Source organism: Gopherus flavomarginatus, chromosome 1 (genome assembly GCF_025201925.1).
Source record: "Gopherus flavomarginatus isolate rGopFla2 chromosome 1, rGopFla2.mat.asm, whole genome shotgun sequence".
Taxonomy (NCBI): domain Eukaryota; kingdom Metazoa; phylum Chordata; order Testudines; family Testudinidae; genus Gopherus; species Gopherus flavomarginatus.
In genome coordinates this window covers 69,958,989-70,204,702 of record NC_066617.1, presented here as the reverse complement: position 1 = coordinate 70,204,702, position 245,714 = coordinate 69,958,989, and the positions used below count along the sequence as shown (strand labels likewise).

Here is a 245,714-nt window from a genome sequence, read left to right as displayed (position 1 = left end):
AAACCATAAACCCTACAACCGAGGACAGCCAAAGACCCCACATACCACCCAAGTAAAGCCACAGATACCCTACCCTTCAACCTCACCAGTCTCCAGTAACTCACCTCGGCCCAGTGACCCATCAGATGGAAGATGCTTTAAGTGTAATGAACTGGGACATATCAAGGCCAAGTGTCCCAAGAACACCATGCGAGTGCAATTCATTACACCACCATCACACCAAAGATCCCCTGGCCCGGATGCCTCTCAAATACCCTTGGAGCGAAGGGAAAATTTGAGAGTGGGCGGAAAGAAGGTTACTGCGTGGAGAGACACGGGGGCACAAGTGTCAGCTATCCACCAATCCTTCGTTGACCCCAAATTCATCAACCCAAAGGCCAAAGTTACAATTTACCCCTTCATGTCACAAGCTGTAGACTTGCCTACAGCTCAACTGCCTGTCCAGTACAAAGGCTGGTCAGGAATGTGGACTTTTGCAGTCTATGACAATTATCCTATCCCCATGCTACTGGGGGAAGACTTGGCCAACCAGGTGAGGCGGGCCAAGAGAGTGGGAATGGTTACACGTAGCCAAACCAGGCAAGCTTCCAGACCCATTCCTGTTCCTGAACCGTCCACAGAGGCCCCGTCTGTGTTACCAGAGACCCAGACAGAGGTAGTGGACCCGGATTCCATGCCTACCACTGAAACAGCCACAGCATCTCCAGTCCCAGGCCCGGAACTGGAACAGCAACCAGCACCAGCAAGTGAAACCCCCTCTTCAAACTCAACGCCAGTGGGCGCCAGCGAGCCACAACTGGCAGAAGCAACAGACAGCCATACCCAAAAGGCTCAGCCAGAGCCTGAAATACCCTCAGGTGCACCAGCAGAGAGCGGTTCACCAGCAACGAAAACAACCCCATCACCTACATCGCTTCCAGAGGGACCAAGCCCAAGTCCACAGTCTGAGGAAAAACTGGTGACCCCAGCCTCAAGGAAACAGTTCCAGACTGAGCAGGAAGCAGATGACAGCCTTCAGAAAGCTTGGGCGGCGGCACGGAGCACCCCACCGCCTCTCAGCTCTTCTAATCGATCCCGGTTTGTTATAGACCAAGGACTTTTATACAAGGAAATTCTTTCTGGTGGACACCGGGAAGAATGGCAGCCGCAAAAACAGTTGGTGGTTCCAACTAAGTACCGGGAGAAGCTCTTAAGCTTAGCCCATGATCATCCCAGTGGCCATGCTGGGGTGAACAGAACCAAGGACCGGTTGGGGAAGTCCTTCCACTGGGAGGGGATGGGCAAGGACGTTGCCAAGTATGTCCGGTCTTGTGAGGTATGCCAAAGAGTGGGTAAGCCTCAGGACCAGGTCAAGGCCCCTCTCCAGCCACTCCCCATAATTGAGGTCCCATTTCAGCGAGTAGCTGTGGATATTCTGGGCCCTTTCCCAAAAAGACGCCCAGAGGAAAGCAGTACGTACTGACTTTAGTGGACTTTGCTACCCGATGGCCAGAAGCAGTCGCTCTAGGCAACACCAGGGCTAACACTGTGTGCCTGGCCCTAACAGACATCTTTGCCAGGGTAGGTTGGCCCTGCGACATCCTTACAGATTCAGGGTCTAATTTCCTGGCAGTGACCATGGAAAAACTGTGGGAAACTCATGGGGTGAATCACTTGGTTGCCACCCCATACCACCATCAAACCAATGGCCTGGTGGAAAGGTTCAATGGAACTTTGGGGGCCATGATACGAAAATTCATCAACGAATTCTCCCATAATTGGGACCTAGTGTTGCAGCAGTTGCTGTTTGCCTACAGGGCTGTACCACATCCCAGTTTAGGGTTTTCACCATTTGAACTTGTGTATGGTCACGAGGTTAAGGGGCCATTACAGTTGGTGAAGCAGCAATGGGAGGGGTTTACGCCTTCTCCAGGAACTAACATTCTGGACTTTGTAAGCAACCTACAAAGCACCCTCCGACACTCTTTAGCCCTTGCTAAAGAGAACCTAAAGGATGCTCAAAAAGAGCAAAAGGCCTGGTATGACAGACATGCCAAAGATCGGTCCTTCAAGGTAGGAGACCAGGTTATGGTCTTGAAGGCGCAACAGGCCCATAAGATGGAAGCATCATGGGAAGGGCCATTCACGGTCCAAGAGCGCCTGGGAGCTGTAAACTACCTCATAGCATTTCCCAATTCCTCACTAAAGCCTAAAGTGTACCATGTTAATTCTCTCAAGCCTTTCTATTCCAGAGACTTACAGGTTTGTCAGTTTACAGTCCAGGGAGATGATGCTGAGTGGCCTGACGGTGTCTACTACGACGGGAAAAAAGACGGTGGCGTGGAAGAGGTGAACCTCTCAACCACTCTGGAACGTCTGCAGCGGCAGCAAATCAAGGAGCTGTGCACTAGCTTCGCCCCATTGTTCTCAGCCACCCCAGGACGGACTGAACGGGCATACCACTCCATTAATACAGGTAATGCTCACCCAATCAGAACCCCACCCTACCGAGTGTCTCCTCATGCCCAAGCTGCTATAGAACGGAAAATCCAGAACATGCTACAGATGGGTATAATCCGCCCATCTACCAGTGCATGGGCATCTCCAGTGGTTCTGGTACCCAAACCAAATGGGAAAATACGCTTTTGCGTGAACTACCGTAAGCTAAATGCTGTAACTCGTCCGGACAACTATCCAATGCCACGTACCGATGAGCTATTGAAAAAGTTGGGACGTGCCCAGTTCATCTCTACAATAGACTTAACCAAGGGGTACTGGCAAGTACCACTAGATGAACCTGCCAAGGAGAGGTCAGCATTCGTCACCCATGCGGGGGTGTATCAATTCAATGTCCTTCCTTTCGGCCTTCGAAATGCACCCGCCACCTTCCAGAGGCTGGTACATGGTCTACTAGCTGGACTGGGAGAATTTGCAGTTGCCTACCTCGATGATGTGGCCATTTTTTCAGACTCCTGGCCCGAACACCTACTACACCTGGAAAAGGTCTTTGAGCGCATCAGGCAGGCCGGACTAACTGTTAAGGCCAAAAAGTGTCAAATGGGCCAAAACAGAGTGACTTACCTGGGGCACCAGGTGGGTCGAGGAACCATAAACCCCCTACAGGCCAAGGTGGATGCTATCCAAAAGTGGCCTGTCCCAAAGTCAAAGAAGCAGGTCCAATCCTTCTTAGGCTTGGCCGGATACTACAGGCGATTTGTACCACACTACAGCCAAATCGCTGCCCCACTGACCGACCTGACCAAAAAGACCCAGCCAAATGCAGTTAAGTGGACTGATGAGTGTCAAAAGGCCTTTACCCAACTTAAGGCAACGCTCATGTCTGACCCTGTGCTCAGGGCCCCGGACTTTGACAAGCCATTCCTAGTAACCACAGATGCATCTGAGCGTGGTATAGGAGCAGTGCTCATGCAGGAAGCAACAGATCACAACTTCCATCCTGTCGTGTTTCTCAGCAAGAAACTGTCTGAGAGGGAAAGTCACTGGTCAGTCAGTGAAAAGGAATGCTATGCCATTGTGTACGCCCTGCAAAAGCTACGCCCATATGTTTGGGGACGGCGGTTCCAACTACAAACTGACCATGCTGCACTAAAGTGGCTTCATACTGCCAAGGGGAACAACAAGAAACTTCTTCGTTGGAGTTTAGCTCTCCAAGATTTTGATTTTGAAATTCAACACATCACAGGAGCTTCTAATAAAGTTGCTGATGCACTCTCCCGTGAGAGTTTCCCAGAATTCAGTAGTTAAAAAGTGTTCTTAAAATGTAGAAGTCTGTTAGTTATATACTTAGGAGTATATGTAAAGGTGTATGTGTTGTATTAATCTGTTTATTTTCAAGTTCTAGAAGGAAATCGCCGCCAGTGAGCTTCCCCACTGTCTGCAATTTGGGGGGCGTGTCATAAACAGATAGCTAAGGGTTAATGTCTCTTTCACCTGAAGCACCTGACCAGAGGACCAATCAGGAAACTGGATTTTTTCAACTTTGGGTGGAGGGAATTGAGTGTCTGTGTCTTTGTCTTTTTTCTTTTGGCTGCCTGCCTGCTTTCTCTGAGCTTTGGAGAAGTAGTTCTATTTTCTAGTCTTCTGTTTCCAAGTGTAAGGACAAAGAGATCAGATAGTAAGTTATATGGTTTCTTTTCTTTGGTATTTGCATGAATATAAGTGCTGGAGTGCTTTGATTTGTATTCTTTTTGAATAAGGCTGTTTATTCAATATTCTTTTAAGCAATTGACCCTGTGTTGTATCATCTAAATACAAAGAGAACATTTGTACTTATTTTTCTTTCTTTTTATATAAAGCTTTCTTTTAAGACCTGTTGGAGTTTTTCTTTACTGCAGGGAAATTGAGTCTGTACTCACCAGGGAATTGGTGGGAGGAAGAAATCAGGGGAGATCTGTGTGTGTTGAAGTGGCTAGCCTGATTTTGCATTCCCTCTGGGTGAAGAGGAAAGTACTTTTTGTTTCCAGGATTGGGAACAGAGAGGGAGATTCACTCTGTTTGGATTCACAGAGCTTGTGTCTGTGTATCTCTCCAGGAGCACCTGGAGGGGGGAAGGGAAAAAGGATTATTTCCCTTTGTTGTGAGACTCAAGGGATTTGGGTCTTGGGGTCCCCAGGGAAGGTTTTTCAGGGGGACCAGAGTGCCCCAAAACACTCTAATTTTTTGGGTGGTGGCAGCAGGTACCAGGTCCAAGCTGGTAACTAAGCTTGGAGGGGTTCATGCTAACCCCCATATTTTGGACGCTAAGGTCCAAATCTGGGACTAAGGTTATTACAATCAGTTTTTGAGGCAGACAACAAAGGGGAACAGAAGAAGGGGCTTTTTGTCCTTTTTACAATGAGGTGGGAGTATGAAGGTGGTTGGATCGATCCGGGGTTTGGAGAATGGGGTAAAGAGGAGCGCTCGGTCTGGTGGTGGGAGAGATGTCTTTTAATAAAGCTTTTAACTTATTATTTGAATAATTGAGAGAGGCGAGTTTTGATTTTGTCCACCTATGATTTGCCTCTTCCCACCACTGCATGAAACAATTAACCTCTCCTTTAGCCAATTTAGTTTTAGGCTGGCTGAGTTTGTCCTTTAAGACGTGCACTCAGTCTTTGTTCCAAGATTTTAACAGTGGCCACTGAGTTTTTTGGGATTCCCCTAAGTTAGCCTAGACCATTTTTCCAGAAATTTACAGGAGTCTGGACCCATCCTAAATACATAAAATGAGCCGGCGTTTATTTAGGGAACTGTCCCGACTTAGACGTCTGGTTACCAATACAGGAGGATTTCACACACCAATTACACAAGAAGGAAACTCGGGTTCGTCAGAGCGATGCCCTGTGCAACACACAAAAGGAGCCTACAGGCTACTGCCTCAATGACCCTTGCTTTCACACCAGGGGTTTTACCCAAAGTGCGGTGCGGCTGCAATTGTGCAGATTCCACTCACTCAGACGGCAGGGACAGGAACCCCTTGGTCAGCCGATCCCCAGACAGAGACGGCACCCAGACTCAAACACTCCACAAGAGGACAGATAGACACAGAGACAGGACAGTCCTCAGTCCGGACAAAACACAGAAATAATTACCTGACCAGATTCCTGATGTTAGATCCCGGGATCCCTACCAGAACAGAGTGGGAACCAATAGGTTCAATGGCGTAGCCTTCACTGTGGTTGTGCGCCTTTCTGTTCTAGTGGAGGACCGCTCGGGCCAAATGCCCAGGTGCCGGCTGCCATGGTCATCCTACAAAAACAGTCAGGAATCACACAGGCCCAGTGAAGATGGTTGCCATCTCAGTAGAACCTCCAAATTGTCAAAGTTAGACTCAGGACTCACAGTTTGTCAGACCACTCTGTTTTGTTGGCACAGCGCTCTGCTAATACACCCAGATAATGTGAGCACCATGCAAGACACAAACTATCTTATTTATACAGATAAAAGAGCGGGAATTAGATAAAGGGACAAAGAAAGCAAAACAGTAAAATTTACCTGAGGCACAGCATGCATATCCTACTTCCTTACCAACTCTTATCGATCTAAGGCTAATACTTCACCAATTGCCCTTAAATGGTGCAATTGTTCTATGTTAATGTCTGTATTCCTGACACCTGGATTGCAGCATTCCAACAATTTTGCTTAAAGGTACAGACAGCATTTCTTTAATCCTTTCTATTTTCACAATATAATTCATTCTACTTTTACAGGATCTACAGATTAATACAATTCTACATTGCCATATCTATCCAGTGAATTATGGTCCATGCAATAGAGGAGACACAGCATTCAGAAAGTTGAAATAGAAGGTGAGGAGTCAGGGCTCCTGAGATTTGTATCTGGGCTGTGCCAATGACCATCTGCAAGACCCTGAATAGGTCACTTAACATATCTATGGCTCAGTCTCGGTCTATTTAAAATGTAGATGATCATACTCCCTACAGCACCTCACAAGGATGTTATTGTCCCTGCCTGCAGGTATATGGGATCTTGGGGAGCAATTACCCCACAGGTGGGGTGCCAATTAACTTCTTTATTAAAGGGAAAAGGAAGTGGTGGGAATTTAACAATGAAATGCGATGGGATGGGGTGTATAAGGTGTTTACAATAGACAATGATGGAGGCGGTTCTTCTTATTGAACAGTGTAGGGAGTTTTAACAGTGGGATACAGTAAGTGGGGTTCAGCACAATGGGATACAGTACAGTCAATAAGCAACTTAACTTTGTATAGGAGCAACTCTAGATACAGTGTGGAATGCAAAACGTACCCAAAAGAAAATATAAAATAAAATGGTAGCTTCTATATAAAAATGGTATACAAAGTATATTAGAAAAATGGAGGCAACTAATGGGGTGTTATAACCACAAGTAAAATGTGAGTCACAGTGCAATAATACAATATGGGTGATAAGTGAAATTATGCAATGTAGAAAATTACTGACAATTTGTGAGGCTGTGATAGCAAGAGTGTACCTAAAAGCTGGGTCAAGAAACAGGAGTGGGGAGGGGAGTGAGTGATTAGTGGTATCTGACTAGAGGAGAGTGCAGCTGCAAGCAGCTAGAGACTCTGAAGCCCAGAGCAGCAGTCTTCAGGAGCCTGCGGGCTGGAGGTACGGGAGACAAGAGCAGCTGGAGCGCACTTAAGGGGAGTCTGGGAGCAGCAAGAGGGGAGGGCGCTGAACGTGTAAGTGATGGGAAGGCACGTGGAGAATGGGGGAGACGGCTGAGGGAAGAAACAGGCTGCAGCAGCGGAGAGCACTTCAGGGAAGTTGCGGAGCAGCGGGGTGAAGACAAACGGAGCAGTGTGATGGTGATCTTCGGTAGGGGAGGGGCAGCGGAGGAGCGGGGGCATGAACACAGGGGATACAGGGAGAGGCAGCAGAGAGGTGTAAAGAAGGGCTAGAGGGACACCCCCCCCCAAAAAGGAAAGAAGCGGCAAAGGGTTTGGAAAGTTACACGGGGGGGGAGGTGGGGAAGCAGCAAGGGGTTACAACAGGGAGACACGAAGAAGTACACAGAGGGGGAGATTGGAGCGGGAAAGTTCAGGGAGAGGTTGGGACAGCGGGAAGACGAATTCAAGCAGTAAAAACCTTATCTATCCTCTAACTTAATCAAACTTATATAAATTACAAGCAGCTTATACAAAGTAATAAAACAGGTACCGAATACAACCAGGCAATGGCTCTTTTAAATCTATCTTAATCAACGACTAGGCAAAACAACAAATATTACAATTCTAAGCAAACTATAACAAGCAACTATACAGAGCAACAAAACAGCAAACTATAACAAGGCGGGTGAAACTTACAAGCTCTACAATCTTTGCAAACTATGACTTATTAAACTAAAAAGCAAAACCTACGGTGCACCTTATGCTATGGGGAAGTTACAGAGGGAAAGTGGTATGTGCCCAGGATACAGCTCCCAAGGCAGCCCCCAAGGAAGCCAAGGGATGGTGGCTGCAGCAGTGGCTACAGCTGAAAGCAGGGAGCAGAGCTTAGCAGCAGCACAAGCTTATTTTTAGCAGCAAAGCACCGCAGAGTTTGAGAGAGGTTTTAGGACACAGACCAAGGTTTAGCTTGAGTCTGTGTGCTGGGGAAACAGAGCCAGCAGTTAAAGTAATAAAATAAAAGTATGGAAAGTTTCACAGAGGGATTCTTACCAGTCCCCAAGGCAGCAGCAAAGGCAGAAGCAGCAGCAACATCAGAAGAAGCAAGGAGGGATCGGTACGGTCTCGATAATCAGGCGATCTCTCAGGCAGCAATTCGTTCTTCATGGGGGGGGGTTTAAAAACCAGGGGTACGCTCAAAAATAAAATGAGAGCGGAGAAAGGACCCCCCAAAAACCCTGGCTGATCAGACCAGGCAGCAATGCAGGAACCTTTCTGATGTTTGTTTCAAAAATGCCTGTTTTTAAAGGCAAACTCAGGTAGTTTCCCGCCAGTAATCCTGATAGGCTCCCTCTGTCACAGGGGAGGGGGCACAGGGAAAAAAACTGCAGGTGAGCACAGAGACATACCTGGGCAGAGTCCTGTGCAATAGGTGACTCAAAAGCACATGAGGCCTATGACTCATGCCCAGGATCTTAAAAACACATTAGGTCTTGCAGCTCTGGACATGGCCTGCCCTACACCAAGCCCAGGTTCAACAAGGTGATAACAGGACTAACCCTTTGAACAGGGCAGTGGTCCCACCTAGCATGCAGCACAAGTGGCCATCCCTTTGAGAAGGGCAATGGCTCTTGGTAAACAACTTAAGGGGCCCTCCCTTTGAGAAAGGCAGTGGCCCTGGTAAACAACTTAACAGCCAGGGAAGGGAGGCCACAGGAGGAGAATAAAAACAAAATGGAGTATGGGGACAGCTGTAAGAAACAAAATGGAATAGGGGAATAGCTGTAACAGACAGTTATGAGGCTTAAATCATTACAGTTTGTCATTATTTGTTATATTACTGTAGCACCTAAGCGTTCCCACCACTGACCAGGACCCCAGGGTACTAGGCACTGTACAAGCACTGAACAGGTCCCTGCCCCAAAGAACATTAATGCTTTAAAGCACTTTGGAGATCTTCAGGTGCTACAAAAGAGCAAAAAGTCTTGTTGGCATTTGCTACTCAACTTATAATAAATGGAAGAAGAGTCAATGGATGCTTAAAAAATTAAGAGAAAATTAGTGTTGCAGATAAACTCATCAGACAAACAATGTATGAAAGCAGTATCAAGAGATGAGAGCATGTTGTCCTGGCCCCATCGAAGTAAATGGCAATACTCCTATTGGTGTCAATGGGGTCAGGAGTTTACTCCCATGGTTCTTCTGCCATATTGTCTGTTACAGATAGTCTTTCTACCAAATTTTTTTTGGACTACGCTCCACCACTTGGAGGGCTAAGAGATTTAGACAGTGCATGTACTCCAAAGCTGTACATTTCTAAATATTTTTAGCTTAACATAGATATGCAAGATTCCTGGATAGGAGACATTTGTTAAGAGGGCCATGGTTTTCATTGACAGAATAGCTTAGAAAAAAACTACTGGAATGTATCAGATTCAATAAGGACAGTGCTAAACAGTCTTTTATTTTATGAGGGACAGGGAAGAAGAGTCTGTCATTGGCCTCCTGAGTACTTCTGAATGAACAAGAGTCAAAATTGTGTATTAAATTCATATATTATAAAAAGATTAAGTCTCCAGAATTTCCTACCTCATTTACCTTATTCCTTTTAAAACTTCTCCATTTTTCATTCCTTGTCACCTGCCCTGATACTTGTAAATGGCTTTTTAATGACCAACATTGTTTTCATCCAGCTTTCCCCTTATGGAACAACCCTTTGAGAAGAGAAAGGAGAGAAAGCTTCATTAAATGCTGGGAATTCCTCAATACTGGATACTTATTTGAGGGTTGCTCCTTTTTTTTTAAATTTGTCTTATATGCATATTCTTCTAATATGGATGTGGTCTTATTTGTGCTGTTATTAGGAACATAACATTCTATTTACAATTAAATTCACTTTGTTCTAATTTTTGCTTGAATATTGTGCATTTCTGAAGCTAAAAAATAATTAGATACTGTGAATGGAGTCATGTGGATGCTGAAAGAATTGGCAATGTTCTTTTATGTGTAGATCACTGGTTCTGTAGCACCCCAGGTGAGTAATTAGTGAAAACTGTTATAATCTAACACTTATTCAGTGAGGCCTATGTGAAAGGCCTTATGGTCTCAGTCTAGTGTATCATGAACAAGTGTCTATACTGCAAATGGCACTGATTAGCATCTTTTATGGCAGCTCCAGCAGACACCAAGAACTGAGTACTTTGTCTCCGGCTGCAGCATCCCTATGGAGTACAGAAGCCTTTTGAGTTATGGACAATGAGGTGGATCATTATGCTACCATTATTATTTATACCGATTCTCCATGTCTCCTAGTGAAACAACCAGACCTAAAGACTAAGGCCTTGTCTACATCGTGAGGTAATGCACACTACAAGCACTTCGATTTCTAAAGTGCACTAATGTGTTGCACATTAATTGGTCCATGCAGACCCTACCGGTGTGCACTAATATTCCCTCGTGCACTTTAACATTAAGTTAAAACACACTAGAGACCATTTAATATGCACCAGCAAAGTCTACAAAGACCAATTAATGTGCAAACACATTAGTGTGCTTTAGATGTCACAATCCCTCAGGGTAGGATTTTCAAAAGTACTAGTGTGATTTAGGAGCACAAATCCCAATGAAAGTCATGCTTGAAAGTTCCATGAAAACATTCAAGCTTTTGAAAATCCCACCCAAGCTAAATACAAGGAAGACCAAAAAGGTGTTTTTCTTTGAATCAAAACACAAACTTTTCTTCAATAGAGACAGTGTTATCATTATTATTTGCTCAAAATCACTTTAGTGAAACATACACTTCTCTACATTTCAAACCTTTGCACAGAGCTTTTACATCACAATTTACATTGAAATCATCAGGAGTCAGTGTACCTGAAAGCTATACAACTATGATAATTTAATATATTTATTATGTCCATGTTGATTCCTACCTGCTTCGATAAGCTGTTGTTGGTCTTTCTTCAAGTTTTCCTGGCTTCGTTCGAACCTTCATTAGGGATAACTGGCTGATTCTCATGGAAGTTTAGCCATTCTGCCTAATCCTGTGGAATATGAACAAAACTATTCAGTGCTTAAACAAAACCTCATTTTTAGACTCTCTGTCCAGGTGTTTCTAGAGCATTGATAGTATCTAAATGCTAACCTACTGGACAGAACAGTGTGAACCTTAGGTAAGGGCCTAAATCCTAGTGAGGAAATTTAACTTTCAACTCTCTAGCCAAGCAGTGAGAGTGTTACCATTGTACCTATGAGTGAACAAAGTGAAGGAATATATGGTATTAGGGGGTATAACTGCTGAATTAAGAGGGAAATGTAAATTCAGTTCAAATCAGTTAATTCTTATCATTTCCATAATGTGGTTGCCACTTTCAGAAGACTTAAACCTGTACAGTTCATTGGAATTTTGCCCATGACTTCAGTGAGAGCACGTCTGGGTCTCTAGTATGCAAACGGGCACCTGCTGGGGTCTCCAGAGGTTCTGAATATATTGAACTTTAAGGAGGGTGCCAGGGAGAGGGGTCATTCAATGGACAACAAAATGAATCATTTATAAAATTAATCTGGTGTGACAAGTTAAGTTGTATCAGCAGCATCTCAGTTTACTTCTGTGACCATTGTCTGCAGTAATGAAATCTATCCTAATTTTCTGATTGCTCTCATATCCTGCAATATGACCCCTGCATTCCCTCATTAGGCTTGAAGTTATTTACACTAGTATCTTCTGTCAAGTATGTCATGTCTTGGTCGTAAGTAACATAAAAAAGGAAACAATTACTAAACATGCACATATTTGCAATTACCATTCAATTTAAAATACAGGCAGGTAAATGACAGTAGCTGAGTTTTTATTCATGACATTTCCATTTGATGGCTTCATAGTACTTTAAACAACTTGGCATTTTGTGGGATGAAAATGTGCATGTGTAAAATGAAGTCAGTACTGAAAAAGAAAGTTAATTTTGACATGTTCCATTTCTCTCTTTGCTATTGTTTAATTGCTATTTATTCAAATTGAAGAATCATTTTTTCTCAGGACTCATTTAGCACATTGTATCCTTTATTTGCTGTAATGCTCAGAATTGCCTTTTAAACACTGAATGAAGCCTAACACTTTTTTATTGTTTTATTGTTTCCATCTCAGTCTATTAAACTCCTAAAAAATCTAAGGCTATGATATGAATCGTAGACTCATAGAATACCAAGGTTGGAAGGGACCTCAGGAAGTCATCTAGTCCAACCCCCTGTTAAATCAAAATAAATGAAATAAATATGAAATAAATCTCTCTGAGCTGTTGGGTTCAATTAATGCCAAAGTATTAATTCTAAAATGATGAGCTCAGTTAGACATTTGTAATGTTCACAAAAGAATACCACCTACATCAAAAAATCAGTTACCATTTTATAATTGAAAAATAGCAGTCACACTCAGAAAATAATGTTAACCTTGCTATCTCCTGAGAAAGAAATGTTTTAAATTGAATGATATTTCTACTTTTCAATTGGTTTCCAATTGTTTAAAATTACCACATCATTTTTGAAGGGTGACCTCTTGAGCTGCCTCAGAGACTACATAAATTGGCTATTCTTTAAAACTGGTTGAAAATTTTCCATTGAAATGTTGATACTAAAATCATCTGTTAATTTGTGTGTGAAAACAACAAAAAATTCATTTTGGGTAAAACAAATCATTTGTTGGCAAAATTAATTTTTTTAATAAAAATTGTTTCATTTCAGTGGGGGAACACAATTTTTTCAGTTGAAAAAAGTTAAAACTTTCATTTTCAATATTGTCATGGCAAAAACAAAATATTTCACAGCAAATCTTTAACTTAAAATTCCATTTCACTCAAGAAAAAATTCCATGAAATAAACATACCTTTGATCATTTCTATTGCTCATCCAGCCATGATGCATCTATTATAAAATACTCCTTTATCTTAAAAAAGTGGGGAGAAGCAGAAATTCAATTTATGTTAATACTTTTTTTTATTCTGCTACAAAGTGGATACATTTCAGGATAAATTAAAAAAATTATAAATCAAAGGGACTTAGGAAGAGAAGTAGAGGAAGTGTGCTTGGAAACCCATGGATGCTCCTCTGCTTGATCTTCTTGAGTCCAGTGACTTTGAGGGCAGTGAAGGAGGAAAAATGTGGAGCAACAGATCAGCTGAATTTCCATGTGAAAAGGGATAAATGGGAGTTAATACTGCTGTACCACCAAAAGGTGCCCTCTGGAGACATGTTGTGAGAGGGAAGATAGTCAGTATTTGAGTGCAACTGGGAATTCCCTTTCTATCATTCTAGGTACAGTAAGTACTTCTATGGCCCAATTTCCATAGTATCTGAGTACCTCACAATGTTTAATGCATTTATCCTCACAACATAGAATCATAGACCCACAGCACTGGAAGGGACCTCGAGAGGTCATCTAGTCCAGTCCCCTGCACTCATGGCAGGACTAAGTAACACCCCATGAGGGAGAGGAGTGTTATGGGGAACTGAGGCACAGAGACTCAGGACTTGTTGACATGGGGACACTCAAGAAAGTGAATCCATTTAACTTAATGTGTAAATTTAAAGCACATTAATTATACTGAATGAAATCCCCATTTAGAAGCTAATTCAGAGTTAAAATAGTTTTAATTTGTTTTATCTTAATTCACATTAGGCCACTTTAGGTCTGAGATTGTCTGCACTGGGGTTTAATGCAGATTTTAAACTAACATGCTTTAAATTCACACCTTTAGTTGCTTCAGATTAGCTTTCCTGTGTGTCCCCATGTAGACAAGCCCTCAATGACTGCCCAAGGTCACACAGGAAATTAAAACCAAGTCTCCAGAGTCCCAGGCTAATGCGCTAACCACTAGACCATCCATCCTCTCTTTCCAACAGCTCTCTCGATCCATAGACGTAGGAGACTGTACACCTGGGTGATATCCTGGCTCCATCAAAATCAATGGGAGTTTTGACATTGACTTCAGAAGGCCAACATTTTACTCCTTGCCTATTTTATGCTCCCCAAAACACATCATAATTGAGGAAATAATAATCTAGAATATCTGAAAGACCAAATTTTTAATGCTCTGGTTCATCCTGTGGGTTTCTCCAGGGCAGGGGGACAATCTAGCCCATGGTGATCTATAATGAATTTCTTTGAAATTAATTATTTGTAACTGCGTGAGTACCACATGAATTCATCATATTGAGTGTTATCACAGTGATTCCCAATGGAAATGATAATTATTTCCAACTTATTCTAAAGGGCTGCTATTTCTGCTGACAAAAAAATATCTAAAAATATCTGATAGTATCTTCATTCCTTTAGTGTGTATAATGATATGTTTGGAAGAAACACCAATTTTCCTCTCTGCTGTTTTTGACACAACAATAACTCATCATAAACAATGAAAAAAATTATCTGCATTTGTGAAGAAGTGCTGAGAAATACACAAAAGTTACTGTAGTCGTAGCTGAAGCAAAACTAATTGGTTACATTACCTTGACTAAAAATTTTTAAGAACAGGGATCATAAATAACACACACATTGTGAAAATTAAACCTCCTGAAAGAGAAGATGCAATGGATTTTATGCAAAATGTAAAGTTTTTCCAGAAGAAAAAAGTACAGTTACAGTATCCAAATATTAGATAAGGTAGTATAAAAACAGTGGTCAGAAAACCAGATAGTCCTACAGCAATATTTAGCTTTTTACTGAGATGGAAAACAATTTCAACATTTTATTACCTTTTCTTTGTTACCAAATCAATTTGATTATTATATCTGCAGTACAGAATAATTATTTTTAAAAATGTGACAGTTGAATAATCATTAATCAGGTTTTTAATAGTATGCCAGTTTGATTATTTCTTTTCATTTACTCATCTATTTGTTATACCCCAAAATGCCATGTTGACAAACTACTCAGGACATCAGCAGCTCACCACCAGCATAATATGACCATCATTTTTATTATTCCAGAATTAAAAGCAAACTATGCTATCAGGATTTTACCTTATCAGTTTTCCTTTTTCCTTCTTTACTCTTCCTAAAGTCCTTTTCTTCCTGTCCTGTAACGATGTGTTTGTCGCTTTCATCCAATCTCTCTGCATACAGTATCTACACTTGCTTTCTGATGTAGCTGTGCCTTATGCGCAACATTGCAATGAATCTACAGTTTCTCAGCCAATCCTTAACTGGAGCACAAATTCTGTTTCTTCTGTAGTAACTATCATATCATCAGATAAGTCGAAGTCACTGGCATAAGTTACCCTTCAGTAGGTGTCTTCTCACAGAGACTAGCTCATTTTAAGTAAATTGGAAACTGGAAGACATACGATACAATGGAAACCCAAACCCAAACTATGGAACTGAGACATTTTCTTGTATGTTCAAAATAAAAAAATTCAAGGATGATACTTCACAGACTACTAGGAATAGTAAGACTAAAAAAGGAAGGAGAGAAATTGTATGACTCCGGAAGAAAAGGAAGTGCATGGCAGAAATGGCCCCATAGAGTATGTTAAAATATCTGAGTGCCTGATCTTGCTCCCACTTAAGTCAATGAGACTTTTGCTACTAAATTTCAATGAGAGCAAAATCTGTCTGTAACACACCATGAGGCTATTTCTGCCCTGCACTTTATTTTTATATTTTGAACATAGAAGCAAATGTTTCATTCCATAGTTTGCTTTTGAGATTTTACTGTATCTTGTCTCCCAGTTTCTCACTTCAAACACACCCAGTTTTTATTTTTAAAAAGTGTGCCAGAATAATCTCCAGTACTTGTCGAAATCCTACTGCTTCTCGCAGTGACCTTGAAGTGTTTTGGGTTTTCAATGGAGAATACAAGATCACATATTTGTATACGTAAGGAGAAGTCTTTTTTAAATGTAGCTCACCTTTTTTTAGGTGGTTTCCCTTATTCAGCTCTCTCAGGGTACTTCTACACTACGGGATTATTCCAATTTTACATAAACTGGTTTTGTAAAACAGATTGTATAAAGTCGAGTGCACGCAGCCACACTAAGCACATTAATTCGGTGGTGTGGGTCCATGTACCAAGGCTAGCGTCGATTTCCAGAGCATTGCACTGTGGGTAGCTATCCCGTAGCTATCCCATATTTCCTGCAGTCTCCCCTGCCCATTGGAATTCTGGGTTGAGATCCCAATGCAGGATGGTGCAAATATAGTGTCGTGGGTGATTCTGGGTAAATGTCGTCACTCATTCCTTCCTCCATGAAAGCAACGGCAGACAATCATTTCACGCCCTTTTTCCCTGGATTGCCCTGGCAGACGCCATAGCATGGCAACCTTGGAGCCCGTTTTGCCTTTTGTCACTGTCACCGTATGTGTACTGGATGCCACTGACAGAGGCAGTACTGCAGCGTTACACAGCAGCATTCATTTGCCTTTGCAAGATAGCAGAGACAGTTATCAGTTGTTCTGTACCATCTGCCTTGCCATTGTAAATTGGGGATGAGATGATGGCTATCAGTCGTTCTATACCGTCTGCTGCTGTCATGGGTGTTCCTGGCTGAGGTCGGCCGGGGGCGCAAAGACAAAAATGACCCCTGGGTCATTCCCTCCTTTATGGTTTATCTAAAAATAGAGTCAGTCCTGCCTAGAATATGGGGCAAGTGTGCTAGATAACCAGTGTACCAGAGAGCACAGCCGCTCCGTGTCAGATCCCGCAGAAATGATGAGCTGCATGCCATTCTAGGGGGTGCCCCTGCAACAACCACACCCATTGCTTCCCTGCTCCCCCAGCCCTCCTGGGCTACCGTTGCAGTGTCCCCTCCATTTGTGTGATGAAGTAATAAAGAATGCAGGAATAAGAAACACTGACTTGTTAATGAGATAAAATGAGGGGGAGGCAGCCTCCAGCTGCTATGATAGTCCAGGCAGGACATTAAACGGTGCAGGGGAGAGGAGCCCAGCATCCCCCTGCTATGCTAGTCCAGGCAGTACAAAATCTTTTCTTTAGACATGAAAGGGAGGGGGCTAATGGAGCTCAGCCCCCAGTTGCTATGATGAAGACATTCTGTACCATCTACTGGGAATGTCCGGGAGTCATTCCTATTGTTACCCAGGCGCCCCCGGCCGACCTCACCTGAGGCCAGCGAGGAGCACTCACGGGCTGATGATGACGATGGATAGCAGTCATATTGTACCGTCTGCCACCGAGGAGGGGAGGGGAAACGGTGCTGCTGTTCATTGCCCCAGCACCGTGTCTACCAGCAGCATGCAGTAGACATACGGTGACATATAAAAAAGTCAAGAAACAATTTTTTTCCCTTTTCTTTCAAGGGTGGGAGAGGAGGTAAATTGACGAGCTATACCCTGAATCACCCCGGACAATGTGTTTGACCCTACAGGCATTTGGAGCTCAGCCAATAATGCAAATACTTTTCAGAGACTGTGGAATAGCTGGAGTCCTCAGTACCCCCTCCCTCCCTCCATGAGCATCCATTTGATTTTTGGCTTTCCGTTACACTTGTCACGCAACACTATGCTGAGTCCCTGCTGTGGCCTCTGTCTGGAGATTTTTTCAAATGCTTTGGCATTTCGTCTTCTGGAACGGAGCTCCGATAGAACAGATTTGTCTCCTCATACAGCGATCAGATCCAGTATCTCCCCTATGGTCCATGCTGGAGCTCTTTTTGGATTTGGGACTGCATCGCCACCCGTGCTGATTAGAGCTCCACGCTGGGCAAACAGGAAATGAAATTCAAAAGTTCGCGGGGCTTTTCCTGTCTACCTGGCCAGTGCATCCGAGTTCAGATCGCTGTCCAGAGCGGTCACAGTGGTGCACTGTGGGATACCGCCCGGAGGCCAATCCCGTCGATTTGCGGCCACACTAACCCTAATCCGATATGGTAATACTGATTTCAGCGCTACTCTTCTCGTTGGGGAGGACTACAGGAACCGGTTTAAAGAGGCCTTTATATCGATATAAAGGGCCTCGTTCTGTGGACAGGTGCAGCATTAAATCGGTTTAATGCTGCTAAAATCGGTATAAACGCGTAGTGTAGACCAGGCCTCAGTGATTTAGTTCAACAATGAAGTCCTGAGGCAGGACATGCTTTGAAAGAGATCAACATAAACTTGGTCCATACTTTCTCCTAAAATGCCTCTTGTGAAAGCTTCCCCATAGCAAGGTTGTCTGTGCCTCTAGTTTTCTTCTTTAGGGAAGCTCTCAGCCTTGTATATCGGATGAGTGTGAGGCTAATGAAACACCTGCACTTGGCTGCTATCCAGATGAATCCATAAATAGAGTAACTCTGCCCCTCAATACAGAAGCTAGGATAGTGTGTTGCAGTCTCAAAAAACCTCTTCTCCCTGAACACCTTGTGAAAGCACACTTTAAATAAATCTGGAATTGACAGAAAAACTAACAGGGAAGAACTCTTCACATTCATACCCCGAATTAAATGTCAAAGTACTGTTATGAGCTGGGTTAAACCTTGAAAAGCTTTGAGTTAAATCCTCATTGAAATGGGTGTGTGAGCACACCCTTCACTGAAGATAGTTGTAAGAGACAGTTGAGGGGCCATATCTCAAACAAGGCATCATAGAGTCTGCTCAGATTGGAAACTAGCATGGGGGAAAAATCTAGTTGTGAGGCCAGAGAAGAAAGTGGGTCAGACTCCAAGGAGATCTAGAAAGCCGAGCTACAGCCTATAAGGACAGGGTGACCCTAAAAAATCTACAGAGTTTTTTGTGTGCTGGCTAAAGGAGCTTGGCACTTTAAGCAAAGAAGCTATCTCCAGTATCTGGTTCTTCCTGCATTGAGAGAAGCAGAACTTTGTACATTCCTTGTAAAGAAAACAACATTGCATCAAAGAGAATACCAGTCTTCATAGTCAATTTCTACTACCAACTCGAACATCTCCAGGGCTCCAGATTTTGACTAGCTGCTTGGGTTAAAAAAGGGGCAACAGTACTTTGCAAACTAGCCTCATGATTCATTTCTGGCTTGTCAGGAAAAATACACAACATAAGTAACTCTAAAAGGCCTTTGTGAGCTTGGCAAGAGAGAGGTGAAACCTCAATAAAAAATAAAAATAAAAATCAGCTTTCCTGTGGCTGATGATCTAAGTGTATAACCTTACTAGCACATTCACATGTAACATTTATAGGGGCATCCTCCCTCCAATTGAATTCTGAAGGTATGACAATTGAATTAAAATACATTAGTACCAAGTATCTATATTTAATTGTTTTCCCTCTTGGCATTATCCCTTTGGAATATGCTGTATTTCAAAAATTATATTTATGATAGTATTACTATGATTAGTATTATTATGATAGTGATGAATTTATTTTAATAATTTAAGAATTAATTTCCTCTTTTTATTAAATAATAATACCTAGCTCTTCTTGTCAAGAACAAATCCTGTCAAATCAACCTAATATCTTTAACAGGGTAACAAGCTTTGTGAATGGAGGGCAGGGAAAGCAGACGATGTGCTCTAAGTTGACTTTTGGAAGGCTTTTCATAGTCTCCCATAACTTCCTAAACAAATAAGGAAATATAGGCTAGACAAAACTACTATAAGGTGAGTGCACAAATGGTTAGAAAACTGTATTCAGAGAGTAGTTATCAATAGTTCACAGGCAAGCTGGAAGGGCATATCAAGCGGAGTCCTGCAGGGATGTGTCCTGGCTCTGGTTGTATTCAATATCTTCACAAATGATTTGTATAATGGCACAGACAGTACACTGATACAGTTTGCAGATGATACCAAGCTGGGAGGGGTTGCAAGTGCTTTGGAGGATAGGATTAGCATTCAAAATGATCTAGAAGGAAGGAACAATCAATTGCACAAATACAAAATGGGAAATGACTGCCTAGGAAGAAGGAACTGCAGAAAAGGATCTGGGGGTTATAGTGGATCACTAACTAATTATGAGCCAAAAATGTAATACTGTTGCAAAAAACATTATTCTGGGAGATATTAGCAAGAGTGTTGTAAGCAAGACTCAAGAAGCAATTCTTCCATTCTACTCAGCACTGATAAGGCCTCTGCTGGATTACTATATCCAGTTCTGGGCATCAGACTTTGGGAAAGAAGTGGACAAACTGGAGAAAGTCCAGAGGAGAGCAACAACAATGATTAAAGGTCTAGAAAACATGACCTATGAGGAAAGATTGAAAAAACTGGGTTTGTTTAGGTTGGAGAAGAGAAGACTGAGGGGGACATGATGACAGTCTTCAAGTTTGTAAAAGGTTGTTCTAAAGAGGACAATGATAAATTGTTCTCCTGAGCCACTGAGGACAGGACAAGAAGTAATGAACTAAAATTGCAGCAAGGAAGATTTATCTTACACATTAGGAAAAACTTCTTAAGTGTCAGGGTAGTTAAGCACTGGCACAAATCATCAAGAGAGGTTGTGGAATCTCTGTCATTGGAGGTTTTTAAGAATAGGTTAGAGAATCACCTAACAGGGATTTTCTAGATAATACTTAGTACTGCCTCCGTGCAGGGAACTGGATTAGATGACCTGTCAAGGTCTCTTTGAGTCCTATATTTCTGTGATTCTATAGTGCTTTTCATCAGTACATAGATATACCGGACTGGACCACTGATCTTCACTTCATAGAATATCAGAGTTGGAAGGGACCTCAGGAGGTCATCTAGTCCAACCCCCTGCTCAAAGCAGGACCAATCCTCAGACACATTTTTGCACCAGATCCCTAAATAGCCACCTCTAGGATTGAACTCACAACCCTGGGTTTAGCAGGCCAATGCTCAAACCACATCTCATAGTGCTTTAAAAATGAATCTAGAATTCAGATTGCAGGAAAACATGACATACAGCGCTTACCTAGCAGAGAACGCAGAACAGGGAATTAGCACATAGCCACCCAGATCAGGCTTGGCACATCTTGTGCTACATGCTGCACATGCATAGGAAGAAATAGTACCATGTTACAACTATTAACTTCAGGTCTGCTCCAGACAGTACCAAGAATGTAGGAAAGCTTTCGTGCTGTTAGGTTTATTAACCAAGTTCAGCATATGGTGTCAGGAAGGAATTTAGTAACAGCATGAGATTTTCAAACTTGCGTCCCTGAAGTAAAGCCAAATTTTCATAGATACTGAGCACCTGAACCTCCTCCAACTTCAGTCCAAGTTTTCATGTCATGACAATCATGTCAATTAAGATGCCTATATATGGTTATAGGTGCCTGATTTTAGGCACCCCAGTTTGAATATTTTAGCCATACTGCCTAATTTGATACAACTTGCAGCTTACAAGACAACATTGTAACAATTTATTAGAGATTTAGGGCAGAAAGATCAGAGGCTGTAGAAAAACAGGGGTTTATGCCACCTTTGCTGACCCTGGACCTTGGTGCCAATCTGTGTTGGCTGGACCCCAGATATGAGTTGAGGAAACCTTCTGTTTGCTCTAAATTATGCTGGCTGCCCACACCTCCCCAGGGGATATTCCAGCAATGGTAAACCCTTGAATCATAGCATTGTATGCCTAGCCACACCCTCTGCACCATGGCTAAAACAGGGGTGATATAGGAACTACTACGGCTGCTCAGTATCATCCAGGAACTCCCTAATTCGGGGGAATTTTGGAAGGGGCTGGTTAAAGACATTTTTAATGGCTGTTTTGCACTGACAGAGTGGCTGGAACCACTGGAAGCAGCCAAAGCGGGCTAAAGGGTCCATAGACAGGTTCTCTTCATAAGGTTTTTTCTGTTTTGTTTGAAATACATGAAAAAATTGCCCACACGGCCGGGAGCATGCAGACAGTGCAAAGGACGTGGGAACACCTACTACCCACCGAGCACCATGCTGTCATCAGGACAGTGTGCTGCTGTGTGCATAGCAACATGGGGGCAAGTGACGCAATGTGAAAGCAATCTACCAAAAGAGTTGTTTCAATTGTGCTGCATTGGTATATCAGTGTAACTGATCCTGTTCATGGACAAGCCCTGAGGCTCTGAATAGCAGAGCTGGTGCCTAGAAAGAGAACTATTACACTTAAAGAACAGAAATGACTTTGTTCTGGCAGCTGTTTAAATCTGCTTCCAATCATTAAGATCCAATAACACTGTTAATCCTTTTTTGATTTTTCTCTTTTCTCACTGTATCAGCTTTTGGGTTCTCTGTTGTGCTTCTCCACTTATTCTGTATTTTAAAACCCACATTAAATATTTGGGATGAAATTAGAGGAAATCAGCTCCACTATTGCTGGAAAATCTGGCACAGCCAGGACTCACTTAACAAATGGATATTCTGGATCCCTGCCCAGTTCTTCACCCCTTCCAATCTTCTTTCTGTTTGTTTACATTTCCCAAGCAGGCAGTCAGTACTCAGCTCTACCCCCGTCCAACTTTGTTCCACATTTTGGCTTCAATTCTTTCTCGACATTGCTGCACACTGCTGCTTTGCATCTCTGTGGTGGGAAGACTTCCTGATGATTGCTGTCCCTTTTTTTTGTACCAAAGCAAATGTGAAGCTGCAACCTAATGCCTTTAAGATGTATCCTGCCCTCCAGCTCCTTGGCAAAACTGTCTTTCTTGGGGCATTTAGTGAAGTCCTCTGGGATGAGCTGTGAAGTATCTGCTGCATCCTATGAGAAGGCCTCACTCACAGTTTAAAGAAATCACTGTTATTTCTCTTACAGGTTGGCATTCTGAATATCAGATCACAGATTTATGGTTATGAGAGAAGAGGCTAATTTGAAAAAGGAAGACGAGAATAAAATAAAATAAAATAAAATAAAATAAAATAATAATAAAAAGCAAGAGATGGTAGAATCCTGCCCATTTCCCAGCTTGTTAGGGTCTGTCCCCTCAAGCTGTTTCTTTGCTAGGCGTGTGCATTTCAGAATTACGATACAACACATTACCTAGAAGGAAAGCAGTCTCCTCATGTAACTCACCTGAAATGGAATTTCACTTTTGGGAGAGTGAAGTGCACTTACTGTAAAAGGAAACATCTGCAATTATGTGAATAATGATGCAGAAGGAAGTGTGAAATGCACACGAGAGAGGGCACTGGCTTAAGTGACCACTTCATAACTATTCACTCCTAAAAAATAAAAACAATGAAAAGAAGAACAGAGAGGGAGGAAAGGAACAATCCAGCAATCAAGTTGGAGATGCCACGGGTCTTCAGAGTATGGCTTGAATACAGAACAGTGAACCAACTGACTACTCTTTGAGCATGAGACTATGGAGTAGGCCATCCAACCAACAACCACCATCTTTCTCTCCTCAAGAGAGCACCACAACTCTGGTAGAAGAAAACTGGGCCTGTTAGAGGAGCCAGTAATAGCATATTCAACTGAAGCAGGAACAGCAGAGAGAATTTTAGCTGATCAGTCATATATGGCAGTAGGGTAACTATTTAGGGCCAAATTTATTTCTTTTTTAACTCCGTTGACTTCAGCTGAGTTACAGCAGGGATGAATTCAGTCTCTACAATCTCTCTTGTGGGGCAAGGCCAGTATTCAGAGGGCATATTCTGCCCTTACTGTGGCAAAAGAATTTACTAGGAAGAAAGAGGACTGATTTCTCTTGAGAATGTCTATTTGCATCTTGCTTTGAAAATAACTTACCTTGCGATCACAAATGCAATCAATAGCAAGATACACCCTGACTGATGCTGTCCCTCCATATTATTCAGTGCACACATCTTACACTTCAAAAGAAGTTGTTGATTTAGCGTGGCACAGATTATCTTAATTCTATCATTTGCTAATTTTAAAATGCTTGATTGTGCAACTTTAATAATGTTCTTTTAACACAGTTTTTATGTATGTGATATATATATATATAAAGTTTCTACTGCAGTCTTTATGATTCTGGGGAACAAAATGATTTTAAATAGCTGACATGTTTAATGTGCATCCACAATCAACTTACGCCCATCCATTCCCTTAAGCTCTCATCTGACACACCCTACTAGGCACAGTATCTAGAGCTAACAAACTACATCTCAAACAGACAGCCCTTAAGTACTGGGCAATGATGGGATGGAGCAGCACCACATTTTGGGACTCTGACTATGTTAAGAAACCTATGTTGTCAGCCAAACTCAGAAGTGAAGTACCCAAGTAACTAAAAACTGAAGTACAGAAGGATTTGGGTTGGTACTCAGGGGTAGAAATGACCTTAGGGTGGACATGCAAGGAGAGAAAGTCAGCAGGCAAATGTTAGTTTTTCAATAAAAAGACCATTACAAAACATAATGGGGTTAAAAACAAAACATGTAAATTAATATCAGTCATCCATATAAATAGGCAATGACTTAAAATGATCAAAATAACATACAAAATGAGAAAGTAGGCAAGTGCTAATGTTCATTTAAAGACAAAAATCATAATAAATATACTTTTAAAAAAGAAAACTAAGTAAACATAACAGACGCAAAGCTATAACATAGGAGATTACTTAGATTAATAAACTTAAAATACAGCACATCTACAGCACTGGGGCCATTCACTGCCCTGATCGCTTTGGCCTCAAACCTGAAATCAGATCCACACAGGCAAACTCAATTGCAGGACTGAGGCCTTTGCATTTATGTTCAATCCTTTTCACTCATACTTTCCCCCTATTTTTTGGAGCAGGGATTGTCTTCCTATTTGTTTTTATAGCCCCTAGCATAATGTGGCCCTGATCCTAAGAAGGACCTTTCAGTGCTATTACAATATATCTAGAGAGATAAATAAATATAATTAAATCCTACTATCAAGACTTTAATATGTAAAATTCTAATGGTATAATTTCGTAGTCATAGAATTATAGAATAGTAGGACTGGAAGGGACCTCAAGAGGTTATCTAGTCCAGTCTCTTGCCCTCAAGGCAGGGCTAAGTATTATCTAGACCACCCCTGACAGGTGTTTGTCCAACCTGCTCTTAAAAATTTCCAGTGATGGAGATTCCACAGCATTCCTAGGCAATTCATTCCAGTGCTTAACCATCTTGACAGTAAGGAAGTATTTCCTATTGTCCAACCTAAACAACCCTTGCTACAATTTAAGTTGGTTGCTTCTTGTCCTATCCTCAGAGGTTAAAGAGAACAATTTTTCTCCTCTTTGTAACAACCTTTTATGTACTTGAAAACTGTTATTTCCCCCCTCAGACTTCTCTTCTCCAGACTACACAAACTCATTTTTCCCCCCATGTTTTTATCTTCTAGGTGTTCGCAAATTGATTGCTTAATTATTTGCTTTATTCTTTTTCCTGGTACTGAAATTAAGGTGACTGGTCTGTAATTTCATGGGTTATCCTTATTCCTCTTTTTATAGATGGGCACTATATTTGCCCTTTTCCAGTCCTCTGAAATTTCTCCCCTCTTCCTTGACTTTTAGAAGATAATAGCCAATTTTTCAGATATCTCCTCAGTCAGCTCCTTGAGTATTCTAGGGTGCATCTAGTATTCAGGACCAGGTGACCTGAAGCTATCTAACTTGTCTAAGTAATTTTTAACTTGTTCTTTCCCTATTTTAGCCTCTGATCCTACCTTATTTTCACTTATATTCATTAAGTTAGAGGTCCAATTGTTACTAAAGTTTTTGGTGAAAACTGAAACAAAAAAGTCATTTAGCACTTCTGTCATTTCCACATTTTCTGTTATTGTTTTTATTGCCAATCTTTTTAGTCTGACTGATTATGCCATTAAAATATCATTACTATGCTTGATTAAAAAAACCCAAACCAAAACAAAAAAACAATGAAATCCTAAGAAAAAAACCCCATTATTGTGTCATTGCAATGGCAGAAAGATTCTAGCATACATGTAATTGGATCTTGAATATGCATAAAAAGACCTTCTGATGATGCCATTATAATGTGAGATTACAATGGCTAAACAAATTCAACTGAAATTTGTGAAGACTACGTTTTGTCACTGAAATCAAAGAAGATTTCTGAATTTCTGCTGAAGATTGCAAAGAATTTCTGCTCCTGTTAACCTATTTTCTCTTCATTTTGGTATCAGATTGTTCATAAAATACACTTCTCATATTTGTGAGGGTCCCAAGTGAGCCAGCAATTACATTTCCTATACTTAAATGAAGCATTAACAATCAATACAGAACAGTGAGCATGAGCAACAGAAAAGGACCTGAACTGACTGGTCAATTTCAGTTCAGAAAGATTCAAATAGAAGGCTCAACATTTTCTTAAGAACAAAAATATCAGCTGAATATCAGAGGAATTTGCAGCACTCACAATGCAACATAATACTGGGAAGGTTATTTACCCAATATAAATTTAATATGGAAATAAATATTTGGCTCATGTGCATCACCCACACCAAGTATTTCTGGTGTGTAGGTCAATGAGACTTTGTTACATTGTTTTGGGGAAGAATTCCAGTGAAAATGTACAGCAGGTGGCCTAGTCCTTCCCTCCTCCCCTAAGATATGACATATAGACACACCTGTCTGTATCAGAAAGAGGTTAATTGTTGATGATAGTTTCTTTAGGAACCTGATCGGCCAATAGGCCACCCAAGGTATGTCTACAAGGCAGTTGGGAGTGAGTCCTCCAGCCTGGATAGACAAACTTATACTAACTTCTCTGGAGCTAGCATGCTAAAAATAACATTATAGTCATTGTGGCTCCAGCAGACACTTGGGCTAGCCACTTGAACTCAGACCCAGGGAGCTGGATGGGCTGAAGACTGCAAGCTGCTGCCCACACAACAATGTCCACACTGCTTTCTTTTAGCGCAGTAACTCAAGAGGAACAAGCATGTGTCTATTTTCCCTGGGCTGGGAGGCTCACTCTCAGCTGCAATGTAGGCATAACCCAAGCTTCTTTAGGTTCCTTCGTTCATGCTCTGTCGCCGTTTCAGACTGGCAGTGTCATAGAATATGATACAATGCAAGATGCCACATGCCATGCCATAATCTGGTAAGAAACATCACATCATAGCTGTATTTAATAATCTTGCACCGTTTCAATATAAAGGCCCAATCCTCCAGGGTGCAGAGCACTCACAGTCATGACTCACTGAAGACAGTGAAGAAGGCATTCAGCTCTCCACAGAAGGATTGAGCTTGAAGTTTACTGATTCTTGTAGCTACTTGTGAGGTTCCAGACTGTGACCCACTTCTAATTTTGAAGACAAAGTACTGGCATGAAGGAATGAACATATCTTAACTCAAAAATACTATAAGGGACTGGGAAACTGATGCCAACTCTGATCAAATCTGTCGATTTAGCATAAAACTTCACAGGCCAATTCACTTGTGTACTAGCAGAAGATCAAAAGAGACTGTGTGAACGTGTTTGGTGTTTAAAGTTCATATAATGAATGAGATTGTTTTTCACTTATCTGTATCTTGTTAATATAGTGCATTGTATATGACCCCAATATCTAAGTAACCCTCCAAACATGAAAGAAGCCTTGTGTAATGCAAATGAAGGACTCTTATCAGAAAGGTAATGCATCTTGGGCACTTCAAAGTGAGTGGTCACTGTGTAGGGCATTCAGAGTTCAAAGTCTCTAAAAGCATCCCTCTTTCTTGGCCATCAAAGAAACAACCACTGGATAGCTGTCCTATCAGATTGTTCTAAGAGAATGAATACAAATATGAATGCCAAAGAAAACCCTTCATCTCCAGACTGTCTGGGTTCGAACAGGGCAGAATAACTGAATGAGAAGATGGAGATCACCAGAGTTATTCTGCATAGCCCTGAAAGACATTTTGGAAACAGGCAGATTACTACATCTCTGCTACCATTTGGAACTATACGCCGTGACTCACCTGTACAGATATTTTGCCTGCTTTAACTTCTCAATAACTCTCATTTCTTTTTCTTAGCTATTAAACCATTAGTTAGTTTACTACAGAATTGGCTGCCAGCGTTGTCTTTGGTGTGAGATCTAGGATGCAATTCGACCTGGGTGAGTGACTGGTCTCTTGAGCCTGAGTGCAACCTGGAATATTTGTGATTTTTGGTGCAACTATTTACCACATAGGCCAGCCTGCCTGGGTGGCAAGATAGACAGGAGTGTCTAAGGGGACTGTCTGTGAATCCATTATAAGACTACTTCAGTACTTTGAGAGTTCACATTTGATACCAGGTTGGTGAAATCTAATTATAGAACATAGCACCAGTTTGGGGTGTCTGCCCTGCTTGTGACAGTCTGCTCAGAGGTAGGCGCTCATGGTTATGAGTCACTCCAGACAGCGTGACAGGGACTTTAATAAAAAACTGCCACCACATAATAGGCTTCTTTCTCTCGTTATGAATGTGCAGGTCCTTTCAGCTATCGATGTATCAACCTTTGTGCAGTAACCATGGCTTAGAGTCTCAGATGAATGACTGAGGCACCTTGATATCATGGAGGATCTAGGCCCAAAAGCATAGAATTACATGTACACTTGTCAGTTTTGTTGGATAGCATCTGATTCCCATTAGTCAGTAGCTGAGAGTTTACATTCATTTTACAGACACCCACTAAGCTTGCCATTGTGGTATCCAGAAAATATTAGCTGCTAAAGGACATTCAGATTCTTTACAAATAAATGGGAGCTTCTTTTGTGTTTTACTTTTTATCCATCCACAGCCCTTTCCATAGGAAAAAACATCAAAGATCCCTTGCTAGTTTGCTGTTATGTTCAGAATAATTGCAGAACTCTGAGTGATATTTTTGTATCTGCATCCAAACCCCTTTGAATTATTTGCAGGAGATATTGCTTTAAACTATCTGATCACTAATCTTGGTTCCACTACTATAATTCCTATTAATGATAACAGATGATCTGTCTGTGATTGTACATATGCCCAGTTTACCTCTTCCACACTTACATGGGAGTAGTTCTCACTGGGATCTAAAGGAGTTACACCCAACTGAGGGCAGAACTGAGGCCTCTAGATGCAACATAAACATGTTCAGTGGCACTAAATGAACCCTAGCCTTCCAATATGTATACAAATTAAAGTTCTGAGGTACAGTCCTTGCTTTACTGAATTCAAAGGCAAAACTCCCATTGATATCAGTGGGGACACGATTTCACCTTTAATTGGTTCATACAGAAGCAAAATACTGATGCTGAAAGAACCTCTTATGTTTGTTTACATCTGCAGTCATTTGTCTAAGGATTCCTTCACTAATAATAGTACATTCTTTTTAGAGCTGGCATTGTTTAGTATATACATATTGTATACATTCCATCAATAGCAGCTTATATGAGGTTTTCTAAGCCACCCAACAGACTATGCTAAGATTAAATATAAAACAATCCTTAATTCTGGAAATAGTTTACCTAAAGTAAATACTGTGTTGATACTACCACACAGATACCATTATTAGTTTTTCATTTGTCTGAATGGGTTGGAACATCCAAAAGGTATCAACATTCAGACTACAAATGAAGTTACTTTGGATGATATGCTAGCAGAGCTAAACCTGATTTTGACATCTGCTTTCACAATTACTTAGTATTTTTTCCTCTTGCCATTGTAGTGATCTAACTTTCTAAACAGAAACTTTCTCCCGAGTTTATCCCAGACATGACATCTGGTACTAGTCATACACCCATTTAAAAGTGACAATTACAGAAAACACCGTAGAAATGAAGAGAAGCACTTCTGATCATATTTTTGGGGAAGGAACATGTCAGAATGCTGCTCTGTAACAATAATAATTCAGCAGCGTAGTTCTTTGCAGGTTAGTAATCAGTAATTCAGACTGAAACAATTAAAATAAAATCTCTTGGAGATCACAGATTTAAGATTTCAGCCTCAAGAAGACATTATATTCAGTTAACTTATTCCAAGCTCTGGAACAGACATGGAAACACATTTCCACTGCAGCAGATTCCGAGTATACTTTGTAGACAAGAAACTACATCCACTCATTTTTGGCTCAGCTGAAGTTGCCCATTTGCCAGACAATTATCTCAAACCAAGATTGAATAAAAGAAGCAGGAGCCAGCATTTAGGGTGACATATTAACTATCATCTGATTGATTAGCTAGGACAACTGGCATTAAGCCTCCCTTCTTCTGAGCTCTGGGAAATTGAAAATGTTCATAGTTTGTACTATTTGTACATATAATTATATATTCATTTTTTTGGAAATAAACACAGTGGGTTTGAAATATATTCCTAGAACATTAATAAGGGTATATAAAGTGGAGAGTTCTGTATATAATTTATAATTATAGCTTAATGTCAAATACCTACTCAGGGAATGCTCTGTACCAATAGTAGATAAGTATCATTGAACCAATCAAAAACCTATGTTAAATATCAGTGGTTGAACATTTTCCCCACTGTTCACTAGAGAATAAGGGGACTAAATGGGTGCTAACTTCACTCCAAGAGGTACTGAGGCATGGTGTGGACATGCCCTACAATCTAAAGGGAATTCTTCCCAGGAATGTGCTTGGTTTTTTGGTATTGTTCTTGTGGAATTTTGGACAATGTGCTCTGCTTAGCTGGCTTTAAGTGTTAAAGAATGTCTCTGGTAAAAAAATAAAAAAACAAATAAAAAAAATCAGATTCCAAGGCCAGAAGGGACCACTGTGATCATGTAATCTAACCTCTTGTATAAAACAGGCCAGAGAACTTCCTTGAATAATTCCTAGAGCTATCTTTTAGAAAAATATACACTGCTGATTTTAAAATTGTCAGTAATGAAAAATCCACCACAATCCTTGGTTAATTACTAGGGCTGTCAAGTGATTAAAACAATTAATAGTGATCAATCACAACATTAAATAATAGAATGCCACTTATTTAAATATTGTTGAATGTTTTCTACACTCTCAAGTATATTGATTTCTCTTACAACACAGAATACAAAGTGTACAGTGTTCACATTATATTTATTTTTTATTACAAATCTTTGCACTGTAAAAAACAAATAGTATTTTTCAGTTCACCTAATACAAGTACTGTAGTGCAATCTCTTTATCATGAAAGTTGAACTTACAACTATAGAATTATGTACAAAAATCTGCATTCAAAAATAAAACAAAGTCCACTCCATTCTACTTCTTGTTCAGCCAATCGCTCAGACAAACAAGTTTATTTACATTTGCAGGAAATAATGCTGCCTGCTTCTTGTTTAAAATGTCATCTGAAAGTGAGAACAGGCGTTCTCATGGCACTGTTGTAGCCGGCGTCTCAAGATATTTACATGCCAGATGTGCTAAAGATTCACACATTCCTTCATGCTTCAACCACCGGTCCAGAGGACATGCGTCCAGGCTGATGATGGGTTCTGCCCAATAACAATCCAAAGCAGTGTCGACCGACATGTCCATTTTCATCATCTGAGTCAGATGCCACCAGCCGAAGGCTGATTTTCATTTTTGGTTGTTCGGGTTCTGCAATTTCCGCATCAGAACGTTGCTCTTTTAAGATTTCTGAAAGCATGCTCCACACCTCACCCCTCTCAGATTTTGGAAGGCACTTCAGATTCTTAAACCTTGGGGTTGAGTGCTGTAGCTATCTTTAGAAATCTCACATTGGTACCTTCTTTGTCAAATCTGCAGTGAAAGTGTTCTTAAAACGAACAACTTGCTGGGTCTTCATCTGAGACTGCTATAACATGAAATATATGGAAGAATGTGGGTAAAACAGAACAAGAGACATACAATTCTCCCCCAAGAAATTCAGTCACAAATTTAATTACCACTTTTTCTTTTTTAGCATAATCAGCATGGAAACAGTCCTACTTCTTGTTCAGACAGATGATTGTTTACATTTGCAAGAGGTAATGCTGCTTGCTTCTTGTTTACAGTGTCACTTGAAAGTGAGAACAGATTTTCGCATGGCACTATTGTAGCCCACATCGGAATGGTGGCTGAAGCATGAAGGGGCATACCTGGAATGTAAATACCTTGCAATGCTGCTGCAAAAGTGCCATGCGAATGCCTATTTGTATTTTCTGGTGACATTGTAAATAAGAAGTGGGCAGCATTATCTCCTGTAAATGTAAACAATATTGTTTGTCTTAGTGATTGGCTGAACAAGAAGTAGGACTGAGTGGACTTGTAGGTTCTAAAGTTTTACGTTGTTTGATTTTTGAATGCAGTCATATAACAAAAAATATTCTACATTTGTAAGTTGCACTTTCACAATAAAGAGATTGCACTACAGTACTTGTATGAGGTGAATTGAAATATACTATTTCTTTTATCATTTTACAGTGCAATAAAGTGCAATAAAGTGAGTACTGTACACTTTTTACATTTTACAGTGCAATAAAGTGAGTACTGTACACTTTGTATTCTGTGTTGTAATTGAAATTTGAAAATGTAGAAAACATCTAAAATATGTAATAAATTTCAATTGATAGTCTATTGTTAAACAGTGCCATTAAACTGTGATTAATCACAATTAATTTTTTTAATCAGGATTTTTTTTGAGTTAATCACGTAGTTAACCCTGAATAATTGAGATCCCTATTAATTACCCTCACTGATAAAAATATACATCTTATTTCCATTCTAAATGAGTTTTTAAAAAAAAATAAAAATGGGGGTTCTTTTTCTTTGCATTCTAGTTTCTGAGCCTTTATTATAGAATAATATTTTCAAAATTTTCTCCACAACCAAGAGGGCTAGAAACATACTTAAGAAAAAAAGAAAAGAAATAAAGCTGAGATTCTCACAATAAATTAACTCCTGGAACTGGAGCTATTATATCAAATGTCACAAGACTCATGGTAAGATCAAGAGAGCTGACAATGCTATATGAGTAAAGGGCAAGTTGTAACCTATGTCTGAGAGGCATGTTGATCAAGATGTTGATGCTGACTGTACTGAGCAACTCCTACAGCAGTTTCTAAGGGTATGTCTGTACTGCACACTTTACAATGGCACAGCCACGCCCCTGCAGCCGCACCATTGTAAATGCGGCAGTGTAGCCACTTTTTCGGCAACAAAATAAATCCACCCCACAATGAGAGGCGATAGCTTCGTTGCCCAGAGCGGCTCTCTCGCTGATGAAGTGCTGTCCACACCGGTGCTATTCGTCATTAAAACTTTTGTTGTTCAGGTGTGTGTTTTTTTTCACACCCCTGAGCCACAAAAGTTATAACTATGAAAGCGCAGTGTAGACAAAGCCTCAGTGATACGGGGAGAGAAAAGCACCTGGGAACAGACAAGGAAGAAGGCTGGGCTAGCTTCCCAGATGCCCTCCTATTGTCCCCACTGCTCTCTCTCTCTCTCTCTCTGCAAAGTAAAGTGAGGGCTATAAGTAGTCCTAAGGATTCCTTCCCACTTCAGAGCAGAGCAAGGAAACACAGCCTGGCTATAAACAGATGAGGAATTGGAGTTTCTTCTTGTTTCCAGAACAAAGCAAAGCTGGTGAGCAAGCTGCTAGGAAAGACAGTCTTTGAAGTTCCTTTTCTCCCCTCCAAACAACGCTTGGAAGCAGGCTGCTTCAAAACCAGTTTCTGGTGTTTTCGCTGCTCTTCAGATTAAAGCTTTTCCAGACAAGCTATACATCAAACATTATTACTTCTTATAGTTAGCAGTGTTTTCCTCTCAAGGAACACATTTTTCCCAGTCCAGGCACGCAGGACTGCTTTCCTACTCTCAGTGGCCGCCAACAACTAGCTTCCCTTCCCAAGCCACTGTTAACTCTTGCCTTCCCACGCTGAACCCCCCGGCACTCTCTCACCTGTCCACGATCTAGTCAGTCCCTGTCCCCTGTCAGGCACCACACCCCATCATGAAGACAATATCAGTGTGCATGAGAGTGGGAATGTTTGATAAACTGAATACAAATCTTGGTTCTAAATATAACTCAAAAGGACATCAATGACTACTTTTAGGTTTACTAATACGGTATCCTGAAAACATTCAACACTTCACTAAATGAGTGGCCCTTTCATGGCCCTATGCACCATGCTGAATATGCACGTTCCCCTGGAGTTTCAGTATTGCAGTAAACCCAGGGCCGGCGCTAGCATTTAGGCAGCCTAGGCAATCGCCTAGGGCGCCAGGATTATTCAGGGGGCGGTATTTTGCCGGGGGGGGGGGTGGCTGGCAGCTCTGGTTGACCTGCCACAGGCATACCTGCGGAGGGTCCATTGGTTCGCAGCTCTGGTGGAGCTGCCGCAGTCGTGGCTGCGGACGGTCAGTTGCTTGCGTGGCTCCAGTGGACTGCCTGCAGGTATGCCTGCAGCAGCTCCACCAGAGCCGCGGGATCAGCGTGGTGGGTGGCGAAATGGCCGTGCACCTAGGGCGTGAGAAACCTTGGCACCAGTCCTGCGTAAATCAGTTAGGTCCAGAGGGCTTACCAACCGGAGAAATCGAAGGGTTAAATTCTCTGCCTTCAACTTCCACCCTCCACTCAAAAAAAAGAGGGGGGCATTTATATTTTTTAAACTTGAATATCTTTGCTGTTCCATCAATCAGACAGCAGAAAGTGTTAGTAAAATGGTTTGAGCATTGATTTCTCTCTCAGAATCCAACCTACCTTTATAGTTTCCCCAGTAAAACCTCACAAAGAAGATATGAAGAGACCCCTGCAAGAACAAAAGTAAAAAAGGCAGAGGCTCAGCACCAGCGTGGGGCTTATCCACTTTATTGCACTGAATGCAGCATGTATGATTACATGCCTGGTAGGGAGGTGGTTCGTGTGTGCATTCGGTGCAAGCTTCCAGCGTTCCACTGCAGGGCCAGTTGGACAGGCAGAACTGCAGAGCCCCAATGTGTGGATGTGTAAGGCCCCACAGGTCTAAGAACCCAGGCTGGCAGCACTGGCAGGCAGTTGGCATCTCTATTCTGCCACCCTGTGGCAGCTGTAACCAATGTGGATCTCCAGTAGCTACCACCACCATTCCTGCTCTTTACTGCTGAACTCCTGGCTTTGAACTCAGCTTGATTTGGACTTTGCCTCCTGACTCAGATCCTGAAACTTGACTAAGACTCTGAGCCTTTGTATTGGCCTGGAACCTATGCATTCCTCTGCTACTTCCCACCACAGGTTTGCTCCTGCTGTGACCTTTGATCCCTAATGCCTTTGTTGGAATCCTGACAGATTGAAATGATGTTCAGAGGAGGGATTTAGGTTTATTAGTAACTGGGATCCTTTTGGGGAACGGAGTGGTCCATACAGGAAGGATGGGCTCCTCCTAAACCAACATGGAACTAGACTACTGGCATGTAAAATGAAAGTGTTTTTAAACTAAGGACTGGAGGAAGCTGACAGGTGCAGAGGAGCACATAGCCCAGACAGACATGTCCCTTAAGGGAATATTGACTGAAGGGAATACTCTCTATCCAGATAAAAAGGAAAGTTGATAAAGTACAGGGAGCAACTGAAGAGAAACAGTCAAGTGAAAAAGAACCCCGTTCAATCACATGACGGCAGACAATGAAATATTGACAAAATTTAGAAGTGTTTGTATACAAATACAAGAAGTCTAAATAATTAGTGGGGTGAACTTGAGTATCTAGTATTAAACGAGGATATTGATATAATAGTCATCACAGAAACTTGGTGGAATGGGACATAATACAGGGTACAGAATATATGGGAATGACAGTAGGTGGTGCTGATGGGGGAGTGGTACCATATGTGAAAGAATGCATAGAGTCAAATATAGTGAAAATCTTAAATGAACCAAACACCACCTAGAATCTCTCTGGATAGAAATTCCATGCTTGATTAATAAGTATATCGAAGTAGGAATATACTACCGACTATCTGACCAGGATGGTGATGGTGATGGTAAAATGCTCAGGGAGATTAGAGAGGCTATAAAAACAGAAAAGGCAATAATTTCACCTATCCTGAGATTGACTGGGAACCTGTCACCCCAGGACAAGATGCAGAGATAAAATTTCTAGCCACTGTTAATGACTGCTTCTTGGACCAGCTAGTCCTGGAGCCCACAAGAGGAGAGGCAATTCTTCATTTAGTCCTCAGTGAAGCACAGGATCTGGTCCAAGATGTGAATATAGCTGAACCACTCAGTAATAGCAACCATAAGGTAATTAAATGTAACATCCTTGTAGGAGGGAAAAATACCAAATAATTCCACCACAGTAGCATTTAACTTCAAAAAGACAATCTACTCAAAAATGAGGAGGCTAGTTAAACAGAAATTAAAAGGAACATTCACTAATGAAATGCCTGGAAGCTGCATGGAAACTTTAAAAACATCATAATAGAGGCTCAAATGATAGGTGTAGCCCATATAAAAATAAAATTAAAAAGAAAAAGTAAAAGCATCAAAAATGCCACCATGGTTACTCAGAGTAAAAGAGGCAGAAAAAGACATCTGTTAAAAAATTGGAAGTCAAATCCTAGTGAGGAAAATAGAAAGGAACATAAACACGGGCAAAGCAAGTATAAAAGTATAATCAGGCAGGCCTAAAAAGAATTTGAAGCAACTAGCAAAAGACGCAAACTAACAGAATTTCTTTTTTAAGTACATCAGAAGCAGAAAGCCAGCCCAACAAACCATCAGTTGGGCCCCTGGGTGATCAAAGTGCTAAAGGAGCACTTGAGGAAGACAAGGCCATTGTGGAAAAGCTAAATGAATTCTTTGCATTAGTCTTCACTGCAGAGGATGTGAGAGAGTTTTCTACATCTGAGCCATTCTGTTTAGGTGACAAATCTGAGGAAACGTCCCAGATTGAGTGTCAATAGAGGCGCCTTTGGAACAAACTGATAAATTAAACAATAGTAAATCACCAGGACCAGATGATATTCACCCAGGAGTTCTGAAGGAACTCAAATGTGGCTCTTAAGTAAACTAAGCAGCCATGGAATAAGAGGGAAGGTCCTCTCATGGATATCAGGAACTGGTTAAGAGACAGGAATAAATGTTCACTTTTCAGAATGGAGAGAAATAAATAGTGGTGCCCCCCCAAGGATCTGTTCTGGGACCAGTGCTATAAAACAGATTCATAAATTATATGGAAAAAGGGATAAACAGTGAGGTGGCAAAATTTGCAGTTGATTAAGACTCTGCTTGAATTATGGGATGATTGTCAAATAATTGCAGCTGAGTTGCAGACAAGACATGGAAAATCGCAGAAAATTGATAATGGACCTTTATTAATTGCGGTAATTTGGAAAAGCCAGAGAAGACCTATTTGTTTGAGAAAATTTTGCTCAAGTATTATGTTACACTTGCTAATTTTTTTGATAACCAGACATTTTGCTGCTACTAAATTATAGTCATTAATGTGCGGGGCTGACAGCAGGAGCCCTGCTGTACATGGGGCTGACAGCTCAAGTCCCAGCTGCTATCATCTTGGATAAAAGGGATTTTACTGTACTAATAGGGGGAAAATGTCTGTTGCAAACCTCAAAATGTATGCAAAATTGTGGACTGTGCAAAGTAAGCTAATTAAAATCAAAATTGCAGTGGAAACTTAATATTGCGGGATCTGCAATTTCTACAATATTGCAAATTAATTATGGCCTTACAGATGATACAAAATAACTCAATATAGTTAAATCCAAAGCAGACTTCAGAGAGTTACAAAGGGATCTCACAACACTGGGTGACTGGGCAACAGAATGGCAGATGAAATTCATTGTTACAAAATGAAAAAAGTAATGCATATTGGAAAACATAATCCCAAATATACATACAAAACAATGGGGTCTAAATTAGCTGTTAACACTCAAGAAAGAGATCTTAAAATCATTGTGGATAGTTCTCTGAAAACATGAAATGTGCAGCAGCAGTCAAAAAAGCTAACAGTGTTAGAAACCATTAGGAAAAGGATAGATAATAAGACAGAAAATATAATGCCACCACATACATTCCTGGCATGCCCACACCTTGAATACTATATGCAGTTCTGTTTGCCCCATGTCAAAATAATTAGAATTGTAGAAGGTACAGAGAAGGGCAACAAAAATGATTAAGAGTATGGAACAGCTGTCCTATGAGAAGAGATTAAAAAGATGGATTGTTCAGCTTGGAAAAGAGACGAGTAAGGGGAATATGATAGAGATCTATATGTTTATGAGAAAAAGAGTTATTTACCCCTTTACAAAAAGAACAAGAGTACTTGTGGCACCTTAGAGACTAACAAATTTATTTCAGCATGAGCTTTCATGAGTTACAGCTCACTTCTTCAGATGCACAGAATAGAACACACAGACAGGAGATATTTATACATACAGAGAACATGAAAAGGTGGAAGTATGCGTACCAACAAGAAGAGTCTAATCAATTGAGATGAGCTATCGTCAGCAGGGGGAAAAAAACCTTTTGAAGTGATAATTAAGGTGACCCATAGAAGGTGTGAGGAGAACTTAACATAGGGAAATAGATTCAATAAGTGTAATGACCCAGCTATTCCCAACCTCTGTTAAGGCCTGAGTTAATTGTGTCTAATTTGCATATTAATTCAAGTTCAGCAGTCTCTCTTTGGAGTCTGTTTTTGAAGTTTTTCTGTTGCAAAACTGCCACCTTCAAGTCTGTCACTGAGTGGTTAGAGAGGTTGAAGTGTTCTCCCACTGGTTTTTGAATGTTATGATTCCTGATGTCAGATTTGTGTCCATTTATTCTTTTGCGAAGAGACTGTCCGGTTTGGCCAATGTACGTGGCAGAGGGGCATTGCTGGCACATGATGGCATATATCACGTTGGTAGATGTGCAGGTGAACGAACCCCTGATGGTGTGGCTGATGTGATTAGGTCCTATGATGGTGTCCAGGGCCGGCTTTAGGCTGATTCGACCGATTCCAGGGAATCGGGCCCCGTGCCTAAGAGGGCCCTTCGCCTTAGGCACCTTTTTAATTTTTTTTTTAACTTACCCCGGTCCCCGGCTGCTGTCTGCTCTGGGGTATTCCATGGTCCCTCTCCTTTGAGTGAAGCACCGGCAGGAGCGCGGCACGACCCAGCTCTCCCAGCTAGAGCTCCAGCCGGGGCTGCAGGGCTTGCCGCGCTCTGGCCGGGAGAGCGAGGCTGTGGGGCTTGCCACGCTCCAGCCGGAGTGCGGCAATCCTGGCGGCTCCGGCTGGAGAGTAGCAAGCCCCGCGACCCCGGCTGGAACTCCGGCCAGAGCGTGGCAAGCCCCGCGAGCCCGGCTGGAGCTCTGGGCCCTTTAAATAGCCCCCAGAACCCTGGGGCAGTGAGGGGCTCCTGGGGCTATTTAAAGGGCCCGGGGCTTCAGCTGCCTTTGCCACCCCTGTTCTTTAAATAGCTGCCGGAGCCCCGCCTCCCCCATGCATTCCCCAGCTCTCCCGTGGCTATTTAAAAGGTCCGGGGTGGGGTAGAAGGGGGTTTGGGGGCTACTTAAAGGGCTGGGGTTCCAGCTGCCTCTGCTGCACCCCCTGACCTACCCACACCAGTCCGGTCCCCCCTGCCTGCAGCCAGCTCTGCACCCCGTGCCCACAGCCAGCCCGCCAAACCCCCTGTCCTGTCTCCAGCCAACCCCTGCCACACACCCCTGCAGCCCTGCCCAAAGCCAGCCAGCCCCACACACACTGCTGCCCGCACCAGCCCTGCACACCCTGCCCAACCCGCACCCTCTGCCCTGTCTCCAGTCAACCCCTGCTGCACCTCACTGCCTGAAGCCAGCCAGTTCCACACTCTGCTGTCTCCAGACCTGCTAACCCCTGCTGCACCCCCCTGCGGCTCTGCCTGAAGCCAGCCCGCCCCACACCCCCTGTCTCCAACCAGCCCCACACCCCTTGCCCTGCCTGCAGCCAGACCCTACCTCCAGTCAGCCCCTGCCCTGCCTCCAGCCAGCCCCATGTCCACTGCTGCCCTGCAGTTTCCAGGGCAGTAACCCTGCACACCTGCTTCAATGAGGGGGGCAGGGAGCAGCTGGGACCAACACATGTACACACTCCCAGGGAGTGGCAGGGACCCACACATGAAATGGCGGTCATTAATAGCCAATCAACAGCATATATGATGCAATGTATATAATATATAATTTTATTATTCATATAGTTATAGAAAGTAAATAATACATGAAAGAAATGAAAGGCTTTTTTTTTTCCACTCTTTTTTTTTAAGTCATCCCTGCCAGGGCCCCTCCGAAAATGTTCAAATTGGGCCCCACACTTCCTAAACCCGGCCCTGATGGTGTCACTTGAATCGATATGTGAACAGAGCTGGCATTGGTTTTTGTTGCAAGGATAGGTTCCTGGGTTAGTGTTTATGTTGTATGGTGTGCGGCTGCTGGTGAGTATTTGTTTCAGGTTGGGAGGCTGTCTGTAAGTGAGGACTGGCCTGTCTCCCAGGATCTGAGAGAGTGAGGGATCATCTTTAAGGATAGGTTGTAGATCTTTGATGATGAGCTGGAGAGCTTTTAGTTGGGGGCCGTAGGTGATGGCTTGTTGGTATGCATACTTCCATCTTTTCATGTTCTCTGTATGAGGTGCAACGGGACCATGGGTGGTGCTTCCTCCCCGGTCCCCATGGGGCCTGGCCTGGGCCCCGCTGCACCTCCCCAAACATTCTTCCGTGCCTCCCTTGAGGGGCATGCCCCACAGTTTGGGGACCTCTGGTCTATAGATAGGTCTAGACTGCTGTTGCAATGAATTAACCTCGCTGGTATGAGAGTTATAAAAGTTCTCTCTGTAGTGGGAAAAAGCCCAAAGATTCACTAATGATGGCTCATTATTTTTACAAAATGTTCTGTAGAACATTTACTTATACAGCATAAGATATCATTAATTAAAACTAAACTACACTCCTCAGAATAAATGAACAAAGTACATTTTGTGAAGCAATGTAATTATGTTTTTAATAGGATTTGTTTGCTTAATTTGCAGAGCTCAGTTATCCTCAGCAGGACTCCCAGTCATTAATTAACAAGGTTCCACTGAATTCCCTCTCTCTCTGCACCTCTTTACTGACATCATTCTTCCCTTACTCATATTTTCATCTACTTTCCCTCTCATTCTCTTCCTTAAATTCTTGCACTTGCTCCCTGTCATGAATGCATAGGAATGGACATTACCATGGAACATAGGTGCCTTAGCAGTAGCTTCATAAGATACTGGATCTAGTGTGACCTCTGGATCCTTAAGCTCTTTCTCATCCATGGGCAATAGGTGTCTCCTATACATCATTAAGATGGCAGCTCTTAAAATTACACACGTTGTGGGTGTGAACTCCTTGATCCACACCAATCTGAATTCTTTTCTTAAGTAGTATTTTGTATCAATTAGGAACACAAAAGCAGGAATTCTTTTTAGTATTTTTACCGCTTTGTACACTGACTTTCTGTTTGCAACCTGCTAGTTACCTTAACTAACTTTATGTTGATGGCAATGCAATACATCGCCCTCCCTTCATATCAGGCACTGATCTCATTGTGTGTGCCCAAACAGTGCTGGCCAGTTAATTGATTACTGTTGTCAGTAAATATAAAAGTTCAGAAAATCATTGCTAATTACAAATTTTTGCTGGTTTTGCACCTACACTGAAAATTAAAATCCAATCTCTCAACTGCCACTGCATCTATTATCATAATTAGCAGGCTTAATACCTGGAGGTTTTCAAACAAACTGGGATAATGATAGGATTTGAGATTAACAAAATGGTAGTCTATTTGCTAACACTTGGTTTTTACAGGGTACAAATGGCTGAGGTTAGTCCAACATTTGTATGTAGTTACTTGAGTCTTTATTTGTTGCTAATAACTTGGATTACACCGAGCCATTGTATTGTACTATATTTTATTTTTTTCAATATGTATAATATTTTTTTTACATGTGTATAGTGCCATTCATCCAAAAACCTTTTACACAATTAAGGCCTTATTTTTCACTGCCTTGCACATTACATAAATTATTCACACCTAGCCAAAGTGGTTTAAAATGCTACCAGATCAGAATTCAGCCTTCAATTAAATTGATGGTAACAGCTCACACCCAAGGTAAAAAGCACTGGAGAATCAGACCTTTCAACTGATATAAAAACTAAAAATAGGTATAAATTCACCAAATACTGAAATGCAGCACTCTCTCTAGTGAAATATAGCAGATGCTTAACAGTGCACAACACCGCACAATGTTTAGAACAGGAAACGAAGCATACACTACCTAAACAAAACTACAAAAGATGTTTAGGACTGATAGCCAGTAATGGTCTGAATTAGCTACAATCAGTTGATAGCAGACATATAGCTATATATCTAATAGTTCGGAAATAACTAAGCTAATGAGAGGATGTAATGTTAGCATAGGAGCGATTGTTATGCTTGAAGGTGTTAATGGTTGTCATCAAATAAGTCTTTGATCTACAGATAATCACAGCCCAGGTTAAAGCCGATGGGTATGCTAAACTAAACTAAACTGTCAGACTAAATGGAAGGAGCAATTAAGTCCATTTTGGAATGAGATAGCTGGAAACTGCGGAAGTCACCATCCAAGGCAATGGGCTGAATGACAAGGCCTGATCAGCTGCCGCATCCTGTGGGTTGAGGGTTTCCCTGGGTGAAAATGCAAGGACTAGGGGCTGGTTTGGCAAACTGTGTGTATTAGAGGCAGAGAAGCTGGAAGATCATGAGATAAACGGTTGCTAGTGTGGCTTGAGAAGGAGCAGCTCCTTGGGCACAGAACTGACTGGAAAGGCAGACTTGGAAATTGTGAGCAAGGAAATTGTCTGCTGTTTTTTATTCTTACTGTGTTCAGCAGAACAGGACTCTATGTACATTCTTTATCAATAAACCAGAGTGCACCAAAGATTACTGGGCTCATATAATTCATTTCTCCAATCATGGAAGCAACCTGGCAAGGCCCTAGATATGCACTAATCACTCAGGCCAAAGGGGCAACACTGTGCTAACAGATGTGTTAATGTTCTGAGCATGGATAATGTGAATTGGTTGTTTCTAGTAGACTCAATCCAAAGTGAGTGCTAATGCAGTTGATAAAGTACTGCACCTTCTTTCCAGAAAAGCCAGACTCTTGAGTCCTTATTAAACATCGCACATGGGTATTCATTCAGGGCTGAGTTGCACCTTGCAGACAATGCCTGGCACTGGGGGTGGGGCGGAGAGTTTGGCTGCCAGTGGGTGCACAGCATGCACTAATTTTTCCATATGGGTGTTCCAGCCCCACAGCACCCACGGAGTTGGTGCCTATGATAGCGGCCCCTCTTCCTGGTCCCTTTGAGGCAAGGTATACCCTAGAGGCACAAGGATTAGGGAGCCGCTGGACCTTCCCAAGTGGAAAGACTGCAACACAACAAGCCCTTGAGTGACAGAGAACAAAGGAGAGGGGAGGTTCCTTGTACATCCTCCCAGGAGTCCCACCACCCACTCCTGAGAATGGGCCAGTTCTAGAGGCAGGCAAAAAAAATTAATTTAGAAATTGATGAAAAAAGGGGACTTTTTGGTCAAAAAATTTGTGAAAAAGATGTCCTCTTTTCCCCAGCCAGCTCAAGTCATTCTCTTCCTTAGATAAGCATTAGAGGGGGTGCTCTGAGAGAGGGAACAATTCAGTTAAGTTGTTGCATGCCTTTTACTGGAATGGCTGTGAATTTCATACTTACATTTCATATACGCTTACAAACATGCAAAATTTAAAACATTATTTAAAATTTAAAACAGTAGCAATGATCTTTTAATGTCAAAGGTTCTATGCACCCTTTAAAAGTAGCATTAGTGTTTATTTTAGTTTAAATGATTTATTCTGAGAGTACAGTTTTTGACATCAGAGCCTTCATTATAACCTACCATAGAGATTTGCCTTGGATTTATTGTTTAGAGAATGGTTTTGAAACCAGAACTTTAAAACAAAACAAAACAAAACAAAAACGACGGAGCAAACAGACATCAGGTCTTATTTACAATCTGTGCAGGATACTTCTGCTGTGCCTGCTATGTTTCATTTCAGAAGTTTGTGTCATCGCATATAAAAGGCTTGTTTGCACCATTGTTGGTTAAAAAGAAAATCTTTGGTCCCTGCTGTAAATTGTTTCTGCACATCCTTATCTGATAACACTGCAAAGTCTTCAGATCGAATTCTGATCCTATTTAGACAGGTGTATACTCCAGGGAGTCAGTGGAGTTACTACAGATTCACAACAGTGTAAATGTAATCCAAAGCTGTCCCTTTGAGAGTATTTTTCCAGTCCTGTTTGAAACTAGGGTGAAGGTGACAGAAGAAAGAGGTACCACTTCTGAGGCAAAAGTTGTTATCCCCATCTCCAGTCCATTTTGTAATCCTGCTGGCAGATCTGTGGGTACCGAGGCCATGTTCACTCTCTTGGGGATTTGTCTTAATACCAACCAATAGGATAGCTGAAAATCCCCAGTGAAAATTTTGGCTTTGTACCAGTGGATTTTGTCCTTGTTTGAAACCTGTGTGAATTGCATGGGTGCTAGTCAGAGCTTAGAGCAGTTTACCCTCCCTATATTAGATATTTGCACTGGGATCTGGCCATTGATGGCTGGCAAATCCCCACAGTAGGACAAAGCCTGAAAGGACTCTGATATTCTGAGTACTCTGACTGGGTGAAATTTGCTCCTTTGTAGCAGACTAGCACAAGGGTAGGCATGACTTAAGTCTCACTGAGATCATAAAACATGGTGTAAGTGGTGCATTGACCTTTTGTTGCCTGTTTGCACAGGGGTGAATTTCACTCAGTATCTAACCACGAGTAAGTAACGCTACGGTTTAGTCAGGGGTATTTTTAGTACAAGTCATGGATGGGTCATAGGCAATAAACAAAAATTCATGGGCCCAAGACCTATCCATGACTTGTTTTATAAATGCCTCTGACTAAATCTTAACTGATGGGGGCTGCTGCTCCTAGGAAACCTTGGTGGGGGGGACCCTGGGACCAGTGGCACAAGCTGCTGGGGGCCACCAAGCAGCAGCTGCTCCAGCCACCCCCAGGACTGCCCACCTACTGCTGCTTCTGCTGTCCCAGGGCTAGCTGCTCAGGCGGTCCCCAGGGCCCACTGCACCACGCACTGACCAGGTGGTCCCTGGGGCCAGCTGCACCAGCTGCTGCTTGGGTTGTCCCCTGGGCCAGCTGCCCAGGGTCGCTCAAGAAGTGACCAATGCAGCTAGCCGTAGGGCTACTCCAGCAGCAGCCGGTGCGACTGGCTGCAGGGCCACCCGAGCGTCTGGCTGCAGAGCTGCTCCAGCAGTGGCTGGTGTGGCTGTCCCCAGGACCGCCTGAGCAGGTGTCCCAGGGCCTCCTGAGCCCTTGGGTCAGCCACAGTGGCCACTGCAGACGTCACGGAGGTCACAGAAAGTCAGGGAATCTGTGACTTCCGCGACCTCTGTGACAGACACGGAGCCCTAACCATGAGTCAAAAATAGCAAACTACATAAAACACTGGATCACTGCAGCTAGTTAAATCTCTCTCTCTCTCTCTGCCATCAGAATGTCCCAGTATTTCTGACTCACACATATCTGCAATGGAAGAAAGTTTTGCCTCCAAGTTATATTTCAAAATGTTACTGTAAAATAATAATCAATTTTTTTTAAATGTCTCATTAGTTCACTATTTTCCATTTTCAGTGTGGTCCCATTGGAGTTTATATCAGCCTACAGCGAAGCTGTATGTTGTCACAACGTGAAAGGCATAAAACTAATGCTGAATGTTTCAATTTGAGAGGCAACCATCTATACTTTTCTAATGGAGACAACCAGCAGTTTTCTTATTCATTTAAATGGGACTCAAATTCTGCAAAAGAACTACAAAAACAATGTTTCTCTTGTGTCTAAAAGTGAGGCTTCCCCAGTCATTGGTTCTAAATCAGATCTTATTAGTCAGTCAAGCAGTAATTATATATGGTTAAAGAGGGGATAGATTGACCAGGTTTTTCTGGAAATAATAATTACAAAAATAAGTAGCAAGCAGCCAGACCTAATGATTTGTGCATCGGTTTTGCACTATTGCGAAGCTTTTTGCTGGGTCTTATTAACAAATTAACTTAACACACACATGGTGTATAATGGATAAGCTTAAGAATCAATAGGTAAAAACTATAAAAATATGTAATGAGTTCTGAACATTCAAAAATGGGAAGGCGAAGAAGTAGCTTGAAAGAATTAAGCCAGTGTGTGTATTTGTCTGGAATGGCATAAGAGGCAAAGATAGGATCAGGGTTTAATCTTCTGGATGTTTTATTGTGTAGATGAGAGGCCAATTTAATAATACATCTCTCAGTACTCAGTCCTATTCTAATAAAGTTAATAGCAAAACTCCCATTGATTACACTGAAAATAGGCTCAGATCTTTAAAGGAGCATACTGCAAACTGAAATTACATTTCCAGGGCCCTGATTAACCTGCCCCACACTAAGAAATGGGCAGAAAAACTTCAAGGAATTCCCTACTGCATTTCTTTTAAATTACTCCATAGAAAGCAAGGCTGCCCATGCTAGACTGAGTCACATTTCTACCCGCTACAGCCCAACGGATCACTAGACAACCTGCTTGAGCCAACCTGAATTCCAACCCCTTATGCATAGTGCTTAATTTGTACCAGGGCTTGCCAGGACTGAGCCCTGGGACCTCTAGGCTTGGCAGTTCATAGCCCTGGCACTTCTGGGCCTGCTGCACCAGTTATGACTGTAAAACAATTACTTGATCCCCAGCATCTCTTTCATTACAAATTAAGCACTGCTTACGCATTATAGGACACAGAGTCATATTATATAAGCACATACTAGTTTTTCCAGAGGACCCCTGCCTCATTCATTGCAGAGGATGGCTGGGGTTCAGTGAATGATGCAGTTGCACATATTCTGGCTATCCAGACCTAATACTCCTGTCATAAACAGATAAGTAAGAGTTAATAGAACAGAAGTACTTCATATCTCTTTTGCCTGTAAAGGGTTAACAAGAGCAGTGAGCCTGGCTGTCATCTGACCAGAGGACCGATCAGGGGACAGGATACTTTCAAATCTTGAGGGAGGGAAGTTTTTGTGTGTGCTGTTAGTTTTTGGTTGTTGTTCACTCTGGGGGCTCAGAGGGACCAGACGTGCAACCAGGTTTCTCTCCAATATCTCCGATACAGGCTCTTATAAGTTCAGACTAGTGAGTACTAGGTAAATAAAGCGAGTTAGGCTTATGTTTGTTTTCTTTATTTGCAAATGTGTACTTGGCTGGAAGGAGTTCAAATTTATATTTTGCTGAAAGGATTTTAATTTGTACTTGAATACTTAGGCTGGGAGAGTATTCCCAGTGTCTATAGCTGAAAGACCCTGTACCTATTCCATTTTAAATTTAAAGATATTTTTTTACTGTTTTTCTCTCTTTAATTAAAAGTTTCTTGTTTGAGAACCTGATTGTTTTTTATTCTGGTGTGAGACCCCAGGGGACGGGGTCTGGATTCACCAGGGAACTGGTGGGGAGAAAAGAGGGAAGGGGGAGAGAGAGGCTAATTTCTCTGTGTTAGGATTACTGTCTCTCTCAGGGAGAATCTGGGAGGGGGAGAGAGAAGGAGGGGGGGAAGGTGCATTTTCCTCTCTGTTTTAAGATTCAAGGAGTTTGAATCACAGTGATCTTCCAGGGTAACCCAGGGAGGGGAAGCCTGGGAGAGGCAACGGTGAGGGAAAGAGTTTACTTTCCTTGCGTTAAGATTCAGAGGGTCTTGGTCTTGGGGGTCCCTGGGCAAAGTTTTGGGGGGACCAGAGTGTACCAGGCACTGGAATTCCTGGTTGGTGGCAGCGCTACAGGTTCTAAGCTGGTAATTGAGCTTAGAGGAATTCATGCTGGTACCCCATCTTTTGGATTCTAAGGTTCAGAGTAGGGAATTATATACCATGACAACTCCATTCCCTGGCAAAGTGGCGCCAATGGAGCTGCCCTGCCAGGGTCTCTCCTAGGCTTAGTTTCCTGGAGACAGCCCAGGAGACAGCCCAGAGATGAAGGTCTCTACACAAAGGATACTTCTGCCAGGAGCTGTATTATTTCTTCCCCTTCAAGTACGGTCAGTACAGATCCCACCTTATAGGGATGTGCTTGCTCATGTCACATAAAGTCCAAAAACCTCAAGGTTCTGACCCTTGGGGGCCACCTGGACTCTGCCTCAAGTCATGGAACAATCCATGCAAGGTTACGTAAAGAGACATGGCCTCTACACACCCTCAGTTCCTTCTAGCCACTGATCCGCATGTCAGAATTCCCTCCATTTCGTGTAGCTTTTTGGCCATTGCCATCCTGATCTTTAGTGAAGAGCAGTTATTGTAATATAGTTATATTAGTGAGTTTTAAATTGAAAAAAAAATTAGTTCAGTTAGGGGAAATTTCTATTTTGATTGGGCCTACCCAACCACTACATATGATAGAAACCACAAAAAACGATGGGGTTTATAGACTGTCCTCCTTGAAACTCCACGTTTCTGACCCTTCCTAGCTGATGCCTGACATGCTTGAGTCTATCAGTCTGAATTTTACTATTAAGGTTTTCAAAGACTGTGGTCTGGTCTACACTTAACAGTTAGATCTAACTAGCTATGTTGCTCAGGGCTGTGAAAAATGTCATGCCTTCTGCAGTGTAATTAGGTTGACTTAACTTTGTGTTTAGATGCAGTTAGATCAACGGAACAATTATTCTGTTGATCTGGTTACCATGTCTCGGAGATGTGGATTAACTAGATTGACAGAAAAACCCCTTCTGTCAATGGAGGAAGCGCCCACACTAGGTGCTACAGAAGAATAGCTACAGTGCCGTACCTATGCCACTGTAGTGTAGATATTTAATTGATTCTCAGCCTCTGAGGATGATCTAGAGACACAGCCCTTTTTTGCAGGTACTTTAATTGAGGGGAAGTGGCTGCAAACTTTAGCTGTGCATTTTCAGACTAACGTTTAGGGGGCTTTGTTGTTGTTTATTAACAAAGTTCATTATTTAGAGATATATGTGATTGGGAGCCCGAAAAGGTATCTTAAGACACTGTAAGCAGGGAATTGATTGGGAGCAGGCTGAGCTGGACAGGAACGGCGGGGCCTGTATAAAGCCCAAGGGAAGGCAACACAAAAGGGCTACAGGGAAGTAGGCACGTTAGGAGCTAAAGGCTAGTCCACAGTTATCCCTGAGAGGAAGGAATTGGGAGGCTGGTGGGCCCAGAGAGGGGGGGAAACCAGGAAGGTAGGAGAAGGCTGAGAGAACTTGTTAGGCCTAGATAACACGGTAGGGTCGCCACACAAAGGTTTAGTGTTTCCAGTGCCTGGTTTCATCCTCATTCCCTCTACAAAAGTGATCATGTTTCCTCTTCAACTACCTGTCTTTATGTGACACCTGCAGAGTGGATAGTATTACTAATTAGAGGAGTCTGAGTATGTGAAACTGAAGAGCATTTGGGGACTTTCAGATGAGCATTCCCTTTACCTAAGCTTTGATATATGTTGTGCCTGAATATCTTTGAAAGTTATTGCCTATGAAATGTGATAGTTATAAATACCAAAAATGTCCACATTCTGAACAACCTATATTCTCCAAAGCTTTTCCCATGAGAAGACAACAGCTCTGCATATCTTTTTATGGTAATTATGGGTAAGAGGTTCATTAAAGTAATCACTGATTCAGGAAAAGTGATGAATCCATTAACAAGATAAAACAAGGAACCTAATTTGTTGCTATTGTTATTTTAGAATAGTGGCTTATATCCTTGTCCTATTATTAGAAAGCTTTCTATAGATCTGTGTATAACAAGCATCTAAATGAGACAAAACTCCCAGATAATTTAAGGAGTGGAAGATAAAGGTTTGTTTATTTTACTTTTACACTTGTTAGTGATGGTAATTATTTCTTACTGCTCTGTGGCTTTTTTAGTTCCAGTATTCATTGTGCTTTAGTATCACTTTATATTCAAATGAGACATTCTTCCAGAAGAGAAAAAAATCACCCAAAAAACTTGTATTTTGTCTGTTCAGGTTAAGCTTGGTTTTAGGGAGAAAAAAAATGTAAGAGAACATTTTAATGTATGAAAAGAAGTAAAAGATACAGCATGAGCCATCTGGTCAGACACATTTTACAACAGTGTAACATCACTATCTTCCATGGATTTACTCCACATCTGTACCAGTATGAGAGCAGAGTTGGGTCTATCAAAAAAAAAAAAAAAAAAAAAAAAAAAAAAAAAAAAAAAAAGCTTTTCCAGTATTCATTTTGGAAAGTAAAAGCGATACAGTACTCCTCTTACAAACCGTATATTGCATTACTACAAAATACCTCCCCCCACCAGTTATAATATGTTTGATGAACATGTTGGTTATTCCATAATTCAGTCCTTGTTTCATTCCACTTTGGAGAAAGACGAAGGGAGGGAAGGAGACAGACACCCACCCCTGAATACCCAATCACCCAGTGGTTGGAGCATTTACTTGGGAAGGAGGGAGGGAGACACTGACTAATATCATTCCAAAATAGCCAATTGCCTTGTCATTAGGGCACTCACCTGGGATAGGGGAGACTGCTCTCTGCTCTGCCTGATTTGGAACAGGAACTTGACCCTGGGTTTGCTTCATCCCAGCTGAATGCCCCAACTACCAGGATATTGGCTAATGGGGGTTATCCCTCATTCTCTCTGCTTGTGACCAGAAATTCCATCCTGCACCTGAGAAATGCATTTTTTGAAAAAAAAAATTCATCAAATATTTCCCAACCACTTCTAAGTGTCACAAATCTATTCTTTATAAGGCACTTTTCTTTCTGCCTCTGGCACCAAAACCAAAACCAGCTGAAGTGGAGTCCTTTAGATTTTCAATCTATACTTTCAAATCCTTTTCTCATTATAGACTAGCGTAGCCTGAGTTACAAGTTCTAAGAGAGCTAAACTCTCTTTCAATTGAGAGCCAATATATTGCTCCAATGTGTATGAACAGCCAGCAGAATTCCTTTATAAAAACTGAATTCATCACTTATTCCAACAGCGATACCCATGGGAAAGAGATTTAAATGTGAAGGAAAGGAGCATTCATATTTGCGTATGGAGGATCCAAAGTTGTCATGCAGTTTTGGATATTTAGTTCTAGACAGAGTTCCTACAATTGTTTTAATTGGCAACGTATACTATAGAAAACACTTACCATAGACAGCATCACCACTATTACCTCCTTTGGAATCTAATGTAGTAGAGACATTTATTGCAATGCACTAATTTGGGAAGGGGGAAGCTGTAGTGAGCTTTTTTTAAAATTGCCATTGAAAATTAGGCATTAATTATGTCAATTCATGACATTGATCTGTCCAAAGCCTGGCTAAGTGTTATATTATTAGTGACTGATGCTGGCATCCCTGCTAAGCTATTCGAGTTCAGAAAGGGTTATAACAAAAACCAACAAACATTTCATCTTAAAGCATATTCTTTTACAATATATGAGCACAGCTCTAAATATTTTGTCTCATGCTGTTGACATCACACATACCTTTGCTTATAGTAAGGATGCCGTTACACTCATTGAAAGCAAGTTGCCTTTAGCCATGTGATTAAGTAACTTCCATTCATTGCTAAGCTCAGTTACTGTCTGAAATAATTTGTTGAAAATAACCCAACAACTAATTTCTGCAGAATTGATGAACATGTTGGTTATTCCATAATTCAGTCCTTGTTTCATTCCACTTTGGAGAAAGACGAAGGGAGGGAAGGAGACAGACACCCACCCCTGAATACCCAATCACCCAGTGGTTGGAGCATTTACTTGGGAAGGAGGGAGGGAGACACTGACTAATATCATTCCAAAATAGCCAATTGCTATTTTGCAGATTAATTTGCAGATTAATTTTCTCATTGGCACAAAGCCTGAAATTAATGTAACAATTATCCAGTTAGTATACAAAAATAAGGCATTTTAAATATGTCATTTATTATTATTTTAAACATATGGCATTTTTGTTCAGTGTTATGAAGTTTTCATAGAGTAATTGTAGTTTCAGTATAAATACTGAAGCAGGAATATTTTGAGAATTCTAAGTGTAATGTATGATGGACAGGATATTTAAACATTTTATTGTTCATAACCAACTTCCTAGCTAGTGAAGACTGGCTCTTGGTAAAATAAAGCCAAATTTAGATAACTTTGACAAGCATAACTGTAATAATTAATAGTTAAATATATGACATATTTTAGGAAAGATTTTGAGTGGAAAACTGAAGTGCACATAGCACTTCAAAGATTTATTATTCCAGGCTCCCCGCTGTATTTATAATGGTACATCGATAAATAAATACATATTGTGACCCTGCTCCAGAAAGGGTTAAGCAACCAACAGGCTAAAGTGACCCAGGTCAACCTTTAAGAACATATTAGGGAAGTACTGAAATGGTAAACAGGGCCATCCCTTGTAAACCGCTAATAAAGTCATGTAAATGTCAGTCTGTACGGTCAGAGAATTAGAAGTAAATACTAATTACATTTGTGTTTACCTATATCTGTTAGAAGCTTCAGAGTGTGATCTCATTAGCTGGTAAGATAATAAATTTCTTTTCCTATCTGTTACTGTGGTCTATTGATTCAGAGATCAAAAGGGAATATTAGCAATTAGATGAAATGTGTGGTGTACTAATATCATTGTTCTTATTTCTCTTTCAAGTTTGTAGTAAACTACCTGTGAACCTTTAAATGGTAAAATGCCTTATGCTAATAAATGCAACCAATTACCTGTGTTTACATAGGAAATAAGAATTGACTTCAAAAGCACCAATGTATATTACTTATTCTTCACTCAAGGAATGCCCACTGTATTATCTGTGTCAAGAGGCTATCATAGCCTGGCAGACAGCTATAAAAGAACACTAGGGCCTGATCCTGTCACTTCAGATCTGCTTAAGCTTGGTCAGGGGAAGTTTAAATTGCAAGACTGAGGACTCTAGCGCCATTTTGGATTACTGTGAAATTTCTCATGGAAGAATTTAAACAGATTCTGAACATGGAATGCCTATTGGACTATATCCTATGGAATTGATTCTGGAAGAACTTTTTGCAGCTCAGCAGCTCACCATCTCTGCTATTAAAGTGACCTAAGAATGTTATTCACATCTGTGTGTATAACGATCTTTTAACCATAGTACTCATTTTTTTTAAATAAATCTTAGAATAGTTAAATAAGAATTAGCTATAAGCATATATTTCAGTAAGATTTGAAATATTCATTGACTTGATGGGTAGTGTGTCCAATCTCTTGTGATTGGTAGAACTTTACATATGGTGAATGAGATTTTAAGTAATCCTCACCATATCTGACTTGGCTGTCTGAGTGGGAGCCCAGGGCTGGATTGCTTTAAGAGAGCTGTATTTTTAGCTTCTGGATAACAAGTAAGGTATTGTAGAAGCTGTTTTGTAGCTGACTAGGTAAATCTAATTATTAGAATAAACCACCAGAACCGAGGATTGTCTTCCCCATTCTTTGCAGTTTGCCCTGATTTGAGCAATCTCAGTGTGGTCCCTCCAGTAACTATGGTTACACATACATATATTTAAAAAAAATATCAAGGGGAGGAAAAAATTCTAAGGTCAGTAGTGTAAACCAAACTGCAGTTTCACGGAGCCACATTCAAGTGGAGTTCTACACTGAAAAGTGACTGTAAAAATGCATCATGGTATTCAAAAGATATGCTCCCTGTGTATATTCAGAGTGATAACTGCTTGCTTTAGTGACTGTCATAAACAGATAAGAAAAGTTAATAGCACAGAAGTACTTTATATCTCTTTGACTGTAAAGGGTTAACAAGTTCAGTAAGCCTGGCTGTCACCTGACCAGAGGACCAATCAGAGGACAGGATACTTTCAAATCTTGAGGGAGGGAAGTTTTTGTGCTGTGCTGTTAGTTTTGGTTGTTGTTCACTGTGGGGGCTCAGAGGGATCAGACGTGCAACCAGGTTTCTCTCCAATCTCTCCAATATAGGCTCTTATAAGTTCAGACTAGTGAGTACTAGGTAGATAAAGCAAGTTAGGCTTATGTTTGTTTTCTTTATTTGCAAATGTGTATTTGGTTGGAAGGAGTTCAAATGTGTATTTGGCTGAAAGGAGTTCAAATTGGTATTTTGCTGAAAAGATTTTAATTTGTACTTGTATACTTAGTCTGGGAGGGGGAAAGAGAAGGAGGGAGGAAGGTGAATTGTCCTCTCTGTTTTGTGATTCAAGGAGTTTGAATCACACAGTGATCTTCCAGGGTAACCCAGGGAGGGGAAGTCTGGGAGAGGCAATGGTGGGGGAAAGGGTTTACTCTCCTTGTGTTAAGATCCAGAGGGGGTCTTGGGGGTCCCCGGGCAAGGTTTTGGGGGGACCAGAGTGTACCAGGCACTGGAATTCCTGGTTGGTGGCAGCGCTACGGGTACTAAGCTGGTAATTGAGCTTAGAGGAATTCATGCTGGTACCCCATCTTTTGGACGCTAAGGTTCAAAGTGGGGAATTATACCATAACAGTGACCAAAAACAAAAAAAACCCACATTTTCAGTTGGCCAGTGAGGTAAATTAGATAAAACCCTAAACAAGTGTAAGGCCTTTTCTACATGTTACTTTGGTATAGTTATTCCTGTTTAATTCAGAATAAGGTAGGGTGTAAATTTAAAGCTGATTAACTATTCCTGATTAACTCCATATCTTAATTCAGAATAAGATACCTAATTCAGAACAACAGCATCCACATATGGAGTTAATCAGGAATAGTTAATTGGCTTTAAATTCACACTTTACCTGATTCTGGATTAATTTTCAAGTGTAGCCAAGCTCTAACGTAGAAGACATTAGAAGAGAACTCATGAGAGACAAGAACAGTAATGAGGGAGCTGATAAATACAGAGTGATTGGCAAAAAGATCAAGAAAGGAGTGATGGTGGCAAAGGAGATATGGATCAAAAAATAATGCTCTAAAACTGAAGAGCGTATCAATAATAAAAATAGCAAATGAACCTTCTAGATTGTTAAAGATCTGATAAAGGAAAGATGGACTAAAGCTAATGCAAATCAAGACAAAGAAGAGAACAGTCTTACAGAAGAAAAGGACATCATCAACAGGTGGACAAATTACTGCTTTGATCTATACAATCACCCAACAAATGGAGATCCTAGGGTCCTAGACAGCCCAGATTCAACAGAGGAGGATGACTTTCCAATACTGTGTGAAGAAGTGGAGAGAGCTGTGAAATCACTCAAGAACGGAAAGGCTACAGGTATTGACAACATCCCAGCTGAACTGATGATAAATAGTAATAGATGTATTCACCAAGATCCGCAATAAGGTCTGGCAGACTGGTGAGTGGCCCTCCATGTGGACACAGTCACTAATCATCACTCTGCCGAAGAAAGACAACCTGAAATTATGTCAAAATTACTGGACCATAAGCTTAATTAGCCATCTCAGAAAAGTGATATTGAAAGTTATATTGAAGAGATTGAAGCCACAAGTGGAGAATATCATTGCTGAAGAACAGGCTGGCTTTCATGCTGGAAGAAGTACCACAGAACAGATTTTCAATCTTCACGTTCTATGTGAGAAGTACTTACAACATCAGCTGGACATCTACCATGGTTTTGTTGACTTCAAGAAGGCGTTTGACAGTATGGCATGAAGCTCTCTGGGCAGCCATGAAGTAGTACAATGTTGGTCATAAGCTTATTTTTACCATTAAACTACTGTATGCCAAGGCCAGCAGTGTAGTTCTCATCAATGGGACAATAGGAGAGTGGTTTTGCACCACTGTTGGAGTCCAGCAAGGCTACCTTCTTCTGCCCACACTGTTCAACATCTACTTGGAGCACATAATGGACTGATGCCCTAGAAGATCACACATGCAGAGTCAGCATTGGGGGTGAACAATTTCAAATCTTCGGTTTGCTGATGACATTGATGGCCAGTTAGGGTAGTAAAGATGAACTTGCCAATCTTGTGAAACATTTGGATGAAACTTCCGCAAAATATGGTATGGAAATCAGTGCAGAGAAAACGAAGCTAATGACAAACAAATGTGGTTTGTTCACATATCAGCTCACATACCATGGTCAGTGGACAAGAGCTGGAGACAGTGAAAGAGTTATTTGGGGGCAATCATCACTGATGAAAGATCAAAGGCAGAAATTCTGGAAAGAACTGTGCAAAAAGCAGCAGTGGCAAAGCTAAAGCCTATGTGGAGGAACAAGAATATCTCCCTGGAATCCAAACAAACTGTTGCATGCACTGGTCTCACGCATCTCCATTTTTCTGTAAGCGTGTGAGACATGGGCCCTTACTGCAGAGCTTGGATCTGATATCGCTGCCACCAGCCAGAATTCCAGTGTCTGGCTCACTGTGGTCTCCCCAAAACCTTCCCTGGTGGACCCCAAGACTCAGATGCCCTGAGTCTCACCACAAAGGGAAATAACCCACTTCCCTTCTCCCTCTTTACCTCCTCCCAGATTTCCCCCCCCCCCCCGGGTGCTCTAGGAGATCCCCTGCTTCAAGTCCTTGAAACACCACATCGAGAAATCAAATATTTCTCTCCCCTCACCCAGAGGTTATGCAAATTCAGGCTTAGTAAATCTAATACAAAGAGATTCTCTCTTCCCCCCTGTCTTCTTCCTCCCACCAATTCCCTGGTGAGCTGCAGACTCAATCCCCTTGAGTCCCCACTAAAAAAAAATCCAACAGGTCTTAAAAAGAAAGCTTTATATAAAAAGAAAGAAAAAGACACAAAATGGTCTCTGTATCAAGATGAAAATATACAGGTTCAATTGCTTAAAAGAAAAAAATGAATAAACAGCCTTATCCAAAAAGAATACAATTTAACTCATTCCAGCAACTACACACATGTAAATACAAAGAAACAATATGAACCTATTGTCTTACTATCCTTGTACTTACAACTTGGAAACAGAAGATTAGAAAGCCTGGAGATTCCTGTGGTCACTCTCAGAGCACAGAAAGAGAACAGACCAAGAACAAAGGACTCACACCCAAAACTTCCCTCCACCCAGATTTGAAAAAGTCTTGTTTCCTGATTGGTCCTCTGGTCAGGTGTTGTTTGTTACCCCTTTCCAGGTGAAAGAGACATTAACCCTTAGCTATCTGTTTATGACACCTGGGCATCTCCTACTTCGACCGCTTCACTAATGAAGAGGTCTGCAACATCATCACCCAATGCGCTGGGTCACATAAAGACCTCCTGATGACTGTGAAGAAGCGCAAGCTGAAGTAGTATGGCCATGTAACAAGATCAGCTGGCCTATCCAAGATCATCCTCCAAGGGACAGTAAAGGAGAAGAGAAGAAGTGGTAGACAGAAGAAGAGATGGAGTGACAACATAGAAGAGTGGACAGGAATGGACTTTGTGGATACTCAAGCACTGACACACAATCATCAGGGGTGGAGACAACTGGTTGGTTGCTCATAAATGACGGTGTCCCAATGACCAATGGAATGATGATGATGGTATAAATGAAGATGATGCTATCAAAAACTATACTTTAAGAACTATGCAAAGTGGATCTCTGAGCAGATTTTGATCTTAATCTATTTTAAGTAATCAACTGTAATATAATTAGAATCCAGACATTACAATAAATGCTTCTGTTTAGTTACAGTACAACTGTTGTAGGTTAATAAAGTCAATTGATTAAAAAAAATGAAGGGTTAAGAATGGTCACAAATTATGTATTTCATAATTCCTATTGCTCAATATGTTTGTGATAATGAATTGGTATTTAATTAACTTTACACGGTTGTCCCACAAAATAAAAAACTAAATGTATTTAGAACATTTAATTTAATGTCTTAAAACTCATGATAAACCTCCAAGTCTATATTCACTAACAGGGCTTCCTGGAAGCACATTGTATTCCTGAACTGAACACATACCATGTTATGGAAACTGTTCCAATATTGACCATGTTAAAGTTACTGTTAATCTGAATTTGTTTTCATCTTGGTAGAATCTCTCTTGCACAGGAGGAGAATTTTCATTACCGTTCTTCACTGTTGCAGAGACCCAATTCACTTGTCACGAACCATCTCATTCTCTCTACTCTGTCTACTGAAAAGTAAAAACATGCAAATTAAGCAGTTGGATTTCACCTTATGAATAAATAGTGTCACAGTACAACATTAAACAACAACTCATAACACTGATAAATCAATGTCAGGTAAGATATCTGCATATACTTTCATATGGGCCAATTAGGAACATCTCTGCAGCACAAAATATAACAGTGAAATACAAAGCCAGTTTCAAATAAGGTAGGAGTCAGTGTTTCGGCAATAATCCTAATCCACAACACTAGGCATCAGTGTGATCCAGTATTATCAGCTAAAGCATTTCAGCAGGAATTTGAGAAGGGTACTGCAATGCATGAGATATTAGAATGAAGTGTGTCACACGAAGGGTGCACTGTGTGACTCATTTCAAGTATTTTCCTTAACTCACCACACTCACTATATTCCACATAAAAATTTAATCATACATGTATCTGGCAGTTCCTAATGCATTGCCTCATCTGAAGATCCTTAAGAAGATCCCTAGGAAAGGGCTTGTGAGTACAGTACCCAACAGGAGCAATCTTATATGGCCTTTTCCTTAAAGATATACAAAAATGTAAGTTTTTGCATATTACACATTCAAAAGAGGTGAATATCCCCCAGGTCTATTCTATATGAGGTGACCTCCATGTGCTTGAGATGGTACCCTACTAAATTAAAATCTTCTGACTTCATGTATGAATCTCATATGAATCACACATTCATTCACATTGTATAAAAATGTATTATATTTCAATGCACTATTTGTTATATGCAAAGGTAACAGCCATCCTTTCTCAATCTATTTTTTCTCTCATTTAATAGGAACAATTCAAACTGCAAAAATAAAACTGGAAATGTAAATTCATCGTGGCCAGGTAATGTAGCTACTATCCAAGGGCTGATCTGAGGACCAACACTCAATCTGCAGCTAGCATGAAAGTCAGGGGATGGAGGAACCCTTATAAAACAGCCAGCAAGTAGAAAACCTCTTTTCAAAAATTTTCTTCGAGGAATTAAAAAACAAAACAAAAAACAAAAAAACAGGATATACTGTTTAGAGACTTTGAAATTAGACAATTGTGTTTTTTAATTAGTGAATTTCAAAAAGTTCAACGGACTGCGTCTCTATATATGAGTGGGATGAAAGAATATCTCAGTGACAGTACGTAGGATTGGGTCTCCTTTCGACAATTTTTCCTATGGATAATCCTCTCACACATTTTCGATATGTTTCACTGTATTCTGTAGCCTTTTATTTTATTTAAAATGAATTAGTGATGTATTATACCACCATGGGTTTGGCTCTGGCTGCTATAGTTTCAAACTCAACAGAATAAAATTGCCTCTGGGGCTTCTCTCAAATTTGGAGGCTATAGGAACACATGAAGCCCAAGGATAACGACCACTGACACAATCACAAGGACAAAGTCTTATCTGTACTACAAGTTTTATTAAAGCAATAAGTAAAGTTACAATTGCCCATGCATATAGATATCCTACATAAGCCTACGCATTAATAATAACTGTAGTCATACTCACATCCTCACTGATATTCTAGGGTCTGATGAACTTCTTGCCAACTGATCATCAGTAGAGGGATAGTTCCTGCTGGGGTTTTCCCCATGAGTATTCTCACTTTTACCCAACCAGGGATCCCTTTATATATTGTAATTCTAACTACACCTAACACCTTATGTGTATACACGAAGCTGTCAACCCTTTTTTCCTTATCTATACATCCACACCATGAATATAGGAGTGCCCATTTTTCATAGGTTGTTTATAGTTCCTCTTACACTCATTTGCGTCTACACACAACATATATCATGTGGTCAACACAGACATTCAAAGATGTTACAATCAGATGTCTTGCGGTCTTGGACAATATCTTACAGTCGATTGCAATTGCCTATCCGCGCATCTTTACAGTAATCATGAGACTTTTGAGGCATTGGGTTATTCCTAGGTCACCCACTCGTGTCAAGCATTTGTAAGCCTATGGCCTAATATGGTTAAGCTAAAATCTTACAGATCTCAGCTTCTAGGCCATGCATATCAGACACGCTTTACTTATATACCTAATACACACTCTTCACTCCTAAATACTTATCAGTTCTAAACTTCGATAATCCTACAACTTAAATCGATTTAGCATACATTGATTATATATGAAATAGCATATAATTTGACCATAACATCACATAATACAATGATCAGTGGATGATAAAATGAACTAATTGGCTACAATTCTGTTTAATGGGGAGGAAAGGATAAAGAGGCAAAGAAGCTGAAGAACATTCCTTTCTTCCAGTGAGCGTGATCTCGCATGTTATTTGTGTTAGCACCAAAAGTTATCATTTAAACTTTGCAAAATGAACTGTAAACTGTAAAAATGTAAACTTGTAGGGTTTTACACACACTTTTCATAGGTGTAATAAGGTGCAAGGCAGTGAGAGAATTGGGCCCAATATAATTTTTCCTATTGCTTGGAGCTACACTTAGGCTCTGATTTTATCAATCCTCACAAGCTAAGCAAGGTGAGATGGCATCAATACATGATGGACACCATGGATAGCAAGTGCACAGATGTGAAGTAGAATAGGAGAGATGTGTGGCCCAAATATCTAGAAAATGCTAAAGCACTGAAATGCTTTACTATGTACTTAATGTCAGCCAGAATCAGTCACGGCTGTAACTGTAACTGAAACCTGTGTATAAACACTTTATAGTGTTACAACTCAGAGAAAACCTAAGAGCATTATAAAGCCACCAGCCAAACTCTCTCTTGAAATAAAATCTGCAAGTATTTTCTCCAAAAGGTTGTTTTGCACCTAACAAACTAGAGTTTATTGTGAAAAAAAATTACAAGGGCTATTGATTCTCATGCATCAGCCCGTAAGACAGTGTGAGTTGGAGGAAATGTGAGTGCAGTGCACTAATAAGTGATTTGTGGGTGTTTTATTCAGTCTTTTGAAGCAGTAACATTGCATACTGACCTAGATGTGGACCATCAATCTATTCTGGAATGCGTTTCTGAGTTAATAAAACAATGACATCCCTATACATAGCATCCCTCACAGATGTCTGTTAATCATTTTGTGTCATATGAAGCTACTAGAGAATTAAAAAGCAAAGGAAAACACTTCACAGAGCACTGATTTATGGTGTGCTATATAACTCACCAATATATATGTATACACACACACACACACACACACACACACACAGCTGTAGAATTATAGACAAAAACTTAGCACTGATAAAAATCAGAACATTTAGGCAACAAAAACACTTATCGATTGAGATGCACCCAAACCAGGGGCATAGCCAATATTCCCTCACTTTTAGAGTTGTTTGGATTTGGTGCCATGTAAATGTGTATGGCCATATGTAGTGCATCCAGCACCTGCTAGTGGACAATGGGAAGCAGCTTCAGGAAGAAATGCCTGTGTAACTCCTTGGAGTAGCCACAGAGCTGTTAGTGTCACCCCTCTTACCCATCAGGGTGTGGTAAAAGCAGCTTCATCTTCTTCCCTTCAGGCCCACCTCCTTGACAGCCTTTGAGCTATGGAAGAAGTGACTTCTCATTGCACACAAGAATAACTCTTTCCTGTATGTGTACCAAGAGTCTTGAGGTCTAATTTCTTGCCTTGCCCAGACCTCATGGTGTTGATCTTCAGGCCAGTGATGGCCCATTTGAGAGAGGGGTGGGCCAAGGAGATCAGCTGGGAAGGTTTACAGATCCAGTTGACACCACATGATCTTTAAACTACAAGGTCGTTCAGCCTACACACAATGAGGATGCCCACCCTACTCTGGTCCAGCATGACACCACACGTTCTTCATTTTAAATCAATCACTCTCAAAACTTCATCTCTTTCAGGATGTCCAGAATAAGTGAATCATTAACATTCACTGTCTTATCTGAATGCTCTATACTGAGAAAGGTAACATTTTTTCCTAAAAAACAAACCCTTAACTGAAGCACTATGCTGTGCATATGCCCAAATTGGGTAACCATGTTATGGCACTGCTATTTCAACTCAGCCCTCTTCATCCTATCCCTCCACTACTGTTTGTAACTCATGTCTCTTATCTAAAACGCAGGCCTCAATCTTGCACAGACTTATGCATGGGTTTAACTTTATTCAGGTGAATAACCCATGGAGGTCAATAGGGCTACTCACGTGCACCATTACCACTCTTGAGTGTTCAAGCCTCATGAGTCAGGCTTACTCAAAATCATGAAATTAGCTTAATTTTTTTTAAAGCAATATTTTTGGTTCTTTTTATTTGCCTTATGACTCTTGAGCCTTTCAGGTGTATTTTGGTCATATTTCAACCTTTAACCACAACCACTAGGAATTTATCTTTTTAAAATGAAATCTGAGATTGCCATGAAATCACATTATCCTAGCATCTGGGGCTTTTAGAAGACCACCAAATATTGAAAGAGTTGCATAAGAAATATCATAAGAGTTATACACATTTTTATAGGATTGTAAACTCTTTCTGGCAAGGATTGTGTCTCTAGTCTTCTAAGGAGTGCCTAGCATACAAGAGCACAAAAAATAATTAATAGTAAAATAAATAACTGATAATAAGCAAAATTGGTGCAGCCTTCATTTTAATTCTACTGCTACTTCCTGGCATTCATATTCTAGCTTGATGCCTTGATACTATTTTTCTGAAAAAAATAGCCTTAGTATAACTTTAAATATAAAGGAAAACCCTGATCGTTGTCCAAATAAAACCAAGCAACCGGTCAAATACAATTCAAACCCAGCACAAAACAAACAATATGTGAGCTTGAAATGCAAAAAAAATACCTGCAGAAAGATTTAATAAAGGCAAATACAGCATACCTCGAACAAGAGCCAGTTGTTGTGTGTAAACATTTTTTGTGATTTTACCTCTGGTTATAACAAAATATACTGGTGGTACATGAAGCTGACCTGGATCAACAGTAAATACTTTGGGGACAGAAAGCTTGCTCAGATACTGTACGTCAGGATAGAATGGATTTACATTTTGTACCTAACTTGATTAGTTTACCTTAATTATTGAGGCCCAGATCTTAGTCTTTTCAAGTATGGTATGACATAGATTTTCTCATCTGTAGGTTTCCATTGTTCAGTTGATAGAGCAGAGGACAGTTGAATTCTATTGCCAGCTCTGTCACTGATACTGTGTAGATTAGAAAGATAAATTGAGGTTAAGTTTGGGTTAGCTAACCCCAGCCTTTTCTCCAACACAGTTCAGATTACGTTCACATATTAAGGAAAGGTCATGGTTAGGCTAAGGTTAGCTAATACGTATTAGCTAAGCAGGATGCCCTGCTTTCCTAACCTAGACTAACCACAAGTGACACTGGGAAAATCAACCTCTCTGAGCCATAGTTTCTTCATTTATAAAATCGGTGTTGTAATACTTGGCTTCCTCTCAGGTGCATTGTGAGTCTTAACATTTTGAAAGTTTTTTTAGATCCCCTGGGTACAGCCTGGAACTGGGATATCACTGTGCCCTCTTAGCTCTCCAGCCAGGCCTCTCTCTTACAATGCTTTGCCAGTAAAAAACAACAACCCCCTCCGGGTGCTGCTATCCCTCAGTACAACGGCATGTGGAGCCCCACACCCAGCCAAATTGTATGAATGCTCCCTAAGCCACTCATGAATCACACAGAGAAAGGCACCAGCCAATCCCTATCCGTCCTCCCCCACAGCTCCCCAGAACTGCAACTATCTTGCCATGGTCAGAAGCCTCATTTTCAAAAGTGACTTAGCCACTTAGAAACCTAACTCTTATTGAAAGTCACTGGGACTTTGATTTTCAAGTCCCTTTTGAAAATGCCATTTTAAAAATAAAATTAAAAACTACCCCAGTGTCTCCATGATTCTTAAATTATTTAAATCCCTTATTGATTTCATTGGATTTTATTCAGTCTGGGCAAGTATTTGGTGGTCTGCCCTGTCCCAGTTATGTTTATCTCGAGTTGTTTAATTTATTTACAATATGATTCAAGTAGGTACTTCTATTAAATATCAAATTGACAGACAAATCAAGAAAATTAAAAAGTGAGATATGTTACAAGACTAAGTCAATATCAAAGAACCTTAGGAAGACAAACCTTTGGGCTGGAGACATGATAATGGCTTGGACTAGCTCTACCAGAACTAGGAAATTAAACTGGATTTCTCTGGATATTTGGCCTGTTATTCTGATAATATTTTTAACAGAGTTAATAGTAATAGCCTTTTATAGTGGTATTTGTTATTTATTTCAATGGAGATATGCCTGGATTAATTTGACATATTGGCAGAAATTCAGCCAAATCTAAAAAAACAAAGAAACAAAGACACAAAAAAATCCAATCTCCTAGTTTTATTCCAACATTCACTTGTAAAGGCATTTCCCCAAACAGAACAGCGCTAACAGGCTGAAAAGCTTTCACTGGAACATCTCATTGCCCTCTTCTGTGGACCACCAGCCCCAATACAGGAATAACTGGGTGAAATTCTATGGGCTGTGCTATGCAGCAAGTCAGACTAGATAGTCTAGTGGTCCCTTCTGGCATTAAAATCTACTAAGTTTACAAATAATTTCTTATGTTGTCAGGGAAACTAATTTTTATCTCTCTCTTATCTCGGTGATCCTTGCAGCCAATTAGGCAATCATGGGTTAATACATTCCAGTCTTGGGGCTGGATATTTCCTCTTCTTCACCAGTCCTCCTGAGCAGCAGTAACTACAGTTACTGGTGAAAAACCTCTCTTTACAGTGCACTAGGCACCTGAGAAACCTGCTAAGAACATATGGGCTGTGAAAGTGACAACATGTGCTTCAAGTACTATTTGTATTTACTGTAAGAAGGCAAGTCAATTGCAGACTGACAGTATTAGTATGTTGATGGATGGAGGGGGAAAAAAAGCTGTACATTTACCCTGAGAACCAGGCAAAAAGCCAAAGGCTCATAACCCCACAGCTTGTCAACAATGTTCTTTTACTGGAGAAATCCACTCAGAATATATAATCAGACTTGAGAACCATACCTTTTACCTATGCTGTGGTTTTCTGAAATATTGATAAAGGTTAGGGCAGGAAAATAAAGCAACTTGCTTTTAGATTCAACCAGATAATGGAGCAGAAGTAGGAAGACAACCTTCTGTTACCCTCATAACCAGAATATATACTACCAGAACCATGACAGGCATTTACAGAAGGTCATGCGTTTCCTGCTTAGAGCAGCTGGCTGCAGGGTTGTTATCGGTCTGCCTCTACATACCCTTTCTCCTCATTGTTTGTTCATATAGCCCTCATATTGTCTGAAACACTTCCCATGTTTACCCATACGGACTTCATCTTTCACAAGAGTTCAAGGCAGTCCGCAAAGTCAAGAGCCTAATACAAATATAATTTTTATCATTGAATTTCAGGTCCAGGCTTTTAGTGGCAGCTGAACCAAAGAATCCCACAGAACTTCTACAGCTAGATGCTTGGAAGTGCAGTTTTTGATAAAATGTTCAGGATTACCAGTTTAGGTATGTACCAGTTTCATTTCATGTCTGGTGTGAACAACAGTACTTACCTAAGCACCAATGTGACAGAAATATCCAGCCTGCTAGAGCACTAGCCATAACAAAGGGACAGACTCTCAGAAATGTCACCCCACATGACTTTATTCCTTGATGTCCCTGGAATATGCAAAAGAGAGAACATGCTCTGATGCTTGATTTTAATTTTTTTTTCTTACTTCATTTTAGGTTTATTGCTGTCTTATAAATAAGGCTACTGACAATTTCGGCAGATTTTTTTATTTAACTTAAAATATTTCTATTTAGTATTTATTCTGAGTATTTTAATTTATAAAATTATGAGACAGAGTTTCTTGTAAATGCTATAAAATAGGATCCAGCAAGCCATATATATTTAACAATCGTTCCAACAAATGTATCTTGATTGAAATCTGACTACATTTGGGGGATTATATATTATTAGTGAAACACTAACAGTATGCTTCCTGCTGCACAAAGTGCAAACAAAACATGGGCCCCAGTCCTAAAAAGCCTTATGCATAAATTTAAATTTGAGCATGAGTAAGTGTATGCAGGATCAGTGGTTTACAATCCAAACACCCAGTCCTTCAATTAACAGTCCACCTATAAACAGTCAATTGCAGGATTGGTCCCAGAAATGTATTTCCAAAAATCAGACAAGACTAGAGAACTCAGAAAACAATTATAACATTTATTTAATATTTAGTACATATACATGCACACACACTCTACATTAGTTTTGATGACATTACAGTGATATATGCTAGTTTTTACGGGCTTCATAGCTGAATAGATTTTCAGGAAGGATTAATAGAGTGGGAGACTGGTGCATTTTTATAAGCAATTTGTTCCAGGCATGAGTCAGCATGAAAGACGACCAAAATGACCTGATCCTGCACTATGAATGGGACCTTTGACACTGACTTCCCCAGATGGAAGATCAGCCCCATAAATTGGAAAAGGATAAAGAAACAAAGAGAATGATGAGGTGATATCACTGGAGAGTGAAGGCATTATCTTTATTTTCAGCAGACTAACCCTAGCACGTGGATTAAAGGAAAAATGTCAGGTTAGTCAGTAGCTAGTTTGTGCCCATAGGATAAAATGAATTACTTCTAATGAAATTCTAAACACACACTGGATAAATCTCACCTGGCAGTATTACGTTAGCACAACCAGGCTGAAATTCAAATATAATTCCCACATCAAAGCTAAATGTAAAGCCAGTTAGCACTGACTGTGAAGCATACACAGATCTTTCGCAATGGTTGTAGAGACTTGTCCATGCAATTATCCTTTGTACTTTCTCCAATAATTTTGGGACTGAGTCTTGTTATATTAATTTACATGGAATATATGGGTCAAAGGTACTAACATATCCCAATCATTGTCCAACTTTAAACAGTTTTAAACAAATATACGGAGGTTTGGTGTATAGAGACCTTATCCTTCTTAGTATCACAGACATGCCATTAAACATGCTTTTAGTTTATTAAAAAGATACAGAAAAGGATAAACAGTTAAAGCATTTGAAATGTAAAGTAAGGTTTTCATTTTAACATCTCTTGACCCACCCTCTTTAGATGGAGAGTTTTTAGAAGGAAAAAGCCCTTGTTTAACAGTCTTTTAGATGGCATCAAAGATGGTAACTGCTTTTGGGGGAAAAGAGAAGTTAGCTGAGCTTGGCTGAAGACATCATTGTTGCTGCTGTTAAAGTCCAGTTTCACTTCCTAGAATACAACCCTGAGAAACACAAAAAGGGGAGAGAAAAGATAGAAAATGCAGCTTCTGTCTCTGGTGAGGATTCTTACGTGCAATCTTGCTGCTGGGGAAACACAGGCAGAGCACATGTTCTGATTAGCCACTCAGAGACCTGGAAAACTTATACCAGCATTGGGTTCTTTGAGGCATTGCTTTGAGTTCCTTCTTCCTGGTCATAGGCTTACATCAGAGTTGCAAAATATGCAGTCTTGGTCAGCTAAACCAGACTCTTACTAGACAGAAGGAAAGCGGAGAGGGATAGGAAAGAGAAGGACTAAGGTGGTGAACATGTCAGGGCTGGGAGAGAAAGACTGGGAGTCAACCAGAGCCAGTAGACATGGTAATGTCATCTAGGTCCAGGGCTGCCCAGAGGATTCAGGGGGCCTGGGGTCTTTGGCGTTGGGGGCCCCCCCTTTGGTGGTAATTTGACAGCGGTGGGGTCTTTCTGCTCCAGGACCCACTGCAAAAGTGCCCCGAAGACCCACAGCGGGGGCTCCCCGCTGCCGAACTGCCACCAAAGACCCGGCACTTCAGCGCAGGTCCCAGGGCGGAAGGACCCCCTGCCATGGGTCTTCGGGGCACTTCGGCGGCGGGTCTGGGAGTGGAAGGACCCCCTGCCGCCGAATTGCCACCGAAGACCTGGAGCAGAAGAAGAAGTGGAAAAACTCTTGTGGGGGCCCCTGTGGGGCCCAGGGCCTGGGGCAAATTGCCCCACTTCCATCCCCCCACCCCTGGGCAGCCCTGTCTAGGTCTCACTCTTTCTGGCCTGGTCTGATCAGGACATCTCTCAGGATTAGGTTGATGAGGGTCCAGTGTCCCAGGAGAGTGTGGGTAGCAGCCATGATGTTCACTCCCGTAGCCAATTTCCCTCCACCCCCAAAGTGTCTCTCTCTTTTTTTTTTAAGGACACCAAAAGGGAGTAATGGGGAGAATAACCCATCCCCTCATTATTTTGTCCACCAATTAGGCTTGTTTCTGACACACCAGTTTTGATTCACTTATTTCTGGTTCCACACTTCTGTTGTCTATCAGACATGATCTTAACACAGTCCTTGAATTACATCAGTAGGCTTTTTTGTTTGAACTAATTTAGTCTGTCTCCTTTTTGCAACTTCTCTCAATAACATTTGTTGTTATCAGTTACTATGGCATCTTATGATTTACCCACACTCCTTACAGTCGGGCTCAGAAGAAGGGTACATTTTTAGGCCCAAGTAGCTCAACAGTCATCACCCTCAAAAAATAATCTGTCATATTTTACAGAGAGTTTGGCTCAGAATAAAATTACTGCTTCTATTCCCTCACATTGAACAGTGTTTTGAGTAGCACCAGAAACCACCATTTTGACCTGGTTACACAAGCTCAGGACTAGTGCCACGAGAATCTTGTGGGTCTTTTTTTAAATTCTAGGACAAAAGGTGCAGGGGGAGCTTTTTGTAGTTATTCTGGCATTTGCAACTCTCAGAACTCTGGTAACCAGGAACTCCTGCCAGCAAATGCCATACATTCAACTAAGAACAATAAGTGAGTAAGAGTCATATTGGCAATACATTTTTGTTTTACCTCCTAGCATAACACCATTAATATTTTATACCTGAAATATAGAATAAAAAAGGGAAAAATGGAGTTCCAATAGGGATCAGTATATCAAATTTTCCCAGCAGAATAAGCCCTTCAGTCATGCATAGGACAAATCTACAATAACGTTACCAGACTATTACCACATCTTCAATCCTGGCTGGCCAACCTTATTCATTACATCCCTACCAGTGTGTATAGACATTTTAGCAGGGACATAAAATTAATTCCTCCCAGGACAATTAGGAATGGTTGCTGTCTGAAAATGATAGAGGATTATACATTTCAGACAAGAACTCAGTTGTCAGAGAAAAACTCAGTTCTCACTCTTTGGTTTGGTGCTGCAAAGTCAGATACTTTATTTCTCTAGCAATTGCGTGGAGGGAGAGACCTACCTAGGAGGGGGAAACCCTGTGTCCTAGTGCACTGTCTCCCTCCAAGCAATTGTTAGAGAAATAAAGTATCTGACTTTGCTGCACCCAACCAAAAAGTGAGAACTGAATTTTTCTCCGACACAGTAGTATAACATATGATTTCAGAAATGGGGAAAAAAAGAATTCTGTTAAACTTCAGATGGGACAAACTCTGGGGCTAAATTCTCAGTAAGAAAAAGATATATGATTAGTAGTAAAAATTAATCACTGAGGAAATATTATATAATGGCTACGACAAATGACAGGAAGGGCTACTGGGGTTTATTCCCAGCTCTACCACGGACCGGTTACCTTGGGCAAATCACGCTCAGTTAAGCCATCTGTAAATATAAGTACACCATCCCACAAAAAGGTTTGCTAAAGCTCATTGAATTTTTAAAGCAATCGTTAAACCAGATTACTTTAAAAAAGGCATATGTTTAATAATAAATAATAATAATAATAATAATAAAGAATAGTATTTTAAGTGTTGAATTTCAGAGTAGAAAAATAAGTTACAGCAATCTGAAAAGGAGAAAAGACAAAAATATGGAATCCAAATGACTGAAGGTCAGACATGCGAGTGGGGGTTGATTTTCTAATAGAATATTAGTACAGTATATGATTTTGAGCAACAAAGTATTGATCTCTTGTCAAGATAAATCTAATGCAAGTTTCTCTGGTAGGATACATAAGGAATTGACTATACAGCATAGCAAATATCCATGAATCATTTTGTTAGTTAAATACTTACACACACACACACACACACACACACACACACAATTAATCCAGCAGGACCTATTACCTGACTTGCTGTTTTCTAGCAGGGCTGACTTGAGGCACAAGGAAGTCAAACATTTACTTAAGGTCACTCAGTGTACAAATATCTTAGTGAAGATTAGTACCCAGAGTCCTTTGGGGCCCCTGACCCCTTTGAGCTAGACCACATGGCCTCCTCTTGACAGCACAAACATACAGAATGGCTTGGATCTTAGCCAGATATACTTACCATATGTGATTCCTGGCAAGACATGCACGTAATTCATAAGAAGGAAAATCTTGTTTTGAATTCCAAGTGAACTACACTAAACTATTCCTGTCAGGATTTAGAGAATGGACGGTCATATACAGCAAATCTATGAGACTCTTTACAGAGTCATTGAGTAGCAGGACAAATGTAATGGAGAAAAGCTGATATTTAATAAAGAAGGGGGCAGATACAGACAAGATACAGCTTCAGGGGGACCAAACACATGATTTTTGGCAGGAACATGATGAGTGTTGAATTACCAGGTTGGAAAAAATTTAAATTCCCAAAAGAAAAATCCTTCATGGCAATAGTATTAGGTTTAGTTTTTGTCAGCACATATATAACCCAGTTCCAGACAGAACTAACATTGGGCTAAAAAGTCCTTGTAGAGCGAATTCTTATCATTCCTGACAGGGAATGAATACCCATGAATACCCTAATTGTGGTAACATGAAGCAATAGGATTTGTGGTAAAGCAAAGATATGGAGTAGCCCTGTAATGGTCTCACATGGTTCCATTCAGAAACTAGACCCTGAAGCTGATTTGCAAAGGTTGACAGTGAACCTTATCCTGCAACTTCACTTTCAGGTTCAAGTTTAGGTAACAAGTGGGAACTCACAACCACCAGCTCTTATCCCCATAGCCTCAATTTATACAGCATGTCATCATCTTACATATGTTCATGGGGATGAAACAAAGGAGGCCATCAGTGATGAGGGAGGTTTGCCAGCTTTACATCTATATGAAAAATTTTTATGCATGTACCCTGAACTTTCAAGAGCATGGACTGAGATTCTTGAACTCGAACCTAGGATGATTTTGTGCCCAAAATTTCTTGCAGTTGTAGTATGCAGTTGAATTACTAGTGGGATAAACTGGTATAATATTTCTTGTTGATTTGCAGGGAACATGTAGCTCATCCCTGGCAAATCAATCACCGGGAATTAAATTTCAGGCAAACAACCCATCTTCCAAACCATTTTTACCTCAGCATACCCAGAAATTGTCAGTTTACTGAGCAGGTTTTTGAGAAATGTTGATATTTTTGCATAAACTTCACAAACACCCAAAAAGTTTTGTAAGTCTGGGGGAAATTTGTACTGCAAAAGAGTTAAAATATTAGTCTCAGTAGTGGCCAGCCTGATCTCAACACAACACACTGCCACAATGGTGGAATCAGAGTTTAATGTCCAAATATTTCTCTCTTATTGGCAGAAGCTGAGAGTAGTATGGGACAGAGCACACAACCCTTTGGTCTCATGCATGCCCCTTCTGCCAATGCATGGAGGGCCCTGGCATGATTCTAGGAAGATTAACAGTCACTCTTTTTTTGTGTAACTGATGGTGATGGCACTGAGTTTTGGGCTCGATCTAACAACTTCTCAGCCTAAAACTTTTTAGGTTACATCCAGGAAAAAGGTAAAATTTTTAGGAAAAAATCTGAAGTGAAAGAGACAAAGAGATTCCTGAATTATTACATGCAAAATTAGTAATTAGTAAGACTGCATTTTTGGTACTTATGTGGTAATCATTTGTAAAATGTTTTTACTTTCTAAATAAAAGGTTATATTAAAATAGATATATTTACACAACTCCCAAATTCTCACTTTTTTTTTTGGCCACTGGCCGGGGCCAGCCCTGGATCAAATGGCAACCCAAGCAAGAAGCATCTTTGGCGTGCTCCCTCCGTCTATTTGTTAAACTTTTTAATATTGTACTATACATATATAACTTCACAATATTGCAGCAGCTGGGCTCTCATGTCACTTGAGTTCATTCTTATATCTCAATGACTGACTGGCTATACCCTGCCCCTCATATACCCACAAAGGATGGCTGACAACATTCTAGAAGGTTCGAGGAAAATATAGTGCTCAAAGTCTGGAAGGTTCCACGAGATTCTACAAAGGTCCAGAACATTCTAGGAAGTTCATGAAAAGTGAATCCACATATGGAATACCTGAAACATTTTACTTCAAACATTCTATTTTCCCTTTTCTCGCTAACAACAAAAACAGCACCCCTGAGCCTGGCACCCAAGCAGTCACCTGCCCCTAAAGCCGGCCCTGCTCCTGACTCCTCAGCTTTCTGGACAGTGTTGCCATCTCCACCCTCCATTTCCTGCTGCCCTCTTTTATAAGTGTCAGATAATTAAGTTCCAGCTGTTTCTCAGATGCAGCAGATGGGGCTAATCAGCCAGCTGCAGGCCTCTGACCCCAGAGGAATGGTGTCCCTTTCCATATACCTTCACACTATCCAAACCTTCTCTCCTCAACCAGTCCTTTTTCAGTCTGCATGAGGTCCGTAGGAAGGTGCGACCCTGCTGCTGCAAATCTCAGGGAATCTGAGATAGGGCAATAAAGAAAGCTGTAAACATCTGTAACCCTTCCTTTGTGGGTCACAACTGAGACCAAATTGAGAACAAATTGCTGAGAAATATGGCAGATACACCGGAAAGCTGGCAGTTATTCTCCCTTAAGGTATACCAATCCAACAATAAAAGTAAACTTCTGTTTCATCCCACTGGCTAACGAAGTCAGAACAACAGTTTCCTTACGCATTTCAGTCGTTGAATCACCACCAAAAACACTAGCCTTTAAGATGAGTGGTTTTTTACAACCAATTTAATCAAATGAAAGGTTCTTCCAGGGGTGAAAGTAACTAAGGACTTACCGGTACGCTGGAGTCCTGAGCGGGGTGTGTGGCCTCAACCAGAAGAGGCACGGCCTCAACCAGAAGAGGCAGGGCCTCCTAAGATTTAAAGGCCCTGAGGCTCCAGCTGTGAGCCCCAGGTCCTTTAAATCACCCCAGCGCTACCAGCTGCAGAGGCAGCTGAGAGCCCCAGGGTTCAGGGGCGAATTAGAGGGCCTGGGGCTCCGGCTGCCATGAAGCTCCGGGCCCTGGGGTAGTGGCGGCAGGGCTCCAGCAGTGATTTAAAGGGCCCAGGGCTCCCGCAGCTGCATGGAGCCTCGGGCCCTTTAAATCCCTGCCAGAGTTGGGCTTCTGGAGCCCCAGGCCTCTGGCAGCCAGGTTCGGGTGGGGATTTAAAGGGCCCAGTGCTCCTGCCACTGTGGGATAGTGGTGCAGGGATCTGGCGGTGATTTAAAGGGCCTAGGGTTTTGGCCGCTGCGGGGAACCCCAGGCCTTTTGAATCCCTGTGAGAGCCCAGCTGCTGGGGCCCCGGGTCTCTGGCAGCTGGGCTTAGGCAGGAATTTAAAGGGCCCGGAGCTCTATTCCCTGTAGGGAGCCCTGGGCCCTTTAAAGCACCGCCTGAGCCCTGCTGTCGGGGATTTAAAGGGCCCAGTGCTCCTGCCACTGTGGGGAGCCCTGGGCCTTTTAAATCCCCACTGGAGCCTGGCTGCCGAGGCTGGAGCTCCAGGCCCTTTAAATCCCTGCCCGAGCCCAGCTGCCAGAACTCCTTAACCTTAACATTCCATTACGATAATGTTCTCCATGGAATTACCAACCCAAATATATTTTTCATGCCTGTATGACTCCTTTCAGTGTTCAACTGAACATACATTTGAGTGTATATGCCTTTAAGAGTAGCATACATAGCAGTAGTTCCGACTTCTGTTAATTGCAACCATTTTCAGCTATGCTTCTCAGTCACATTCACAGATTTCAAGAGGGAGCAGCTCTTGTACTGCCTAGAGTTTAGACGAGATGAGAGCCAAAAGCCAGTGCAAGTTGGTGTAACTACATTGCAGTGTAGTCTTCAGATAGATTTGCTGAAAGGAAATGTTTTTCTTTCAATTCAGGCTGAACTGTACAGGATGTTATGGAGAGTGCATAAGATGGAGCAGAGTGTCTCAGGCCTGGTCTACACTACGCATTTAAATCGAATTTAGCAGCGTTAAACCGATTTAACCCTGCACCCGTCCACACAATGAAGCCCTTTATATTGATATAAAGGGTTCTTTAAATCGGTTTCTGTACTCCTCCCCAATGAGAGGAGTAGCGCTGAAATTGGTATTGCCATGTCGGATTAGGGTTAGTGTGGCCGCAAATCGATGGTATTGGCCTCCAGGCGGTATCCCACAGTGCACCATTGTGACCGCTCTGGAAAGCAATCTGAACTCGGATGTGCCTGCAAGGTAGACAGGAAAAGCCCCACAAACTTTTGAATTTTATTTCCTGTTTGCCCAGCATGCAGTTCTGATCAGCACAGGTGGTGATGCAGTCCCAAATCCAAAAAGAGTTCCAGCATGGACCGTACAGGAGATACTGGATCTGATCGCTGTATGGGGAGACAAATCTGTTCTATCAGAGCTCCGTTACAGAAGATGAAATGACAAAGCATTTGAAAAAATCTCCAGGCTATGATAGACAGAGGCCACACCACAGTGCTGCGTGATAAGCATAACGGAAAGCCAAAGAATCAAATGGACGCTCATGGAGGGAGGGAGGGAGTACTGAGGACTCCAGCTATCCCACAGTCCCCGCAGTCTCCGAAAAGCATTTGCATTCTTGGCTGAGCTCCCAATGCCTGAAGGGTCAAAAAACATTTTCCCATGTGTTTCAGGGTATATGTTGTCAATTTACACCCTTCCCCCCTCTCTGAAAGAAAAGGGAAAAAAAAACGTTTCTCGCCTTTTTTCAATGTCACCCTATGTCTACTGTATGCTGCTGGTAGACGGGGTGCTGCAGCGCTGAACACCAGCATCCCCTTCCAGATGGCAGACGGTAGAATATGACTGCTATCTATCGTCATCATCAGCCCGTGAGTGCTCCTGGCTGGCCTCGGTAAAAATGGGAATGACTCCCGGTCATCCCCGCCAGATGGTACGGAATGGCTGGTAACCATCTTCATCATAGCAACTGGAGGCTGAGCTTTATCAGCCTCCCCCTTTCATGACTAAAGAAAAGATTCTGTCCTGCCTGGACTATCATAGCAGCTGCAGACTTCCTCCCCCTCATTTTATCTCACTAAAAAAAGTCAGTGTTTCTTATTCCTGCATTCTTTATTACTTCATCACACAAATGGGGGGACACTGCCACGGTAGCCCAGGAGCGTTGGGGGAGGAGGGAAGCAATGGGTGGGGTTGTTGCAGGGGCACCCCCTAGAATGGCATGCAGCTCATCATTTCTGCGGGATCTCTGGGGCTCTGACACGAAGTGGCTGTGATCTCTGGTTCTCTTGCCCAAAATTCTAGGCAGGACTGACTATTTTTAGACAAAACAAAGAAGGGAATGACCCAGGGAGTCATTCCCATTTTTGTCCATGCGACCCCGGTCGACCTCAGCGAGGCCAGCCAGGAGCACCCATGAGAGCAGCAGATGGTACAGAACGACTGATAACCGTCATCTCATCTCCAATTTACAATGGCATAGCAGGTGCAATAGGGATGGTAACTGTCTCTGCTACCTTGCAAAGGCAAATGAATGCTGCTGTGTAGCACTGCAGTACCATGTCTGTCAGCAGCATCCAGTACGCATACAGTGACAGTGACAAAAGGCAAACGGGCTCCATGGTTGCCATACTATGGCGTCTGCCAGGGCAATCCAGGGAAAAAGGGCACGAAATGATTGTCTGCCGTTGCTTTCATGGAGGAAGGAATGAGTGATGACATTTACCCAGAATCACCCGCGACACTGTTTTTGCATTGGGATCTCAACCCAGAATTCCAATGGGCGGGGGAGACTGAGGGAACTATGGGATAGCTACAGGATAGCTACCCACAGTGCAATGCTCTGGAAATCGAAGCTAGCCTTGGTACATGGACGCACACCCCAAATTAATGTGCTTAGTGTGGCTGTGTGCACTCGACATTACACAATCTGTTTTACAAAACCGGTTTATGTAAAATTGGAATAATCCCATAGTGTAGACATACCCTCAGACAACTAGAGATGCAATCTTCACATGTGAAACAGTACACCAGTAAGACTGATACAGTAGGAGCTCCAGGAAACAGACTTGTATATAAATATAGGGCTCTGTGCCAGTCAAACCATTAACCTGGAGGCATATTTAAACACTTTGAATGTACAGAGCTTTCCACAAGGCTATTTTTTAAACCCTTTATATATATTTAATAATACTTACCTCCAGGGCTATCAAACTATCAAAAAAATTAATCACAATTAATCGCAGTTTTAATTGCACTGTTTAATAATAGAATATCGTTTATCATAAATACTTTTGGATGTTTTTCTACATTTTCTAATATATTGATCTCAATTACAACACAGAATACAGGGTGTACAGTGCTCAGTTTATATTAGTTTTTATTACAAATATTTGCACATTTTCAATTCACCGCATACAAATACTGTAATGCGATCTCTACCATGAAAGTGCAACTTACAAATGTAAAAGTATTTGAGGTGAAGCAACTATATTGACGGGAGAGCACTCTCCTGTCGACATAGTGCGTCTTCCTCAGATGCACTGCATCATGTAGCATGGTAGCAAAGACAAGCCCTGATTCACAGCCCAGGGCCCTCTCCACTGGAGGACTACATTTCGCTATAGGGAGCCAAAGGGAAAATTTCAGTACCTGCTTTATGCTGATAACAAGATTTGCCTGAGTTCAGACAAAGGCCCTGAATTTGCACACTTAAGTGCATGCACGATTATACTGAAGTTAGTGGTCTCATTCCCTCAATGGTATAGGCAGCGAGTTATATGGGGCCATGGTGCCCGTGTTCCACCAATATTCAGGAACATGGGCCTGGCTCCACCAATGTTTGGACTTATATTTTCAGAGCCATCCTGGCCATAGGATGGACCGGGGAAACCACCCTGGGCCCAGTGCTTCAGGGGGACGTGTGGTCCAGGGCTGCCTGGGGAGTTAGTGGGGGGCCTGGTGCCGGCAACAGCAAGTGACCTGGCCCCAGCCCACCCTGCTCCGCTCTCATTCCACCCCTTCCCCTAAACACCCACCCTTGCTCCTTTCCGGCTTCCGCTCCCTCCCCAGAAAGACACCAGGAGTCAGCGGGGCAGAGCAGGCTGGGGCCAGGTCACTCGCTCTTGCTGGCACCAGGCTCCCTGCTAAGCCCGCAGGTCACACTGGACCCTGCGAAGCACAGGACCCCCCAAAGCGCGTGGCCCAGGGTGGTTGCCCTGGTCCATCCTATGGACAGGACTGCTCTGTTTGGACCCATTCTGGGCACCACCAAAAATTATACAAACCTGGCGCTCATGATCATGATCAATGGGACTGTTCACGGGGTAAAGTTACACTCTGAACACAGGGTTAGTTCTTTCCTAAGGATGGGAGAATCAGATGGTATTTTGAGTTCTGTGAAAACTTTTAAAACAAATTCAGGGTTTTTCTAAACTCTGGAGTTTTACAAAATGCTTTTTCCCTTTAATCACTGGTTATTTCAAGGGATATTAAATAAGTAAAACCATACTTTAAATATATTGAAGCCTGGAGCATGCAAAGAAAGATTCTTGTTTGAAAATAATTCTGTTGTGCAATGCAGCCCCCCAGAATTGGTATAAAAATAGTTTAACTGTTTGAATCTAGCACCTCTAAAAAGGCACATCCCAAAATGGAGGAAAAAAAACCACCAAAAGATATGTGGCTGTCTTGTTTTATTAGTTTGGACTTAAAATGTTTGTTGAGAGAATTTACAACCAAAGATTAATATTTTATTAGGACTACATAGTGTGGAAGTACTGGGCTAAAAAATATAACGAACTATTCTCAGGGGAAGTTTTTCAAAATCTAAGAGATTTTGAAGTAGAAGTCCCATAGCCTTTAAATAGGACTTTTACTCTTCAGTCACTTAAAATCACCCCCTTTAAGCCTACACAGAATCTGAGTAAAGGGGGTGCTGCCCTTGCCTAAGAAGTTCAGATTCCCATCCCTCCTCTCCCTACTTTCATATCCTTCAGACTTCTGCAATGGCTACTAACTAGTCCCAGCCATTACCACTATGTAACCTTGTTTTCCATGCTATATTACAGCAGTCAGAGACCGAAGAAACAACTTTGAAAAATGCTTGTATTTTAACATAAATTTAAAAATGAACGTACCTTATTGAGAATCATGTTGGAGCAGGAGCATCTCTGTAAATCTGCTATAAATGAGAGTCTCAACATATTTATTTACTGAAAATTTACCTGACAGGGTTTTTAAACAGGATTAGAGAACCAGGATCTCTGTTATTCAATTAGGTCAAAAGTTGTATACAAAAAACTAAAAAATAAATCCTAACTCCACAGTCTCCTTTATTCCAGGTCCTTCTGACCATCAAGATGGTAATTTCAAACAGCCATTAGTTGAACAGCATCGTATTAGTAAGCTTTAGCACCATCTAGCTTGCATCTGATGTAACGAAAGCCCTTCTTTCTTCTTCTTCTAGATCCCTGATTCTGTACTAATAGATTTTTATTAATTATTATTATTATTGGGGATGGGAGATTAAAACTTTTTTATTAAGGGAAAGTTGCAATAAAATGTAACCTAATTTGTTTTTTGTTGAGTGACCAAATTTCTAAATACCTCTCCCTTCTTTTTGGCGCTTCTCTTGTGTACATACTTGGTGTGAAAGATTTTACTTTACAAGGACAGTCCATATTTGACTATACCACATTTCCTTAGGAGGAAAAGACAGATTTTTCTAATAATGCACAATAAAACAAATAGTTTGTTGTTCTGTTTAAAAGTTAAATCCTTTACTGGAGCATTAAGTGAGCTGTTTAGGAGATCTGTGGCAAGCTGGCATTTTATTATAAGATGAATTTCTAATAATTTCCTTCCAAAATTGTCTAATTCCGGGGCATAACCACCATATGTGAAAATATGTTCTCCCTTCCCTGCAACTCTTCCAATGGAGTGCCTCCCTAGTAGCAAAAATATGATGGAACTTAACTGGAGTCAAATGCCATCTATACAATAACTTATAACAATTGTTTTTATGAGCTACGCAGACTGAAGATGAATATTCCCTTTCTCATATAGAAACCCACTCATCCAGATTAACTTCTTTGTTAGAAACCCTCTCCCCTCTTTTCATCTGGGTTGTTTTCTTATCGACATCTTTTTTCAATCAGAATCCTATATATCTTAGAAATTAAACCTTTTGTTCCAGGGTCAACTCCTCCAGTGTGGTTAAAGGTCTGGATAGAGTCATCTTGTATCCGGATTTCACAAAAAAATGTTTCTCTTGTAAATTTGGAAAATATAATAATGTAAATAATATAAAGATCCTGTATCTCTCTCTTGATCTTTTTAGCCAAACAATTACTATAAATAGCTATAGTTGGACTCCAGTCTTGTTCAAGTTTTACCCAGTGTTTGAATGGATGATTCTTAACCCAGCTAGTCACATCTCTTAATTCTGATACATCACAACAATTATTCAGATTAGGGAAAGCTACTCTACCCCACTTTGTAGGCTTATTCAGAACTTTAGAACTCACCCTTTGTCTTTTATATTTCCATATGAATGTTAATAGCACATCCTGCCATGATTTTAATGTCACGTTAGGGATACCAATAGGGATTCACTAATATATTTTTAAAGTGTAACTCGTTATGTTGGTCATTTTGGATACCTGGAAACTATAATCCAAATTACAATAAAAATAGATCAGATAGATGTAGGTGAAATAGTAGAATACTGTAATAATTCATTCTGCCACACTCAAATCCATCTTTAAAGCCCGATCCTACCACTATGCCTTTGAAAAATAGCAGCTAATAACAGCTGTATAAAGGAGCAACAGAGGACATTCTAATAACACACATTTAAATGTTAGAGAGCAAACAAGACATAGGTCAAAATTATTATCTAATTCACTGTGCTTGTATGTTGCATCCTTTTCCCACCCTTTGTCTGTCTTTTTAGACCTTGATCCTGCAAAAGTGCGTATGTTACTTTGCACACTCTACATAGTCAAACAGATTTTCAAACCCTTTATTTTTAAACTAAGTTCTTTATAGGAGGTTATTGAAGAAAATCAGTAGCTGCAGGTTAAGCACAAACTCTTGGTTCTAGATTAAAAGCAGATCAAATTATAAGTTTGTTGGTGACAAACAACAGGGCTTCTCTACACAAGGAGTTACTTTTTCAGCAAGCTAGAGTAACTATTAATCTATGGAGTACCAGCTTGCCATACAGTAATACCCCGTGTGGACACTGCTACAGTGCACCAAATGTCCTGGAGAGCAGCCTAGGAGCACACTGTGCAAGTAGTAGTAAACCTAGTCACACTCTGGGACTTCCACTGTGCTGTCGCAAGGTGCACATGGGACATTACTGCATAGCAAGCTGGGGCGCTGCAGATTCATGCCCTGGCTTGCCATGCAGTAACTTGCAATCTAGACAAGCCCTGAGTTGTTTGTTAGTAAAAGCTACAGAAGACTATGAGAAACTACAATTGGATTTAAACAGATTGGTCAGCACAAAAGCTGGTGATATATAATTTGGATAAATGTATAATTAAATCATACCAAGAGAGTCAGCCTGTTGGATTCACTTCTTAGATTATATTAATATGATGTAAGGATTTTTAAAAGATCTAGCAAATTTCATGATAAATTGCATAACTACAGATATTTTCAGTGAAGAAAAGAAGAGCAACTATATGCTGTATATTTCAAAGAATAAGCAGATCATTTGAGATGTTGTCACAGATTCACGGGATCGGCGCTACGCCCCCAGTGGGGCGGTTATTTTTGAACAAAATATATATTTGTTGCAAAAATTGTTTAAGAGACGAGACTCAAAATACACCCCTTAAAGTCTGAGGGCCTTGCACCCTAACAGTACGAAGGGGGCACTAGAGAAGCCCTTCCCATGGAATCATTCCAGCTCCCCTCCATGCTTACAATTAAAATGGAGAGTTCACGGATTATTACCTGTTAGGCAAGGTGAAGACTGGTAGAGTGCTGAGGAGTTTGCTGGTGAGGATGACAGACTGGTGTGGCAGGAAGCTGACAGTCTAATCACCAGCAAAACTCACCCTTGCTGAAGCAGAGAGGCATCACAGTGGCTCACAGCTCTGGATTTCCCCAGCAGCATGTTTCAGTCGGCTTATTTCGATCTCCTGAAAACTGAACTGCATAGTACAGATCATAAAGCAGTCCCTGCAAGGCTCACACAGTCATGATAGAGGTATGTCTATATGGGAGGAAAGATGATCCAGTGGTTTAAGTGCCAGGCTTACCTAAGACTCAGAAGTCCTGGTTTCCCTCCACTGCCACAGACTTCCTGTGTGAGCTTGGCCAAGTTTGTCTTTCTGTGTCTCAGTTTCTCATCTGTACAATGAGAATAATAGTTCTTCTTGCCTACTCACAGGGTTGTGAGCATGAATTCTATTACTAGTTGTGAGAGACTCAGATACAACAGTAACTAGGGCTACATACATACCAAGATAGAGAGAAAACAGAACAGCCTCAATAAGCGTTGTTGGCTACACACACAGTCAGACTTTCTTTGTAATTCCAGTTCCTAGAAGTCAGTGTGTTCTATGATTTCAATAATTTTATTACAGCTTTTGCAGCTTCTGCCACACAGCCTCCCCCTCGGAGTCAAGTCTCTGCTTCTGTTGTGGAAAGGCCACATCCATTCAGAGTCTGACTTTGTGCATAAGTGCAGCTAGGTAGTCCATTTGTTTCAGACATGATGCTATTCAGTTCAGTGGAGACAAGAGGCTGAATATGTAGGCTCATTCTTATTGGTATGGAAAAATGCTTTCTATAAAAAGTTACCAATTTAAAAGAGTAAAAAGGTTTATTCTGGACTGATTTGCTGACTTTTACAGTACACAATTATACGAGCATTGAAGCATTTTGTGCTCTTAAAAGAAAATCAAGTTCAGAGAATGATGTGCCCAATTAACCTATCAAATATAACCACAGCCCTGTAAATTGCATACTCTGCAGGATAGTGAAGTTAAGTAAGGTCAGGCAGAGTTGAAACAGCTGGGCTTATTTATCAGTTCAGCAGAGTGTGCCTGTCCTCTCGGGGTGGAAAACTCAAGGAATTTTATTATTTGCTGATGTATAGAGTCCTTTTCGCACGCCTCAGAACTCTCTGTATAATGATACCTGTAACCCTTCACCCACCATCAAAACACAGCCAGCTCAAGATTGGACTGGAGGCAGCCACTACAACAGCATTGGCAACACTACACAAGAGTTTAGAGACAGAAAGGGAAGGACATCTCTTATCCATCTAAAGCAACAGAGGAACTTGTCTGAACTCCATAGGGGCATTAGGAACAGCACCCCTTACATGCTGAAGCCAGCAGGTTTGCAGGCTCTCCAACATAACTGTGTGAAATAGCAGGACGTCTTTTGGCCTAGGGAATCACATAGTGCTTTAACAATACTTATTTCTCTCTCATCTCATCTGCCAATAGGCAGGCTTTAGGTCACAGTGCTAGTAACTCTGCCTGGAGGTGCTGAGCAATACCTTAGCTTGGCAGCCATAGCTCATTCAGTGTGGCAAACAAGTATAACAAAGTGGCAATTGAAGCAGTAATTGTGCCCAGGCTTGCTAATAATAGGCTGTGTAGTGCTGTGTGGAGAGGGCCTGCATTGGTTTATTTCATATTGCAGCCTCCCCACACTCCATTACAAAGGGATGCTGCAAAAGTTATAGCAATCCAGACAGACACTACAGAACAGGTGTATCTACAGATCCAGGCAAGACCATTCACCTTTCTTACATTTTAGCCAACTAAACAGCAATGTAGCTCTCCTTCATTAAGGTAAAATTCCCAAGACTGTCAGCTAGTGACCTCAAATATTTTGTACTAATGGGTAAACCTCCAAGGTTTGATTCCTGAATCAAATGTGGCAAAGTCATGGTACCATTCAACTTGAGGAAAATCACCCTTAACAACAATTTAAAGACCCTACTGTTTCTGCACAAACCAATTTAAAAATGCATTTGAAGGCTGCAGGATGTGAGAGATTCAAAGCCCGTGCTCGAACATCTACACAGCTGTTTCTAAGGCCTGGTCTATGCTATGAGGTTAGGTTGAATTTAGCCACATTAGGTTGATTTAAAAATGAATGCATCCACACAACCAACCCCATTCCATCGACCTAAAGGACTCTTAAAATTGACTTCTGTACTTCTCCCCAGCGAGGGGAGTAGAGCTAAAATCGACTTTGCTGGGTCAAATTTGGGGTAGTGCTGATGCAAATTGACAGTATTGGCCTCCAGGAGCTATCACAGAGTGCTCCATTGTGACCGCTCTGGACAGCACTTTGAACTCTGATGCACTAGCCAGGTACACAGGAAAAGCCCCAGGAACTTTTGAATTTCATTTCCTGTTTGGTCAGCGTGGCGAACTCAGCAGCACAGGTGACCATGCAGTCCCTCCAGAATTGTAGAGCATAGAATGTTTCTATGCTCCCCCTATCATCTCTGTCCCTGAAGTTAGTGCAGATTAAAAGGCAAAAAAAATGCACTCGCGATGACATGATTTCCGAGCTCATGCAGTCCTCCCGCACTGATAGGGCACAGCTTAATGCATGGAGGCATTCAGTGGCAGAGGCCAGGAAAGAATTAAGTGAGCACAAAGAGCGGAGGCAGGACGTGATGCTGAGGCTAATGGGGGAGCAAACGGACATGATGAAGCATCTGTTGGAGCTGCAGGAAAGCCAACAAGAGCACAGACCCCTGCTGCATCCACTATATAACCCCCTTCCCTCCTCTCCATATTTTATAGCCTCCTCACCCAGAGGCTCAAGAGTGCAGGGGAAAGGGGAGGCTCTGCACACCCAGCCACTCCACTCCAGAGGATGGCCCAAGCAACAGAAGACTGTCATTCAAACAGTTTGATTTTTAGTTTAGCTACAATAAGCCACGTGGCCTTGTCCCTTCCCTCCTCCTCCACACCACCTGGGCTAGCTTGTCCGTTATCTCATTTTTTTTATTAATAAAGAAAGAATGCATGGTTTCAAAACAATAGTTACTTTATTTCAAAGGGGGGAGGGTGATTGGCTTACAGGGAATTAAAATCAACAAAGGGGGTGGGTTTGCATTAGGGCAAAACACACACAACTGTCACACCAAAGCCAGGCCAGTCATGAAATTGTTTTTCAAAGCCTCTCTGATGCGCAGAGCACCTTATTGTGCTCTTCTAATCGCCCTGAGATCTGGCTGTTCAAAATCGGATGCCAGGCGATTTGCCTCAACCTCCCAACCCGCCATAAACATCTCCCACTTACTCTCACAGATATTATGGAGCATGTAGCAAGCAGCAATAACAGTGAGAACGTTGGTTGCGCTGAGGTCTGACCAACAGCATGAGCGAGGTTTTAAACGTCCAAAGGCACATTCTACCACCATTCTACACTTGCTCAGCCTATAGTTGAACTTCTCCTTACTACTGTCCAGGCTTCATGAACGGATCCCCTGAGCTCTTCGCTGGGGAGCAGGAGAGCAGAGTTGCAGGGGAAGTGATGGAGCCGTACACCATGCCCTGGAGGCTCCTAGGAGCCAGGCATGGAAGACCTTCCCAGAGCCCCTGGCTAAGCAACATGTCCAACAAGGACTGTCACCAGTCCTACTGCACTGTCTGCTGCCAGCAGCACCCAGGAGGACCAGTACAGATCCCCCGAGCTTGTTGCTGGGGAGCAGGAGAGCAGAGTTGCAGTGGAAGTGGTGGATGATGATGGTTAGCAGTCCTACTGCACTGCCTGCTGCAAAGACAAGGAGCTTGCTGCTGTGTAGCAATGCAAGCTGCTGCAGGTGCTTCTGTGTTGAATGCTTGGAGGTCTGGGTAGGACAAGGTACCTTGGCCAAGGCAAAAGAGCAAGAGGCCTGGAGCTCTTACATGTGTTAACCACAGAAGTGCTATGGGGTGTTACAGCGCCGACCTAACTGGAATGTATGGCTGCAAGACTTCTTCACCAGCAACAAAGGACAAGAATATGATGCACCTAGAATCTAAAAAGACCTGCACATTTCCCAGAGTCACTACCCTTGATAACAGAATATCAATGATTGCATTGGCTACTGGGATCACAGCAGTTCCCACAGTAGATTTGCCCACAACAGCAGCGGTGACGGTGAGCTGAGCAGGCTCCATGCTTACCATGCTATGGCATCTGCATGGGTAACCCAGGAAAAAAGGTGAAAAACGATTGCCTGCCATTGCTTTCATGGAGTGAGGGGCAACTGATGACATGTACCCAAAACCACCCACAAGGTTTTTGCCCCATCAGGCACTGGGAGCTTAACCCAGAATTCCAATGGGTGGCGGAGACTGAGAACTGTGGGATAGGTACCCAGAGTGAACTGCTCTGTAAGTCAGTAGCCATGGTAGTGAGGATGCACTCCGCCGACTTAATGCACTTGGTGTGGACATACGCAATCGACTGTATAAAATCGATTTATAAAAATTGACTTCTATAAAATGGATCTAATTTCATAGTGTAGACATACCCTAAATGTCTTAGCGCAAGCTCCACAAGCCTGGGCTGGAACACCTGGGCTCTGAGGCCTGGTCTACACTATGATTTTAGGTCGAATTTAGCAGCGTTACCTCTATTTAAGCCTGGATACGTCCACACAATGAAGCCCTTTTTTTCTACTTCAAGGGCTCTTTCAACTGATTTCTTTACTTCACCTCTGACAAGGGGATTAGCACTGAAATCGACCTTGCCGGGTCAAATTTGGGGTAGTGTGGACACAATTCAACGGTATTGGCCTCCAGGAGCTATCCAAGAGTGCTCCATTGTGACCGCTCTGGACAGCACTCTCAACTAAGATGCACTGGCCAGGTAGACAGGAAAAGGCCCGCGAACTTTTGAATTTCATTTCCTGTTTGGCCAACGTGGTGAGCTGATCAGCACAGGTGACCATGCAGAGCTCATCAGCATGAAGTGCACATTGCCGGGGCACATTGCCCAGCCCGTACTTTGTGAGAAGCCTATATCCATGTCTATGTCCTCACCACTCTCGTCACCGCGCTGCCATCTCCTCCTCGCATGGTTTTGCTTTTGCAGCTTCTGGTTCTGTGCTGAAAAAAGGCACAAAACAATTGTCTGCCATTGCTTTCATAGAGGGAGGGAGGGAGAGAGAGGGGGGCCTGACGACATGTACCCAGAACCACCTGCAACACTGTTTTTGCCCCATCAGGATTGGAGCTTGTCAAGGTATTATTCCCACTTTGAACTTTAGCGTCCAAAAAGTGAGGACCTGCATGTACCCTTCTAAGCTTAATTCCTAGCTTAGATTTGATAGCACTGCCACCAACCAAAAATATAGTGTTTGGTACACTTCCTGTCCCCCAAAACCTTCCCTAGGGGACCCAAGACCCAAACCCCTTGGGTCTTAAAACAAAGAGAAATAAACCATTCCCCCTCCTTTCCCCTCTTCCAGGGTTATCCTGAGAGATCATTGTGTTCTAAACTCCTTGAATCTTAAAACAGAGAGGAATTAACCTTCCCCCCCCCATCTTTCCCCCCACCACTCCCTGGTGAGTTCAGACCCAATCCCCTTGGGTCTTACACAAGAAAAAAATCAGTCAGGTTCTTAAAAAAGAAAGCTTTTAAATAAAGAAAGAAAAAGGTAAAAAACTCTCTTTGTAAAATCAAGATGGAAAATGTTTACAGGGTCTTCAGCTTATATATAGACTAGAGGGACTCCCTCCCCCCTAGCCTAAGTTACAAGTTACAGCAAACAGAGGTAAAATATCCTTCCAGCAAAATACACATTTGCAAATAAAGAAAAACGAACAAAAGACTAATCCGCCTTCTAGCTAGTACTTACTATTTTGAACATGAAAGACTGTTTCAGAAAGATTGGAGAAACCTGGTTGTACGTCTGGCCCCTCTTAGCTCCAAGAGAGAACAAAGAACAACACAAATAGCACAAACAAAGACTTCCCTCCACCAAGATTTGAAAGTATCTTGTCCCCCGACTAGTCCTTTGGTCAGGTGTCAGCCAGGTTCACTGAGCTTGTTAACCCTTTACAGGTAAAAGAGACATTAACCCTTAACTATCTGTTTATGACAGAGCTCAACCTAGAATTCCAATGGGCAGCGGAGACTCAGGAACTGTGGGATAGCTACCCACAGTGCAACACTCCGGAAGTCGACGCTAGCCTCGGCACCATGGACGCAGTCTGCTGACTTAATGCACTTAGAGCATTTTGTGTGGGGACACACACAATCGACTGTATAAAAATGATTTCTAAAAAAACTTCTATAAATTTGATCTAATTTCGTAATGTAGACATACCCTTAGACTCACTGCCTTTAAAACACAATGTAGATGTACCTACACTGGCCAAAAGCTCATGACTGACTCTTCTTTAAAGCCTATCCTCCCTAATTTATTGTCAATACATAATATTCATGCCTGTGTATTTCTACTTATCTGTTCTTAGTGAGAATTCACATCCTCCTAAGCACATTTCTGAACATTTCCATCTTAAACACACACATCGCTCACATTCATTGTTAATAGGGCACATGGTGGGATCACGTGCAGGATGACAGATAGCTCGTGTCCTGAGGGCTTTTGGCAAACCTGCGTTATTTCACAGAGGACACTCCATCTGTCACTATATTCAGAAACAGAAACTGACCTCAGTAGCACTAAGGAAGCCCCAGCAGATTAACATTTAATGATGCTTTCAGCTTCAGCCTTCATAATTTTTCATCTTCCAGATGACAGGCATGGAGGAGGAAGGAAGCAATGTACTATGTACAGTATGTGGGTCTGAGCCATCTAGTTTGATGCAATTGACTTTCAAATGCTTTTTGCTAATCCTGTGGGCTGGAATAATTCTATATATGCATTTAACCTGGACTGACAATCAATCATTCTTTGCACACATGCAGCTTCTGTTCTGACCTGTAGAACAAGCTGATCTAAACCAATTCAAATAATTAAAACCAAGGGGAAATGACTCTTGAAACCTACACAGACAGAAGCAGCACAGTACTGAAGTGCTTAAAGTGCAAACTATATTAAAACAAATGATCCCTGTCTTCTATACAGAGGAATTCAGAGAGATCTGCGAAGCCCAAATGTTTTTGTTGTGTTGGTGAGCACTTCCAATTATTTTTTCATAAATACAAAAAAAAAAAGGACACATTAAAATGACATAATAGGCAGTGGAACTAGGGGTACTGGGTGTGCTGCTGCACCCCTGGCTTGAAGTGCTTTCCATCATATCCAAGGTTTACAGCTTGGTTCAATGGCTCTCAGCACCCCCACTGTTCAAATTGTTCCAGCACCCCTGACTGACATTATGCTATAAACTGGCAAAAGCCTTTGCCCAAAAATTCTGAGTTAAATCTGCTCCTTTGCCTTAAGTTGCCCCAGTGCATGTATATTATTTACTGAGTGTTACAGGTGTTGCTGGTGCTGTGTAATACATACATATGGACACACTTAGCTCAGAGGAATTTTGGCCCAGATCCTTAAAGATATTTAAGTATATTAACTCCCATCAAATGGAAATCAGTGGGAGTTAGGCACCTAAGGGTATGTCTACACTACAAAATTAGGTCGAATTTATAGAAGTCGATCTTTTAGAAATCTATTTTATACAGTCAATTGTGTATGTCCCCACTTAAGACCATTAAGATCATTAACTCAGTGGAATGCATCCACAGTACCGAGGCTAGCATCAATTTCTGGAACGTTGCACTGTGGTAGCTATCCCACAGTTCCTGCAGTCTCTGCCGCCCATTGGAATTCTGGGTTGAGCTCTGTAGGGAACCACAGAAGACTGTAACAGCCTAGCTAGGGTAGTTCCGCTTTCTCGGCGGCCGGTCATTGTAAGACATGGCACACCAGTTATAACTTGCTTTTAACCGGTTAGGACCAGTTTGCTTGGCCCTCGGCCAAAGGGCGGACGCCACCTGTGAAAAGTCCCTGGCCTTGGGCCAAGGGGTGGAAACAGCCTGTGGAAAGCCCCTACTTGCTTATGTATGAGTTGTGTTTGTATTCTGTATATATAGTTGCATGGTCCCGGTCCCGCCCTTGGACTCCATACCAGGCCGAGCTTCAGTGTGCTGGGTTCCCCGCCTTCGTGACAGCAATGCCAGGAGTCCCCATTGCGGGTGTGTCACTTTACCTTCATTAAAGCCAGTAACTCACAGTGTGTATGGGCCTCGTTCTTGCAGAGCACCCTGGGTAGGCCCGTAACCTCCCAAAAACTTTACAAGCTCCCAATACCTGATGGGGCAAAAACATTGTAGCGGGTGATTCTGGGTAAATGTCATCATGAAAGCAACAGCAATAAATCGTTTCTCCCCTTTTTTCCTGGGTTACTCATGCAGACGCCATACCACGGCAAGCATGGAGCCCGCTCAGCTCACTGTCACAGTATGTCTCCTGGGTGCTGCCCGATGTGATACTGCATTGCTACACAGCAGCAGCTCATTGCCTTTTGGCAGCAGACAGTGCATTATGACTGGTAGTCGTCGTTGTTGTCTCCTGGGTGCTCTTTTAGCTAACCTCAGTGAGGTCGGTTGGGGTGCCTGGACATAAATGGGAGACGACAATGGCCAGCAGTTGTACTGCACTGTCTTCTGGAGAGCAGCGAGGAGACAACAATGGCCAGCAGTTGCACTACACAGTCTGCTGCCAGCCTAAGATGTATAAGAGAGATGGAGTCGATCAAAACAATAAAGAGACCAAATTTGTTTTGTATTCATTTGCTTCCTTCCTCCCTCCCTCCCTCCATAAATAGAGGGGGAGGGATAGCTCAGTGGTTTGAGCATTGGCCTGCTAAACCCAGGGTTGTAAGTTCAATCCTTGAGGGGGCCATTCTGTGTGCCAACTCTGTAAGCCATGTTGTCAGTTGCCCCTCCCTCCATCAGAGCAAGAGCAGACAATCATGGAGGATGGAATAAGGCCACCCTCCCCAGAAAACTTTTGCAAAGGCTTTGGGAGTACATTCAGAAGAGTTTTATGGAGGATTTCTGCTCCATCCCCAGACACATAAGCAGACTTTTCCAGTAGCTGTACTGGCCGCAAATGCCAGGACAAATTAATCATTAAACACGCCTGCTTTTAAACCATGTCTAATATTTACAAAGGTACACTCACCAGAGGTCCCTTCTCCACCTGGCAGGTCCAGGAGGTGGGTTTGGGGGTTACTGACTCCAGGTCCAGGGTTAGAAACAGTTCCTGGCTGTCGGGGAAAATGGTTTCTCCGCTTCCTTGCTTGCTTCCTCATCCCCAAAACCTGCATCCCTGTTGTGTGCTACTCCATTGACGGAATCAAAGCACAGGGGTGGGCTATTGGTGGCTGCATGACCTAGAATGGCATGCAGCTCATCATAGAAGTGGTATGTCTGGGGCTCTGACCTGGAGCGGCTGTTTGCCTCTCTTTTTTTGGTAGGCTTGCCTCAGCTCCTTAGGTTTCACTGCTGCGGGTCCCTGTTATAGCCTCTGTCCTTCATGCCCTTTGAGATTTTTTCAAATGTTTGGGCATTTGATCTTTTGGAATGGAGTTCTGATAGCATAGATTCATCTCCCCATACAGCGATCAGATCCTCCCGTTCGGTCCATGCTGGAGCTCTTTTGCAATTCTGGGACACCATTATGGTCACCTCTGCTGATGATATCTGCACTCACCTGCAGATCGCCAGGCTGGCCAAACAGGAAATGAGATTCAAAAGTTTGCGGGCCTTTTCCTGTCTACTTGGCCAGTGCATCGGAGTTGAGAGCGCTGTTCAGAGCAGTCACAATGGAGCACTCTGGGATAGCTCCTGGAGGCCAATACCATCAAATTGTGATCACATGACCCCAAATTCAACCCGGCAAGGTCGATTTCAGCGCTAATCCTCTTGTTGGAGGAGAAGTACTGAAATCAATTTTAGCAGCCCTTTAAGCCGAAAATAAAGGCTTTGTCGTGTGGACAGGTGCAGGGTTAAATTGATCTAACGCTGCTAAATTCGACCTAAACTTGTAGTGTAGACCAGGGCTAAGATTCTGCAATTGCATCTTAAGAGAGGACCCTATTGTCACAATGGAGCCTCAGAGGAGTCAACAGGCCTCCATACAAGCACTGAAGCCAATTCACACAGGTGCAGTTGTAGGATTAGGCTCTAAGACAAAAAAAATCACGTGCAAACCCACGTGGAGACCCAGGGCAAGCCCTCTGTTAGCTTAGCATTTAATGGCTTAATATTGATGTGGGTTAGTGTGTGGGGGCCTTAGGGAAGTAGTGGGTTTTAAGAGGAATTTACACGGAGAGAGGAGTAGGCTTGCCCCCTGGGAAAGCAGTGGCCTGAAAGAAGGCACAGATGAAAGTGAGCTAAGGGATTAAAAGGAGTTACCAATGACGGTGATGAAGGATGTGATGAGACAAGAGCAGAAACACAGGCAGGGGCACAGCTGTACAGTCTTGAAGAGGACAAAATTCCTGAACTTGGTTTGGGAGGAGACAAAGAGCTAGAGGAGCGATTCAAATGGGTGTGAACACACGTCAAATGGATTCCACTGGAACTAGAACACAGAACGTGGTTTGAATTGCCATGCTCTTGATGGAGTACAGGGAAACAAGCTGGGACTTAGGAGGGCCACAGTGGGTTCTGCATTGCATGCAGTTCTGGGTAATTTTATATACCATGGGCCAGATTATGATCCCAAATACAGTGGATATACTGATGCACACATAAGTCATCGGAGATGTGACATGACCATTTAAAGTAATGGATGCATAGCTCTAGAGCTCACTGCTACTGACAGTCTGAGTGAAAACAGTGCGGCACAAATTAAAACTTGATATCTCGTAACATTTTTTTAAATGAAAGGGGTACTCATGATCCTGTGGGATCCATACAGTCACCACTCACCAGTGAGATTGTTACCGTGGCAACCCAGCTAATGCAGGCTTCTGTGCCTAAAGAAATTAAATCTTTCAAAAATGATTATGGACACTGCTACAGCTGAAACAACAGAACTGGGAAAAGGAAGCCAGAAGTGACTTCTCTGGGCCCAAGACTTCCTGAAATGGGAGAAAGAATGGGGATTTTGGAAGATAACATGGGTGGAATAACTAAGATGCAGCAGATTCCAGACCATTCTAGAAAACGAGACACGTGTCCTAGAGTGGCATTTCTCAGTCTGTGGACCAGCACAAGTCCCTGAGATCTCCCTGACACAATTTAGGAAGGCAGCAGGCTAGTCTCTGGTATCAAAAAGTTTGAGAAGCACTGGCCTACAGAACACTCTGCAGCAGCCTAAGGTGCTGGCTCTGGAAGGAGGTAGCCACAAAGTAATTCCATCTCCAGACGATTGTATTTCCAAATGGCCAGAGCAGGCATTTGACAAGAATTTCAGTTCTAAACAGGATATCCTCTGGCTTGAAGTGATTTCCATTCTATACAGGGTTTGCAGTTTGGTTCAATGGCTCTGAGCACCCCCACTATAAAAAATTTTGCAGCTCCCTTGACTGGAATAGCAGAAGCCAAATAAAGATGCCTGATCTGAGGAACTAACCTTCTTAAAGAGCCAAGTGAGGACGCAACCTCACTTCTGCTCCTCTCCAGAACTGTGGCTGTGGCCAGCTGTTAGGGAAAACAGGCTCTCTGAATTCAGGCCAAATAGTAATATAAGGCTTCTGTTCCACTATCACATTGACTGACCCTGCATAGACTCCCCAGCCTGTCCCAGGACTATAGCAAAGGAAGCTGGTCAGGATTTCCATTATAAAACCTATTTTTTAAATCAGCAGCTTGTACTTTGACTGAAAATGCCAATCCTTATGAAATTTGGGCAAAGAAATCTAAGGCCAGTAAAACAAGCTGTTTGGGAACCTGGCAAGAGAGGGACAGATTACACTTGTAAAAGGTAGTTTGACTATTTTAAGCTATATGAGAGCATTAAAAATGGTTGTGTCTACATTGAATCTGTACCAAATGTACATATTTCATACCATACTGCCTTGTTGCCATTTTTAAACTCACTGCCAATCTGGTCACACATTACTCAGTGACCTGCTGACATCTTCCAGCATCTATTAAAGACTCATCTTCTGGTCAGCCAGTAGTACAATTTGTATCTGTATGTTTAGAGTGTAAACTCATCAAGGCTGGGATCATGACTCCCTGAATGTCTTGTTAAGCAGACTGCTAGTGATTTGAGTGCTATTAATAATGACAGACTTTTTGGAATTCCCTGTTGCTCGACTTGAGAGGCAGCAGAAACATTTATCTGTGTGTTTAAGCATAAAGTATGTACCTTCTGTGTGGATGCCTTATATATCCTGTTCTTAAGAAGCACCAGTGTTTTGGTAGCTTGATTTTAGTGCCCTTGAGTTAGATTCCATTAGTGCCACTGTGTGAGAGTAGACTGAGATATTTATAAATCTATCAGTTTAACAAATAATCCACTCAGAACTCAAAACCACTAATATCAGCTTTAAAAAATTATCAAGAAACAAATCCATAACATGGTCATGATTTGCTGTCTGCCTGACTGTGTGTGGGCACGTGAGTGAGAGACGGATGGGCAGAAAGAGAGGGCTGCTAACCAACAGAGGTATTTAGCAGTGGAAATACAGCGGTTCTTTAAATTGCTCAATAACCACTGTTCATAAAGATTTTTAATGCGTTTATTCTAAATGTGTGTTTACATAGTAGACAGCTGCGTCCCAGATTAATGAGTGCCTTGAGTTAAGACCAAAATGTTCAAACCTGGGGTCTAAAGTTAGGCACCTAAATTCACACAGTGTCTCCTCTGCTATTTAGTAGCCTAATTTCTATAGGGGCTAAGCACTGGCAGCTATCACTGACTTCGCTGGCAGCCCCATGACTCATTCTCTCACACTCTTACCACTTAAGATAAAAGTTTGCAGCTTTTTTAATTTAAACCAGCCATCCTGACTGCAAACCTGCATAGCACAGACTAAACCTGCCCCAAATACCCTGTCTGAGAAGGGTCTGGGTCTTTTGTAAAAGCTGGGATAGATCAATCAGGGCTACTTTTACTTTGGTTGCTCCAAAATCCTGGTTTCAAGCAGAATGTGTTTATTCCTGGTGATTTGAACAATAAGAGGAGACGGGGCTGAGCAAACTGTCTGCTGGGTATGCCTAAGACAGTTTTTGAAAATGCATTTTTCCACAATAGACTGGAAGCAACTTTACAGGAGATCTTAAAAAGCACAACAAACTGCATTAGTGCTGCCAATCAGCAGGTGGGAGAAAACTACATGATAGGGCGAGCTGCAGGGTTTTGCTGCATCTTCCCAAGCTGCAATCCCCATTTTGGATTCTGTCCTCTAGGAAGCCAACTTCCCTTGACCCTGTTGGAAGCTAGAAGAGTTTGGCTTTAGTTACAACATGTTTCCAGTGTAGCTAGCTGCATACGTGCCATTCAATGGAGCTAGTCCAAGATGAAGATCATAATCAGTGTAAGACTTTCCGGTTTCTATAATGTGAGTTTTCATGGTATGTCTGTACTGCTGCTTCATGATCACAGAACACTATGTTTAACAAGAATGAGGTCTTCACATAAGGAAACAAATACCCTGAAATTCAGCCTCAAAAATCTTGCATCCCGTATGAAACTCATTTCTGATCTCTCATACGATTTCGCTGTGTACCTTGAAGCAGAAGCTACTGTACAGGGTAGCTGATGTATTTTTAAGTTACACAGATAAATAGATAGTTCTATATTGTGTTTATTTTGTTGTGTCTTTATTGATTAGGTATTCAGATCACAATTATGCTACCGTTTTTCAGAGAAACTTACTGTATTCCAATGATAATAGCACAGCTCACATAAAAAAGCAATGCACACTGTGTGCCTAGGGAAGTCCGTAGAGCCAAATGCATGACATGTTAGAGAAACACGAGAAGTATATAAGAAACAACATTTACAGCAAATAGCCATAAAACACCTCACAGCAGAGGAACAGGGTAGCAATTATTGTAAATGGCCATGGTTCCCACAACCAGAGTGAGAAATCAAAGGCCTGAGGTACAAATGTGGGAGGGACTGTTATTCACTCTGGTCACTAGACAGAGCTACTCTCCTATCCAATCCTATCTGCTCTCTCATGTGAGTAACTCTTGCTTTGGTTTACTCTTTCTGCCCCATGCACTCTCCACACTTGAGTAGAGGGGCTGGAACTGAGTACAAGTCAGACAGCTGCTTGGTTTCCTCACTGGACTCATGCACATCATCTTCCCTTACATATGAGGGCAAAAGATTCAGATGCTTGAGTGAAACAGAATTATTATGCCATGTGAACATTCCTCTGCCACTTCTGTGCTCACGGACTAATGTGCACCATCTCTTTCTTCTATGCCATGCAAGATGATTATGCACTGATAGATACAGTGTTCCAGTTCCACCTATCTGATGGAAAAATAAGGTGACAAATATTTGTAAGCTAGGAAGTGATTGATCCCCAGTGGACTGTTTTCTCACATTTTTAAGTGTTGAATTCAAAGTTTAATCTGGCAATGACGTTCAATGGGAATCTTGTCTGAATCAGGAGGGAAGACCCGATAAGATGTAATTAAGCATTGACTTATGACAATCTTGTCTAGGTTATGCAGATGATGCCCAGTAGTTCTCAATTTCAGGGGAACATGTATGACTGTTCGGACGTAAAATCTGCTTTCAGTTCTGTGCAGGGCAGTTTGCCAAAATCCACTTTTGAATCAGTAACACAGAGTGGTCTTGCTGGCTGGATCAATGTGTTTAAAGCTGAGAAATTCCAACAGTGTTTTTGAAGATGTCTCTTTTGAAGGAGTCAAGAGAGATGGCCAGGTGGTTTATTTGAAAGTCAAGTAAAAAATGTTAGCACCCAAGTATTATTATGGGATGTCACTGTAGTTTGAAATCCAGATCTGATCATACTAAATAGGTCTAGTTTAGCCCTGTACTAAAGTGCCTACTGTAGCCTTTGAATGCTCACTGTAAGTAGATCTTAACACCATACCTCAGTGTGTCACAGCTGAGAATGCCAAATTCAGTTCAGACTGCTGAGAAACGGGGAAGATTCACCTCAAACGGATGGTTATTCTCTCATTAGATTATACCAAGCCAGGAACAAAAGTGAATTTCTGTCTCACCACCCAGGTTAACAAGAAGTCAGAGATGCAGTCTCCTTAGGCTTTCCAGGCCTTGGCTCACCACCCACCCACTGGACTTTATGATGAGTGGTTACTGAAAACCAATTTCATCAGCCATAAAGTCTTTCTAATCCCAAGGGATCAGACACTTAACCAGGTTGATATAAAACTCAACTCTTATCCAATAATCATGCTGATGTCAATCCTTTAGTAAGTAAAAACTAAAGGTTTAATAATATAAAAAAGAAAGAAAAGATGAGAGTTATTGAATGGTTAAGGAATCATATACATACAAGTGGTTGCAAAGTCCTTATATCAGGTTTGTAGCAATGATGGAATAAACTGCTATCTTGCAAAAGTCTCTCTGGAATCACCCAAACAGATTGGGGGTCATCAGTCCTTGTTTAGAGCTTCCTTGTTAGAAATCCAGTCCAGGGAAATGAAGCAGGAAATGAAGATGCCTCACATGCTGTCATGGTATAATCCCCCACTCTGAACCTTAGCATCCAAAAGATGGGGTACCAGCATGAATTCCTCTAAGCTCAATTACCACCTTAGTACTTGTAGCGCTGCCACCAACCAGGAATTCCAGTGCCTGGTACACTCTGGTCCCCCCCAAAACCTTGCCCGGGGACCCCCAAGACCCAGATCCTCTGGATCTTAACACAAGGAAAGTAAACCCTTTCCCTCACCGTTGCCTCTCCCAGGCTTCCCCTCCCTGGGTTACCCTGGAAGATCACTGTGATTCAAACTCCTTGAATCTTAAACAGAGAGGAAAATTCACCTTCCCCCTTCCTTCTCTTTCCCCCTCCCAGACTCTCCCTGAGAGAGAAAGTAATCCTAACACAGAGAGAAATTAACCTCTCTCTCCCCCTTCCCTCCTTTCTCCCCATCAATTCCCTGGTGAATCCAGACCCCGTTCCTGGGATCTCACGCCAGAATAAAAACACAATCAGGTTCTTAAACAAGAAAAGCTTTTAATTAAAGAAAAATAGTAAAAATTATCTTTGTAAATTTAAGATGGAATATGTTACAGGGTCTTTCAGCTATAGATACTGGGAATACCCTCCCAGCCTAAGTATTCAAGTACAAATTAAAATCCTTTCAGCAAAATACACATTTGAACTCCTCCCAGCCAAATACACATTTGCAAATAAAGAAAACAAACATAAGCCTAACTCGCCTATTCCACCTAGTACTTACTATTTTGAATCTATAAGAACCTGCATCAGGGAGATTGGAGAGAAACGTGGTTGCACGTCTGGTCACTCTCAGAACCCAGAGAGAACAACCACCAAAATCTAACAGCACACACAAAGACTTTCCTCCCTCAAGATTTGAAAGTATCCTGTCCCCTGACTGGTCCTCTGGTCAGGTGACAGCCAGGCTCACTGAACTTGTTAACCCTTTACAGTCAAAAGAGACATGAAGTACTCCTGTTCTATTAACCCTTAACTATCTACCTTTTTATATCCTCTGCACTGTGCACGGAAGTTTGCTGTCCCAAACAAAGCCCACAACCCCTGTTTCTGGAAAGTTACTGGCCCAAAATGGAGTCCAGGGTCACATGAGCATATCACATGTCCTTACATGGCTTGTGACTCACAGGGAGTGGCCATTGACCATTGGCTCTTCCCTGTCTGAGGCATCCTGAGGAAGAGCCATCTGGATTCTTCAATGGCCCATTGTGAGAGCTGAGTGTCCTTGATGGGCGTGGTGATCAACACATAGCTGTCTAGCCTTGATGTAACTTCTATCTGGGGGATGTCACCCAGGAATACAACACGTGTAAGATACATGTACATAGCTAATATTCATAATTTCAGATACAAAGATGCATATAAACAGGATAATCATACTTAGCAAATCATAACTTTTCCATTGACACCTTACATGATACACTTTGTAGAAGATTTGTGGAAATTGTGCAACAGTGGTAACAACAGTGATATAAATGGTCACCTTTGTTATACACAGCATCACACATCTTCAGGTATGTTTTATCCCAGCAAATAATTAAACCTACTTCTGTGTGCCCCCTGGTTTACCTTCTTCTTTCCATTTCTACCGTGTTTAGCACACACTTGGTGCCACTGCAAAGGAGTGAAGAACTGCAGGGGGAATGTTTTCGCTGTCTAACTACCATCCAGTCGTGGTTGCATGGGCCACCCAACCCCGATATTGTCCAATGCATTCCTGGTCTGGAGGACGTGGTACCATGAAGGGGACTCAGGACGTGGTGCACTTGGAGCAGGAGCCTGAATTCTTGCGGCCATTAGTGAAAGCAGCCTCTCAAACAGGTCTTGCTGCTGTATTCTATCTTCCTCCCTCAACAACATTCCTGTGCCAGAAACTGCATGGCAAGTCTGTCCTCATGCACTGCCGTGTTCTCCTCATGTGCCACAGCCTGCCTGGGCATTTCCATTTGTCATGAATCCTTTCCCCTTTGGTATTAGAGTAGCTGATTGGCCTGTCCAGGATGTCAACCCTAAGGTAATTGAGGAAACGCTTCCTCTTGGTCCGCTCTTACGGTTTGAAAAACCAGGCTTCTGCTGGACTGAGACTGAACTGCAAAGGTGGAAGGGCCTGAAAGTAGACATATCACAATGTATTATTGCCTCAGTACTTCAAAGAAGGTTCAGAACATCTTCAGAGAAAAGTGCCTTCGGAGTGTCAAGGCTCAAAAATGCTGTGTACTCAGAAAAGGAAGGCAATATAAAATTCTTACTCTAAACACCGCAGCACATCTTTGTAAGAATGTGTGCATATCTGGTAAAAATTTAACATGAAATGCTTAACTGTTTTTTCACTTCCTGGTCTCCATTTTGAATTCCACATTGTGGTGTGGAGGATGATGCCATGGGGCTGGCATGCAGTCTTCTCTATTACCAAATAGACACTGCTACCCATGGCTTATAATAAAAATTGCATTGGATCAAACTGGAAATCAGTTCCATTTGTACATTAACAACAACAGAGCCAGAAGATTACCAGGCTCTGGAGCTACTTCTGCCTCTTCTGTTTCTGCTGCCTGTTCTGTGACCAGCTGCTCCTCCTGGGGGTCATCAAACAGTTCTTCCAGGTTTGGATCCAGGACATGCTGCAGCTGCTCCACTGGAAAAACCTCCTTGAGGACTGGTATGAGCATCCGAGTCACCTTGCTAGCCTGATCCACAGTTCGCTGGCTCCCCTCCAGTGCTACATTAGATTTGGGGGTCAGAAGCTCACCATCCCGGCTTACCAGGCTATCATGAACTGCTGTGGGATCCGTGTTTGGCAGTATCAAGCCCCTGGTCACAGTCCTCATAAAAGAGGCAGGATGATAGTGAGCTCTCAGAGGTGCTGTTCTCATCCCTGACTTTCCAGCACCCTCTCTTAAGTTGCCTAAGTTGCTCTCTGCACTGGTCATAGGTCCAGTCAATCTCCAATACTGTCGACATGTTCACTACTTCTTGGTACACATGGTCATCCTGGGACTCTGACTTAACGTCATGCTCATCTCACACTAGATATTTACCAGTATCTGACTGTGGTTCAGTGGCAAGTAGCAGCACACTTGCCAAAGGACTTCTTCCTGTCCGTGGCCATAGCTAATTCAGGAGACACTTATCTCTGTCTGTAGCTCAGTGGTCAGAATCAAACGGAAGGGTTAAATGCTGAGCAGCTGTACTTGAACCATAGAGGTTGCTTCCATTTCCTGAGAGTCAATAGACTACTTTTGGGATGGAAAGGTTAGGAACACTGGCCCACGGGATTATGGGATAGTGTAGGTGGTCTCTAAGGACATGAATCTTGAGGACCCAGGTCCACATTCCATCCACACTGCAAACTGATAACATTTGGACCCAAGTCCCAGAGGAATTTAGGGTTGGACTTATCCTCCAACAGATCCTGGGGCCCGGTCCTAAGAGCTTACATGGACGGAAGAGGTGGGGATGGGGCTGGGCTTCAGCCTGAGCCTGTTTCTCTACATTTCAATGCAAGTTCAATGTCCAAGAAGGCATCAGTGACAGCGTCATCCCATTTACAAGTAACCAACTATAAGACATGGTTATTTAACTATAAACATTTCCTCCCTTTCTAGAATCTCAGCTTGTCACACCCAGCAGCTGTGAAGACCCATTATCATAATTCTTTTAACTTAAAACTATCCAATTTGTACTGCTAAGTTTCCAACTTTTGCTTACTTTATAAATAATTAACAAGAGTTGGACTTTTGTTACATTGGACAACTTAGAACACGAGCCTCTGCACAACAGACATTCCTTTAAACCTGCATCAAGTCCTAAAATGAGAGTTGCTAGATAAATGTGCCATTGGTGGAGCTGGTTGAAACTTACAGAATTTTCAACTAAATTTGTCAAGATTTCAATTTGTACAAAATACACCATGAAAATGTTTCACAAAAATTTTGGGAGGTTTCCACTAGCATTAGCCAGAGGTTTTGTTTTGATGAAGTTCATGGGTTTTCCACAGTTTATCTCCTACTGCAGTGCTACAGGTCAGTTAGAACAATATATCTACTCAGAGCAATATCCAATGAAAAGCAGATAGGCCTACTTATCTACAGTTTTGTTAAAAATGCATGTGTGTTGTTATGTGTTTGATGGTGAGCATATGTAATTTTTAAGACAACCATGAATGTAGGACATTCTCCTCTGAAGCCTAAAAGCAGAAATTGGCTTTGTCCAGATTCTGCATCCTTTTGGATCCAGACTTCCATATCAAGCCCATTTCCAGACTATTATAGACTGTGTCATCTATACTACATATTCCCAGGCAAAAAACTAGATTAAGATGGAGTCAAGGTTGAGAGTTTCTACTAGTCACTTGAGGGTTAAAAAAATTACAGGGAGGTTTCAATTATCCCCAGATCTCTATAAACCCAGGAAGTTCAGAGTTAAGGATTACATTAAAGAAATACAAATTTAAGGCATTCAGACAACCTTAACTCTGCCCTATAGGGGTGTCAGGCAGTAGCCATACAATTATGATTAAGACATTTTAGTGTTTGTGGTCAAAAATTAAAGTAAACTAATTTTTAGAGGCAAGATTTTCTTCATAGCTTTTCCCTTCATGGCTAAATATCTGAATATATATTAGCACTGTTATGTGTATTGAGAAACCAGAGAAATTTCCCAAAAAACAAACAATAGATTTATTTTAGGATTAAGATTGCTCATGTGTACATCTCATCAATCTCCCAAAATCTAATATATCATCATTATATTTCTTTTTCTCTTCCCTCCACAATACAAATAATTTTCCTTATACTCCCTTACTGACAGCATCCACTACTCATAATCCATGTACTTCCTCTATCTCAACAGCAAACATACAACTTAAGTGACAGTCACCCTAAAATTGTCTTTAAAAAACAATTTTCCTAAACATAGAAGAATGTAGATACCTCCAAGTACACATGTCCAACTTACAAAACTATGCACAGCATCCCATTATCATTTTCCTGTTCTCTCACTCTTCCAGCACACAGACACATGTCCTTACACATTGTAACAAAGTGGGAATTTTCCAAAACCTCTTAATGAATGATATGCATGAAAGTGACTGGCTTGACTTGGGATTGTTACCCATTTGGTACAGAAGGGTTAAATTAATGGTATGAAGAGGTCATCAACGACTAGCTGAACCTGATCCATATCAATGGAAGAAAGCGAATGATAACTCCAGGGAATAAACAATTAATGGGAAACTCTGGCAGGCAGAACATGTGAACTCAGCAGGGGACCAGCAGCTGGCCTTGGAGATGCACAGCAGGTCTAACCTGGGACTGACAGACAAAGGGACAGAGAGAGAAAGATATCCAAGATAGTTCCTAGAGCAGCATGGCTCAAGGAAGCCAAGGCTTTAGCCAGTATGGACTATGTCTTAACCTTTGCTTCTCTAGGCTAACCTAAAGACTTCCCAATGCTGCATTCCAGTTGACTAATAAACCCTACTCTGTTTTGAAAAGGCTGCCTGGTATCACTTCAAATACTTGCTGACGTGCATTGATCTCTGATGAGGGAAAAAAGTCTCTGAATGCCAAGTCTTTCTCAGTTGGATTCGCTGGCCAGAGCTCATGATGTGAGCCTAGCGGCCCAGTCTCAGAAGCATTGTGGCTGCGTGGCCTGCCACGGTAAAAGAGGGGAAACTCTTGGGAGGGAGGGTGTTGGTCCACTGAAGTGGTTTCTCCAAGATACTGTTTAAAAGCTGGGGCATAGCACAGACCTTGTGGAGCCATGACACAATCCAAAAAATATCCAAGGATATATTTTTCTGCACAGATCAAAACAAAAGATCATATCTGAAATATATACTTCATTCTAGCATCAACATTGCTGGTGTTAAAGTTGCACATATGTTGTTGAGTGTGATGTTAGCAGACGTGTGTTGGCCCACGTGATGCAGAGAAATAACTACCGGTACATTCAGTGTGGAATGAGGTTTCTATTATGTCAATAAGATTTTGTACTTGTACAACCTCCACTATAACAAAGCTTTTGTTTGGTAGAAATCATATATACTATAAATAAGGAGGCAGACAATAATGGAAGGTAGACGCTTGTAGGACAAAAACAAGTCTCCGCTGCAATTCATATTTTTATTATGTCAAAGTCTTCTGAACAGTCTGAAGCATATTAGAATGCCACTATTTTTTTCCCCATCTACTGTATTTTATGGCGTTGCTAAGAGCAGGGGAACCTTTTGATATCTACACATCAAGCTCTCCACTGATTTTCAGAAATCACATCCTTTTACAAGTAATGACTTGACATGCAGAGCCTGGACTACAGTCAAATAATATATTTTTGCCCACTTGTCTCTAAAAGTTAGCGGTTAAACAAAAACTAGGAAACATTCTGCACATCTCATTTCATTTGCACACTTTTACTAAGACGATAGTCTTTTCAGTACCATGAGTATTATCTTCTTTCCTGCCAATAAACAGAATCATCAGCAATATTTTAGTTACACTGTCGATAGAAGTAGAAGTAGTAATCAGTAAAAAATATCCCAGCATAATTTGGATCTGCTGAACAGTTTGCAAGATCCTGTAGGAGAAAAATAAATGAGATTAATGTAGAAACTAATCACAACTAAAATGTCATTTTTCTTTTGATCTATTTCTCATTTCAAAAAGGCTTACCGGTGCAGCTACGCGGAAATGGTATGCGCTGTCATACCACCAAGTTACAGGGAGAATCCAAATATGCTGACATCCCTAGATAATAAATTATAAAGAGAGATGAATTTGATAACTTCATTTTACATTCAATTGGAGAGAAGGATAGGCTGTGAAAGCATTTCACTGCCAAATGCAGTACGAGTCATTGTGATGACAAGACTTGATAGCTACAGTGAGAGAAGTCAGCACACTTAAAGACAAAAGGAAAGTGCTGACTTTAAATGTTCTGCATGGGGTTTGTTCCGATCAGCTCAGGAATTGAGAGACATCTGGCTCCCAGCATTCTAGGCTGGCTGTGAATAATGGAGCACCCTCTAGACTCCTTTAGGAAGCTAGAATTGTTCCAGATGTGCCAAAGTGCTCTGTAAAGTTTAAAGTGCAATAGTGGTAAACATTGTGATTCAGCTGATTAACAAGCCGCAGCAGGACTTATACCCTGGGTGTGCACAGGCTTCTACGTATTCCAAGGCATAATGCAGCATCTTCACTCCAGGACTATTGCAAGAAGATGTATGCATGCAAGATTTGGTTTTGTGTGTGATGTAACACTCCACCACATACAAATGCAAGTAATGTATTTTGGCTCTGACACTTTTCCTTGAAATCGTATAGGGATCATTCAACCCCACTGTTTCCAGAAAGAACAATATTATGATGGTTGGACTTGGCACTCACATTTCGTTCAAGTACCTCACAGACATCACAAATATCAATAAAGTCCCAGCTACCCCTCTCGCCCTGGTGCAATATGTATTATGCAAAATATAAATTTTAGGCAGAAACTGGTCAGAGGCCAGCTGACTGCTGGGCTACTAATCACTGTACTCTCAGGAGAATAAGCTTTAAAACGAAGACTTTCAATAGCAGTATTTTTATTCTAGCTCATGCCAACCTTGAATGACTCACTGTTACAGCTGCTGGAAGCAGTTTCTTACCTGTGGGTCAAACTAGATAGCTTTAGTCCTTTGATGTGAATTTCAAGTTGACACATGAAACCTGACTAGCTTTGCCGGCAGCCAGTCTCAATGACATGCGTACGTGGGCCTCGGATTTGACTCCGAGCCTCAGGGGTTGCTGGAATTATAGCTGGAGGTCAGAGCTCCCAGGATTTTCATTCGCTTGTACCTGATGATTTTGCTGTAGTCACAGCAACCTACACCTTTTTCAATGACATTTGAAAGTCATCTTGGGCAGGAGGAGGAAGACAGGGTTCCAGCTGATCAGCATAGCAGCAAGTAAGCAATTTAACAACACTTAAGAATTCAGGGTGTGAGGATCATGTATGTTCCACAGGCTAAAATCAGGTGTGTAGTTGGCCAAACACAACTCCCAAGTGTTCATGACATGTAGGTTTGCCCTAGAATTTTGTTTTCAAAGTTTCTACCACCTTTATTCCCCACCCCCACCATTTTTTAAAACTAGCAGACACACTTCCAGGCAGGTATAATGAAGACTAAAACTCCATTCCTGTGAAGCACTGAGCTGCCTCAATTCTTATTGAAGTTAATAGGAGTTTAGGGCATTCATCTCTTTGCTGAAGCTGAGTGTCCAGCACCTGGCAGGATCAGACCTCCAACTGGCTAGGATGGTGGGAAAAGTTCAGGTATGTTTGTGACAACTTCTGTTCCCCTCCAAGACATCCCAGAGAATACATGACAATAATTCTCACCCACACACAGTAAGCTTCTTTCTATATTGCTTTATAGGTTAAATCCTGGCCTCACTGAACAAAATCGCAATTTTATCTTTGTTTTCAATGGAGCCAGGATTTCACCTTAAAATCATAATTCACTAGCAGTGGAAGCAGTAGCATGGGTAGGGGCTTGGAGATGGGGGACTTCATCACCATGTGGTCACAGTGGCAAACACTCCAGCTTCCTATCGTGTTGCATCTTCCTCCATAGGTTTCTACCACCGGTGGAGCTGCACCAATGGTGAGTTTTAGCTCTGAAGCTCGTGATGGTCCATGCTCCCCAAGTGGTAATGTAATGTGCATTTTATATCTGAGTGAGTCTACAGAGGCTAGAGGAGAAATGAAGATAGGAAAAAGCCACCCTCACAAGAGCCCAATGGGAGCCTTAAAGCATCATTAATGTAGTTTTTGCAATATGCAGCAGCAAACTGATTTGCACTAACAGGTTAAGTTCTACTCTCATTTACACCAGTGGAAAAGCAGACTAACTATTAAATATGGATTTTAGTTTGGATTTCCACCATTAAACTATGAGCAGAATTTGGCCTAATGTGTTTGCCAAAATAATTTGAGGGTGTTAATCTTGTATCGGTTTTTCATTGATATTTTTCAAGCATCCACAAATGCGGAGTTGACTGAGCCTAGAGATTTGTTGGCTTGCATTTGCTGCCCTTTCATTTGTGTGGAGTTCTTGAGTGTAGGCTCTTCCGTACATGAGTTCTGACTAACCTTTTCAAAGTTTTATCGCATCATCTAGAACATATACTGGCACTTCCTAAAGACATCCCAAAATGTATCACTGAGACCCTTAGTCCCATGTGTTTCAGGTATCAGGATTGTCTTAGAAAGATGCATGCAGGGATGTCTTTGAGAAGTGCCAAATGATTTGACAGAGGGTGAGACTAGTTACAAATGATTTCTTTGCTTAATACCTCTCAGAGCCAAGTTCATGGGGACATTGAACACGTATTCCTGGGTTTGCCTGGATTTTTATTTTAGCTTTGCAATTCAGAAAAGTGTTACCTGGGTGGTTTCCTGGAAAGCCTCTCTTCTGTTTCGGTTTCGTGGCTGATGGGAACATATATTTCCAAAAGTGACTTTGCATTGAAAGACGATTAATGGCTCCGTAGTGCTTCAAGAAAAAGAAAAAGTATCTAAGGTTCTACTTTGCTGCTTTTAAAGATAACCTCCCTCCCCCAAAATATAAACAATGGAACTGAAAGATACACTGGAAAAAAACTAAAACACATTCTTAAGGGTCGTGTCTTCATTGCAGCTGGGGGTGTGAATGGCAGCTCATGTAGACATGCCCACACTAGCTGTCCTTTAGCTAGGGTGCTACAAATAGAAGCAAGGACATGGCACAGCAGAGGCTGCACAAGCCCATCTTACTCCCCTGAGTATACATTCACTTGTGCAGCCCATGCCATGGCAACCTCACTTGTATTATTAATGAGCTAGCGAGAGTACAGCTAGTGTGGGCATGTCCGCAAGAGCTGCCATTCACACTCCCAGCTGCAATGTAGACATGCCCCTAGTGGCCAAAATGAAGGAAATTAGCATTTCTGATGCTCAGAAACTCTAATCATGATCTGGACTCTTTCCTGGGGGAATTTGCATCTGAAGTTTTGGTTCAGCCCATCTAACTGCAAAGCCAAATCCATGTCTGCATACAAACTTCTCCAACACATAAGGATATTCCTACCAAAGACTTTAGTATATTCCGATCTCTCCAAAATAACGATAACTACATGTTTATCATTCCCCAGGGCCAGAAACCTTTGGGCACCATACCAAGACAGGAAACAAAACTTTACAGAAGACAAGCCCAAAACACACATTAGAATAGGAACCATCACAAACAATTACAATCCCACTGTCCACAAACATGCGCACAATTAAAAAGAGAACAAGCACATCCTGTGCTTTGCCCTGATTGAGGTCACAGGTCAACCAGGGAGAGAATTCCAGTCAGAAGCCTTCAACAGAAAAGACCTTGCCCCCCTCCTCTTCCAAAAGTATCTAAAGATGATAATGCTGTTCCAATCCTGCCAGCCTGGATGGCTGTGACAAGACTTGAGGGTCAGAAAAAAACAAAGACTCAGAAGAAGCTGGATAGGGCAACAGGAGACAGAAAAATGGAATCAGCAAGGTGGCATGAAATTTAGGTTGTTTTTTTTTTTTCTGGAGGAGGAAAAGAGCTTGCCTGGCAAGCATGATTGTACAGTTTTAATTAGACATTTGTACAACCCAGCAATTGTACAAGTGTATAATACATATACCACATACTGTGCCCTAGATAGGTTGTAACGATGTATGTTGGCTTCACTTGATTTTATTTAGTGGAAATAAGAGCATAGTATTTGGACATAACAATAAAAAATTAAATGAGGATTGTACGTGGATTTCTGGTTGGTTTGTTTTTTAAGTGAAAGTTCATTGAAATACATTTATAGCAAAAGAACCTGAGAACACAGCTGTAGCATCTAAAATAAATTCAGTATCCTATTTTCTGAAACGATGAGCATGACACATTCATAGCCATGTACGGGGGCTTCAACATTTGTTTATAAAGGCACATGCTTAAACTAACGGTTTCTTTCTACTGCTTCAAATGATACACAGCCACTTCAGTAGGAGTCCTGCTATGTTCACACTAATCTTAAAAGCAAGAATGTTAATATGTGAGGTCAGTAGATGGCCTTTAAAGCATGTTATGTTAGCTTCATAAAACTCGGCCTTGGAGTAATGAAACGTCATGAGGCAGAACTAAACATTCCCAATATTTTGAGTGGTATCAGCCTCCACTGAAGAAGAGGAGCAGAAGAACCAGTTACTTCTGAGAGAACAAGAAAGGAACTAGACCTATGTTCAAGACAAGAAGCCTTTGCTGACTAAGAGCTTTGCTGTTGGTTAGCTCTGCCTCGTGGCATAGGTAAGGACAGGAACTATTTTCTAGTCTCTTAATTAAAATTGTCTATATTAAGAAAAATCACAATAAATGAAGGCCCCAATCCTTCAAAAGCTTACGCACAGTGAGTAAAGTAACACATGGGCTTAAGTATCTCTAGGATTTGGGCCTAAGACTATCACATTTTAACATCTCTCTCAGTGGGTAGAATGCATCCTGGTGCAGAGTGCTGGCAGTGGCACTAGCCCGATTTATTACATACCACTGCAGAGCTATTTCAAAAACTTAAGTTATGCCTAGACATAGTCCTGGCCCTCTGCACAGAAATGAGTTTCATTTGTGGTCCAGAAAAATCAAGCAGAAGCAATTTCATTATAAAGTCCAGAGTATATTATTTCTATAGACATACTTGCATTGATTGTACTTACTTGATTTCCAATGAGAGTATTACATTGATGGGTGTGTATTTGTTAACAGGAATAACATAGCTGTAATTTCCAGACCTAAATGATGGCAACAATAAAGGGACAACATTAACACCGAAGAGTTCATGAAGTTTATCTGCACGAGTATGAAAATTATATCTAAATTAAGAAAAAACATTTAATAGACTATGCAGTAAAAAGTCTCATTTAAACTATAATATTTGCAATTAACTTTGAAAAATTGAATGGATATTTATCAAAACACATGAAAGGACAGGCAAGCACCAACGCCACCTTAATGGCATTCTTACCTCATCACACTAATAAAATGTAACAAAATATTTCACCCACCTGCATTGTAGACCTTTACTACAATAGCGACGGTCAATTTTTTGCTGCGTTTCCAAAATCTGCATGGAACTGATTGTTGTATCAATCCCTAAAAACATTAGGAACAATTTTTTTCTGGATTACTTCAGGAGTTTGCAGGGCCACCTGGGGGGGAGGGGCAAGACGGGATATTTGCCCCAGGCCCCGCAGGAGCCCCCATGGCAGTTTTCAGGTCCCCTGGAGCTTCTTCTGCTCTGGGTCGTCTTCATCAATTTGGCGGCAGTGGGTCCTTCTGCTCCGGGACTCACCACCAAAGTGCCCCGAAGACCCGCGGCGGGGGGTCCTTCTGGCATTTCGGCAGCGGGTCCTGGGGCGGGTCTTCAGCAGCGATTTGGTGGGGGGGGCCCTGCCGTTGAAGACCCCAGTCCCCCTGAATCCTCTGGGCGGCCCTGGGAGTTTGGGGTAAGACAGTAATCACATTGCAGTTAACGCCATAGTTCTCAGCCCATTATCATCTATGGTAGAAGTTGTTGCAGGTCTAATGTCACCAGCAATAGAAACCTTCAGCTGATGAGCTTTATCCTCATTCCACAGTTAAAGGGGAGATCAAAACTAAAAGTCACGTCAGAATCCCATGGGCAATGTATTGGGCACCTCATATTGAAACATTTTCCTAGAACAGAGCACCTAAGGTAGAGTTGCTGAGCGTAACTGTATATTTATTTTCCTTAACAGGAGCTGCTCATGCACAGATACACATGAGAAACACCAGCCCTTAATTTGAAAATCATTGCCTTTTCCTAGAGAAACAATTCAGAATGGAATGGAATTACTTTTCTAAGACTCTCTGCAGAAAATGTTTAATTCTGTAAAAGTATTTGATTCTATATATAACCTATTTGTATAACATGGGTACATATACACTTACATACCAATTAAATTGTGGTTCTAGAAATAGATCAGCTAAAATCTAGAATTAGGACAAACCAGAACACTAGAATATCCCCCTCTCTACCTCTAGCTCCTGAGATTTTGGGAAATTCAAATCTCAGCTTTGTGACTCTTCCTTCTCTTTAGAATGTGTTGAACTCAAATACCAGGTCAAACCCACCTCTCCAGACTTTGTGGATGTTTGAACTTGGTTTAGGTTCTGTATCTGATTTTTATATTTTAAGGGTGACAGGACTAACGTAAACATTGGGAAATGTTACGTGTTTCCAAGAACTCTTTTAAAACAATGGACAACTCAGGTCCGAATTTTTAGTTGAGTTGGGTTCCTAGAAAATACTTGGGAACTGGAAGTGTACAAATTACTCATTTTCAGAGCCAGCCTTTTGAAGCTACACCATGAAGAAAAACCTATTGTCTGGCTGATTACCTATTCATGATCTCTTCAAAAGCCCCAGCTGGATAAAGGAGGCACTTACCAACTCATAAGGGGAGCTAAGCCCTGAGTGAAAGCTCTTATGAACTGGTGAGCACAGGAAAAATGACTAATGACTAATCCCCTCCCAGAGCCCTTGTGGAGTAGCACAGGGGTTCTCCAACTGGGGGTCGGGACCCCTCAGGGGGTCACGAGCTGTCAGCCCCCATCCCAGACCCTGCTTTGCCTCCAGTATTTATAATGGTGTTAAATATATATAAAAGTGTTTTTAATTTATACGGAAGGGGGGTGCTCTCAGAGGGTTGCTGTGTGCAAGGGGTCACCAGTGCAAAAGTTTGAGAACTACTGGAGTAGGGGGTAATCTCTGGTAAGCTTATCAGCATGTGTGTAGGTTCTTTTGTTTTTAATGTCTTTTCTCAGTAATGCTTTTACTGTAAGAGTAAAGCACTTGCTTAGAGAGCTATGGGTAACTTATAACTGTAGCAATTACACTGTTTACTGTCTCTCAGTGGCTTAGGCAGCCTGACTATGTTGGGGAGGTTACAGTACAGGCAGGGAACTGTGCAGCCTGGAAATACCAGGAGGGAGACACACGCAGGTCTCCACTCAAGAGAGGTGAAGTCTGAGGATCCTGGAGCCTACAGTGGGTGCCCTTGCGGGGCCATCGAGGGAGGAACACAGGTGCAGTTGCTCTGAGCCGTGACAGTGATGACTACCAGAAAGGATAAGGAAGGAAGCTGTTACCAGACTGGAAGGAAGGTCAGTGGTTAGGCCACTAGCCTTGGACTTGGGAGACGTGGGCTCAATTCCCTGCTCCACCATAGGGTTCTTGTATGACATTGGGCTAGTCATTTAGCGTCATCATGCCTCAACTCCCCACCTGTGAGAGGGGGATAATAGTACTTCCTTACCTCACAGGGGTGTCATGAGGATTAAGATCATGAAGTGCTCAGATACTATGGCAATAGATGGTATAAGTAACTTCGATAGATTGACCATGTTTGTCCCTTAAAGAACTAGTACATTAGCAACCTTCCCTTCATGACAACATCACTTTATTAGGATTTGTATTACAGCAGTGCTGGAGGCCCCAACCAAGATCAGGGCCTCATTGTGTCAGGCACTGTACGTGAACATAGGAGACTGTCTGTACCCCAGAGAACTTGCTACTAAACAGCCAAGCCATAGGACAGGAGGGTAACAGACTCAGAGAGCTGAGGGATTTGCCAAAGTCAAACAGCTAGTCCAGGGCAGACTAGGAAATAGAACCCAGGTCTCCTGACTGGAATACCAGTGCCCTCTCCAGTGGATCACACTGACTTCTATTAAACAAGCTGCTGCTAGAAACAAAACACCATCTATCTTAAACACAAACACTGATGCTCTTCATGCTTTAGCAATGGCAGAGAGCACTCTCATATTATCCGCAATCATGAGTTGCAAGCACAATGATTCGTTCATCCAGAATGGATCTGATAGTGTTGTGCAACCTATGAAGAGGGAAGCCTTCAGTTACATTAAGAGCCCAGAGCCTTGTCTGCACCAGGAAGTTTTGCAAAAATTCCTACTATTTCTAACACAAGTTAGTCTCCATCAGTGCTGGAATTCCTAGAACAGATGGGCCATCAAACAGCTGACAATCCAGCTCACCTACATTTCAGCATGTGTTTAACTTTAAGGACACATGGTCCCTTTGCTGCTATTGAGCCTGTTCAGTGGCTTAAGCTCTTTGCTGGATTGAGCCTAGAGTGCTCAGCATCATGCAGGATATAGCCTCTGTTGAGAGCTGTCATTTACCTTGGCCGGGGGGAGGGGTAAACAACTGTATATAACACACCTTCCATTAATTTGACTTGAAGTCAAGTCCTTTGGCTCAATTAGTAGACTGAGAAAATAAGCGCAAGACAAGTTCAGCTGAGATGAGTTCAACATATGCGGTCCTACCTTTATGCAGATCATCCCCAGGGCTAAGACAAAGAAATCATTAGAGGGGGTTGCAGGCAGATCTGTAAAAGTCTAAAGAACACTTCTGTGCAATTTAATTCTACAAGAAAATTATAGCGGACCACAGGTGTTCAGCAGATTCCAGAACTCCAATTTCCTATACCTACCAGTTAAAAAGGCAATTTCCCCAAACCAGGCCACCAGAAAGTCAAACAAAAGTAGTCAAAAGTTTTATAAATTATGTATTTAAAGTATTTCTTTTAAATGGAGGACTTACAGTCAATTCCAAGATCAGGTTTTTCCATCACTCTCTCTTGTATTGCTTTATTTTTGTTTCCTGTGGGAGGGGACAACATTATTGATCTCCCTGTACAAACTATTCTAATGTTAAAAATGGACAGAAAAATATCAACACAAGACAGATAGCAAAACGTTCTATCTCAAATGACAGACCACCACAGAGGCACATGTACCACGAGTGACCGACTCATTTAAAATGCAAACCAGCTACATTCAGACCAAGATGCACACAAAGGTAAGGGAACTGTGGACAACAAAATCAAACGAGCTTTTGAAATGCTACGGTATATAAGAAAAAAATTAAACAACCAAATAGAAAGGATTTTCCCCAGTAAGCATGGAATATATTTGGCTGTTGTACAAGGGAAAGAAACAGATATTAATTCACTTCCCAACATAATACACCTGCATACATCTAACTGTAAAGATATCATTAGCAAGGATGCCCTCCTGGCTAGCATGGCAATGACTAAATGGATACCTGGCTACATAAAAATGGACAAGGGGAATATCTAAGGCCTCTGAACATAAGGAATAGGACAAGGACTGAGCTGAGATGTAGTCTACACTACAAAATTAAGTCGAGCTAACTTATGTCAATGTACAGCCATCACAGTAATTGCATCGGTTTTACACATCCACACCACGCTTCTTGTGTCAGTGGTGCTCGTCCAGGGCCCGCGCTTGCATTTAGGCTGCGTAGGCAATCGCCTAGGGCGCCAGCATTATTAGGGGGCAGCATTTTGCTGGAGGGGGCGGCAGGCGGCTCCGGTGGAGCTGCCGCAGTGGTTCCTGTGGAGGGTCTGGTGGTCCGCGGCTCCGGTGGAGCTGCCGCAGTCGTGCCTGTGGACGGTCGGCTGCTCGCGCGGCTGCGGTGAACCTCCCACAGGCACAATTGTGGCAGCTCCACCGGAGCCACAGGAGCAGCCAACCGTCCACAGGCACGACTGCGGAGTCGGGAGACCAGCACGTGGGGCGGCGAAATGGCCGTGCGCCTAGGGTGCTCAAACCCCTAGCGCCGGTCCTGTGCACGTCCTCATCTGAAGAGCTAGCATAGATTTAACGGCCAACGTGGGCCATTGTGGGATGGTTTCTGAAAGGCAGCAACAGTGGATGGAAGCAACTGACACCGCATGGACACTGACCCTGCATCGACCTAACTACATCGACTTCTGTGCTACATCTCTTGTGGAAGTGGAGTTATTAAGTCAGGGTAGTGGGCAAATTACATCACTAGGAGCTACATTTTAGTGTAGACACTTACAGGGTTTGCTCGATGTACACTGACCTAACTCTGGAGTGTGGATCAGGCCTGAGACTTCAGCCTAGAGAAACTGACAGAGAAATTTAGAAATGGGATCATCGTCTTGATTGATCATTGCTCTGTAAGTTCAAGGGATTGACTCTATCAGCACCAGACTAAGGAATTCTAGGTATGTTTTGCGAACTGTTTGTGTCTCTGTTTTCTAATAAGGACACTTTTGAAATGTACAAGGGTTACAGTATAATCACTACATTGTCCATCCTGAAGACAGGCAAAGGATCCCTCAGCCTCTGCGGAAAAGATACAAAACCACTGCCATGCTTTTAGTCTAAGGTACAGACAATCTGTCCACTGAGGTGCAGTGGACATGCTGGCTGTGGCAAACCCACAGCACAGGACAAGTCTAAAGGGCTAAGTTTAAGGACCCAAGATGACAGAAATGAAATGCAAGGAAGAAAACACCTCTCGAAATTTAAGTTTTGTTTGGAATAACTGTGGCCAGTTTTGCCTCCTACCACAGTTACCTTATTCCTCATTCATTCTTTTAAATCTACAGACTCTCTGTAGTGTCTCCCACCCCACCGCTCCTTCCTGTTCTTTCCTCTTTGATGTTCTTTGCAGTGGAAAATCTAGATAGATGCACTGCAAACTTCCCTGGCAGCATGTGTGCACATTGACTACTTCTGAAAGTGGTTCTCAGTCCTCTGCTGGAGCTGACAGACTGCTCAATGGAAAACCAAACATTCTCCCTGTAGTCTTGCTACTTCTACTTTAGAGCACTCCACTGGAAAATTCAGTACACAGGCTGAAACACTGGAGTGGTTCCACCATGGATTCTTTAGATGGAAGATGATAGAAGCGTTAGGTTTTTCAGTTAACAAGCTGTGAATGATGCATAGAAGTAGGATGAAGGTAAATTTATTTAACTTTGATTTCACTATTTTGAGGGGGGTGGTACATGTGGTTGAGTTTCCATGTCTTCTACTTTTCCTCTGATTCACCCTAGTTATATACAGACCTGAGAAATGGCTCCATGGAGCTCAAAAACTTGTGTCTGTCACCAACAGAAGTTGGTCCAATAAAAAAATATTATCTCATCCATCCAAATTACTGCTTTATCCTATCTGTTGGGGGGATCAAAATGAAATGCAGGAAAAAGAATTCTAGTTAAAGTCCTTTTTGTTTGGAGGCACAGAACATCATTCCAGAGGATCAGAAATTGCCAAGAAGTGCAGTGGTATTCATTGAAATGTCCAAAGCATTCAACACATTTCTAGGAAAAAAGACACTGAATATGATCATAACCTCATGTTATGTTGATCTAATGAGTGCACATTATTATGAATCCATAAATGACAACATTTGAAGGAAACTAATAGGTGCATTGTCATAAACAGATAGCTAAGGGTTAATGTCTCTTTCACCTGAAGCACCTGACCAGAGGACCAATCAGAAAACCGGATTTTTTCAACTCTGGGTGGAGGGAAGTTGGTGTCTGAGTCTTTTGTCTGTCTGCCTGCTTTCTCTGAGCTTTGGAGAAGTAGTTTCTACTTTCTAGTCTTCTGTTTCTAAGTGTAAGGACAAAGAGATCAGATAGTAAGTTATATGGTTTCTTTTCTTTGGTATTTGCATGAATATAAGTGCTGGAGTGCTTTGATTTGTATTCTTTTTGAATAAGGCTGTTTATTCAATATTCTTTTAAGCAATTGACCCTGTATTGTGTCATCTTAATACAGAGAGACCATTTGTATGTATTTTTCTTTCTTTTTATATAAAGCTTTCTTTTAAGACCTGTTGGAGTTTTTCTTTACTTCAGGGAAATTGAGTCTGTACTCACCAGGGAATTGGTGGGAGGAAGAAATCAGGGGAGATCTGTGTGTTGGATTTGCTAGCCTGATTTTGCATTCCCTCTGGGGGAATAGGAAAGTGCTTTTGGTTTCCAGGATTGGGAACGGAGAGGGGGAGTCACTCTGTTTGGATTCACAGAGCTTGTGTCTGTGTATCTCTCCAGGAGCACCTGGAGGGGGGAAGGGAAAAAGGATTATTTCCCTTTGTTGTGAGACTCAAGGGATTTGGGTCTTGGGGTCCCCAGGGAAGGTTTTTCAGAGGGACCAGAGTGCCCCAAAACACTCTAATTTTTTGGGTGGTGGCAGCAAGTACCAGGTCCAAGCTGGTAACTAAGCTTGGAGGTTTTCATGCTAACCCCCATATTTTGGACGCTAAGGTCCAAATCTGGGACTAAGGTTATGACATGGTGTAGCAGTGGTGGGATATAGACAGAATCCAGAAGCCAGTAGGAATATTATATTTTTCTCTTCTCTGCTAAGGGCTTTTTAGCAGAGAGAAACAGTTTGGTTTTAAAAGGGAACCAGAGAATTTTTTTTTCTGCTCTCTCTGGCAGTTTGTGGCTTGCATCTTAAGCAAGAAATCATTAAGGTGCTATTAAGAGTCTTTTGTCACACAATAGCACTCCCATTGAGAGTCATTACCAGCACTATATGCATGCAAATAAAGTGGTTTTTCAGGTTTACTTAACATTGAAGATTAGCTAAAGGCACTGTTGCTAGGCAGACTTCAGGAGGCAACAGAGAACCTGCAGTTCAGAAGATAAACACCGGAGGGCACCCCAACACAAGAAAACAGGAATCATGACTTCTAAGGCAAAAATTGAGGCCGAAGAGCAATTCAAAGAAGCTGAACACAGGCGACAGATGGAGATGAAAGAAAAGGAAGAAAGCATCAAACTGGCAGCCTTCCAAAGAGAACAGGCAGCCCAAGAGGCAGCCCACAAAAGAAAACTAGAAGAAGAAGAGGTGGCCTACCGAAGGAAACAAGCAGAAGAAGAGGCGGCCCACCGCCGAGACATGGAAAAACACCAAAAAGAAATGGAAAAACAACAAAAAGAAATGGAAAAACAACAAAAAGAGAATGAAGAGAAGGAAAAACAGAGAAAACATGAACTGGAGTTGGCAAAAGCTGGGCTGCATGTGCCAGCCAACCCTAACAACCCGGCGCCAATTATTGCTCCACAGCACAGGAAATTTCCCACCTACAAGGCAGGTGATGACACTGAGGCCTTCTTGGAAAATTTTGAAAGAGCCTGTCTTGGGTACAACATCCCCGAAGACCAGTACATGGTAGAATTGAGGTCACAGCTCAGTGGACCTTTAGCAGAGGTGGCAGCTGAAATGCCTAAGCAGCAAATGAATGACTATAAACTTTTTCAAACCAAGGCCAGATACAGAATGGGGATAACCCCAGATCATGCCCGTCGGCGCTTCAGAACCCAAAAGTGGAAACCAGAGGTGTCATTTCCCAAACACGCCTACTACATTGCAAAAAACTATGAGGCCTGGATAACAGGAAACAACATTCAAACCTTGGAAGAACTGCACCTCCTCATACAAATGGAGCAGTTCTTGGATGGTGTTCCTGAAGACATCACACGGTACATACAAGATGGAAAACCCAAAGATATCGCTGAGGCGGGGGAGATTGGAGCCAAATGGATGGAACTGGCAGAAAGCAAGAAAGCTACTGTCAAGGGGAACGATTACCCCAGGGGGCACACAGACCATAAACCCTACAACCGAGGACAGCCAAAGACCCCACATACAACCCAAGTAAAGCCACAGACACCCTACTCTTCCACCTCACCAGTCTCCAGTAACTCACCTCGGCCCAGTGACCCATCAGATGGAAGATGCTTTAAGTGTAATGAACTGGGACATATCAAGGCCAACTGTCCCAAGAACACCATGCGAGTGCAATTCATTACACCACCATCACACCAAAGATCCCCAGGCCCGGATGCCTCTCAAATACCCTTGGAGCGAAGGGAAAATTTGAGAGTGGGCGGTAAGAAGGTTACTGCGTGGAGAGACACGGGGGCACAAGTGTCAGCTATCCACCAATCCTTCGTTGACCCCAAATTCATCAACCCAAAGGCCAAAGTTACAATTTACCCCTTCATGTCACAAGCTGTAGACTTGCCTACAGCTCAACTGCCTGTCCAGTACAAAGGCTGGTCAGGAATGTGGACTTTTGCAGTCTATGACAATTATCCTATCCCCATGCTACTGGGGGAAGACTTGGCCAACCAGGTGAGGCGGGCCAAGAGAGTGGGAATGGTTACACGTAGCCAAACCAGGCAAGCTTCCAGACCCATTCCTGTTCCTGAACCGTCCACAGAGGCCCCGTCTGTGTTACCAGAGACCCAGACAGAGGTAGTGGACCCGGATTCCATGCCTACCACTGAAACAGCCACAGCATCTCCAGTCCCAGGCCCGGAACTGGAACAGCAACCAGCACCAGCAAGTGCAACCACATCTTCAAACTCAACGCCAGAGGGCGCCAGCGAGCCAGAACTGGCAGAAGCAAAAGACAGCCATACCCAAAAGGCTCAGCCAGAGCCTGAAATACCCTCAGGTGCACCAGCGGAGAGCGGTTCACCAGCAACGGAAACAACCCCATCACCTACATCGCTTCCAGAGGGACCAAGCCCAAGTCCACAGTCTGAGGAAGAACTGGTGACCCCAGCCTCAAGGGAACAGTTCCAGGCTGAGCAGGAAGCGGATGACAGCCTTCAGAAAGCTTGGGCGGCGGCACGGAGCACCCCACCGCCTCTCAGCTCTTCTAATCGATCCCGGTTTGTTATAGACCAAGGACTTTTATACAAGGAAATTCTTTCTGGTGGACACCGGGAAGAATGGCAGCCGCAAAAACAGTTGGTGGTTCCAACTAAGTACCGGGGGAAGCTCTTAAGCTTAGCCCATGATCATCCCAGTGGCCATGCTGGGGTGAACAGAACCAAGGACCGGTTGGGGAAGTCCTTCCACTGGGAGGGGATGGGCAAGGACGTTGCCAAGTATGTCCGGTCTTGTGAGGTATGCCAAAGAGTGGGAAAGCCTCAAGACCAGGTCAAGGCCCCTCTCCAGCCACTCCCCATAATTGAGGTCCCATTTCAGCGAGTAGCTGTGGATATTCTGGGCCCTTTCCCAAAAAAGACGCCCAGAGGAAAGCAGTACGTACTGACTTTAGTGGACTTTGCTACCCTATGGCCAGAAGCAGTAGCTCTAGGCAACACCAGGGCTAACACTGTGTGCCTGGCCTTAACAGACATCTTTGCCAGGGTAGGTTGGCCCTGCGACATCCTTACTGATTCAGGGTCTAATTTCCTGGCAGGGACCATGGAAAAACTGTGGGAAACTCATGGGGTGAATCACTTGGTTGCCACCCCATACCACCATCAAACCAATGGCCTGGTGGAAAGGTTCAATGGAACTTTGGGGGCCATGATACGAAAATTCATCAACGAATTCTCCAATAATTGGGACCTCTTGTTGCAGCAGTTGCTGTTTGCCTACAGGGCTGTACCACATCCCAGTTTAGGGTTTTCACCATTTGAACTTGTGTATGGTCACGAGGTTAAGGGGCCATTACAGTTGGTGAAGCAGCAATGGGAGGGGTTTACGCCTTCTCCAGGAACTAACATTCTGGACTTTGTAAGTCATGTGCAGTTAAAAATTGTAATGCACCTTTATCCCTCATTGAGCTCTATGAGGAGCAGTGATTTTGGGGGGAAGCACATGGAGGAAATGGCAACATTTAGTTAAAAAAAATAAGGACAGTCCCTCCTCCCCAGGGACAGTTAGCATGAATATATAAGGCATAGTGACTACTAGGCTGGAAACAAAGAACTATAGCCCTGTTTGAGGAAATAATGTGTGGGAAAATGGACCATGTTCAACTAGAGTGAGGCAAATGCTATAAAATGTAATCTGTGAAAATCTGCTGACTTTTTTTTATGAATTGCTTTGGCCTGGCTTGGACATGCTTTTGTTTCTGCTGTTCTTGAACACTGAAGCAATTGAGTCTCACTAGCACAACTGTTCATTTTAAGCAAATCTGAGATGTACATAGATAGGATCTGCACTGAAAGCATCTGTGCACCCAAGAATGTATGCACTGCTGTTGGTACCCACAAAGTGAGAGTGTGCGTGGGCATCAGGGAAAAGCCCCACTGAAATGCAGTCTGGATTTTGCATTCAGTTTCATTGTATGTGCAAACAGCTGTAGCCTTCAGAGATTATTTTCTTAGACTGATGAAATGATTCCTTAAAATACACCTTTGTCCTGATTATTTCCCTGGGTTTAGTTTTCAGCTTTTTGGTCTGTTCAACCTTGTCCTTCGTATTTGTTTTAGATACAACTACACTAAGACGCTTGTTGATTTTCTCTGCAATTGGTTGATTACTGACATTATTACCATCCGCTTGGGAGATCTATTCAGCTTCATTAAGCTTGCTGTAGATTTGAGATATTTCAGTAGCTTGTGTGCTGAGCAGATTTTCACTCTTGGATCCACACTTCATGCTATTTAGAGCATGAGATTCTAACAGTAGGTATTGCTCTGTGTATCTTTTTTTCCTGCTATAAGAATGTGCTCTCATCATCTAATATGAAAGATACCCAGATGGAGATGACAGCTTTTTCTTTTTCTTCGAGTTCTCTCATTTATTTAATTAGATTAGTGTATTTTTAATTAAGAAAGTCTTGATACTCATTCAAGTTTCAGAGTAATACAAATCATTCAGGACTGTCCTTTTTAATGTATTGTGTTGAGCTATGACTCTTAAAGGACTTAGTTCACCTGGAATCAGAAGAACCACTACTTTCCTACTAACAGCAATGATTTGAAAATAAGAGTGCTGTCAAATGATTAAAAAAATTGATCTTGATTAATCGCAATATTCAAAAAGATCACAATTAATCAGCTTTAATTGCACTGTTAAACAATAATAGAATACCATTTATTTAAATATTTTTGGATGTTTTCTACATTTTCAAATATACTGAGTTCAGTTGCAACACAGAATACAAAGTGTACAGTGCTCACTTAAAAAATAACGTAATTACAAAGATTTGCATGGTAAAAAAGAAACAAAAGAAATGGTATTTTTCAATTCACCTCGTACAAGTACTGTAGTGCAATCTCTTATGAAAGAGCTACTTTTTTTTAAAAACAAAACCACACTCAAAAATAAAACAATGTAAAATTTTAGAGCCACTCAGCCCTACTTCTTGTTCAACCAATAGCTAAGATAAACTAGTTTGTTTACATTTATGGGAGACAATGTTTAGCATATTTGACTTGTAAATACCCTGCAATACTGGCTACAAAATTGCCATGCAAATGCCTGTTCTCACTTTAGGCGATATTGTAAATAAGATGTGGGCAGCATTAACTCCTGTAAATGTAAATAAACTTGTTTGTCTTAGTAATTGGCTGAACAAGAATAGGATTGGGTGGACTTGTAGGCTCAAAAGTTTTACATTGTTTTGTTTTTTAGTGCAGTTATATAACAATAATAATCTACATTTGTAAATTACACTTTCACAATAAAGAGATTGCACTACAGTACTTGTATGAGTTGAACTGAAAAATGCTATTTCTTTTCTTTTTTACAATGCAAATATTTGTAATAAAAATATAGAGTGAGCACTTTACACTTTGTATTCTGTGTTGTAATTTAAGTCAATATATTTGAAAATGTAGAAAAACATCCAAAATATTTATAATAAATTTAAATTGGTATTCTATTATTGTTTAACGGTATGATTAAAACTGCAATTAATCGAGATTAATTATTTTAATTTGTTTTGAGTTAATCGCATAAGTTAACTGTGATTAATTGACAGCCCTAGAAAACAATAAAGGACAGCATTTTATTATACAAATACCAGGCAAGGAGTCACCACCACTGAAACTGCATATTGAGTTGCAAGATTTTCATAGCCTATCCATAGAAGTTGAACTAGGATCATGGAGCATATAGACAACTTAAATGTACCTTTACCAGGTCTCTATGCCAGATGCCAAGAAGAGTCAAGTCCTGCTGCCTACCCAGGACCTTTGCAGATCTGGGTCCTGGACTTCAGTACTGGTTGCTCCTTTTAGATCATTACAAATACAAGACTCTCCTTATTTCAAGGCCCAGAATCTTTCTCCTGACTGAATTCCCTTGTGAAGTACTATAAATATCTTGTACGGGTCTCTCAGGGCCAGTGTGAGATGCAGCATTAGCTCCGCCTTGACATTGTGAAAGTCATGTCATTTAACTCAGTTCCATAGGGACTACACCACTGTGGTCATTGCAAGCATTCATGCCCTGGCAGCCTGACTGGTTAGCGCCCAATCCTCAGGTCAACAAAAAGGGAACAAAGGAGAATGAATGTTGGGATTAAAAGTACCAACATTCAGTTTTAAGTGTAAACCTTAACCCTAAGTGTAACCCTAACCCTAAGAGTAAAGAGAAAATCAAGTCTTGAGCATTTGCCAGGTTGGGCCTCATTTAATGTTACAATGCCATCAGCTACCAATTGCCACTTTCTGCTACTACCTAAGGTCCCATATATATAGTAGAGAGAATACGAAGAAACATATTTTAGTGACAAGTATTATTTTATTGTACAACGCACTGTCTCTGAATGCCATCTCTTAAGATCAGAGTGCTTGGAAAACCGTACCTGGTGAGAAAGCTCTTCTTTTTTATTACTTTACATTTCACTTTTGGGGCAGTGAAATTACTATGCTTGCCCTGAGAAAATATCACATCAGAACTGTGCCACGTTGATCAGTTTTTAACACGAGTTACTTCACCTCCACCACTTCCAGTCAATTCATTGTCAAAAGTATCTGATGGCTTATTAAAGGATTTAGCTGCTCCTAGTTTCACCTTGGGTCATTAACTAAGTATAACTGGCTAGTAAGAAGTGCTCTCAACTTGATATTATAGACTAATGCCTTAATATGCAGACAGGTGACCACTGGGATTTTCAAATGACCTAATCATATTTGAAAATTCCACTAGGTGCCTATTTGCATCTTTAGGTGCCAAAATACCATTAGAAATTTGATCCTAAGTGCTTATTCTCAATACAGTTTTTACCCACCACAGAATAGCCTGGTGGATAGGGCATTCACCTTGGATATGGGGTATCTAGGTTCAAGCCCCTGTTCTATTTGATTCAGAGCAGGGACTTGAACCTGCTCCTCCTGCATCCCAGCTGAATGCAACTGGGCTATTGGCTATTCTGAGGTGTGTGTCTCTCTCGCGCTCTGTTTTTTTAATGAAAACTTTCAAAAGCTTTCAGTTTTATCCTGGGGCACAACAGGAAACTGATTTTGAAATCTCAAAAAAATTTCTAGGAAGGAAAAAATCATTTCCAGCCCAGCTCTAACAGTAATAGCAATTCATGTTTCAACTTACTCTCCTCCTTTGTCGTCGTTGTCTGGTACCTTGGGGTTTTTCTGTGTGTTTGATGAATTGAACAGCAATAGGTCTTGTCACAAGGCAAGATGCCACAGAAATTCACTTCAGGGATTGTAATGCTGGGTGTCATGGTTGGAGAAGCTGTGCTGTTACTGAGTGCTACAAAGAACAACAAACTCTTCAATAGTGCTCTTTGTCTCTTGACTTTTTGCAGAAGCACAGAAATTAAAGTCATATCATACGGAAGAGTAACAGATACAGTACCTGCCACGGTGGTGTATGGAGGCTGCGTAATGGAATTTGTAGCATTGCTGGTGAAGGAGAAGAAAAAGAAAAACAATTAGTTACAAAATGTCTGCAGAAGTTGTTTATTGAAACAGAAGTCATAATAGTTTTCTACTTGCCTGTGAATGGGATTTTGACTAATGTCTTGCTCTTCTATGCTAAGTATGTAGAGGGTGGATATTGTCAAGGCACTGTAAAAAGATAATTAGTCAGTACATTCATACCCATCATCTGATGCATACACAGTATTAATAGGATCTCAACAGCAAGCACAACCTTCTTCCAAAGCCCATTGACATTAATAGAAAGATTCTCATTGACTCAATTTAGATCAGGCCTTTAGCTGGTATAAGGACCCAGCAGTTTTTTGTGTGTTCCTTTCCAAGTATGGGTTGAAGTATTGTATTGTGGGAAAAGAGCTCCTCTGAGGTAACAGCAACAATACATTTGTAAATACAGTAGAAAATATGCTCAACTTTCCCGTATCAAAAGTACTATAGCATTAGCTGAGGACACTGCAGTAATAATATTCTTGTCCCTTTTCTAGGGGTGTATGACCAGAATATTTCTAGACTAAAAAACCAGAACAGGCAACCCTAACAATATTCTGACTTTGCCACATTTAGAGGCACATGTATTATCAAGTTATTAAATTGAGCATATTCCATACACAGAGAATTAGTAGTGAAGAGAAAACACTGTGCTCATTTTTTGCAACTGTTACTGCAAGGAGCTCCAAATTCTAATTTAAAATGTTTCTTTTGAGCCAATGTTTATGGACAACCAGAATCTGATTTCTGAAGGGATAAGAGGTGGGGGCAACAGAAGAAACAAACTGTGTGAACAATGTATTTCTTACCATAGTGCCATAACAGCAATCAAAGCTATTACAGTGATCTGGAAAACCCTGTTGGACCATAACTGTTTTTTCTCAGAAAAACAAACCTAGGAAAAAAAGCATTAAGCTGACATGAAATACCCAGTAATATGTAGCCAACAAATTGTCAGTTGATAAATAACTAATAAAATTAATTTTCCCTAAAATGGAGTCCCATGTCTCCTAATGGACTGGTGGCAGGACTATCACAGAAGTCACTAGTTCAGGGAAATGGAAAGATGGGGAAAAGGGAAAGAATGTTGTCCCCAAAATGGATTAGCATTGGTAATAATCACAGAAAATACTGCTTTCTTTGGCTGCTATATTCACTCCTGGAGGAAACGCCTATAAAATCCCTTTGTTTAAACCAAAGAAATTAATTGATGGCAACCACATCTAAGACAGGAGGGACCTCCAGGATGTGCCCAGGATGAGGTTTAACTGAATCTGATATAAATACGGAAAGAAAGCACATTTGGATCAGGATGAAAAATGATCTCAGAATATGGATGTTGGACCCCCAAGTTGGGCCCTAGGGCCAGGCAGCTGGTGCTCCGGCCTCCACCCCCAACGGATTTTTCCCCCAGCCCCCATAGCTGCCACTGATCACGTAGCTGCTCGGAAAGCAGAACTTGTAACAGGAAAGGCAGCCTTGTGGTCAGCCGGCCTGAGGGGACGAAGTTCCCCTCACGACGGTTGCTTCCTGGGTAAGGATGTAGGGGCCCGACTGCCTCCCTTGTATGGGCATAAGCCACTCGCGACCCCGCAATTGGCTTATCACAAATTATGACGAAAAATTCGCTATATATTCCTGACCCCCTCCCGGGGACGGGGGGAGAGAGAACTCGAATTCCCGTCGAACCGTATCCAGGCCTGATCAACCTGGCTCTCTCCTGGCTCACGCATTCCCCAGAGCCTGACTGCTTGCCGGCCGTAATGAAACTTTTGTGGTTTGTATGTGTAAGTATAATTAGTTGTTAAGGATATCTGTATATCTGTGTTGCTAGATAAGAGGCAGAGACTGGTTCCAGCCGCCCCAAGGCTCCTGCTAGGGGAAACCCGTTGACCAGGAAACCTTGAACGCAAGGGGGACCAGTTGAGCCTAGCAATTTGTGTCTACTAAGATTAGTTGCTGCATTTATGAGTACTAACAGCACCAATATCACTTTTATTAACCCCTGGGACGACCTGAATAATTATTGGGACTTAGAAAAATACCAGGGCCAACTTCTATTTGTAATTGTAGTGTTTGTGTTATTTGTTCTAGTATTATATTGTAAGCCCAAGCTGTAACTAATTGTGTTATCCCTTATCCTTATCTGTGACTCATTTAATAAATCCTTAATTTTTAACACTACGCCTGATTGCTTGCGTTATCCCCGTCACTGCCCTTGGGCACTTGTCACCCCCCCCCGGGGCATCCAGTGATCGAACCTCCGCCCTATTCCAACGCTCATTACCCGGTAGATAACGGGCACCTGGTGGCCATATCGGTGGAGCGAGGGGCGAGAGCAATCTGTAATCAACAATGGAGAGATTGAGGATCATCAGTACTGGATACAGAGTGCTTTGTCCCATCACCTGTGAGCGCACATTGTCACCAGTGATAGCGATGGGTGATATGAAATGGCAGGACTAGAGGTATCAGACTGAGAAGAATGTGCCAAAGTAGTTCAACACATGCCCTTTAACCCTTTCAGGGCATGTGCAATGGAACTTTCTTTTCTGTATCAGAATACAGTGAACACTGCTGTTACAGAGGGAGTCCCCCCGGCCATATCTGTGACTTCCTGTTGCACACTTTGCATGTTCTAACTTTCCCACCACAATAGCTTTGGAACCTGAAGGAGGAAACACAGTACAATACAACCGCATCTGCTCTAACCCCTCAGACACAGACCAACACCTACAAAATCTCCACCAAGCATTCTTAAAACTACAATACCCACACGAGGAAATAAGGAAACAGATCAACAGAGCCAGATGTGTACCCAGAAGCCTCCTACTGCAAGACAAACCCAAGAAAGAAACCAACAGGACTCCACTGGCCATCACATACAGTCCCCAGCTAAAACCCCTCCAACGCATCATCAGGGATCTACAACCCATCCTGGACAATGATCCCACACTTTCACAGGCCTTGGGTGGCAGGCCAGTCCTCGCCCACAGACAACCTGCCAACCTAAAGCATATTCTCACCAGTAACTGCACACTGCCCCATAGTAACTCTAACTCAGGAACCAATCCATGCAACAAACCTCGATGCCAACTCTGCCCACATATCTACACCAGGGACACCATCACAGGATCTAACCAGATCAGCCGCACCATTACCAGTTCATTCATCTGCACATCCACCAATGTAATATATGCCATCATATGCCAGCAATGCCTCTCTACTATGTACATTGGCCAAACAGGACAGTCTCTACGGAAAAGGATAAATGGACACAAATCTGATATTAGGAATGGCAATATACAAAAAACCTGTAGGAGAACACTTCACCCTCCCTAGCCACACTATAGCAGATCTTAAGGTGGCCATACTTCAGCAAAAAAACTTCAGGACCAGACTTCAAAGAGAAACTGCTGAGCTTCAGTTCATCTGCAAATTTGACACCATCAGCTCAGGATTAAACAAAGACTGTGAATGGCTTGCCAACTACAAAACCAGTTTCTCCTCCCTTGGTTTTCACACCTCAACTGCTAGAACAGGGCCTCATCTACCCTGACTGAACTAACCTCGTTATCTGTAGCCTACTTCTTGCTTGCATATATATACCTGCCCCTGGAAATTTCCACTACATGCATCCTACGAAGTGGGTATTCACCCACGAAAGCTCATGCTCCAAAACATCTGTTAGTCTATAAGGTGCCACAGGACTCTTTGCTGCTAGTACAATACAGGGGGTTCAACCACTGAGCCATAGAGAAATGGTAAGTAGGTATCACAAAGAACGATGATAGACTAAGACTCAAATATATTGGCAGGATCTATTACAAGGCTTCATACACACTTCCTTCTTATTGGAGCCACAAATTTCAGATCCTAGGAAGAACTTCTCTCATGTCTTTCTTGCATTGGTGAACTATTCCTGATTTTTAAGGGGTACAGTTTTCTCCCCAAAATTAACTAACTGTTTTGTTACATACATTCACTTAGATTTGTTCTCTTGCTCTTCTGTGGCACTTTGTCCTGGTTATAAGCGATTCATATTGCACTAAACAAACAGGGTAGTGGAATTCCAATTTCATGTAATTCTATTTTAGAGGCATGAATACCATTTTTCATGCAATCTGAAAAAATGCATTTCAATGGGGTTTAACATATGTTTTAAAAAAAAAAACACATTTCCACCAATGTCCATTTCCACTTATGTCTAAGGGCAAGGCTATACTACAAAATTAAATCTACCAAGGTTACATTGATGTACAACCACTGCAGTATCTGAACTGGTTTTACACGTCCATACTACACTCCTCCCGTTGGCAGTGTGCATCCTCACCAGGAGCGCTTGCACCAATTTAACTGCCAGTGTTAGGTATTATGGGATGGTTTCTGAAAGGCAGCAACAGTTGATATAAGCAACACAGTGTCTACACTGAAACTGCATCAACCTCACTACATCGACTTCAGTGCTACATCTCTTGTGGAGATAATGGGTGAGTTACACTGGTCTGAGTCACATTTTAGTGTATCTGCTTACAGAGTCAGGTCAACATAAGCTGCCTTACATCAGCCTAACTCTGTAGTGTAGACTAGGCCTAAGCCTCATAAAGAACTCACACACACATACACAATATTACATTTCACTCACCTTACTGTGTTGTATAGGGACTGGTTTTCTTGGTGGTAAAAGACTAGGAGCTCGACTATATTTGCTGTAAAATACAAAAAAAACCTCATTACCATTCAAGTGTTTCAGCAGTAATAAATGGAAAAGGGATGTTTTCTGAGTAGGATTTTAATGTTATATTCCTTTGTGATAGCAACATTTTAAAAGAACAAAAAAGTCAGAGGGGCCATAGCTTTGTTTTCAGGAACAAAGGGCACTAGTCAACTTGCTCAGGTACATGCTATTAAATGCTACATTTATTTTCAAAGAAAAATTGAAAAAGATTTGGAAATATGAAATGCTCATCAATTTCACACAAATTGTTAGGAAGATTTTCTTCATCAAAGAGGTTTTTGTAGATTTCCCTTAACTTGGAAATTGCTATTACAGGCTTATGACCGGAGTCATTCAGCCCTTATTTTATTAGGCTGCAGAGCTTCCAGAAATGATTGCTACTGAGCTGCCGCTTTTCAAACATGGAGATACTCAATTTTGAAAAAAGAAGTGACTTAATACAAAGCTTTTCTATTTCTTGAGTGCACATGATTTGAATTAAAAAATAATTACAAAATTCAGAAGTAAGAGAGTACCTGGAAATGAAAGGAAACCCCCACCAGACTAAATTACTTCTAACTTTTATCACCCAGGCTGTTTTATCATCTCCGGTATCGCAATCATCAGACAATTCTCCCAAATTGATCCTGGGATACCTGAATGTGCTCTTTTCACTGACTGTTGACTTCAAACTGCTTATCTGTTTCAGCTTGGCCAGTTTTCTACTCCACGCTTCCAATTCTTCTATCCTGATTTCAAGGTTGTTAGTTAGTTTACAAAGCTGCTTAACTGCACCAACATTCTCCATAAAAATTTGATCCTGAGGAATGAAAGAAAAAAAAGGGAGAGAGAGATGTACTGTATAAATCAATGAGATGTAACAACCAAGAATGTGTATAGAATTCACCCATCCAAAGATGGTTTGAGCATTTAAGATACAAACACAAATTAATTCAAAATAAATGTGAGGTTGCTTGGGACAATAAAATTCTTTTGCTGGATTGCTAGCTACGTTGAGAAAGTGCTTGTGTTCGATTTGTGGTAAATTGGATATGAGCACTTGTACAAGAAAGATAGTGAATGAGCTGAAGAACTGTGCCGACCTGAGTCTAAAATTTGTCTTGAATTCACACTTTGCTGAAACTTAGCCACTGGAAGTGTCATGGCAAGCATCTACATTTTGATTTATGTCATTGCAGTTTAACGCTGTCTCCAGGATTTATGTCCTCATTGACTTAGTTAGCTATGGGATGGGCTAACTAGCTCAGATGCCTATCCTGTGAACCAAACATGAACTTCCAAAAGAGTCAGAGCGAGTGAGAGAGAGAGAGATGGGAAAGAGTCCCTGGTGCTACTTCTAGGGAAGAGATAGAAAAGTATTTAGCTATAACAGGATAAATGCTACTACATAGACTCTGCCAGAAGGCCTCCCATGACCTTCTTGTAAACTCCCATACATTTCAGCTGGCTCATTGCACAAGCCAGCAGTTCTAACACCCTGTTTATTTTATCCCAGCACTAGGAATTCATCATCGGTACCAAAGTTCTGTTAGGAAGGTTAGCGCCACCTTCATCTGGGTAGCACGTATTTATTTCACTACCTGCACATCTCCATTTCTAAGCTGAAATTTTCATTGATCTGTGCTAAGAGTGGGGATGACAGTATGCTATTTGTTGCTGTGTTTGAAAAAAATGCCTTCCCATGCTAATGTATAATCTGAATGCTCCCATTAAGACTTGGATGAAGCAATTACTCTACCAAAGATTGGTGAGTTGTTGCAGTATGTTCAAGCCATGCAGAAATGAGAAACATGCATAGATGCATCCTTTTCATTGAAAATACCATGTACCAGAGCTAGGATAGAGATGGTAAGTCACATACTGAACTATTACTATTGTATGTTTATTCAAAACAGTGTCATGTGCTTGGAACCATGAAATCAATTATGTGATCTCTTGTTCATAGATCAGAGATATGAAGCAGCTGCTTTTTCTGGTCTCTTCAAATCATGCATGACGCTATCCTAGGTAGCTTCAAGAAACTGAGAAAAATGAATCACCTGGCAAAATAAAGGAATCTTTTCTTTGGAAGAAAGGGCAGATGAAAGTTTTAGTGCCTTACTGAAGATGAGGTACTGAGTCTCAAGGTCCCACAAAAACACCTCAAATCTCTTATTTCAATATACCGTCAAATGTTATATTGCATTCTTAGACCCCCATCTCCTATTAAAGTCACTGAAAGCTACACAAATACATTTTCACATATTAATGTTTGCTGAAAGAGAATAATAGGAGTCATGGATACCATTAGAGTAAAAGTTATTTGTTTTTGAACAAATGTTGTAACCACTTCTGAAGCATTCTCTCAGCTCCAGTCTTGACTTAGGCAGAAGGGGAGACAGAAAAGGAGGCAGTAGAAAGTGTGCTAGGCTGGAAATAGAGGAGGGGGAAATCTTATGAGTGGGGAGCAGAGAACAGATTGGGGGTTATGGAGGAGTAGAATGGGGTGGGTAGGGGGACCAGATGAGATGAAGAAAATATTGGGACACATGTGGGGGGTCCACTGGCAGATCAAAATAAAATAAAATAAAATAAAAAAAAGCTGAGTGCTGCTGGCAGAGCAAAGTATCAGGACAACCACCCAAATATCGGGACGGTCCCAATTTTATTGGGATGTCTGGTCACCCTAGGGGTGGGTGAGGGATAGCTCAGTGGTTTGAGCATTGGCCTGCTAAACCCAGGGTTGTGAGTTCAATCCTTGAGGGGCCCTTTAGGGAACTGGGGTAAAAATCTGCCTAGGGATTGGTCCTGCTTTGAGCAAGGGGGTGGACTAGATGACCTCCTGAGGTCCCTTCCAACCCTGATATTCTATGATTCTAATAACCATTGACGGACCTATCCTCCATCAACTTATCTAGTTCTGTAAGAAGAGAAACCCTGAGAAAAACAGGGGAAAGGAAGAGTTTTAGGAGTGCCCCTCGGATAGAAGAAGAACTCAAAGTGAGAGTCAAGGGAAGTAAAGTGTGCAGTGAGGGACATAAGTAGGATGGTGGAAAGGATGAAGGCCAGAGAGGAAATATTAGGGAGAGGAAAAACCCAGAGAGAAAAATAGAGCAGAAGGAAAACTGTTTGGAGCTCAAGAGATTTGCAGAGAGGGCAGAACAATGGAGAAGACACAGGGGAAGGACAGTGATAGTGCAGGGGCCAGAGGGAAAGCGAGGGAGCTAGAGACAGAGGGTATGTCTACACTACGGGATTATTCCAATTTTACAGAAATCGATTTTGGGCAACTGATTGTATAAGGTCGAGTGCATGCGGCTACACTAATTCAGCAGTGTGCGTCCATGTACCGAGGGTAGTGTCGACTTCTGGAGCGTTGCACTGTGGGTAGCTATCCCATAGTTCCCACAGTCTCTTTTGCCCATTGGAATTCTGGGTTGAGATCCCAATGCCTGATGGGGCAAAAAACATTGTCACTGGTTGTCATAAACAGATAGCTAAGGGTTAATGTCTCTTTCACCTGAAGCACCTGACCAGAGGACCAATCAGGAAACCGGATTTTTTCAACTCTGGGTGGAGGGAAGTTTGTGTCTGAGTCTGTCTGTCTGCCTGCTGTCTCTGAGCTTTGGAGAAGTAGTTTTACTTTCTAATCTTCTGTTTCTAAGTGTAAGGACAAAAAGATCAGATAGTAAGTTCTATGGTTTCTTTTCTTTGGTATTTGCATGAATATAAGTGCTGGAGTGCTTTGATTTGTATTCTTTTTGAATAAGGCTGTTTATTCAATATTCTTTCAAGCAATTGACCCTGTATTTTGTCACCTTAATACAGAGAGACCATTTGTATGTATTTTTTCTTTCTTTCTTTTTTATATAAAGCTTTCTTTTAAGACCTGTTGGAGTTTTTCTTTACTTCAGGGAAATTGAGTCTGTACTCACCAGGGAATTGGTGGGAGGAAGAAATCAGGGGGAGATCTGAGTGTGTTGGATTTGCTAGCCTGATTTTGCATTCCCTCTGAGTGAAGAGAAAAGTGCTTTTGTTTCCAGGACTGGGAACGGAGAGGGGGAGTCACTCTGTTTGGATTCACAGAGCTTGTGTCTGTGTATCTCTCCAGGAGCACCTGGAGGGGGGAAGGGAAAAAGGATTATTTCCCTTTGTTGTGAGACTCAAGGGATTTGGGTCTTGGGGTCCCCAGGGAAGGTTTTTCAGGGGGACCAGAGTGCCCCAAAACACTCTAATTTTTTGGGTGGTGGCAGCAAGTACCAGGTCCAAGCTGGTAACTAAGCTTGGAGGTTTTCATGCTAACCCCCATATTTTGGACGCTAAGGTCCAAATCTGGGACTAAAGGTTTGACACTGGTGGTTCTGGGTACAGCCTCACCCCTCCCTCCGTGAAAGCAATGGCAGACAACCGTTTTGCGCCTTTTTTCCTGGGTGAACTGTGCAGACGCCACACCATGGCGAGCATGGAGCCTGCTCAGCTCAAGACAGCAGCCATGAATATTGTAAACACCTCGTGCATTATTGTGCAGTCTATGCTGAATCAGGACCTGAAAAACCAGGTGAGGAGGAGGCGGCGATGAGAGTGATGAGGACATGGACACAGAATTCTCTCAAACCGCAGGTCTCGGTGCCTTGGAGATCATGCTGGTAATAGGGAAGGTTCTAGCCACTGAACGCCGATTCTGGGCCCAGGAAACGAGCACAGATTGGTGGGACCACATAGTGTTGCAGGTGTGGGACGATTCCCAGTGACTGTGAAACTTTCACATGCATAAGGGCACTTTCATGGAACTTTGTGACTTGCTTTCCCCTGCCCTGAAGTGCCAGAATACCAAGATGAGAGCAGCCCTCACAGTTGAAAAGCAAGTGGCGATAGCCCTGTGGAAGCTTGCAAAGTGAGACAGCTACCCGTCGGGAATCAATTTGGAGTGGGCAAATCTACTGTGGGGGCTGCTGTGATGCAAGTAGACAAAGCAATCGCTGAGCTGCTGCTACCAAAGGTAGTGACTCTGGGAAATGTGCAGGTCATAGGGGATGGCTTTGCTGCAATGGGATTCCCTAACTGTGGTGGGGCAATAGATGGAACCCATATCCCTATCTTGGCACCGGAGCACCAGGGCCCCCAGTACATAAACCGCAAGGGGTACTTTTCAATGGTCCTGCAAGTACTGGTGGATCACAGAGGACGTTTCACCAACATCAACGTGGGATGTCTGGGAAGGGTTCATGACAGAGTGTCATCTGTTTAATCTGTTTAAACAGCTACAGCAAGGGATTTACTTCCCAGACCAGAAAATAACAATTGAGGATGTTGAAATGCCTATAGTTATCCTCGGGGACCCAGCCTAGCCCTTAATGCCAGGGCTCATGAAATCATACACAGGCAGCCTGGACAGTAGTCAGGAGCTGTTCAACTACAGGTTGACCAAGTGCAGAATGGTGGTAGAATGTGCATTTGGACGTTTAAAGGCGCACTGGCGCAGGTTACTGACTCGCTCAGACCGCAGCCAAACCAATATACCCATTGTTATTGCTGCTTGCTGTGTGCTCCACAATCTCTGTGAGAGTAAGGGGGAGACCTTTATGGTGGATTTGGAGGCTGAGGCAAATCACCTGGCCACTGGTTTCGTGCAGCCAGACACCAGGGCGATTAGAAGAGCACACCAGGAAGCGTTGCACATCAGAGAAGCTTTGAAAACCAGTTTCATGACTGGCCAGGCTATGGTGTGAAAGTTCTGTTTGTTTCTCCTTGATGAAAACACGCCCCCTTGATTGATTCATTCCCTGTAAGCAACCCACCCTCCCCTTCGATCACAGTTTGCTTTCTAAGGAAATAAAGTCATTATCGTTTAAAAATCATGTATTCTTTATTAATTGATTATAAAAAGAGGGAGAGAACTGACAAAGTGGCCCAGGTGGGGTTTGGGAGGAGGATAGGAGGGAAGGAAAAGGCCACTTCAAAAGTTCAAAATAATGATAGCCTTTAGCTTGGGCTGTCCACTGGGGTGGAGTGGGCGGGTGCACAGACCCTCCCCCCCCCACGTTCTTACACATCTGAGTGAGGAGGCTATGGAACTTGGGGAGATGGGAGGGCGATTTTACAGAGGCTGCAGCGGCACTCTGTGATCCTGCTGCCGCTCCTGAAGTTCCACCAGATGCCAGAGCATGTCAGTTTGATCACGCAGCAGCCCCAGCATTGCAGCATGCCTCCTCTGATCTTCCTGCTGCCACCTCTCATCTCAAGCATCTCTCCTGTCCTCACGTTGGTCCCTCATGTCCTCACGTTGGTCCCCCATGTCCTCACATTCACTGGCATCTTTCCTGTACTTTGATACCGCGTCCTTCCACTCATTCAGATGAGCTCTTTCATTGTGGGTCGATTACATGATTTCAGAGAACATTTCGTCTCGCGTCCTTTTTTTCCCACCACCTTATCTGAGCTAACCTTCAGGACGGAGGAGAGAGGCTTGAAAAATTTGCAGCTGCGGGAGGGAGGAAAAAAGGGAGAGAAGTATTTAAAAAGATACATTTTACAGAACAATGCTTACACTCTTTCATGGTGAGCAACACTATTCACATTATATAGCACATGTGATTTCAATACGAGGTCACATTTTGCATCTTAATAATGAGTGCCTGCGGCTTTGGTGTTAGAGATCTCACAGACACAGGTCCGGGCAACAGAATTCGGCTTGCATGCGGCTGTGGTAAGCCATTGTCTTTTGACTTCTGCAGCCTTCATAAAAGCACTGCCTTCCTTTCCCACATACCAAGCAAAGCCCATTGAGTGCTGCAGTTTTCCTGTTAACGTGCAGCAGCAGAAACCAAACTAACCCCCCCCCCATCCAATTCTCTGGGATGATCGCTTTATCCCTCCCCCCACTGCGTGGCTGGTATCAGGGAAGATCCCTGCTAGCCAAACGCAAAAAGCTCAACGCCAATTCCGCCCCCTCCCCCCTTGGCTAACTGCAGGGAAGGATTTATTTTCAGCCACAGGCAAACAGCTCAGTGGAATGGCAACCTCTGTCCCTTTAATTAAATTCCTGAATTTCAACCAGGTTAACATGAACAATATCACTCTCCTGTGGATAACACAGTGAGGTAAAGAACGGATGTTGCTTGAATGCTGGCAAACACAGAGACCAGATTACTTGCTACTAGCATGGCGTGGTCAAGTGTCCTACCGTGCACTGCCCAGAAACCTTCTGGGAAGGCTTCTGGAGTACCTCCAGGAGAGCTTCACCGAGATGTCCCTGGAGGATTTCTGTTCCATCTCCAGACACGTTAACAGACTTTTCCAGTAGCTGTACTGGCCATGAATGCATCCCAAGTCCTCAGGGCAAATTAGTCATTAAAAACGTTTGCTTTTAAACCATGTTTTATATTTACAAAAGGTACACTCACCAGAGGTCCCTTCCATGGCTTCATGGTCTAGGATAATGCCTTCGGAGGGTACTTCAGTCAGGCTGAAAAAAAGATCTTGATTGTTGGAGAGAACAGAGTCCTGTGTGCTTTTCGCAAGCTTGTCATCATCGTCATCCTCCTCCTCGTCTTTCCCATCCATAGAATCCTCAGCCATGGCTGATTACCCTCTCCTCGGAATCCACGGTCAGGATTTGGGTAGTGGTGGCATGCCCCCCTGGAAATGCATGCAGCTCAGCGTAGAAGTGGCATGTCTGCGGCTCTGCCCCGGACCTTCCATTTGCTTCTTTGGTTTTCTGGGAGGCTTGCCAGAGCTCCTTAATTTTCACACGGCACTGTAGTGAGCCCCTATTGTGGCCTCTCTCCATCATGCCCTTGGAGATTTTTTCAAATGTTTTGGCATTTCGTCTTTTGGAACGTAGTTCTGCTAGCACGGAATCCTCTCCTCATATAGTGATCAGATCCAGTACCTCCCGTACAGTCCATGCTGGTGCTCTTTTTAGATTCTCGGACTGCATGGTTACCTGTGCCGATGAGCTCTGCATGGTCACCTGTGCTCTCCATGCTGGGCAAACAGGAAATGAAATTCAAAAGTTCACGGGGTTTTTCCTGTCTACCTGGCCAGTGCATCCGAGTTCAGATTGCTGTCCAGAGTAGTCACAATGGTGCACTGTGGGATAGCTTCTGGAGGCCAATACCATCAAATTGTGGCCACATTAACCCTAAATCGAAATGGCAATGTCGATTTCAGCGCTACTCCCCTCATCTGGGAGGAGTACATAAATTGATTTTAAGAGCACTTTATGTTGAAGTAAATGGCTTCACTGTGTGGATGGGTGCAGGGTTAATTCGATTTAATGCTGCTAAATTCAAACTAAACTCATAGTGTACACCAGGCCAGAGAGATGGGAAGAAACTAAAGATGGGAAGACTGCAGAGATTCAGGCAGAGCCAAGGGATTTCTGCATGTTAACTGCTTCACAACTACTTCACTTCTCCAAAGCGAGTTAAACTGTAAACCAGAAGCTTCACACTCCTGGTATGGATATCTGGGAGAGGATGTGTCTAAGCACAAATGAGTCTGAAGGGTTGGCCTTGCACCCAGAATGGCTAGGCAGCTTGCCAGAGCATTCCAGCTCTCAGGAGGGAGTGTTAGACTACAGGTCTGTACTCGGAGATGTGCCTAGGGACCCAAAGATTAGGGCAGCGGCTGGACTCTGTTCAGGTCAGACTTAGACCACCTGGGGATTCAAGGACACAGAAGTGTGGATTCCTCTTACAGGAGTCCAGCTGGTGGCTGGAAAGGAGACTCCAGCCAGGTCTGTGACACAGCTGTAAAGCAGACGGTTAGGAATCCAGGAGGTTAGAAACTCCAGGTGAAGATGCAGCTGCCTTGCCATGAACATTGCTAAAATAGGAACATTTGGTATAGAGCAGTAGTTAGATTGGTGCCATCACTAACATTAAACAATGGCTTTTGACCAAGGGCCAACCAATCACTCACAAGTTGTTGGCATCTTGAACTAATAGAGCAAATGCATTAACAATTCATTTCAATAGTAAAGCTAGAACATCCCCTCCCAGTTTTCACCAGGTATGAGGTCGTAGCCCACAGCTTTACCTGAACACCAAACTAGTTGAAACTCCACCAGTGAAGATAGTGTGTCCACAGGAGTGGCACCAGGGTTTTTGGTGCCCTAGGCGGGGGTCCTTCTGCGCTTCTGGTTGTTGGCGGCAATTCTGTGGCGGGGGGTCCTTCCACAGCTCCTGGTCTTTGGGTCACTTCAGCAGTGGGTCCCGGAGTGAGTGAAGGACCCGCCGCACAATTGCTGCTGAAGACCTGGAGCACGGAAGGACCCTCCGCCGCCAAATTGCCACCAAGGGTGACAAAATGCCGCCCCCTCAAATCCTACCGCCCTAGGCGACTGCCTAAGTCACCTAAATGGAAGCGCCGGCCCTGTGTGTCCATCTTCTCCTTGTTGCTTCCACAGAAGCAGGCAAACTAGTTCAGATCCAGTCTTATTCTGCAAAATAAATCGAATACTTTTCAAGTCGCAAATGGAATGGAACAGTGGAACATGCTCTCTAGCCTGTTACGGAGGGGAGAGTATTGAGTGGTCTGAATTTGCCAGCCTGGCCTGAACTTCACAAACACAGTGAAGGACAAGAATGAAACTTCTTACAGCTTCCATCACCACTGTGATGAAGGAACATAAGAACTTAAGCCACAATTAATAGGCATCAGAGAGAGTTTTCTGCCTCTTGTCTCCTCTTTGCATGGTCCTTTAGAAAACTGAAGTTGCTCATGACACAAGTTTGCTAAATGTTTCAGTGTCACTGAATCCACATTTTTCACTGAAAAACTGTTTTAGACAAACAATTTTGCCCAGCACTATTCTGGAATATAGGTAAAGAGCATACAGGTACCACTATCACAAGAGTTTGACACACACTTCATTTATATGTACCACAGCATAGGCAAGAAGAGCTTGTTTTCAAGTTTGTCTTTGTAAACTCATTTCTTAATATGATATATAAATAGGTGAAACAAAGTAAAACTATTTCCTCATGCTTATTTCCCTTTCCCCCACCCAGCTCTTCACATCTTCTTGTCAATTGCTGGAAATGGGCCACTTTCATTACCACTACAAACAGTTCTTTTTCTCTCCTGTTGATAATAGCTCACCGTAACTGATCACTCTCCTTATAGTAGCAGCCATGTTAGTCTGTATCCACAAAAACAACAGGAGTACTTGTGGCACCTTAGAGACTAACCAATTATGCTCAAACTTGTTAGTCTCTAAGGTGCCACAAGTACTCCTCTCCTTATAGTGTGTATAACAACACCCATTGTTTCATGTTGTGTGTGTGCGCGCGCGCGCATGTGTGTGTGTATATATTCTTACTGTATTTTCCACTGCATACATCCAATGAAGTTGGTTGTAGCCCATGAAAGCTTATGCTCTAATAAATTTGTTAGTCTCTAAGGTGCCACAAGTACTCCTGTTCTTTCTGCGGATACAGGCTAAGAAGGCTGCTACTCTAAACTTGATATAGGTGAAGTGTAATACTGAATATTTCATAATCCTGATGGATCTTTCATACGGATGATCATTAATCTGGGTGGGTTTGATTAATGGTAGATAGGATTCCATACACACAATCTGAGGTTTCGGTAAAATATAGAACAAAAAATTGAAATGACATACTTAACAATGAATATGGGATAATAGCCATGCTGTTGTTCAGACCAAATATAACTACAACCAATATGCATAAGTGTTCTCTTCCCCCTACTAATTTTCATTTCACTTTGGCAGAATTTTTCCTGTTAAATCAAGTTTTGCTCAAATCCCAGATTTATGTGAACAAATCTATAATCTTTATCTATAACATAAGCATCTTCTACAGTAAGATCTGCTTTTTAATATTGTCACTCTAGAGGCTGTGAGAGATTACACTAATTTCTAAGGGTGACTGTTCTGTGACTATTCAACATTCAGCTTATGACTACATATTTATGAAACACAACAAATCAGAATATAGCAGGACACTATCTAGTCCAAACCTAACAGCATTATCTTCATCATTAAAGCATGTTAATTTCTCTGTGTACCATATACATTTCATATTGTAGGATTTTGAAGTTATGATCATAGTCTAAGAGAGACATTTCACACACCACACACAGAATTAGCTTTTACATTTCGTGTAAAGCAACAGAATTAGAATAAGAAAGTTACCAGTTTGTGAAGTAAAATACCACAAGTGCTTAATTCTTCTTAGGTGCCATTAAATGAATCCAAACTTTCTGATGCAAAAGACTTTTGTTGTGATACCAGTAGAGCTAGAACAGCCAATCTTAAGACATCTCTATCCAAATATTACATGGCAACGCTTCATTGTAAGTATCTCTCAATTAACATATTATATTGAGATTTCAATTAATTAGAAAAAATTCTTAGTCAAATACCTATCAGGGGAGATCAATTCAAATTTGAAAGACTGACGTTGCAGCTTGACAAAAACAAAATATGTGGTCCAGCTGAAGTTTCTTACTTATTTTTGAGCCTTATAATTAGTGATCCAGTTAGTGTGATGAGATTTCACTCTCTTGGCTGACTAAGATTTCCCTGACAGGCAGGAGCATATTAGGTTCTGGCCTGAATATTAGCTCTATGTGGGCAGACTCCTGCACCTATGTTGAACCCCACTGACTACAATGGGGCTCCACATAGGGGCAGGGGTCCGCAAGCATGCAACATCATGCAGGATCAGGCCACATAGACTTCTTCACATGACTCCTTAATGAGAACTGAAGGCAGCAATTTTGAATCAGACACCGGAGACCACCAGTGACTAACACAGACAGGTATTTAAAGAATCCAGATGAACTATTTACTTGCAACTTGCTTTAACTGTAATTTCCTTTTTAATGCATTTTGCCTCAAGACCCTTAAAAATGTTTCTGCAGCACATTATCAAATTATTAAGTAAAAAGAAATTGATTTTTGCTGATCAGCCAAAAATTAAACTGAACCTGATTTACTAGACAGCCAGGATCTTCACCAAGTCCTACAGCTGGACTAATAAAATAAAATATGGTTGAAGAGCAGAGCTTCCTTTCCCCAAAGGAAAAAAAAAGCAAAGTAGTTCTGAATGCCAAAATTTATGTGGCTGATTCTGGGCAAAAAAGCACTTTGCATTTTTGAAAAAATTTAGTAGCAAATGCTTGTCTTAAAGTCTCTGTTTCATGTCCAGTACCATAGCACTGTATAAGTGAATGGCAGTAAACCAATAATGTACCTTATCAACCATGAGGAAATTCTCTACTTTTTCTCCATTTTCACAGGTAATATCTCCAACTTCTTTTACAGCTGTCGGTAAAAGCTCTTTCACCTCCTGGGCTATTATTCCTGTTTGCAAAATAATGAAAACTAGTGTTAAAAAACACAACATAATTTACTCTCAGATTGCATCTGATGAAGTGGGTATTCACCCACGAAAGCTTATGCTCCAATACATCTGTTAGTCTATAAAGTGCCACAGGACTCTTTGTTACTGTCAGATTGTAATTTGTATTCTCTGTAATGTGTCTATCCTAAAAGTTACAAGTCGAACTGTGCAGAAACCAGATTTTCCTTTTTGTAGGAGATTCTGCTATTTTAATTTTTTTTCCATTCCAAAATGGAACAAAACAAATTTCCTGAGAACCAAAATTTAAAATATGTTAATTATTATTGTTATTATTATAGGTCAATCAAAACATTTGATAAAATCTAAATGTTCTATTCCAGTTTTGACTTTGTATTTTATATTACCTAAATATAAAATTAAAAATTGAAAGAATTGATCAGAATACTTCTTTCTGGTTTGCTTGTTTTTCCCATATCTAGGCATGTTTCTACAAAATGTTTCAATTTTGACAATATAGCATTTTCTGATGGAGAAACATTCCCTCAGAAAATTTTCAAGCTGCTCTAGTTACAGGTTTTTATTATTTTAGTCTTCACCATCCTAAACCACACACTTTCTTATCTAGAACTACTATCTGCTTCTACCGATATTTATTATTTACTGGATGGCTCAATTAGAAATATAGAATTTGCTCTATAGGACAGACCAGCTAGGTCTCTAGCCCAATTTCCTGTGTTTCTGACATCAGCCATAATCAGATGCTTAAGGGGAAGTACAAGAAACCCCAGAACTGACAATTTTGGAATAACCTTTCTCCTAACCTCCCCTTCAGTTAGAGGCTGTCTGATTCCCTGAAACAAGAGAGCTTTTATCCTTAATTTTTAACCTCATCCAATGTAATGTTCTAGTTGTCAATATAAATGTCTAATTGTTTATAAAATTCCCAAATTCTTGGCCTCTACAGTAGCCTATGGAACTCATTGCCCTCAGATGATCATGCAGATTTGCTGCCCTTTCAATTCATTGACTATCTTCTTGTTCTTGTATTATGAGAAGGAGTAATAGGTAACATCCTTCTGGCTATGAGGAAGCTCCTTCCCTTCAACTTGTTTCTTTCTTGTTATTTAGATTTGCAAGCCATTTGGAGCAGGAGGCTGTAATTTACTATATGTTTTGGACAGTCCCTAGCACAATGGGTCCTGATTCTGTCTGAGGTCTGCATGTGCTCCTGCAATACAAATAATAATTATAAGTTATCTGCTCTTTGCAATTTGTTATTTGCTACACTTAAGTTGAAGAGCAAGTAAGGGGTAGGGAGAAGACAGTGATGTGAAACATTTCTCTTCCCATTTGGTTCCATATAGTGTGGGAAGTGGAGAGAAGCAGATGGACAGAGTGGATGGGAAAGAAGAAACAGCAAACACAGACGTTACAGAGGTAAAAATATAAGCTATGGATTCAAAGCGAACATTGAGGAAGAAGGGAGAAGAAAACATGGAAAAGAAGAGGAAAGCAATAGCAAAACAATTACAAATACTAAAGAAAAAATAACCAAGAAGAAGTCAGATCATAGAACCATAGGACTGGAAGGAACCTCGAGAGGTCACCTAGTCCAGTTCCCTGCATTCATGGCAGGACAAAGTATTATCTAGACCATCCCTGACAGGTGTTTGTCTAATCTGCTCTTAAAAATCTCCACTGACAGAGATTCCACAACCTCCCTAGGCAATTTATTCCAGTGCTTAACCACCCTGACAATTAGAAAGCTTTTCCTAATGTCCGACACTTAAACCTCACTTGCTGAAATTTAAGCCCATTGCTTCTTGTTCTATCCTCAGAGGTTAAGGAGAAAAAAATTTCTTCCTCCTCCTTGTAACAACCTGAAAATTGTTGTTATGTCCCCTCTTAGTCTTCCCTTCTCCAGACTAAATAAACCCAGTTTTTTCAATCTTCCCTCATAGGTCATGTCTTCTAGACCTTTAATCATTTTTGTCGCTCTTCTCTGGACTTTCTCCAATTTGTCCACATCTTTCCTGAAATGTGGTGCTCAGAACTGGACACAATACTCCAGTTAAGCCCTAATCAGTGCAGAGTAGAGCAGAAGAATTACTTCTTATGTCTTGCTTACAATATCCCTGCTGATACTTCCCAGAATGATGTTTCCTCTTTTTTTTTTTTTGCACAACAGTGTTACATTGTTGATTCATATTTAGCTTGTGATCCACTCCTTCCTAGCCAGTCATTTCCCATTTTGTATGTGTGCAACTGATTCCTCCCTCCTATGTGGAGTACTTTGCATTTGTCCTTACTGAATGTCACCCTATTTACTTCAGACCATTTCCCTGGTTTGTCCAGATCATTTTGAATTTTAATAATATCCTTCAAACCACTTGCAACCCCTCCCAGGTTGGCATCATCTGCAAACTTCGCCAGAAGCTGGGAGTGTGTGAAGGGGATGGACCATTTGATGATTTCCTCTTCTGTTCATTCTCTCTGGGGCACCTGGCATTGGCCACTGTAGGAAGATAGGATACCGGGCTAGATGGACCTTTGGTCTGACCCAGTATGGCCACTTTTATGTTCTTATGTAATGGTTTTCCAACCAGTTATACACCTACCTTACAGTAGCTCCGTCTAGGTTGTATTTCTCTAGTTTGTTTATAAGAAGGTCATGCAGGTCAATATCAAAAGCCTTACTAAAGTCAAGATATACCACATCTACCACTTTCCCCCCACCACACCATCACCCCATCCACAAGGCTTGTTACCATTGTCAAAGAAAGCTATTAGGTTGATTTGACATGATTTGTTCTTCACAAATCCATGCTGACTGTTACTTATCACTTATAGACAAAGGAAAAGAGACATGAAGGTATTCAACCTGTCTTGGACCTTAGAGCTCCACAAGATTTACCAGAGAAGCCAAATCTCAATAGACATTTTTGTTTTGTTTTAAGTGCAAATTTTCAGCCCACATGTGTATGGCAGTATGTAGCACAACGAGATCCTGGTCTATGATGAGGGCTCCTTGGTACCATAGTAATACAGGTAAATAATCAAATGGATTTGTTTTAAATGCTCAAATATACAAAAAATGGTGGAAACAATTTGGCTAAAGCTTTTAAAAAGATGTATCCCTTTTGGACTGAGACCAAGCATGGACAATGTCAGCTGATTGCACCTACTAAAATGGAGACATATACACACATAATCAGATACCTACATACTCTCACCAGTTTTAAAAGAAAAACACTGCAAGAGGCCTTAGGATCCTAAAAATGAGGTTGAAATGCCAGGGAATTAATCATTATGATACAACATACAAATATAAAATGAGAGACATTAGAACAGAAGGAGAGTTGATTGAATACCTGTTTCATGGGTACTGTTTATTCCCATTACAGATGCAAATTCAGGCTTGTAGTCATACTCAACCAACCTCATTTGAGCTATTCTTCTCAGCTGCTCAGTTGGTTCAACCTAATTGCACAAAGACCAGGTTTTACACGTTCCAATATTAAGGATCAAAGTCACGTCAAAGGTTTAACTAGCATGACACAGCTGCCATCCGACATCTCCCAATTCATCATTAACCAGCTGTTATTTTTACTTGTATTCCCAGTTACATTTCAATCAAACCACTTCATTTACAGACACACATACTCATCCAAGTTCAAAGTCCCCCCCAGTTCAAACAGGATGGCTCCACAATGCACAGCAATGCATTCATTTTCCTAAGGCCAACATTCCGATGTGTCTAAGATAACAGAATCTACTTCATGTGTGTCAGAATGATAATTCATACATGCACTGTGGTGTAAACGTAAATGCCTTAAAAGCTCCACAGCACTCACCTCCTGGATATTCTGTTTTGCTCGACTGTCAGATGGATGCATGACTGTCCCCATCACTTTCACATTTCCACAGACAACCAGTGCTTCATCTGGTGCATCTGTGTTAATTCCTACTAGACCATGACAGACTACAGTCTCTGGAACATGTCCTCGCTGCCACAACACATCACTGTCATTCTCAAACTGCCCAGGGTTAGATGCCTAAAAAAATGTGTTACAGTCAAAGATACAGTAGCACGGATTTACTATTGCTTTATCCAATTTACCAAAGGAATATGAAATGCCATACAAATCTTCCACATTTAAACTACATTTTTGAACTTTTTTAACACATCAGAATGGATAACCTCTAAAGAAATGTTTCCCACCTAGAACATTTTCAGTGCCCGCAAAGCCTTTTCTTGTATTATATTTTACTATAACCTTAAGGAAGATGGTCAACTTCAAAGCATTTCAAGTAACTAGGTTTGTGATCAGACCTCAGAATCATTTCTGATTTGCCAACAAACTGTCTTCTGGCCTACTAGCTCACTAAGGATTGGATGTTGGACAAGAGAAAAAAAGGCAGATTTTAACACATCTGACTTGAAAGGTTCCCCATTCCCTAAAAAAACCTATTGAACATAGAGATTTATCTTTTTTTTTTTAATCCATTTTCAGAAGCTTTCCCTGTATTTTGTCCGAGGTCCATGCTGAACAGGTGGGTTTGGGCTTGAATTCATGCATTCTGCATTCCCAACATCACCTACTCTGGACTGTAAATCAGACTGAAGGTACATGGTTGTCCATGTTGTGGGTACCTAGGAATAACTTTTATATTTACAAAACTATCCCACAACTATATTATTTGAAATGACCGATTACTACTTCTTTACTGTGAGCTGGTTGGGTCAAGGACTATCTTTTTGTTCTGTATTTGTCCAGCCTCCAGCACAATGGGTCCAGGTCCAGGACTAGGGCTCTGAAGTGCTATTTTAACAACAACATTGTACCAATTTCCTCTTCCCTTTGCCTGCTTGTGTCTTTTAGAATATAAGCTCTTTGTGACCGAGACTCGGCCTTCTTTTATGTCTGAAAAGCACTTAGCATCTTGTGGGTGTTTCCAGAAACAAAACAAAAAAACCCAATAATTAAGCAATGTATTGAATCCAAGACCCCTATGTGCTTTAAACAACCTAAACCTTATTAAGATGCCTCAGGAAAAGAATAGAACAATGAGATTTTCTAACGGCTTAACTTTTTTTTATGGTAATAACATTGCTGACTAAAGTGGGCATAGATAAATTGACTTCGTAACAGCAGCTGCAACAAATCAAAGCTACTAGATGAACTCCACTTTTATTTATTAATTGAGACATGGAAATTTCCATCATATTCAAACATATTTGCATAGTTCCTGGAGAAGTCACCATCTGTAATACATATAACTTTTGCACTCATAAGTTAAGTCAGCTGGCATTTTCAATGAGGAACCCCTAAATAAGCATGTCCACACATTCTACAAAATACTACCCTTTGTCTGAACTCTATTAATTTAGATTAGAGTCATCAAATACAAGTAATCTTGCTCTCAGAGAAAAAAACTCAATGAACAAAAATCCTAATGCTTTTTTTTGGTTTATTTCCTTATTAAAAATAAAAAATTAACACTGAATTCAGGCATTAAAATGTAGATCTAAATAAAATACCAATGTGCCAAAAACTCAGCACTCATTTATAAGGCCTTGTGTTTTCGCAAGGCTACACCATCTGTGATACAGAGAACTGTGCACTTCTAACTGTCACAATTAGAGCATGATCTGATGTGCCTGTTAACCACTACTCAGTTTGTAGTTCTTTAATCTTTAACTCTGCAGTATGGAGGACCAGAGTGTATGCTTTTCCCATCACAATGCATTCAGTAAGTTTTGCCACACTGCAGTAAGCGATGTCTTTATATACATGGCCCTGCCTTCCATTCCAAACATATCAGACCAGAACACTGATATAGTCCCTTTTACTGATATTGCCACTGTTTAGATTCTCAGTCCTCTACTTTTGTCCATTCAATCATTTATTTATTTGACTGGCACCATAGGCACAAGTGCTAAAAAAAATAAAAAAATCTACTCACATTCACTAGTGTCATCTGATATGCTTCCCCTGGTGGGTGTGGGAGCCCAAATCATGAACTTCTGCAGAACATAAGCTTTCATTTAAAGCAAAAATTAAGATACTAGCCCTTATGGTTTGTAAGATAATGATCCAAATGTGAACTGGATGCAAAAAAGAAGTTGTCTTCCTGAATCTGTGAACAGACTGCACCAAGAGCTCTGCCTTACCAAGCAGCAGCAAAGTGAAATTATAGAATTGGGGTCAGTTTTACTGCTGCTATTCAAAATAATCTGTGCAACAGAAAAACTGCCAAGACTCAGATGAGTTTCATGCTGCTACTGCCTGGAAAAACTATGAGCAGTAACAGAGGCAGGCACTGGAATTATTCATGGGAGCAGGGGACTGAAAACGGAGGCTGCAGAAGAGACACAGTAGCACAGACCTCATTAGTTGATTTATAGAAATGTATACTCCAACCACCCACAAGCAAGCACCCAGCCCAAGCTCACAACACCTGGGCAATTAAAAAAAAATATTTATAACAAAAATGAACAGACTCCAGCAATTACACCTCTCCCCCGCCACACAACTAAAGGGGGAACAGGAGGACCTAGGCCTAGTTATTACAAACTATTAAATTGTTATGAAGTACATGTATCACACAGCAAAAATACTACAAAACTATAATAGCTGTGTATATGATCTCATTTCTACAACTCTGAGATCTACTGATGAAAAGCACTATATAAGAAGTAGGTATGTAATTAAAAAGAAATACATGAAATGTTTCTGATAATAGGTCAGTGGCACATGTAATTAGAGCTGGGTGAAATCTTTCAGTGAAAAAACTTTTTTCAGTGAAAAATGAAGATTCAGTGAAACAAACATTTAGTGAATTCACATCGATTTTGCTAAGTTGTCCATTTTGAAAAAAAAGGAGGAAAAAAATCAAATGTTTCACTTAGACTTTTTGTTTAATGAAATGATTCTATTTTTCTGTCTGAAATTTTTAATTTTATTTTAAAATTTGTAAAAAGTTTACAAATGCTCCAAATCAAAACAAAATGTTTTGTTCAACCAGAATTTTTTTTAATTTATCAAAACTTAAAAAATAAATAATTTCCAGTTCAGCCAAAATCAGTTTTTGTTTTGTTGGCATTGACAGTGAACTGCAAAATCTATTATTTTTTCAGCTCTGCATCAGTTCTCTTTCATCTTATTTAATTCTCAATATTTCTACAGAAGAGAACATGAACTTTTCCTTTTAAAGTGCAGTCCAATGCTAATTATAAAAAAATAGCTTCTATTTAGCATATCTACTCCTTTTGTGTATTCAGAGTCAAATGTATTTTAATACAATGAGAAAATAAAGGTTCACTGTTTTTTCCCCCTTTTAACCCTGCAGAATCAACACAATTACAACAACATGTGCTGTGGGTTCTATCCTAACTTGCACCTCATCAACGCAGTTGTTTACTAAGTTCCAGTATTAAGCCCGCTGAAAACAATGGGACTGCACAGATGTCATGAAGGGCATAAATTAGCCTGCAGAATATCTGACGTGGGGGATGAGGCATGGTCTGGGAAGTTTTTGACTCCCAACCTCAGAAAGTTTGCAGGCCTGGAAGCTAGAACTTATTATTTGTAAACTGAGCACAACTGATACAAAAATAATCAGGAGATAGTAAATATGGAATTTCAGAATGCCATTTTGAGTTACTTTTCAGAAAATAGAACTGCACTCTAAAAATCATGGGGACACTACCCCTCGTGGGCCCAATCCTGTAGACATTTCTCGCATGGGTAGTCCTATTTAGAAGGATTCCTTGCATGTGTAAAAATGAGCAGAATTGGGTCCAGCTGGATCTGCCCTAAATGTTGTATTCAAAAGACAGAGCCAAAGACGTCCCTTACTCTAAATTCCTTTTCAGAAATGTGATACACACACACACGCTTTTTCAGAAGTTAATTGTTCAGAAGTATCAGGAGCCTATTGTAGATTACAAGCTGAGCATAATTGAAAAACAATCCAAGAGCCTTCGAAAATTCCCCATATTTTTGCATGTCTTCTCACTCCCTTCTCAACATGTGCGCCTCTTAAAACATGTCAATCTTTCACACATGCACATACACAGATATACAGAACTATTTATAGCCTCACAATAAGCCCTCAAAAATATTAAGATCCCTAAATCACCATGTGTACTACAAACAATTATAAAATGCACACTGCCCAACAATAACCCAGACGTTCTCCTTTGTGAAAAGAAAATAAGAATGTGGCTCAAATAAACGTGTACCTACCCTCACAATGATCCTTTCAGAGACATGTGCAGACAATAAATACGACTGGTCCTGACTGACAGCATATAGTCCAATCACCAGCATGAAGTATCTAATATGAAATTAATTTCAACGATTTAACAAGAAAGCTGAAATAATTTCACAGGCGTACCCCCCTGACCAGCAAGGGCTTCTGTCACTGCCTGCCTTATAATTGTGGGTGTCTTAATAGTATGCTGCCATAGCTCAGAGCCCTGATAACAGCAGCCAGTCTACCAACATAAAGGTCTCACCCAGGCTTCCATCAGCTTGGTTACTCATACAACCCTTCCAGTCCCATGTTTCCCGTCCCCTTGGGGTCCAGACTCTGTCACTATTTTTCTGGCCAAATTATTCAGTATTTTAAATCTTGTATTTTAAGCATAACTTTTTTTGAAGTATGGGAGGAAAATTAACACTTCTTACTCTCCGTTTAGTTCATTCTCTGTTAAATACGCTTTGGACCCAGTGCTCATTGAAGTCAACAGAAAGACTTCGGTATTTCCAACTCCAACCATTCAAGAAATCATGAATCAGGCCCCCCCACAAAACTCATGAGATTGGCTACAAATAAATAAGCTTTTAAACTCTATATCTAGGTTTCTTTTTATTTGCTTTCTGGTTTCTGAGGTGTTAAGGTATAACTTGGGTGATATTTTCCAGCTTTGTGATGCAACCATGAGGACAAGAAACTTTTTTTTTTTGGTAGTAAAATGAAAACAGACTCTCACATAATTTTATTCAGGAGCTGGGTCTTTAAGAAAGACTCCAAAGACCATGAAACTCAGGATAAAATCATGAGTTGGCAACACAAACCTTCACTGACTTAAATATATCTACCTCATTATAAGTCAGGTCACTCCCCCTTTACACCCCTGCTCCCAGAGGACCATCACGCTACCTTTGGTCAGGATTAGGTTTCCCCTTTTTTCTCATGTTATTTGCTGTTGTTTCACTGAAATGTAACCTTCCCAGTGTCACTTTGGTTACCTGGTCTGCTGGTAGATCAAGTCTAAAACAGAAAAAGGAAACAAGTTACGGGGCAAACAACTACCCTCACCTGGACCACTTCTAATTGTCCTGCAGATTTGCTCAAGCTGATTATATTAAATCAGAAAAATGAAGCATATTACTTAGCTGACAGCAGAGGCACCTCAGTACATGTGGAATGCTCTCCAACTTATAAAAATGTCACAGTTTCTTCTTTTATGGCACCTTTCAACTTAGGGGCCAAAGCACATCAGCCTCACATTAACCAATACATCACAATATCCTGTCAGATGGGTCAGTAAGGGGGTGAATGTAGTCAATCATGTACAGTATCCAACCCAGGGTGGGAATATTTGGGGTCTTAGTAACATTCATCTACTAAGTGAAGGGATAGCTCATTGGCTTGAGCATTGGCCTGCTAAACACAGGGTTGTGAGCTCAATCCTTGAGGGTGCCATTTAGAGAACAAGGGTAAAAATCTATTTGGGATTGGTCCTGCTTTGAGCAGGGGGTTGGACTAGATGACCTCCTGAGGTCCCTTCCAAACCTGATATTCTATGATTTCTGCACCAATAACCACAGATAGTAGGCCCATTGACCATACATGGGTATTTGTTGCTAATATAGGGCACTACCATATATCATTCAACCTACAGTAACAGATTAACTAAACCATAATTTCTCTCCTGTTTGTTTTTACCTGTATCTAATTTGCATTTTCATGTCCACCATTGCATGTAATGATGATCTGATCAAACATTTCTTCATGGACAAAGAACAGTCCAACTATTCACTTTTCATCTGGTGTAAATCAATGTTACTCCTTCAGTGTCAGTGACACTACATCAAGTTACACCAGCTGATAATCTATCCCTTGGTAGCTAGAAAAAGAACCATGGTAGAAAAGGCTACAAGCTAATCTGTCCCCCACTTCCCAATTCAGAGTTCACCACTGTGGATTTTTGAATAGGAGATGTAACCTTTTCTGAAACTTAATGTGGCAGTTTTTCTCTATGTCATATCTATATGACATGCAGTGTTTTTGGAGCCATATTGGTCCGAGGATATTAGAGAAAAAGTGATTAAGGTAGTATCTTTTACTGGACCAACTTCTGTTAGTAAGAGAATCCTAGAATTACCATCTATTTGCCATGAAACAGCAATACCTGGTGAGGGGAATGGGGAGGGGGAAAAAATTCTTACTTTACAGGATTGAAAGATTTTTTGCTTCGGTCCGACTGAGATTGTTCAATGGTGATTATCTGATTTGGGGAGTCCACCTATAGTTAAAAGGAAATAACCTTTTCAAGTACAAATTTTAAAGCGTGACCGGTTACACTTTTAAAAGGTTAATTTTCTCACAAATAAATATAAACGGTTGTAGTGAGAATAGACCAAAAGTCAATATGCAAATTAATTAGAAAACCAAACTCTCTCAATTGTTGTGGAACCACATATATAGTGACAGGAATTGCCACCTGTTCAGAGCAATGCTTCACTAGTCCAGACTCATGGATCCCACTATAGCTAGTAATAAAAGACGGTTACTCACCTTTGTAACTGTTGTTCTTCGAGATCTGTTGCTCATATCCATTCCAGTTAGGTGTGCGCGTGCCGCGTGCACGTTCATCGGAAGATTTTTACCCTAACAACACTTGGTGGGTCGGCTGGGCGCCCCCTGGAGTGGCGCCGCCATGGCGCCGGATATATAAGCCTGCCGACCCAACCGCCCCTCAGTTCCTTCTTGCCGGCTACTCCAACAGTGGGGAGGGGGAGCAGGTTTGGAATGGATATGAGCAACACATCTCGAAGAACAACAGTTACAAAGGTGAGTAACTGTCTTTTCTTCTGAGTGATTGCTCATATCCATTCCAGTTAGGTGATTCCCAAGCCTTACCTAGGCGATGGAGTCGGAGCGAGATGTAGCAGAATGCAAAACTGCTGAGCCAAAGGCTGCATCATCTCTAGACTGTTGAACCAGAGCATAATGTGATGCAAAGGTGTGGACCGAGGACCAGGTAGCTGCATGACATATTTCCTGGATTGGTACATTGGCCAGGAAGGAAGCAGATGAAGCCTGAGCCCTGGTAGAATGTGCGATGAGATGGCCCGAGGGAACATGAGCCAAGTCATAGCAAGTGCAGATGCACGCTGTCACCCAAGAGGAGATCCTCTGGGAGGAGACAGGTAGGCCTTTCATTCGGTCTGCCACTGCAACGAAGAGTTGGGACGATTTACGAAAGGGCTTCGTCCGTTCGATATAAAATGTGAGCACCCTACGGACATCTAGGGAGTGCAATTGTTGTTCCTGTCATGAAGAGTGCGGCGTCGGGAAGAAGACCAGAAGGAAGACGTCCTGATTGGTACGGAAGGCCGATACTTCTTTAGGGAGGAACGCTGGGTGTGGTCGCAACTGCACCTTGTCCTTGTGAAAGACTGTATACTGCACCTTGTCCTTGTGAAAGACTGTATACTGTGGGTCCACCGTGAGCACCCAAAGCTCAGAGACTCATCTGGCCGATGTAATGGCTATGAGGAAAACTGTTTTCCAGGACAAGTATAGCAGTGAGCAAGTTGCCAACGGCTCGAATGGTGGCGACATCAGTCTGTTTAAGACTAGGTTGAGGTCCCAGGTAGGGGCAGGGCGGCATACTTGGGGGTATAGGCGCTCCAAGCCCTTGAGGAACCTGGAAACCATAGGGTGTGAAAACACAGAGTGGCCACTTCTGGGTGGAAGGTAGAAATGGCCACCAAGTGCACCTGCAAAGATGATACCGCTAGGCCTTGCTGTTTGAGAGACCAGAGGTAGTTCAGAATGGTGGGGATCGAGACCTCAATGGGAGTAACATTTTGCGTTTCGCACCAGCAGGAGAAACGCTTCCACTTGGCCAGATACGTAGACTGAGTGGAAGGTTTTTTGCTACCCAGAAATACTTCTTGCACTGGTGCAGGGCAACGTAACTCTGACTGGGTTAACCACGCAGGAGCCATGCCATGAGGTGAAGTGACTGCAGGTCTGGGTGGTGAAGTCTGCCGTGGTCCTGAGTTATGAGGTCTGGATGACGAGGCAGGGTGATTGGGTTGGGTATCGACAGGTCGAACAACGTGGTGTACCAGTGTTGCCTGGGCCACGCAGGGGCGATCATGATCAGGCGAGCTCTGTCCCTGCGGAGCTTTAGTAGGACCTTGTGAACCAACGGGAATGGTGGAAAGGCGTAAAGTAGTTGGCTCTTCCACGGAATCAGGAAGGTGTCCGAGATCGAACCCCGGGAGAGACCTTGGAAGGAGCAGAACCTCTGGCATTTCCTGTTCTCACGGGAAGCGAAGAGGTCTATGTGGGGAAATCCCCAGTTCCAGAGGACAGAATGTATAATGTCCGGGCGAATCAACCACTCGAGAGACAGGAAGGATCTGCTGAGTTGATCTGCCAGAGTGTTTCGAACTCCTGGGAGAAAGGATGCTACCAGATCTATCGAGTGGGCTATGCAAAAGTCCCATAGTTGGATCGCCTCCCGACAAAGGGGGGAGGATTGTGTCCCTCCCTGCTTGTTTATGTAGTACATGGCCGTTGTGTTGTCTGTAAACACTGAGACACAACGGCCCTGTAGATGTTGCTGGAATGCCTGGCAAACCAGGCGGACTGCTCTTAGCTCTCGGACATTTGTGTGTAACGCCAGCTCCTGAGACGACCAAAGGCCTTGAGCGCAAAGATGTCTGAGGTGAGCACCCTAGCCGAGAGATGACGCGTCCGTCGTTAGGGACAGGGAGGGCTGTGGTGAATAGAACGGCAGTCCTGCACACACCAGGGAGGGCGTCAGCCACCAGTCGAAGGAGCCTAGGATGCTTGGGGGAATGGTTACTACCATGTCTATGGCGTCTCTGCCTGGGCGATAAACTGTGGCGAGCCAAGTTTGAAGGGGACGCAGACGTAGTCTGGCATGCTTGGTCACGAACGTGCAGGCAGCCATGTGACCAAGGAGGCCGAGAGAAGTGCAAGACAAAGTTGTTGGGAAGTTTTGAAGGTTTTGTATAATTGATACTATTGCCTGAAATCGGGGTCGTGGTAAACTGGCCCTTGCGAGATTGGAGTCCAGGATGGCCCCAATGAACTCTATTCTTTGTGTGGGCACCAGAGTAGATTTCTCCATGTTGATCATTAGGCCTAGTCGCATGAAGAGGTCCTTGATGATGCCGACATGACTGGTGCCTTGGACCTCAGAGGTCCCCCGAATGAGCCAATCGTCGAGGTACGGGAAGACATGTATTCAACGGTGATGGAGGGAGGCAGCGACTACAGCCATGCACTTTGTGAATATCCGAGGGGCTGTAGAGAGGCCAAACAGAAGGACCATAAACTGAAAATGCTGATGGTTGATCACAAACCGGAGGTACCGTCTGTGCAGAGAGTAAATGGCAATGTGGAAATATGTGTCCTTCATGTCGAGGGTGGCATACCAGTCTCCTGGACCCAAGGATGGGATGATTGTCCCCAGGGATACCATGCGCAACTTCAACTTTTTCATGAACTTGTTCAGTCCTTGCAGGTCTAGGATAGGCCTGAGGCCTCCTTTCACCTTGGGGATTAGGAAATACCGGGACTAGAACCCCTTGCCCCTTAAGTCCTTCGGTACCTCCTCTATAGCTCCCATGGCAAGGAGCGTCCGTACCTCTTGCAAGAGGAATTGCTCGTGAGAGGGCTCCCTGAAGAGGGACGAGGAGGGGGGCTGGGGGGGGCGAAATACACTGGAGGTGCTATCCGAATTCTACTGTGTGTAGGACCCAACGATCCGAGCTTAATTGGGTCCACGCAGGGAGGAAAGGGGAAAGGCAGTTGTAAAACTGAAAAGGATCCTGGGAGACAACTGGTACATCGCCCTCGGGCGCACCTTCAAAAGTTTGGTTTGGATCTCGTCTTTGGCTTGGAGGTACCGTTATTGTGACCCCCTTGAGGTCCAGACTGTCGTCTGCTGTTGCCACGACCTCGCCGCCTGCCAAAGTCGTGTCTTGGTCTAGGCGGGGGGTAAGGGCACTGAGGTTGGGTGCGGAATGATCTTCGTCGAGTCTGTGATGTATGCATCCTGAGCGAACGCATAATCACCCGATTATCTTTCAGATTCTGTAATCTAGGGTCCGTCTTCTCAGAGAATAGACCCTGGCCATCGAATGGCAAGTCTTGGATAGTGTGCTGAAGTTCAGGTGGCAGGCCCGACACCTGGAGCCATGATATACGCCTCATGGCGATTCCAGAGGCCACAGTTCTGGCTGCCAAATCGGCAGCGTCCAGTGAGGCCTGGAGAGAGGTTCTCGCCACCTTCTTTCCTTCCTCCAATAGTGCCTTAAATTCTTGGTGGGAGTCTTGCGGGACCAGATCTATGAATTTCCCTACCGCCTCCAATGTGTTGTAATTATACCTGCTAAGTAGAGCTTGCTAGTTCTCCACCCTGAGTTGGAGGCCCCCCGCGGAGTAGATTTTACAGCTCAACAAATCCATACGCCTAGCCTCCTTAGATTTTGGGGCAGGGGCTTGCTGGCCATGGCACTCCCGTTCATTTACGGATTGTACGGCCAGTGAGCAGGGTGCACGTATAAGTACTCGTACCCCTTAGAGGGCACCATGTACTTCCGTTCCACTCCTCTGGCCGTGGGCGGAATAGATGCTGGGGATTGCCAGATGGTATCTGCCTTAGCTTGAATCGATCGAATGAACGGGAAAGCCACTCGAGTTGGTGTATCCACCGACAATATATCTACCACGGGGTCCTCAACCTCCGGAACCTCGTCCACCTGCAGATTTATATTCAGGGCGACGCACCTCAGGAGGTCCTGGTGTGCCCTGAGGTCAATTAGCGGGGACATCCTCATCGGGCCCGCCTCCACCACTTCATCCGGGGAAGAGAAAGATGAAAGGCCCGGGAGGAGTGGGTCCTGTATGGTCTCCTGATCATGGGGGATGTCAAGGACCGGTGGGATCTGAGGGTCCGGTGCGTGGATGGAAGCTTCGTCCATACCCGCAGGAGGGGGGCAGCTGACAGTGGCCTCTGGCACTCGGTGTTCCGATGGAACGGAGCGTGATGTCACTGCGGGTCCACCTTGGGCTTGGTGATATGCCCAAGGTGTCCAGAAGGACCACTGATGAGGTCTCTGGTCTGGGCCATGAGTCTCTTGGAAGACTCGGCTGTGTGTATCCGAATCAGGGTCGTGTGCATAGCCGGCACTGTCCGGGTGTGATGATACTGATGTATGGCGAGACGGCCACGGAGGAGCTGAAACCACTTGGGAAGGGTCTCTGCGTCTGGTTGATCCATCTCCACGTGGCACCGGAGAACGGTACCGGGCGCCTTACAGGTACCGGGAATGAGACCGGGACCTGCGACCGGAGCGGTGCTGGGAGGTCGACCAGGACCTCGAAGCTCTACGTCGAGAGCGGCTGCGAGAGGTGCGGTGCCATGAACAATGCTGGGAGTTGGATCGGTGCCGAGAGTATCGGGTCGGAAAGTGCGATCTCAAACAGTGCCAAGAGTACGACTGGTACCGAGATGGAGAGCGGTACTGGGATTGCGAGCGGTGTTGGGACCGGGATCGGTGACGGGACCGAGAACGCCAGTGGGACCTCGATCGTGACGAGTGCCTTTCAGCGGTGCCGAGAGAGGATGGTCTCATCAGGGGAGGCTTGCCCACTGATTGGATAACCTGCACTGGCGGTGCCGGGGATTGAGGTAGCGCAGGCTCTGTCAGGGCAATCAGCTCCCTTGCCGTAGAGAATGTCTCCGGCGTGGAGGGAACAATAAGCTCAACCACGGCGCGTGCCGGGAAGCTGTCGGGCACCGGACTCGATGGCTTTTGCGAGGCCGGAATCAACGGCGCTGAAGTTGTCGGTGCCGCGGCAGTCCGACTTAGGGAGGTGCTCTGACTGCGACGTAGGCCCGAGAGTCGCAGGAGTCTTGCGCCTCTTGACCCACGGGGAGAGAGAGCGGTGCTGGGCAGGCTTCTGGGCTGGCGACGGTTGGTGCCGAGGGGCCTTCACGGTGCCGGTGCGCTCTGGTGCTGAAGATGCACTTCTCCCCAGTGCAGACTGTCTGGCGCTCGGTGCCGAGGGCAGAGGAGTAAGGGCTGCCTCCATCAGGAGCTGTTTGAGATGAAAGTCCCTCTCCTTTTTTGTCTGCGGCTTGAAAGCCTTGCAGATGCAGCACTTGTCTGCGAGGTGGGATTCCCCCAGGCACTTAAGGCAGGAGTCATGAGGATCTCCTGTTGGCATCGGCTTGCAACAAGCCAAGCACGGTTTGAAACCCAGTGAACCGGGCATGGGCCCCGGCACCGGGTGAGGGGAAAGGGCTAATCTCCAACCCCTCTTAACTATATACAATAACTATGTTAAAGAACTAATAAAACTAAGTAGAAATGTAGAAAATTGAACTATATATACAATAACGATGAAAGAACTACGAGAAGCTAGGGAGGAGAAGATCAGCTAAGCCGTGCTCCACTGTTCCAACGACCGACATGGGCAGTAAGGAGGAACTGAGGGGCGGTTGGGTCAGCAGGCATATATATCTGGCCCCATGGCGGCGCCACTCCAGGGGTGCCCAGCCGACCCACCGAGTGTTGCTAGGGTAAAAATCTTCTGATGAACGTGCACGTGGCACGCGCACACCTAACTGGAATGGATATGAGCAATCATTCGAAGAAGAACAGACATTTCAAAGGAAGGCGTAAAGCCTCCATCATGGAAAATTATGCAATAATATTTCAAGGGGAAAGTTTCTTCCTGATCCCAAGTTGTTAATGGTTGGTTTATGTCCTGATGCATGAGTGTGGATATCTTTTATGAATATTTATACTAACCAGAAAATTCCAGAAATTCTTTTTAGACATGCCTAAACTTTTTCCCAGTCCTGTCAAGCTCTTTTTCCAATAATGCCATGGGACAGTGAGTTCCACCAGTTAACTATGCATTAGCATTCTAAGAAGCATGAAGCAAAGCAAAGTTATTAACTATGCTGTAAAAATACCTATACAAATATTTCAAACTACTACCCTCTTCTGGTAAATAAAAGCTAGGGAAAATCTTCCAAAAAGAGGGGAACTTGAATACAAGAGCATTGCTATACAAAAAAGGCATCTGAGGATGAGAGATGAAATTTTGGGTCCCATTTGAGTGACTGGAGAGACCTTGGTTAAATTTTGTTTTGTTTTGCAGAAATTCCCCTCTAAACTGTCATTCCACACCCAAACCATGTACCCTCCTTCCACCCCTGCACTGTTTATGTATACAGTAAACTTGATCAATCAAGATGGCTAAATTGTTTATAATGACCAAGTTAGCCCTTTTTCTGTATGTAGATTGTCTGGGAATAGAATTCGATTTGTATCATTTTTATGAACTACTTTTTTCAATTAATCCTAATTCATTGTCTGAGATTGACCACCTAAGTCACATGGTACCGTCTGCATTCCCTGATTGGATGACAAACCAACAGGAAGGAAATGAGTGTTATCATGATAGCTGTACAAACATTACACCCTTCAGCACACATCTGCCCAAGTATGCTCAAGAATCTCACGATCTGAACATATCCTGATGAACAAAATGTTGCTCATTCCATGGCTTGGTCTACACTACGCGTTTAAACCGATTTTAGCAGCATTAAACCGATTTAATGCTGTACCCGTCTACACTACGAGGCCCTTTATATTGATATAAAGGGCTCTTTAAATCGGTTTCTGTACTCCTCCCCAATGAGAGGAGTAGCGCTAAAATCGGTATTACCATATCGGATTAGGGTTAGTGTGGCCGCAAATCGATGGTATTGGCCTCCGGGCGGTATCCCACAGTGCACCACTGTGACCACTCTGGACAGTAATCTGAACTCAGATGCAGTGGCCAGGTAAACAGGAAAAGCCCTGCGAAATTTTGATTTTCATTTCCTGTTTGCCTAGCGTGGAGCTCTGATCAGCACGGGTGGCAATGCAGTCCCAAATCCAAAAAGAGCTCCAGCATGGACCATATGGGAGATACTGGATCTGATCGCTGTATGGGGAGACAAATCTGTTCTATCAAAGCTCCGTTACAGAAGATGAAATGCCAAAGCATTTGAAAAAAAAATCTACAGGCTACACAGTGCTGCGTGACAAGCATTACGGGAAGCCAAAGAATCAAATGGATGCTCATGGAGGGAGGGAGGGGTTACTGACTCCAGCTATCCCACAGTCCCCAGCAGTCTCAGAAAAGTATTTGCATGCTTGGCTGAGCTCCCAGTGCCTGTAGGTTCAAACACATTGTCCGGCATGGTTCAGGGAATAGATCGTCAATTTACTTCCCCCGCCACGTGAAAGAAAAGGGAAAGAAATCATTTCTTGACTTCTTTCAATGTCACCCTATGTCTACTGAATGCTGGTGGTAGACGCGATGCTGCAGCAGTGAAGAGCAGTATCCACTCCTCTACCCTGCCAGGTGGCAGACGGAGCAGTAGGACTGGTAGCCGTCCTTGTTATCAACCCGTGAGTGCTTCTGGCTGGCTTCAGGTGAGGCTGGCCGGGGGCCCCTGGGTGAAAATAGGAATGATTCTCGGTCATTCCCAGTCAGTAGATGGTACAGAACGGCTGGTAACCGTCCTCATCATAGCAACTGGGGGCTGAGCTCCATCAGCCCCCTCCCTTTCCTGTGTAAAGAAAAGATTCTGTCCTGCCTGGACTGTCATAGCAGCAGCATGCTGGCCTCCTCTTCCCCGCATCGCTTAATGTCCTGCCTGGACTGTCATAGTGGCTGGAGGCTGCCTCCCCCTCATTTTATCTCACTAACAAGTCACTGTTTCTTATTCCTGCATTCTTTATAACTTCATGACACAGGGGAGGAGGGAAGCAATGGGTGGGGTTGTTGCAGGGGCACCCCCCGTGAATGGCATGCAGCTCATCATTTCTGCGGGATCTGGCACGGAGCAGCTGTGCTCTGATACACTGGTTCTCTAGCACACTTGCCTCATATTCTAGGCAGGACTGACTCCATTTTTAAAAACCATAAAGGAGGGATTGACTCGGGGAGTCATTCCCAGTTTTGCCTTTGCACTCTCGGCTGACCTCAGCCAGGGGCACCCATGATAGCAGCAGACAGTACAGAATGACAGATAACCATCATCTCATTGCCAATTTACAATGGCAGCAGACGGTACAGAACGACTGATAACCGTCTCTGCTATCATGCAAAAGCAAATGAATGCTGCTGTGTAGCGCTGGAGTATCGCCTCTGTCCACGGCATCCAGTACACATATGGTGACTGTAAAAAAAAAAAGCTGAACGGGCTCCATGGTTGCCGTGCTATGGCGTCTGCCAGGGCAATCCAGGGAAAAATGGCAAGAAATGATTGTCTGCCGTTGCTTTGCCGGAGGAAGGAATGACTGACGACATTTACCCAGAACCACCCGTGACAATGATTTTTGCCCCATCAGCCACTGGGCTCTCAACCCAGAATTCTAAGGGGCGGGGGAGACTGCGGGAACTATGGAATAGCTATGGAATAGCTACCCACAGTGCAATGCTCCGGAAATCGACGCTAGCCTCGGACCATGGACGCACACCGCCGAATTAATGTGCTTAGTGTGGCCGTGTGCACTCGACTTTATACAATCTGTTTTATAAAACCGGTTTATGTAAAATCGGAATAATCCCGTAGTGTAGACGTACCCCATCAATCACCAAAAAACTAACAAAAAGGGTGAACAGTAATTAAATTAATTCTGTTTTTTATTCAAATGATTGCAAATGCTTTTTGCACTATTCTTTCTGCTCTATTGATAATCACATACTTATAATGAAGAGAAATTAAAAGCACAGGGAGACTTACCTTAATTCCAAAAGTTTTCAAGTAAAACTTTTCAATAGGTTTCAACCCCAGCTGGGTTTTGACATATTTTGGATTCCCAACAACACTAATGTGGACTGTGATCTGGAAATGGTTCTTCTTCTGGCATACAAAAGCATCATCTGTTGTTGAAAAATTAAATCCTTTGTCTGTGACAATGTGGTATCCTACATCAGGGCTACAAAAACAAGAATAAAGAACAGCTGCAGTAAGCAAACGTACATTTCAGTGACAAACCCTGCTCATGTTCCTTTGGGTGGAGTTAAATACATAATAAAATCATAGGACTGGAAGGGACCTCAAGAGGTCATCTAGTCCAGTCCCCTGCACTCATGGTAGGACGAAGTATTATCTAGACCATTCCTGACAGATGTTTGTTTAACTTGCTCTTAAAAATCTCCAATGATGGAGATTCCATAACCTCCCTAGGCAATTTATTCCAGTGCTTAACCACCCTGACAATTAGAAAGTTTTTCCTAATGTCCGACACCTAAACCTCCCTTGCTGAAATTTAAGCCTATTGCTTCTGGTCCTATCATCAGAAGACAAGACCAATTTTTCTCCCTCCTCCCTGTAACAACATTTTATGTACTTGAAAACTTATGTCTCCTCTCAGTCTTCTCTTTTCCAGACTAAACAAATCCAATTTTTTTCAATCTTCCCTCACAGGTCATGTTTTCTAGACCTTTAATCATTTTTGTTGCTCTTCTTTAGACTTTCTCCAATTCGTCTACATCTCTTCTGAAATGTGATGCCCAGAACTGGACATCATAAGCCAGCTGAGGCCTAATCAACGCAGAGTAGAGTGGAAGAATTACTTCTTGTGTTTTGCTTACAACACTCCTGCTAATACATCCCCAGAATGATGTTCACTTTTTTTTGCAACAGTGATTCCGACTGATGAAATTAAAGTAGGATTATATGTAATCTCGAGCAACAGATCTATGTGTGTTTTTCTTTTATCTTCATACGGGTAGGAATAGGAATTCTTTTTAAATTGACTCATAATTCTACTCTGGCACCTTACATATATGAAGAGTAAGAGTGGGGGAAGTTTACATAATTCTCACTTACAAATTTATTCCCAGAGCTCAAGAAGCACCACTATAAGTAACTGAGCTGAAAATGTATTATGTTTATTGACATGCAGATGAGCCAAGCAGACATCTTGCTTTGTTCTGGAATTCCTAGTCAAACACTTTCACAGTAGCTTTTGAAATGCAGTAGGGTTTTACTCAGGCCAAACATACAATTGTTGACACATGCACTCTGGAAAGATCTTTATAAAGCACTGTTTTATAGCACTGTTCCTCCTCCACAAAGTAACGGAACCCTATTCTACTTAGTGGAAGGGATAATTTATCAGCTAGAGAGAGACAAGTTCTCTGTCCTTATATTCCCTGATTCAGGGCACATCAGGCAAAGAGGTCAAAAGATTTTCAAGAAAGAGCCAGCGAAATAGCTATCCCAGACAATAGTTGCAGTTTGCTGATGTAAGTAATTGATAAGCTTGAAGTAACAGGACTACATGGCAAATCTTCCTGATATGAAGAAAGACTTTCCTCATTAATGAGAGATTTGATGATGATGATCAAATTCCACTATGGAACCCCTCATCAGCACAGCCACTAATGACAGCTTTTCAAGACTAATCCATTCATTTGCTCATTATAAGTTGGAAGGATTTAATATAAAGATTTTACAAAAGATTTATAAAGTACTTTATTATCTTTTGAAAAAACTTTAATCATAGATTTTTCTGGCATAGACAGCAAAGCTATAAAGGCTTCTTAAACTATCATATTGTTTCTGAATTCGCTTATTTTTTAACGTAAGTCATAACAAGTATATCAGGTCTTAAAAGCATCATCGCTGAAGAAACTCCTTAAGCCTCTATATAAATTTTGAAATTCGTTCTATGTTAGGGCAATGCCAATTTATAAGCTGATGATTTAAAGCAATTTCTGAATATTTGCTTAAATGCAGACACAGGTTAAGAAATAGAAGTACAGCTCTCCCTTCCCCAAGAGGAATGATTTGGGTTGAAGGTTATTCTGAAGAATACTGTCATATTTGGATTCTTACCTACTGTATCCAGGTACATCTTCATAAAGCAGTTAAGAAACACATGGAGTATCTAGGCCTGATTTTGCAAGGAATTTTATTGTGATTTGAGGGTGGTCAGCCTTTTCCTTTGCCTAACTAGGGCTCCGTTATGTTTCTTATGAGTCAGAGCCACGGTGCAGTTGGGGAGGAGCCAGACTGCTGGAGTGAGAAGACAGCATGCTTCACTTGTCTATGTCTCTGTAATGTTGACAGTGCTCCTCCAGTGCAACTCTCCTGGAATACAGGAGAGGAGGGGAGGGGTCTGGGCCATGGCCCTGCTCACCCACTTGACATCAGCACACCTGTACCTGGGTTGCTAGCAAACACAACAGTATTTCTTTCACAGCACTGGGAGGGCCTTGCATTGGCCCAAGGTGTATGGGTGGGGAAGAGAAATGCTTTCTCATACCTTTCTTCCCACTCATCTAGGGGGAGGTGTAATCTGATCCACAGAGTTAAATCACAGACTGAGAGCCCCAATCCTTCAAGTCCTCCACACATGGAGCAGCCACTGAAGTCGATATCTGTTCCATGGTCAGAGGGGTTGCAGGATCAGAACCTTCAGGCCCAGGCCATGCAAAGGTTTATGCACAAGTGTCCAACTGATGTCAGTAAAGTTGTTCACGTGAAAAAAGATAATCATGCACATAAAACATTGGAGGACCCATGTCCTGTACGTGTGTTATGAAGGCAGCTCGCCATGACATGAGGCCATTTCTAGTGCACTGACTAACAATGCCTTATACATCTATTTAAAATGTAGCTGTAAAAAAATCCTTTAGCAGCAGCATCAGCAGCAGCAGCAGCAAATTAAATAGATAAACAGCAAGTGGGGGATAGTTTGCTAACTAATGGATTTAAATATTTAAAGGGAGTTGTAAACATTTTTGCACTAGAAAATAAACATATTAGGGTTTTTGTTTTTATAAATACATAATTCTGTTTCCCTAAATCAGGAGTTCTCAAACTTCATTGCATCACAACCCCCTTCTGAGAACAAAAATTACTACATGACCCCATGAGAGAGGACTGAAGCCTGAGCCCACTCAGCCCTGCCCACCCAGGCGAGGTGCTCTACCACCCAAAGCTCGAGCTCTACCATCCTGAGTTGCAGGGGGGAAAAGCTGAAGCCCAAGGGCATCAAACCCCAGGCAGGATCCTGGAACCTGAGTCCAGCCACCCAGGGCTGAAGCTGAAGCCTGACCCCACCACCCAGGCAGGAAGCCTTTGGGCTTCAGCCCTGGGCAGTAGGACTCATGCTTTGGCCCCGGGCCTCACCAGCACTGGTGACCCCATTAAAACAAGGTTGTGACCCACTTTGGGGTCCCAACCCACAGTTTCAGAATGGCTGCCCTAAATAAATACTGAATTATTTTTTCCTCTTCCTAATTTTTGTACTTGTAGCTAGGAATTAAAAACAAACAGATTTATTCTCATTTTCTTGATTTGAAGTCTCCAGGCAGTTTATTCATTTCACAGATCACGTGAGCTTAAGATTACATGAACTGGGTTCCTGCAGTTAAGACTGTTGATTTCTCATGAATATATACTGGCCAGAATCCTGGAAAAACGTATGTATGTGCTTAACTTTACACACATGACTAGCTCCATTGAACTTAATGTGACTACTAATGTGTATAACATTAAGCACATTCTTAAGTGTTTGCAGGATCACCACCTGATTTTATTTTAATTAGCATTTATATTCTGACTGCTGAAGGCTGAAAAACTAACTCTCAATGGCCAGAATTTTCAGAAATAATTAGTAATTTTGGGTGTCCAAACTGAGACACCATAAAGAGGCCATCTTTTCTGAAAGTGCTAAGTATCCACCCACTGAAAACTCAGGCCACTTTAAGGGGTTTCAGATGGGATATCCCAAAACCGAGGCCCACAAAAATCAGCAGTTACTTTTGAAAATCTTAACTCATGACTTAAGAGTTTGAGAATTTTTTTTTAATAGAAATAAGCCACAGCCACACAGCTCAGATTTAAACTTTCCCAGAACAAGGGAATTTTCAGATCTAGAATTTTAGCTCCAACTCATCTTCACTTTTGTAACAAGAACAAATTGGCACTTGAGACAACATGTTTCAGAATGGAATCCCATCTGCTGTGATGGTAAAAAGAATATGGTTATTTTTTCTTAGAAACAAAATTCTAAAAAAAAGGAGGAAACTAAGTTTTTTTTAGGATCAATAACAATCTATCTAGGCTTAGCAGTGATAATACTAATGTTCTTTTGACTCAAACAGGATATAATATCAGGAAACAGAGAAATTCTGTACACAGATCATAATTACAGTGCATCTAGGGAGAAAGACTACTAACACGGACCCATACTAAAAAAAAAAAAAAAAAAGATGATAATTCCCCTAAGTGATACTATAATCCATTTTCCAAATAATGGTCATAATTTATCTATTTGGGTACTTTTATGGTAATCATCATAGTATCTGTTCCTTGATATAATGCTCCAAAAAAGTGCATCTAGAACATCAGTTTTAAGTTTTGAACATATCGGGGATTAAAAAACTGCACTCAGAGACTATCACCTCTAAATCACAAATGAAATGTAGCCATTGACCAGTAGTTGATATGCAATATATTGGATGTGGCAGGCCACTTCTACATGGAGAGGTATCCAGGCCACAATCACCTCTCCAAGCCGACTGGGAGGCTTGTAGGCTTTCCCAGCAAAGGCACCAAGGTTTGAAAGGCAGAGACGTTGAAATATTGGCTCACCCTTAAGATAGTCCCTTCAAAGTGGGGTGGTGTTAAAAAAAAATAATAATAAAACCAAACCCACACCTCATACTGCTGCTACAGTGCAGTGTGTGCATAAATGGAAGACACTAGTGTTCAGGGCTGAACAGGATATACCCAAATTAACCTTTTTTGGAAAGTGTTCTTTTTGCCAAGTGTTTTTTAATTTTTGGAGGGAGAGAGGAGGGTGGAGTTGGAGGAAAATACAAGCTAACACTAGCACTTAAAAGGCTTCTCTACTGTGCACAGTGACTAATTGTTTACTTCAACCCTGGGGGGATAAACAAGCTAACATGGAAGGACCTCTGCTAAAAAAAAGTTCTCTGAATACTAGAACACAGAAATCGGGGGATGGAGGGGGGATTGAACTTGGAGTGACCTTTCCCAAGGTGGTGTGCTGATGTTGGGGAGGTTTTTTCCCCCCTTTTGTTGCTGCTGCAAAATTCTGTGTCTGTACAGGCAAACTCTAAAACAGGTGCACAATATTAAAACCTTGTAGGGTAGGCTATAAGCACCCATAGGCCAATAACAAAGTAACAAAATAACTACATTAAAAGGGCCTTAAGCCATGGGAAGGCAATGTGCAGTATGTACAATGGTTACTTGTTCCAGTATGTTTTGCCAAAAGGAGGGAAAAAAAATCAAATCTATTTAAGTTAGCTTGGAAGTGTTCTCATGCCTGAATCTACCTGATTTAGGGTCCATCTGCTGTGTTGAAAAAAAATATATCGGACTGCTTGGCATGAACATTCAGTGATTCCTTAAAATCTGGTTATCAGATCTCTCTGCAATTTCATCCTCACTTCTGACTGTCACATGCCCCCTCTCCCCCACCTCCAATTTCATTCTGAAAACTACATGTTCCATTCATTTCAGCAGCTCAATGCAAACAAAAATAAATCCAAGTGTAAACATCCGTGCTTACAGTTTTTCGTAACTATAGTTAAATAAGCCACTCCAGTGAGAAGTTTGATACGGCTGCCACGTTAGAGCCTGATAACATTTGTCCACAGCCACTACATTCTGTCCATCGCTGTCATATTCTTGCACTTCAGTGCCACAGTCCTTTACTGTCACTGTGAAGAGACAAAAGTGATAGTTTATTTGCTACATGCCAGGGCTAGCCAATAACACTGCAGAAGACCAATAAATAAAAATAATGGTTTTCCTTTGTAGCTATTCCAAAAATATTTGCCTGTCTTATTTTATTGTCACACAGCATTTGGTTTCTTACCTCTCATGCTCTGTAAGATATCACTCAGGTAGCACTGCTTTTAAAAGTCTTCTACCAAAATAAGTTACATGGCAAAAAAAATCATTTGTTCGCTAAGCATTTTAACTTTTGAAATAATCATTTTGTGACACAAGTTAGCAAAGAAAGAAGAAATACCAGAATTATCAATTACCCCACTTGCAATAAGCTTAAAATAATCCACCAGTCCAAACAAACAAATATTTAGTTCCACAGCAAAAAAAAAAAAAAAAAAAGCAACAATCAGCCATTCATTGGCTGGCCAATCACTGTTTAATGCTTTATAATGAGAAACATCCCAGGCTGCCAATTACACCAGCTTGAAGCAGCCAGGGTCAACGCTGATGCTTGAGATACTCCACATGTCATGAAGGCTGAGGAGCACTTCATGTGGGAGACAAATTGAGTGCAGCCCAGAATATAGAGTACATTACAGTGTGCAAGCAATCCAAGAACCCATATGTGGCCTGAGGCACCATGGTGTGACAGAAAGAGCACAGCACTGTTGAAATAATTGCAGCCCAGAGCCCCTAGCTGTAATAACTGTGTTTTTGACAGACAGCTGGGTAAATACTACAAACAAACAATGTTCTCTGGTTACTCATTTCGATTTTTAAACTAATTTCCTTCTGCCATGTTTGAGCCCCTTCCATGCTCACAGTACACTAAAATTGAGCCACTGAGTTTTACTGACATAAATGTTTGCACAGAGCAAATTTCAGAGCTGTATCGCCATTATTAAAACACATTTTAAATTCACATATGCAAGCATCCACAACTGTTTGTTTATCCATTCCATCAGGAACAGTAGCAATACCGTGTGACTCATCTGACCAATCACAATTTACCAACACAGCTCAAATAACAGATACTTAAAGAAAGCTTTCTGGTCTATCCATATACTAGTGGACAGAAGAAACCACCACAAAAATTGATCAAATAATTTCAAATCACTTATAAATCTGAAAGAGTGACAGGCGTCTGACTATGCAGTGTTGTTGTAGCTGTGTCAGTCCCAAGATATTAGAGAGACAAGGTGGGTGAGGTAATATCTTTTATTGGTCTAACATCTTCTGGTGAGAGAGACAAGCTTTCAAACTATGCAACAGTGTCACAGCTAAATACAAGCTTCTCCTTGAAAGGCTTCAATTCATCAGATAAATTGTTCATTGTGAACTAACTATTTGGTCACATACAACCTCATATGCCAATGTTGATTAATTCCTGTAGAAGCCCAATGAGTCTTTTGGTACATATGGACTATTATAGACTCAGCATTTTCATCATGATAAAACCCTGAATTATATTAATGTTAGGGAGAAAACAATAAAGCGCTTTTGTCAGACCCCTATATGGATACATTTTACAGAAGAATGGGAGCTGTCAAATCAGATGACAAGTGAAGCTGAAATGCATTCTCTTCCTTCCTTCTGCCCCCCTTATTAATCACCTGTTAAGCTAACCCAAGATGGTTTCCATGTCCTAGATGACTTTGTGTCAGCTAGGTCAAGAGAGTACAGAATCTCCTATCTTCCACAGGCTCATGCATATAAGGAGAACCCTTTGGCTGATGAGTGCACTCAGTGAGTGTGAACATTTAAAGCTTCATCTGTAACCTGCAAAAACAGATAGTTCCTCACTTTTGAAAAAACAGCAAAGAGAATTGTTTGAAGGAGCGTTCCAGGTTTAACACTTATCTTTTCTGAGCCAGCACTAGTGTGACTGTTAAAATGTCCTTGTGGTCAACAATATGAAACACTTACCCTGCTTCGAGTTGTTAGTCCATGGTGGAGAATCAGTGGCATCGTCTAACAATCTTCTCTTTTTAGCTGATGCCAGGGAAATACTTAAAAAAATGCATTGTACATTATTACTCCACAGAAAAATGAAATTTATAAGATAACACCCAAGTTCCTGATTTCTAACAGAATTTTCACCTGAGTCCTGATTCTGCTTTATTTTTACTGAATTAAGTGACTTGTGCTTTTTGGTCTTAAATACCAGCATCCTTTTTATTCCATGTGACCAAGGAATTCACGCTTTTTAAAGCAAGTTTTACACACACAGCACACCACAGAGATTGCATTTGTTTTGGACCAGTTGTACTAAAATCCCAGCCTTATTCTTGAATGGGTTTAGTCAAGCAGGGGCAAACTCTGTTCCCTCCTCCGTGGATAAGGAAAAAGGCCATTTGCAGTGGTTCTGCTATATAAGGAGGAGGGGATATGATGAAGAGCCCTTCAGGGTGTTTGCACCTCTTGTGCAGCATGGAGTTTAGCTCTACATGTGGGAAGAGACAGGGCTGGAGGATCTGACACTATACGGATCTTTGAGACCTTTTATTTGCCACCTAGACAGGTGTAGGGGCCAAAATAGGTTCCAATCTGCAAGCTGGGAGATGGTTACCCTTTCCCTCTGCCTGCCAAGGTATTTTGATTAGGGACTGAGGGAAAGGAATTTTGCCTTAATCTTTATTTGTTTTATTATTAAACACCCAACGCATGTTGGTGGCTGAAAATCATGTCAAGTATATAATGAGTATTTGGTTTTATCACACAAGTAAAATGAGCTGGTTTTTCTCATGCCTCATGTCAGAATGTTAACTCATGAAAATAAAATCCCTTAAATGGGTGTTGTAAAATACCACAGATATTTCTGCCATCCCAGCTACTCATTAGCTTACAACCTCTCTCTAACCTTGTAACTTTTTCTTGAATTGAATTGCTTTTGGTTCTGATTTGAGGGGGCTATTTGGGGATTTAGTTGGGGATTGGTCCTGCTTTGAGCAGGGGGTTGGACTAGATGATCTTCTGAGGTCCCTTCCAACCCTAATAATCTATGATTCTATGATCTGACTTTTAATCTTTAAAATATGGTGCTTAAAGAACAATAGCTGATAAAGATTCCATAAATGTATAAACAGAGCCACCATGTGGAGAAACTTGTACCTCTCGGTATTTTTCTACACGTGGTTCTTTCCAGTCTGAAACCATATAGTTCTTAAAAGTAGCTGCGCCACCTTCCCTTTTCTGTATCAGCCTTCCTTCCTACATAATAAAATTATACCTTACCCAGAACTATGAGAGGCTCTTGGCTGAACGTAGGAACAATTTAAACCCAGACAGCTGGAGGATATAGAAGTATTCCAGGGAGACACGGCATTATCTGTCTTGAGACAGCAGTCTTGGGGAACACCGATGGGATGTCCATGGGTGCTCAGGTCAGAGAAACTGTCAGGGTATCTACAAGGAAATGTATCGGGTGCCCCCGTAGAAGGGAAGGAAAGTGACGGCCGCAGTCCAGTGGACCCTAAAGCATCATAATGTAAACCTGCAAGGAATAACGAAACATTTCAATCATAAAGAGAATAGAAAGAATGCTAATAGTACAGTAAGATTAGAACTCACACAACCCACCCTTCAGTTGTGGTGGAGAATATGGCTCTGATCCTGAATCTGGTGGGGACTCTGGTAACTGACTTTGCCTGGAGATGAAAAGGATATTTTTATTTCATTATGAAAAGAAATGCATAATAACCATAAGCCAATCTTTAACTACCTCAAACCACATGAGTAATTCATAACATATGGACCTGGTAGCCTTAAAGGCTTGGCCTGCCTATAAAAATTTAAAATTCCCTTTCTCTCTAGGCTCTGGATGGGAGATGCCCAGTATCTTCATCAGCAGAAGGTATCAGCTTTAGACAATTTGTTCTGGTTTATGCTTTAGCCTCCAGAACTTCAGCACTGTGGAAATTAAGAGATGCAAAGTAGGAAGAGTGGGGAGGAGAGGGCATGGGACACAATGGAAGGGGATTGAATTTGTATTTGTCTGATTAAAATAGACACTAGAGCTAGGCCCTTGCAAGCTCACTGGGAAAGAGGGAGTTCAGGGTAGGGTTTCCAGGCAAGATGTGGGCTTTGCTCAGAGCCCCAAGGCAGTCTATTTGGACTCATTTTTCATCCCCACATAATTTTTCAGTTCAGTTTGGAAGACCTTAACAGGGGGCCAATATTTGTATTTTTCATAGCTAACACTCCAAATGCTCAGGAATACAGAGGATTGGTTTTTGGTTTTTTTTAAATGCACATAGCCCTGCTGAGGCAAAACCACAAAAGCCAGTGTAACCTGATCATTTAAGACCAGCTATTCACACCATGTATTAAACCCCATTCCCACTTTGTTCGACATAGGGGTAGCTGCCCGAGCAGTCTTGGTGTCTACGGTTGCATTTTAGAAATCTGAATGAATTAAAATACATTATAAATGATATTTTTGTTAGACTCATAAGCATGCAAGCCAGTCTTTGACATCACACTACATAAAAATGGCCTGTAAAGAGAGGGTGACCAGATGTACTGATTCTATAGAGTGTGGGAGAAAAATGAGTCCTCACTGAGTTTGGACCAACAAGCCAGAGGCTAGGAATAGAGCAAGAGTCAGGCTAACAAAGTAAGGCTGACACGGACTCTAATAACGCGAGACTAAGATCTCTATGTTCAAATTCCATTTATCCCTTTCTCTACTTTCACAAGGGACAGTCCCGATATTTGGGGCTTTTTCTTATATAGGCACCTATTACCCCCCAAACCCATCCCAATTTTTCACACTTGCTATCTGGCCAGCCTCTGTAAAGATAAGAGCTGCATGTGTAACCCACTAGCCAGTGTACTGTATGTCCACGGTGTGCCCAGTCAACATGAGGTCTGTTACAGCTCTCAGCTTAAGAGGTTGTCTCTTCATTTCAAGCTGCAGAAGCCTCCCCAGCCCCCATTCAATTCGTGATGTTGGCCAAAAGGCAGCTCTCACACATACACTCCGGCTGGGACTTTCAAAGGAGCCCAAGACAGGGAATTGCATATACAATAACATTATCATTTACCCAGAACTGGAAGAGACCCTCATTTAAAGGTAGGAATTGTTTAAATCCAAATAGAAATGGAAATTCAATTAGAGTTGGGTGCTTAACTCCCATAGGCTCTTTTGTAAATTTCAGCCTCAATCTCTACTTTGAAACACTGCCTGAGAAATTGATGCTTAGGATTTATAAATAGACAGATTAATAAAAGAAAGCTAATTGCAAAGGAGTTTTTTTAGTGGGTGTGAGGGAGGACCACTGTTTGTACAACACCTGCTGCCCTTCTTGCAGGTTAAATAGAAAGCAATTATTTAAAGAGATGCTGTTAAGTTAAAAATATTAACACAAAAATGCCCTTACCTCTATTGCAAACACTTTTATGATTAAAATAGAGTTTCAGTGATCTAGTTTACATTCTACTATTTTTACTGTTTAAATCTTTATGTCTTAGTTTGCAGTTTGCACACTCTGAAAGACAAGTCAGTTTCACTTTTGTTTGCAGTCCATTTCATTTACATGTTCTGGTGCATTTCCACATTCTATTGCTCTTGGTTTTATAAAATGTCACATTTATAAAAACTACATTTTGGGCTAGTTTTGACTTGGTGAATGACCTTTAAGAAATGAGTGTATGAATAACATTTAAAGTTTTCTTCAGAGTAAGGATATATTTCTAGAGCTTTTAAAAACTGTTTAATGTTTTAAAAACATTGTTTTCTAACTTTTAACAAACTAGAGTTAGGAAACTGATTTGCCTCAAAATTTGAACTGTAAATCTATAAAAGTCTTTAACTTCCCTTCTATATACTGTATGCATGTTTCCTCGTTTCAAACACTGCCTCAGGTACCCACCTAATTTCTGTTTTCGATTAAAATATTTCAGATGGAAGTCCAACAACATATTTTAAACACTACTAGAGGAAGGAAAGTAAACAGTCATTGAAAGAGGAAGGAAACTACTGTAGATTCAAGTTTATATTCACTGCACCATGCATGATGTCTTTTGTATTAATGTTGTATCCTTGCTCCTTCTTAATATTAATATCTTCTTTTTTAAAAAAGAACAGAAAACATTATTAATATACTTTTATTTTTCTTGGAATTGCGTATAATTTTCTTTTATCTGTATTTTAAATATGCCAAGTATCTTTATGTGGATTTACATGGATTTCTCTGAAAGATTTAATTTTTTGCGTTTTGTTTTTTATGCTTCAATGCAGATAATTGTAATGTTACAGAAATTTGACAAGAATAGTTATTGAACTGTTAATCTAATAATTAAACATTACTACACTTCATTATAGTGCAAAATCAGTTAAGCCCTCAAAATACAATACATTTTATTTTGAAAAAGTTGATATTTTGCACATTATATAACAAAGAGTTACATGATTATACAGCAGTTATCTACAGGTATATAATATTATATCTAATGTAGTAGATATGTGGTAGTAGTTGATTTTTCCTGTTCAACCTGTTAACTGGCAATACAATATAGTCATGAGAAGTGAAGTCTCATTTTAAAGGCATTTTAATAATTTGTAATCTGGTTCTTTCTATATGCTTAGTGATACTAAAAACTAAGACGAGAAGTGTCCAAGTGCAGCATTCCTTATATTCTTATTTTTTCTCAGCCTGCAAACTAAGATAAAATTTATTCATAATTGATTAATGAAAATGAGTCAGTAATAGCCTACTTAGCCCACTGTAAATCTGTGCAGTGCATGTGTATGTCCAGAATGAGAAATGGCATGAGGTTTTACCGTCCCCCCCCCACAAACTTTCTTTGACCAGGGGTTGGCAGGTTTCAGGCTTTGAATAATAATCTTTTGTATTAAATGACAGTCATTTGGCAGCTTGGATGAATTATCTGTGTTTTACGGTCTGATGGATTTGTGGTCCATAGTAAGTTGTCCTCCGTTATGCGATATTGGATGGTGTATCATTGTAATTTACAAATTATTTTTTAAAGAGATCAGTCATTTCTTAATTATGAAAGGGACATTAGGATGGAAGCAGTTGTTCTTATCCACAAAAAAAGTAATATGTTTGACACCTTTAAATTTACCACAATAACTAGTGTGAAAGTTATCAATGAGCTTATCCTTCAGTATCATCCACCTTTTTAAACCTACTGTACCTTATAAGAAAATCATGTTTCGATTGCCATCTCTTTCTCTATTTTCAAGACATATAGCTTCAAGAAAGGATCAAGGCTCCTGTTTGATCAAGTTACTTTCTGTAGAACACAGATTTGAATGAGATTTGAGGTGTGATTGCTGTGTTCAGATGGTAGCAATGTTGTGATAACAGAAATGTGCTAACAAGTTCAGTTCTCATTGCTAATACATACAAGGCTCCAAATTCCAAGTCACTGCCAAGGAATTCTTCCAATATACTTGTATCCACCATAGGATTCTCCAGGGCTCCATGCACATCTTGCCCTTTAATTAAAAACAAAGAAAGATTGATATTCAGCCCATGGTTCCTCCAGATCCTAATACTCCAGACTCCAGCACATGCAGAATGCTGTAGCCCCCTTCCTCACGTGTACAAAAGACAACCACATCACCCCTGCCTTCAGACAAAACCCTCCTGCACATGATAGAAGGGCTACGCTTGCATGTGCAAATCTAGCCCCAGTAGGAAAGGAGGGATGGGAAATGTGGAAAGCAGTTGGCAGCATGAAAGAAGTAGTGGGAGGTGACAGAGCAGCCCTAGACATGAGAAGTTTTCTTCACATCACACTTTGAGAACCATTGTTTGCATATATCATTCAATGAAACGTAAGTGTAAGGTAGGTAGATGTAGGTCCATATTTTGCACCTTAAAATGCAGGTATTGAAGACTATTTCATTTCATAATCATCTGCTTGCTGGGATCAGTACAAAGCATCTAGTTTAGAAATCAGGGGTTCTAATATTTTACTCCATTTACTAGACTTGGGCTGTCAAACTGTTTTTGAAACACTTTGAAATACATAAAATCCACTTTCCTTTGAATTGGTTTAACTGTAGAACAGAACAAAATATCAGAATTCTGATGCTAGATGTTGTCTTCCTGATATTTTCCTTACAAAACCAAAACACTAACATATAGAATTTAGCAATGAGCGGAAAGGTTCAGTACTTTGTCCTTCGTTGCTTAGTAACTGGACGCTATAAATGGATTTTATGATTATAAGGTCTATAGCATTAACAAGGACTTTTTCAAAAAAGTCAGCTGGAACTCCCTAGAACGATAAACAATCTTACTTTTAAAAATACTTTGTGGCCTTTCTGGGTTTATAATAAATATAGTGTAAATAACGCTGCATGGACAACACCGTTTGGCATCTGCATGTGTAAATGGTTATGCTCTTAAGTTCCATTCTGCTCTACCTTTTTCTGTTCTCAACCTGAGATGACTTCTGCTAGTAACTTTGGACATCATTTAACTGCCAACACCCAAATCTGCGTCTGTCAGTTTACACAACTCCCTTCTACTTACCTGCCAGCGCCCAGCTGTAGCATTACTTCCAACAACTACTATGTTCTGTGATCACAAAGCAATTTATGAAATGTGTATTTAGGAATCACTCGCTCATTATCAAAATAGAGTTACCTCTGTTTGCTACAGAATCCCAGCTTTACTGTCCTCAGTACAACAGGTAATAGGGAAGAGTTTGAATAGTTTGAAGAGGTGTGATCGACATTCCCTCTTTCACCACAGTCAAATTTTAAAAAGCAAAACCTAGTGGGAATCATTAACATTTCAAGTACGGTAAACACACAGAAAATATATTTACCTACCTTTCATAACTGTTGTTCAAGATGTGTTGCTCACATCCATTCTTATTCTAGGTGCGTACACACCCATGTGCACAGTCATCGGAGACTTTTGCCTTAACAGTATCTGTAGGGTTGGCTGTGGTGCCCCCTTGAACGACGCGCTCATGCGTCAGTATATTAGGCACCGCTGACCCTACGTCCTCTCAGTTCCTTTTTGCCAGCAACTCTGACAGAAGGGGAGGGAAGGTAATGGAATGGATGTGAGCAACATATCTTGACGAACAACAGTTATGAAAGATAGATTTTTCTTTTTTTCTCTTCTTTGAGTGTTTGCTCATGTCAATTCCATTCTAGGTGACTCACAAGCAGTATCTACAGAGGTGGGATCAGAATGTGCAGTTTCGCGGCTTGCAGTACTGCCCTACTGAAGCTAGCATTGTCCCAGGCCTGCTGGGTAAGTATGCAGTGGGACATAAATATATAGACGAACAACCAAGTGGCCACCCTACAGATGTCTTGGATAGGCACCTGGGCCAGAAAACCACTGAAGAGGCCTGTGCTCTGGTCAAGTGGGTGGTGACAATTGCTGGGGCGGCACCTTCACTTGATTGTAGCAGCAGCAGTAGATGATGCAGTGGTGATCCAAAAAGAAATTCTTTGGGTGGATACAGGGTGACCTTTCATCCTGTCAGCCACTGTGATTGCACAGACTTATGGAATGGCTTGGTTCCATCGATGTAGAATGCTAGTGACCTCCTAACGTCCAAGGCATGTAGTCTACACTCCTCTTCTGACTTATACGGCTTCGGAAAGGAGACTGGTAAGTAAATGTCCTGGCTTGGATGAAACTGAGACCCTACCTTGGGCAGGAAAGCCGGGTGCAGTCTCAGCTGGACCTTGTCCTTGTTGAAGACCTTATAGGGCAGTTCCAATCTGTGCGAGGATGAAAGTTTTTACAAATATGACACTTGTCCTCCTATGGGCTTCCCCCAAAACACTTCAGGCAGCTGTCGTAGGGGTCACTGATTGGCATCGGCCTGCTGCATGATGCACATGACTTGAAGCCAGGCGAGTGGGGCATGCTCTGCTTGGGGACGAAGTGCCAGACGGGTCTCTAAGTACTCTAACTTAACACTACAAAGACTAACTATGTACAGATTAGGTATAACAAAGATCTATGAAGAACTGCTAATGCTCTTGCAAATGGCAAGATGAGGCACTCCAACCAACCATCACGGCCGGTAAAAGGAACTGAGAGGGCATAGAGTTGGCACCTAATGTACCAACGCATGAGCGTGGCACTCCAGGGGGTGCCACAGCTGGTCCTATGGATACCGCTAAGGCAAAAGTCTCCAACAACTGTGCACATGGGCGTGCACACACCTAAAATGGAATCAACATGAGCAAACACTCAAAGAACAAAAAAAAAAAACCAAAAAAAAAAAAACTTTTATGACATCTTCATTGTACAGGTTAAAAATGAACATTTAAAAAGGACAGACAAGGTCTTTAAGGTACCGGCTCCCAGACTTATTGTGACCTCAATGTATTTTCTCAGAGGGTGAACCTGATATCTCCTTTTTCTAATATGTCCCAAATAAGACTTTCCTGTTTAGAGGAAAGATTTGCCTCAATCATCCTTTTGTTTTTTCATTTTCCAATCTCTCATCCAAGTAGAAATTGCTCTTTATTTCCACCTGTGAACACTGAAATATTTTCTCTTTAAACTTGTGCCTAGCAAAAATTGTGTTAAAATTTCTGACACTCCACCCTTGTAGCAATCGTGAAACAACACTGATCTGAAGAGACCTAAAAATGGTGCATAGGTGTTTGGAATAATATCTGCATTAGTTTGGAATAATATCTGCTTACATTAGTGACAAAAAAGTTTGCATTTGATGGAATACATGTGTTCACACCCTACATGCCATTGTAATAATCCTTGTACAAAAGTATGCCTTGTAAAATATCATTGGAAACCTCATAATTTGCTGGTCAGTATTGTCCTAATAAAATGTGTGTGGCAACATTGTATGTGAAATTATAAGATCCCCTGGATGATATTATTAACACATGTTCCAAACCCCACAGCCCTGCCTAGGCAGAAGTCAGACCCATTCTGGCAGATGAAGACCAGGCTTCCGTTATGCGTGTCTTCTGCACTTCTCAGCTGAACGACAGCAATGTGAGATGCTTGGGCATGAAACCTTCACCGCTTAGGAAATGCCAACTAGTCAAAATGCTGCAGCACTCTCTTGTGCAACACAGACTGCTTTGAACACATCAGACCTGTCCTCTGCTCTCTCTACTGGCTTCCTATAGAATTTCAAATCCAGTTTACGGTCTCGGTCCTTATCTTCAAAGTGCTCCAGGGTCTAGACTTGAAAACATCACCTAAAGCTCCTGGACAAAGATAGTGGTCAATTCAGCAGTTCCTCTGGCACAGTGGAACTCTCAACAGTAAGAGTAAAGCCGTCTGAGGGAGACAGGACCTTCTCTGGAGGTGGTCTGAGCCTGTGCAATGAACTGCCCTAGGAACTAAGGACCATCAAAAACTTCACCATTTTCCTTGCCAAGTGAAAGGTGTATTTCTTTGACCTTGCCTTCTCTAACATACACATACAACAGATATGTTAAACAATTTTTAAAAAAACCCACCAAAACAAGACACTCCACTTCAAACATTTCTCTCTTTGGGGACAGCAAAAGAGGACAAACATCAAGTGATAGATATGTAGTCTCTTTACACTACTAAAATTATCTCAAATACTATGGTAATGGGTGCAGAATAGATACCTACAAAGAACAGAATAGTAGTTGACATCGTATGTAGTGAGTGTGATAACTACCCTAAATTGAAGCAAAATCCAGCTAACATACTTGCTCCTTTTTGTGCTTTACCTGTGGCTTTAAAAAGTAGCCACTGGCCTCTGAACACCAACTCTTGTCATATGACAAGGTTATTAAGCTGTTTGTAACCTTGACTCATACTACGTGACTGTGGCCAGAAAATGGATTTTCAGCCTTTTACCAGCACTGCTCTGTATGACACCTGTATTACAATGGTATGCTATTAACTCACTCTACTTAGAAGAACAAATATTGTATAGGAAACATCTTTCCAAACTTTGTGTTGTTACTTGACATTAATTGTAAGATAAAGCTTTCATTTAGTTCCCAGAACACCTGCTATACATCCAGTATACTTAAAGGGTTAAAACTCTTAGTGATTATAGTTAGAGAAGTGGCGCCCGCTAAAAATGCTGCTGGAATTCGCCCAGGGTAAGATTCCATTGCTGCATTATCATTTCCACAGAAGTCACCAGTGTATGCTTCATAGTTCTCCTAAATCCTTGCTTTGGAAGTGATGTTAACAGGGTGCTCTGCAGGTACTTCCAGCATGCTTAGACATAGTTTTGAACAGACCTCCCAGATTAAATGCCTGATTTTCATAAAGTATCTAACAGTTACTCAGTACAATGCAAGGTTTGTTAGAAATCCACCAGTCTGTTTAATGCAAAATTAAATCTTTCTGAAAGCAAAGAAGAAACAGTTTAACTTTCATTTGCAGTATATTTTTTCTCAGATTCACATTAATAGTATGAACTCCTTTGTTTCTTTTATAAACTGAGGGTAACGGGAGATCTATAGTTATTAATTAAATAAGTTAATGTATTGGATGAGGCTTTTTTATATTACACTAAGGTCCAATTTCACACCAAGAGTATTTACATCTGAGTTATGGCAGTGAGAACAAATATCCCAGCCAATTCAAATTAAATTTTTTTGACAAAGTGAAAAGTCAGGGAAGGAAAAAAAAAGGAAGTAGCATGTTTTTTGTCTATCATCTAAATTTGAACCACCATTTTGAACAGGTGGCATTCAGTGTTAGGAGACTTGAGAAATTAGGTTTATTGGATTACAGAAATCAAAGAATGGAAATAGTCATAGATTCCAAGGCCAGAATGGGTAACTGTTATCATGTCATCTGACCTCCTGCATAACACAGGCCATAAAACTTCCCTGTAGCAGGGTGGATCCCTGCTCCTGCCCTGCAGGGGTTAAAAGCAGCCCTGGGAAGGGGGCGGGCCTGGAGAAAGCAGCCTGTAGGCTGGGGTCCGAAGCCTGGGCTGATTGAGGAAAGTGGGCTCAGCTGTGGCCATGCTCCAATCAGGCCCAGTAGGCCCCTATAAGAGGCAGTGAAGCCAGAACAGTCTCTTTCTGACTGGAGAGGGAGACAGGTCTGGCTGCTTGGGAACTCACCCAGGGGACCTAGAGGAAGGCAGGGCTGGGGAAAGGCCTTAGGAGCTGGGAAGCCCTAGGCCAGCAACTCCCCAGGCTGCAGGGCCTAATTCTAGGCCTCTGAGGTACTGGGCTTGCAGAGGGGCAGCTGGAGGGTGGGTAAAGGCAGCCAGGCCAAAACCCCTTTGCCTATGATGAGTGGCTGATACTGCAGTCTGCCCCAGGGCTTGGGGGCTAGACAATGACTGGGCAGTAGCCAATACTGAGGCAAAGTGGGGATAATGGGGTGAGGATTCCCCTGGGAGGGGGGACACCCAGTTAAAGGGGCACCAGGGTCCAGGGAGGGACACGGGGCCAGCAGAGGACAGGTGGATCACTGGCCTGCAGAGGGTGCTCTGGGCTGGGACTGAGCTAATTCCCAGAAGTCACCAGCAGGAGGTGCTGCAGGGGTGTCTGCTCGTCTACATTCCCCCAAATAATTCCTAGAGTGTATCTTTTAGAAAACATTCAATCTCGATTTAGAAATTGAGTGATGGAGTCTTTACCATTACCCTTGGTAAATTATTCCAATGGTTAATTACCCTGACTGTTAAAAATTGACCTTATTTCCAGTCTGAAATTTGTCTAGCTTCAACTTCCAGCCACTGGATCATGTTAAATCTTTCTCTGCTAGACTGAAGAGTCCATTACCAAATATTTGTTCCCCATGTAAGTACTCTTTGTTAAGCCATATAGACAAAGCTCTTTGAGCCCATCACTATAAGACATGCCTTCTAATCCTTTAATCATTCTTGTAGCTTTTTTCTGATCTCTCCCCACTTAACATCCTTTTTGAATTATGGGCACCAGAACTGGACATAGTATACAGCAGCAGTCGCATCACTGGCCAAAAGAGGCAAAATGAGTGCTCTACTCACACTTGAAATCGCCATTTAGGCATCCCAGGATCACATCAGCCCTTTTGGCCACAGCATTGCACTGGGAACACACGTTCAGCTAACTACCATGACCCCCCCAAATCTTTTTCAGGGTCACTACATCCCAAAATAGAGCCCCCCATCCTGTAAGTATTGTCTGCATTCTTTGTTCCTAGAGGTATACATTTGCATTTGGCCATATTAAAATGCATATTAACTGTATGGAGAAGAGGAAAGGTGGAGACTGTAGTGAGGTTTGACTGATGATGAAATCAGTGTGACATCTGGCAAGAAGTTTTTACTGAAAGAAAATTAGACAAAGTTGAAGGTCAGATTACAGCCTCCCAAAAAAGTCCCAGGGAGAGGACTAAAGACACCAAGAAAATGTTCAGTCAGCTTCAATAGAATAACGTCATGCTGAGCAGGGTTTGGCTCCTACTCTGTGGTGGGGAGAAATGGTTCTCAAGCTCCATGGACATTAAAGAAAATCCTCAGGATATGGCAAAGAGCTCTGGACATTTACTAGGAGAGCCAGTCATTCCCTGGTATTTTCCTCCCTGCCATTCATCACTGGGAACTCCTGGGGAACATGGTTTCCTTTATTTCTATTTCTGCTGTATAAAGGAGAGCATAGAGGAATCCTTCCAGTGCTCTTATGTCATTAGTCCTCATTTAATCTTGCATCCTGTTACATGGAACTTCTGTGTAAATATCGGAATATTTAGTGTTTCCACATTTTCTTCCCCAAACTAAAAATTCAAATTAAAAAATTAATACTAAGTGTCTTATTAAGACGCACATGCCATCTGAAATAATTTCTTTCAGAAATTGAGCTACTTTAGAAACTGTACTCTTACCTTCAAAGAACTGCTGCAGAGCCTCATTTTCTCCCACCACATCCATGACAAGAAGGTAGAAGCTATTTTTTTCTTCACAAGTTTAGGGACATCAGACTGTGAAACAGTTGCACTGTCCTCTTTTCCAGCTGATGTATTTTTGAACACGTTCATAATCATGTCATTCTGCTGCTAAACAACATGTCTTGAGTAGATTGTCTTGCCCCAGGGAAGTTGATTCTTTCAAAACTAATGCTAGGCAATGGACTCAAAGCTTCTACTGCATGCAGGGAAGAACCTGACAAGACTTTAGGAGGAAAATTGTAGAAGGCATATTTTCCTTACTTCATGTGGAAAACTATGTAAGAGTAGTCTAATTTCTTCCTTGTTTCAAGGACCTTTGCCCCCAGTAATGCCCTTAGCTACACATGCGCAAGCAAGGCGGCAATAAAAATTACTTATCTTGTATTCGTCCTCCACACTGTATAACTTTCATTTATGTGTAAATGAGTAAGTACTATAGATGAACATTGATATGATCAAATGTAATAGGAAAACACCACTGATTACTGTAATTGTGCATTATCGGGATTTTTATTATGGCTCCCTGCATAATATTTGAGTTTCATAAATATGAATTTACCTCACCATATGCCTGTGGGAAGTAGTATCCCCATTTTACAATCATGAAACTGAAGCACAGAAATTAAACCACATGCCCAAGGTCACATGAAGTCTGCATCAGAGCTGGGAACCGACCCAAGATTTCCTGAATACAGGGCACTGACACTAGTCCACCTTTCCTCATTTATTTGATGTGCATAGAAAAACACTGTATGCACTCCAAGAAGTTTGCTCCATCTCACCCCAAAGACTAAATTGGAAAATCGACCATATCTATGTATGGTGGGTAACTCCAAGAGGCACATGGCTTGGAATATTAAAGTTTGAAAGCAAACTCAAGACAAGAGAATAGCAGATCAGTGTTAAAGGGTGGTAATTTATTGAGACCAGACTAATAGCCAGATCACTGCCTCATGGAAGCAAGAACTCATTGGGTACACCTTTGTAGTCCTTGGCTACAAAAGAAAAAAAAGTGTGCACATGATAAACTTTCAGAGATAAAAATTCCTTTTGTGCCTACACAGTACCAGATACGAAAACAGCTTTTCTGCTGGTATGAGCATTATTTTTAATCAGTTTGTAAATTAGATTTTTAGGTATCAGGTATAATTCAGTTACAGAATAAAGAAATTCTGAAAATGGTTTGATTTCAACAGAAAAGTTTCATCTTTCAAATACTCAAAATAAGAAATAATGATAAGTTAAGATCTTTAGCAAGCATTTCTGTGTACAGCACAGAAAGATAACCATGAACTGATAACTACTGAAAAATAGCAACAACTAAACAGAACTTTAGGCTATTATTGCCTTAACAGAATATTAATAACCTTTTGACATTGAATGTTAACATTCATCCAGCTTTCTACAGTGGAAACCACAGAACCAGTGGTAGGATTCTTTTATATCCTTTCTCCAATGGTTTCAAAGAATGTTGCTGGCAATGGAGAGAGATTGGGAAAAAATGGTATTTTACTATTGGAATGACATCAACGCCCCCACCCCACAACACACACACACACCCCTTCCTGAAATACTGTTATGCATATTTATTCCATTAAATCTTGCAACTCATTCAATTTACTTTTGTGCAAAAATTACATATCTTTTGCAAGTATATATTTAGTGATTAAATCACTGGAAACTATGTATATTTGGAATTTCATAATAAATGAAACAGCTATTTACTACTTCAGTGCTCTTATTATAATTTGAGCAATATAAGCTTTTTTGTCTCTATTTTAATTTGATAATCAATTTACCCACCAATATACTTTTATTTGTAAATGAAGAGCTGCTGTCAGGATCAAAAACAAGCTACGGTTTTTCCCAAAGTGCTTATGTGTGGTAAGCCTGCCATACAGCGCTGGCCATATTCCATACATCCTGATCAGTTGTCTGCTGCTGGCAAAAGCAGGCGAAGTGGCACTTGAGCAAAGAAGCATTTTCTTAAGGAGCCATGATCATCTTTTTTCAGTTTTCCTTTGCAAACAGTTCTACATGTGAGGAGATTAACAGAAAGAAATTTGCTAATCTTAATTTTCCATCTAAGGAGTGCAGAAATGATTTACATGTGCGATGCCAGTTGATGGAAACTGATGTGTAAAGAATTACTGATTAGATGGTCTTAATATAGGGGAAAAAAGAAGGGAAAAACAAATGCAGAGAGAATGAAGGACAGGGTGGGAAGAAAGTCTGCATAACCAGAAGGTGGCTATGAGTAGGACAAAAATTAGAAATCTAACACTGATAACCATAGCACTGTCTCTTTGAGCAGAATTGGTACACTAAAGTTTAGAGGTGAGCTACTTGAACATATCCCCCATTAGAATACTACACAGCACAATTGTTCTTCCATCTCAACTAGTCTTAAGGACACATATAAGCTCCCAGTGCAGTGCTGTGGCAAAAAGGGGTAATGTGATCCTTGGGGTACCCGGATTGGCGGGTAGCAATAGATCTATCAGGGATCGATTTATTGTGTGTAGTGTAGACATGATAAATTGATCTCCGATCACTCTCCCGTCGACTGCTGAACTCCAACAGTGCGAGAGATGGAAGCAAAGTCGACAGGGGAGCCTGTCGATCCAGCGCCACGAGGATGCAAAGTAAGTAATTTTAATTTGATCTAAGATGCATCAACTTATGCAACTTCACCTATGAGAAAAGTGTAGCTGATCTTAGATGGATCCCTCCCCCCAGTGTAGATCAGACCTTGGATGTATAAAAAGGGAAATAGTGAGTAGAAGGGAGTTGATTTTACCTTTGTCTATAGCAGGGGTCAGCAACCTTTCAGGAGTGGTGTGCTGAGTCTTCACTTATTCACTCTAATTTAAGGTTTCGCATGCCAGGAGTACATTAATGTTTTTAGAAGGTCTCTTTCTATAAGTCTATAATATAGAACTAAACTACTGTTGTATGTAAAGTAAATAAAGTTTTAAAAATGCTTAAGAAGCTTCATTTAAAATTAAATTAAAATCCAGAGCCCTCCAGACAGGACCCAGGCAGTGTGAGTGCCACTTAAAATCAGCTTGTGTGCTGCCTGTGGTACGCATGCCATAGGTTACCTACCCCTGGTCTATAGCATTGGGAAGACAGATCATAGAATACTGCATACAGTTCTGGTGTCCATATTTTTAAAGGAGGTTAAAAAAATGAGGAGGATGCAGAAGAGAACCACAAAAATGATTTGAGGCCTGAAATAAATGCCTTCTGTGGGAGACTTAAAGACATCAATCTGTTTAGTTTATCAAAAAGTATATTGAGAGGTGACTTGATTACAGTGACTAAGTACCTTCTCAAGGAATTTATACTGGGTAGTAAAGGTCTCTTTAGTGTAGGAGAGAAAGCATCTCTCTTATGTCTTCATATCAAGACTGGATGCCTTTCTGGAAGATTTGCTTTAACAAAAATACAAGTTAGGATTTAATGAAGTTACTTGGCTCAATAAAAGGGGTAACTGGGTGAAATCTAAAGGCCTGTTATACACAAGTCAGACCAGATGATCTAATGGTCCTTTCTGGACTTAAACTCTACAAATCTATAAATGAGAAATATAGGGAGAGGGCAACATTTAAAAAAACATTTTGGAGAACCCCAAATCCTCTTAGATATTTCCTTCTATACTGATGATCAAGTGCCTAGATACTGCAGTGATGGGAAAGTTAGAAGTGTGCATGAGAGACATTTACTCACCTATTCAAAAAATTCTGAGATTATTTCAACCAACTCTTTTCTAAGGGTCAGTACCATACAAACTCTACAGAGTTTAGAGTGACTACGGTGGTGGTGGGGATGGGGGGGTGATGGTTCACATGGCATTTTGCATTATAAACTATACAGAACAGAAAATAAAAACATCTTCAATCTAACATTTATTTAATCAGAGGTTTTGTTTTCAATTGTAAATTACAATAACTAGTACTTGCCACACTTTGTTCAACTGAAGTATCATATCTAAGCATACACAGCATAGGAGAATTTAAAACAATCACAGAACTTAGTGCAATTTGCAAAAAGGAGAAAAGATCTTGGACCCACTTGTTGGAAATAAATATCAAGTGACAAAAAATTTCAGCCATTTTAGAGTTTATCCATATCAAAGTTCACGCATGCGCCAGACTGTAAAGAATTAGAGCTCTTCCTTGTAATATCCAAGTTTTGCCAATGACATCTCTTTTCTCAGCTGCATAACTTCCCAGAACATCTGATCCGCTGTACAAAATAGAAAAAGCGTAGAAAAAAGTAACTGAAACAAAATCTCCATCCTCATTTATTCATGATTTTTAACTAAGATATGTAAGCTACCTCATCCAAACAAAAGTTTCACCTTTAGAAACATTTTACAAAGTGGTATAATTTCAAAGCTAATTTCACCAGTTTCAAAATCCCATCCTTTGATTTTGCACAAAGGAATATGCAATGTTTTTCATTTTTTTTTTTTTTAAAACATCCTTTCAATCGACAGAAGTCATCCCAGTCAGGAATGGGCTTTCTATTCACTTTGTAACTGCAGATCTGAGAGACCTGGCAGCCTGAAAACAAGGCATTTTAGAGCTCTTAAGTGATCTTTGGAATTCTGAGATGTAAAAAGGCAAGAATTTAAAATATTTAGTCCAGAGGCCTTGCCATTATGTGCATTACTAATGCATTGAGGAAACCTTGAATCCCCACATAAAGGGCTTAAAACTATTAACCCCTCTGCATCTTCAATTGCTGGAGTGCCTGTTGCCAGAAATGGTTTTCCTTCCGGGGAATCCTTATGAACAGTTTTAAAACAAACAGTCTTATAGCAACCTTGCTGACATCACTGTACCCAACCAGACCATAAAAACATGGACGTTTGGCAGTCATACATGTATGTGTTAGTCACTTTACTGGATACTGTTTGCTGTTTTGGTTCCAGGATATGAGAGAGACATGGGTGGAAGAGAGACACAAGCTTTCCAGCTACACAGAGCTGAAGAAAAGTTCTGTGTGGCTCAAAAGCTTGTCTCCCTCTTCCACCAACAGAAGTTGGTCCAATAGAAGATATCATCCTACCCACCTTCTCTCTCACTTTACTGGATGTTAAAGTTGAACTTTTCCATATGAAAATATCTTCACACTGAAAATGGCCTTTAAAATCAGAAATTTCCATTAAAATTGTGGGGATTCCTCCACCCTTTTAAAAAAAAATTGTGGAACAAAAACTGAGCTGCTTTTTTCAGTTTAATCAATTTCCATCTTTCCTATTTCTTCTGAAAGAGGGGATCTTTTTTAGTGGCAAAATGGAAAAAAGGAAGGTGGAGAAACAGACGGGAAGAAGGAAAACCAACATTTTTGGATAATTAAAAAGTGTTCCTTTTCAAAATGTGGGAATGAAAACTAAACTAACTTCCTCTCCCCCCCCCGACACACTTTTTCAACCAGTTCTAGTAACATCAAAAATGTACGATTTTATGTATGAAAAATGTTAGCAAATGAGTCTTTGTTCTGTGTTTGTATAGCCCCTAGCACAAGACAGTACAGTAAATTACTAGGGCTCCTACACGCTACTGTAATACAATCAACCATAATTAATTATATGGTTAAACAAAAAAGACATCACTGTTACATCATTTTCCTTAGGATCATAGTCCTGACTGTAAGTAAATATAAAGGTGTTGCTCAAATTAAGACTAAAAACTAAGTAAAATGTTTTCCCCATCTTTCAGAAATTCTTGAAGAAATTTAAGATATAGCTTTGTCTAAAATAAAAGATAGCACCAGTTCAAAGAAGCATATAGTACAGTATGTGGATGACCACCATAAAAGCCTATATTCGCCTTACTCATAGTATAAATTATCTGAGAAAATATTTGCATAAAGCAACAGTTCCAATTTATATAAAAAAATAAATATTTTTTCCTAAAAGTGTAATGTAGCTGAAACATCAAGCCAAAATACCGAGTTCAGAGAACTGCTGTTAAACATTAACAATTCAGGTAAACAGGAACATGTTTCCAATATTATCTATTATAATCTTTCCCCTTCAAATAGTTTTCAGTCTTTTAATCTTCACAGTATTGTGGCAAGCATTATATCACAAACTGGGATAAATATAAGCTTTTTTGGGCAGAACAATATCCTCCTCTTAAATTCAATTGCTTTAAAATTAAGGCCAATTATTTTCCAAGTATACTTCCTGCTATTTCCTTAAATTATTATTACAGAAACCTGTGACATATGCATTACATATATTTGCACTGAACCTGTTCAATACTTAAGCTATGTCTACACTACCACTTATGTCGGTATAACATATGTCACGAGGGGTGTGAATAAGTCACCCCAAGTGACATAAGTTACACTGTGCTAAGCACTGGTGTAGAAAGTACTATGTAGATCTTCTACTGCCAGCATAACTACAGCCACTGATTGAGGGTGGATTAATTAAGTCAACGGGTGAGCTCTCTCCCACTGGCTTAGAATGGCTACAATAGAGAGCTTATAGCAACGCTGCTATAAGCTCTCTAGTGTAGCCATAGCCTCAGAAGTAGGTTGTCTTCATGTAAATTTACTAGGGCTGTTGATCAATCACCATTAACTCATGCGATTAACTCAAAAAATGTATCACGATTTTAAAAATTAATCATCATTTATTGCAGTTTTAATAGCACTGTTAAACAATAGAATGCCAATTGAAATATATTACTTTTTTGGATGTTTTTCTATATTTTCATATAGATTAAAGTCTGTGTTGTCACTGAAATCAAAGTGCTTTTTTTATTACAAATATTCGCACTGTTAAAATTATAAACAAAAGAAAACATATTTTTCAATTCACCTCATACAAGTACTGTAGTGCAATCACTTTGTCGTGAAAAAGACAGTTACCTGTTCCATAACTGGCATTCTTCGAGATGTGTTGCTCAGATATATTCCACAGTAGGTGTGCGTGCTCACCACATGCACCAGTGCCGGAAGGTTTTCCCTTAGCCGTACCCGTAGGGGGGAAACACTGCTGTGACCCCTGGAGTGGCACCTCTATATTGCGCTATAAGAGGAGCTGCGCAGTCCCCCAAACCCTCGGTTCCTTCTTGCCAGACAACTCCAACAGAGGGGAAGGAGGGCGGAATGTGGAATACACCTGAGCAACACATCTCAAAGAACACCAGTTATGAAACAGGTAACTGTCCTTTCTTCTTCGAGTGATTGCTCATTTGTATTCCACAGTAGGTGACTCCAAGCTATATCTGATGGAGGTGGGTAGGAGTTTCTGGGACACAGTACCGCCCTACCAAACCTGGCGTCATCCCGAGCCTGGGAGATGATCGCATAATGCGAAGAAAGTGTGGGCAGAGGACCATGTGGCAGCTCTGCATACGCCCTAGATAGGGATGTGAGCTACGTAGACAGCCGACGAGGCCTGAGCTCTCATAGAATGCGCCTTAACGATAGGTGGTGGGGGAACCCCTGCAGATCATAACACACACGTATGCACGAGGTGATCCAGCGGATAAGGCACTGAGTGGAAATCGGTTGTCCCCTCATCCGTTCGGCCAACGCAACAAACAGTTGTGAGAATTTCCGGAATGGTCTGGTTCGGTCCAAGTAAAAAGCCAGCACCCTATGCACATCTAGCGTGCGTAGGCGGCGTTCCTCATTGGAGGAATGGGGCTTAGGACAGAGTACCAGTAGGAAAATGTCCTGATCCATATGGAAGGGGGAGACCACCTTTGAGAGAAAAGCGGGGTGTGGGCAAAACTGGATCTTATCCTTGTGGAAGACAGTATACGAGGGTTCCGAGGTCAAGGCCCTAAGCTCCGAGACACGTCAGGCTGATGTGGTAGCAACAAGGAATGCTACCTTCCATGACAGGTGAGACCAGGAACACGTGGCCACGGGTTCAAAGGGAGGACCCATGAGGCAGGATAACACTAGGTTTAGATACCATTGCGGCATGGGGGACCTAGCATACAGGAATGAATGATCCAGGCCCTTAAGAAAGTGGGAGGTCATACTGTGGGAAGAAAAATGAGTGGCCCTGTACTGGTGGGTGGAAGGCCAATATGGCCGCCAAATGCACCCTGACGGAGGCAGGAGCTAGCCCTGGGGTCCTAAGGGACAGGAGGTAATCAAGAATGAGTTGGAGCAGTGCAGATGATGGGGAAGTTCCCCACTCCTCCGCTCACCTAGAGAACCTAGACCATTTGGCCAGGTACATCTGTTATGTGGACGGCTTTCTGCTTTCCAACCGAACTCGTTTGACATTTTCTGAACACCTCCCCTCCTCCTCCTCTAACCACGGAGCAAGCATGCTGTCAGATGAAGCGCAGCCAGGCTGGGATGGAGGAGGCATCCCCCTTCCTGGAAGAGGAGATCCGCGCGAAGCAGCAGCCTCCGCAGGAAAGCTGCTAGGAGTTGCAGGAGGGTCCCATAGCAGTGTTGTCGGGCCCAATCTGGGGCTATGAGGATGACCCACGTCCTGTCTGCTTTTACTTTTTGCAGGACTTTGCCTATTAGGGGGAAAGGTGGGAAGGCATAGAAAAGTTGTCCCGACCACTGAAGGAGGAAAGCATCCGTGATCGCCCCTCTTCTTGCCCCTCCCCTGGAACAGAGCTGGGGGTAGCATCGGTTCTGGTCAGTGGCAAAGAGGTCGACCTGGGGAACCCCCACTCCCGGAAGAGCTGTAGGACAACCTCCCAGTGGAGTGACCACTCGTACTGGTGGGAAAAAACCCTGATGAGGTGATTGGCTCACACACTGCGGATGCCAGGTATGTGGAAGGCTGACAGGGAGATATCGTGGGCTATACAGAACTCCCACAAGCTCAGGGCTTCAGGCATAGGGCTGAGGAGCGTGTTCCTCCCTGCCTGTTGATGTAATACATCGCAGTTTTATTGTCCGTGAGGACTCTGACCACCTTCCCGTGAAGGTGCCCCCTGAAAGCTACGCACACCAACCATATTGCCCTGAGCTCCCTTGGAAGGGCTTGGTGATTGGCCAGCCTGAGCTGGAAACTCGCCAAGGAATAAACCTTCCTGCCAAACATGTCCAATCTCCTGGTATCTTTGTCCTTAGGAGTGGGTGCGGCCTGACGGTGATATCCCCAGTGGTTTACTGACTCTACCACCAGGGGGTTAGGTGCCGGGTGGGAGTACAGGTATTCGTGACCCTTAGCCGGCACGAAGTATTTCCTCTCTGCTTTCTTGGAGATGGGGGCCAAAGAAGCTGTGGTTTGCCACAGGGTAGTTGAAATATTGGCTACCCCTTGGTGGAGAGGTAGGGCCACACGGCCTGGTGCCGAGAATAACAGTACATTAAAAAGGGAGTTAGATGGCTGCTCCATCTCCTCAACCTGGAGCTGGAAACTAGACGCCACCCGCTTGAGGAACTCTTGGTAATCCTTGAAGTCCTCTTGTGGGACGGGCAGCAGTGCCACTATGGCATCCTCCGGCACCAGCGAAGGGACCGTCACAGAGCCTAGGACATCGGATGGTACCGGTGGGTCAATCCCCAGGTCAGAGTCCAGGCGTGGTGCCGTCAGTTCGGGACATGTTGTTTTCTCCCTCTGTCATGGAGGGGAGGCTGAAGGAGCCTGAGACGCTTGGGCCACCGAGTGGGGTCTCGCCTGGGTGGGGATCCGCAGCCACAGTGCCCATTGACACCACTGCCCTTGCCACGGTGTCCCGTGCCACTGACCAACTTGGGTGCCGGGCGGTGCAGTTTGCTCTCGCTGAGCCGCACGACTTGGAAACAGGCGGCTGGGTGCCGATGAGGAGGTCGCCGACAACCGCACAGTACTGTAGGAGCGATGGTGCCTGCAACGGTGCCGTCCACGTGACCTGGACCTTGAGGACGAAGATCGGAACCCGTCCGAGGTGCTGCTCCTGTATTCACCCCGGTGGCCGGAGTTATGACGCTTTGGTGCTAGTGAATCACAAGAGGAGTCCCGTGTGTGATGTCTGGTAGAGCAGGAACTCGAGCCGGAGCATCTACGTAGGTGACATCAGGATTGGCTTCGGTATCTTTGACGAGAGGAGAAGTGGCAGTGCTGCTTATCCCAGTGCCTGTGTTCCCTGTTGCGGGGCGCAGAGAAGCACCGAGGCTCCCCTATGGGCAGCGAGCCGGTCAGCCTAAGCGAGGTAGAGAGCTGGCATGAGGTGCAGGAAGACTGCATCAAGGGAGGCGGCGAACGGTCCTCAGAGCAGGGACTGTGCCGCGTCGGGGAGAGTTGTTGCGCTCCCAGTGGCGGCTTCCCTTGAGACTAGGGTCCTGTCTCAGGCAGTGCCCCGGGTACCGGGAGGGTTAAAATGTCACGCGCGACCTCCAGCATCGACGGCATTCTCTCTGCAGGGAAGGCACGCGCAGACAGGACCGTGCTGCTCCGCTCAACGCAAGTCAGGGGCTTGGGTCCGGCCTCACTTCTATCTTTCTCTCGGCGCCGCTGAGTCTTCTCTTGTTTCTTAGAAGGGGAGAAGAGCCGGATAGTGGAGGGGACTTTGCTCCATACCGAAGACGCAGTGCCGGGTGCCAAATCCATTCGGCGTGCCGGTGCCAGCGCTGATTCAATTAGGAGAGCATAAAGTCTAATGTCCCTCTCCTTCTTAGTCCGTGGTTTGAAAGATCTACAGATCCTACAGCGCTCACTTACGTGGGTCTCGCCCAAGCAGCAGAGACACTGCGTGTGCAGATCACTTCTTGGCATAGAACTGCGACAGGAGTCGCATGACTGAAGCCTGGGGCATGCCCCGAGCCCAGACTAACAGGAGAAACTATTTAACTATTGAAGAACTGTACTACTAAGGGTAACTAGAGAAGCTGCAGCAATGCTGGAACACGAAGTTCTGACTACCTTTGCTGGCGGCAAGAAAGAACTGAGGATGGGGGGAGTGCGCAGCTCCCCTTATAGCGCGATATAGAGGCGCCACTCCAGAGGTCACAGCAGTGCTCCCCCGCTATGGGTACTGCTAAGGAAACAAAACTTCCGGCACTGGTGCACGTGGCGAGCATGCACACCTACTGTGGAATACACATGAGCAATCACTTGAAGTGGTGCAACTTACAAATGTAGATTTTTTTTTTTGGTTACATAACTGCACTCAAAAACAAAACAATGTAAAACTTCAGAGCCTTCAAGTCCACTCAGTCTTACTTCTTGCTCAGCCAATCGCTAAGACAAATAAGTTTGTTTACATTTGCAGGAGATAATGCTGCCCTCCTCTTATTTACAATGTTACCAGAAAGTGAGAACAGGCATTTGCATGGCACTTTTGTAGCTGGCATTGCAAGGTATTTACATGCCAGATACGCTAAACGTTCGTATGTCCCTTCATGCTTCGTCCACCACTCCAGAGAACATGCTTCCATGTTGATGACACTCATTAAAAAAATGCATTAATTAAATTTGTGACTGAACTCCTTGATGGAGAATTGTATGTCCCCTGCTCCGTTTTACCTGCATTCTGCCATATATTTCATGTTATAGCAGTCTCGTATGATGACTCAGCACGTTGTTCATTTTAAGAACACTTTCACAGCAGAGTTCACAAAACGCAAAGAAGGTAATAATGCGATATTTCTAAAGATAGCTACAGTACTCAACCCAAGGTTTAAGAAAATAAAATCCCTTCCAAAATCTGAGGGATGAGGTGTGGAGCTTGCTTTCATAAGTCTTACAAGAGCAACAGTCCAATGCAGAAACTATAGAACCTGAACCACCAAAAAAGAAAATCAACCTTCTGCTGGTGGCATCTGACTCAGATAATGAAAATAACCATGTGTCAGTCCACACTGCTTTGGATTGTTATTGAGCAGAACCCGTCATCAGCCTAGACACATGCCCTCAAGAATGGTGGTTGAATGAAGGGACATGAATCTTTAGCATATCTGGCACGTAAATATCTTGCAACGCCTGCTACAACAGTGCCACAAGAACCCCTGTTCTCACTTTCAGGTCACATTGTAAACAAGAAGTGACAACTTACACATCCAACACATTGCTGCCAATATACTGAAGTGGCAATCAACATTACTGATGTTCTAGAGATAAGAATGGAAACAAGCAATTATGGGAATTTCTTGAAAAGCATCTATATTATTAGCTATGAACATTTAGCAGCTGAAGCACAAGGCAAAGTTTACTCTGATAAAGAAAATTAATTGATTGTGAAGGTTGTGGGAGCTGCCTGTAATATTTTATGATTATTATACATTACATATATGGATTTGATTGTTATTGTGTTTGCTATATGATTACTAAGGATTAATTTAGGTATGGGTTAGTTTGTACCTAGACAGGAAAGCAGACAAACATTTCTGATATTTTAAAAAGACAATGCAGGTGTCAAATCCTCTCAAGTTTTACCTCCACCATGCTGGGATCAGCAGTCTGGCTGGTGGGGAAGGTTTCAGCTTGAAACCTCTGGGAGACTCCAAGTGAGAGAGAGAAACAAAGAACTTGGGAGTGATGACAAATCTTGAGGCCCTGAAGTTCAGGAGAAAGTAAGGCAAGAGACTGCAGGGGTGCAGAGCAGTGATGGGGGTGTCTGAAGCTAGACCTACTTAGGTTTTAGATAAGACAGATGCATGCAGACTGGTCCTGAAAACCCTTTTTCATGTTATTCCTCATTCCTGCTGTTAAGATTAAACACTACTATGTTTTGAACAGGCTGTTTTGTGTATTCTCACAGTAGTCACAGCTCTCAAAAGGAAGATCACTAGGGCTCAAATCCACTCAGGCTGCTGAGGAACCACAGCTGACACTGTGCCCCAGGAACAAGTCTGAAGGTAGGAGAATTGCAAGATTCCACCCTGAGAGTGGGGAAGGCAAGAGACCGCTCTCTTGAAGGGGTCCACTCAGAGACAGAGGGGGTAAAAGGTGCAGACAGTCCTGAACCATGATGTTATTTTACTTATTTATTTAAAAAAAGTTGCATGCATCAAACATATTAGCAAAACTTAACAGCGAGGGCAAATTTTTAAGTGAGGATAATCAATCATTGGAACTTACTAAGGGATATAGTACATTCTCCATCACCAGATGTGTTTAAATAAAGTGTGTGTGTCTTTCTAAGGCGGTGGTCCCCAAACTTTTTTTGTCTGCGCCCCTCCCCACTTAGTCTGCGCACTCCCGGGAGCCACAGTCGGGCACCAGGGCCAGGACAAGGGCCAGCACTGCAGCACTTGGGGCCATGGTTGGAGCCAACGGCTGAGAACGGGCCCACAGACAGGGCTGGGAGCTGGTTGCCAGGGCTGGGGCTGGAAGCAGAGTGGGGTTGGATATAGCTCCCCTCCCCACCAACTGTGGAGGCTGGCCCAGGCCCCACAACACACCCCTAAACGTTCCTCCACATCCCTTTAGGGGGGCATGCCACACAGTTTGGGGGCCACTGTTGGAAGGGATATGCTCTAATTCAATCAAAATTATTGGCCTGGAGGCAAGCATCGCTGGATGATATTTTGTGACATCTATGCTATGCAAGTCAGATTAGATAATCATAACTCTCCCTCCTGACTTAAAAAAAAAAAAATCAATCATGAAACTTTGCAAGATTAGTGCACTTAAAAAATGAAGCTCAAAGCCTACTCCAAACAAGCAGTAAGTTTGCAAAATATCTCTCTAAAATTTTACAAATCTAAACTGTGGGCTGCAGTGTCTTCATAGCCAGTTCAATGTATCCATTTTACTTGAACTGAATAATTCAGATGAGCTGCTTTCCTAATTACTAAGCTAGATAGGAGCTTGGATGGAGAGCTAGCTGTCCAAAACTCAGTTCAGACAAGAATGAAGCTGGCAGTTCAGGGAAAACAGCCTGAAGAAATGGCAGCAATATCATCAGTTCCCTTTACTGGAGAATTCACCCATTGTTTATCATCCACATTGTAAACTGGGGGTCTAAGCAGACTGCTTCATGATGTTCTGATAGCAGTGGCTAAAAGCATATTTTCTATCTGCATTTGGCTAAGAGATTGCAATCTTCTTCTCTTGCATATTTTTACACCCTAAGCACAGAACAACCATTGTTCATGTAAATACTGTATGAGAACACCTAAATGTAATGACTAGTATACAGGTAACAGCACAGGAGTTTTCTGTAATATGTCACTATTGCTGTTAATAAGTGAGTATTTGGTATGTTTTAGACACAGATGTACCATTTAACTGGATATTTACATCTGTACCAAACTACAGTTCTTCACTTACCATCCTGCTGCTTTACAAGCCCTTGTTGGATATACCGAATGTATGTAAAAAAATTACACACAGAAGTGATCTAAACAAATGGAAAATAAAAGGTTATTCTCATGTATTACATATTTGCATGGAAACACAATGTGAGCTCAAAATGAAATCAAGATAAAGGTAGATACTTACCCTGTATCGGCAAAAAGGAGAAATATAGTAATAGCTGCTTGAGTCCCCTAACTTGATTCTATGCTTGCATGATTTACTTTGTCCACTGAGTGCACATTTCCTGTAAAATATAAAATTTGCTTACTTTGCTTTAAATGGCATTTTGGAAACTCGACTGCTTGCAAGTTTTAGGACATAAGATGCTATTTTAGTTGTTTTAAACAAAAATATGTAGTAATAGCTGCATAAGTTCCCCTTCTAGCCTCTTGATTTGTAGTTTGCAATTACTATTCTACGTTGTCAACTATTATGGTTTACAACGACTATTCTGTTTTTACATTTCTGCCCCAATAAATTTTACTAATTTTAACTTCAAGACCCTTAAGACAGAAGCTGAGCAAACTTGATCATTCTTAGCCATACATTCCCTCATTCACTACATTTCAAGTTGGCCGAATGTAACTTGAAACAATGAGTTAAGGATTTGTCCACTAGAGCTCCTCATCTGTGGAATATGCTATCATATTTTGAATTCTCAATTATTTAAAAATCAGTTAAAGATTTGTGCTTGATATTACATTTATTTGTCCTAAAGCACTGATCTTTTATGTTGTTACACTGCTCAAATCTGAAACATTTGTGTAAGATGTATATTTTTGCTTTTATGCTGAAGTTTATATTGCACTTTGTAGTCAAGGTACTATAAAAATCCTGAATAGAGGGACTGAAGTGAAAGCCTGACAGTAATGTTTTGGGCTGCTCTACAGAGAACTAGGGTTAAATGACCAGGTCCATTCCCCCTCCCCCGCCCACTGTTTGTGTGCATCTGAATATCAGCATGCTGACAGATATAACACATTGAGTCCCAGGGGAAGGGTCATGTTAGCCAATGGTTATCCAGCTAAACAATTAAGGGAAGGCACTAAGTTTAAAGGGAGTTTCACCTACATTCCTTAGCAGCAGAAAAGGGGTTATTTACAATTTGGAATAATTCATCTTCAGCTTTATCTGATGGAAAAAACTGTTACAATAAAAGCTTGAGATTATATATATATATATATACATACATACATAGAGAGAGAGAGAGAGAGAGAGAGAGAGAGAGAGAGAGATCTAAAAACTAGAAAAAAAAGTTTTAGGTTTTTCTGCAGCATCTACCAGCATAGTAACTGCACATCTCACAGGTAAATTAGGTTCCTATGGCAAGGTGAGTAGTGGACTTGAGAAGTTTTTTGCTCTTCTCCCTTCCATTCTACATTATCCAAAATCAGGAAGTAGAAGAACCACACTCTTAAAAAATGAAACAAAACCAACTAAAAGCATAATAGCTAAAATATTCTGTTGTGTTAATCTAAAAAGTATACATTCAGTGTTCAGACTAGCTGATCTCAATTTTGGCAAAGCTTTTGGTGAAAGGAGGAAAGATTTCAAAAGCTAGAAAATTTCTCCTGCTATGTTCTTATGGTTATACAAGTCCTTTTAATATACTAAAAATAATTTAGAAGCGCAAACCAATGCTTTGGGACAAAGATAAACCACTGTGACATGTATTCCATTGATGGAAATAGGAGATAGCCTGTGATGGTGATAAAACACATCAAGTCACATAACAGAGAAGAGCATTCACTACAATTCATTTAAAACTAATAAATAGAGCCCCAACAAATTAACAGTTATGAAAAACGCGTCTGACTGTGAAATCTGGTCTCCCACCATGAAATCTGGTCTTCTCTGCTTTTACCCTATACTACACAGATTTCCTGGGGGAGACCAGTGTTTCTGAAATTGGGGGGTCCTAACCCAAAAGGGAGTTGCAGGGGGTAGTCACGGTGTTCACGTTCACAGGCTCTTGCAATTTAACTTATTGCATGTAACTTACCTAGCTGATTTTAGATCAAACACTCTTCAGGAAAGAGCCCTTGGGGGAGGGGGGGTATTTTTGTTTAAGTGTAGATGGTGCTTTAGAACACAAAAGAGCAGCAGAGAAAACTGAAGCCTTAAGTCAAGGACTGGATCATTTTAATGAATTAAATATTACTCTTCCTTATGTGTCTTACTTAAGTGAAGTACCAAAAGATTCTTAAATTCCTCTTATAGGCTTTTCCTGCAGTGTTATTCTGCTTGTGTTTTACATGTGGGATTATTATTACCATCACCATAGTACCTAGGAAACTTAATCATGGACCAGGACACCGTTACGTTAGGTGTTGTACAAACAGAACAAAGAGATGGTCTCTGTCCTCATTTATTTTCCCCTAACAAAGTTCAGCATAGCATTGTAATATTCCAGATGCAGAGGCCATAAACAAAAGGTTAAGATAATCCAATTTACTAGGCTCATGTAACAGTTACAACAGTTCCATCAAAAGCCAGATGAAAAATATTGTGCCTCTCATATGACTGAAGTATTTGGTTTAACATACTTTGGTCCCCCACATTCAACTGCAGAAGCTTTCACAAATCGAACAGGCTGCAGGCCAACTGGTTCAATGCTCAGGGTGTTGTTTTCAACAGCCTCCAGAACAGCTGAAGCCAACTACAAAAGCATAGCAAAGAAACTAATTAGAAGCAGTTTGGCATTATCCAAGTAATATGAGGTTTACATGTATATAAATATAATTTAATCAAAGCAAAGTCTATACATGCAAATTCAGCTACCCAGACAGGTAAACTGAATGACAGGTGGGTTAAGAATTTGCCCTGTATGTCAATGTAAATAAAACCAAAAGGTCCTAACTCCTAGGCTCCTTTCCAAATAACCCTGAACTCCAAGCTGTGAGGTAACTGCATTTAGAACAACCAAAATAGAAGGTCTAGTTTGTTTTCTTTTCAAACATTGACTAATAGTGAAATTATTCTTCAGCTGAAATCAAACATTCTTTTAAGCAAGGAGTGTTTCGGTCCAAGTATCTGGACATTGACTCTACGTTTTTTTAAAGCCAACTATTATTTAAAAGATTATCAGGAAGGAATAAAACTGATTAATGTATAGAATATCTAAAAAAAACAACAGATTATCAATGCTGCCAAAGCAAGCTTGGTTATATTTTCCTCTGGAAACATAATAAAGCAGAAATTAAAATACCTCTTTCCCTAACTCATTTTCCTGATTCATTGTTTTAAAGTGCTTTTACATATTGGAGATATGCTAACTAAACTGCATGTGACTCAATCTCAGCCCACATGATTGTTTAAATAGACACAACAGTTCTATTTGGCTAATACAGTCCATTAAAGGATTATTCTTCAATGGTTTCCACTAAACTCCTAATTGTATTATTAAAACTGCTCTGTATCAATGTTCTTTGCTACCGTGTATATATAGTTATTCTGCTTTGGGTATCTTAGAAATCAACGCACAGAATACAGTATTAAATTAGTTTAAATAGAATATTCCTTGTTTGCCCCTCCCCCAAGAAAGGAATAAAATAGTTCACGTTCACAGTATATTTATACAGGCAAGAATTTTTACAACATGAACTATTCAAGTATGTGCAATTTTCAATCAATCAAATAAGCAGACATCACAACTTAATCTAGTTGCCATTTAGTTTATACATTCAGTTATTCTGGTTATACTTAAAGGAAAATAAAAGTGGGTCACTCCATGTACAGTGTAATTTATGCACAGAACCAGCCTTAAATTTCCCCATGACAGCAAACACACAACTGGCTGCTTACCGGCTACAACAGCTTTCCATCCCTTTTGTCCCACCCGAGGCCTTGATCTCATTTACAATTTACTATTAAATATTGTGTTTCTTTCTTTGGGTGAGAGGAGAAGGAGGAGGATAGGAATCAAAATGAATGTCCCTTTTATGTCTTCACTGTACAACATACAAATTTCCAAAGCAGAAATACCTCTGCTACTTGAAAACATGAGAATTATTACCCTTTTTTTCTTTTTCTCTCTTTTTAAACTCTGGATCTCACCACACTCATTTGGAACTATTTGTGTCTCCATCTTTCTATAAAATTGATAGAAAAGGCTTGGGACAGGAGGGATTGCATATTTTATTCTTGTACAGTCTCCTCTGTCCAGTGAATCAACTAACAGTATTTGTAATTAAACTGTATTAGGGGCTTCTAGATGGAATAAGTTAAATAGGCAGAAACCGGAGAAAATATATCTGGCCATGATCTGCAAAGCCCAGTTTGACAGAAGGGAGGAGCATGCTATCAGTTCTACACAGATTATCTGGTGGATGAAAAATAAAAATGGTTTGCATGATAAAAAAGGTAACTTCTCTACTTATTTAAATCATCATAGTGCCTAGGAGCTCCAGCCATGGACCAGGCCCCCACTGCAGTACAAACACAGCACAAAAAAGACAGTGCCTTGACAAAGCTTACAAACTAGGCATAAGACAGGAGATAACAGACGAATACAGACCAACCAACAGGAAATACAAGGAAACAAGACAATATTGGTCAGCATGGTATGCTGTGGCAGCACAACAGCAGCCTAGCCTAGCCATTTTCAAGTATAGGTATCACCATAGTGGATCATTTTAAGGAATGTTTTGAACAAGAACAGTAAAATGGCTTTACACACGTTTACGGGGAGCACAACCCAAGCATATGGGGCAGGATTGGAGAAAGCACAGAAGTGCTTGTTTGAAAATTGAACAAATGAGCTATGGAGGTTGGCATCATAGGCCAATCAGAGGTAAGTATCTACAGCTTGGTAGTGAATGATAGGGTGGGGATAGGCCATGAAGGGCTTTGAAAGTACTGACAAGTAGGTTAGGTTTGATATGATACAGAAGAGGATGCTAGTGAAGGAATGACATGATCAAAGCGACAGGCTAGGAAAATATTTACAGCAGAAATGAAAAATTTACAGAAAATGAAAATTCAAAGTGTAGAAAAAAAATCAACGAAGGTGAAATTCACACAACTGTTTTAATGCAAAATCAATTATGTTCCCAACTCTTTCACCTTTCTCTGACCTTAGCCCTTCTGTCTAAGGTTCCCTCCTCAAAGAAAGTAGAATGCACCATAGCCCTGGTTACCTGCTCCAAAGCCTTACTTTATTTGCTGCTCTGACAGACTGGGAGAGGAAGAGACATGTGTCTGCTAAGTAAAGGGTACTGTGGCCTTTCTGGCAATCTACATAAAGGCAGAAGTAAGAGAGATAGTGAAAGGTAAGATAAGATACTACACAATCCCCAAACTCCTGAGGACATTAGAGTGTGAAGGAGGGAGGGAAGAATGAGAGTCTCTACTTGAAAGAGTAATGTCTGGAATAGCAAGAGAACTGCAAGTTAGTATTGGATAAGGTGACAGTGGTAGGGAAGGGGGACTCTGAACAATAGTGGTCTCCAACCTTTTTACACGCAAGATCACTTTTTGAATTGAAGTGCAAACCAGGATCTACCCTGCCCCTTCTCCGAGGCTCCACCCTGCTCACTCCACCCCTCTCCCTCTACTGCTCACTTTCCCCCACCTTCACTCACTTTCACTGGGCTGGGGGAGGGGCTTGGGATGTGGGAGGGGGTGCGGGCTCTGGGCTAGGGCGGAGAGGTTCAGAATGTGGGAGGGAGCTCTGAGCTGAGCCTGGGGCAGGGCACAGGAGGGGGTGAGGGATGCAAGCTCTGGGAGAGAGTTTGGGAGCAGGAGGTGGCTCTGGGTAGGGGGGAGAATTTTGTGGTGCAGGAGGGTGTGTGGGCTCTGGGGAGGGAGTTGGGGTGCAGGAGGCGGCTCTAGGCTGGGGCAGAGTGCTGGGATGCAGGAAGGGGTATGGGGTGCTAGCTCCGAGAGAAGCCTCAGCGCTGGGACAGGGATTCGGGGTGTAGGAGGGGGTCTGGGGTGTTGGCTCCAGGAGGAGGCTCAGGACTGGGGGCTGGGGTGCAGGTTCTGGGAGTGGGCTCACGGATGCGGGCTCCCGCGGGGTGGTGCTTACCTTGGGTGCTAGTGCAGCAGTGCTAAGGCAGGCTCCTGGAAGCAGCCAGCACATCCTGCAGTGCTTGTGGCAGGGGAATGGCTCTGCACGCTGACTTTCTCTGCAGGCACCGCCCCCACAGCTCCCATTAGCCACAGTTCCCCATTCCCAGCTAATGGGAGCTACAAAGGCGATGCCTGCACACAAGAGCAGTGCGTGGAGATCCCTTTCCATGCCGCCACAGGAAGCCTGCCTTAGCCCCACTACATTGTTCAACTTTTAGCGACTGGAGATTGTGACTGACTGTCAGAGGCTCCAGGACCGACCAGACAATCACGATCTACCGGCTGGTGACCACGGCTGTACAACATCTCACCACTCTAAGTTAGGCTTCAGCCCTTAATTTTGACTAGTGCAATTTTTTTTATAATGAGGCAAATAGTTAAATAATATGTAATTATGTGAAGAAAAAATTTTTACAGCCTTCAGGAACTGAGTAAACATGTGCAAACAACTATTCCATAAGTACCTATGTACATTACACAAAGCCAGCATCAACATTTAGACAGAATAAATACATTACCTCACTTTTTGAGAAGGTTAAACATGGGAAGATATCTTCTTGATAGATTTTATCTAAGAAAGGGCATGTTCTGTCCATAGTCGGCTCATCCTTCCAGGATCTGAATTCATTATACAGAGATAAGTCAGCCTAACAAACAAATCCAGAAAGATACTTTTTAAAACAAAAAAAGTTATAATCTAGTGACAAATTTTATGGATTACAGCAATTGTGCTAAAACTGAACAGTTTATAATACCTGCATTTCAATCAAAAAGCATTAGAACCAATACCATTATTACACATTATTCTAAAGCTCCAGCACCTGCACATTAACCATACTTTATTTTTAAATCTCTACTTTACTTAAGTATACAAAAATAAGCAATTTAAGTTGTATTGTTTCATGTACCTTGAACTTACTGCAGTATTAGGGCACTGAAATATTAAAAAATGAGACGAGAGAGGAAATTGGCAAGTCATTGAAGTCTTGAAGTCAGGATACCCTTGGCAACACAAGATCAACTGTTTAACTGGAAGAAGTTACTAATTCCTTTACATCCGTGTATCTGTTACATCTTTCAGTCTGTCCACTGCTTGTTTTCTGAATTTGAAAAATTTGTAAGGCGACCAACCCTAAGTGGTGTGTTGTTATATTTAAAAGCAAAGTAAATAAAAAATACCTTTGTATATCTAAAGAATTTAATGTAAGAGAAGAAGAATTCAGCCTATCATTTTAAACTCACTGTTATTCTTAATTTGAGGTCTTTCACAGTTCAAAACCTCCACTCTCTCACTCACTTTGCTAGGCATATCTCATGCTATGATTTCACAGGTACCACACAGCATTACTGGAGCATGGAGCCAAACCATATGAGATCATGTTAGTGGCTGATTTTGAGGGGAGAGGAGACAAGGTGCATGGGGAAAGCGTGAGGGGGAAATAATTGATCAGATTTTGGGGAAAGGGTGGGAGCTGGTGTAGTTTTTATTATTAATTCACTTCTTGGTGGAACTGATGGAGCACATGCTTATGAGAGCTCCGAATGAGAAAGATAGTGTCTTGATGAAGTGGGATTGGAATGGTATTTTATAGACAGGCAGGAGCACTAAAGGAGACAGAAGAAGCAGCGAAACAAATAAATTGGATGTTGAGGATGGATCACCCACTTGTCCTTTTGTCCTACAAACCAGTCTTCCCTAACACACAGAATACCCTCCCTGAACTGATTCACAAGCTACTACCTTCTCCTCACAAACCCTTCAAGAGCCACACATGCCTACAGAAAAATGAAATTAAAAAAGATACACAGAGTTCCAGTGAGGACCGATGATGTCTATCTACTTACTTCTATTTGAAAAGAAAAAAACACTTTTAGATTTGAAGTTATGAAGATGTCACTAGCTAGCCAAATTAACCTCGTGATCTTATTACCATTACCCTCATCCCCTTTCCCTCCTACTGTTTGTTACACTCACTTGTGTCATCATATTAGATTGTAAACTCTTTGGGGCCAGAACCATGTCTTCCTATTGGTTGGTGTAGTGCCTAGCTCCATAGGGCCCTTGCACACTACTGTCATAATATAAACGAAGATTAAGGGAATGGTCTTGGTTTTGTCTGTAAATTAATCCATAGTCAAAGGTCAAATGAGGAGGTACACCTCTACCTCGATATAGCGCTGTCCTTGGGAGCCAAAAAATCTTACTGCATTATAGGAGAAACCGTGTTATATTGAACTTGCTTTGATCCACCAGAGTGTGCAGCCCCGCCCCCCCGGAACACTGCTTTACCGTGTTATATTGGGTGGCGTTATATCGAGGTAGCAGTGTATGTGAAGCAGGAGGTAAAGAGCTGGATTGGTAGGTTAAAAGCATGAAAGCTGAAGAGGGTCGAGGATTGTGAGGTGAGGAAGGATGAAAGCTATTTAAATAAATAAGAGATGGGGAAGATGTGGCCATCTACAGGATGGCAGATGACAGTTATTGATTGAGAAAAGAAAACCAAACCTCACTGACAAACTTGAAGGGGACTGAAAACAGGAACAGTTGGAAACAGAGAAAAAGAAGAGAAGCCCAATGCTGTACTTTCTGGGCCACCTCACAATTAGGGACTGTGAAAGCAGAGAAGCTGTTGTTTTAGTGAGATGGAGTGAGCAAGAGTTCAGAAAATATGAATACGGTGGGTGTTCTAGAGAAAAGTAATGTTCGACAAGCAGACACACCCAACTGAGAATTTAATGATGCTTATTTTATAGTATGCTTGTTAGAAAGCAAATATGGTTATTAAACCTCAATTTAAACCTTATTTTAAAATATTCTATGTAAATGAGGCATTGCAGAGGAAAAATAATTCACATTAGAACAATCCTGATTGACTAAACTCAAAAGATTAGTTTATGTATATTAACCTCTTGTACACTATTCTAGTCTATCCATTTGTGTCCGAGTTTTCCTTGATCTTTAACCATTTTACCATTTCCTGTAATCCATTTAAAAAAAAAAAAACAAACAGAATTTAGGCAAGCCAATTTATTTTCTACTAGACTTTCACCTAAATATAATCAAAGCCAGCTATCTCAATTAAACCAGGTTGTAAATACCCTTGTTGCTAAGCCACCAATCTGATTGTGCGAATGAAACCCAGTAAGTGTATTCTGTTCCCTAAAGAAACATTTCCCATAGCCTCAATCAAAAGAAAAATTCTCAGGTATGAGAAAACGAATGGTTTATTAATACTTTAAAGAGTCACACGGGGCGGGAGGGGGGGCGCGGTGGAGGCGCTTAAAAAAAAGCATAATTTGTGTGTGTGTGTTTACTCAAACTTTTAAAATCTAACAGTCATTATTTACACTGCATTTATTTTTTGTATTTTGCTCAGTTTCCCTCCTCATCCAATATTTAAAAGAAACCGCGAGTGCTTTTCAAGTCAACATTATTGCTCCTGACTTGGTTCTTTTTATTTGGCTTTCTGCTTTGTACTTTTAGTGCCTTATTCGTTTCCTTTCTAGGTGCTGAATGTGTCTCTCTCTTCTATCCCCACTCTTTCGCTCATCAGGTCAGCAGTGAATTATAATGGAACAAAATTTTAAAAGGGATCCAATCAATTTAATTTACATTTCTGTTTGAATATTTTTTCCATTTTTACAAACAGCACCTAAGATTACTAATATATGAAAGATTAGAGAATATTACTACAGCGATTTAAAAATATACTGGTGCAATAACAGCATTTTGTATACAGTAAGTTTCCTGATTTCCTCTATACAGTCAGTTTCCTTAGTGTTTCTTTCCTTTGCACAGCAACAAGGGAAAGAAAAACATTTTTATAGTAATTGCAAAACAATTAAAATTGGCAAGTAGACTAAGAAGCAGGTATAGGAAACTACTTTCAACTCTTTTTTTTTAGATTAACTAGATTTCAGAGTTATAGTTTGACTTTACCTTGTGTTAGTCTGACTGTCCCCAGTTCTATGCCCAATGGTGCAGAAAGGCCTGAAAATAACCAAGTCCCATACATTTTCAAATGTATAACAAAAAAAGCTGACAGTCGAAAAACTCTTGCAGAAAATACTAGAGGTAACTATCTTTCAAAATATTTCAAATATTTAGAGTCTTCTCCCCAAAGAAAGCATTTAAAGGTAAACAGGAAGATTCAGAAATTCACCAGCTATTGATATGGAACTCCAAGATGAAACGGAAGTTAACAGAAAAATCTCTCAAAGCAATCAGTGCTACATGAAGATTTTACAAACACAAGCATAACCACACACAATTTTATAGGGAATGAAAATAAAATTGCTTTTAATTCAGTAAACATTAATGAACATCCCACTAGCCAAAAAGAACACAATCTTTGAACTGTTACCTCTTTGCAGTCTTTCACAATTGGCTGCACTGCAGTGAGGTCTTGATGACTGCCACCGATAGCACTACTTGTACTCTTGTTTCTTGCATGTCCTTTTTTAAATGGAGCTTTTCCACTAGACTGAAGCTCCTTAGTTGGCGATGTTGGTGAAGTGGACAGTACTAGTGTTTTCAACGCTGCTACTTCAGCCTGAAGGACATCAATCTTGAAAATGAGAAAATACAATTAAGTACTTGCAGCCTAGGCACACATTATGGCATGGTATAAATGTTAATTGGCAATACTGTTAGATACTTTTAAAATATGGATACTGAATGTAATTGTCTTGATTTGCATAAAGAACAGCAATATGTACACTTTTAGAGCACCATATGCAGTAGCACTGCTGTTTTGCTGTGTCCACTGCCAACTATTCAACAATGTGCTGGAAAAATCCAATGACAAGCCCTACAGCATTTACAGATAGTATATGTAGATGGCACAGAACAATTCAATAATTAGCATAGGTTTATACAAGTGAGGATCCTCTTTACATTTTTCACCCATGAACAATTCTGGATTTAAACACTATAATAAAATGCACAGAAAATAAGTTTTTTTCAAACTCACCTTTCCCTGTGCTTCTTTTAATTGTTTTTCTGCAGTAGCTTGTTTGACATTAGCTTCTCTCACCATTTTGTGTGCTTCCTATAAAACAAATGTTTTTGTAGTGTACATGTTTCACATAAAATAGACACCCCACAAAATCCAGGAAAAAACATCAACTTTAAAAATAAATGACATAATACCCCATTTCTTCATGAAGATTACATATAAAAAGAGCAAGATTTATAATGTCTCATGGAATTGAAATAAAATAGTTAACTCAAAATATCTACAAACCTATTACTTCCGTAATGGCATAACAAAGGGGATCAGCTGGCCCCTATATCATTGCCCTGACCAGACACTGGGCAACTGAAATCCCTAGCAGCCAATCCCTAAGCACTATACCTGGGAGGACCTCCAAACTCCAATCAAGCTCTGGTGGCTGCCAACTGAAGACCCCCTCCTCTCTTGAGAAAGAGACAACCACAACAAGAGAAGCAACATGGGCACACTTTCAAACTCAAAGGCGCCTGCTTCTGCTCTCCTGCTGCCAGCAGAACCAACCTCAATAATCTTAATTTGCGCATGAAGAAGGCTCATTGAATGAATATATGAAGTCTAATAAATTAAACAGGAAATTGGGAATGCAAAAAACAAACAAAAATATATTAGGCTAGCGATTAATAAATTACATTTTAAAAATTTAAATACAAACGTGTTAAAAACAATCCAGGTAAAGAAGCAAGATTCTGCTAATAAAGGAAAATAGAAGAGAGCTAAGGGGTTAAGATTTACCAAAAAAACAAAAACCCACATCCTTCTCCTCTATTCCTTCCATCGTTTTGTCTGTACGATACCTCTATTTAAGCCTTGATTCAGCAATTTATTGCACATGGGTAAACTGCTGTGACTGACTGGTGCCATGGAAAATCAACACAAAGGATTTAGACTATAAATTATTTGGGACACGGACCTAGCTTATACCTGTAGAGCGCCTAGCACATTTTTGGATGCTATATAAATAAAGGAAAAACATAATACATCATTAAAGCAAGAATGACTTAGCTCCCCTTGGCTTACGTGAGAGCTCTAGATTATGAGTTTAAAAGATTACCTTAAATCACAACAGATACATGCAGGAATAAGAACACACACATTTATACCATCTGTACAGGTAGATTTAACATTGACCATAACATTTCCAAGCAGGGATGCATCTCACAAACTAAGTTTTGTCATATTATTACAATTTAAATATTTGGGATGTAACACACACATCTAACTATACAAAATAAATCCTGGATCCTGCACTGAGATACACTAAGGTAACCCCCATTTATTTTTCTTACATCATGGTGTTCAGCCAAACACACTCACTGCTGTAATTACAGCTGCTGTTTCTACTCGCTCTGAGTTGATATGGAAACATTCCCAGACAAGGTGGCAAATCAATCAGTAGTGAGTTCTGTCAGAGTTACAAAACCCGCAGCCATTTGGAGCACCAGTCAGATCCCACCCAGCCCTGCAGGGAGAAGATAGAGCTGTCGGGGTAACCCACACTGAATCTCTGGGTTGAATCTCAGTGCCATTTCCTGTAATTTTACAGAAGTCAAAAAGATTTAGACTGGAAAACACCATTAAGAAGGAATTGTAGACTGGAAGCCAAATGTCTTCAGGACATCAATGAACCAAAGACAGTGTGTGAGCCTAACAGCTGCGGTAATTATCAAGTTTTCTTTTCTTTCTTATTTGAAGTTTATGTGCGCAATAGCTTGGATGCTGAAATAGTTGGTTATATAGGATAACTAAACTTTTTACTTACTTGGTTACTTTTACCTACTTGTCAATATAATACTCAGGGTGAGTCTCTCTGAAGGCAGAAGATCTCCGATTGTCAGAATCCCCATTTATTTTGTATGAATTTACTAGTTGGTGATATTCATCTAGCTAGGATGCATTTTAACACGGTGCTGTAACCGTTTATCCTTTGGAGTGTTATTCATAAAAAGGAATTTAAAAATATGAATTGTGTGCGCGCACATAACTGGCTGATGGTAAAGACTGGTACTGGATTCCCAAGATGAGAAAGAAGTGAATCTTCTTATAATTTCCGCTTTTAGTATTTAGATGGTTCCTATAGAAAAACCAGCTATAGTCTCTTGCAATGATAGGAATTCATGGTCAGAGAGAGGAACGCCTTAGCACAGAATTGGTAAGTAGATTCACTTACCTCTCCTCTACATAGGTTACACTAGTACAAACCCCTGTGCCCATTCAATGACCCAAGGAAGCCAGTGAGATTCTGCATAGACACAAAGGTCCAGGCTTGTGGATCCCAATGCAGGATCAGGGCCCTGGGCCCTAGTGAAGTAATCATAGAAGTAAAACTTCAGTGGTATGTTAACATTTGGGAGTGTTAAAAACAAACACATTACAGAATAGTTACAAAATGCCCTACATTTCATGTTTTGCATATCAAATACAGATTAAGTAATATACTTTTTCATGATGCCATGACATGGCATCAATTTAATGCTTCAGAGGTATATTTATTTTTATGTGAAATACTTACCCAATTTCTCTCTTTTTCCCCTCTCCTTTCTCGTTTGCCATCACACACACTTCTACCTTACTCTTTCTAGTCTTCTATTCATTCTTTTGAAACTTATTTTTTTTAAAATCATTTTTTTGAAAATGATACTAGTCCTCTGGTTGCTGCCTTAAGTATAGATATATCTTTAGAATGGTTTCCTGAGACAGCACAAATTCATTCTCTTTATGATGGCACCACTGTTCTTATCTTAACTTTAGAGATCGATCCCCTTTGATACCTATGCTTCTGATTGCGCAACCAGATTCTATATTGACTGGCTATACAAATGCATATAAACAACAACTGTGTATATTTAATAGGTTTATTTCAAAATTTTGGGGAGGAACGCACCTGGCCGCAAATCTAAAAGCTGGAAGCATGAGTTATACTGCACTTCCAATAGGAACATTCATTTTTCTGTCCCCCTCATTGTGGTCCCAAATTTACTTTTTTTATGCAATCTTCTACACAGATAATCTGGCTTTGACAGAAAATGGTTATACAAAAGAGAAGAATGACACATTTTAAGCTTTCTGGTCTATTTTTTCTTACATCCCTCATTTTGGGTGCAGTAGGCAGACTAACAAGGCTAATGAGGTGTGTCTCTCAGATACATGTAAAGCTATATGATTTCTTGCTCTCAAGTCTCCACTTCAACAGGCCCAAGCCTTGAGACCACAAATTCTTTTGCAAGCTTGATTTTTCTGTATCACAGTACAATGTACTGATGCTACATAACACACCTTGCCCAGACTTCTTTAATTATATCACAGCAAAGACTCAAACAAACCTCAAACAGACTAGCTGTAAGTTCTTCCAATTCCTGTCCAAGTTGATCTCGCACTTTAGAAAGTCTTTCACATTCTTCATCTTTTAATTTCAGCTCCTATGGAAAATTGAACATTATTTATTCTAACTTAATGTAGTAGTTTGTGGGCTTTTAAAGCTCTGCCATAAGTAAATCAGTGGAACAGATAACCTTTGCTAAATAAAACCTTTCAAAACATTGAACTTAACACTAGAGGCAATAACATTCATGCTGTATATGTATACCTAGTACTTCCTTCTATATGGCAACCTGTCAGGCTGATCTAAAAATACAACTAAGCTAAATATGCGTTTCCAAAACACTCTAAAGTACAAAAAGCTTCATTCCTGAAATACAGAAGACTACATTCACTGAAACAGAATGTAGAAACCAAAAGGAGAATATATAAAAGAATTCTATAAGGTCTGGTAATTCACAACTTTTGTATTGTGACAATACGAGTACTGCTTTTACTGGTGCTTGATATAGCCATATAGTCAATATACACCTTTCAAAAATTTTTATTTTAATTTAAAGAAATGTTTTATTTTCTTTACATTTAAAGAAAAAATGTGTCTGAAGAAGAGTCCTAGTTCTCACAGAATCTTTTAAATATATTTTTAATATAAAGTTTTGTCTCCAGGGAGCTGCCTTACAGTACAGCTCTAGCTAACTCCAAAACACTCTAGTTATATCCCTGCTCCTTGTAAAGGCAGCAATATGCAGTCAAAGTAAATCAGTTTAATGCTACTTATAACTGTCTACTATATCATTAAAACTTGGCAAGTGGGAGGCTTAATCTTATTTACACTAAGACCCCTATAGGCCCCTTTACACTTCCAGAACATTGTCAAGTGGGCATAAATTACATTTACTCCTACTTTAAGATCTTAACACTGGGCCAAGCAGTGTAAAGAAGTCTTAGTGTAAATGATAATATGGTCCAAAATTTCTTGAATATACTTTATAAATGGAAGGAAAAGCTCAGAAGAGAGTCCTCCTATTGCCAGTCCTTCCTGACATTAGAATACTGCATACAGGTAGGAACAGCGACAGCTGGAGCCCAAAACAAGTGGTAGTGCTGCAGGTGGCAACCTCCCACAGTGCCCAGGTTGATCATGTTTTCAAAGTGAAACACTGAAACACTTGGTTTGGAGTATTTTGATAGGTATACGGGAGGTTGGTGAGGAAGTGGGAAGAAAAAAAAGGGGGAGCACTCTCGTCCTTCCCCCCACTGCTTGGCCCTTTCAAAATGAAAACCTGGGACCTTTTACATGAAAGGGCAGGGTGGGAGAAAACAGTATACATGTCACTTTAATGCCTTTGGTGTTGTCTTTATCACAATCTCTCCTCTTTCAATCTACCATTCCCCAGGTACACCAACTCATTAACCAATTGATTCTCAATTCCCTTGCACTCATTTGTGCCAAACAAACCCATCCCCCTTCCAGCTCACAGCCTGCCAGACTACATCAGCCCACTCCAAACCAACTCTCACCAACTCAGAAGCACCTCCACATACACCCCGACAAAACAATTTATCTCCGTAGTCAAGAAGCCCTCATCTTCCTATTTAACCTGCAATAGCTCAGAACTACCCCCCACCTCAGCTCTAAGCTCTCTCCTATCCAAGACTCCAGGTTCAGAACTCTTTTCCCTTCTACTTGACATCCAACACCAACACAAGGCTCAAAAATCCTTCCACCCCACTTGTTGATGGGTCTGGAAAATCAGAAGAGGTAGCAGGGAGGGTGTGCATGTGATTGAAACAGCTCCACTGATACCTGTATTCCCTACATAATACCGCCTCCCTCTGCTGCCCTCAGTCCATGTTACATAGAGCTAGACTACCTCATTGGCAGCCACTATTACTGAAGCCTCCAGGTATCCCACAGTCTCCAAATAGGAGCATGTGACACTGCACTCCACAGTACATCACTTTATATACGTGTGATATTTTTGGTGGGGTTTACACTCAATAGGCTCGAATCATCAGCTTACCCTACTCATGATATTCAATGAAAGCAATAAAATTAAGCACCACTGAATACACGGTAATGTGGTTTTTTAGATATTTAAAAATGGGGGTATTCTTGAAGCCATCACTGTTCCTGAATTCTCAAGTTACAGCTTTGGGTCTTAGCACCCTACACTCCCCACAGTGGGACACGAGGCTACAGTCACTCCACTGTGATGTAGAACTCAGCCATTCACAATTTTGCCACTGCCACAATAGAATACTCTAATATACTCTACTTAAGACTTCCCTTGAAAATCACCCAGAATATTCAGCTGCCCACCCTCGCACTCCCTTGGGGGCCAAAATCACTAAGACGACATAGAACCAATGCGCAAATCTCTGCATTGGCTTCCTATACAGTTCTGGAAGCAACTGAAGGTGTTCTCAATTGTCTTCAAAAGCTTAAACACCCTTGGACGTAGTCATGAGAAACCACATCTCATTTTGTAGCATTAAACTGAGCTCTTGGTCTCAATTCCTAGGAGAACACTGGCAGCAAAATTTTCTAATATCCTGCTTCTGGACAACTAAAGTTTGACAAACTCAGGGCACACTTATAAGCCCACCTCGTTTGGAATTTGTAGATTTTATTTTATTTGGGAGCTGTGTTTATTTTGGGTTTGTTTGTGTGACAATTTCATTTTTTGTTTTTCCGATCTGTAGCCTTTTAACTTTTTTTGAAAGATTGTATTTTGAGAGGTACTATGCATGCAAAGGCACAGCAATTAAGGTGTATCTCCCAACTTAATATCTATTGTTTCATACACAAGCAGCTAGCTTTCCCAAAGAGAATGCTGTACAAAAATGAAAGAGGCTAGGGAGACGGATGCACATCTTGTGGTGGGAGAAGAGAAAGAAAAAGGAAAAAGAAGAGGAAGACGACCATGGAAATAAAAGGAGAGAAACAAAGTACAATAAAGGAATTAACCAGAAAAATAAACCCAAGGGAAGACAACACTGAAGGTCAGCAAGTTTATATTTACTCATGTTCCTTTTTGTTTAACTGTATTTCTCGAGGAAAAAGTAGGGGAGTTGAAGAAGGGAAAAAGCAGGTTTTGATCCAGGAGTGGTGAATATTCAGGCCTCATATGTTTCTACAATGGAGAGGGAACATACCAGCACTTAGTTTTCAACTTCACTGTTTGTAAAGGAAACATTACATGCATCAGTAAGCCTCAAAAGGAAGTTAAAATAACATTAGGTCAAGCATTATCTTAAAGTCACATTGAAAGGTAAAACTAGTTTTGCCCACTTTTAAACCTTTAAAGTGACAGAATTAACATAAAATATTGTGGTGTAGGTACATGGATTTATTTTATTTTATTTTTTTAACTGTTCAGCTTGTGGTGATTGGAAAGATTGCCTTTTTAAGAATCAGTGTAGGCTGTCAAAGTAATAAGACTAGTGGTGTAAACTTATTTAAACAATAAAGTTGTCCAAGCATGAGTTCAGTTTTGGCTACGTTACTGAAACATAACAAAAAAGCAGAGGACACCCTACATTGCCTATTGCTCTTAGAAGTTTGGCTAGACATGTCAAATCTTAAATCCTGTTGGGCAAGTTTCCAGGCTGTTATTTAGGAGGAACATAATACAGTATATATTACATTGTCAAACAAGCTAAATATTTTGCATTATGTGCTTTAAAAGCAAAGATATCGAGACAGATGCTAAAGGCTTTTTCTTATGTCTGAAGCTGTTACTGAAGACTTAGCTATACTCAGCTATGAGTAATGAGAAATAAAAAGCACAAGCTGAGACAGCTGGTTTAGTGGCAGTCCCCATGTAGCTACTTAAAAAAAAAAAAGTTAAGCTACTCAGAGAAAATCAACTAATTTTAAACCTGAAAACTCACAAAATTACTATGGAATTATTTCATCCAAACTTTTAACCTGCATGCAAAAACGAAAGTCAAAAAATAGTCTCCTTATGCAGATAGATAGCAATGGTAGTGTTTTTATTACCTGACTAGATCCTCATGAACAAAGTGTTAATATAGTACCACATATATACTACTGATAAAGTATGTCAGCATAGTCCACCAGGATCTGCACTTCACCTTTAATTGCTTAAGGACCAAGAGGCTTGCTCTCAGCGCTCATTTGTTTATGGGAAGTCTGGTTTTCCTTGGAATGCTACAGCATAATCAGATATTCCAGATAAGCTCCCAACAAAAGACAATTTTGAGATGTGAATCACTTAAGATGGTGAACAAACAAAAGGAACTCCCTTGAAGCCATTCTCTGGTGCTCTCCAACAGGTCATGGAATGCAGTACATCAAGACATGGTCACTATTCATCTGGATGACATCTAAATGTGGTTGGCTTATTTTTCTTAACCGCTTTTGACAAACACCTCTATCTGAGGTTGGCAGATATAATAATATACGTGTATAAAGACATCACTGCAAAAGGCCTTAGGTACAAGTTTACTGAGTCAGTGAGTCTTGAAATGACCATGCTCGGTTAACCATCATCTGAGTTTCTTGATATCTGTTTAATGAAGGAATATGGCTGATGAGTTGCAAACTTGGACAGCCCACACAAAAGATGCCATTGTGGGTTGAAGTGAAAGCATACTTGCACTGACTGACCCCATATCCCCGTTATCTTCAGTATGAAGTTGATGAGACTGAGTCAACTCAAGTTCTCACTACAAGACTGCTTTTTTGCATTGGTCCACCTGAGCCTGTTTTCGCTGACCTTCTGAATATGCTGCAAAATGGTTATTTTATTTTAAGAAGGCTTTTGGGAAAGGGTGGGTTTGAGGGTTTGTGTTTTATATAATTCTTATTATACTTGCTGGTGACTGTTTATCTGTCATGGAGGGATGGGCAGTCCTTTATATTGCTATGTTATATGTATTTTTTTATTTATGGAATGCACACTCGCAGCACTAAATTTGGTGCCAGAGACATTTAAATCTAAAGAAAGATACAGTCTAGTTCCAATAAATAACTAGAGAGCTTTAATCAACCTTCCTACCAACTCCACCACTCTTATCAGGAGACACCCACTAGGAATAAAATTAAGGATTATTAGAAAGAGAAAGTGGAAACAGCAGGAATGAGTTCAAAAGGAGGTTCACAAAGAGTTGAGACAAAATTAAGTTTGCAAGAGGAAAAATCTGTGGACAGGAGAATGCTTTAGGATATCTGAATTCAAGAAATATCTAGAATAAAGTTGAATGCAACCCTGGCTCTTATGTCAGATACAAACATCCCCCCAATCTTATAAGCAGCTTTGGATGTAGTGGCTCATTTAGACGGAAGCAAAGTAAACATAGCTGTCACTGAGACCCCCAGAAATTCTAGGATATTTTCTTTTTGCAACCTTGCTAATAGTGCCAGGCATCTTGAGAAATGACTAATGTCTGGCTTCTATGAGGGAAGAAATGGGTTTTCCACCACCATCCAAATCATGAGCATAACAGATTTTCTATGTCCAGAAACACTATCAGTGTTGTACATGCCCTGTTTCCTGTGATAACTTCACCCAGCAGTGTCTCAAAAAGATGAGAGAGAAGGTATATTCAAATACATACATGAATATTGGGCCCTGTTAGGTAGTTAGGCTGATGTTAGCCCTATCTGGGAAGTTTTGAAATTGGGGAAACTATCTCAGATTTTCTGCTTGTTCTCATGGTGACCAGGGCTATGCTGAAGTTGTTTAGGTAACCCGAGCTATGTATCTGTGTACTTTCAAGTGTTTGGGGTTTTTCTGTAAAGTGGCACTTTAAACTTAGAAAACTACAATGAATTGAGAACCGGTTGGTGACAGTGATTGACTTTCCCCAAAAACTTAACCACAGTTGTTTTTTGGTTTTGGTTTGTTTGCCAAATTCCAACAAAATAAAACACCATAGCAAAGAATGCAAAGTTGGCTAAGAGTGATTATTTAGTGGAAAAATATCAATATTAGGAACAATATGAGAATCCATATTTAAAATTTACATTAACAATCACAATGAAGGGGTAAATTCAGCCCTGACAGAATTAATGACAACATCCAACATTGAGGAGGGAAAAGCATTCAGGAAGACTGATCCAAACATGTCGCAAGATGGGTTTAAATACAAATAAATATGGAGAGGGAAGAAAGACAGCACGTCTACAAACTGGGTAACATCCACCAGGAAACTAGCAATGCTAAGAAAGACAGTGGCGTTAATACAATAAATAATAATGCTTTGCATTTATATAGCACACCTTCCATCCAAGGAAGGCAAAGCGCTTTACAAATACTAATGAATTACATCTCTGTACATTGCATGGTAAAAAAGTATTCCTTCCATTTTACAGATAAGGAACAGAAGCAGAGTTTAAAGGACTTGCTCTGGGTTACATGTCAGTGTGCAGCAAGAACAAGAAAATGAAACCAGATGTTCTGGTTCCCAGTCACACACTTTAGCAACAAGGCTATTCTACCTGACAGAAGACAGCATTCCATTCAAAGTATGGCATAATGGTACTGTGAAGAGTGCCACTAGTGTTCTTATTTCTTCTTTCATATACATGCATTCTTATGATACATCATTGTAGTATGTGAAAACCTGTATTCTACAATATTTCTATTTATGTATCAGAGGGGCAGCTGTGTTAGTCTGGATTTGTAAAAGCAGCAGAGTGTCCTGTGGCACCTTACAGACTAACAGACATATTGGAGCATGAGCTTACATGGGTGAATACCCACTTCTCTCTCCCACACTACATTTATGGGAGACAGAAGCCTCAAGGAGGTACATTATCAGTGTCTATAAATATCTACAAGTTAACACTAGAACAGAAGGGAAGTATTCTTATTCTCAGAAGGGAGGAATGGCCTAAGTTTAAGGAAAGAAAATGTTTTAATTTAGACATTACAGAAAAAGATTTTCATAAGAAGAAGAATCATCAATACTGGAGCACTCTACCAGAGGAGCTTTGAGTCATTATCGCTGCAGATATTCGGAATCAGATTACATAAAATAATGTATTGATAATCCTGCAAAACATGGGGGACCCAGACTGTTTGACTTCTGACCCATAATTTCATGACAGTACAAATCTCTCTCTATTCTGCAAGCAGAAATCATTAGAGAAAACAACAAAACAAATCTTACCCTCTGAGCTTTTGCAAGTTCTTCTTTCAATCTCTCATAGCCTTTCTCTCTTACTTCCAGTACAGATGGGCTCCGTAAGTGAGATAGACTGTCTGTACTCAGCCCAAAAATATCTTCATTCCCTTCGGAAACATCCGTTAGTGCAGCACCCTGCAAATACTCTCTCTCTGCATTATTGCTCTCCTTTCTGGAATTACTGTGTTTGGATGACCCACTCTGGGGTCCAGAGGTAGAACAAGGAACCGTGTCTGTAACATTGATGCTGGAAAGAAATGACATTTCTTTATTTAAATAAGAACACACATTAAGAGGAATAAGTCTTTTAGAAATGTCAGTTTTGCTGTTAAATGTGCCACTATAAACATAATTTAACACAGATATTAAAGATATTCATAATATTTTACTGAAGACATGCTATGTAAACCATTTAAATAAATTAACAATATTTGCATTTAAATAAATCAGATGTTAGTCATCATCAATAACCTACTTGATGCCTGATGTTTCCCCACAATTTAGGTGCCTTGGAGATGAATAAACAGGTTGTGTGGGAAGGTCAGAAACATTTAATGCATTGGGCTGGATAGGTGTAGAGCACACAGCAGAAGGATGTGGGCGGTAGATTACGCTGGGTGAGGTAGTTGGTTCCTGAGACCCTGGCTCATACACTCCAAGAAGATCTGGTGTAGTGGGAGAAGCTAGGTTCACTTCATGAAAGCCTTCCAATGGGTCACTGGCCATAATAAAAGCCTCATCATATGAAACCCTGAATTAAATAAGCAAATAATTAGCAAAGAATAACTTTATATATTACATTATTAACTTCTAATGCAAGCAATCCATTCTTACTCAAACACTGGACAGAATGTCTGAAAAAGCAGGTGGCTTAGAAGTAAGCTTTAGGTGCCTGCTTACCAGAGTGATGGGAACTTGAATGTGTGTTCTGTTTTATACAATGAAGTCAGCTTGCACTAGATTGCAGGTGTCTTGTAAAGCTATACAAATGTGCTGAACACATAGGTTGTGTGTAGTGGAATAGGGAACAGAAGTTACAGGAGAAAAATGGAAGCTTTAGATAAAAGCTCTCTTTTCTACCCTAGATCAGTACTCTGCTTTTTGATCACAATAAAATAGAAAGGACATAAGACAAATAGAACATAAGACAGCTCATATTCCAGTGTCTGAAGTATTTCCAATCAGTGTATCATTAAATAAGTCTCCCAAAGTTCCATGGTTTGTTAAACTACAGGCCTGTTCCTGAAATAGCTCACTCAAGTGGCAAAAACAGTCAATGGGACTACTCAGCCAAATGAACCTTTAAATTTATATAATATGCTAAAGATATCAACTCAAAGATAAACAAAATAGTAATACTATGAAGTGGTAAAACACTAATAAAACTGCCATGCACAAATCTCTGCATTTTCCCCACATTCACCATAAGGTGAAAATTCACTATTTTGAATTGAAAAGGTTCTAACACAATTTGTTTTCAGCATAAAATCAGGGAGACTATGTGCCCTATACAACCAGGTAACTCCAATTTTATAGAAATTTCACAGGGTATCCAAACCCTTTGTAAAAGTCAGGGTCCTACATTTCAGGGTTCAATTTGGAAACTTGAGAGAAAAACTAAGTACCAAGTACTTACATGACCACCTCTGAAAGTGGTGGAAATGCAAACAGATTTTTCCTATGGTTTATAAGCATAAATAAATGCAATATAAATTACGTCTCTTCATGTAGCTGCATAGCAGTATGGGAAAGAATTATAGCATTTAAACAACAGACATGTATGGCATTTTATAGACAAAAATCTGCCCAGTATAAATCTTACAATTTAAAAAGACAGCACCACAAATGATAAAGGATGGTGCAAGAGAGGAAGTACATTTGCAGCCAGTTTGTGAATTTTTTAAAATACTTATTATAATGTGAGGACAGTGTCCAAGGTGGAGATCAGCAATTTGCATTTGCAGTAATTTAGTTACTGCATCAGTTTTTGATCCATTTACTAAAAAGAGAGTTAAAAGGGAGGGAACTTCACATGCTACAGAAAAAACTTAAAACTTCATTCAAAAACTGTTTTCTACCTCCAGTATTGTATTTGTGCTGGATGCATGTACATCGATAATTTCCTAATGTGACTAGCTATTTAAATACATTGCCAGGTAAGTTTTCAAAAAAACAACCCTAAAACATTCCTGCACCTGAACACAACGGCTTCACTGTGCTGTTTCTGTGTTAAGTATGCCCTCACTACTTCACAGAAAGGTCTTGCAGGAAATCCCAGACACAATGCACACTAAGGACCATGTATGGCTTAAATGGAACCTCTTTGAACTCCTGTTTTCTGCAGAAATGTGTTATTTAGAGCTACCTGCAATAGTAGTATCCCCTCCACTTGCACAGTGTTCCTTTTGTAAGCAGAGTAAATGATAAATCTACAACTTCTCTATTGTACCAGAAACATGAGCAGCTTATTTTTAAGTTCCCATGTAAGCAATTTCTTTGGCAAAAAAAAAAAACCATCTTTTTTTTACACTTATGCTGAACGATCATAAAATATTCCAATAATGTACTTTGAGGATAAAGCCTGTTTGATTAATGAATGAAAAGATGGGCAGGAGCAAGCTGACAAAAGCACAGACCATTTTCTTCAAGGTTAAACTTCAACAATATGTTTTCAGCTTCCTGCTACTGAAATCATTAGAGTGACAGTGGATTTCTGATAATGTTTTAAAAGCTCAAACATAGGGACTAAAAAACTGCCCCTGCACCTATACAAAGGAACTTACTAGACCAGTTGAAAAATGTCCACAACATATCCAAAACCACTGCCTCCCACCCTGATAAGTCAATTCAATTTTTCCTACCCACCACTTCACAGTTCAGTTCCCTCTTTCCTCAATAAGCCAATCTAAACTTTCCACGATCACATCTGCACACTCTGCCTCCCCACTTCTCCTTTGCATCCCAATTATTTCAATAAGCAGAAAAAGGAGTGAGGCAAGTCCTCTGCATGACTGAAAGGGAGAACGATTGACTCAATGACATGCCCAATTGGCAGACAAGTGGAGAATATGGCCTAGGAGCAAAATGGGAGCAACAATCCTGCCAGTTCCTCTGTATGTCAATCCCCTTGCCCCATGACTCCCATTTCACCAAGTATGAAAAACTTTAATGTAAAGGAACTACTACCACACAAAGCAGCAGATAGCTAAAAACTGACAGCTCTCCAAGATTTTCTGGACAGATGATCAGTGCAGGAAGCATATTAAGAGGCTGAAGAGCAAGTGCTGGAAGACCAGGGACAAGAACTGCACCTCAGGCAACTCGCCAAGGTGCCCATTTTATGACAACTTTGACCAGATCCTGGGCACTGCACCCAGCAGGGAGCCAACCATGCTTCATGACGACCTGGTCAGCCAGGATGGTGCCCTGTTGGCCCTTGAATCCAGTCTGGGGACTGATGGGAACCAGCAGCAGGCTCCCAGTCAGGAGCATGAAGTGACTCTTTTAGTGAAACCAGTCCCAGAGCAGACAGTGGATCAGGACCAACAACAAATTCTCAGTCCCTACTCAAAAGAGCTGTTTGACACTGCCCCACCCCACCCCACCCCATGAGGAACAACTGGCTGCCGAGCCTGCAGAGAATCCGATGGAAACAGAAGCCACTCCAGAGTTTGGTAAGCGTATGACTCAAAAAGTTTATTATTACAGTAATGGGAGGGAAACAAAAATAGTAAGCCTTGGCTACCAACATTTGGCCACTAGTGGCAGATTGTATCACAATGCCAAGGCATTCCCTCTCCCTCTTCCCTTTCCTCCCACCATGTGGAGTTTAAAACAGTGACTTGGAATTTCAAACATTCATAAACAGCTGTAAAGGTTATTTTAACTGTTAAGTCATCAAGGTTTGCTAGCGTCATTCTTGTTTTCCTTTCATTATTTAGAAATTTGCCACTTTGCAATCATGTTTCCTGGGTCTATACAGCCACTAGTAATTAGTGAACTGCATGTGTGTGTTTGGGAAACAGGATTCCATTTCCAAACCTAGTCCATTTCAGTTAGAGGTGATCCATGCAATTTCTGCAGGTCACAAAATCATTTCTCCAAAGTACAGGTGTGGTGGCAGTTTTTTCCCAGAACTGTGCTCGGTGTGGGATGCAGTAAAGTCGCAGATTTCAGTGCGTTTTTATGCAGCAATAACAGGATAATTCATGTTAATTCCCTCATGAATTCTGACCCAATCCTGGCTGCTGACAGCTGCAAACTTTTCTTGAAGCAGGAACTCCAGATAGTCAGTCACATTGCAGGGACAGGTGTATTTTTCAGGCCCCCCATATAGCTGACTAGCCCACTCCACTCAAATGTGCTGTTCAGTTACTATTCATTTGAATACTTCAGCTGCACACACTGCAGCTTGGAATAACATCTCCCACTGCCAGTAGGGCACCACAAGAATACTTATATCTTCCAAAATATAAAAGGCCTGAAATGAGAGGAAAAGCCTTTGGCAGCAAGGGTGCTATACACACACACCCACTCCAAATGGTAATTAGTTTTGAAATATTTATGAAACAGAATAAAGGTTATAATTCTAAAATTACCATTGTCTCTGCCCTTCTATAACTGCAATTAACAAGGCTGCATGCAGAGACAGTGTGAGGACTGAAGCATCCCCTTCACAATGTGTTAGTTCACTTTAGAACTGTTACATTTTATGTCCTGGAAATTTCACAACAATTCTGTCCTGCTCCACTGAGCTACTTTAGACAATGACTCTCTGTTTCTTGTCCTATTTCAGGACCCTCAATCTATACTGCCTGCTGTTCTTCAGGAACTCAAAATCTTGCCCCATGTACCTTCACGGACTGTTCCAAGAGGAAGCATTTCCGTGATGAAGTTATGGTCAATGTTCTTGAGAGGGCAGACGAACAGGTCCAGTACCTGAAGAAGACGAAGAAACAAGAACAATGGCATGCTGACAGGCAGATGGAGAGGCTCAGGCTTGTCACCCAGGTGTAGGATAGTGTTTCAGCAATGGAGCTAGCACTTGCAAAGCAGTTTCTGGAACAGGAACAATGGTAAGGGAGGAAGACAAGAGTTCAACACAGAGAACTGCTTCACCAACTCCTGTCAATAATGGCTGCAAGAGCACCAGCTCCTGCTACTTCCCACATACCTCAGCATGATCACCCTGCAACATACCCTCACTCCAGCAGTAGCTTGGACAATTCCATGTCAGGGTGGCCCATGCATCTAGGACTCATGAGTAGCTGGGGCAGGGCAACTAAACACCATACAGTCTTCCTTATTCCACCTCAGTTTGATGAAAACCTCCACCTCTCTCCCCCACCACCAAGTGAGGGGAATACATGTAAAGAAGGGAAAGGAGAATGTGGGGCATGGGGACATGTAGCAGTAAGGGGACTGTGTCTGGTATTCACTATTTCCTGCCCTTTAGTGTGTGCGTGCACGTGGGGGGGGAGGGGTGATGATAAAACTAAAAACATGTTCAGGAACAATTAAGCATTAGTAAGCAAATGGTATTCCTCTATTTAGTGTTTACAGCAATTCACATTTCAATAAACTCCACCTGTACAGCCACTGTGTCCCCTCCAACCAAATTCATTGTTCATCATGTCATTTAGACTAACACTGCATAGCAATCAAGCCCAACCCCCCTTCCAAATACCACTCCTCCAAAATAAATGAGCCAGTTTTCCCCTACTAACACATTCATACAGGTACTATTCCCCCTCTTCCATTGGGCCGTGCAAGTCCACACTGTGAGAATGCAAAGCATTCCCCACTTCTGCTGCCCAGATACAACCAGCTCCCACAGTGGTAGCTGCACTTTCTGGCTGAGGGCACTGATCCAGCATCCCCTCACTGCAATATATCCATTCAGGGGGAAATGGTTCTCCTGAGACTTGACAAAGGTTGTGAAGAGCACAGCAAGCCATAGTAATGCGGACAGCATTGATGACACTGGCATCCAAATGGGTTTGCAAAAACGTTCAATGTGATTTCAATCTGCTGAAAGCACATTCAACAACCATTTTACACCTGCTGAGAGTAATTAAACCTTTTTTGTTTTTTTTTGGCCAAGGGCTCTGAAATCAGGGTATGGTTTCATAAGCCAAGGCAAAAGAGGGTACAATGGGTCTCCCAGAATACAGAATAACACTGGGGACAGCCAACATTGTTTAAGCCAATGTAATTTAGTAGGAATAGCATCCCAGCCTGTCCATGAATGTAGATTCCCAAGTGGTGAAGAACTCTGGCATCGTAAAATTTTCCAGTAAAACCCCAACTTACATTCATAAATCTGCATTTGTGGTCCACTAGTGCCTGGGTAACAATGGAGTAGTATCCTTTGAGGCTTACATGCTCCTTGAGGAGGGCAAACTATGGGCATATGAGTCCCATCAATAGCCCCAGCACAGTTAGGAAACCACATTCTCTCAAATCCAGCAATTACTTCCGGATTATGTTGTGTCAGCCACCTTGGGGTAAACCACATGCCTGATGGCCTCAGTTACCTCTGCCACCACTTTACCCACAGTCAACTTTCCAACCCCAAACTGGTTGGCAATGGACCTGAAGCAGTCTGGGGTTCCCAGCTTCCAGACAATTACAGCAGCCTGCTTCTGTACCAGCCAGAGTGACCTCAGACGTGTCTCTTTACATTGGAGGAAGCCCTACAGCCACAACTCTCACTCTTCATTCCATGTATTTCAAAAATTCCAGCTGCAACACTCAGGAGCACCGATAGAACAGCAAAAACCATACACTGTGTTGTTACCTATTTAACTGAAAGAAATATAGGAGAGAAGAAAAAAAATACCACTTCAGTATGCTTTTGGTGAGGGAAAGTCAACTCTAGTTAGCATTTTCAAAAAGAAACAAGTGTGTATGTTTAAAAGCATTGCACAATTATCGCCACACGGTTCTTCTTTTGCATAAGTAATAATGTCTTGGAGAGAGAATTTGTTAGAATTTGTTTCTGCCAGAAGGTTTTTTATTCTGCACTAAAACTAGTTTTCAATATACCTGAAATTAGCCCTATATTAGACAGGCATGCTCTTTTCGGTAAGCTAAACAAGTAAGGTTTCAAACACTATTTAGCATAATCAGTGATATTAATATGCGTTTTATGCTCTATCACAAAGAATTGAAGGGGGAATGACTGTCTTCGGTATTCTAATGGGCTAATCAAGAATTTGTCTTTTTCTGAGGACTGTGAATGGCCATGAAGGTGGCCTAATTAAGTGCACATACTGTACAATTAAGGTCTTCCAAGATTTTGTGATCACTGATTAATTGTCCAGAACACACAGGTTAATGTGTCTCAGACCTTATCTACACAAGAAAGTTGCATAAATTTTATTTATATAGGTTTTTTTAATTAGTTTAAAACTTATATAGGTTTTAGTTAAACTAGGACAAACCCCCATGGGGACATTCTTATTTCAGTTTAAACCAGGCATTCTCTTCTTTAGTTTAATTGAAGTAAGAGTGTCCAGATAGGGATTTGCAACTGTTTAATTAAAGCCTTGTCTACACTGGCAAGCTTCTGTGCAGTAAAGCAGTTTTCTGCATCCAACGAAGTGGGTATTCACCCACGAAAGCTCATGCTCCAATGTCTGTTAGTCTATAGGGTGCCACAGGACTCTTTGCCGTTTCTGCAGTGTAACTCCAGAGGTGTACACACTGCCAAGCCACTTAGTGTGCAGAAACTGCGCAGTTGCAGTGCTGTAAAACAACACTCCAATTAGAGGCATACAGCTTTCTGCATTGGGGCTACAGAGCTGCAGTGCCAGTGTAGACACCCTGGTCGATTATAGTGCTGCAATTGGCCTCCAGGAGGTGTCCCACAATGCCTGTTCTTGCCACTCTAGTCATCAGTTTGAACTCTACTGCCCTGCCCTCAGGTGACCAACCATGAGCCCCACCCCTTAAATTCCTTGGGAATTTTGAAAATCACCTTCCTGTTCACTCAGTGACACGTGTGGTGGTCTCAACGCATCTTTCCAGGTGACCATGCCTGCTTCACACACCAGGCGATCCCCCGCTTGAAGCAATGCCAAGCTGTTGGACCTAATCTGCATTTGGAGAGAGGAGGCTGTCCAGTCCCAGCTGCGCTCTAGCTGTAGGAATTATGATACCTACAGACATATTTCACAATGCACAACAGAAAGGAGCCATGACCAGGACACATTGCAGTGAATGGTCAAAATGAAGGAGCTGCGGAATGCCTACTACCAGGCACGGGAGGCAAACCACCACTCCGATGCTGCGCCCACAAGCTGCCGGTTCTACAAAGAGCTGGACGTGATACTCAGTGGTGACCCCACCTCCACTGCAAAGAACATTCTGGATACTTTCGTGGCTCACATGCCAGTTGAGAGTGGACCGAGCCAAGAGAAGGAAATCTTGGACGAGGATGTAGAGGGGGATCCAGAGGCAGAGGACAACTCGGAGGTCAGAGATTCATGCAGTCAGGAGCTCTTCTCTATCCTGAAGGAGGCTAGCGAGTCACAGCTGTCAGAGCTTGGCAAAGCACAAACAGGAGAGGAGGCCTCTGGTAAGTGGCTTTGATTTTGGGAATTGCTGAAGCGAATTGTTGGGGGCAGGAGGGTTGCAGAAAGCAGGCTTGTGTCTGTATGATGCATGTACCACCACATGCCTAGTCTGAGCAGCAGAACAGGGTGTTGATTGACTCCCTCACTTCACGGGAATCTGCCTCAGATCTCCACAAAACTCTCCTGGAGATACTAGGCAATCCGCTGCTGCAAGTTCTTTGCCACAGCTGCTTTATTATTGTCCCATTAAGAGTAACTTCCCCGCGCCACTCTGCCATCACATGGGGGGGAGGGGAAGAGACCATTGCTGCACACAGGCAAGCCACACAAGGGCCAGGGCGGAAGCCACAATCTTGGACAAGACCTTCCCTTGATTCCCTGCTCACCCTCAGCAGCGAGTATCTTCCATAATGAACACAGCCTATGGAAAACGTGGGGACCGTAATGATTTTAAGGCCGCCCCCTACAGTGCTGACTCTCCCCAAGAGCCACGTGCCCAGTGTACAGTATGGTCCTGGAACACTGCTTTCCCCAGCCCCTGCAGTTACTCCCATTTTGGGGGTCTTGTGGCTCATGTGTACTTGCGTGGGGTCAGCCAGTTAGTGACAGGTATGTGAACAGTGGCTGTGTCTTAAAACACTAAATCAGTGGTCTGTGTGTTGCAAACAATACTGCTTCTGTAAAATGTTGCATTTTGGCTTCACAGGTATGACCTTGGGAACCCAGCCTCCCTCTCTGTTACTGCCAGATGAATGGCTGCACAGAATTAGAAAGCGGCCATGAAGAACTAAAGAGGACTTTCTCCGTGATGTCATGATGCACTCCACGGCCGAAAAACAAGAACTGAAGGAGTGGTGGGACAGTGAGAAGAGGGACCAAAAGGAGAATGCAATGCACCAGAATGAAGCCATGGAGCAGCTCTTAAAAGTTATGGAGCGCCAAGCACACACGTGCCACGCAATACTAGCACTACAACCCGAGCAGCTCCGCGCCCGCCCTCCTCTACAAACGCTGTTGCAAAACTCTTTCCCATGTACCCCCAGACACTGCCAACACACTCTTATAAACCTCCTGGCTTGTCTGTACCCGCTGCATTCCACTCCTGCCCCATCACAGACCAGCCCTGCAAACTCCCAGTACCCACTGCACTCAACACCCATCCCTCTGCGGTTTAGCCTTGCAAAAGTACAGTACCCACTGCACTGAACTCTAAAGGGCAAGGCTGCATATGATACTTGGACAGAAGCAAATCTTTAACCATCCTGGGACCCTCCCTTCCCTCACCACCCACAATGCTGATGTGTTTTTATATTTGTCTCTCTCCTCGGGTTGTTGTTTTTTAATAAAAGAATTGCTTTCAAACCAAAACAATCTTTATTCCATTAATTGAAGGCAAACAGAGCCCTGCAAAGCAACAGAATTTTCTTAAACCTTCATAGTGCATCGTCTTCACCAATCACGATCACCTCCTAGCATTATAAGCACTGCATTTCCAAGCATAACAACAAATATTAGTTGATTTCAGCTTCAAATTGCTGTCTCAAGGAATCTCTGATCCTTATGGCCCTGCGCTGCACCCTTCTAATAGCCTCATCTTTGGCTGTTCAAATTCAACTTCCAGGCGCTGAGCCTCAGCGGTTCAGCCCTCAGTGAAGCTTTTACCCTTCCCTTCACAAATATTATGGAGTGTACAGCATAGTAATATTGTCATTGGCCAGGTCCAGTCTCCCCTATAGGCAGCACCAGTAGGCCTTTAAACAGCCAAAAGCACACTCAGTCATTCTGCACTTGCTCATCCTGTTCTTGAACCACTCCTTGAACTGCTATCAAGGTGCCCCATGTATGGCTTCATAAGCCACAACATTAAGGAGTAGGCAGGGTCTCCCAGGATCAAAATGGGCATTTCAACTTCCTCTATGGTGATCTCCTTGTCCGGAAAAAAAGTCTCTGCTTGCAGCTTCCTGAACAGGCCAGTGCTCTGAAAGATGCGTGGGTCATGCACCTTTCCGTACCAGCCTGCGTTAAAGTCCATGAAACGCAAATCCACAGGCACCTGGAGAACCACAGAGAAATACCCCTTCCGATTAATGTGCTAGGTCGTCTGGTGCCAGAATTGCAACATGTGTGCCATCTCTTGCCCTCCACAGTTAGGAAAGCCCATTTGTGCAAAGCCATCCACAATCTCACGCACGTTGCCCAGAGTCACGGTCTTTCGGAGCAGGATGCAATTAGTGGCCCTGCACACTTCCATCAATATGAGTCCAACGGTCGACTTTCCCACTCCAAACTGGTTACCAACCAACTGGTAGCAGTCTGGAGTAGCAGGTTCCACACTGCAATCGCCACTCGCTTCTCCAAGGACAGGGCAGCTCTCATTCTCAGATTCTTGCACTGCATGGCTGGGGTGAGCTCATCACACAGTCCCATAAATATGGCTTTCCTCATCCAAAAGTTCGGCAGCCACTGCTTGTCATCCCAGACATGTGTGACGATGTGATTCCACCACTCAGTGCTTGTTTCCCCAACCCCAAAAGTGGCATTCCACTGTGGTCAGCACCTCTATGAATGCCACAAGCAATCTTGAATCATAGCTACTACGTGTGGCGGGATCAATGTCAAACTCCTCTTGCCTTTGTAGTTTAAGGAATAACTCCACTGCCACTCATGACGTGTTAGTGAGAGTGAGCAGCATATTGGTCAACAGAGCGGGATCCATTCCTGCAGACCAAAGAGGCAGAGTGCACAGTACATGAAACTGCTGAAAGATGGCGCTAAATGTGGACGGAAGCACAGGGATTGCTGGGATGCGATGCAATACATCATAGGGCATTGGGACAGGACCCAGAATGCTCCACAATCCCCTCCGCCTTCCCACAACTCCTAGTGGCAGAAGAGGAAGAGATGCTCTTTGGGATAGCTGCCCAGAGTGCACCACTCTGAATACCTCTGCAAGTGCCACAAGTGTGAACACACTATTGCACAGGCAGCTGACAATGTGAACACACAACAGCGGTTTTCCTTCTGTGCTCTCTGAGCAGTGCCGTATCTGCCAGAGATGTAACTCTGCCAGTGTAGACATACCCTAAGTCTGTTTAAAAGTGGATATAAGTTACATTTATCCATTGCTCATGCAGACACGGCCTCGTTTATTTTATTTTATTTCTTTAATTCTCAAGGTGTCACTATGGGGCAGAGATAAGATTGTAAAGGTGACCTTCACTGTATTTTCAAATGCTTGGGTTCTTACTTCAAACTTAGCTCTGAATGTCCTGGATTTCTAATTATTTCTTTTTTATTACCTACAATGGAACTAATACTTATTCTCTCTACAAATCCAGTTTAAGATTTTGCATGGGAATATCTTTAGATTTTTTTAAATGGTTAAAAATTTTTCAGTAGCAGAAGTCCCAGCAAAGTTTGGGTCACTACTTCCTTATCTCCCTACAATCCATCCGAATCCACCCCACATTACAGTTCCCGGCTGCCATTACCTCAGTCCCCCTACACAATCTGTTAGCTACTGCCATTCCATAATATAACAATGATTTTTTATTTATATATATATATATATATATATATATATATATATATATATATATTCATATTCCTGCTGCTGGAATTAAAAAGGCTTGCAGCTATATTTTAAGTCCTTACTTAAATACCACATGATACAACAAATTAGGAAAAAGTCAGACTTTCAAGATCGCTTCCTGAGACATTTTATCTCCTAATTGTTTGCAATATAAAAACATCCTGGCTACTAGATATTCTAGCGACAATAAAATTTTGAAGAGGCTACCTTTACACTCAGTTCTATCACATCACCTTTTCTAAAAGTAGCAGCAAAATATTTTCCAGAAATGATTTTGGGAGGGTAGGGTGTGAGGAAAGGGCCGAGGGGAACTTATTTCCAAATTCTTCATTTTTACTTTGAGAATGATTGTATAACAGTGCCCAAAGAATAGGTGACTAAGAAGCTTTTGGAAAAAAATACACTATTCTGAGGATCAGTGAAAAAACACGTACTTTCAATTTTGGGGCAGCAATGATATTTCTTCTGCTACCTGCATCACATAGTACATGTATAATCATATTCATTTAATGTATTTTTCTATGTAGCGTCTCTGAACACTTAATATTTCACATTCTTTAGAAGAAACAGACTGGGTGTTTTTTACCCTTCAAAACAAGATTTTGTTTAAAATAGTAGATTTTACAAAGCTTTTTAATGGAATTGTTTTAATAAAAACAAGATGTGAAAAGAACAACTTGAAAAATCCTATTTGATTCTGGAAAAGTTGAAATACTACAGTTACAGGTAACATTCAAGATTCTAGGACTGTCAGACACCTACATGCTCACGAAGCTTTTCTGAAACCTAAAATATATATTTTGTCACATAAATTAAAGTTTGGTGTTTATTGTATCTTTTGTTAGAGTGGAAACCAGTACTTTGCTGGATATAATCAATTGAAATGTTATTACAAATTGATTTTTTTTGTTTTTCAGTTAACATATAGCTGCCAAAGATTTAAGAAACCTTCTCTAAACTGACTCAATTTTTACTGTGAATACTCATCTATTTTAAGTAATGTGACCGATCCCCAATTTATTTCTCCTCTCAACTTTACACGACTTTCTAGATTTTAGACCTGATGCCACTGCTACTGAAATCAGTGGAATTTTTGTCACTTACTTCAACAGGCTCGTTTGGGGTGGGATTTTTGTTGTTGTTTATCATCACCAGGAGCACTATCCCCCAGCCATAAAGCATGTCTACACTGTCCACATCACAGCTCTGCCGCAACCATGCTATAACCTGGACAGTATAGACATACCCTTTAATATATTGTAACAAGATTTTAAGAATGCTGGGTATTATGGTGTCAGCTGCAAGGTGTGTGCACATTATTTCTTAAAAGCATAATGACAATGGTAAATTATTTAGTCTACTTTGCTCACAAGGTAACATTAACCTAGTGCAATGGAAGCGTAACCTTGCTAAATGAGACAAAAACATGAAAGGCATGATGTGGTCACACTCAGAATACCTACACTTCAGTATGTGTCATGTAATAAAATGCAACATAGTATTAACAGGATATTAATACTTAACCAGGCTTCAGTTTTTTCCCCATAGTCCCAGTCTCCTACTTTGTCAAGTAATATGGATACAATTGAGCAGGTGATCTCTGTCAATAGAAACTTCTAAATGAAAAAGAACAAAGTTTACTTCTGCTTCTAAAAAGAGGCTGATTTATTAATTGCATAATTACTGCAAATTCTAGAGCTGGTTTAGCCATTTAGGCCACTATCCTTAAGACTGTGTAAAGAGACACAATCATGTGACTAAAGTAAACAAATCAAACAATACAAAGCAAAGGTAAGTGAACAAAAACGTGCCAACTGTGAACTAAACAAAACGACAACACTTTGAAACTGAGAAAAATATTATTGTGCTTGTGTATTTTCCATCTACAGAACAGTTCAGGATTTTGCCCCTTGGAGGATGCTTGTTTGCCAATGAATACTGTCAATTCTTATGAAACTAGTACAGTATCAGAAAGTGTTTTGAAAGGTTTACTGTAATATTTGATTGCAAGTGGTGAGCTACACAGAAGTTTAACCAAAATCTGTGCCTTGTTCTTCTTGAGCCAACTTAACTGCATTATGAAATTGAGGTTAACTGAAATCCTCACTATTTAATAGTGCTCGGATTTTATAGTGACATGGTATTAACCTCTATATCACATGCAGCTATTCTCTTCTGCAAACAAAAACTTTGTAAACAACTCAACAATCTTTATCACAACACACAATGAAAATATCAAGAAAGCAGATATGCACTTTTTTAAATACCTCAAGATTGCCACTTTAAGCCACAAGCTGCTTCAGATCAGAATTTCAAGGACAAAGTTTCAGTATCAAATTGAACAATAACAAGCCTGATTTTCACTTTTTATAACAGCAACTCTCTTTCTATATTGGCTTTAATGCCAGATGTAGTTGAGGAAATTAATGCTTGAAAACAATTTCAGCAGATCTCATCTACAGTTAAAAACAACAAAAATTAAGCCTCTAATTTCACTCATTTTCCTCTATGTCTTGATTTTGTTGTTCTGCTGGAATGTTAAACAATATGCAAGAACTTAAAGGAACCCCATCAACTTAAAAGAAACTGGCTGGCTGGTTTCATGCTAAAATGTAGCATGATTACTTTATATTAGAGAAAAACATTCATTTTTTCAGGTTATTTACTTTGTGCATTTGACAGTTCTTTCTGTAGTCAGATTGAGTTTTCCTTGTTTGTTTGATCTTTTATACAACAGGTGTATAACAGAGTTTCGGTGCTTGCACCTGAAACTATTTTAATTTTTTTTTTTTAAACTGGATTTCCAGTTGACAAGATAGCTTTACTCATCAACTAACTTGTCAGCAAAGACCCACAGGACACCAAATAGGAATGCAAAGAGGCAAGTAATATGTTTCTTTAGAGAATAGTTATCCCTCCCAACCCCAAACACACACAACACAATTTCATTGCAAGACCTGAGCTATGGGCTATAGCATGCAATCAGTATTAAAGCAGTCTTCCTTACAGATTTCCAGTAGGAAATTCTGCTGAATAACTGATGGCACAATAGAGGCATAAATGAAACATTCTAACTGAGGGGGGAGAAAAGGTGTTTGTATGAACTGCAGTTTTCTGAACAGAAGCAGTCAGTGTTCAAGGGCAGAAAGAGGCCTCTGTTGCTGCTGGTATCATGTGAGTGCTGAGTCTGCAAGGGGTTGCTTAGGAAGAAGAAAAGGAAAGGGTCTGTTTGGGTCATACAGAGAAAATAAGGTATAGGAGCCTAAGCGGGTCTCAGAAACGAGGCTTGGGTTAGACACACATATGCTGCTGGGGAAGAAGTCATGGGTATTGATGGGAGGAAGACAGGGCACTCAGTACAACCCCTTAGTTCTCTCTGCATGCAGGGACTCTGTGTAGATGCCAAGTCTGAGTTGCTTAGGGGTGGAAGGGGGATCTATACAGGTACAGGGCTTTGATGGGAGTGCTGTTGCTGGGCCCAGGGTGCGGGTGGGGGGCTGAGTGCGATGGCCAGGCTAATGAGGGCTGCAGGAAGCTATGGTTGCTGGGTGCCTGGGACAGGCGCAGTGGGACTCTGTACAAGAAGCTCTGAAGGAGTCAAAAATGGGGGCAAGTGTCTGAGGGATACAGGGGGCTAGGGCAAATGGGCGCTGGGTGTCAGAGAGGTAGGCAATGCTGGGGGTTCAGAGGACTGGGTGTCTAGGGGATGCCAGTGGCTGAATAGATAGTGGGTGCGGGGTATCTAGGGGGATGGTGGGTGATGAGCATCTAGAGGATGCAGGGGGGGGAGTCAGCGCGCCTGCAGGGGGGACAGTGTGGGCGAGTGTGGGTGTCTGGGGATGCAGGAGGTGGGTGCTGGGGGGATGGGACTGTGCGGGCGAGGTGGGTGCTGGGGGGAACAGGACTGTGCGGGTGAAGGTGGGTGCTGGGGCGGGGGGCTGTGCGGCGAGGGTGGGTGCTGGGGGCCTGTGTGGGCGAGGGTGGGTGTCTGAAGATGCAGAAGGTGGGTGCTGGGGGGCTGTGCGGGCGAGGTGGGTGCTGGGGATACGGAGATGGGTGCTGGGGACCTGTGCGGGCAAGGGTGGGTGCTGGGATGCAGGAGGTGGGTGCTGAGGGGCTGTGCGGGCGAGGTGGGTGCTGGGGACCTGTGCGGGCGAGGGTGGGTGCCTGAGGATGCAGGAGGTGGGTGCTGGGGGGCTGTGCGGGCGAGGTGGGTGCTGGGGGGCTGTGCGGGCGAGGTGGGTGCTGGGGTGCAGGAGGTGGGTGCTAGGGGGCTGTGCGGGCGAGGGTGGGTGCCTGAGGATGCAGGAGGTGGGTGCTGGGGGCTGTGCGGGCGAGGGTGGGTGCTGGGGTGCAGGAGGTGGGTGCTGGGGGCTGTGCGGGCGAGGGTGGGTGCCTGAGGATGCAGGAGGTGGGTGCTGGGGGCTGTGCGGGCGAGGGTGGGTGCCTGAGGATGCAGGAGGTGGGTGCTGGGGGGCTGTGCGGGCGAGGTGGGTGCTGGGGCGGGGGGCTGTGCGGCGAGGGTGGGTGCTGGGGTGCAGGAGGTGGGTGCTGGGGGGCTGTGCGGGCGAGGGTGGGTGCCTGAGGATGCAGGAGGTGGGTGCTGGGGGCTGTGCGGGCGAGGGTGGGTGCCTGAGGATGCAGGAGGTGGGTGCTGGGGGCTGTGCGGGCGAGGTGGGTGCTGGGGCGGGGGGCTGTGCGGCGAGGGTGGGTGCTGGGGTGCAGGAGGTGGGTGCTGGGGGCTGTGCGGGAGGCAGGGGGTGGATGGCGGACGCTGGGTGCCCGATGGGGATCTGTGCGGGTCAAGGGGGGAGGGACTGTGGGTGTCTGCGCGAGGCGGTGGGGAAGGGAGACGGTTCCCTCTGAGCCCGCGCACAGAGACCGGGGACCAGCCACCCCCGCCTCTTACCTGCCGAGCCCCGCCAGGCCGTTCGCGGGAGGCTCCTCAGCGCCGCAGCTTCTCCACCCCGAGCGGCTGGCGCTGGGCGGGGCTCCGCCGAGTCCGCGCGGAGAGCGCAGGCGCGCAGAGTCTCCGTTTCCCCCAGCCCCGCCCCCTCCCACACGCGCGCGCACACACCGCCCCTCCCCCCGGCGGGGCTGGCCAGGGAGGGAGGGGCCAGGTGCGCGGGGCAGGGATCAGCCCAGAGCAGCGGCCCCTCCCCTACCCGCCCGCTGTGACGTTCTGGTGCCCGAGGCTCTGTCTGTCCTGCCAGGCGGGGCCCGGGCTAGCGGGGTGGAGCCGCTACACTGAGTGACTGTTAACCCTACATTGAGCATGTTCTCTCGGGGGCTTCGGCAGACCCGTGCACACGCTGCGGGATCTTTAACTATTAATTCCTCCGCCACTTTGATCTTGCCAGGCCACACACACGTCTACAAAGGTTCTGGCACCCAAAGGTCCAGTGTCGACCGTCCGTCCCCCCCTTTAAAACCTGGTTCAGAGGGGGACGTGACTTGGCCCAGTTGGCCAGTACCCGGTCCCATTCTGCACTGAGCCACGTGCTGGCAGCTGGGCTCCTCACGTGCCACCTGCCAAAACTGCAGCGGAGGCTCCTCTTGGTGCCTTAGGACCTGCCGGGTCTGGGAAGCAGGAAGGACACGTCAGCTGAGGGCTTTGGACTGGTCAGCAGGGGAGCTCCAGGAGGATGGAGCTAGTGGGAGGGGGATCAGGGCTGGGGCAGGGGTGTGGGCTCTGGGCGGTGCTTACCTCAAGCAGCTCCAAGAAGCAGCGGCATGTTCATTCTCCAGCTCCCATGCGGAGGCACAGCCAGGTGGCTCTGCACAGTGCGTGCTGCCCCGTCCACAGGCACCACCCGGAAGCTCACATTGGTCACAGTTCCTGGCCAATGGGAGCTATGAGGGCAGCGCTTGAAGCGGGATCAGCGTGCCAAGCCCCCTGGCTGCCCCTACGCATAGGAGCCGGAGGGGGGACGTGCCACTGCTTCCAGGAACCACATAGAGCCACGGCACGCACACGCAGACCAGCACCCGAACCTGGCTGGAGTGCAGGAGCAGGGCAAGCCCTAGACCCCGCTCCCCAGTGGGAGCTCGAGGGCCAGATAAAATCAGCTGGTGGGCTGGATGTGCCCTGCAGGCCATAGTTTGCCCATCCCGGCCCTGGAGCCCTCCTGAAATGTGGCTGGTCTAGCCCTTTGACTGTGATGAACTGTGGGAAAATTTGACTGTCCACCTTGCATGTGACAGGAAGTTTGAACAGCCACCAATACATCCTACTGCGCAGTCATTTTGGTGTGTGTGCTCTCAGCTACCAGAGCCAGAAACGTGCAGGAGGCGCCTTTTGAAGAACTTCTCTTGCTTGTGCTTTCACTCCTGTTGGGAAACGAGCATAGCTTCCATGAGATTCAATGGTGGACATGTTGGGGCATTTTCTGACTCATTGAAGGCATCTGACAACTTATGATGCAGCAGGAAGAGGAGAACCCCCTGACATGGCAGACTTGCACTCCCTGATGCTCCGCATGATATTTGGTATAGCCACTGATGCCCCCTACATAGACTGGTGTGGGTCCACAAGCACAGGCTGGTAGGCTCACATCATCATGTGGACCTGGGATGATCAGTAGTGTGTCCAGAACTTTCTCATAAAGAAAGTCACATTTCTGAACTTTGTTGGTAGATTGCCTCCACTCTCCAGTGTAAAGACACCTGCAGGAGGCCACCCTTGCTGGTCGAGAAGTGTGTTGCTATAACTGTCTGGAAGCTGGGTATCTCAGATTGTGCAGATTTGTTGCCAACCAGTTTGGAGTTGGGAAATCAACTGTGGGAAAAGTGGTGGCAGAACTTTCTGAGGCAATCAGGACTGTGGTTTTATCCCAAGTGGCTGGCATAAAATTTATTCCTGAAGTAAATGTTGGCTTTGAAAGAATGAGGTTTTCAAACTGTGCTGGGGCCATTGATGGGACTCATGTACCCAGAGTTGCCCTCCTCAAGGAGTACATAAACCACAAAGGGTACTACTCCATTGTTATGAAGGCCTTCATGGACCACAGAGGTTGATTCCTGAACATCAACATGGGCTGCACTAGGAAAGATCATGATGCCAGGGTTTTTTTCTGATCAGGAGTCTACATTCATGAATTGACTGGGACACTATTCCCACCAAATGACATTGCCATAAATGGAGTTACTACCCCACTGTTATTCTGGGGGCTCCCACATACCAACTTTTGCCTTGCTTATGAAACTGTACCTTCATCTAAGAGGCCCTGGTAAAAGACAGTTTAATTACATTCTCGGCAATTGTTGAATGGTTGTTAGATTTGCTTTTGGCAGCTTGAAATTCCACTGGAGATGTTTACAGACCCGTTTGGATGCCGATGTCATCAATGCTATCTGCATTATTGCAGGTTGATGTGCTCTTCACAATCTTTGTGAAGTCAGAAGTGAGCCATTTCCCCCTGAATGGACCTAGAGGGCAAGGGGCCACTGAATCGGTACCCTCAACCAGAAAGTGCACCCACCACAGCTGGAGCTGGATGCACCCATGGTAAAGAAGTCAGGGATGCTTTGTGCTCCCACATTATGGACTTGCATGGCCTGATGGAAGAGGGGGAATAGTACCTTTACAAATGTGCTTGTGTGGGGAGGGGCTCACTGTTTGTGTTTTGTCAGTACTTCGGGATGGGGGGGAGTTTAACGCAATGCAATGTACTTATGAATGACATGACCAATTATCAAAGGAGAATGGTGGTTATTCACAATATGGATTCACGTAAGGAAGTGATTGAAGTATGAATTGCTATAGATTACTATATTGAGGGATAATCTTTGCATACTAATTCCTAGTTGTCCCTGATCACATGTTTACCTTTATTATTTTGAATACACTGCATGATATGAAGCAGTGATAGCAATACACTTTCTTGATTAAATAAACTATATTTATAACCAAGTGCAGCAATCACCCATTCCCAGGCAGGCCAGCTGCCATTAATACCAATACACCAAAACAACCAAAAAAACAATAACAGATCTTTACAGAAAAGAAAAAATAACACCAAAGTTCATGAACAAGTGCAAACAGTGAAACCATGTACAAGACAGAAACCTCCCATCCCGGCACGTCTCCTGGCCACCATTCTCCTTTCCCTGATTGCCACTCCCTTGGCAGGAGGATTGGAGGCATCCACAGAGAAGATAGTCAATATGGAGAGCTGCATAGGGCAAGGTTGCCCTGCCCAGCTACTCAGGGGTCACCAGGGGCCACCCACCCATGGAATCTTCTAAACTGCTTCTGGACTGCAGCACAGGGTAGTGTGCAGGAACTTGGGCTGTGGTGTGGGTGAAGCAGCAGGAGCCACTACTCTTGGAGTCATTCGTTATATGAGCTGCTCAGACAGTTCTTTCTGCTGAGCTCTATCCTCGTCCCATAGCCACTGTTCCAGGAACTGTGAAGCAAGTGCTTGCTCTTGTGCTGAAACTCTGTCCTCAAGCTGTACAAACAGCCTGAGTCTTTCCTCTTGCCTCTCGCATGTTTTTCCTAGCTTAAGTCCCTCTGACTTTGGAACTGGACCTGCTTGTTTGCCCTTCCCAGAACTTCAACCATAGACTTAAGTGCTTCTTAAGTGCTTCTTCTTGTAATGATCCATGAAGGTACCTTGGCCCAGACTTGTGCTGCAGTGTGGGCAAGCTGTGTAGGTACTGGAGCCAGAAGAGGTCAAGGGACCCGAACAGGACAAGATACAGAGTGTTATTGTCTCGAATAGTTCAGTGCAGGAGCACAGAAAAAATCCCTGTGGAATTTCAAGGATATAAAATTATACTTTTGCAAACTGAACTTCAGTATATTGTGAGAGGGATGCTTCAGACCACAGAAGCTCCCTGGATAAAGCCTGGTTAATCTCAGTGAAAGAAGCAACAGTAAGTTAAAAACGCAAAGCTGGCTTGTTGTTTTTTTAATTTTAGAAAATAGCAGAATTATTTGGGTTTTGGGACGGGGCAATGGGTGTTGACATGCATCAGGATACAAAAGCTGCTTCTATTATTTCTGGCCTTCCACATTTTGGAGGATATAGCAGTTCCTGTGGTGCCCAATTGGCAAAGAGAGATGTTCTTCCAAGCTGCTGGTGGGAAATATGCAGTTTATGCAACCAAAGTATTCAAACATATAGTGACTGATCAGCACATCTACAAGTGGAGAGGGCTGGTCAGCGACCAAGGTGGTAGCCCTGGGAATATACCCTTTCCTGAAATGTAACTACCTATCTGAAGTTCTTGCTTCTAAAAGCTATTAGCACCCTGGATTGGGTCAGATTTCATGAGAGAATCAAGAGGATGCTGCATTAACTTCCACGTGGCTTACCTTGTTACGGCTGAATGCAAACATGCAGAACTCCACAGCCTTCCTCTTGTTCCCTGGCACATTTCTGGACAAGATTCCAAACCCCCGTCATATTTTACACAAATGATTTTGTCACCTATGGACTGCATGGACTACCTCTATCTGAAGTGAACTAGATTTGTAAATGGAACACATTTCTACTTCCCTGTATGGTTCACTAATTCCAGGCAGCTCACTAGACCGTTTATTGGTTACAGAGCAATCATACTTACAGGCATGGCAATACAAGGTTATTATTTTTAAGAAACAGGAATGGCCCTATCTAAACTCTGTGCCTTTTCAGTAAAAATACACTTTCAAAGTGTTCTTTACTGTTTGCATTTCCCAGTCACCATTTTGAACTTCATGTGGGATGGAGGATGGAGAGGGAGGTGCCAAGGTGCTGGCATACAAACTGCCATTAGTGGATACATGCTACTAAGCTGCGGTTTCTCATAAATTTTGCATAGGTTCACAGAGCAGAAATTCCTCCTATTACTGAATTAAAATGGAGCCAGAAACTTACTGGGCTCGGGGCAGCTTTTGTCCCTTCTGTGTCTGCTGCAGGCTCCACAGCAGGTTGTTCCTTAGGGAGAAATGGGTGGGGTGTGTGGGGAATCAAATAGCTCCTCTGAGTTTGGACCCAGAATGTGCTGCTGCTTCTCCTCCTGCTCCAAAGCCTACTCCAGGACATGTTTCAGCAACCGAGTGACTTCACTGTCCTCAGTCGATGCCTGCTGCTGGCTCCCATCAGTCCCAAAGTAAGGCCCCATCCTGGGTGACCAGGTTGTCCTGCACCACTCTTGGCTTTAGACAGGGAGCAGTGCCCAGCACCCAGTCAAACTCCTCATAAAATCAGCATAATGTTGGCGAGTTGCCCAGTGTGCAGCTCTGATCCCTGGTTTTTCTGCACTCACTCTTGAGCTGCTTGATTCACTCACTGGACTGGTCACCAGTCCAGTAAATTTGCAGCGCTGACAACTTCTTCACTATCTGCTGGTATGCGTGGTCATTGCTGATATTCTTATAAAGTCCACAGTTTTGCTGGCCTCACGCCAGACATTTACCAAAATCTGGCTGTGCTCCTGAATATGAAGCAGTGCACTTTGCAAGAAGTGTTTTCTGTCCAGTCTCCATTGCAAACACCGACGGCTCTCAGATAGTGTATTTTCAACTTAGTGGTCAGAAGTCAATGGAAGGGTTCACGCTGACTCACCGAGCTGCGGCTGTATGCCCAGAGCAGGTTGCTTCTGTTTTCACTGGAGTCAGCTGGAGATTGTGGAGATACAGAGGACAAAGAAAGTTGGCCCACAGGCTTATGGGATACTTTTGGCACACTCTCAGAACCCGAGTTGGAGCGCAGCAGGCTGTGTCTACACTGCAAAGCAATAGAGCTTGAACTCTGGATCATGGCTTGACTTGGGCTTGGACCCTTCAGCCCTGCAGGGTCCTAGGGTCTGAGCCTCAGGCTGAAATATTTGTGGGTATATCTACAGTATAATGTAAGCCCAGCCTAACTCCCCTTCTGTCTACACACAAATCATGCTAACCCAGTACTTGGATCCTGAGTCCCAGAACCCCACAGGGGTGGAGGTTCTGAGCCTGAGTCAACTCAAAACTGAGGGTTCAAGCCCTATTTCTTTGCAGTATAGACGCAGCCCCACAGGACTCCTGCTCTGGGAGTCTACCAAAAGTATCCCACAATCCCATGGGCTGACTTTCTGTGTCATCTGCTCAGTCAAGTTTTCCCACACTAGCCCTTTGTTTGTGGTGCAGAGTGGCCACATTTTGAGAGGACACTAGGAAGCCTGGAATATGGGTGGTTGGACTCAGGCCCTCATAATGCAGTGTAGATGCTGGAGCCCCAGGTTGGAACCCAGAGTTCAACAATTCCTAACCTGGGGTTAGAAACTACCTTAGACACTCAAACCCTAAATTAACAAATGTAGGGTCTGCTAACTTGAGTTCTACTAACCCTGGGCTTTTGCACTGCAGTGGAGACATACCCTGTGTATAGACAGAAGGGGGCTCTGGGTTCAAGCTTGAGTCTGAGCCTGGGCTTAAATTGCAATGTATACAAACCCTTACTGACTAAAGAGTCAAAGCCCCCTGGACTCCCAGGGAGACCCAGTGCCGAAGGTGCACTGCCAACCCGCACACATTGACTTAAAAAAAGGAAAATGGTGGTGGGGTGCCTTTTTATTTGCCCTCTAGTTTCTGAGTCTTTACGCTCTACTTGGGTCACATTCTTAAGATTTTTTAATCTACAAATTATTGAAATCCTGCAAGGCGGGAGACACGTATTTGCTAGGCCGTAGGTTTCAAAGGGGTGTAAGGGTTACAGAAAGGTGGGCCTCAGAGAAAGAGATACTGGATTTTATGAGTACAAGTACGTGGTCCTGATCCTGCAAACCCTTACCAAGTAGTCTCATTCACTGATATTAATTAATTGGAACAGAATCCAGTCAATGCTTCTTGAACATAGGTCAGCCAAGATAGAGGGCACATTAGGGGAAAAGTTGATTAAAAAAACATGGTTGTATAACAGATGTTACACAGTGGAAGCAGAATACTTAGTAGAAAGTACAAGCCACCTCTTTCTTACTTACATTCTCATCTATTGAGTGTCACTAGAGGTAATCCTATAGTCCTTAATCCTTTGACATGTCTATAATTGGCACCATAATCTGCAGTCTGAACCAGATTAATTAGCTTGCAAACAGAATAAAAGACAATACAGTTCTGAAGATATTTGGCTGAGCAAAAATTAATCACTAACAGCATTTTTTTGTAAAAATAAACTCTTGTATTTTGCTATCTATACACACCTCAGAAACAATCAGACAGTTACATATTGCATAGCATGTAATGAATGTGGTTAAAGTTGAAACTACTAAGAATGCATTTCTTGATGCATTATCAAATTAAAATAAATTAGCCAGTAACTGTTTTTAAACATCTATTTAAAAACAGAGCTCTTATGTGATATGATTTCATCATAGGCTGAGTCTCAGGCACAATCAGAAAGATTAAAGTTTATTAACACATTTCATTGTAAACAGAAATCAGCCGAGTTGCTGCTGCTGGTAAAATGATGGTGCAGCTAACATCCTTGACAGGAACCTGTTTATCAATATACCTTGGACTGGTGTATTCCCTGATTGTGGGCTCTGTAACAATGTGTAGCCCCACAGCACTGCCCAACAGAACTGTAGAGCCCATAAATCAGGGTTTTTTCCCACAAACTGCATTACTCCTGTAACCCTTCTGCCAGGTGGAGTTGGCAGCAAAAAATGCAAGGTTCAAAATCTAGGGGTCCCTCTTAACAATACAACACAGAACTGGCTTGAGCTCCCACCCAGTAATCTGGGAAAATTAAAAACCATTCTTGGCACCTCTAAGAGGCCATACTTCCTCTCTCGCAAGCATTAAGTCTGTGTATAGCAGAGAAAACTTTTTATAAAAAGTGGAAAGGAACCTTTGGCATTTGGAAATTTGGAAAAACACCACAATCATGATCCAACACATCTCACCATGAGCAAAACTCCCAACCCAGAGTACATCAGGCGGTGTCCTTTGCCTCCATTTCTCACCTTACAATGTGAAAGTCCAACAACCAAATGTCCCTTTAACATGCCACTCCCCTCTCCTTCCACCACACCCCACTCACCGCTGCTGTTCTTGGTCATCAAAGACCCAGAGTTCAGAGGTGTGTTCACAAGAGTTCACCTGGGGGTGGGAGGTAGAGGTTACAGAACCAGAGGGGCCTTGGCCCCCTACTTTTAAAGGTGGGAGGGCCATGCCTGCCCATTGTTTAACATGGGCATAGTAGCCTTGGGCAGATGCAGAGGGTGGCGGCAGGGGCTACGCTTCGCAGCTGTGGAGCTGATCAGGTGAAGTGTAACCCCTGCCAGCAGTGCCAGCCTCTCCCCAGTTGGGGGCTGAGGTGGGCCTTAGCCCCCCTCTTGCCATGGGACCTCACTCCCTGCTCCTTCTCTTCCCTTGGAGGCCCTGGCCCCTGACCAGGCTGGAAGCTGGAGCCAGGCTGTGGTAAGAGCCACCTGGGGAACCCAGGACCCTCCACCTGCCCTAGGGAGCATGCCACAGGGGGCAGGGACATGGTGGGGGCTGCTCTGGGACACGGTGGGGGCTGCTCTGGGACACCACAGCCCTCTTCCCAGGGTTCCCCACAGCAACCTGGGCTCCCAGGGCAGCTTTCACCATGGCCAGCTCCAGCTTCTGTCCTGCCCAGCAGGCAGGGGCCCAGGGGAAGAGGAGGCGCAGGGTGGCATCATCTACTCCACCGCAGATGGTCCATCCCAGTCATCTTCTGCTGCCACCTGCTTCTCTACTGTGACTGCTGTGAGTCAATCTCTTGCGGTACTGCTCAATGATTTCAGCAGCTAATGGGGGAACCTCACTGCTAATGCAGGCTGGACAGTCTCTTCCACAGAAATGTTGTCTCACAGAAGGTCTAAGGCTTCAGCACTTAGACCTGATTATCAGTTATTTCTGCTCTAGTGATCACTGAACAAAAGACTCTGAATTGAGCCTAATCAGCTCTGTTTTTAAACAGTGGAGAGGGGTGGGTCAAATGATGCCTATGTCTTTTAGGCAAAGCCCACACTGCCAGGCATAAATACCTGTCATAGAATCATAGAATATCAGGGTTTGAAGGGACCTCAGGAGTCCAACCCCCTGCTCAAAGCAGGACCAATCTCCAACTAACTCATCCTAGCCAGAGCTTTGTCAAGCCTGACCTTAAAAACCTCTAAGGAAGGAGATTCCACCACCTCACTAGGTAACCCATTCCAGTGCTTCACTACCCTCCTAGTGAAAAAGCTTTTCCTAATATCCAACCTAAACCTCCCCCACAGCAACTTGAGACCATTACTCCTTGTTCTGTCATCTGATACCACTGAGAACAGTCTAGATCCATTTTCATAAACATATGATTAAGGGTTAATGCCTCTTTCACCTGTAAAGGGTTAAAAAGTTCACCTAGCCTAGCTAACACCTGACCAGAGGAACCAATGGGGGAACAAGATGTTTCAAAAGGAGGGAGGGAATTTTTTCCTTTGTTTAGAGTTTCAGTTTCAGCTGGAATGAAAAAGATAAAGGAACCAGCCTCTTGTCAGAGTAGTAAGTTTTAGAAAGGAATAAATAGGTTTATGTTTATTTCTTTGTAACCTGTCTTATGCAATTAGAGGTAGAATCAAATTGGGTATTTTTTTTGTGTAACTAAATTTGTGCCCGGGGAACATCCTCTGTGTTTTGAACCTGTTGTCTGTGAGAGTAACTGGTATGCTAATCTCTCCCAGAAGGTTTTCTTTTACCTTTCTTTTCTTTAATTAAAAGCCTTTTTCTTAATACCTGATTGATTTTTCCTTGTTTTTAGATCCAGGAGGATTGGATCTGGACTCACCAGGGATTGGTGGGAGAAAGGAGGGGGGGTGGTTAATTTCTTCTTGTTTTAAGATCCAAGGGATTGGATCTGGACTCACCAGGGAATTGGTGAAGGAGTCTCTCAAGGCTAACCAGGGAGGGGAAGGTTTTGGGGGGAAAGAGAATGATCCAGACACTGAAAATTCTGGATGGTGGCAGTGATACCAGATCTAAGCTAGTAATTAAGCTTAGAAGTGTCCATGCAGGTCCCCACATCTGTACCCTAAAGTTCAGAGTGGGGAAGGAACCTTGACATCCATCCTCTTTGGAACCCCCTTTCAGGTAGTTGAAAGCAGCTATCAAATCCCCCCTCATTCTTCTCTTCTGCAGACTAAATAATCCCAGTTCCCTCAGCCTCTCCTCATGTCATGTGCTCCAGCCCCCTAATCATTTTTGTTGCCCTCTGCTGGACTCTTTCCAATTTTTCCACATCCTTCTTGTAGCGTGGGGCCCAAAACTGGACACAGTACTCCAGATGAGGCCTCACCAATGCCGAACAGAGAGGAATGATCATGTCCCTCGATCTGCTGGCAATGCTCCTACTTATACAGCCCAAAATGCCATTAGCGTTTTTGGCAACAAGGGCACACTGTTGACTCATATCCAGCTTCTCATCCACTGTAACCCCTGGGTCCTTTTCTGCACAACTGCTGCCTAGCCACTCGGTCCCTACTCTGTAGCAGTGCATGGGATTCTTCCATTCTAAGTGCAGGACTCTGCACTTGTCTTTGTTGAATCTCATCACATTTCTTCTGGCCCAATTCTCTGAGTTGTCTAGGTCTCTCTGTATCTTATCCCTACCCTCCAGCCTATCTACCACTCCTCCCAGATTAGTGTAATCTGCAAACTTGCTAAGGGTGCAATCCACACCATCCTCCAGATCATTAATGAAGATATTGAACAAAGCCGGCCCCAGGACTGACCAATGGGGCACTCTGCTTGATACCAGCTGCCAGCTAGACATGGAGCCATTGATCACTACCTGTTGAGCCTGACAATCTAGCCAGCTTTCTATCCACCTTATAGTCCATTCATCCAGCCCATACTTCTTTAACTTTCTGACAAGAATACTATGGGAGACCGTATCAAAAGCTTTGCTAAAGTCAAGGAATAACACGTCCACTGCTTTCCCCTCATCCACAGAGCCAGTTATCTCATCATAGAAGGCAATGAAGTTAGTCAGGCATGACTTGCCCTTGGTGAATCCATGCTGACTGTTCCTGATCACTTTCCCCTCCTGTCCCCACCCTCTCTCCTTTCCACGGGATCTGGGATCTGAACTCCCTGCTTAGTGAGTTCAACACCAGCCAAAATTGATCATTTGGGCAACACAGCTCTGTCTGTTGTTTATCTAAGTAGAATAGGTTCATGTAAATATAGTCTGGCCCTGAAGTCTTCCTCTCCTAACAGCCCCCCACCCCCGCCACCCGCACAGCTCATAACTAGATGTCAGGGGAGAGCTCATTCAGACCTTGCTTACTCCCAATGGATACCAATAATTGCTATCCCCCTATAACATATTCACACCTGGTTTGTTAAGTCAGCCCACACCTTTGCAGTCCTTTTAGATTCCTCAGTGTTATTGATTGCCCAAATAGCCATGGAAGCAAAAAATGCCAACTCCCAGTTCCAAATGGCCACATAATCCTGCCTTATCTTATCATTT

The 245,714-nt window shown here is 42.2% G+C and overlaps 2 protein-coding genes across 4 annotated transcripts; both read right to left on the bottom strand.

Moving 5' to 3' along the window:
• Positions 1-102,872: 102,872 nt before the first annotated feature.
• Positions 102,873-181,395, bottom strand: MYRFL (myelin regulatory factor like). Its single transcript, XM_050935529.1, has 27 exons — positions 181,237-181,395; positions 174,940-174,984; positions 174,544-174,682; positions 173,804-173,894; positions 170,009-170,076; positions 169,664-169,922; positions 168,356-168,438; positions 166,266-166,416; positions 160,451-160,646; positions 150,816-150,892; positions 149,524-149,634; positions 148,605-148,695; positions 144,207-144,407; positions 143,724-143,832; positions 140,242-140,351; positions 128,671-128,834; positions 127,943-128,006; positions 124,107-124,192; positions 123,367-123,438; positions 123,227-123,273; positions 122,960-123,121; positions 112,401-112,460; positions 108,817-108,904; positions 108,469-108,543; positions 106,153-106,261; positions 103,398-103,472; positions 102,873-103,302 (listed from the first exon to the last, which is right to left on the bottom strand). Exons 1-27 carry the CDS (start codon positions 181,393-181,395, stop codon positions 103,216-103,218), a joined length of 2,979 nt encoding a protein of 992 aa, XP_050791486.1. The 3' UTR covers positions 102,873-103,215.
• A 3,802-nt stretch (positions 181,396-185,197) lies between these two features.
• On the bottom strand, positions 185,198-234,254 carry RAB3IP (RAB3A interacting protein). 3 transcript variants are annotated; one of them, XM_050935546.1, is made up of 11 exons: positions 234,173-234,254; positions 217,568-217,843; positions 217,078-217,339; positions 209,940-210,035; positions 206,578-206,655; positions 205,969-206,172; positions 202,123-202,251; positions 198,079-198,191; positions 195,677-195,776; positions 195,506-195,575; positions 185,198-185,550 (listed from the first exon to the last, which is right to left on the bottom strand). In XM_050935546.1, exons 2-11 carry the CDS (start codon positions 217,816-217,818, stop codon positions 185,468-185,470), a joined length of 1,386 nt encoding a protein of 461 aa, XP_050791503.1. In that variant the 5' UTR covers positions 217,819-217,843; positions 234,173-234,254; the 3' UTR covers positions 185,198-185,467. The 3 variants fall into 3 exon arrangements, with proteins under 3 accessions (XP_050791503.1, XP_050791504.1, XP_050791502.1); XM_050935547.1 differs by lacking the exon at positions 234,173-234,254 and adding an exon at positions 222,292-222,435; XM_050935545.1 differs by lacking the exon at positions 234,173-234,254 and adding an exon at positions 222,031-222,150.
• Positions 234,255-245,714: the final 11,460 nt, after the last annotated feature.

Excerpts from the sequence above, each read along its gene's own strand:
- MYRFL (XM_050935529.1), bottom strand. The coding sequence starts at position 181,395 with ATGATTATGAACGTGTTCAAAAATACATCAGCTGGAAAAGAGGACAGT. Across the intron at positions 148,696-149,523 it reads AAACCTAATCCTGACCAAAG|ATACTTCATGCTGGTGATTG; the intron begins GTAGCGTGATGG and ends ATTTCATATTAG. Across the intron at positions 128,007-128,670 it reads AGTGAAAAGAGCACATTCAG|CAAATATAGTCGAGCTCCTA; the intron begins GTATCCCAGGAT and ends TGTATTTTACAG.
- RAB3IP (XM_050935546.1), bottom strand. The coding sequence starts at position 217,818 with ATGGCCAGTGACCCATTGGAAGGCTTTCATGAAGTGAACCTAGCTTCT. Across the intron at positions 210,036-217,077 it reads AACTTGCAAAAGCTCAGAGG|GAGCTGAAATTAAAAGATGA; the intron begins GTAAGATTTGTT and ends AATTTTCCATAG. Across the intron at positions 195,576-195,676 it reads CTCCTTTTTGCCGATACAGG|ATCACTTCTGTGTGTAATTT; the intron begins GTAAGTATCTAC and ends CCATTTGTTTAG.